This window comes from Canis lupus, chromosome 13 (genome assembly GCF_011100685.1).
Source record: "Canis lupus familiaris isolate Mischka breed German Shepherd chromosome 13, alternate assembly UU_Cfam_GSD_1.0, whole genome shotgun sequence".
Classification (NCBI taxonomy): Eukaryota; Metazoa; Chordata; class Mammalia; order Carnivora; family Canidae; genus Canis; species Canis lupus.
In genome coordinates this window covers 13878369-14166726 of record NC_049234.1, presented here as the reverse complement: position 1 = coordinate 14166726, position 288358 = coordinate 13878369, and the positions used below count along the sequence as shown (strand labels likewise).

At 34.5% G+C, this 288358-nt stretch overlaps 1 protein-coding gene and 1 long non-coding RNA gene across 6 annotated transcripts in view; one reads left to right on the top strand and one right to left on the bottom strand.

Annotated features, from left to right (window-relative positions):
* Positions 1-63510: 63510 nt before the first annotated feature.
* Positions 63511-187987, bottom strand: LOC111098529. Of its 4 annotated transcripts, XR_005368567.1 has the most exons (5): positions 187853-187987; positions 187402-187500; positions 179785-179815; positions 70979-71014; positions 63511-63984 (listed from the first exon to the last, which is right to left on the bottom strand). It is a non-coding gene; the product is annotated as an uncharacterized LOC111098529 (long non-coding RNA). The 4 variants fall into 4 exon arrangements; XR_005368565.1 differs by lacking the exon at positions 70979-71014 and having other exon boundaries at positions 63528-63984; XR_005368566.1 differs by lacking the exons at positions 70979-71014; positions 179785-179815 and having other exon boundaries at positions 63917-63984.
* Positions 187988-218706: 30719 nt separating this feature from the next.
* The window catches only part of CSMD3 (CUB and Sushi multiple domains 3), a 1311859-nt gene continuing 1242207 nt past the window's right edge, over positions 218707-288358 (top strand). For both annotated transcript variants that reach the window (XM_038555367.1, XM_038555366.1), the window contains exon 1: positions 218707-218978. In XM_038555367.1, coding sequence (XP_038411295.1) covers positions 218801-218978 — 178 coding nt within the window. In that variant the 5' untranslated portion in view covers positions 218707-218800. The remainder of the gene's footprint in view (positions 218979-288358) is intronic.

Genomic DNA, 288358 nt, shown 5'->3' with positions numbered 1-288358 from the left:
AATCTGATGACAGTAATAGAGCTAGTCCCACTCACTAAGGCTAAAATAACTACTAATAATAACTACTAATGCCTCTAATATCCAACAGAATCCAATATATAACATGTTACGAATTCATTATTAGAAGATGTCAATGAGCTACTCAGTGCCAAAGTGCTTATACTAGGCTCCTTTCACAATTAGGTTCCTTTCATTATGACTAGAACTAACTCACATTCTGGACATGGGTTTGTCTTTCTTTCTCATAGGACTTCAGCTAGCATCACTATCTACAGATTTCTGTAGTGATCTGCTGAGGTCCCTCATTATATCACATGAGACCAAGTAGAGGATCTGTATCGGTGAGGACATGATCATGACATGCATTCCATCACCTACCACACACTCAGCAACCACTGGCCCGATGAGGAAATGGAATACACCTTTGAAAGTTTACCTAAGATTCCAGCTTGAAGATAGTACCTCATAAGTATGAACAACCACCCTTTGGGATTTAATATATACCCTAAATCAAGATTAGTGAAAGACATATTGTAGGGAAAAGGAGAGAAAATGAGTGGGAAAAATCAGAGAGGGTGACAAAACATGAGAGACTCCTAACTCTGGGAAACAAACAAGGGGTAGTGGAAAGGGAGGTGGGTGGGGGGGATGGGGTTACTGGGTGATGGGATGGGCACTGAGGAGGGCACTTGACAGGATAAGCACTGGGTGCTATACTGTATGTTGGCAAATCAAACTCCAATAAAAAATACAAAAAATATATATTGTTTGTATACAATATGAAGAATACATGGGTCAGGGAACCAAGAATCATAACTATGGACTCTTTCACCAACATCTCAGTGACTCACTTAGGGTTTTTACTTTCTGTTGCCACAATTAAGTTTCATATGTAGAGATCTTCTGGTTACCAGAGGTGGAATTTTGCCAGAGGAAAGGGCAATAGTCCATTTACAAGCAAAGCCATATCTGCCACCTGGTAATCTGTACAGTTTCTATGGTTAAAAAAAAAAAAAAAAAAAAAAAAAACAAGAGAAACCATCATGTTGGTCTGATTTGCAAAAGGAAGTTGTTACATATGGGGCAGGAAGAAATACACTTGATATTTAGGTAATCTGGATTATCCATTGGGGTGTCTGTTATTGTTCTACAAAATTTTTATGCTAAATGGGCAAGAGCAGCAACCAGCCTAAGAAGTATATGGTAACTAAACCCAATCAGGCATGCAGAGGTGGTAGCTAAAGGTGAGAATCTAGATTAAATTGGTAGGGGAGCAAAGCGATATGAGTAAGTTGCAACCCTGAGATCAGCTGCAGTATCCAGGGTTATAATTCCGCTATCTTCTTCTAAATTTTCCTAGGATGGATGGGTGAGGGAAAACAATCAGAAGACCAGAGAACCTATTCTCAAAAGATAAGATTGGTCTTTTCCAAAAAAAAAAAAAAAATAATAATAACTTGCTCAAGTTTTCAGCCTATCCTCAGGGAGAACCCTGCATCCAAAGATTGGTCCAGGTTGGATACAAAGGTCTAATCCATGCATCAATAAGGCCCAACTAATCTGAGTAACTGCATGAGATCTCTATTGCAACTGCTCTCTTTTCCCCCATTATCCTTTCCATAGTCTCTTGGGTAAATTATCTGCAAATAAATCTTCACCTCAGTCTTTTTTTTTCCTATTACTAGACCTAGAGAAGGTCTAAAGTATAACCTCCAATCCAGACAGACACTATCACTATTGAAAACAACCCAACCCTGATGAAAATTGGCTTTTGTGTGAACCACCCAATAAGCAGCATGGCTGATGTATGATGGGTGAGATAGCACATAATAAAAGATGCATTCAGAGAAATAACCAGGGACAAATCAAACAGAATTTTGCAAGCCAACATAAAGAGTTTGGATTATACATTAAGTACAATGAGAAGCAGAAGATTTAACCTAGGTGAGTGATGGAGTACTAATTTTCCTTTTGAAAACAGTATTCTTGCTGCTATGTAGAAATAGACACTAGGAAAGTAGAAGCAGGAATATCCTTTAAAATCCTACTGGAAAAGTCCAAAATATGAATTGTCTGTAACTTGAATGTGATTCTTTTGTGGAGTTGAGTAAGTGTGAATCTATTGGGATACAACTGACAAGATGTACTATTTAACTGAATCATGGTATGATTTACTGGAATGAATATTCCTAGAGATGAAGCAAGTTAGAGAGATAAGTAAGAAAACACTACATAGTTTTACAATACAATAACTATTTCTGAGATAAAATTTATATTCCTTTATAATTAGATTTTTCTTAGGGATTTAGTTCCCTTGCTTATGTTAAAACTATCAAAATCTTATTCAAGAGTATTTCTTAAAAATTATTATTGACTTCAACCTATAAATTAGAACAAATTAGGCTTTTTCATAATTGGCATCAACATTATAGTCAACAACAATGTCACCAATTTTAGTCATAGTGCTTTGAGAATAAAGTTAGAAATATAGTCAGTAAGTATTATTTGGGGCAAATTTTGATGTAAAAACTTATACTGGAAAAAGGTAGTTTTTCTTTTTCTGAATAATATAAAAATACTTAACACAAAACCTCAAATATTTTGCAATCATTCCATTTATCAGAAGCTTATTTGGTTAGATGACTTTCTCTGATTTGCCTCACAAGTGACCTGAGATAATATACATAGAGCAATCATGCAGGTGTCTAAATGTAGCTAGGATATGGTTTCCTAGGTAACACTGCAAAGATATGAAAACTCATCTCCCAAATAAAAATGAGTTGGGTCAATGTCCAATTTATACTTCAGGTTAAAAAGTAAAGAAGCAATCTATTTTACAAAAACAAAAATCCCTTCCAGATCCCTTGGTTTCTATGTCATTGATGGATTAGCTTGGCAAAGCAATTGCTCAACCTGATCATTATTTTATATTTAGATTGTTAGGATTAAAGTGAGATCAAGTAGATACAGGAGGAAAATGATCACAATTAGGTAGTGATGCTTACATTTATTTTAATTAACTCCTCTTTAGACTGTCTATCCTTGAGAGCTTTCCAGATAAATTTCATGGCGAACCTCTTATTCAACAACTAAGTACATCTTTCTCTATTTCCTCTTTGATCCACTCTTTCCTCTTTCAGACATTTAGCTGTCATCCTTTCCTAAAGGAAATGTTGAACATATGTTTCTTTTAAAGATTCATTTCTGAGAATGAGAACAATGTACTCACGAGTAAAATTAGAATAGGCCATTAGATTTCCAAATAACTCTCTGAAACTATGCTACTTATCTTTTAAGATAAATCTATGATAGTGTTATGCATAACAGTATGAAGTAAAATTATGAATTTCACAGAAATCTAATGAAATGTGTGCTATTTTACTATCAATTAAAATAAAGTCACATATTTTCATTATGTGAATCCTATAGAGAGAGGATTAGGGTTACTTAAGTGATATTGTGGTTGGGCTGAAGTCTATGCTTGTTGTTTAAATCATAATTTTGTGTTTGAAGCTCTATAAAGTAAACCAAGTTGGCCCTTCTGCTTTATTTTCCCTAATAAGTCAATTTTAATTTCAGCAATATTTATTATAAATAAATGAAACATTAGCTTTCAAAAATGAATATCTATATAAGACATACATTTTTACTTATAAACAATTTTCTTCTCAGAATTTATTTCTCATCATGGATTGGAACTCCATATTCCCTCACTCCCCTAACACAAAACTCCCCTAATGCGATATCGATGCTAAGTGATTGATTTACTAGGTGCCTATTCTACAGAATAGAACTCTGAAGTCATACTGTATGAAAACATGAATGTTATGTTGTTTGACAAAAAAGGGAAAAATGGAGAAAGGAGGGAAGAAGGAAGGGAGGGAGGGATGGGCCATATTTATAAGTGGCAAATTAAAAGAATACAAAACTGGCTAAAAGATTTTTATAGTAGGAGCACTCTGCTAACGAATGTTTAATAAAAATAAAAACCAAGAGTTTTATCAATAAGATTCTGTTCAAATATTTTGGAGGTAAAAGTTTTAATTTATATTACCTTGATGATTTTGGGATGAATAGTAATACTCTGGAAAAGTATGTAGCAATATTAGCAGCAAAGAAAAACTATCATGACCAAAACTTTGAAAATCAAAGATAAGTAAAAAGTTAAATATTTGTTTTCAGAGCAAGATTAAATTTTAAAATCCAATATGGAGTGGGAAAATATAAAGAGTTATGGAAGGCAGAGTAGATACATTTAGTGGACAGAGCTAAGATTTGAATTCTTTCTTAGAATAAGCAGTTCTTCCATTTATTAGTTATGTGGTCTTAGAAAAAATTATTTATCCATTGCTAGAACTGCTTTGAGAATCACCTAGAATAAGTACAGAGAAAACACTGCAATTTATAAATGTTTAAGCAAATGTTTAGTAATTATTTTTCTTCTTCTCTGGATAAAACTGCTTTTATTGCTTTCTCAAATATAAATGTTTTAATATACCTAAAAACAATAACTAAAGTTAAGAAAATGAAAAAAATTAAAAAGATGGCAAAAACGAGAAATTATTCAAAAAAAATGACAAGGTTTAAGTTTAAAAAATCCTTGTAATAAATTATTTTGAATATAAATTCCAGAAAATTTTGGAATTCATGTCATAATTAATCTAAAGAAATGAAATATTTTAATAAAAGAAGTTATATGTGAAGGATCCAAAAGGAAGTTTTTTGTCAAAGCAACAGAATTATATTTAGAGACTTTATTTATTTATTTGACAGAGAGAGAGAGAGAGAACAAGCAGAAGAATGGTAGGCAGAGGGAAAGGGAGAGGGAGAAGCAGGCTCCCTGCTCAGCAGAAGCTGAGAGAGGCTCAATCCCAGGACCCTGGGATCATGATCTGGGCTCAAGGCAAACGCTTAACTGACTGAAACACCTAGGCACCCTAGCAATAGAATTTTTAATATTGAGATTTGAACTGTTAGATAGGGGATAAACTAATATTTTTTATTAAATAATTGAAATGCAATGTCTCAAAAATGCTAATAATTTTTCTGTCTGGGGACACAGAATAAACCAGCTCAATATTCTCTAGAATCTACTTCATAGTCTGTGATATAAATATTCCAAAAGTTCAAAACATTTCTTCTTTCCCTTCCTCTTTCCATTTTTAAAAAAGTGAATATTTTGGCAGTTTTTTTCATGTCTTTATTAGCAAGAACTTTAGCTAATAAAATTCTGGAGATCTATTTGATACAAACTTCTAGCTACTGTATATGATTTTAAATTCAATGCTTTGTTTAAAATTTAGATATAAACACAGGCATATTTGTTTATGTTTTCAAAATTGGCTGTTACAAGTTTTCAGCATAATTGTTTTATCACCCCGACGGTTGGCCCAGGAAACAAGATTTGAATAGAATTCACATTCTTCACAGAACCTATTTTCTATGGATCAAAACATGTATGTTTTCCTAAATTCTGTAAATAGAAAGCTCCTTTGTGCATAGGGCATTTTTTTTAAATATGGAAAGTCTTTTCTACTAAAAGAATATGATTTACTCAGGACAAGATTTTATATAAAAATTAAGAATTATATTTATTAAGTATTTCTATGTGCCAGAAACTTTACATTAATTATATTTCTAGTTCTCAAAATTCTATAAGGCACCAACAGAAAAACAAAAACTGAAGCCACAGAGAGATTAACTAATATGTCTAAATTCACACAAGTTAGAGAAATCAAGATAAAAACAAAAGTGTTCTAACAACAAAACCTGTGTTATCTCCTCATTTCCTGAAGGTCTTCAAACAGGAAAAGTTACTTTGAGAGGTAATGGTTCACTCTTCTGTACATGATTTTCCCAACTATTTAATGCTATGGTCTTTTTGCAGGAGCTTTTTATACCTAAAATACATCTGGTAAATCTTTTCCTAAGCACCACCTACTCCATAGCTTTAAACAGAACTGGATGAGAATATTTCTTCAGCAAAATTTTTATGTTCCAAAAACTGTGCAATAAGTTAATCAGTCTAATCTAAATACAAAAACATTTGTAATTGTAGAAAATTCAGTATTTAGTTAGAACACTCAGACACATAAACTATGTAAAGTTAAGATTTTGCCATGGCAAGAAAGAGAAGGAAACAATTATATAATGGGTGCTTTCTCTGTACCAGATTCTTCATATTGCTTGTTGTCATTTATGTCTCTCAATGGCTCTACAAGGTTAGGATCAGTTTCCTTTTGGTGTTGATCAGAGGTCATCAACCTAGAGTTGATCAGCCTACATGAATATGTAGCAGGAAGAGTCAGAATTTGAATCAACTATGTGGATTATAAAATATAAACAGTTTCAACTCAATCACAAAGCTTCCTATAAAATTTAGGTTCAAAACAGTCTTAGAGGACACTTACAGTTTCAGCTCAGAGATGTTGAGAGCTGTGGAATATGGTTTATACACAACAAGAAAAAAAGCTGGAAATCTAGAACTACTTTACATGAGGGAATGGAGATTACAGGACAAACAACTAACCTAAAATCTGGAGAGCAACAAGTGACTGAAGGTAGAGACAGGATTCAGGCATTTGCTTATCTAGGACAGAAGTATCTAAATGTCATATAAGCCAGTAAAATGAGTCAGCTTAGTAATTTTTAACTAATTGCTAAGGGCCAAGTGTGTGGGCTAGCATGAGCCTGTGAGGCCCATTACAGATGCAGACATATGGAGATTAATACCCTCTTGTGGGCTTTTCCTTCTGGAATCCTACTAAATTCTAACAAGATCAAGCAAAATTCTAAGAAAACTCCTATGGGGACTGTAGGGTAATGGCTGCTACTGTTGACCCCTCACACAGACTCTTCTTCCCTATACTCCTCTGGAACAAAAGACTTAATCTGCAAAAGGAACAGTTAAAAACTGCAACCTCAGGGCACTGATAGAAACCCATTGCTTCTAGGAGAGAGGAAATAAGAAATGAAAAAAAAAAAAAAGAAAGAAAACTTAACACCTTAGGTCTGGGCAAGAATATATGCTAGACTTAGTATTACACCTGAGGGGGAATAGGAGCACTTGTACACACCAAACTCCTAAGACTTAGGTTCTCATTGCCTGCCTAAGATTGAGGCTAAGGTAGTACAATCAAATATTTCTATCAGCCACCCCTATTACTGTGCTAACAAGGTCCAGAAAAAATAAAAGTGTAAAACAGTTGGGAAGGCTGCAAGAAACTGATTTTTTCTAGGGTTCAGCACAAAAGACCCTAGGCCCAGAGCCAAACAAAAGTCAGGCATTCAGACAAACCTTCTAACAAATTAGGACACTCCATAAACACAGCTATTACCAGAAGAATTTGAAGCCTCTGGTGCACCCAGGGTGACCACAGAAATAAGAATTTCAAAACAAGTTCAACACCTGAGTATATTAATAGAAAAGTAAACACTGAACACCTTGAAAAAGTAAATCTTAAAAATCATTTACCTCAGTATCTTATGTTCTATGCAACTTGTCCAACTTTCACCAACGAGGCACACAAAAATGTTTTTTACAGTTTCAAGAGACAAAACAATCACGAAAACTAACTTCAAAAATTAAAAGATGTTGTAACTATCAGACAGGAAATTTCATGTAACTATATTTGACATGTGAAAGTTTCTTTTATTTTATTTTATTTTTGTTTATTTTTTATTTATTTATTTTTTCATGTGAAAATTTCTAATGAAAAAATTAGATCACATGAGTACTCAGGTAGTTTCAACAAAGAGAGAAAAAGTCTAAGAATCAAAAAAAGATATTAGAAATAAAACACAGTAACAAAAATCAGTAGATGACACAGTCAACAAAAGAATCAGCATACTTGAAGACAAGTCAAGAGATATTACACAAACTGAGATGCAAAGAGAAAAAAATGAAAACATAGCAAAGCATCTAGCAGCAGTAGGATAATAGTAAAAGGAACACATATGTCACTTAACAAAGAAAAAAGATGACAGAAGAGATATTTGAAGAAAAATGGGAATTTTCAAATATTTGTGACAGACTCCAAACCACAGATCCTAGATTAAAGAACACTAAGTAATATAAAACGCGCACCCCAAAACAACAACAAGCAAAAAACATCTATGTATATTATATTCAAACTACTGGAAAATTCAGAGAAACCCTTTAAAACTGTAAGAAGAAAACAGACACATTCCTTATAGAGAACAAAAATGTCAAAAATTACAGCAGACTTCTCATCAAAACTATGCAAACAAGTAGAAAATAGGGTGAAACTATAAAATTCTAAGAGAAAAATCCTATTCTCCCAGAAATTTGTGCCTAGAATAAATATTTGTCAAATATGAAGGAGAATGCCAACTCAAGGTAAAACCTGCTGTATAAAAGGAAGATTATAAAGTAGCCTTGCCTATGCTCTCAAAAACTTCAGGACTGAATCCAATAAAACATCTAGATTTAACTATCAATTAAAAAAAATAAAGAAAACAAGGCAATATGTTAAATACTACCGTACTACAATCAACAAAAGGCAATTCATTGAGAAAAATTCTAGAGTAAACAATTTGGTTTCTTTACAAATAAACTGCAAGTAAAGAAATCAAAAAGAGGGAAATGAAAGCTATAAGCTATAAATTAAGAGATAAGAATGTGGTGATAGTTTCATAAATACAGACATATGTAAAAATTGACCAAGTGTACACTTTAAATACATGCAGTTCAATTATAACTCAATAAAGTCATAAGAAAAAAAAAGTGCTGAAACAAGGAAAAAAGACTTTCTCAGATGAAAATGAAAAAATCATTGCCAGTTTATCTAGTCTGTGAGAAATGTTCAAGAAGAAATATGATGTAGGTCAGATACTCAGATCTACAGACATAAATGAAAAGTATTAGAAATAGAAAAGAAAAAAATTCTTATCTTAATCCCCCCGGTCATTTAAATAAAAAAATAGTAACAATGTGTTATATTTTTAGTGCATATACAAAAATTAAATGAATAACAACAATAGTAGCAGGGATAAGTGGAAGAAATTGGGAAAACACTGTTAGAAAGTCCTTATACTATATAAAATTATAAAATATTTTTGAAGGTATACAAAGATTATTTTGAAATGTACAATACTAACTAACCTTAACACAGACACTAAAACATTGGAAATTTTTTTAATACTTCATCAATAGAAAAATAAACCTGAATTATAAAACATACTGAATTAGAATAGAAAGAAAGTATAACCAGAATAGTTTAAGAAATAAAGAACAAATGAAATAAAAAACAGGTAGAGAAGTCTTTAAGTTGGCATGGCATATATGGTTGAATTTTATGTTAAGTGTGCATATGCCATGACTCCACTAATCATATGTTTTGAATTTGATGTTTATAACTATAACCAGAATGCCAGAAGAAGTTACTTTCCAATTTGGATTTGAAAACTGTCACATCACCAAATGAATCATATAAAATAAAGGAGCTAAGACATGAACATTGATAAATGTTTATAATCTTCACAGAAGAAAATAATGTGAAATACGAACATAAGATTGACAAACATGGTGATATCCTAAAGAGACAGATCTCTAGCAGTGATAAGACCCTAATAACTTCATTTTCCTTTTGGATAACATATATGTTTTCCCCCAGTAGTTTCATAAGTGTCATCTGTTCATTTATTTGTCTTCTCTGCCCATCTGTGAAGTAATGCCTAAGATGAAACCTAGGAAGAAGGAAAACCAAAGATCTAAAAGATCTAAAAATAGACATACAGGGTGCACCAGTTGTTCAGGAAAAAGTTTTCTAAATAAACTTATAAGAACTTATGGTGGAAAGCAGCTTAGATTGAATAAGACACATTCATTTCAGGTTTGATGGACAAATAACTAATGGAAGATAAAACCACTGAAGTGTTCAAAGAATACATACACACATACACACACACAATAGCTGGAGAAACTTTTATTTTATTCCAACCATGTCAATAATCACTTTAAATGAGCCAAATTATTCAGAACTCTGGAAAGCAGTCAAGGGTTTGCAGCAACCAAGCAAATGCTGATTGAAAAAAAAAAAAAGCACCATAAAAATGGTAGGAAAATCTAGCAGTACTTTTCATTTTCCTTGCCCTCAACTCTCCTAGCTTGACACAGCAGTCTTGAAGGCAGCAGTCTCTGTTCCTCTCTAATGGTGTGACCCTGGTCACTGGACCCAGAGGAAGAAGAGCCAACCATTTTTATAGATTATTGTGCTTGTCTGCTCTAAATTATCTGGGAGCCACCTGTAGCAATGATCAAAGAGATGTGTCCCTATTCCGCCTAACTGAGAACTCACCCAGGGTGGAAAAGCAGCAGGACCTGTTCAAAAACATCGTAAGACAAACAAAACGTCCATAGTCAATCTGGGGCAAAAGATTATACTTGTGACATTTAAGAAGCAGCCTTGAGCCTTGGAAGAAAAGCTTAGGAGCAAGTTTCTACAGGGCATGAGGGGCATTCAAAGGTGCCTGTGTATACTTGAGAATTTAAAAAGCCACCATACATGGCCAAGGAAGAGTGTGGGTAGAAAAAACCTGAGAAAAATGTAAGGTTTCACTTGTTTGATCTCTATGCTCAACAAAAGCAAAAAGTGGAGTCTAAGAAACTGAAAAGAATAGAAATCATACAAAATTTGTCCTCAGACTATAACAAATTTCAACTAGAAATCAATAACAGAAAGATATGTGTAAAATACCAAAACATAAACAATCCCTAGGTAACTTGCAGATGAAGGTGAGAGGTGTCTCAAAAATATCAGGAATGAAAGAGTAGACATCACTGCTGATCATATAGCCAGTAGAAAATAGGAAAGAAACACTCAGAACAAATCTAAGCCTATAAGCTGAACGTTTTAAATGAAATTGACCAGGAAATTCACTTAAGGCACTCCAAATAGTCCTACCTATCAAAATAGTTTGGTATCAGAACTCAAAGTAGATTACTGTGTACACACAGGCTTGGTGGGGCAATGAATTGGTAATGTTAAGACACTGAATTTTATTGTGCATCTTGTGAAAACATTAAATCCTACTTAACAAGAGAAGGGCTATGTCAGATATGCAGCTTAGAAATACATCACACTAACTCCATTTCTTATTACTTCTCACTAAAATAATGGATGACTTTTTTTTTTTCTTGTATGGATACACATGTGGAAGTCATTCGAATGGACAGTCTATAATTTGCTCATCCTAAACTCTAGATTATATTGTGATACACACTTCCAAATGTCTTAGTGCTAATCCTGACTCTCTCTCTCTCCAGTGTGTTGAGATATCTAATTGAAGAACAGTAACCAAAAAAAAAAAAGAGAAAAAAACACCGTAATCAAAACTGTTATTTTCCTCATGAAAAATCTCTCTCAAATTCATACTATACACTTCTTTTGATGTATTTTTATTTTAATTTTAGTTGCTGATGTATTTCTTTAAAAATAACAATCATCTCATAACCTTGCCAGTAAATCAAACACAAACTTCTCAATCTGGCTTTTAAATCTGTACACATTGTGATTATTTCCTACAATTCAAATTATTTATCCCATTATTCCTCTTAATGCACTCACACTACAATCAAACGGGAATTTACAGTTCCACAAAAAAAGTTCTAGGCATACCAGTCTTACATACTTCAATATTTATACCCACCAAATACTTATGGAGATTAAGCCATGCATTAGGCATTATGCCTATATTGGATCACTGGAAACAAAATGACAAATAAAATGTATTTTCTACTTCCTAAAAATGTAATCTAGTAAAGAGATATTCGAGTGTACCTGCCAGAAAGTGAATCTAACCAGCTTAAGCCAAAAACGGATTTATTGGAAGGATGTCAGACTGAACCGAGGCTTAGGAAGCAGGCAGGCTCCAAACAAGCTCTGCAAGGCAAGGCAGCAAGAACCACAGCAAAGAATTTGCCTGGTCCACCTGTTGCTGCTGTGGCAGAGATCAAAGCGACTTCTAGCTAGCTCCGTGCTTTTCTAACACTCCTTTAGGTTTCAAAATCCCAGAGGAGAGAATCTGAAATGACCAATACATGTTCTGTATTGCAATCTGAGAATCCCACAATACTATTCAAATGGCCTTTCTTTATGCAAGATAAAATATGTTTTTTATCTTTTTAAATTATACATACATTGTAATCATGTCTCCCCCAATTTGCAACATTTAGAATTTTTTAAGTTCGAAAAATTCTCTCAGACATGTTTTCAATACCATCTTTGGTTTGTACCATCTGATGACTAATTTCTTACACTTTGTAGAGAGTAAACCTATATAGATTGATTTCAACTTCATATTTCAAATTATATGGGAGATAGGTCATAACCACTGCCATTAAAATGTCTAAGAAAATGTTTTCTTTTAAACACACAGCTTAAAGTTTAAAAATTAAGAGAATCTTAATATAATATATCCATTCCATGGAACATTATTTGTCCAGTAAAGGTCATTTTAAAAGACACATTTATTTATATGACATATGAGAGTCTTGAAAAAAATATTAAAACTTCAAATAGAACACAATAATTGTAACTTTAGAAAACAATATACATATAGGCGTAAAATGATTTGAAGGAAATATACCAAAATAATTTTTGTTTATGCAGAGATGAAGGAGAGTAGTAGTATCCTTTCTCTATTCTATTTCATTATATTTCTATTTTTTATAAAATATCATTCTCTAGAAAAAATTATTTTGTGTAAATACACACTGCATGATTGTGAGGTTAGGGATTTCAATAATAGGAGGAAGAAATGTTAAAGTGCTAAATCATATTTCTAGTTGAAAATTGACACTAGTTAATATTTCGAATAAATTTCAAGTATCATAAATGGCTTTAATCACATCCATTTAATAACTTGTCACTTTCATTAATACTCATTCAGTAATTCCATTATTTCACAAAACTTAATTAACCAATGATTCTGTTGCTTACACAGTAATATAGTTTTAACCATTTATTTTATTGTCTATTTATTTTAAATAAACTTTGAAGTATAATTTGCATAAAACAATATTCAGCAATTTTAAACATATAGTTCAAAGAGTTATAACAGTAGTATACTCATGCATACATTTCCTTTCTCCCCAAATATCTTGTGTCTCATTGTGGTCAGTCCCCAGGAACATACTTTCATTATTTCTGTCCCTACATTTTAGTTTTGCTTGTTCTAAGATTTAAGGTGGAATCATATTGTATCATTTAATTTAAATAAAATAATACAGTTTGTACTATTTTGTATTTGGCTTCTTTAGCTCAGAATACAGTTGAGATTCATCTTTGTTTTATGTATCAATGGTATTTTATTGTTGTTATCACTAAGTAATATTTCACTTTACTGATATAACTAAATATATTTATTATATTTAGTCTAAGTACCAACTTTGCTCTTCTTTTTCCTAATTATTTTGGCTATTCTAGTTCCATTGCATTTTCTTTCTTTTTTTTTAAGATTTTATTTATTTATTCATGAGAAACACAGGAGAAGAGAGGGAGAGGCAGAGACATAGGCAGAGGGAGAAGCAGGCTCCATGCAGGGAGGACATGGGAGCCCAACATGGGACTCAATCCCGGGTCTCCAGGATCACATCCCAGACTGAAGGCGGCGCTAAACCGCTGAGCCACCCGGGCTGCCCTCCATTGCATTTTCATATTAATTTTGTACCAGCCTGTAAAAGTTTTTTCAACCAAAAAACTCTTATTATTATTTCAATTGTTATTTTGTTAAATCTAAAGATCATATGTGGATAATGGAATTAATATTATTGTGTTCTCCAATTCATGTAGCTAATAAAACTTTTCACTATTTAGTTCCTCTTTAATTTCTTTTTTGTAATGTTTTGTAATTTTCATTGAGAATGTCCTTCACCTAAACATTATCTAATTGTGTATATTTAGTAAAAATACAAATAATTTCTCAGTATACTTTCTCTGTCCTTTGATCTTTGGTAAATCCACTTACTAGTTCTATATTTTTCTGCAAATCTCTTGGGATTTTACACATATACAATCATATTTTCTGTGAATAAAGTCATTTTTATTACCTTCTTTTTCTCTCTTGTACTGGTTAGGATCTCCAATACAATGTTACACAGAAATGGTTAGAATGGATTTCCAGAAGACATTGCTATGTGCCCCCAAATTTAGGGTCCTATATATTTCATTACTTCTATGAGGATAGTGCTTAAGATATCTCTAGCCCACTACTATTCTCACTATGTAACAACTAATTTTGATTTGGATTCCAGTACATTTTCTAAATCAATAAAACACACACCATGCCAGGGGCTGTACTGATTTCTTTTGAAAATATATCACATTAAATACAGTGACTAAGGTGGAGGCAACTACTTGCTAAGATAACACAATCCAGTGTCATTAGCCAGAACTCATCTGATTTTTGAAGGGGTGAAAAAAGGGAATTGAGAAGGGACAAGGTCCGCCACCTCTTCTCTCAGTCTATGAGAACAGCATTATTATCTGCCATTCTACACAGGATTGCTTCTGATTAATTTTCTTAGTCAGGAATGGGTAATTTCAAGGCCTTCCTTTGAAATACTATCTTGTCTCTATTCTAACCAAAGAATCAGTGCAAATGTTCTTCCAGTTGCTAGGTATGTCCAACATAAATATATACTTAAAAGTCAAGAAAATAACCAGAAATTGGGTCTGTGGATTCTTTAGACTTGGGCTATAACTCCATATAGCACCTGGCCTCTCTAAGGCTCAATCTTCGACAGGGGCCGTGATACTACTTAGGTTCCACTGATATCATTGTTGGCTTAGATCCTATATTTAACAATCCAAAGCAATTCCCCTTACCATGAGATACGATTTCTTTTGTAAAGAGTTGCAGGCCCTCTATAGAGGAAATGGGGAAATATGTACTTCATATGTAATACATGTGGTGACATTGTAGGCTTCTTCCTCAGGAATATTTAGAGTTTTCTTTAATCCATGGGCTCTGAATCTAAGTGATTCAAATCTGGTAATTAGGCAAGGGAACACAATTTCTCATCAAAAGAAATAATGTCAAAATATTCTAGCAAAATAAGTCAAACAATAGCTTATCTTCTTGCTTATCTCTCACCCCACTGAGATCACTGTGGTCTAATAGTCATAGTCATGGTTTCCTTGAGTAAAAATAACCTATCACTCTATTTTGTTCCCACAATTACCATTATGTCCATCTTGCCTCTAAGTGCTACTACTACCTATCTTCTAGAATGGGATTCTAGCAGACTACGCACCATGGAAACATCACTCATGGTCAATTCTAGACTGCAGACAATTGCCAACATTAAATTAATTGCCTTCTTAAATGCATTGATGGCACTCTTTGTAGTGCATCCTATCACTTAATGTCCTTTGGGCTTTCCAAAGGAAACAGTCTTAACAATTCATGAAGGTAACTGTGGCATGCCCATATCACTGACTGTAAAGTACTACTGCATGCAAACTGTAAGGAGCCCTCCTTTAAGCATCAGATTAAAATCAGCTCCAGGTGTTGACACAGCATATTACATTTTATGCCACTGGAGTGTGTCTCCAGATAAATATAATCTTACTATCTAGTGAAACTTTTGATAGCCACTCCTATACATGTTTCTGAGTTTCTGCTGCTACATATTTACCTATTACCCTGGTTCTGAAGCTCTTCTAATGAGATAGCTTACTCATAGTAGAGACTGTATATCCCTTTTTAGACTGAGATTTTAGCATATTCATAGATTTGAGCCAAATTATTAAGTATGTGGATAGCCTAAAGGAGGAGAAATATATTGCAATACACTCACATCAGGTGATTTCTTCACATTATCTTCTATCAAGGTCAAGATTTCCCTCTAGCAAGTAATGATGCTGCTCACAATGCCCACAGATATCAGGAAATCTGGGGGGGGGGGGTGCAACATTCACCAATCTTTCCCAGAATTCCATCCAATTTTTGAAGGTGTTATATGTTCACTATCACAGCCCTGATATCAGGAAATCCCCAGAGGCTGAGCATTCTGTATCTTTTACATTTGTTCAAGTAAATCCTGGACCTGCTTCTTCAATGCTGTCTTCCAGTTGCAGATAATGAACACTATAAGAAGTGGAAGAAACTCTAGATTTTCTAACATGTCAGGAGATGATAGTTGGCTAACTTGGGCCTGCCATTGTCTTACTTCGGGGCTTCTGAAACAGCTGAGAGAAGGTAAGCATTTCCACAAGCCTTATCAACAAACACCTTGCCCTCATAGCTTTCAAGTGCCTGAGCTATTATGTAAACCTGCCTTACAAAATATGGTAGTAGAGCAAACCCAGAGAATCCGGCAACTCATTTATCACCAGCAATGTTTTTTCTGTTTGTTTGTTTGTTTGTTTGTTTGTTTTTGTCCTTTGACATACAAAGAGCCCAATTCAGAATTCCTTATTGGGGGGGCTACTTTCTATTGTTATTACCACTACCAACTGATTTGGTTTAGGTTTCTTCCTGGAAGCAGATCCTGAAACAAGCACTTAGAAACATGTAGGTTTTGGGGGAGAGTAGAGAAGCAAATGTGGGAGGAAAAATGAGAAGGGAGAAAAAAGGCCAGTAACTGAGCACTAATGAACTAGTTACTGTTGTAAGCAATAACGGCTCAACCCTCTCTCAGAGAATCATTTGAGAAACTACCTGGAACGCATCTTACAATATCCTTCCAGAGAATATAGGGAAATAAAACATCTATCCATTTATATCATTGGTTGAGACTCTCTTGAAGGGCATTAATTTCCAGCTACTTCCTAATTCCTCTAATTATAATTGAATGGCATTCCATAGCAGGGAGACATCAGAGTGAGTACTTGATCTACAAAACTGGCAAAGAGAATGCCTGGGTGGTTCACTGGCTGAGCGTCTGCCTTTGGCTCAGGTTGTGATCCCGTGGTCCTGGGATCAAGTCACATATCGGGCTCCCTGTGAAAAGTCTGCTTCTCCCTCCTCCTATGTCTCTGCATCTCTCTCTGTGTCTCTCATGAATAAATAAAATATTTTTTAAAAAAGAAAGAAAACTGGCAAAGGTGTGTGACTACCTATACCAGCTGTGGGTACTGAAATCAGATAGGCTAAGAGCACATGACACAGAACCACATGTGCAACTCTTAGAACAACAAAAAATCTGTGTTCCTCTGCATTGCCTGGTATTTAGTAAGATTTCAATAATTATATTTAAATTCATTAAATGATGAATAAAATAATACAATTAAATTCTAATGAAACCATGAGCTTAAAATATTAATCTAGCATAAGCTACTAAATTATTAGGAAAAACTCCTTTGCCTACTATGCTCAAATGGATAAAATGATTTTCTACCTTGATCATTCCTTTAGCTGTAAAGTCTTAGCAGACAGCTATCTCCTTTACATCATCAATAAACACTTTCCATTTCTGTGTTAAACTTCCTCATCCATTGGGTACGCTTTGTGTCCTTTATTATAGTCATGTGTTTGTCAGTAAGGAAAGTGACGGAATTCTGGTGTGCATTAATGAGAAATGTTCACGGTATTTTTATCCTTTTGAGGTAAGTGTCGGTGATATATCTTTTGACATTGATGTTCTAATATAGCTCATTCATGTCAGATTTCTTTTAATCCCATCTACCTTGGCTGGAAAATCATTTGAGGAAGGCGGGTGAAGGTGGGGGAATCATTTTTATGCTTGCTCATGCTATAATTATTTCAGAGGCTGAGGAAATTTAACAATGTGCTGCACTTTAAGCACTTTGTGACAGTCATCATCTTTGATCAATGTTTTAAAACTCTGCTGCTGATAGAAAGGATGAAAAGCAATTATAAAACATTACTGTTGAGCTGTTATTCAAGGTCCATCATGTTTTTCATTCTTTTTCCCCCCTGTGCTCTTAAGAAGAATATGTTTTATAACACTATGACACAAGCCATCGTATTTTACTTTGAGTGGTTACAAACCTCCTTTCTTCTAATTAAAGCCATTGATAAAGCATCTGTGTCCTGAACTATTTATTCCAAATAAATTATGTTTATACTCACTATGAGATTTTTTTTTCATGTTCATGTTTGCTATTCTGTTTAGGTCTAGTTCTAAAATATAATCAACAAGTTCTGATGTTGTTTTGCCTCACATAACCATTCATTAATCGAAATAGAGAAGTGCATAAATTTTCATTACACCAAAGTGATGATTCATGGGATACACTAACTTCTTATGTATTTTAAATTAAATGTAAGTAAAAATACATTAAACACCAAATATCACATATGCAACATGTATCTACTAGAACACAATGAGATATTTTGAATAAGGAAATTAGGAAAACATTTAATTTTCAAAACAAATTTAAACCTGAAGTTCTCTTTTTTTTAAGATTTTTATTTATTTATTCATGAGAGACACAGAGAGAGAGAGAGAGAGAGAGAGAGAGCGGCAGAGACATAGGCAGAGGGAGAAGCAGGCTCCATTCAGGGAGCCCAATGTGGGACTAGATCCCAGAACTCCAGGATCATGCCCTGAGCCGAAGGCAGATGCACTCAACCGCTGAGCCACCCAGGCGTCCCAAACATGAAGTTCTTTAACTTTAGTACAAGGCATAAAGTAAAAAATAATAATTTAGTAGTGATTAAAATAATTTTTGCTATTAGGCATATAACACATAGTATTAAATGAGTGCTGAGTAATTAAAAAATATGGACTAATTAGCTTGTTGATAATTAAATGCTACTTTAAAAAAGGAATAAAATTACAGGATACTTACAACTTTAGTGTTAAAAAGATTGTAACATCTTAATGGTTGACAAAATGCTTTAGGAAAATACAAGGCTTATGCTTCAAACTCTGTGTAGACAGAAAATTTCCTATCTTATGAGTTTTTTGACTTTAGAAACATGTCATTGGTATTTGCATTTATCCTTATTTAGTTATTGGGCTCTGGCCTTCCTAAGTTCTTCCCCGCCAAGAATGGAGGAGACATATTTTCTAAGCTCCTTAAAAAGTTAGTTAACGTATAGTTTTAGCTCTGATCACTAGCAGCTGGCACATACCCTGTGTTCAAGAAACATTAGTTTAACATGTGAATGACTCAGAATACCATTTGTTACATGATTGCTAAATTTGTCATTTAGTTTTCTAGAATTTATAACCATCCTTAGATCTTCCCAAGGGCCCTAAGCATTTTCCAGTGTTGATTCAATCATCACTGTTGGTTGCCATTGTCACCATTGTCTTTATCATAATCTTTATCATATCATTATCTGATCATCTTCACCAATGAGACTAATCAGAGACTTTCTGTACAATGATCCTCTCTATCTCTTCCTTCCTTCTTCCCTTTCTTGCTTCCCTTCCTTATATTCAAGAAATGTTTTTGAGAAACCCACTGTTTCTCCAGCTCTGTCCTTAGGACTGAGAAAACAATGTTAATCAGACAGACAAGATCTCAATATATTTTAGCACAGTATCTAGAGGAAAATGCCAGGAATAAATACATAAAAATTGCACAGATAGAAAAAATAATCCTAAAATTCAGATAAGACCATAAAGACCCAAATAGCCAAAGCGTTTAAAAAGAAGAACAGGGGATCCCTGGGTGGCTCAGCGGTTTAGTGCCTGCCTTTGGCCCAGGGCACGATCCTGGAGTCCCGGGATCGAGTCCCATGTTGGGCTCCCCGCATGGAGCCTGCTTCTCCCTCCTCCTGTGTCTCTGCCTCTCTCTCTCTCTTTCTCTATGTCTATCATAAATAAATAAATAAATAAATCTTTTAAAAAAAAGAAGAAGAACAAAGCAGGAGGTATCACAATTCCTAGTTTCATAATATATTATAAAGCTGTGGTAATAAATTTATAGAAATGACTTAAAAAAAAAAGGCACAGAGACCTATGGAACCAAACTGAAAGCCCAGAATTAAATATATACAGTTAATTGATATTTAGCAAGAGTGTTAAGAATACACAGTGGGGAAAAGATAAGTCTCCTCAACAAACATTGGTGGGTAAGATAGATATTCACATGCAAAACAATGAAAATGGACCTCTATCTTATACCATACAAAAATCAACTCAAAATGTATTAAACACTTAAACATAAGAACTGAAACTGTAAAACTTCTGGAAGAAAACATAGGAGAAAACCTTCAGGACATTTGTCTGAGCAATGATATCTTGGATATGACACCAAAAGCCCAAGCAACAAAGGCAAAATAGTCAAATAATACTACATCAAACTAAGAAGCTTCTATACAGCAACAGAAACAACATAATGAAAAGGCAACGTACAGAGTGGGAGAGAGTATTTGTGAACCGTATATTTGATAACAGGTTAATATCCAAAATACATTAAAAAATCAATAGCAAATAAAAATCAAATAACCCAATTAAAAAGATGGGCTAAAGAGTATACCTATCTCCAAGGAACACATATAAATTGTCAACAGGTATATGAAAAGATGATCTGTATCACTAATCATCAGGGAAATGCAGATTAAAACTACAATGGATATAACTTCATGTCTGTCAGAACGGCTATTATCAAGAAAAAAAAATAAGAGTAGTTGGCAAGGATACAGAAAAATTAAAAATCTTATACACCGAAGGTACAAATGTACTATGGTACAGACACTATGAAAAACAATCTGGAAGTTCCTCAAAAAAATTAGCAAACTCCTATGTGATCCAGTAATCTCACTCTTGGTTATTTACTCAAATGGATTGAAATCAGGATGTAGAAGAGTATCTGCACTCTTATGTTTATTACAGTACTATTCACAATATCCAGATATGAAAACAACCTAAATATAAATTGAAAAGGGAATGGATAAAGAAAATGTGGTGTATATATGCCATGGCATACTATCCAATCTTTAAAAAGAAGGAACTCCTGCCATATATGACAACATGAATTTCTGGAATATATTATGATGAAAACATAAGCCAGTCATGAAAGGATAAATGCTGCCTGATTCCATTTATGTGAAGTATCTAAATTCATCAAACTCATAAAAACAGAGAATAGAGTGGTGGTTGTCAGGGGATGGGGGTAGGGGTAAATGGGTAGTTGCTGTTCAATGAGTATAGTTTTGGTTATGCAAGATGAGTAAATTGTAGAGATATATGGTACAACATTGTGTCTTTGGTTATCAAAAGTGTGTTATGCACTTAAAAATTTGTTAAGGACATTTCTTAACAAAATGTCCAAATTTAAAAAGAATGAAAGAAAATCAGTGTGCAATATATATTATGAATATGGACACAAAATCCAAAACAAAGTTCTAACAAAGTGAATCCATCAAAACACAAAAGGAGCTATACACTATTTCCAAGTGATTAGTCCCAGGGATGCTAGGTAGATTTACTAGTTAAAAATCAATTAATGCAAAATCTTCTATCAATATAATTAAAAATAAAAATTACATGATCATCTTAATACACACAGAGAAAACATCTGATAAAAATCAACTTTTTATAATAAAAATGCTCAAGAAATTAGTCACAGAAGGGAACTTGCTCAACTTGATAAAGGACATCTATGAAAAACTCACAGCTAACATCTTACTTAATGGTGAAAGACTGGATCTTTTCCTCATAGGATGAATAACAAGATAAGGATGTCTGCTTTCCACACTTCTATTAACATTGTACTTGTGGTTCTAGCCAGGAAAATTTGGCATAAGGCTTTTAAAAGCATCCATATGGGAAAGGAAAAAGTAAAACTATCTCTATATGGGCTAGAGGAGGTATAGCTAAAGAGTACAGAGTTTATTTTGGAGGTGATGAAATATTCTAAAATTGACTGTGATGATGGTTACATATATATATATGTGAATATACTAATAAAAATGAACTCTAGAATTTAAGTAGATAAAATATATGGTATGATGTATGGTATGTAGATTATATAACTCAATAAAGATGGTTTTTAAAAAGTACATATATAAATAGTATAATATGTCAGTTCATGAGGGAGGAAAGTTTAGCATGGGTGGTTATGGAAAGCTTCTCTAAGAAGGTGAGTGCTATACTAACATCTAAATAACAATGTACAAATTCAATATCCAGCTTTTGAGTATGGTTATAAGGTGGCTAGAAAATCATTATATAATACTTATGGTCAATTGGTACTTAAACACATTTATATTTTTCAATTGACTTTGTTGAAATTCAGATACATTTCAGGTTTCTTTCATTTACAAATGGAACAGCTCTATCTCAACAGTAATATCTTAAGTCTCAATTATCCTCTATGAATTTATCCTCTTTTTTAATTACATATTTATTTGCTAAATAACCACAGGACATACATAATGAACTTATTTAGATTTTTTTTAAAGATTTTATCTATCTATTCATGAGAGACAGAGAGGGGGGCAGAGACATAGGCAGAAGGGGAAGCAGGCTCCATGCAGGGAGCCCGATATGGGACGCGATCCCAGATCCCAGGATCACACCCTGAGCCGAAGGCAGACGCTCGACCACTGAGCCACTCAGGCATCCCTAGAATTTTTTTACTTAGTATTGACTTAAAGATAATCCATTTCCTCCTCTAAAATACAAATTCAGGGACACCTGGGTGGCTCAGTGGTTGAGTGTCTGCCCTTTGGCTCAGGGCTTGATCCTGGAGTCCTGGGACAAAGTCCTGCAACAGGCTCCCCACAGGAAGCCTGCCTCTCCCTCTGACTATGTCTCTGCCTCTCTCCGTGTGTCTCTCATGAATAAACAAATAAAATCTTTTAAAAAATAAAATACAACTTCAGACAAAATCTCTTTAATTCTAGCTTTTAGACTCCACTCCTACTTTTCTACCCAAGAACTTAAAAATGGCTATCTCCTGTACAAGCTAGGAAATATGACTTATTTAAAATAATATACATGGTCTCTTTTTTTTTTTTATACATGGTCTCTTAATGGCTCCTCATTTACCAATAGTTTCTTTGTTCTTTTTTTTTTATATATAAAGAGTTTATTTATTTATTCATGAGACACAGAGAGAGACAGAGAGAGAGGCAGAAATACAGGCAGAGGGAGAAGCAGGCTCCCTGCAGGGAGCCCAATAGGGGACTTGATCCTGGGACTCCGGGATCATACCCTGAGCCAAAGACAGACACTCAATCACTGAGCAACCCAGGCATCCCTAGAGTCTCTTTGTGTTTTTTTTTTTGTTTTTTTTGTTTGTTTGTTTGTTTTTGTTTGTTTTTTTGTTTTTTTTTTTGAGTCTCTTTATTTTTAATATGTAATTTATCTTTTCTCAGTCTGAACATTGTGGTAGTCAGAAGATAAACACAATATTGCACTTCATGGTTTCTTTCATTTCTATTTTGTTTGTATATATAATCCATAGTGTTTTAAAAATATAAAATTATTGGGTAATAGCAACTCAATAATGACATTACACAGGGCAGCTTGGGTGGCTCAGCGGTTTAGCACCTACCTTCAGTCCAGGGTGTGATCCTGGAGACCCGGGATCAAGTCCCATGTAGGGCTCCCTGCATGGAGCCTGTTTCTCCCTCTGCCTGTGTCTGTGCTTCTCTCCCTCTGTGTCTCTCATGAATAAATAAATAAAATCTTAAAAAAAAATGACATTACACAAACAAGGGATTATGTCTTCCTCATAGTCCCGTATCAGCTGTATCTCTGTTGCCTGGCTCTCCTCTATTGCCCTCATTCCAGGATCCAAACTGAAGAAACTTCCACATATAATAAAGATTTTTCACAAGGAATAACAGAAAGAAAGCTGGAGAAAAAAAGTAATGGCTCCTAAAATTTCCACTAAGAATAACCATATTATCACTTCTGATTATGTTCCATTGTTTTCCCCTGTTTCACCGAGAAGTATACTCCTATTATGGGAAGGTATTGCAAGTCACATCACAATGAGCAGGGAATATATATTTTTTAATCCTCTTAAGGGAGGAGGAGAAATACATAGTGCATTTTCCTATATATCTTATGTTATTAATAAATTCATAACTTCTTATTGTAGATATTTTATCAAAAATTTCCTTAAAGAACTTTGAGCTGCCTTGAGAAAAAAATGTCAAGTAATACCTGCTTTTTATTTAATTAAATTTATTTATTTATTTGTTTGTTTGTTTATTTATTTATTTATTTTAGAGAGAGGTGTAAAGGACGGAGAGAGAGTCCTAAGCAGCTCTTTGCTCAGCACGAGTCTGACACGGGGCTTGTTCTCAGAACTTTGAGATCAGATCTGAGCTGAAATCAAGAGTCGGATGCTTAACCAACTGAGCCACCCAGGGGCCCTATGTTGTATCTGTCTTTTAGCTAGCTAGCCATATTGATGATGCTCATCCATGTCTCTGTGATTCTATTATATTCTTGCTGATAAAATTATGGATATTCATTCATGTTTGTAAATGTATTTCTGAAATCTATAATAGAGGACTTCAGCTTAATTACATGAGTCTCTATTTTTTTAATTTAGATTTTATTTATCTGAGAGTGAAAAAGCACTAGAGACACAGAACAAGCATGCACAAGAAAGGCACAGAAGGAGAGGGAGAAGCTGGCTCCCTGCTGAGTAGAGAATCCAATGCAGGGCTCGATCCTAGGACCCTGGAATTACAACCTGAGCCAAAGGCAGATGCTTAGCCCACACAAGTACCCCTACATGAGTCTCTTTAGATGTTCTTTAAAGTTTCACAACTCATTGTGTAAGTTTAAAAGTGTGTTTGTTTTTTAAATATACATCATGAGAAACTATAGTCTTTCACTCTTCAGTATTTAGAATTTTGTCTCTGTACAATTTGCTTTTCCCATCAAGCAGGACTTTTGTCATGTTTTGGTAAATCTTTCATAATGCAACTGTTTTCTTTTACGTTCCCTATTATTTTACTTCATGAATCAAGATATCTTTATTTCTCAGTTAGATAAAGATCGGATATTCTATTTCTGACTGCCTTGAGCTTAATAGAAATTAAAATGCCTATAAAGTAGGAAACAAATTTATATAATCCACTTTATTTGAATGGAGCACAGAAAAGATCTTCAGTTAAGTCTAAGTTCTCGTAACTAATATGTTTGCAATCTGCATTATGAATATGGTGATTGTTTCATCTCCCTAATATAGTTGGACATTTAATAACATATGTAATACAGAAGTTTAACAATATATTTCCCACTGTATCCTCCCCTTTAGATTATATTGTGCCATCACAAGGTATTAACATCTTCACCTATACAACTCTTGTATTTCCTTTCCATAGATTCCTTCCTTCCCTAGGCCATAGCTGAAGATGCCCTCAGCATGAAGATACCAGGTCCCTGACAACCATAACCTTTTCCTGAACCATCCTTTTTGCTTAGAAATAAAACTAAGTCTATAAAAAACTAAATTCGGTAAGAATTATAGGTACATGAAAATGTATCTCTTCTTGCATCCCAATATTCTTAGTGGCATTATATAAGAAGTAAATGCCCATGGTCTTATATTCCCGTCTATGTGCACATTCCCATGCTGATCTATGCCTTCTCTTCCTTAACCTGACCACCTATGTTTCCCATGATTCCTAAATCTTTCTGTTGTAACAAAAACAAAATAATAATTAGGATTTTTAAGAAGTTTCTGCACTAAATATCTTCTATGTAGTATCAATGTGCAATCAGGAGAACATAAACCACGCTGCTATTTTATTTTATTTTAAAATATTTTTATTTATTTATTTGGGAGAGAGCATGAGCAGGGGGCAGGGGCAAAAGGAGAGGGAGAAGTAGACTCCCAACTGAGCAGAGAGCCTGAAGTCGGGCTCGATCCCAGGGTCCTAGGATCATGAATGAGCTGAAGGCAGACGCTTAATTGACTGAGCCACACAGGCACCCCAGAACACTTATTTTAATAGAAATAACTGAAGATTAATACTTGTCTAACCAGCATTGAACAAATTAAAAGACCAAAAGACAATATAGAGATATCACAGAATTCAGTTTTAACCCAAGGTTTAGGGAAACAGCAAAATTTGGGAATTATTAGAATTTAGAGCTTGGAGGTGGAAACCACCAAAGCAGAAATGCAGACCTCTGGAGAGAGTTTGCTGCCTGGCTGAAAGCACTGCCTCTGGGTATTGGAGATGATCACACAGAGATGTGCATCATACTTCTAAGAAAGAGGCCCCAGCCAGCTGGAGCTGGTATCTCTGAGGGGTGCTCTGAGGTTTATTATAAGAGTGACAAAAATAATCTACAAACTGAAATCATAGCTCCAACCAGAACCAATCACTGCTGCACAACATAGAAGGATAGCTTTAAGCCTGAGAGACAACAGTTGCTTTATATCAGAGACACATGTATTAGTTTGTTTAATCATCTAGTATGGACACTAATATACCTTCATTTTACAAATGAATAATGTGGAAGTTGAAAAGTTACATAATGCACTCAAGGTCACACAGTTGGCGAGGACTGAAGCCATGCTGTCTGGCTCTGCAGGCATGCTCTAACCACAACTTTGACCACCTGTGTATCAAAAGCATCCTGTGTCCTCAAGTACTTCTTTTAAGACTCATACTTTCCTGAAGATATCTCTTAAAGCTACTTCTATTCTTATAGCCCCAAATCACATTAATCCAGAAACCTTATCATTTCATGGGCAAATTCATTTCCATAAATTTACCTATGTAACCACCTTTTCAAAAGGCCACTATATGTTCAGTTTTACTGCATTTTTTTTTAATCTCCTTCATTGCTAAAACTTAATTTGAATACCCTCCTCCTTTTTCTCCCTTCTTCCACCTGGATGTTAATATCAAAAATCACAGTTTTCTTATCCCAACATTTGGTACCATCCTGAAAAAAAACATATTCACAAAATCAATCTGCCTAACATCTTACACTCTTGGTTATTGGTTTCTGTCTCACTATTCCACTCCATTCCAATTTGGTCTTTTACTCCTATGATCAACCTGTACATCCTGTTGTCATTCAGAGACGACCAACCCATTATTTCATAAATGTAACTATATCATTATGATTACAATCCCTATCTTCCCAAATCTGTCATCCATTAATATTGCCTATACCTGCTTTTCAATCCCATAGAGACTGCTAGCATTTGGATCCCTCTATTTATCTAATTTCAATAAATTGGCCGGCCATTCTCTGCCATCAGTTCCTTTTCTATTCTTCTTAGATTCCATGTGCCATTATGTCACCTAATCCTTTAAAAATATATCCAATGTTATGGCAGCCTGGGTGGCTCAGCGGTTTAGTGCCACCTTCAGCCCAGGGTGTGATCCTGGAGACCCAGGATCGAGTCCCACATCAGGCTCCCTGTATGGTGCCTGCTTCTCCTTCTGCCTGTGTCTCTGCCTCTTTCTCTCTATCTCTCATGAATAAATAAATAAAATCTTTTTAAAAAATAAAAATAAATTAAAAAATAAAAAATATCCAATTTTAACCAGCTTCACTTTCCCTAGTCAGTTCTACATCTTTCTCTAGTTCTCTATGTAAAATATTTTAAGTCCTTTCTATATTTTTAAATGTTCAATTTACTTCCCGTAATCCAAAAGGAGCTATATATTTTAATTAAGTACTTATAGTCAAATATTCTTAATTCCAAAGACAGTTATATTTTTCTCTGCTCTCCTATTAAAATAGAACATATGACTCTTTTCCTATCTTAAGCTCCTCTCTGGGCTTTCTTATTCCATTGTGCCTAATTCCCATCATTATTTAAATTTGCTCATGTTAACTCTTCCAGGAAGAAAAAGCTTCTTCCATGGACTTATGAATTCCTTTTCTAACATTTTATTTCTTTGCATCTTATAATGGTCAAATTTCCCAAATATATGTCTGTATTCATACTCTATCCCCTCATGTCAACCTATTTTTGTATAGTTTACACTTTGAAATTCAACTAAAATAATAGTTGCAAATTTAAAAAGTCACTTCTTGGTTCTAGTTCTTGAGGGAAAATAGTAGGTACATTCCACTCCACTTTTCCCATCTCTCACTAACAAAATTCCTGAGTTAAATTCATAGAGCAATTGACTGATTCCAAAAGATGGAGGAAAGAGAGTGTAGTTGCTATGAACCACAAGACTTGAGTAATAAACCAGCAGTAATTTCCTAGACTTTTTTTTTTTTACCTCATATATATTCCGGTTTGTGTACTAGATAAATCCATTACTCAGAAACATCAATCAACACAGACAAAACAGACAAGTAAAACCTGATCTCTCTAGACAGAGCACAAGTTTAATAGTGGTCCACTAGAAGAGAAATATTTTGGTAATATATGTCTTACTCCAGGTAAACACTATAATAAAATGTTACACCACTTTCCCTTCTTATGAAGTACAGAGACTGAACAGAGAGCCTTATTCTCTATGTCACTCTGCAACAATATGGTGAGGTGCCTACCCTGACCACAGTGACTATGAATAGAGATTTACTTTTTATCTCTGCCCTGCAATAAGGTAGGGGCACCACTCCTCACACAATACACACACTGGGAGAAGAGGCTTGTTATGTATTCACACCCTGCAATATTGAGGCAATACTCCTTTCTCCCCACCATCTCAGCTATGGAGATGGAGGGCAAAGTTCTGTTCACCATTCTCTCTCTGGGAAAAGAAAAAAAATGAGGCAATTTACCCATTTTTCCCAACAAAACAGTGACGAAAAGGAGAATTTCAGAGGAGGTGAAATTAGAGATAAGGATATTTTAAGTGTGTATGAAGTGTTGGGCAAACCTCAGAGCAGTTCATACATGAAACCAACCAAATACAAAATAGTAAACGGTTTGATAACTTAATTCCTGGTGTGAAGTACACCTGAGGTTCTAGAATGACCTCTAGGAAGTACTTAAGTGGGATTGACTATAAAAATTTTGCAAAGGCTTTGACAATAAACTTGACATTTCAACCACATCCCACAAAATGGGATATACATTTTGAACCCCACTATATTGCACACCTAAAAATAAAAGAGATTTTTAAAAGGAATCAGACACTCTCAACATAATACTCAAATGCGAGGATCCAATTTTAAATTATTCATCACTCAAGAATCAGGAAAATCTAAACTCTCATGAAAAGAAAAAAAAAGGCAGTAAATAGATTCCACTCCTGAGATGACACAGATATTGGAATTACTCAACAAAATTGTAAACCATCCCTCATAACAATGTCCTAACAAACAATTTCATACACTCTTAAAACAAATGAAAAAAAGTTATGTGTCAGGAACTAAATAGAAGATAAAAGACAAAAGAATGAACATTTAGAACTGAAAAATACAATGACCAAAATATAAAAACTTACACTATATAAAAACTTCTATGAACACAATAGCAGAATGGAGTTAACAGAAGAAATAATTTGAGAACTTAGAAATAGATTAATAGATATTCCTAAATCTGAGGAGCAAAAAGAAAATGAAAAGAGTCTCACAGTCCATTTTAGGACAATAACAAAAGTAATTTTATTTTATTGCAATTATTTTAATTCTTTTGTTTTCTACTTCTTATGACTCCCCTTGGTCTCTACCTGTAACATAATAACTAGAGACAGTTTCAATTTTCTTAAACTCTCTTCCTTGTGTTCCATACATATTGATTCTCATAGTTTTAAAATCTCTTTTAGAACATAGTAACTCCTCTTGTTGTCTTTAACATGAAAAGCAAAAATTACATGGTATTATGCTCAAAATATGTAGACATGATACTTAATAAAACTATATCATAAAATAGAGAATATATGAGACTAAAATGCAGCACGTTATGTACTTTCCTTTAAAATTGATAAATAATATTAATAAATGATGATGTTACACATATAGATTGTGATCCCTAAAATGGCAGTGTTTGGCAAACTACTGTCCTTTAAATAAAATCTATCCTCCATCTGTTTTTGTACATAAATTTTGGCTGGCACATAACTATGTCCATCCATTTATGTATTGTTTATGGCTATTTTTTTTGCCACTTTTGCAGAATTGACTAGGTTATTATATGTCTCACAAATTTTATACTATATACTATCTGATCCTTTACAGAAAATATTTACCAATAGGAAAACAACCACTAGAAGTTTATAAAATGATATTTAACAATCAGGATAAATCAGGCAACAAAAACAAAAGTAAACAAGTGGGGCAAACTAAAAAGCTACGGTCTGTAAAATCAACAGAGTGAAAGACAACCTATGGAATGGGAGAAAATGTTTATAAGCCATACAGCTGATAAGGGATTAATCTCCAAAATGTATAAGGAACTTAATAGCTATATATATATATAAATATATATATATATATTTATATATATATATATAAAACTCCATTAAAAAGTGGGCCAAGGACATTGAATAGGCATTCCTCTAAAGAACACACACAAATGGCCAGCCGGGTCTGTGAAAAGATGCTCAGCATCATTAATCAGAGAACTACAAATCAAAAACACAATGAAATATAACTTCACTCCTGTCTAAGTGACTACGAACAAAACAAGAATAATAACAACAAAGATCACAAGTGTTGGCAAAGATGTGGGGAAATTAAAACTCTTCCACTCTGTGTAAAAATGTAGAATAGTGCAGCTGCTTCGGAAAACAGTATGGGGGCTCCTCAAAAAATTAAAAATATAACTGCCATCTGTACCAGAAAATCTGCTTCTAGTTATATATCTAAAATAACTGAAATGAGGATCTCAAAGAATGCTAATAGCACTGCCATGTTTATTGCAATACTATTCACAATAGGCAAGACAAAGATGTGGCGATAACACATGTCCATCAGCAAATGTATGAATAAAGAAAATACAGTATATTCATGCAGTGGGATGCTATCCAGAGATAAAAAGAAGGGAATTCTGCTGTCTGTGACAACATGGGTGAACCTGGGAGACATTGTACTAAGTGAAATAAGCCAGACAGAGAAACACAAATGCTGCACAATTCCACTTTTTTGACAAAGGTATTTAAAATAGATTTACAGAATCAAAGAGTTGAATCCGAGTTGTCAGGGGCTAGGAAAATGGGAAAATGAAATACTTGTCAACGGTCATAAAGTTTCAGTTTAGTAAGATGAATCAGCTCTAGATATATGCTATACAACCTTATGCCTATAGTTAACAATAATATATTACAGACCTAAAATTTGATTAAAATGATATACTGTATATTCAGAATTTTTACCACAATAAAAGAAAATTTTAGAAAGGTAGATAAACCAAAATGGTTTATCTACCAAATGTTCAAATAATCCACAGGTAAACAGGGAAGAGGAAACAGTGGAACAAAGCACACACACACACACACACACACACACACAGGAAAAAAAAAAACAGAAAATAAGCGATATTATGAGATTAAAGTGTTTTCTTTTGTTTAAGTAAATTGTTCTAATTCTTAATTTCACTTTTTTTTATTTTCTTAGGATCTAGTCATTCAGAATGTGTTCATAAATTTTACCTACTGTTTAAAATTAGTCTTTTGATAACCAGTCTCCAGTGACTGATGGCATTTAAATTTTATTTGACAAAATAAATTCAACAAACATTTACTGAACACTACTATTTTGTGGATAATTTACTAGTTTTTGGAAGTTATAATAAAATATCTCAAGATGTTACAGTTCATATTTTAAGTGAATTACTCAACTCCAACCACTTTCTAGTCCTAGCGTCTATAGTACAAGAAGGAAAATGAAGGAAAGGCTTTAATTTCAATGATTACTTAGTTATATATTTATTCCTCACTAGGAAACTAGCAATTACTTAATACAGAGCCACTAATAGCGTTTAGAATGATCTCTATAATGCAAGATACATATAAAATAGTCATTTAATAGCATGAAAGATCAAATAATTATTTCTACCCAGTGGAAATACAAAAACTTCTTGTATGAACTAACATTTAATTTTCTACCAGAAAAGGGAGAATTTTTATTATAAGCAGAGAAAAATGCATGTAAAAATTATGAATGCATGTAAAAATTATGAAAGCAAATGGAGCATATGAATATATTCAAAATGCTCTAGTGAAAATTAGATTTAAATACAACATAGAAGTTAGAAAGAGATAGATATGGTTAATCATGATAAAATGCAATAGAAGAAAGATTTAAAGCAATGTTTAACATGAATGAATGAAAGATTGAGAAAAGTAAAGAACATATTCCAAGATATGTTGTCATGGCTGGCAAAAACACTGTGTGACTGGGAATCATAAGGCACAGTAAGAATGAATGGCCAAAAATGTGTGTATAGGGAATGGTGGGGCAGAAAGACCAAAAAAATACATATATGTATCACAAATTTGAGAGATTAAAAGGTGTCCTTCCAACCCAAGATAAATGACATACTACGTAACATAAAGTCCAGGTTTTACTGTAATCTTTGTGCCATGATTTGAAAAATAATGAAAGCTTGTCAAGAGAAATATTTCAGAAAAAAAGTTTTACTCTTTTCTTTTCATAACTTTGAGTTCAATAAAGCAAACCAAGTCAAAGGAAATGAAACCTAAGTAAGGAATGTATTTTTAATACTCAAATTAAGAATATGTCAAGGTCAAAATATTGATTTCTAAAGAGATTTTAGAAGTATGAGAATCAATACGTATGGAACAGTGGGAAGACTATTTTAGACAATAGATTTAAGAGATCTACTGTCTTCCGTGATTATGCTAAAAGCAGAGACTATGAGGAGCCCTAGGAGGTAGGGGAAAATAAAAGGAATTCAAATAAGAGCAATAAAATAAAGTTGCTTTGGTACTTATCCATGCATAATATCTATCAGTAAGTTTGAAAATTAGAAAGCATTTGTCTCTAAAATGAATCAGACATCGTTAGGAGATCTTATAGAATAATAATAATTTGATCATGTTTGTAAATTCAGGAAAGAAAATACATAGATGATTTTAGTAATCAAAATTTTTAAAGTCTGGGGAGCATGGAAACACTTAGACATCAAAAATTGAAATAATAAAAAAAAGACAAGAAATGTGTGGTTAAACAAAAACTTGATTTCATTGCCCTAAAACCCTGACTCAAAACCCAGAGGTTTAAAAAAATGGAGGAAAACCCCTCTGAAAAATATTTTTTTCTTTTTAAAATTATTTGTCGTGGATCAGTAAGTCAGTAATTAAATATCATGTTCATTCATTCAATCATTCACTCATGTGTTCACCCATTGTTTATGGTTCACTGTTTATGTGACATTTTAGGTACTGCAAATATTCCTAAACCTCCCATTTATCATACTTCTAGATACAATAACGCGATTCATTCTGTCTGAACCACTTGACAGACCATTCTAACATGCAATAAACTTTATTGTGTGTGTTCTACTAGGTCCCCTACTGTGTTTATGGGACAAGTTTAACAGCTATAGAACAAAAAGTTTTGCTTTTGGACAGATACCTAACATGTGAATAACCTAACTCAGAAAGTACTACTTGGTTGCTGTAAACCTAAGGCAAATTTATGGCAAATTCTGAATCCTATGAAGACATTTTTTGACAAAATTTAAAGTAGGTATTGATGGAAAGTGATTTAATTTTCAGATGGCATATACCCTTTGAAGAGTGGAAGCAGAATCTAAGTACAAAAAGATTTTAACCTTTCTATCCCCACTTGACTCAGTAACGATTCTGAGTTGTCATAGAAAGGACATGACTCTAAAGGAGTCGACTGCAGTTGAGGCTGACATGATGGCACTGGCAGGAGGAGGCCATGTGCAGGCTTCACCACCTGCTGGTGGGCATCAAGTCCTTCTCTGAAGCAGGAATTGGTCATCCATTATCTGTCTACTACATCTTGGCATCTAACTATTAGGTTTTCTTAGCTGAGCTCTTTGCATTTGAGTTAACTCTTACATTCTCCCTCTTATCAATGTCTGATTCTAGTTTTGATGTGGCTATTTTGTATGAAAGTTTAGACTCTTCTAACAGGGCTACCTTGTTTAATATGATTACTTCCATTGGTAGCAAGAAAATCCCAAATATGTGTCCCTTCTTAAGAGTTAGGACTGAGTGAGAAAATAGCCAGGATATTATTCAACATGTCATTATTTCATTAATAAATTGTGATACTAGAAAGTGACCTGATAATTTCCCACCACATTAAAACATTGGAAGAGAAGTTCTTTGTCTCCTGATCCACGTAATGACTAGACTTACTATCTTTGTCTGATATTGTATGTAGAGATTACCACCCTAAACTGATTTGCTGAGATTTTTTGGAGTCTGGATACTAGTAAAATAAATTAACATTTAGCAGATATTAGTAATTTAGAAATTGGCTTTACAAACATTATATTATCCAGCACTCCACACACACACACACACATACACACACACACAAAAAAAACCCCACATAGGTAATGATAATAAAAATAACAATATTTGTTGGCATTTAATATGAACCAGACAAAATGTGAAATGTTTATGTAGGGGGAAGCCCGGGTGGCTCAGCGGTTTAGTTCTGCGATTGGCCCAGGGTGTGATCCTGGAGACCTGGGATTGAGTCCCAGATCGGGCCCCCTGCATAGAGCCTTCTTCTCCCTCTGCTTGTCTCTGCCTCTCTCTCTCTCTCTCTCTCTCTCTGTTTGTCTCTCATAAATAAATAAATAAAATCTTAAAAAAGAAAAAGAAATGTTTATGTGGGCTATCTCATTTAATACTCGACAATTTTTGAATTAGGCAATAATAAAATTGTCTCCACATAAAACTGAAAAACTTAGACTCAAAGAGAAGCACTTTGTACATAGCAAGCAATAGATATGTTACTTAGAGCCAGACACTTTACCAGTACATTCTTTTGTCTGAGGAAGACCATATGTAGTTTCAATTTTCATTCCCCAAGTGAGAAATCTACATTTGTCCTAGACTAGAAGTTTCAATAGTTGATTAAAAAAAAGAAGAAGTTTCAACAGTTGATAGTGGAACAAAGAGTAGCTAATTAAAATAATCACTACAATTGTTAATAATAGTATTTTTAAATAAGAGTATTTATAAATGGGGATCCCTGGGTGGCTCAGAGGTTTGGCACCTGCCTTCAGCCCAGAGCCTGATCCTAGAGTCCTGGGATCAAGTCCCATGTTGGGCTCCCTGCATGGAGCCTGCTTCTCCCTCTGCTTGTGTCTCTGCCTCTCTCTCTCTCTCTCGAATAAATAAATACAATCTTTAAAAAAAAAGAGTATTTATAAATGAAAGTTAATTTTAGCTCTCTTAATGGGAAATATGAGTGAAAATTAAATATACTGGAAAATGATCAAGTGTATAAAGTACATACTGTACATATTATTCAGAAAACACTGTGTCCTTCACATTCATGTTCAAAATTTTTCTAAAAAAACAAGCTACTGTAATAATATATACTTGACTCAAATCTTGGAGTGCCAAATTTGATCTCCAGAAAATAGTATGAAAAACAATGGGAAAGTTGTTTAATCTGATTCTTCAGTTTGAAATAGGAGATATTCCTCTGTTTCTTGTGTGTGTCTGTCCTTTACTGTGCAAATGCTGAAAGACAGAATGAGCTTATCTGTTTTGGAAGTGATTTTCCTGTCTCTTCTCTCTAAAAGGTGAAGCGCTCTACCACTTGCAGCTTTGCATCCTCAGTATTTCTCCAGGTGAAAGTAAAAATTGGCCACCATATACAGAGGGAAAAGAAAGACCAAAGAAAGTGCCAGGCCACTCCAAGTTGGTAGGTGGTGATGATAATAAGCAAGGGAGCTTAACTAGGAAGCTTGTCTTCCACAGCCTTGAGACCAGTAGATCTCAGCACCCACCTACCAGAATCTTAGAAGTTTCATAGAGGACTCAATGGGGTTCAGTCATAGATACTCTCCCAAGAGTCTCAGCAACACGTCAGTCTCAGGGCTATGTCTTTCAAATGGCTCGAGTCATGGGAATGATGGGTGGATCAGGCATTCCAAGGACAAGAGTGGGTGAGATGCCTCCAATTTCTGGCTCTAGCTCTAGGGACAACCAGAGTGATGTCCTTTCAATGACCTCACCCAACACCACTACATACAGTTTGCAAAAAGCTGTCCTTTGCATGACTCAGAGAGTATGCCGGAATGCCATGCTTTTATATGTGTAATAAAAGAAGTAATAAATCATAATTTATTCACAAGTTATTGAGTACTTGCTTTTTAATGCATAAATATGAATATATATGATTTTTATTATATAGTCTATGATTAAAAATTTGAGTATTTATTATGTTTGAATATGTGATCAAATAGGCACAATGTATTATTTTTGAAATAAAAGAAAATAAAATGAAATATTAAAGTTAATTCTTTTAACTTTAACCCTATTCTTTTTAGTTATACATCTTATGAACCTTATAAAGTACACAAAATTATGAATTAACTTGACCATTAAAGAAAATTTGAAATAAGTAAAATGAAATGAAAATATGAAGGAATTATGATTGTGTTTCATTTTATTTCATATTAAATGCTACCCATATCCTTTATATAATCAATGTAAGTTAGTGGCAAGGCTTCTAAGATATTAATTAACTTTCTGGGGATGAAATATGCTTATAGCAGTTTCCATTAAAATTATGTTTCATTGAATACCAATTGAATACGGCTAAAGTGACTTCTATTCAAATGTCTAATGAGATATTACACCAAAATATTAACATAGATTTACCCATAATAAAAACAAGCTGCGGTGTTAAGACTGAATTGTAATGATATAAATATTCTAACAAATGTCCTAAGTGTCAGATAAAATAGAAAATTAAGTAAAATCCCTATACAAGGAAATAATTGGCATAATATTCTAGATAAAATTCACATGAAATTTTACTATAGGAAAAAACTGTATAATGTGAGTTACTATAGTCACCTAAAATCTTCGATGGATTTCATATTTAAAGGATTCTAAATGGTCACTATACATTCATATTAAGGCATTTGTGTTGCTTTAAGCCTATTACTGAGAGTAGCACCTAGTTTCCTCTAAGATGTATGTTTATCATGCCTTAATTCTTATTCTTCTAGTTATGTCTGGAAAGATATTGATAGAATACAGCCAATCTATTTTATAAACCTGGAAATATATTAGTTGCCACTTATTCTGATGCATTAAAATCCATTTAAAGTCACTTCCATATGTATCATCATGATAGCTGTGTATACTCTTAAAGTCTGATATAATCAAAGTTTACAGAAATATCAAGGGCTTTGACATCCTAAAATATTTCCTTTTCCTGCCCTCAAGCCCCAAAGTCAAAGGGAGCCTATTAATAGAGTAACTATTGGAATCATTGTAGTGCTTCTTTTAATATTTTCTCCTGAGAAAGTGGGAAACAAGTTGGTCAGGCTCCTAGAATATGTCTTCTGTATCAAGTTCTTTAGATTTGTTTATGCCAAAAAATAATAAAAATAATTAGTCTAGAATTCTGATGTCGGTAAAAAAATATGTTACTTAAGTGTTCTGCCTTGGGGATCCCTGGGTGGCTCAGCAGTTTGGTACCTGCCTTTGGCCCGCGGCATGATCCTGGAGTCCCAGGATCGAGTCCCACATCAGTCTCCCGGCGTGGAGCCTCCTTCTCCCTCTGCTTATGTTTCTGCCTCTCTCTCTCTCTCTCTGTGTCTCAAATAAATAAATAAATAAATAAATAAATAAATAAAATATTTAAAAACAAACAAACAATAAAAAAGTGTTCTGCCTCTAATAGTGGAAGAAGTCAGGTATTTAATTAAGATGACTTTTCATACATGCCATATGATGTTACATTTTGACTAGAGAGCTAGACATACTGGAAAGACTACAAGCTCCCTGTGTCTGATGGCAAGATATTTATTTATTGGGCGTTTTAAAATCAGGATATTTCAGGAACCCTGCTGTCCTTGTTTGGGTTCCCCCAATAAAAAGCAAGGTTTGGGACAAGGATTCTTAGGTGGGTGTTTATTTTGACAAGTAATACGAAAGAACCAAAATGGAAGGAATGGAAGAAATGAAACAAAGAAAGAGGGAAAGTTGTCTTAAGGAACATTACGTGATATATTCCATCTATAGGCCACTGGAATTCAATCCCAGTAGAAACTCCATGAGGGACCCTATAAAATGCATATCAGCCAGAGACATAAAAGAGAGTAGTTTGTTTACCCAGGGAATGTCAACTATTCCACAGTTATATACGTACAGGTACATCAACTCAGTGGAGTATGTTTTAACAGTCATCGGATGCAGCTGAGATAAATGAACACCAGAAAGAAATGTATATCCATACATTGCAAGATACTGTCATCCTGAAGCAAATGCCTACGGTATTTGTGAGAGAAACACAAAAGGTGTCTGAAGACACCACCTCACCTTGCACCACTCAAGACCTCTTATGCCCTACATTAAGTCCAATATACCACAAAAAAATTAATATAGAAGGTATTAATTGAGTAAGTTAAAATACCCAGAACTATAAATGATCCCTAGGCCTTAAATTATATTTATCATATCCCTTTTTTACCATATATTCTAGAGTACTTTTATCTTCAGCAAGTACTTCAGCTGTTCTCAGTTTCTTCACTGATTTAAGGACCCAGATCTTGATCCCTGAAGAATAAAGGCCTTTGGTCACTGCACTTGTGAAGTTCTAATTGTTGCAATTGTGCATAGAGCTATCACTGGGCTTAGATCATCAAGAGTTGCCCCCAGGAATCTCCTAGATTACAAATATATTCCTTTCCTGCTTATTGTGTGGCTAAAACTCTAGCAATCTCCAAACGTTAAGTTAAATCTTTTTGTGGTCTGCTGAACAAACAAAATGAGAAGTCCAATATGACCATGTGGGAGTTATAACTTCAGGTTCAAAGAAAGCTTACTGTATCCTCTGGTCGAAGCCCTCTTCCACCCTACTCCAGAACAAGACTTTTAATCTTTTCAAGTCTAAAGATGAGAGGACATAAAGTGAAATTTAGCAGGTGAATTGAAGGGTATAATGGTATATTTGGCTACTTAAACTTCTACCACTGGTTCCTGGACTAGTATTCTAAGTCTAGGAAAACTACAGTGACTATCATGACTGTCAGATATTGACTTATATTTCATGCTGTAGAACAGTTTCCTAAACCTGCAGATTCTTTTTTCTTTCTTTCTTTTTTTTTTTTTTTGATTAAGCACTGATCTTTAATAGGCCATTCCAAAATTCCCTTATGCTTTCAGATCAAGCAGTACATGTAACCAATTGATGAGGTAGTCATGCCCTCATTATCACATATTTTTCATCATCAAATGAGTCTTTTGGTCTGGGTTGATAACTGTGAGATCCTATAAGAGGTTGTGCTGGAAGAAAAACTTGAGTTAGAGAAAGCAAACCTTAGTATCAAGACCAATAAGAAATCATCATTGTCTCATCAGAGGTAGAAGTGATTCAATACAGTGTTCTATTATGTGCCTGGCTATCATTTTGAAGAAGAGTAGCATATTAAAGGCTGGATATTGGTCTCTGTTTTTGACAGGTCTGACCCTTAGAAAAGTTAGTAACAAGATGAGCCTTGATGAGAAGGAGCTAATGCATGCTAATGTAACTGCTACCATGGTCACTCCACTTATAAACTATCTATGCAAATACTGGGATAGTTGAGAAGAGATTGATTGACAGCATTAGGATGAATCAACCTACCCACAATTATGTCAAGTGGCCCCTTTTCGGTGAATACATTCTGGTGTGAATTACTGTAAGATACACAAACACTAATATATTGTGACACTCTAAAAATATCATCCATTCACTATCTTTTGAAATTTCTATTTTATTTCTTCTAGAACCATCCAACCTATCTTCCCACTGCCTGGAAATAAGTGTTTAGTTATACATTAGGCAATTTTTCACATAAAATGTAAATAACTACATTTAATGCTCACAGTTATGCTCTCTGAGGGAACTTCCTGATGCATTATTTAGGGCTATACCACAAGAGACCTAGAGTGCAATCTCGATCCCTTTTTTAGTTTGCACCAGCATATCAAGCTGATAAACCAATAAACCAGCTTATTCATCTACTGTTACTTGGTTGAAAAAAATCTCTAATCCATAGATATGCGTTAAAGCAAAGACTTCAGTGTAACACAGATAGGCAACACAGATGTGTGATCATTCAATTTACCAGAGCCCAATCTACATTGCACAATTGCTATCCTAAAGAGATTGCTTTGTACCCTCTGAACTTGCATTTTACTAGATCAGATAATATCAAGGTCAGAAGTGGTGGCTTTGATTACAGTCATTGATAGTTTAGTCCACTCTACTACCCACTCACTAGTATATCTTTTCAAATGACAAATCATGCTCTGCTGCAAAAGGCATGGCTTTCCTCCAGAACCCTAGGGATCTGCACTTTTCTCTCTTGGTTGGTTGGTTCTTCTACTGATACTGTAATAAATTATCACAAACTTAGAAGTTAAAACAACACACATTTATTATCTCGCAGTTCTGTAGGTTTTAAGTCCAGGCATGGTCTGGCTGGGTTTTATGTGTAGTATCTAAAGCCAAAATAAAGGTATCAGCTAGACTAAGTTTTTGTCTGCAGAACATGGGGAATGATCTGCTTCCAAGCTCATTTAGGTTACTGGCAAAATCCAAATCTTTGTTGTTATCGTACTGAGGTCCTCATTCCCTGATGACTATCAGCCATGGCTACTCTCAGCTCCTAGAGTTGGCTTGCATTCTTTGCTCCTTGGTATTCTCCATCTTCAAAAGCCAACAATATGAATCTCACTGATGTCAAATCCTCTCACATTTTGAATCTCTCTCACCAGAAAGACCTCCAATCCTTTTAAGAACTCACCTGATTAGATCTGTCTCAACAAGAACAATCTCTTTATATTAAGACAAAGAGATTTGAGACCTTTATTATTCAGTAAAATACTTTTTAATATACATTATCATTCGTGTTATAGAGTGAGGACCTATGGAATTAGAATTATAATTAGAATCCTCCTACACTCTCTTCCTGGGCTTATTAGAGATTCTTCTCAAATTCATAGAGGTGTCCAGAGTTGATTCTTGGAACAATCTAAGTCATTCTCTTGATAGTAGTACATGAAAGGTATAACAATCTGGCCTTGACTTCAAGATGATGTCTCAGCATGACCATACCACTGGATACGTAATAACTTCACTAGTATTTCAGGCCCTTGAGAGCCTTTAGAAGCATGCATCCATCTTTGGCATGTATACATCTTACTAAGGCTTCCAGAATAACTTGTTATTTCTGTTTGCCAGGTTCAACTAGCATAATACATCAGCATAATATTCTATAAAATATCAATGTTAACACTCCTGTAGACTAAATTGTAAGTGAATTCAGGAATATGAATATAACTTTGGGACAAATGTGGACTGTTGTCCATCTCACATGAAACAGAACTTTTAAATACTTTTCTCAAAGTATTCATATTAGAAGCTATGTTCAACCACTAGCTACATGCCAAATTTTCCAAATCCCCTGGAAGACCCCTCAGGCATTTCTACTCATTGTAGTTCAACTATTTGATCTAGGGACTCATCATATATATTTGGTATATGACTAAAAAGAGGGGTTATTTGTCATTCTACCTGACCCCAAATACTCATGTGCTTTCTGGAGTGTATTATGTTTTTATCTAGTCAGTTGTGATTGGTCATTTCCCTCAACAGTGAAACAGTCTGCTACATTATTATTATCTTTCCATAGAGTCCCAGAAATTGTTTCATCCAGGGGTAGATGTTTATATACCTGATGTCGAAGTAGGAAGAAGTTCATTGCTGCTTCCCATTTCTATACTCCTCCCCTCCTGGAAGTCTAGGGTTCCTCTTAAAATCATAATTATATTATGGTGTAGATACATCTTTCCCATCAGTATTCCAGCCTGCAACAAACTCTGATTTGATCCATCCATCACTATAAAAGCCATCAGCCAGCATTAGTGAGCAAGGTGAACTATGCTAGCTCTATTTGGCGTTGCTGAAGGAACAGCAGTTCCATCAAGTGAGCCAAAATTCAGTTTCTAGGGCTCTGGTGTCCACTTGACTTAGGAATGTGAAGGGTCCCCTTTCCTCTGAACAAGCAACTGCCTGGGGAGGCATTGTGTCCTTCAGGCTTATTCTCTTATCTGAGCAGACTCAGAGAAGCTGATGGCAGGGTGGCAATAGAAATAGTGGAGAGTTTTTGCTTTGTTTTGTGGTGTTGTGTGTGTGTGTGTGTGTGTATGTGTGTGGGTTTAAGTAATTTCAAGAGAAGATAAGCAATCCCCCTTCACTTCATGTTTGAGAAGTCAGAGGCTACGTGCTATGGATGTGAGAATGAATAGCGCAGAACTCTAAAGGATAATGGTCTACTAACATAGGCCTTCCTCACACAATGTCTTCCTAATGACATTTTCCCCTCCTCCTTTATCTTCCAGATGTTTCTTCCCTTAGAATTGATTTACCTTTCCGGTCATTATCCCAGTTTGCCCAGTCCTGACAATTTTATCCCTGTCAGTTCTTTCATATCCAGTCTAGTCTTTGTATCACCCACAGAGCTTCAGCTGCTGGCAAACTTCCCAGAAGTTTGGCCCAGAGCCAGCAAACATTAATCCTTCAGACATCCCTACAATTTAGGAGGGGAACTTTTCTAATACGACAGGCTGTCCCCAGATGGAATCAGAGTCTAAGGAAGTATTTTTTGCTCCCTGAGGTCAGCAGCATTCTGCTCCCCTTGTGGTGGGTCACCCTAGTGCTTTATTTAGATGGGAGTCTCCTATGTAAACCATTTCCTACTGTTTGCCAGCATTCACAAGTTGAAATCAACATTTAACTTTCTAGAAATTCTTTTGAGCTCAGTTCCTCTGGCTCAAGGGGGATTAGTTATCTTACCAGGCATTGTCACATGTCTATTTGTCCTGAAATTTTCCCAGATACTGGTGTTCTCTACAATACTAGGTTACTTTAGCACCTCTACTATAGGATAGTGAGCTCTTTTATCTTTTTTTTCCCCCTCTCCTTAGCTTTATGGATCATAAGGGGCTAAAGACTCATGGAGGGAATCAGTGGACTGAATTATAGGCAGATCTGTCTCCTCAAAAACAAAGATTGTACCTGGTCATTGTTTAATAGCAGCTTTCTGTCCCAGTATATCATTTTAAGCTGAATGTACCTTACAAGGATTCTTGAGCAATATGCCTCCTCCTGATACTGCATTCATTCATGGTATGTTGTGGTTATAGCAAACAATGTAATCACAACTGGCTCTGAGATTAAATTTTCACTATTTGACCAGTCACAGCTTTAAAGGTTGATAATATCAAGTAGTGTCATGAGTAAAAAATTAAAAACTGACCCTTACTCTTGAAGAATATATATTTATATTATATATATTATGTTATATATATGTAATGATATATAATATTATTGTATTATATTATTATATATAATATATATCTTGCGTGTATACACACACACACACACACATACATATGTATATATCCCCTTTTAGGGTGGGCAATTACACAGAAATTGCCAAAATTTAGTACTTGCTTATTTAATAACTCTCCTTTTAGGAAATACACCTAGGAAAAAATTCCACACCTGGGCATAATATTCATGTACAAAGTCAAGGGTTAAATAGTAGCCTGAGTATACAACCTTTACTGAGCATGGACTAAATGCCAGAAACAATGCCAAACTACTTAAATTTATTAATTCATTTACTCCTTGAAAATGAAACTATGAAATAATTATCTATATTTTACAGATGAAGAAACTAAGAGAAGTTAATAAATTTGGTTAGATTATACAGGTAACATGTAGTGAGATTATCTATATTATCTATATTTTACAGATGAAGAAACTAAGAGAAATTAATAAATTTGGTTAGATTATATACGTAACATGTAGTGAGATTACAATTTCAAAGTAGACCCTTGGATAGTTATACCATGAAATATCATAGAAAAGCCAAAGAAAGTAATGGGCTGATTGTAAGTATTGATATTAAGAAGAACTCGAAGTGAAGTAGGGTAGAGCAGATGAATACCATATAATCTCACTTATACGTAAAACCAACAAACCAACCAAAAAACTGATCTCACAGATATAGAGCACAGTTTGGTAGTTGCCAGAGGCTGGAGTGAGGAAAAGATGATGATCAAAAGGTAGAAACTTCCAGTTATAAAATAAATAAATAAGCTCTGGCGATGTAATGTATAGCATTGTAGCTATAGTTAATAATACTGTATTGTATATTTGGAAGTTGCTAAGAGATTCTGTCTTTTTTATTATCTAAGAGATTATATCCTAAAAGTTATCATCACACACACACACACAAAAAAGATTGTGACTATGTATGGTGACGGATGCTAGCTAGACTTACTGTGGTGATCATTTTGCAATACATACAAATATTGAATCATGTTGTATACCCGAAACTAATTTGTCAATTACAGCACAACAAAAAATCTATTGCAGGGTATATTTTAAAGAGTTTATTCCACAAACTTATTTGTGTTTGAGACCAATGAGCAATAACTGTGTCAAAAAATTGTAAAAAAAAAAAATGTAGAATTGTTATTACTTAAAATTTACCAAAACGTTCTCAACTAAATTTTAAGAGCCTTTCCAGTTATTCCAGCATTATTTCTAGACTAACTCTTGGTCTGCATTATTTTGTAGAAGAAACTGCACTTGTTTTGCTTATTCTGCCAAGGGGAACAGAGAGCTACTATTGACACATGGCAGCTGGCATCACTGAATTCATGTATTTCAATTCTGTAAGTTCCCTGATGTTTTTCCATTAAACATTTTTACTGTTCAAAATAATCAAAGGTTCTTCTCTTCCTTACTTTTGTGTTTCCTCCCCTTTCCACCTATTGCAAACAAAGATTCTAGTAATATATTGTCAATAGCAAAGTGATTTGGTCATAAGCTTTTATAACAAAGCAATAATTTTAGAGATGGAAAATGATAGTAAATGACACATGTTCTCCTCCTGTGAACAAGATCAGAGGTAAAGTATTCTGCTATATCTTTTACTATAAGTCCCCAAGTATCACTGTCTTCCAAGACTGAGGATATAATCATGAATCCAGCTGATACAATGAATGTGATTCTGCTTCTTAGGCAAACTGTATAACAATGCCCCTTTGTCAGAATCCACGTAGCCAGCATTGAACATCAAATTATTTGATGGGGTGGGGGCAGGGGTGGGGGGGGAATCTTAAAAGAAGAAAGATTCAGATGTCCTTGGAAGAGAGGCAGCAGTGAATAATTAATTTTTCTGGTAGCTATGAAACTCACGTAAATACCTTTATGTGAATACCCTAGTAAATCATAACTTTGACAAAAGATTTAAAAAATCCCATTTAGAAGATAGTAAAATAAAAGACTGTTTAAATCCTGAGGGTAAAGTTAAAAGGGAAAAAAATTCATCTCTAAAGGAAAAAGAAAGTAAAAAGAGTTACTCGTAAAAGAAATAAAAAATGTGAAGGAAAATGTTGTTTAAACTGTTGAGAAGGAAAATACTAAAAAAAAAAAAAACAAAAACCCAAAGAGTAATAAAAAATTAAGAATAAAAAGATTTTCTAAATAAAAGCAGAACAAATATCAAAGACAAGGGAAAAATTAAAGACTGAGATATTTTTAAAGAGACAATTATGATATGTAGAAAGTTAGGATATTAACATTCACTTTTTAAAAAGATTTTATTTATTTATTCATGAGAGACAGAGAGAGAGAGAGGCAGAGACACAGGCAGAGAGAGAATCAGGGTCCATGCAAGGATCCCAATGTGGGACTCCATCGGATTTTGGGATCAGACCTTGAGCCAAAGTCAGATGCTCAACTGCTGAGGCACCCAGGCATCGCAGGATATTAACATTCTATGTGAACATTGATATTATATAAAATAATGACACTTAAGAACCAAGAAGAAAAATATTGAGCTTAGAAGATATATGAAATCATATAATCAGAAAAATATTTGAAATATAAGTAAAATGCATGCTTACTTTAATTTGTTGAAAAAAAACAAAGGTACATTCTAAAATGGAATACTTTTCATATTAATAGTTTTATATGCTATTTGATCTACATATGTGGCCTTGGTTTCTTATTTAATCCAAGTATGATGTGGAAAACCAAGGCAGAAAAGAAATTATTAAATTTCCTTACTACCTACAGTCCATTGACAAGTCCTTGAAACAGGCAGATGATATTCCTCTAGGGACTCAGCTGCCTCAATATTAATACTTTGCTAAGGGCAAAAGGGAATCTTAGCCCAATCCCCAGGCTCCTGTAAGCCTACTTTAACATATAAAAATTCTTTTATAAATGTCCTTTTCCTCTAAACCCCGCAAGATACGTGTTGGCAATCATCCCCCAAGCATATAACCTACTGATATACATCTGAAAGTTCTCATAACTAAGGTTTAATGGCCTTTTCCCAACAATAGCTAGCCCCCTCAAGGTCCTGGAAACCTTGCTTCCAAAATTCCTTAGAGATTTAGGCTATCCCTAACCCCCTCTCTAACTTGAAAGTACATAATGAGCCACTCCTCAAGACCTCAGTGCAGTTCTTCCTGCCCGTGGTTCCTATACCCATGCTTTAATAAAATTACCTTTTTGCACCAAAGATATCTCAAGAATTCTTTCTTGGCCATCAGCTTCGAACCCTAAAATCCTTTCCTACATCAAAGTATAAATAATGGGGGAAAAAGTAAATATTCACATCTGGTATAGCATTTCCTTCAAAACATAACAAATCAAGGACAGACTATTATAGCAAAAGTAACTGACTGCTCCAGCCCTTTGGGGATAGCTGTTCCTGGGAATGAACCAAACTCAATGCTTGATCTTACACTAATGAGCAAAAGCTACTAGGGCTGTCTCCCCCTATGAAAAGAACAGTAAATAAGTAAGAATATTTATATTCAATAGGATCTAATAGTGCGGTATACACAAAATGGAACTTTACATAATTTCTTTGAAGAGACAGAAATAATATATTTCAATAAAAAACAATAGGAAAGTGACATCACCAAGATGGCAACATAGGTTGTTCCTGATTTTGCTCCCTCTAGTATCTATTCAAAAACAAGTTACTACTGAGAATCCTAGAATACAAGAGTGAGGTTAAAGTACCCTCTTCCCTGCACCACAGACAAAAAAAGACAGATTTCATTAGAAAGTAAAGAAAGTCGCTACAGTTGACTGCATTGTCCCTCCCATAGATCAACACAGCACCGAATGGAGAGATCTTCTCTGAACCTCTGGTTCCTCCAGTGGGAAAAGAAAACCTGGGGATATAATCAGCCTTCTGCAGTACTGTGGGTCACTTTGTGGGATCCCCTATTCTGATCTAGCACCACAGAGATTGTAGGGGAATCTGTGGGCTCAATCGCTGGGAATCTTTAAGGGCTTAAATGTAAGACCTTAAACTACAAAACTCCTAGAAGCAAACAGGAACAAAGATCCTTTCCATGGGTATTTATAATCATTTTTTTTGGAAATGACATCTAAAGCACAACTACAAAATAAAAAACACATAGGATTACATCAAAATAAAAACCTTCTACACAGCAAAAGAAACCATCAACAAAGTGAAAACACAACTGACAGAATGGAAAAAAAATTGCAAACCATATATTCAATAAAGGGTTAATATCCAAATTATATGAAGAAATCATATAAATGTCAATAAAACAAATGTCTCAATGAAGTGGACAAAGGACCTGAGTGAACATTTTTCCAAAGACAACAGACAAAAAGCCAACAGGTACATAAAAAAAAAAAAAAAAAAGTTAAATAAACATCACTAGCCATTAAGAAAAATGCAAATTAAAACCACAATAAGCTATTACTTTATACCAGTTAGAATGGTCATCATCAAAAAGATAAGACATAACAAATGCTGCTATGGATGTAGAGAAAAATGAATCCTTGTGCACAGGCAGTAATGTCTCTGATATTGGCCAAAGCAACATTTTTGTAGATATGTCTCCTGAAGCAAGTGAAACAAAAGCAAAAATAAACTATTGTGACTACATCAAAATAGAAAACTCCTGCAGAGCAAAGGAAACAATCAACAAAACTAAAAGGCAACCTACCAAGTGGGAGAAGTTATTTGCAAATGACATCCGATTAAAGGTTAGTATCCAGAATTTACAAAGAACTTATAAAACTCAACACCTAAAAACCAAATTATCCAATTAAAAAAAAACGGGCAGAAGACATGAACAGACATTTCACCAAAGACATACAGATGGCCAATACACACATGAAAAGATATTCAACATTGCTCATCATCAGGGAAATACCAATCAAATCCACAATGAGATATCACTTCACATCTGTCAGAATGGCTAAAATCAAAAACTAAAGAAACAAGTGTTGGTGAAAACGTGGAGAAGGAACACTCGTGTACTGTTGGTGAGAATGCAAACTTGTGTAGCCAATATTGGAAACAGTATGGAGTTCCCTCAAAAAGCTAAAAATAGAACTACCCTATAGTCTAGGAATTGCAATACTCTAGATTTACTCCAAAATGCAAAAACACTAATTCAAAATGAAACACACATCCCTATATTTATTATAGCATTATTTACAATAGCCAAATTATGGGAACAGCCCAAGTCCATTAATAGATGAATGGATAAAGAAGATGCGTGTGTGTGAATTTTATTCAGCCATAAAAAAGAATAAAACCTTGCTATTTGAAACATCATGGATGAAGCTAGAGAGTATAAAGCTTAGCAAAGTAAGTCAGTCAGAGAAAGACAAATACCATATGATTTAACTCATATGTGGAATTTAAGAAACAAAAAAAAAAAATGAGCAAAGGAACAGAGAAAGAGATACAAATCAAGAAACAGACTCTTAACTATGATAGTTACCAGAGAGGAGGTAGGATGGGGGGATAGATGATATAGGTGATGGCGATTAAAGAGTAAACTTATCATGATGAGCAATAAGTAACGTACAGAATAGTTGAATCACTATATTGCACACCTGAAACTAAAATAACTATGTTAATAATACTGGAAATAAAATAAAAAACTTAGTTAAAAAAGAAATCGCGATATATATATATATATATATATATATATATATATATATATATATATTTCAACTATAAAAAATGGGAAATCCCACTATCTGCAACAATATAAATGGAACTTGAAGGTATTATGCTAAGTGGAATAAGTTAAACAGAGAAAGGCAAATATCCTATGAGATCACTTTTATGTGGAAACTTTAAAAAAAAAGGAAGGAAGGAAGGAAGAAAAAAGTCATAGAAAAAGAGATCAGACTTGTGATTACCAGACCAAGGGGGTAGGAGGAAGGAGAATTGGAGGAGGGTGAGCAAAAGGTATCAGCTTCCAGTTAGATGAGAAGTACTAGGATGCAAGTACAACATGATGACTATAGCTAACACTTCTGTATGATATATAGGAAAGCCATTAAGAGAATAAGCCCTGAGTTCTCATCACAAGGAGAAAATTTGTTTCCTTTATTTTTTTCTTCCCTTTTTATTGTGTCTATATAAAAAGATGGATATTAGCTAAATCTATTATGGGAATCGTTTCACAGTATTTATAAATCAAACAATCATGCTGTATGCCTCAAACTTACACAATGAATTATGTGAATTATTTCCCAGCAAAACTGGAAAAAAACAATAGACAGTTACAAGATAAATGACTTCTGGAGATCTAGTGTACAGCATGGTGACTCATAGTTAATAACACATTGTATACTTGAAATTTGCTGAGAGTAGATTAAGTATTTTCATTTCAGAAAGCTAAAAATATAAGATGAAAGAAGAGTTAATTAGCTTGATTATGGTAATCATTTCACTATATATATGTATATACATATAAAATCAAGTTATCACTCTGTATGTCTTAATACAATGTCTATGTCTCAGTTATACCTCAGTAAACCTATGAAACAACAACAACATGGAATGGATTTGGAAACCCAAAGTGCATAGTATTGGCGTTATTAAGAAAAACTGAATAATAAGAGTTGTGCCACATGAAAAAGATTGAGAGATTTCAGACAAATATAACTGCCTAATCATGCATTGTTTTCTTGCCACATCCAAGAATTATAAAATCAAAATACTAAAATCTCCGAGAATTTTCCAATTAAAAGGAAAACATAGGATCAAAGCTATGTCCCCATTGTTATCTGACACATTTACCAAAGTGGAAAATACTGGGCAGGAAAGTGATTTTGGAAGAATGATTAATAATTTGGAACTAAGAGTGTTGTATTTAAGCTGAATTTCTTTAAAGATTTTATTTATTTATTCATGAAAGACAGAAAGAGGGGCAGGGACACAGGCAGGGGGAGTAGCAGGCTCCCCAGGGAGAGCCTGATGCAGGACTCAATCCTGGGACCCTGGGACAATGCCCTGAGCTGAAGACAGATCCTCAATTGCTCAACCACTGAGCCACCCAGGCATCCCTTTTTAAGCTGAATTTAAAACATCCTAGCAGAGATATTGACTATGCACCAGGATACATACATCTGGAATTATAGGAAAGCATAGTCTTTTTTTTTTTTAGAAGGCATAGAGACTTTACCATATTGGTACTATTTGAAGTGAAAAAGACCAGAGTGGAAAGAGAAAAGAATTCTGAGGCCTAATCTCTAGAGATTCCAACATTTACAGATCTAATAGAGATCTAAAAGTAGGAGGAAAATTAAGACTTATCACTTGTCAAGCAATGTACTAAGGCATCATTAAGTGTCTCTCTACAGTTTGGATTATTTATGTATGATTGCTATTCATTCATTCATATCAAGTATTATTTCTGCCCACTACACACAGGTTTTCTTATCCCTAAGAGCCTTTATATAATTTGCTTTTTAGTTTTGCCTAAGGCTGGCTTCAATATCATGTGGAATATAAGGATTTAAGTTGTGACAAAAATCTTCAATTATTTTGATGCCTTAAAGGTAACCTTTTCTCTTTTTGATCATAATGAGTCTTTGAAAGGCTAAAGAATAAAAGGAAATAGGAAAATAAACAAGTGTTTCTTATATATGTTTTTGTTGGATGATTTTAAACAGAATAATTGGATAACTTCTACTTGTTTTCTACATTGTAGGGTATTTTTAAAATTTAACAGATTGTATACTATTGGTTAATAATGGAATATTTGAATAAAAAGTTTTCTACTCTACTTATATTTAAAATGCCCTGATTGGGCAGCCCTGGTGGCTCAGCAGTTTAGCGCCACCTTCGGCCTAGGGCCTGATCCTGGAGACCTGGGATCAAGTCCCACATCAGGTTCTCTGCATGGAGCTTACTTCTTCTCCCTCTGTCTGTGTCTCTGCCTCTCTCTCTCTCTCATAAATAAATAAAATCTTTAAAAATAATAATAATAATAAAATAAAATAAAACAAATAAAATACCCTGATTAAGGCTGTTTGGGGTTATATTCAATATAATGAATTTCGGGGAAAAGTGAATACCTTTTTTTTATTATTTCATAATATTTTTTATTGAAGTTTGATTTGCTTTTAATATCTTGTTATTATTTGCTTTTCTTTTTAATTGCACTACTAGATATTTATCCAAAGTATACAAAAATACTGGGACACCTGGGTGGCTCAATGGTTCAGTGTCTGCCTTTGGTCCAGGGTGTGATCCTGGAGACCTGGGATTGAGTCCCACATCAGGCTCCCTGCATGGAGTCTGCTTCTCCCTCTGCCTGTGTCTCTGCCTCTCTCTGTGTGTCTCTCATGAATAAATAAATAAAATCTTTAAAAAAAAAGTATAGAAAAATACTGATTCAAAGGGGCAGATGCACCCTGATGTTTATAGCAGCATTATCAACAATAGCCAAATTATGTTAAGAGCCCATATGTTGACAGACTAATGAATGGATAAAGAAATTATATATATATATATATATACACACACACACACACACACGTATATACATACACAATGGATTATTAGTCAGCCATAAAAAGAATGAAATCTTGCCATTATGATGATATGGATGAGCTAGAGTAACACTAAGCAAAATATGTCAGTCAGAGAAAGACAAATACCATATGATTTCACTCATATGTGAAATTCCAGGGAAAAAGCAAATGAATATAGGGAAGGAAAAAAAGACAAAGAGGCAAACAATAAGAGACTCTTAACTATAGAGAAAAAACTGAAGGTTGAAAATGGGGAGGTGAGTGGAGGATGGGCTAAATGGGCGATGGGGTATTACGGAGAGTACTTGTCATAAGCAACTGGGTGTTACATGTAAGTGATGAATCACTAGATTCTAGTCCTGACACAATATTCCACTATATATTAACTGGAATTTAAATAAGACTTGAAACAAACTTTTTAATTAAATAAATAAATAAATAAATAAATAAATAAATAAATAAATAATTGAATTCAGTATGGAAAGGAAGAGATTTAAACAAGAAGTGAATTACTTCCATATTTCTTTAGCTACAGAAAGCTTAAACTGAGATTAATGTATATTTAGAAACACCTTAAAAAACATACATTTTCTTGAGGTAAAATTGATATACAAAAAAATAGCACACATATTGCATACTTCATGAGTTTTGACAAACTTAAAGATTTGAAAAACCTTCACCATACCAAAATAATGAACATTTCTTCAATCTCTGAAGGTCCCTAGTATCACTTTTTCATGAATTATCCCCTCAACACCATCCATTGACAACCACTGATCTGTTTTCTATCATTATAGATTAAATTGAGTGTTTTAGAAATATAAATTCAGTACATAATCTTCATTACATTACCTAGTTGCTTTCCGTCAACATAAGGATTTTGGAAATCACCCATATTTTTGTTTTGTTTCATTCATGAGGTTGCATGTATCAGTAGTTGCTTCCTTTTTATGGATTAATAATATAACATTATATGGCTATCCTATAGTTTATCCACTTGCCATTTATGGCCATTTCAGTCATTCCAGATTTGGGTGTTGAAATAACATCGTATATACATTTCTGTACAAGTCTTTGTATGGACATTCATTTTCTTTTGGGTAGTTAGCTAGCAGTGGAAAGTTGAGTTATATGTAGATGAAAATTTAACTACTTAAGAAACTGCCAGGGATGCCTGAGTGGCACCTCTAGTTAAACCACTGACTTGGTTTGGGCTCAGGTTGTGATATCAGGTACTGATCTCATGGTCATTGAGATTTAGGTCAGCATAGACTCAGCATGTGTGTCTCTCAGCTTCGGTTTCTTTCACTCTCCCTCCCTTTGCCCCTCCCCCCTGTGCTCTCTCTCTCTATAAAGTAAATAAATACATCTTAAAAAAAAAAAAAGAAACTGTCAAACATTTTCCCAGGGTGATTATACTATTTTACATTCCTACAAGCAATGGAAAAGAATACTTATTGCTCTTCATCATCACCAATACTTGGTATGGTCAGTTCTTACTTTTTTTTTTTTTCTGTTTTCTGTACATTAATTACTACCATCATTATTATTTTAGCCATTATGTGTGTTTACGTATATCTTATGGTGGCTTTAATTTGCTTTTCTGGATAACTAATGATATTGAGCTTCTCTGGTGCCCATTGGTCATACATATGTATTTTTGTATAAAATCTCTGCTCACTTTTGCCCATTTTTTATTGAACTGTTTGCCTTATTAGTGAGGTGTCATAATCTTTTATTCATTCTAATTGCAAGTCCAATTTCTGATCTATGTGTTGCAAATCAATTCTCCTTTCCTATTGCTGGCATTTTATTTTTTTAATGATGTTTATTGAACACCAAAATTTCGAAAAAAAATATTTGTCATGAAATTCAAATTTGTCATGATTTTTTTAAAGATTTTATTTATTTATTCATGAGATACAGAGAGAGAGGCAGAGACACAGGCAGAGAGAGAAGCAGGCTCCATGCAGGGAACCTGACATGGGATTCGATCCGGGGTCTCCAGGATCACGCCCTAGGCTGAAGCCTGTGCTAAATTGCTGAGCAACTCAGGCTGCCCCAAGGTGCTGATTTTGTGTCTAAGAAAGCTTTGTCTATTCCAATGTAGCAAAAATGATCTCCCATATTTTTTCTAAAAGATTTATATTTTCAGGTTCTTTTAGTTTTACACTTAAGCTTGTGATCCATTTTTAGTTAATTTCTTGTTTATAATGTGAGATAAGGATTTATATTCCATATTGAAATACTTCAGTAAGTTTGTCAAAATTAATTGACAACATAACATGTTAAGTCTATTTCTGGATTATTTTGTTATGCTCATGTATAATGTCTACCTCTCACCACTACCAAACTGTCCTGATTACTATAGATGTAGGCAGCTTTTGCCACCATAATAGAACTGAAACTACCTCATACACACATCCAAATTTAGATATATCCATCATCACTCTTCAAGTGCAAATAAACTGGAATGTATAAGTATACAGCTATGGGAGATGAATGAGAAGAGATGTAAACCTTCTGATTCCCTAAATACTGAAATTTTCTAATCTTTAACACTAACTTTTAATTCATGTTTCAGCTGAGATTCTGAAATAAGACATCTTTTCTCAAATCCTGTCTGCTCTTCACTCTGGTTTCTCCATTTTTTTTTTTTTTAAGATTTTATTGATTTATTCATGAGAGAGACAGAGACAGAGACAGAGACATAGGCAGAGGAAGAAGCAGGCTCCATGCAGGAAGCCTGATGCAGAACTCAATCCCAGGACCCCAGGATCAGCCCCAAGCCAAAGGCAAACACTCAACCGCTGAGCCACCCAGGCGTCCCATGGTTTCTCTGCTATCTTGAGACCGCTTTTTTTTTTTTAAGATTTTATTTATTTACTCATGAGAGACACAGAGAGAGAGGCAGAGACACAGGCAGAGGGAGAAGCAGGCTACACGCAGGGACCCCGATGCGGGACCTGATCCTGGGTCTCCAGGATCATACCCCCAGCCAAGGTGGCGCTAAACCACTGAGCCACCGGGCTGCCCGAGACCGCAGTAATTTGTTCTGTATCATGAATTCCACTGCAAGCCATTTATTACTTCATATCATCGTCATGGGTATTACTTCATATCATCTCTGAGCTAAACTCCACCTTCTTCCATGACCATGATTATCCACATTATTTGTTATAATCTGAGATTAGAATAATAATAACTCAGATCAATTCTCTCATTGCAATGGTGAGAAAACTGAAGCCCATTCATGTTCTTCATTTATTTTTTATTTAAATTCAATTAGCCATCATTAATATATCATTAATTGCAGATGTAGCATTCAATAATTTATCAGTTACATATTACAAATCCAGTGCTCATGTTCTTCCTCTATTTATTTCATTCATATTAATTGAAATAACCAATGTTGTAATATACTATGCTTACTACAAAGAGGGGTCATGACCAAATGGGAAACAATTGGCCTGTGGTAGAAATTTCACATTTAAGATATTTAGAAATATCTAAATAACAATGTAAAGTAAGGAGGTAATACATGCATTTGTGCTAGAGCGGGTTAGACAAAAAAACAAAATCCTCTTAGCTAAGAGTACTTTAAAGTGATATGCTTTAGAATCATATGTAACATGATTAAGAGTGGTTCATCCCTGGTCCCAGGTTGCCACTTCTTTCCACTACACCACGTTATACATCATTAAATGACTGTGCCTATTTCTTTCTTTGCAATCAAAATTTTCCCAATATAGTGTTCCAAGCAGACAGTGAAAATTGTTACTATGTCTGCAGAAAGTAAAATGGTCAATAAAGAACTGTATAAATAATTGAAATTTGGGATTACACTGAAATCTGGGGTAGGAAAGATAAAAAATGAAGGATTCGATAATCAAAATCAGGATTAAGACCCTGAAGATAGGGGCTTAAAATGTAATATTCAAAGTCCAAAATCAAAGCCCAGAAGTGGACAGCACAAAGAGATGTCCAACATCAAGAAATGTACAATTGTCTTAAATAGGTGCTTGTAATCCTTTGCAGGCTAATAGCTGCGAACTTTGTCCAGAGTTTGATATAGGGTCCTTGGATATTAAAATGTATATATTACATATTAATTTTACTCATATAATTATGTCTTTAAATTCTTCCATTGTTCCACCATCAAAGAACTAAGATCCAAGTATTCTACTTACCACGAAGTTCACATAATCATAGAAAGAATTAAAAAAAAAAAAAAAGATTTGTCAGTTTTGTATGTGTGCCACGGTTAAGGAACTGGGGCTACTGTCTGTCAAAAACAAAAACAAAAAGATAAGTGCAAGAGACAGCTATTTCTTTAAATTTAATTTTTCCTATTATTTTTACAGTGGATTATTTCTCAATTGAATTGATAGAGGCAACCATGTTGCCTTTGTACCACCCAGTTCACCATGAAACTATTTACAAAAGAATAAAAAAGCTATGTCTATATAATCTTTCTAAAGTAATGTAGTTCTTTCTCAAATATCCAGTACATTTTATTTGTCTTATGCTTTTATCCAGTTTTCCTGTCCTTACTCTCGGGTTAAAAAATATTTTCTTAATCCATGTTTACAAGTACTTGATATTTATAGGTAGATTTCATGTCCCCTGGTAGACTTTGCTCACTCTAGCTCATAAAATTTGAGACATTTTAATCCTTTCTCATTAGTCTATCTATTCACTCTCTTAATCTCTCATATTGCTTTTGCTGTGAGCTCCTATTTTCATTTATCTGTGTGCTCATAGGACTAGAATGTCTATAACTGAATGTATTCAAGCAGGTGTGTTTACATGAAATAAGAGGAAGGTAAAACACTATTTTAGTGCTTGTCTAACTTGACAAAAGCTGCATGGATAGAAAAGCTCTCCTATATTGATTATTTTCTAATATTTTACTTGTATGAAGCATTTACATAGCATGATATTTACACACCAAATTTTATCTTTTACATATGGTCCACACTTTTTTGTCTATGCACTTATATCTTTGATATTGTTTTAAATCCTCTAGTGCCCACTTCAGACATTCAGTCAGATCCTAAATTCTAATATAGTTATTGCTCTAATATTTGATCTCTCTCTCTCTTAGTACTAAAAATATTGCCTCATTGTTTATGTATGACAGATTTAAAGTCACACAGAAGATGAGGTAGCTGCTCTAAAAATCATCAGTTGTAACAGGGGTGAGGAAATTAAAGAACAACTTCCTTCGTATAGAGTAAGTACAAAATATACAAGCATTGCTAGGCCAATTCCTATTTTATGATGGAAATCCCTTTAGTTGGTGAAAATGTATTTTACACACAAAAAATCACCATATGAAAATCAATCAATTTAAAATATCTCAGAAGTTTAAATATATAATCATGATTTGAAGCTTTAACTTGCCAATTTTTATGTGATTTTTGTGAAGTTATAGTCATATGAATATTTTTAAAACATTAGTACATAGGTCATGACAAAGAATAAATGGCATTAGTCTTAATATCAGAGTATGCTCAGGGACCCTTTAAGTTATGATGATATCAATTAAAGATAACTCTGCTAGTTGATATCAGTTCTCCTAGATATTTCTGTTTAATATTCAAGTCTGATCAGTTTATTTTCTACATGTTGTTAAATTGAGAAGTTAATGGATACTTACAGCCTTGACAACATATAAAACCAAACCAAACTTTTATTTAAAAAAAAAAAAGAGTTCATTTTTGAGGCTCCTCAAAAATGACTGGTGGCTCAGTCAGTTAAGCATCTGCCTTCAGCTCAAATCATGATCCCAGGGTCCTGGGACTGAGCCCAGCATAGGGCTCCTTGCTCAGAGGGAGCCTACTTCTCCCTCTCTTTCTGCTGCTACTCCCCCGGCTTGTGCTTTCTCTCTCTCTCTGTCAAATAAATAAATAAAATATTTTTTTGAAAGTTCACTTTTGAAAATAAAAATAAAGTTCACTTTTGTTAAGATATCTTGCTCTCTATGAACACTGGCAAGTATAGAAAAAATTATAACAATGTAAAAACTACATATATTAGAGATTATGTCTAAAAAATTGAGGTGCCCAGAAAAATATCAAAAATGTTTACAAGAAGAAGTCATTTCCCATTGATAACTTTGTGAAAGGTAGCAAAGAGAGATGGCGAGTTTGATGAGGAATTAAAAAAAGATAAAAGACACTATCTTCAGGTCACTACATCTGTTCAGCCTCAATATTAGATAGGATATTCCAGGACATTTCAAAGTTAATATGGAGGCACAAAGCCTAACATAATTTCCAACTTTCATATTATGCTATTATACATGTGAATGTCCAGAACACCATGAGATATCAGAATACTGCCATAAACTAGGACTGAAAGATAACCTAATATTACACACTATGAATAAAAGGCAGATAAAATTGAAATGAGAAAAACATCTGGCTCTTCCTTATGGAATCCTAAGGCACTGCTTTATGACATTGGTTGATGAAAGAATATGCCCCTCCCACCCCATAGTACCAGTTTTATTCAATCCTGTAGGAAATACATTTCCAAAACCTCTGGGAGAGGTGTCTGTTTGTTTAAATATGGATACAAGACAAAGATTATCAAGATTCTGGTGATGCTGGGGATAAAAATTTCAGAAATTTTCTGATCCTCCCAGAAATAAGTCAACTTCCCCTAAATCCTGAGAAGTTTCCAGGGCCCCTGGAAATCCCTGATAGTTTTATCTAGTAATAAGTAATGCACCTTATTACAATAATGTCATGTAACCAAAACGATGGCTATGTACAATTATATAGAAATCATTAATTAACAATAAAGCTTTTTAAAGGATAGTAATGACAATTTCCTTACAGAAAATCACTAAAGACTTGCTTCACAGTTTAAACACTCAAAAAGGTTTTGCATTCCTCAGAGTGAGAGTACTGTTTAACTGATGCTTATAATGCAATATCACTGTCCACCTTGCAGTTCCCTTAGATATATTGTTATAATTATCAGCAATCAAGGGATGAATATTCACAGGGTACAGAAAATTGCTCAAAATGCTTCAGAGGTGTTACCTACTCTGAAGAAGCTGTATACTGCAAACTCAAATGACAATAATGGTGATATAATCTCAGATAATGATCTATACTACTTTCTCAGGTTTTTGTGGGTTTTTCTCAGTCGGAAACATACTGATACCTCACTTTCACTACTTCGCCCTTCCCTATTGGCCATATAAGGGTCCGACCTGGCCAAGGAATAACATTGTTCTATATGGCTCGAAGTTAAATAGTACATTAGACTACCTCCAATATTTTATAAGGCATTTTTTACTTCAACTGCTAACTTTTTAAATCCTAAACGCTTTTTTATATGCATTATTCATTTTGTTCTTGACAATTCATTTCCTTCTATCCTTTCCCTTCTTTGTTTTTTTTCTTTCTCTACAATCCTTTTCTCTTCTCTCCCTCTTTTTTCCTTCTCTCCTCCCTTCCTTCCTTCTTTCCATTTTCCTTCATTTTTTTTCTTTTTCTTTACTCACAAGTATAGAAAGAAATTAAGGCCTTTTATAGGCTCTTCAAATACATATTCAGATATTGGATATATTATTCAGATCAAAAATTATATCTTCTTCCTTATCCAATTGATGATGTATATGCATCTTACGTGCAATTTTTCTTTCCCTGAGTAGAAAAAGTAGTCACAGCAAATGACTACCTTCATTCTTTAAGGTTAATAAGTAGTGACTTTTTAAGAAGTAACTGGATGTCTATGCATTGCTTATAGCAAATTATCTCACTGATCATCAAAAATCTAGTTTCACTGGGTATATTTACAAATAAATTTATACATTTACAAAGCATTTAAAATTTAATTTCAATGCATTTTTCCTGAAAAGGATTTTGATTAGTTTTAGAATTTCAGTAAAGACAACAACAGATGTACTTTAGAAGTAGGAGATAAATCTACATGAATTCAAAAAAACAGAGTCCTTTGAAGTTTCACTGGTTTATCATTTTTGTTTTCCACTCTTGTCAGCATTTTACCAGCAATGTATAAAAATATATGTGCACACACAGATGTTGAAACTGTGCATAAGTCTTAATATTTAAGGGACAGATGGCTGACTAAATGTGATCATTTACAACATATATAACAAGTTTATTTGTAAACTCACATTACTCAGCACCATAGATTATATATATGTATATATATACATATATATATATGTAGTTCTTTTATCATAATAAAAGTTCCAAGAATGTTCACAGATTCCCTCAAGAGCTCCCATCTCTGTGGTACACTAAAGATAAAATGATACTAAAGGGAGGCAAAGAGAAATATATTTGTTTTTTTTTTTTAATGAAGGCTTTTTAAAATTAAAATTATATATAAAAATAAAAAATGACAAGACCTTTTCTCTATCATTTTCTTCCTCTGCTTCGCTCAACAATTGTTCCTCTTTGTTGCCACACCAACTTCCAGTAGACAAGATGCAAAAAGGAATTTGAACCAGAGATGAACAGTTCATCTTTGAAATGTCATCAGATTTTTGTGTCTTATAAAGACAAAAAAATGCATGTTATCATTTAATTATGAATGTATATTATGTATATGTCTGATTTACAAAGTTGGAACAAAATATACTTATCAATTGACTATTACTTGCCACTAATTCCCTGAGAAACAATTAGAAAGGTTTTCTCTAAAGTCACCAATGTCTTTCTTTGACCCTTAGGAACAAATGCTTTGTTATCTTCTCTCCACTTCATATATTTCTCTAGAATCTCCAGTGCTTGATTATTCCCAAAGGAGAACCTAAAACATCTGACATTTCAAATGAGCAGTAAGACATTGCAGATTTTTCCTACCCAATGTCCAAATACAAGTAGTCGATATTTTATTAATATGTGAATTGTTATTCAGCTTTTGGAAGCATTTAAGTGAATTAAAGCCTAATGGTTTTTTTAGGGTGTTTGATTTATCTGCAATCCTCAATGTCAATTCAATGCTTATAATACAGAGAATATTTCATATATCATTTTTAACTAAAATATACTAGTACTCAATACCTAACATTATAGAGTTAACTGTCCAAGAAATTTTTTTTTGTCCAAGAAATTTTGAATGAAAAATGTGATTTGGCTGTTTCTACATCTGAATAGCCCTTTAGGTGATTTATAAAAATATATATGCATATCATCCATGTATATGTTTATTAATTCTTTTATTGATTTTAGAGAATTAGAATATACATGTGTGTATTATATATATGTGTATATATATGTATAGAGATGGAAATAGGGAGAGGGAGAGAGAGAGAGCTTATATATATATGTGCACATAGGTACATATACAATTTTATATATCCATATATATTTATGTGGTATATGACATGTATATATGTAAATATATAAGTATACAGATATAACTATATATATTCAAAATATTTATGCTACATTAAACATATATGGACATATATACAAATACATCCATATATATTTATTTTGATACATAATATATAAATCTTGTATAAGAAAACCAACATATATGAATATTTTAGTTTCATTTTTAAAAGATTATAAACACCTTAAACTACTTTTTTCCTTGACAAATTTCTTTTTCTTCCCTCTACATTTAGAATTTTTTTTCTATTAGCTTATAGGTTATACACAACCACCCTGAATCATCTGTGTTAGTGCCCCTTCAATATGTTCAATTAGGTTGTTTTCTTGAAACAGTTTTCAATTACAGTTTTATTATATTATATTGTTTTTCTCCTTAAGGGTTTCCAGCTTTCATATTCTGAAATATATTTGTCTGTTGCCTGTATCTACCACCATCTTTTATTTGCTTTTTTCATTTCTATCTCTATATTCTTAACTATGCTTTTTGTCATATACATTTTGGGTACCTTGTAACTAGTCTTCACTTTTGAGATTGTCATTTCTTCTATTCCTTTTCTGGTTTCATGAAGCTCAAATTTAATATTTTCCTATATTTCCTTCATTTATATTTTGATTTTGAATTTCTTGTTTTATTTCATGTAAGCAATTTTTTCATTGTATTTTACATTACACTTATATTATATGTGTTGTATTCAATTGTTTTCATTTTGAGTTTTTTGAGGGGAAAGTGTTTTAATCTGCTCTTTTTTGTTGCTGTTTGTTTTTCTATATTAACTTTATATATGCTGGGGTTTTTTTTCTGTATTAGAGTTATGTCTTTTATGTCTGAGGTAAATTTAAAACAATTAAACCAATTGATTTAAAATTTAAAACAAAAATTTAAAACAATTGAATTAAAGGGACTAAAATAAAAAATAAGAATAATAAAACAGGCTTGTAAAATATAAAGATGAAAGCTAAAATTCATGCTAATTTAAATTTTCAATTTTTTACTTAGAATGAAATTAGCAAATTAGCAAACTCTTCATAAGAGGAAGAAAGAAAAAAGCTTTATAATTTAGTACTTATTTTTAATGGCAGTTTCTTCCTATTTTTAAACTTTTTTGGAAATTTTATTTATTTACCTAAGGGGGGGGGCGGGCAGAAGGGAAGGAGGAGAGTGAGAGGGAAAAGGATAAGCAGACTATGTGCTGAGTGGAGCCAGATGTGGAGCTCAATCCCAAATCCTGAGATCATGACATAAGCTGAAACCAAGAGTCAGTGGATGTTTGGCCAGCTGAGCTACCCAACTGAGCTACTTTCCTCCTCATTTTTAAAAAGAAAGCCCTGTGTTTTTATTTTGCATTTGGTCCTCCTAATTATGTAGCTGACTAGTTTTTAGAGTATGAGTTAATACATGTAAAATCACTTGGAATAATGCCAGGCAGATGTTTTATGAGTGTTTGCTTTTACTATCATTATCATTATTAAAAGACACAGACATTTGGAGGAAAAAAGATCAACAAATCAAATTTGTTGCAATTCAAATGCAAACAAAAGAAAACAGAAGTTCATCAATCAAGGTAGAATTTAGCCTTCAAACATTAAATGACACAGATTTATAGTTTTAAAGGTTGGAATTATAGCAGCCCAGGTGGCTAAGCAGTTTAGCGCCGCCTTCAGCCCAGGGTGTTATCCCGGAGACCCGGGATGGAGTCCCACGTCGGGCTCCCTGCATGGAGTCTGCTTCTCCCTCTGCCTGAGTCTTTGTCTTTCTCTCTCTCTCTGTGTCTTTCATTAATTAATTAATTAATTAATTAATTAAATCTTTTAAAAATAAAATAAAGGTTGGAATTCATAATGAGTGTGCAAGAGGTCCAAATATATAGCCTATGAATAGCATAGTAGAAAATTTCTAAATTAGGAACTATAGGAAATAAAGGGAGAGACAGACAGACAAAACCCATCCAAAATAAAATACTGTAACTTATTTTTTTAAATATTGTAACTTATTTTTCTAAATCTGAAACATTTCAAGTGGAAAAACATAAGTATGTAGAAGACCTAAAGAATACTAATTAATGACTTGTATATTATAAACATATATGTGCCATCATCTCATTGGTAATCTAGCAAAAAGCACTTCTTTTCACTTGCAAGAGAAAGTGTTTAAATGGAAAAAAATAACCTGCACAAGTAGAAAGAGTATAGAAGTCAGCATTTGATTACATAATACTATATATCTGGATATGGTTTCCCAATACACTAAATATCAATAATTTATGTATATAAAAAGAGACTGATTTATAATTTCCTTTATTATATATGTTTAACAGCTTTGGCATCAAGATTTTATTAATTTTAAACAATTGTTAAGAAATGTTGCCTTTTTTCTGTGTACTTTGGAAAACTTTGTTCAACATAGGTGTTATTTCTTCTTATGTTGGTAGAATTCTTTCATGAATCTGAAATAGAAGTTTCCTTCATAGAAAGGTTTTTAATAACACATTCAATTTCTTTAATAGACTTGGGAATACTCTAATTTTCTATTTCTTCTTGTGTCAGGTAATATAATTGTCGTCCAAAAAAAATTACGCATTTCCTTTAAGCTATGAAATTCCTTGGCATACACTTTTTCACAGAATCATCATCTTTTTTCTTTTTGGTTGAACTAGCAATGTTTCCTTTATCATTCCCAGGTTCAGTTACTTGTACTTTCCTCAGTCTCTATGAGAAAAAAAATTGCATTAGTTTTTTCAAAGAATCAACTTCTGGCTTTGTTAGTTTTCTCTTTTCTATTTCATTTCTTTCTTATCAATGTTTTCTGTCTCACATCTGTATTTTTTTTTCTTTTAGGGAGAGGATTTGGTGTTTTTTTTATCTTTCTGAGTTGGAAGTGCTTAGTCAGTCAATTTCAAGTCTTAGTGTTTCCTAATATATGCATTAAAGTTATAATATCTGTTGGAGGACTTTAATTATAACCTACAGGTTCCCATTTACTTATCCTCATTATTACCCAGTTTAGAATACAGTTGGGTTGGAGTACATCTCAACCTTTAAGTTTTTCTTCATATTTTAATTATTTTTGAAGTATACTTTAAAATTTTTTCCAGTATTTTTTCTAGTTATCCTTTGTTAATAATTTTTAACTTAAATTTATGGTAGTCCAAGAATAGGCTCTGAATATTTCAACATTTATTTATTAAGTCTTTCTTTTTGGTTCTAGATCTACCAGTTATGGTAACTGTTGCATAGATACCTGAGAAATATATGAAGTATTTCATCATTGGAAGCAAGGTTCTCTACATGCCACTCTGGCCAAAACTTTTAACTGTTCTGTTCAGAACTGGATTCTTACTTTTTTGTTTTGTTTTTGGTCTACTGGTTTTGCCAGCCATATAAGAGGTATGTTAAGATCTCTAACATGAATTTATATTTTGTCTCTTCCTTCCTTTACCTTGTGAATTATATATATATGTATATATATATATATACACACACACATTTACATATCATAAAATTCACCATTTAAAATTCAACTCAGTAATTTCTTATATATTTACAAGACTCATCCATATCCAATTCCAGAATATTTTTATCATATTAAAAACAGGCAAAACTAAAATAAGGTGGTAGGGTGGGGGTGGGGGAGTCCATTTCAGGATCAGAGTGCAAGGAGTTTCACATATCAACTCCAGAGGAAAACTAATGAAAACTGTAAGAAACTAAGCATTTGAGTTTTCTAGAAATTGGGCTAATACATACAAGTAATGAAGTAAATGAATTATTTCCCAATCCCTAATGACGAATGATGTTGAGTACCTTTTCACATACTTATTCATTATAGTTATCTTCTTTGGAAAAATGTTTATTCAAATCCTTTGCTCTTTTTTCAGTTGGGTTATTTGTAATTTTATTATTAACTAATAGTAGTTCTGTGTATATTCTAGATCCAAGTCTCTTATCAGATATATGATTTTCAAAAATTTTGTACCATTCTATAGGTTGTATTTTCACTTTAAAGACAGTGTCCTTTGAAGCCATAAATTTTTAATTCAATGATGTCCAGTTGTCTATTTTGTTTTTTTTTGTTTCTTGTGCTTTTGGTGCCATATATAAAACTTATTTTTTAAAGATTTATTTATTTATATTAGAGAAAGAGAGCACATGCACATGGTGGTGAGGGGCAGGGAAAGAGACAGAATCTCAAGCAAATTCCCCTCTGGACAGGAAGCCTGAGACAGGGCTTGATTTCAGGATGCAGAGATCATGACCTGAGTTGAAACCAAGAACTGGACATTCAACTCACTGAGTTATGCAAGTGCCCCTAAAACTTATTTTCTAATTCTCAAAGTTAACAAGGATTTATACTTACATTTCTTTTAAGAGCTTTATTGTCTGATTTCTTAAATTCGGTTATTTGGTCCACTTTGTTTTTTTTTTTTTTTTTTTTTTTTTGGTCCACTTTGAGTTAATTTTTGTAATAAGATTGAGAAACAGATTCAATTTCATTTATTTGCACATATATATCCAGTTGTCCCCAACATTTGTTGAAGACTATTCTTTCCCCCCTTGAATACTCTTTTCACACTTGTTGATAGTCAATCATAAATGTATCGATTTATTTTTGAACTCAGTTCTATTTAGTTGCTCTATATAATTAATTATGTTGTATGCCAGTGTCACACTGTCTTGATCAGTATAACTTTGTGTTATGTTTCGAAATTGGGAAGTCTTCAAAATTAGTTCTTTTTCAAGATTATTTTGGCTAATCTTTCCATAATTTCCATATGCATTTTAGAATCAGTTTATTAATTTCCATAAAGACATTAGCTGGGGTTTTGATGGGGCTTACAGTGAATCTCTAGATCAATTTGGGGTGTATTATCACCTTAGCAATAAATCTACAGATTTTTCCATTTATATAAGACTTATTTTTTTTCATGAATTTTCTATAGTTTCAGTACAAATTTGAAGTTATTTTTAAATATTTTTGACTATATGTAAATGGAGTTTTCTAATTGCACTTTATGTTTGCTCATATCTACGGTGTAGGAAACCACTGATGTACACTAATCTTGTGCCTTGCAAATTTGCCAAATGCATTTTTTAGTTTTCATTTTCTTAGTGGATTCTGTTGGATTTTATATAAATGAGATCATGTCATCGGCAAATATAGCTTTACTTTTTCCTTTCCAATCAGGCTTTTATTTTCTTACTTAACTGTCCAGGCTGAAATCTCCAGCACAATGTTGAATGGAAATGGGAAGAGTGAACATATTTTTCTTGTTCCTGATCATAGTGTGGAACATTAATTATTTCACCATTTAGTATGATGTTAGCTGCATGTTTTTCAATAGATGTCATTTATTATATTGAGAATATTTTTCTATTCTTAGTTTATTGTGTTTTATCACAAAAATAGGACTTTGTCAATTTTTTTCTGTATTTATTGAGATAACCATATGGCTTTTGTCCTTTACTTCATTGATATGAGCTACTACCTTGATTTTATATGTTGAAACTACCTTGTATCCCTGTGATAGATCCTATTTGGTTATGACCTGTAACTCTTTTTATATGCTTTAGGACTTGATTTGTAGTAATTTGTTGAGGAAATGGTCTATATTCATATGGGATATTCATTTTCAGTTTCTTTTGTTGTTAATGTCTTTGCTCATGGTATCTAGACGGTGGGACTCAGAATATGTTAAGAAGCATACCCTCCTCTTCCATTTTTTTAAAGATTTTATTTATTATTCATGAGAGACACTGAAAGAGAGAGAGAGTGAGAGAGAGGCAGAGACACAGGCAGAGGGAGAAGCAGGCTCCATGCAGGTAGCCTGACGTGGGACTCAATCCCGGGTCTCTAGGATCAGGCCCTGGGCTGAAGGCAGCACTAAACCGCTGAGCCATCCGGGCTGCTCACCTCTTCCATTTTTTAAAGGAGTTTCTCAGCAGGTGTATTTACATACATCATAGAAGATTTTTCTTGGAGGACTGCAAAGAATTTACATGTCTGGCTATCTCCCATCTGACATTTATCTTTAATTAAGTTTCAATTCATGGTAAGCAAAATCTCATTCACTTCCAGTGTGACTTTCAAAATCTCTGTCCTTGTTAAGGAAGCCACATCACACTTAATGGCATGGTACTTCATCTTAAGAAAGCACAGAGAAAGAAGGAAGCAGTTGTGAAAAAATTTCAACCTAAAAGAAACCAGAGGATATAAAATGGAAAACTGAATTCATGTGCCCTCAGGAAAACAAAACTTAAGACTTATAGACTGATTTCCCATAAATGTCTGATTAACAAAAAACTAATGATGTTGAAATTTTATTAAATCGGAAGGGTTTGTCAGGCATTATCTCATATCAACCTTATGAAGTTTTTGGTCATGGCTTCTACAGACACGAATAGAAATGACACAGGTCAGGTTGATCTCACAAAATAAGTTGAATTCAGCTTTCTTTGTATAACTGGACTGGTTTTGCTTAGGGAATTTTTATAGCTGGTCTCGATTTACTGTTGATTTTAGCAGACTCTAACTGAACTTTCCCCTTTTTACATTCCCTGACTATAAATAGAGCCTACTCCAAACCTATGACTACTTAGCTATAGTTTCCTATTATGCCAAATTTCAGTTCCTCTACTGTTCCCAAATAAACTCATCTTTTTGACAATATTGTGCTTGCCTCACTTTACCTTTTTCTTTTTTTTTTTAAGATTTTGTTTATTTACTCATTAGAAACACAGAGAGAGAGAGAGAGAGAGAAGAGGCAGAGACAGAGGCAGAGGGAGAAGCAGGCTCCATGCAGGGAGCCCGACATGGGACTCAATCCTGGGACTTCAGGATCATGCCCTGAACTGAAGGTGGCGCTAAACCACTGAGTCACCCGGGCGTCCCCCCCCCCCCCCCCCCCCTCTTATTTTTAGGTCTACACAGTCATGAGAGACTAGTTTGTTTTTCAATTTTCTAATGTGAGAAATTCATATTCATTATAATTCTTACCAATATCTTATAATGTACAGAATGAATATTGTCCCATTTTATAAATATGGAAAATATCCTCCTAAAGGTCATACAGCTCAAAATGTTGTAGGCATAGTTCAGATTCAATAAGACTGCCTCAATGGCCATAGTCACAGCCTGTGGACCATATGTAATCTCAAGGTCAATATTAAATTATTATTCTTTAATTAAAAAGAATGCTTCTTCAATCAAACCATTTTATAGAGCAATGCAGGCATCCTGTAGGTAAGAAGAGCATCTAAACAATGTGTAGGTTGTTTTTCCCTCTTTGAAAGACTGAATAACTTTTTAATAAAATGTTGTCCTTGTGGAACTTGAATATATAATAAATGGAAAAATTATTGGGTTTAATTTGGTATTGGTTAGATGAAAGTTACAGTTAATTGCATAAGAAAATCTAATTATTTAGGAAAAGTAAAAACATAAATAGTTCTTGATGCCCAATACTTTTTCTGCCTAAAAAAGTTATTATTTATATAGGAAGGGGATAAAATAAATACTTGATACTGAGCCAGATTTCCCTCTGCAATTCATATCATAACCAGCTTCTCCAAGATTTTGTCCTATAATGAATCACAAACTTAGCTCCATGCATGAATTATGATCCAACAGCCTGAATAGAATCACACTGTGACATATATGAGACAGTATATAATTAGAAGTCATTTTTTAGTGTTCTAGATGTTCTTTCTTTCTCTTTCTCTTTACATGGACTTAGACCACCTCTGCAAACCAGACTGTAAGTGATACAATCTAGACAGCCTAAGACAAGGTTATGATTCCACTTTTGCTGTAAAACCAAATATTTTATTTCTAAAATGCTAAATAAACTCAACTCTGTAAGTATGTAAGTAACTAAAATAGAATAAATGAAAGAAAACAACAGTTTTATAATGCCATTTTGGCAAATAAGTCAATGTTTGGAAGAGTCATAGTTAAATTAAGGTTCATGAATAGAATTTTGAATAACCTCCAAATGCCAGTTTTGCTAATAAGGGCATCAGTAATCAAAACAATGATTACTGAGACATAATATATAATTACAAAGATAATCCTTCATGCCTATGTTATTTCCTGTAATTCCATTGTTTGTATTTTATCTTTTTGAGAAGTTTAAAATTGTATTTTTACACGAAACAATTATCCAACTCAGATTTCAAATATATCCTTTAATTGTGCGTATATGCCTGTGTGTATATTGTAATCATTCAAGGACTACAGAAGATAATACAAGTAAGATAGGGACCTTGATCTCAGTAGCTTTACCTTTGTTGACTTTCAAATCAGTAACAGTCAATCTGAAAGATTTTGTTAATCATTATCCATTTAAATGGGATATTATAACATTAATTTACATCTTTTTCATGAAAAGTCTTCCCACTGAAAAAGCGAAGTTAGGTGATCAAAGGGGTTAAAATTAGCTCTCAATAAGCTAAATAGGATTTTCTCCAACTTTTTCAAAAGACTTTATTAGAAAAACAAAACAAAACAGAGAGATATGAGGGTACTGGGATTGACTCCAGCCTTGGGCTCCCTGCTCAGTAGGGAGTCTGCTTCTCTCTCTCCCTCTGCTCCCCTAACTTGTGCTCTCTCAAATATATAAAATGTTTTAAAAAGAATAGTAATCACTTCAAAGAATATAGTGTGTATAATATATATAATGTTTGAATTCATTGTTGGATACTCACTCTATGTTCAACAAATATTAACAAATTATGTGGTTATTATTTTTATTATGTTGATATCACCTTTTTTAATTAAAGATTTTATTTATTTATTTGACAGGGAGAGAGAGAGCACAAGTATGCTCTCTCTCAGAGAGAGAGGGGCAGAGGAAAGGAGCAGTAGGCTCCCCACTGAGCGGGGAGCCTGACACTGGGCTCCATCCCAGAACCCTGGGATCATGACCTGAGCCCAAGGCAGATGCTTAACTGACTGAGTCACCCAGGCACCCCTGATATCACTTTCTAATCAACCAGATGTATGTCATTAAAAATAGCTTAGAATTATGATTAATGCTAAGTATCCTGGAATGGATTAACTTTAGAAAGGCACAGTAGAGAACAAAAAGCCAGGATTTGAATCTAGAATATTCTTATTTCTACTAAAGGATTTATATTGACAACTGCCACTTACCTTAAGAAGTGAAAACAAAGATAATTATCAGGTCTGCATTACATCAGAAATGAGTAGGCCAAAGACAAGTGTAGTAGGTGGAACTACAGCCACCAGAAACTCTGATTTTCATTCTAGTCACAGTGCAAAGTTAGCTCTGCCTTTTATCTAATTAGGAGGGAGTGGCCCTCTTATTCACTACTATACCAATTTAATGATTATGTCTATGGATAATTGAGAATATTTTCTTTATTAAGAAACAAAGAATCATTTTCATCAATCAAGAGCAACATAAAAATCTAGAAAGATTTTTCATTGCCTATTGGTTAACTACCGTCCAAAAACTAGTAATGTGGGATACAGGCAACATCCTTAGTCCAGAGTTAAAATTCATGAAAGTAAGTTTTCAAGTAATTTACTCCCTTGTTCATTCTACATTCACGTACTCACTGCATGTCAAGTGTTGTTTTAGGTTATGAGGAAGTTGAGATAAACTAGGAGAAAAGATCTACTATTTCACAAAACTTACCCTATGATAAAGGGAAATAGAAAACAAAATGTAATAAGACTTACCAGTAGTGGTGTATTATATACCTAAAATAAAGTATGCTGTTGAGATAAAGAATGAGTGGTTATATTCAGTTAAATTTCCAAAAAAGCCCTTACTTTAATGATATGCAGTATACGTGAATGGTAGAATTCAAAGAATACTTAAAGGTTAATGGGAACTCACTGAGGGTTTAAACAGGTATCTTCAGAATCTAAGTATCTATGGAAACATCATTGTGGTTGAAGAACAGGAAATGAATGATTTGAATGAATAAATTGAAATGGGGTGAATTTTGAAGAAACGAGTTAAAATAAAAATGCTACTCTATTAATGCTGGAATACATCTGATGGATAGAATTATTTTCTATTCTGTTTTCATCTATTTAAAGTGGTCATACTGGAGAGGGGGGATTTGTGCTTGAGCTGCACCGGCGGGGCCTCGGGGAGAAGCCTGGGGGCAGGCGGGGGCTCTGGGCAGAGGGGGCTGCACCTGCTGCCTTCCGGAGCTGCAGCCCTGGGAGCGCGATTCCAGCAGCACAGGCCCCAGAGCCCAGGGCGCGGGGGACACAGCCCAGGACCCTGCGCTCCCCCGGGACAGGCAGGGGTGGGGAGGGCCCAGGACAGACGCTCCTGCCCTGGGGCCCCGAGCTGTGCAGGTCAGCGCCCCCGCCCCCTCGGAGCATCCAGGCCCCTGCGGACTGGGAGCTGTGGTGGTTACTGGGGAGCTGACTCCAGGGCTGGGGGCTGGCCGCCACCAGTGGTGGTGTCCCTCCTGGTGTCACCCTGTGCCTGGGAGGGGCGCGACCTCCAGGGAACAGGGGCCTCGGGGTACACAGCTCCCACTGAGCCGGCACCTGGCAGGGGGGCGGGGCATCTCCACAGGTGCACACACCTGAGAGCACAGCAGGCCCCTCCTCCAGAAGACCAGCTGGAAGGACAGAGGAAGAGCAATTCTTGACCAAGCAGCACTGGAAAGTTCCAGGGGATGTCGAGGGATTTACAGTATATGGAACCAGAGGATACCCCTCCTTGTTTTGGGGGGGGGGGGGTTTGTTCGTTTTTTTGTTTTTTCATTTTTTTCCTTTTTTTCTTCCTTTTTCCAGTACAACTCATTTTTAGTCACTCTGCACTAAGCAAAATGACTAGAAGGAAAAACTCACCACAAAAGAAAGAATCAGAAACAGTACTCTGCCACAGAGTTACAGAATTTGGATTACAATTCAATGTCAGAAAACCAATTCAGAAGCACAATTAGAAAGCTACTGGTGGCTCTGGAAAAAAGCATAAAGGATTCAAGAGACTTCATGACTGCAGAATTTAGATCTAATCAGGCCAAAATTAAAAATCAATTAAATGAGATGCAATCCAAACTGGAGGTCCTAATGAACGAGGGTTAATGAGGTAGAAGAACGAGTGAGTGACATAGAAGACAAGTTGATGGCAAGGAAGGAAGCTGAGGAACAAAGAGAAAAAAAAAGATCATGAGGAAAGGTTAAGGGAAATAAATGACAGCCTCAGAAGGAAAATATCTGTTTAATTGGGGTTCCAGAGGGCGCCGAGAGGGACCGAGGACCAGAAAGCATATATGAACAAATCGTAGCTGAGAACTTCCTTAACTTGGGAAAGGAAACAGGCATTCAGATCCAGGAGATAAAGAGATCCCACCCTAAAATCAATAAAAACCGTTCAACAGCTCAACATTTAATGGTGAAACTTGCAAATTCCAAAGATAAAGAGAAAATCCTTAAAAGGCAAGAGACAAGAGATCCCTAACTTCTATGGGGAGAAATATTAGATTAACAGCAAACCTCTCCACAGACACTTGGCAGACCAGAAAGGGCTGGCAGGATATATCCAGGGTCCTAAATGAGAAAAACATGCAGCCAAGAATACTGTATCCAGCAAGGCTCTCATTCAGAATAGAAAGAGAGATAAAGAGCTTCCAAGATACGCAGAAACTGAAAGAATATGTGACCACCAAACCAGCTCTGCAAGAAATAGTAAGGAGCATTCTGTAAAAGAAAGAGGAAACCCAAAGAAATAATCCACAAAAACAGGGACTGCATAGGTATTATAATGACACTATATTCATATTTTTCAATAGTAACTCTGAATGTGAATGGGCTTAATAATCCCATCAAAAGACACAGGGTTTCAGACTAGATAAAAAAGCAAGACCCATAAATTCGCTGTCTACAAGAGACTCATTTTAGACCTAAGGACACCTACAGCCTGAATATGAAAGGTTGGAGAACCATTACCTACTATTCAAATGGTCCTCAAAAGAAAGCAGGGGTAGCAATCCTCATATCAGATAAATTAAAGTTTATCCAAAGTCTGTAGTAAGAGGTGAAGAGGGACACTACATCATACTTAAAGGATCTATCCAACAAGAGGACCTAACAATCATGAATATTTATGCCCCTGATGTGGGAGCTGCCAAGTATATCAATTAGTAACCAAAGTAAAAACATACTTAGATAATAACACACTTATACTAGGAGACTTCAACATGGCGCTTCCTGCAAATGACAAATTTAAGCACAACATCTCCAAAGAAGCAAGAGCTTTATTTTTTTTTTTTTTTTTTTTTTTTTTTTTTTTTTGAAGCAAGAGCTTTAAATGATAAACTGGATGAATGTATCCAGATGGATTTCACAGATATTTACAGAATTTAACATCCAAACGCACCTGAATACACATTCTTCTCAAGTGCACATGGAACTGTCTCCAGAATAGACCACATACTGGGTCACAAATCAGGTCTTAACTGATACCAAAAGATTGGGATAGTCCCCTGCATATTTTCAGACCACAGTGCTTTGAAACTTGAGCTCAATCACAAGATGAAATTTGGAAGAAATTCAAACACACGAGGTTAAAGACCATCCTGCTAAAAGATGAAAGGGTCAACCAGGAAATTAGAGAAGAATTAAAAAGATTCATGTAATCTAATGAGAATGAAGATACAACTGTTCAAAATCTTTGGGATACAGCAAAAGCAGTCCTGCAAGGGACATACATCGCAATACAAGCATCCCTCAAAAAAATGGAAAAAATCAAATATACAAGCTAACCTTGTACCTAAAGGAACTGGAGAAAGAACAGCAAATAAAACCTACACCCAGCAGAAGAAGAGAGTTAATAAAGATTCGAGCAGAGCTCAATGAAATAGAGACCAGAAGAACTGTGGAACAGATCAACAAAACCAGGAGCTTGTTCTTTGAAAGAATTAATAAGATAGATAAACTATTAGCTAGCCTTATTAAAAACAAAAGAGAAAATATTCTAATTAATAAAATCACAAATGAAATAGGAGAGATCATATCCAATAGCAAGGAAATACAAATGATGATAAAAACATATTATGAGCAGCTATACGCTAATAAATTAGGCAATCTAAAAGACATGGATGCATTTCTGGAAAACCACAAACTACCAAAACTGGAGCAGGAAGAAATAAAAAACCTGAACAAGCCAATAACCAGGGAGGAAATTGAAGCAGTCATCAAAAACCTCCCAAGACACAAAAGTCCAGGGCCAAATGACTTCTCAGGGGGAATTCTAACAAACATTTAAAGAAGAAACAATACCTATTCTACTAAAGCTGTTCCAAAAGATAGAAGAGGATGGAATACTTCCAACCTTGTTCTATGAGGCTATCATCACATTAATTCCAAAACCAGACAAAGATCCCACCAACAAGGAGAATTATAGACCAATATCCCTGATGAACACAGATGCAAAAATTCTCAACAAGATACTAGCCAATAGGATCCAACAGTACATTAAGAAGATTATCTACCATGACCAAGTGGGATTTATCCCCGGGATGCAAGGCTGGTTCAACACATAAAGCAATCAACGTGATAGATCATATCAACAAGAGAACAAACAAGAACCATATGATCCTCTCAATAGATTCAGAGAAACCATTTGACAAAATATAGCATCCATTCCTGATCAAAACTCTTCAGAGTGTAGGGATAGAGGGAACATGCCTTAGCATCTTAAAAGCCATCTAGAAAATCCCACAGCAAATATCATTCTCAATGGAGAAACACTGGGAGCCTTTCCTCTAAGATCAGGAACATGACAGGGATGTCCACTCTCAACACTGCTATTCAATATAGTACTAGAAGTCCTAGCCTCAGCAATCAGGCAAAAAAAGAAATAAAAGGCATTCAAATTGACAAAGAAGAAGTCAAACTCTCCCTCCTTGCAGGTGACATGATACTGTACATAGAAAACCCAAAAGACTCCATCCCAAGATTGCTAGAACTCATACAGCAAAATCTGACAGTGCGGCAGGATACAAAACCAATGCCCAGAAATCAGTGGCATTTCTATACACTAACAATGAAAGTGAAGAAAGAGAAATTAAGGAGTCAATCCCATTTACAATTGCACCAAAAGTATAAGATATCTAGAAATAAACCTAACCAAAGAGGTAAAGGATCTATACCCTAAGCACTACAGAGCATTTCTGAAGGAAATTGAGGAAGACACAAAGAGATGGAAAAGTATCCCATGCTCATGGATTGGCAGAATTAATATTGTGAAAATGTCAATGCTACCCAGGGCAATCTACACATTTATTGTAATCCCTATCAAAATACCATGGACTTTCTTCAGAGACTTTCTTCAGAGAGTTGCTTCAAAGCAACAAATCATCTTAAGATTTATGTGGAATCAGAAAAGGCCCCGAACAGCCAGGGGAATATTGAAAAAGAAAACCAGAGCCAAGGGCATCACAATACCAGATTTCAGGTTGTACTACAAAGCTGTGATCATCAAACAGTATGGTACTGACACAAAACAGACACATAGATCAATGGAACAGAATAGAGAGTCCAGAAATGGGCCCTCAACTCCATGGTCAACTAATATTTGACAAAGCAGGAAAGAATATCCACTGGAAAAAGGACAGTCTCTTCAATAAATGGTGCTGGGAAAATTGGACAGCCACGTGCAGTAGAATGAATCTAGGCCATTCTCTTACACCATACACAAAGATAAACTCAAAATGGATGAAAGATCTAAATGTGAGACAAGTTCTAAATGTGAGACAAGAATCCATCAAAATTCTAGGAATAACATGGGCAACACCCTTTTTGAACTTGGCCATAGCAACTTCTTACAAGATACATCTATGAAGGCAAGGGAAACAAAAGCAAAAATGAATTATTGGGACTTCATCAAGATAAGAAGCTTCTGCACAGAAAAAGAAACAGTCAACAAAACTAAAAGACAACCTACAGAATGGGAGAAGATATTTGCAAATGACCTATCAGATAAAGGACTAGTATCCAAGATCTATAAAGAACTTATTAAACTCAACAGCAAAGAAACAAGCAATTCAATCATGAAATGGGCAAAAGACACGAACAGAAATTTCACAGAGGAAGACATAGACATGGCCAATAAGCACATGAGAAAATGCTCCTCATCATTTGCCATCAGGGAAATACAAATCAAAACCACAATGAGATACCACCTCACACCAGTGAGAATGGGGAAAATTAACGAGACGGGAAACAACAAATGTTGGAGAGGATGTGGAGAAAGGGGAACCCTCTTGCACTGTTGGTGGGAATGTGAACTGGTGCAGCCACTCTGGAAAACTGTGTGGAGGTTCCTGAAAGAGTTAAAAATAGAACTGCCTTATGACCCAGCAATTGCACTGCTGGGGATTTACCCCAAAGATACAATGCAGTGAAATGCCAGGACACCTGCACCCAATATTTATAGCAGCAATGTCCACAATAGCCAAACTGTGGAAGGAACCTCGGTGTCCATCAAAAGATGAATGGATAAAGAAGATGTGGTCTATATATACAATGGAATATTACTTAGCCATTAGAAATGACAAATACCCACCATTTGCTTCAACGTGGATGGAACTCGAGGGTATTAAGCTGAGTGAATAAGTCAATCGAAGAAGGACAAACATTATATGGTCTCATTCATTTGGGGAATATAAAAAATTATGAAAGTGAATAAAGGGGAAAGGAGAGAAAATGAGTGAGAAATATCAGTGAGGGTGACAGAACATGAGAGACTCCTAACTCTGGGAAACAAACAAGGGGTAGTGGAAAGGAAGGTGGGCAGGGGGACAGAGTGATTGGGTGATGGGCACTGATCGGGCACTTGATGGGATGAGCACTCAGTGTTATGCTATATGTTGGCAAATTGAACTCCAATAAAAAATATACAAACAAACAAACAAAAAAATAAATCCAAATGGATACAACACAAAGTGGAAGTGTAAATATACATGTTTGAATTCAGGGCAAAGGTGCAAGTTCTGTAACTCCAAGGCTCATCAGCAGTCAATATTATTAATTTAAATATAAATGTAAATATATCCCAATGGTTATCACCTTAGATAATAACTTGGAGATAGAAGGCAAAAAATTGCAGTATCAATCTCTGAGACAATGAAAAGATCCCTCATACTTGGAAATTGACACTTTGTTTCCTAGTATTGTAAATCTCATCATTTCCTGATACCAATACTTAGCTGATAACAATATGAATGTTTATGAAATAAGGATGCACTCTATTTTAGACAAAGCAAGCACATCTACATTAAAGAAGAACTGTTCAAAATAAAAATGTACTCTAGGCAGAACACTACTTACATAATTTAGATATAGATTTACTTCTGAGCAATAGAAAAATACTGAAGTTACTGGCATAATGGTAAAAAAGTAAAAAAGTATCTTCAGGAACTCAGTTTACTACTCAGCCTTATTTGGAGTAGCATCTATGCTCAAGGAAAGAAAATGAAAAGAGAAAAAAAATAATAAGGATCAAGATGCTATTCGAGATCTCCTTAGGAGGTTCCCAGAGCTTCCATATACAGACTCCACTTACAATCCATTGACTGAATGGCACCTGCAAAGCTCTTCCACAATGCAAAGGATAATGCAACTGTGGTGTTTATTAGAGGTGACCACGTGTCTAGCTATTATATTTCTTTAGAAGGAATGAATGGGTACTGAAAATAGTGGTCTCTGCTAGTTTCATATTAACATTTAGTAAAAAATTATGATAAAAATATGTTAAAAGGAAATAATTGAGTTTACAGTCATTAACAAACCCAATGAATCTGTCCTACTTTGCCAAAAGTCTAAAGATTAAAATTTTTAAAGATTTTTATTTATTTATTCATGATAGAAAGAAACAGAGAGAGAGAGAGAGAGAGGCAGAGACACAGGCAGAGGGAGAAGCAGGCCCCATACGGGGAGCTCAACGCAGGACTCAATCCTGAGATTCCAGGACCGTACCCTGGGCCAAAGGCAAGCACTAAACCGCTGAGCCACCCAGGGATCCCTGGGATCCCCTAAAGATTAAATTTAATTGATAGTTGATAGAACTGCTCACATCAAAATTACTTTACTTTAGCTAATACACACATTATCCTGTATCCTTTTTGCAGCCCAATGTAATATTAAATTAAAGGGTAAAAACAATAAAGCTTAACAATAAAGGCAGTAGGAAATTAAAGAAGAAAACCTGTAAAATATTACAACAAAGTAAAATGTTTAAAACAACCTGAAGTGTATCCTTAAATAGAAATACTGTTTCAGGGACAACATGTTACTGCACTGTGTACAGTGTCTGGGATATATCACATCATCTAAAATGCCTTTTAACTCTTTTTTCTGTGAATCTAAGAACATGCAGATTTTTGCTCATGTAAAACAACGTATGTAAAACATCTGGAGAATATCTTTAAAGAAGAAAATTTGGGAGGATTTAATAAAGTAAAAAAGATCAAGGATATTTCTCTATTAGAATTGGTGTGTCTTTTTCTCTATATATTTTAGTTCATTAGTAAAGAATAGGTCCATTTTCTGAAAATATTTAAATTTTAACGGACTGAGTATTAAAGTTGCTCTGTTGACCTCTCTAGTCACTGAAATTTTTCTTATCCAGTCTAAGTTAGGTGAAAGAAGTTCTGCTTTCACTTGAAGAAAACAAAATCAGGTTGAAGCATTTACTCCCTGGAAAAAGAGTGGGGTATTTATAACTATTATAACTGTTACCTCAGTGGTTAACAATAAAAATAATTATGTAAGTTGTCTAAACCAAGATATAGTAATAGTCTGGATAAATTTAGTGAGTTAATACGTATATTTGTAATAGGGTGGAGAAGGCCTGTAAATAAAAGAACTCTAAGAAATAAGTATGTGTCTAAATAAACAATTTTTTATAAATGGTGTTTGGTGATATTTTAGGATTTAAGATCCGTTCTCTTAAGGATTTAAACTTAATGAAGGCAAATTACTTCATGTGGTTCTCTCCCTAATTTCATTATTCATTTTTTATTTTCTTGTGATATTTTCAGGTTCACTTTATAGAAACACATTTATCTGAGGCACATGTATTTATTAAATTACAAGAGTTTCACCAGCATAAGATATAAAAGGCTGTATTTATTTATCTCTTATAAGAAGCAAGAAGTAATAACAAAAAGAATACAGAAAGATATTTCATACCTGCTACATGTTTAATCTTTTTTTCAAAAGACTCATTATTTCACAGAGAGAGTGTGAGAGGTAGGTAGGAGCAGAAGGATAGAGAAGCAAGAAGACTGATTCCTTGCAGAGTCCAAAGTGGGGCTCCATCTCAGGACTCTGAGATTATGACTGAGCCAAAATTAAGAGTGGGACATTTGGGGGACTTGGGTGGCTCGGTGGTTGAGCATCTGCCTTCGGTTTAGGTTGTGATTCTGGAATTCCAGGATCCAGTCCTACGCTGGGCTCCCTACAGGGAGCCTGCTTCTCCCTCTGTCTATGTTTCTGCCTCTCTCTCTGTGTCTCTCATGAATAAATAAATAAAATCTTAAAAAAAAAAAAAAGAGTAGGACACTCACCTGACTGAGCCACTCAGGCACCCTGCAACATGTTTAATCTTAAAGAATAAAGATATTTCATACTTGCCATGTATTTAAGCTTAATTTTGCTATTTATTTGCCAGAGGGGAAGTGGGTGGACTTACGATTGAAGTAGGTGAAGAGAATTAAGGGTACACTTACTATGATGAGCTTTTATCATGATGAGCACTGAGTAATGTACAGAATTGTTGAATCACTAACTAACTAACTTGAATAAAAGAATAGTATTGTTCAATTGTTAGTATAATGTGAAAATAATATATAAAACATTATTGTATAATAATAAAATATTGCTAAATCATAAAAGAGTACTGTACTTAGGTATCATTTTATTATCAGGATCTCAAATCTAAAATAGACTGTAAAGATTAGTTAGTTCAATATACCACATTGTCCCAGCTTGTACATCACTAGTGTCTCGTGTTTTCACAGAACACAGGGAATATCTATCCTATTTTCAGAGAAATGTGTAACTGTTTATATTCTCTAGAGTATATTCTGCAACCTCCCCACAAAAACCTTATAAACATAGAACTCGGTTTAGGTATCTAGAGTCACCACACCAGCTGGTCATCATTCTTCTATGTGTCAGACATTGTGTTCTTAGCATAAGTTTCATATACACCATGTCTTCCCCCAACCCCCAACCAAAAAAACTTTATTTTTGCCAAGTATTTTTGATATTGTTTCCCAATGGTGGCCCAAAAGAAAGACTGCATTCTTGCCTACAATGCAACCGAGTACATAGATAACTAAACCCTAAGAAGTTGAATATAAAAAGAAGCAATCTGTGCTGAATTTAAGTGTTTTTAAAGAAAGGAGATGTGTCCTTCTCTGCTTTTGACTAACTTGTCTTCCATTGATTTATTTTTTGATGTGCTTGGAATATGGTTATAAATATATGGAGCTTACATACATATGTTGACTATAAGTATGAAGGCCATATTCTAGGAAGATTTCATTGGAAAGTAGGAACACAGTGGTTACAGGAAATTTGGAGGAAAAGTGGCCCAAATTTGAATGATAAATTTCCAGAAAATTGAGGAAGGAATAAAATTCTGTGAACAATTAAAATACTGTTAATATTAAAATGCTGTTTTATCAACTGTTGAGATGTATTCTGAATGGATGCATCTTTATATAAGCTTTCATTCCAGGTGTGTTCGCATAAAGACATTTTGCTACCTTAAAAAAAAAAAAGACTTTATTTATATATAAAAGTAATTTATAACATGAGGACTTTAGATAAAGCTAAATTATATGAAAATAATTTAAATTTTTAAAACATATTTATAGGACTTATTATATCTGTTGACTCTCATTTATGCAAAATGAGAGCTTTTGCACACTTATGCTTCTTCCCACTTTTTATTCCTATTCCTGTAAATTGGGTTTGTCAGTTGAATTGTCGTTTTGAATTATTAAGATACATAATATGTACTTTCTTATTTAAATCTAATTTTAAAAATCACTTTACCTTGATTCAAGATTCTAAAGAGTCAAAGTTCCTCAACAGTAGTTTTTAAGCTGTAGCTCTCCAAATTCTACATTTATTTTTAGTGGTTTATTTATTGTCCAGATATGACAGTTTTTCAGTTTTCTTAATAAATGAGCAAGGGTGGTTTTGCAGGATGAAAATGCCCATTGCTTTATGGCTGAATGAACATTTTTCTAAATATAAAACTACTGGTTTAAATTTCCATTCCTCAAAACTCTGTTTTATTATGAGAATATTTGAAGCCAATGTAATTTTTCAATAGTATAGACATTCCTTTTCTGAACTAGGTGCCCATCAGCTTCATAGGATATTTGTTGGTGTTAATTATTTACATAAAATTTTCCTGTAATAGATTCTGCTCTTTCAACCTATAAATTCAAGTCTATTTTTGGGGGATGTTTTCTCCTCGTATATATCTACAACTACTGTCTTATTTCCATTTGCATTGTTCTCCGTTTCTTGAATACTGATATGGGTAGCTTGACCCTTCTTTGTCTTTGTAATAATTATCTTCTCATTTATTTTGCAATATAGATTTTACAATCTTTTGTTGTTTTGTTTTCTAATTTGAAGTGAGCCTTCGGGTTCATAAGTTGCTTGGGCCATGGAATTTAAACAGTAGTAATACATGCTACCTGAAAGTATGTTCATATGCTTAAGATATGTATAACTTGTTATAACTTGTTACCTCTATTTCTTCCAACTCCAACAAAGAGTAATAGTTTAGATATAACCCATCACCTTGGGGGCCTGAGTGAGGATGAAATTGACCAGAGCTCCACACCAAGCCAAACTGGACAGGTAGCATGAACAAGAAATAAACCATTGTTCTTTTATACCAGTGATATTTGGAAATTGTTTCTTACTTCAGCATAACCTATCTCTTCTTAATTGGGTGTACAAAACCGTTTGCTTTTCTTAATTATATCAATTATTTCTTTGATTTATTATTTTTAATTATCTAGATTCTTCCATCCTCCTAATTATGTTTTTCTTCTCCTATTAAGTTTAGAATGCCTAGATCAATGTTCCACGTGTTTACACTCTTTTCTCATACCTTTCTCATCATTGTATTTTTCTACTGTGTTTTTGAATATTTTTCTATGTTCCATTTCAATAATTTTATCCTTTCTGTTAATTTAGTAAAATGTCTTTATTCAAAAATTCTGATTATTTTTCTTGGGTGCAATATTCTTTGGAATCATGTTTAAAATACAAGTTATTTTCGTTTCCAAAGACTTCCTAATTTTATTCTGTTCAATGAGATTCATTGAGTGTTGAATATCCATGTTTGTTTGTTTGTTTTAATTTGGTGGCTTTCTTTCATGGATTTAGTTTTCTTTCTGATCACTTTCCTATCTTTTTTAATGGTTAATTCTTATTCTCCAATGTTTGTTGTCTGTATATAATCCCAATGAGTGTATAAAAAGAAGAGGATTATGTGGAAGTTATTAAGTCTCTAAAACATGTCCCTCATCTTTCAGCGCTAAAACTGACTGGCCTACTCACTTATAATACAGTTTCCAGTTAATAACTTTAGTGAATGCCAGAGGGTTCAATACTATTTCTACTGTCTGGTTTATATATCCCTTGAAATATTCTTACTGCATCAACAATATATTTTTGCTATTGATTTGAACTGTGGTTTCTGTGGTTTTGTTTCTCTGTAGAATCAGAAACAGAAACCTTCTTTACTGACAAAAATTTCTGAAAAGTTTTGACACATTGATGGCAGTCTTTCTTGTTTTTTTTTGTTTTTTTTTTTCTCCTATTGTAGCTGTAGTCTGATCTCTATCTCGTTTAAACTTTTTCTGGGATTTGGGGGTTTGCACAGTTGGTGATCTTGGCTTCGTCTGGAATTTCTGTCTGATGTCTTAGATTTGCTTCTCTGAAGCAAAGTACAGTTTCTCTGGAAAATGTGGCTATATTTTCCAGTCTAAATGGTAATTTTGCAGCCTACTTATGTATTTCAATGGCTTAGTTACAGTCTCAAGTCATCTGTGAATTTCATTAGCATGTTTTCTATGTGCCCAAATGAATCTCAGATAAAGATGGTCAACAGGATAATATTAAGAACCAAGACTGTGCCTCAGTTCCTTTCAAGTTGACATTAAGTCATTAATCAACATTCTCTTAGGATGCTCACTGAGAAGTTATTAAGCTAACTATATTATTGGAAAGCTCAGAACTCTCCATCAATTTCTAAAAAAAAAAAAAAAAAAGAGAAGTAAGAAGAAAGAAAGAAAGAAAGAAAGAAAGAAAGAAAGAAAGAAAGAAAGAAAAAAAGAAAGAAAGAAAGAAGAAAGAAAGAGAAAGAAAGAAAGAAAGAAAGAAAGAAAGAAAGAAAGAAAGAAAGAAAGAAAGGGTTAACAACCATGCTAAAATTCTTTCACTCTGTATCTTTAACATTTCTTATCTGGTCTTTGTGCTTCATTGTCCTCCTCCTGACTGTTCTCTGTACAAGATCAAAATAATATTTCAAACCTGATTAAGATACAACCCTGATCCTAATGCATCAATGTCTTTTCTGTAAGTCCTTATATGATCTAACATCTAGTTACTTCCTACCATTCTTATAAAACATTGTTTTTCTTCAGAAATTTTGCACTCCTCATTTTCTTACATAAAATGCTCTTCCCTTACTTAGGGACATGGCTTTCTTCTTCACACTGTACAAGGTGTACTCAAATGTAATATCCCATAGATGCTTTCCCTAATTGACTGTTTCAAAAAACGTGTCCCTTTTCTTACTTTCTGTATGTTTTATGATTTTTCATAGTATTTGTTAGTATTTGACACTACACATCAAATATCATATATCATGTAGAGATGATAGGTTCAGATATAGGTACTGGCATGGATGTAGATGTAGATATTAATATACACATTTATAGTATAAATATATATTTAGTTATTCATATCTACATATATTTATTTTTATTTTTTTCTACATATATTTATATTAAGCAATTATGTTTTTATCCTTTTTCATTTCTTACCAAGAGGGCAAGGCCTTTTTTGTTTTATTCATGAGCCTATCCCCTGACCTTTGACAATACCTAGCATTTCATAAATACTTACTGAATCAAAGTCTAAAAGTAGGAACAGAGGAATGAGTCCTCCTCATCTATTTATCTAGCAAAATATATCTTGAATTAAATGGTATAACTTTTTAAATCCTCATTGGCTCTTATAGGTCATTGATTGTCTTTTTAAATGTTTATAAATCATCTGCTTGACAATTTTTTATCAACATTTTCTTTTTATTTTTTTTTCTTTTTTCAAAATTGTCTTAACATTATCAAAACTCACTTTCTATAGTTCAAGCATTTGCCTCATTTACTTTTAAGAAAATCATGTCTTTCAACATTTCTAACCCCCTAGAGTTTCTAAAGAGATAAATATAAGTGGTAGAATATGTCTCAAAATATCCCATCTTACACCAAGAATCACTAGGTTATATCACTGTGATTCATCAATTTTCGGTGATACTTGGTAGGACTAGGAAATTAGGAATAGAAACTTAGGGGATCCCTGGGTGGCGCAGCGGTTTGGCGCCTGCCTTTGGCCTAGGGCGCGATCCTGGAACCCAGGATCGAATCCCACATCGGGCTCCCAGTGCATGGAGCCTGCTTCTCCCTCTGCCTGTGTCTCTGCCTCTCTCTCTCTCTCTCTCTCTGTGACTATCATAAATAAATAAAAATTAAAAAAAAAAAAAAAAAGGAATAGAAACTTAGGTTCATGTTATTCACATTATTTTAATTTTCTGTCTCAAGTTTCACAATCAATATCCTAGGAATTATACTTCGGAGAGTTGTAAATAAGTACATGGGGAAAAACTTAAAATAATATAGAATTAGTAGGCATTCAATAAACATATGGTAACACAATTAATAGCCTGATGGAAACAGGACAGAGATAGGGCTCAGGTACAAGTGTTAAATAGTTGTTTTCCCATAATCTTACCTACACCATACATTACTTTTTTTTTTAAATTTTTTATTTATTTATGATAGTCACACAGAGAGAGAGAGAGAGGCAAAGATACAGGCAGAGGGAGAAGCAGGCTCCATGCACCAGGAGCCCGATGTGGGATTCGATCCCGGGTCTCCAGGATCGCGCCCTGTGCCAAAGGCAGGCGCTAAACCGCTGTACCACCCAGGGATCCCACATTACTTTTTAATATCAAAATATTCTGTACTTTCTTACTCTGATGATCATTCTCCTTGAAAAAAATTAAATAAGTTTGTTTTTTCTTAGGCTTACGTCAATACATTTCATAACATGGATCACTGGCTAACATTTTTTGGCTGTTGTTGTTTTCTTTATATGTTTTTGTCAATGAAAATGTATTGCTTAAGGTTTCCCTGTTGCTAATATAATTGTTGAATAATTTCTCTAAATTTGCTCATATGCCATATCCGAACATGATAGTAAATACAAATACAACACCCTAACACAAACATGCATACACATTGCTTCCAGAGGGTAATGACAGAAATTAGTATCAGCCTTATAGACATAAAAAAAATATGCAGGTTCAGGTCCCTGTAAAGAACCAAACAGTTCTCCCCTCTCCCTTAAAGAACCAAACAGATTGTGTTAGGTAAGAGTGGGAAGTACTAGCAGCAATTGAAGCTATTATGCTATACATGATGTCTTTGCTGGAGTATTTTTTAAAAGACTTTATTTATTTATTTGACAGAGAGAGAGCACAAGCAGGAGGAGTGGCAGGCACGGGTGGGTGGGGAGAGAGAAGCAGGTTCCCCACTGAGCAGGAAGCTCAATGCAGGAATTAATCCCAAAACCTGAGATCATAACAGAGCCCAAGGCAAACACTTAACCGACTGAGCCACCCAGGCACCCTATTTTGCTGGAGTAATACTTGTTAATAATTTAACAAGGCCTCAAGTAAAGGGAAGGGACTAACTATCAGTTAATGTGTTCTTGTCCATCCCTATTGATAAGAATACCTTCCATTCCTTTTATGATTTTTTTTAAAGTTTTTATTTATTTATTCATGAGAGACGCAGAGAGAGAGAGAGGCAGAGACACAGGCAGAGGGAGAAGCAGGCTCCATGCAGGGAGCCCAATGTGGGACTCGATCCCAGGTCACCAGGATCACACCCTGGACCGAAGGCAGGCGCTAAACCGCTGAGCCAGGGATTCCCTCCTTTTATGAATTATGCTTTGAATTCTATTAAGAATTCTTTTCTTAAACCAATGCAAGTTATGGTAAGGCTTCATTCTTTTTGCATATCTTCCTCACATCATCTGTTGAAAAGTATTCTACTCATAATTTTGTACTAGGCTTGTCTCCAGATTTTTCTATCCTCTAAGTATAAGGCATGGGAATCTCTTTATAATGCATCCAAAACGACCCACTAACTTTTTCACACTTAGGTGGCTAATCAACTCCAGTTTTTCTTTGTATTTTCTAATGTATTAAATATACCCAGAAGAAAATTTTAATTCCATAATATCTGTAACTATTTGTCCTGTATCTCTCAAAAGCCTGACCTATTATGTTTGCCTATGTATTCTCTCCTACTAGTATACCATGCCAATTCAGTTTTTAAATTACACCATAAGAGAAATAATAAGTATACGAAAGGAAAAAATAAAAATGCTGTTATTTGTAAGAAATATAATTGTATAAATAGAAACCTCAAAAGAAAATCAGAATAATATATCAAAATTTATAATAAATTTAAGGTCACTAGAAATAAGATAAATATACTAAAATAATTTCCATTTCTATTTTACTTTCAGAAAAGGGTATTTAGAAAATGACATGAACACCATTTACAACTGCATCAAAAATATGAATATTCAGAAATATACTAGTGAAAGATGTTCAAGACATTTATAATAAATATTATAATCATATTAGTTTCCTATTGCTGCCATAACAATTTTCCACAAACTTAGTAGAACACATATTTCTACCATACAATTCTGTAATTCTGTAAATTATCATTACAAAGATTACAAAGTAAGTCAGCATGGCTACATTTCTTCTGGAAGCTCCAGAGGAGAATTGTTTCCTTGACTTTTCCAGCTTCTAGAGACTGACCATATTATTAGGCTTATTGCCCCACATCACTCCAGCCCCTTCTTCTTTTGTCATACTTCTTTCTCTGGCAGGACCCTCTTATCTTCTTATCTTCCTCCTAAGGATCATTATGATTACATTGTCTCCACTCACTAATTTGGGATAATCTCCTCCCCTCTCAAAATGCTTAACCTAATCATAAGTCCCTTTTTGCTATGTAGGATAACATATCTACAGGTTTCAGGAATTAGGATATGTGGAATTTCTTTGCAGGATTGTTATACTGCCTAACACAATGGAAATAGTCAAAGAAGAAATAAATGAAGATCTTTATACTAAACATGGGGAACTATTAAGGGAGGTATAAATGTTCATGTATTAGGAATCTAAATATTGTAAAGATGTCAGTTTCTCCTAAATCTTTCAATATGTTCAATGCAATGCCAACTAAATTATTATTTGTTTATTAAATGGAAATATTGATTCTAAAATTTATATAAAAATTCCAAAGACAAATTATAGCTATAATAATTTTAAATTGGCTTAAAATTTTATAGTACTTACATTGTCATGTATCAAAACTTATTATGAAGTTTAGTATAATTAAGGTGGTATGATGTTCTTATAAAGATATATAAAGTCATCAGCAAAACAGGACAAATTAGAGATTCCAGAAATTGTCCATATATATGTATCTAATCCTCACAAAAGTGACACTACTGAACAAGAGTCCTTTTCAATCAATAGTTCTATATAAAGACCACATAGTGGTCCTTCCACATACAAATTCCAGGTACATTTATATTTACATGTGTATTTATCTCTGGATATGTGTTAGAATTAGAGGTTTTAGAACATAAATAGGAACATTAGCTATTGGTCACTGGGCAGGCATACAGTTAACAATACAGAAAATACTAACCATAAAACAAGATTTAAAAATTGGAATGATTGATGTCAACAAGGTGGTGAAATAGAAGTTTTCTACTGCCTTTCCCTCAAACAACACCAATTTTGACAATCACTCACTGATGAGAGCACTTTTGTGGAAATTTGGGAGTCAAGTAGAGAATTCTAGCATGCTTTTAAGGCAAAAAAAAAAAAAAATTCTGACATTGGATGCATTGAGGAGGGTAAGAGAAAATTTCACTTTAGCCACATCATTCTACCTCAAAGCTCAGTACCAAGAGACACCCACTTGGCCCATGATATCTTGCATATGGGAAACTGAGATGTCTTTCTCAGCTGTATGAGATACTACTACCACTTCTTTCTCACCCTATCCAGAATACTGTGCAGAAAGGAGGAGTAGGGAAGGACTAGGAGCACATTATCCAAAGCCTGGAACTGATCAAAGGGATGTGCCCTACAAACCACGTCATCTACTCCATTGGGAAGCTTATCCAGAGGATGCTGGAAGTGCCTCACCTAAGGCCATTGATCCAGGAATCTCACCCACATATCCCCACCCCCTGTGATGGGCTCCCTAAGAATAACCCTATGAAGAGCAGTATTAGCCTTCATAGCTAATGAGCTCTGAGAATGCACAGAAAGCTATCCTAACTATGTACAACTGGGAGAAAGAAAACAAAGTTGAACATTCAGCACCACCTTACAGAAAGCTACTGGGAGGCTGTCATCACTCAGTCTGACTTTGAAGGATCAAGAGAAAGCATACAAGCTTAAGAATTACTTCCTTTCCCGAAGACAGAACAAGTATGGAACAGACATATCCACAGAAAAAGTCTGAGATAGCCTCAGAACTTCTATCAGAATTGACAAGTGAAAATAGCTTCTCCCAGAAGCTACTTCGTGAAGACTGGAGGAGATTGTTGCTTTTTTAAAATAAAGATAACAACACAAGCCTTCAAGAAACACAAAACATCAAGGAAACATGACAGTACCAGAACACAATTTCCAGTAACTTACCACAAAGCAAGAAAGATCTACGATTTATCTGATTAAAAGTTCAAAATAGGGGGATCCCTGGGTGGCTCAGCTGTTTAGTGCCTGCCTGCCTTTGGCCCAGAGCGCGATCCTGGAGTCCGGGGATTGATTCCCACATCAGGCTCCCAGCATGGAGCCTGCCTGTGTCTCTGCCTCTCTCTCTCTCTCTCTCTCTCTCTCTATCATGAACAAATAAATAAATAAATCTTTAAAAAAAAGTTCAAAATAATGGTTTTAAGGAATCTCAGTGAGTTATAAGAAAACATTGAAAGATCACTCAACCAAATATAGAAACAATACACAATAAAATGAGAAGTTTAACACAGAGATGAAATTATAAGAAAAAAATCAAACAGAAATTCTGGGGCTGAATAATACAATAAATGAAATTATAAATTCTAGAATACATAGAAGATTGAATCAGTAATCAAAAATCTCTCAACAAAGAAAAAAGCCAGGACTACATGGTCTCTCTAATGATTTCTACCAAATATTTAAAGAAGAATTAATATTAATCCTTCTCAAATTCTTCCAAAACATTAAGAGAAGGAAGCACTTCCAAACTCATTTTACAAGGCCAGTATTACTCTGATACCAAAGCAAAAAGAAAAAAAAAAAAAAAAGACACAGTAAGAAAAGAAAATTATAGGCCAATAACCCTGATGAACATAGATGAAAAAACTCTCAACAGAATACCAGAATACAGAGTTCAACAGCACATTATAGAGGTCATACATCATGAATTTGTCTTTGGGATGCAAGGAGAGTTCAACATACACAAATCAGTGAATGTCACACACCACATTACAGGATGATGAATAAAAACCATATGATCATCATAATAGTTGCATACAAAGCACATGACAAAATTCAGCCTACTTTCATGATAAAAACTCTCAACCAATTTAGGGCTAGAAATAATTTACATCAAAATAATAAAAGCCATACATATTAAACCCACAGCTAACATCATACTCAATGGGGAAAAGCTGAAAGTGTTCCTGCTAAGATGAAAAGCAAGAAAAAGATGCTCACTCTCACCACTTCTACTTCAACATAATTTTAGAGGTTCTATAGTCAGAGAAATTAAGCAAGAAATAGAAATTAAAGCCACCCAAATTGGAAAGGAAAAATTATAAATATGTTTTCAGATGATACGATCTCACCTGTAGAAAATTCTAAAAATCCCACCAAAAACTGCTAGAATTAACAGATTTAGTAAACTTGCAGAACAGAAAATCAATATGCAAAAATTAGTTTCATCTCTACCATAACAAAGAACCATCACAAATAGAAATTAAGAAAATAATCCCATTTATAATTGCATCAAAAAAACAAAATACATAGAAATAAATTTAACCAAAGAGTTGAAATATCTGAAATTTATAAGATATTGACAAAAAATTTGAAGAATTCATAAATAAATGAAAAAATATCCTGTGTTCATGGATTGGAAAAATTAATATTGTTAAAATGGCAATACTACCAAAGGTTATCTACAGATTCAATGAAATCCCAATCAAAATCCCTATAGCATTTTTCAAGGAAATAGAAAAAAACATCTCAAAATTTGTGTGTAAGCACAAAAGACTCTGAATAGCCAAATCAATCTTGAGAAAGAAGAAAACTACAACCGTTACACTTCCTGAGTTCAAGCCATAGTACAAAGCAATCAAAACAGTATGTACTGATAAAACAAAATAAAGCAACAACAACAAAAGACACATAGACCAATAAGACAGAATAAGTGGTGATCCCTGGGTGGCGCAGCGGTTTAGCGCCTGCCTTTGGCCCAGGGCGCGATCCTGGAGACCCGGGGTCGAATCCCACGTCGGGCTCTCGGTGCATGGAGCCTGCTTCTCCCTCTGCCTGTGTCTCTACCTCTCTCTCTCTCTCTGTGACTATCATAAATAAAAATTAAAAAAAAAAAAAGACAGAATAAGTGATCAGAAATAAATCCACACATATTTGGACAACTAATCTTTGACAAGTGTCAAGAATATACAATGTGTACGGGATAGTCTCTTCTATAAGTGATGTTGGGAAAACTGGATATCCCCATGCAAAAAAATGAAATCAGACCTCTGTCATACACCAATCACAAAAACTAGCTCAAAGGGATTGAATAAGCAAATGTAAGACTTAAAACCATAAAATTCCTAGTAGAGGGAACCAAACATAGGGGAAAAACTCCTTAATGTCAGTCTTGGCAAAGATGTTTTGTATGTAACACCAAAAGCACAGGCAACAAAAGCAAAAATAAACAAGTGGACCTAGATTAAACTAAAAAGCTTCATTTAAAAAAAAAAGATTTTTTCATTTATTTACTCATGAGAGACACACAGAGAGAGGCAGAGACATAGGCAGAGGGAGAAACAAGCTCCCATTGGGGAGCTCAATGTGGTACTTGATCCCAGAACCCTAGGATCACAACCTGAGCCAAAGGCAGATGCTCAATTACTGAGCTACCCAGTTGCCCCTAAACTAAAAAGCTTCTGTGTGACGAAGGAAACAATTAATAAAATGAAAAAGCAACTTACAGAATGGGATAAAATATTCACAAACCACATATCTGATAAGGGGTTAAGATCAAAACATATAAAGAATACATAGCAAAAAAATAAATAAATATAAAGTACTTAATTTGCTTAAAAAATGAGCCACGTACTGAACATATAATTTTCCAAAGAAGGCATATAAATGGCCAACTCCATGAAAAGTTGCTCAGTATCATTTCCCACAGGGATGTGCAAATCAAAAGCACAATTAGAGGGGATCCCTGGGTGGCTCAGCAGTTTAGCACCTGCCTTCAGCCCAGGGCATGATCCTAGAGTCCTGGGATTGAGTCCCACATCAGGCTCCCTACATGGAGCCTTCTTCTCCCTCTGCCTGTGACTCTGCCTCTCTCTCTCTCTCTCTCTCATGAATAAATAAATAAAATATTTAAAAGAAAAAAAAGCACAATTAGATATCAATTTATAGCTGTTAGGATGGCACTTACCAAAAAAGACAAGAAGTGACAAGTGTTGTGGGGAATGTGAGGAAAAGGGACCCCTAATAAATTGTTAGTGGGGATGAAAATTGGTATAGCCATAGAAAACGATGGAGGTTCCTCAAAAACTTAAAAATGGTAGTTCGTATGTTCTAGTAATCCCACTTCTGAGTGTATACCTAAATGAAACAAAATCAGTATCTCAAAGGGATATCTACACTTCTGTGTTTATTGCAGAATTATTAACAATAGTTAAGATACAGAAACAACCTAAGTGCCCACTGATATATAAAGATAAGGAAGATGTAATATATATATACATATAGAGTATTATTCAATCATGAGAAGGAAGGAAATCATTTTATTCACAAGATGGATAAATCTTGTTAACACTAAAGCCAGACAGAAAAAGACAAATATTTTCTGGCTTATATGTGGAATCTAAAAATAAATCAAACTCATAGAAACAGAAAGTAAACAAACAAACAAACAAAAAGTAAAACAAACAAACAAAAAAACAAACAGAAAGTAGATTAGTGGTTATCAGGAGCTAGGTATGGGGAAAATGGGGAGCTTCCGGTCAAAGGACATAAACTTCTAGCCATAAGATGAATAAGTCCTGGGGATAATGTATAGTAGGGTGACTATAATTAATAATAGTGTGTTGTATAGTTAAAATCTGCTAAGAGAGTATTTGCTAAGAGAATGCTAAGCATTCTCATCACAATACAGACTTACATACGTCCGTACAAACAAAAAAGGTAAACTATGTTGGGAGATGGCTATGTTAATTAACCTGATTGTGATAATCATTTCACAATATGTATGCATAATAGATCATCATGTTGTATTCTTTTAATATATATAATTTTATTTATTATTATACCTAAGAAAAGCTGGGGAAAATAAATAAAACATTTTAATTTAAAAAATGTATGTTCTATGATCACAACAGAATTAAGCTAGAAATCACTAAATAAAGGATATATGAAAATTACCCAAACATATAGAAATTAAATGATTCACTTTCAAATATCCATGAGTCAAAGAGAAAGTTAAAAGAGATCAGAAAATATTTTGAATTCATTTTAAAAATGTGAAATAGTAAATATTTTTATCTAAGAAACAAACTGGTAAATTTTTAAACTTTGTTTCAGTAAATGATAAATTTAAAGAGTTGAAAAGCAGGACACAAAGTGGGAGAAGAATTTTGAATCAGAATTTCAAAAAAGAATTTGGGGCAAATTCCCAAAAACATGTGAAAATTCTCTCAATCATAGTAAGTCATCAGATAAATTAAAGCCAGAATAGCTTTATATACTCCACAATATGGTTACACCTAAAAACAAATAAATAAAAAAGATTGAAATACCAAGTGGAAAGGTTATATAGGTACTAGAACACTCACACACTGCACACAGAAGTATAAATTTTACGGTCACTTGGGAAAATTACTTGGTAGTGTTTACTAAAGCTCACAAAGGCATATCCCATATCCCAGTTATTTCACTACTGTACAAGTTGGCAGGAAAAGACATGGGTAACAATGATCATCACAGTACTGTCCATAAAAGCCAAAACTGGAAACAACCTTCTCAATTTTAATTAATGGGTTGCTTTTGACATTTGGATGGAATTGTTCTTACTGTGGTATAGCATCCTCCAGTCCACCAAAAATAGTAGTACTGTTTCCTGGTCATTTTGACAACCAAAGGATTCAAGTGACCTCTAGTAGAGAAGTATGAATTCCTCATGAACTACATTACCTGAAGGCCAGAGAATGGATAATACTGCAGAATAAAAGACACAGAAATAGGACATCCCAAGAGGGTAAGAAAATAGTTTCAGGAATTGATATTCTTTTTAAGGTGTAGAAATATGGTCTTTCTTTAAGGGATTCTGAGGAATGTCAGAAAGAAAGACTTAACAAAGGAATACACCGAATTACTTGAGAAAGTGAAAAATTTAAACCTTTTCTCTCTTGTGTTGTAATTTCCTTATACAGTTGTATAGCCATTAAATGAAAAGCTTTCACTTAGATTTTCAGTGCCAGTGAAATAATTATGGCAGGGACTGAAGCAACCTGTTTCAAATCTGCCTACTGGTCCTCTTAGAGACATCAGCCCATTGAACTAGCCATGCTTGCAGTACTTGGAGTTAAAAGCCTATACCAGACAGCCAAACAAGTAAGATCCCAGATGCTCTATGAGAACATGATATAGGACAGACCAGATGAAGAAATCAACCCCTTACCACCATAAGTCTTAAAATGAGGAAGTTACCCAAGTAGATAACCAGCAAAAAAATATTTTCTCTGTTCATTAAGAGGAAGGCAATAAATAGCAAGCTTCTTCCCCATCTAGGTCTGAATAACAAAGAGTAAGGTTACCCTTACTTATCATCTTTGTTATCAATGAAGATTAATGGGGAGGGTGTAGCTTCATTTAACACAGAATAGGCATTCCAGCTAAATGAGGCAAAATTACCCAACAAGTCATTGTCATGCTGGATTTGGGAAGTCTTCCACTGAGGGGGAGCAAAGAAGACCTAACCTCTTTGTGGGTTTGTTAGCTTCCTAGAGAAATGGCAGAAGCTGAGCTAAACATGCCATCATTTTTCTCAAATTTAACAACAGAGTAGTTTACTATCCATCCTTTGGAAGGAATAACTAAAAGCGGAGAGAGGCCTGGGGCACACTTTAAGGAAGAAACTATCAGGAACAGGAAGAAGAAAGGGTTCCTCTATCCTTTCTTGTTTTGTTTTGTTTTGTTTCCTTTCCCTTGACATATTAGGCTTAACAAAGAAGACTACGGTTAAAGAATTGTGTGACATTTCCCCTGACCCAACTGATTAGCAGTTTACCTGAGTAGCACTATGTCTATTTTTCATAAGTCCACTTCTCCAAACATCTCCAAATGATCCTAAGACCATCAGTATTTGTTTAGATTTTGTCCCCCAAAGGTACTGAAATGAATCAAAACAATATATTCATTAAAGTAACTGTACGATCACTTGATACAGTTAAAAATCCACCCTTTGTTCTGTTTTCATACCAGATTAAGTCCAGCCTTATTCAACATTCTGTTATTAATTAGAATAAACTCAACAAAGTCAGGTAACATTAAGATACTTCAGTAATAAGATGTGCAAATACATTTCAACAATAAAACCTATGCCAAAATATAGAAATACCTTCAAATTTAACACAAATTCCCTGTTACATTTTAGGGAGAAATGCAAATTCCAGATTAAACTTCCTTGCAATCATGTTAAAAACACAATAAATTTAATTCCAAAATGAAATCTTCTTCTCCTTGTGAATTAAAGTTTTAAAGCCTGAATTTAAATCTTAAAACTATTCTCCAAATTCTCTTTATCTGTTAATTCTCTCTTAAAGGGTTATTTATGCCTGGTAGGAGCTAGAAATTTCCTCTTTGGAAATGTGTGGTTCCTGTAGAGCCCCTGAAGTTGTATTATTTTATTTCCAAGTGTCATAAGTACTACATTTATTCATTAAACAAATATTTATTGAGTACCTTCTGTGTGACAGGCACTTTCCTAAATTCTAAAAATTCTTCCTTAAATTCATCATTTTCACCTACCACTTCTATAGTTTAGTCTGCAGGCCTTCTTCTCTCTAATATGTCTAGAGTTTTCAACCTCTAAGTATGTTTGTTTTTTTAAAAATTTTTTTCCTTTTTTTTAATTTATTTATTCATGATAGTCACACGGAGAGAGAGAGAGAGGCAGAGACACAGGCAGAGGGAGAAGCAGGCTCCAAGCACCGGGAGTCCGATGTGGGATTCGATCCCGAGTCTCCAGGATCACGCCCTGGGCCAAAGGCAGGCGCCAAACCGCTGCGCCACCCAGGGATCCCTCTAAGTATGTTTGTAATAATCTTTAACCAGTAGTTTTCTGATTCTGATTAGGGATTCTCAAACCTCAGTTTTCAGAGATGTCTTTCAGAACTCTGACGACCCTTTGGGGAGTCATTACTGTCTATTCTGGCATATTTTATTTTTCCCCGTGATATTTCTTTGGGTATCAGGCACGATTTCTCAATTGCGTTTAAAATATGTCTTTATTTTTGTGGCCTCTTTAAGAGCAATTATATGCCAGTGTTCATCAGTTTAGCCTGACCTTCAAGATCTCATTTCCCTCTCAGATATTTCTATATCTGTCCCTAAGATCTCAACCTTTTTCCTTTAAGAACACCTCTCTTTCTCCAATTCAATCATCCTGACTTGTTTGATTTTGTTTTTACTCCTGTACTGTTTCCATCCTGATCATCAAACTAAACCACTCTCCTCAAATCAATCCATTTTCTTCTCAATTATTAAGCAAATCTGACACCAAGATTCAAAGTACTCCAGATACAGAACATTAATGCTGCTTTACAGAACATTAATGCTGCTTTATTAGTTTGCAATAATTTCCTTAAGATGTTTCTCTATTTCAGGTCATAAAAAGAGCATATTATTTTAATATACAAACTATCACTAATATTTATTCTACTCTACCATATTTTGCGGGTGAACTCACAAATTAAGTCATCGAAAATTAAACATTGGTCAGAGCTTATGTAATTAAAAAATCCAGAACCAATTTGGTCTCAAAGAATGGAGACTGATTCCTGACAGTCTATGGATAAACTGTATGAATTCAAAGATATCTAACCCCTTCGCAGTTCCCTCCTTTAGCCTGAATGTAGAATTTAATTTGAGCCAGGCTATTGAAAGTACCCAAATATGCTTGGCACTAAGAATTAAGAGTTAAGGTGTCATTAATACTCTGTAGCAACACGAAGCTTCAATACCTGTCTTAGTTTTACATCAGCTGAGGCTGCAGCACACACATGCACCCCAAGTGTGATTACATTTCAACATTAGCACGTGGGCCTTGCTTACTTTCACTTGTGTGCACTTGCCATTCAGCTACGGCCATTTTCAAAGCATAGCAACATCTCTGCTTAGGTCATAAAATTTACCCTTGGTTAAGTGGCTCCCAGACTTCTGGTTTCCAGTCCACCATGTAAGAGGCTTGGAAGTCATCACTTCATTCTAAGAACAAGTAAAAATCTGAACAAACTAAAAAAAATCAATAACTCTTCTTAGATCTGTCAGAGAAGTGAGGTGAAAGGGCAAACCACTGTCCCAATAATTGAAGAGACAGCTGGATAAAGAGAATCATAACTTATAAGAGAGGAGACCCAAGAGCACAGGAACCAGTGCTGGTATAGGAAAACCTGAACTGTAACTGATGAATTGCTAAAGGCTGGGTGGAAGAGTGGGAGTTAAATACTCCAGTGGGGCCAAATCATAGGGGACTTCAATACTTTTATGATTTTTAGTCTGTGGGGTTCTACCAGTTTCACGCAGTGACTCTTTGAAAAAAAGTGCCTGATGTCTTCCAGCAGGGAGAGGAAAAAATAAAAATATGCCAGAGCATTCTGTTTTTGTTGTTGTTGTTGTTGTTTTGTTTTTTGTTTTTGTTTTTTTATTAAGGCCTACCCTTAAGAGAAAGTATTTTACCAAACCTAACCTACTGGGGTTTTATCTGAACCTAACTGACCTGGGCAAAGGGGAATACCCAACTCCGGCCCTTTCTAGCCAACCTGTCCCATGTGAGGCAGGAGTTGGAAATGAGGAATGAGAAGCACTTATGAAATCCACATCTTAGGAGCACAGTCTCACTAAAAAACTGAGACCTGGGATCCCTGGGTGGCGCAGCGGTTTAGCTCCTGCCTTTGGCTCAGGGCATGATCCTGGAGACCCGGGATCGAATCCCATGTCGGGCTCCTGGTGCATGGAGCCTGCTTCTCCCTCTGCCTATGTCTCTGCCTCTCTTTCTCTCTCTCTCTCTCTCTCTGTGTGTGTGTGTGTGTGTGTGTGTGATAAATAAATAAAAATTAAAAAAATAAAATAAAATAAAAATTAAAAAAAAAACCTGAGACCTGCTCATGGAAGTATAAAACATGTCTCTTCCCCAACACTTTACCACCATATCACCAAAGTCCTATCTACCACAGTACCTTTTACCTAGTATATCATATCTGAATAGCAGTTAAAAAAAGAAAACAAACAAAACAGAAAACTACAAGGCACACTAACCAACAACAACAACAACAACAAAACAGTTTGAAGAGACATCAGAATAAGACTCAGATATGGCATGGAGGTTGGAATTATCAGACCAGAAATTTAAAACAACTATGATCAATATGCAAAGGGCTCTAATCAGAAAAGTAGACAACATTCAACAATGGATAGATGATGTAAGTAGAGAGAATTCTAAGAATAAAAAATAAATGCTATGGAACAAAAACACTGTAATAGAAATGATGAATACCTTTGATAGAATCATTAGCAGACTGCACACAAGTGAAGAAAGAATCTCTCAGCTTGGGAATGACAATAGAAACTTTCAAAACAGAAAAGCAAAAAGAAAAATTCTGAAAAAAAAAAAAAAAAGGAAAAACATATCCAAGAACTATGGCATAACTACAGAAGATGAAACATGGGTTTAGGGGATCCCTGGGTGGCGCAGCAGTTTGGCGCCTGCCTTTGGCCCAGGGCGCGATCCTGGAGACCCGGGATTGAGTCCCACGTCAGGCTCCCGGTGCATGGAGCCTGCTTCTCCCTCTGCCTGTGTCTCTGCCTCTCTCTCTCTCTCTCTCTCTCTCTCTCTCTCTGTGACTATCATAAATAAAAACAAAACAAAACAAAACAAAAAAACATGGGTTTAATGGGGATACTGGAAGGAGAAGAGGGAAAGGAACACAAGAAATATATGAAGCAGTAATGACTGAGAATTTCCCTCGAATTAATATCAGACACCAAACCACAGATCCAAGAAGATCAAAGAACACTAAGCAACAAAACCACACCTAATCTCTCCTTTTACTTTCACCAACACCTTGAAGCACATATATACTTCACAGTTATAAGAAACAGCCATCAACTATAAATCAGGGTCTTCAGTTGATGGCAATTTTGACTTCCAAGGGACACAGTAATATCTAGAGATATTTATGACTGTCACAACTGGAGGGAAGGTACTAGTAGCATCTAGAGGTTAGAGGCCAGGTGTGTTACAATGCACAGAAAAGCCCCCACAACAATGAATTATCCAGAACTAAAAGTCAATAGGGCCAAAGTTGAGAAACTGTTATAATACAGATAAAGCCCTTAAAACTACAATCTCAAGTAACAAAATGGTGTGTTTTCTTGGGATTAAAAACCCTTACCCTAGGGAAACCTGGGTGGCTCAGCTGTTGAGCATCTGCCTTCCCCTCAGTGTGGGATCCCAGATCCTGGGATTAAGTCCCAATTTGGGTTCCCTACAAGGAGCCTGCTTCTCCCTTTGTCTGTGTCTCTGCCTCTCTCTATTTCTCTCATGAATAAATAAATAAAATCTTTAAAAAATAGATAAATAAAAACCCTTACCCCAGGGTCCCTGGGTGGTTCAGCGATTGAACATCTGTCTTTGGCTTAGGTCCTGATCCCAGGGGTCTTGAATCGAGTCCCACATCAGGGTACCCCTGGAGAGCCTGCTTCTCCCTCTGGCTATGTCTCTGCCTCTATGTGTGTGTATCTCCCATGAATAAATAAATAAAATCTTAAAAAAAAAAAAAAAAAAAAAAAAACTTACCCTAGCAACAACAGTTAAAAGCTAGCTCGTTCCCAACCTAAAATAAGCCTCAGTAAGTCACGTTAAAATTTTCCAACCTACCTGCTAAAGGGATATAGAGTTCCACCAATTGTGTAGTGTATACCATGATACTTTTTTTTTTCTTCTTCTAATGGAAGAGCTTGACTGAAGATTTGATTGCCAGAGGCATCCACTTCAAAGATGGCTATCTCCAATAAACACATTGCCAGTCTCTCTAGAGAGAGAGCCAGGCCAACTCACCCTATCTAGCTCCTTTGTTTTAGACATCATCAGGGATTTCAACAACTTAGCATTTAGGCCACTTATTTTTTTCTCTTCCTATGCTCCAAATTTCCTCCCTTATATGTTTTAAATCTATCAAAAAGAGAGAGACCCTAAAACTCTAGACCCCTACCCTTGACCTCAATAAAAGCAGGACCCCGGGCCTGTGTGTGCACTCTCTATCTCTCTATCCCATACCTCCCTGTGTGGCCTCACGTATTCTATGTAATTTCCAGGTCTTGTTAGTAATAAATCTTTATTTTTTCACAGTTTCCTGATGGTTATTCCTGGAGGATGTCTTGGAAACATAATAAGAACCAAGGGCATCCAATCACAACATTTTTTACTGATAGGCTAAGACCTACACAAACGTGTGAGCTTACATCAGCTGGTTGCAGAGAAAGGAAATTTGAAAGTGAGGAAGATAAAATAAATAAAAGGAAAAATTACATATTTATATTTATTCTTCTTGTTTCTTTTACAATTGATATATTTGGCAAGATAAAATATATATGCACAATATAGTATTAGGATAGTAATACATAACTATAATTCACAAAGACAATATACTGTGTTAAAGAGAATATTTCTGTAGCCAGAGTGAATGTGTTTTAATGCCATATCCCATAATTACTGATGGGGTATATTTCAACATTTTATTTTAATATGTCTCTGTCTGAATTGTTCTTAACCTAAAAATCAAGGATATGTGGACTGGTTAATACATATAAAAATTAATACATAGGGATCCCTGGGTGGCGCAGCGGTTTGGTGCCTGCCTTTGGCCCAGGGCGTGATCCTGGAGATCCAGGATCGAATCCCACGTCGGGCTCCTGGTGCATGGAGCCTGCTTCTCCCTCTGCCTGTGTCTCTGCCTCTCTCTCTCTCTCTGTGTGACTATCGTAGATAAATAAAAACAAAAAAATTAAAAAAAATTAATACATAAAAATCTATTGAGCAATACCATGCATACTCTGAGCTAATTAATATCAATTATTATTTTCATAATATATAAATATAAATTTATTGAAAACATAAAGTCTTTTCAGAGATAAGGTACAATACAAAAAAGTGAATGAATAAATAAATAAATAAATAAATAAATAAATAAATAAATAAAAACAGTGAAGTGCACAGAAGTAGAGGAGGCAAGTCTGTAAAAGGAAAGGCAAAGTACACAGTCCTTCAAAGATCGCACACAATTGCTTTTGAGTGCCATTTCTGTTCTCTCAGGACTTTGGTACTATTTACTATGATGATGATGATGATGATGATGGCCATTTTTGATGCCACAATGATTTCCTATAAGGCAAAATCATTATTTTCCTCAGAGTCATAGCACTATTAAAATATACTGCCGATACAAAACAGAAACCGTGGATTCATGTGTTTTAACTTGATTATTTATTTAATATTAATTCAATAGGCCATTTCATAAAAAGTACTACACCTTATAAAGTGAAAATAAGTACAATAAGCCAGAAACACTAATGGTAAGCAAACATTGGTACGTAAACATTGGAGTTTGTAATGTTTCCTCAGAACAGTAATTTATAAGCAAATGTCTATTTCATTTTCCTCTAGAATTTTGAATCCTTGAAAAAAATTCCATTAAGTGCAACAAATCCTTAACATAAAATTTAAATAGTTGATAAGCTTCTCATATTGCAATTGTTAGCTTAGAGTTCTCAAGAGATTTGGCTCTGAAATTAGATACAATCACTTTTCTGCCAAAGAAAATTACATCAGTTTAATGAAACTGTCACAAACTAGACCAAGCAATATACACATCAAATAGATCAGTTTTCAAAGATTGGTCTTCAAACTTTATGACTTGTAGTCCAATAGAATAGAAAAAGTTGCTCAAATTCTAGCAATCTTTTTTATTTTAGGGAGCAATTTCTTCTCAATAGTGAAAGGTCCTTTAGGATCTAAAGCATTAGGCCTGTAAGTTTTATGTGATCATGTAATTTATCACCTGAACTGGGACACTTTTGAGAGTATCAGGAGGGGCTATTAATAGTAATTACATGTAATTACATGAGGCAACAGGTATAAATTGGGACTATGTTGAGAAAACTGTAGCTTTGGTCACTCAACTGAGTTCCATTTGAATAAAATACTTTTTTTGTTATTAGATTTGCAGTTTTTTTTCTTTCTGTCCTGTATAAGAACTAGTCTCCCCAGAATGTCTCACCTGAGGATACTTTCCACAGTTTCTCAATAGACCTTTTCCCTTTTGTTTTGGGAATTTAAGTAAAAATTAGCCCCTGGGTCTGCTTAACAGTATTCTTGGCATTTACATTACTCTTCTTGGTAGGTTATTAACTAAAGAAACAAAACAACATTTGCTGTGGTACCTACATCTATCAGTACTTTTATTTTGTGATCATAATTTTTTTCCTAAAATGTCTACATTTCAAATAAAGCATTCTGTAGATGGATTTGAAGACTGCTAAAACTTCCATTGAAAATATTTGTTACTTGGTTCAAATCCATTAAGAAATATAAAAATAAATACTATGATTTGTTTTTAAACACATGTAGCTGGATTATAAAATTTTTAAATTTGAAACTTATCTATAAAATGAACATAGAGGACAAGAATGTCATAACCAGAATTTTCTGTCTGCAGCAGTGTGAACTGATTGAGACACCAATCTTCAGTATGAAGAGTGTGTGATGCAAATAAATACAGAATCATAGCACAGAAAACTACTGATGCTGCAAGACATGAAGTGAATTAAACATAACCTTGTAAATGCTCATATTTCCATCAAGATATGAACATTTTTCATGTCATTTCATGACTCTATTTTGAAGCAATAATTCATTATCTATGTACTACTTTGCCGTGATTAAAGTTTAAATGGATGAGCTAAATTCCACTGAGCTTTGAAGAAAACTTAAAAACTTAATATCAAATCACATCTCTGAGCAGTTTGTAACTAAATGCAAAGCTTTTTCACTGTAGCTTAAAGCAGGGTTTTGACATATAATGAACAGTACAATCCATATAAGTAACTGGCACCTATACTGATAAACTTACCAAATATATTCTATTTCTATTAAGCTTTCATGAATTTAAATAAAAATGTCTTTTTTTTTTTTTTTAGATAACAGAAAAGCTTCTGACTTTCTTCAAAGGAAAATGATGTTCAAGTTAAAATCACACCTTAGAACATTCTAAACACTATCACAGCTCATGATGCGAAGTTCAGCCTTCATTGTCCTCAAACAAACACACCTGACATATGTCATTCATCCAAAACATTCCTACTGTTGTAACCACAGTATATCAATGTATGAAAGTCAATTTAGGAAATGATGGAAGGTTGTCCTGAAAGCACACCTCTTGTTAGAGCTGGGTCTCAAGCTGAATTATAAAAGGTAGGTAAGCCTTTTTAGAGTAAATAGAAAACCTAAATCTTCCATGAGTTAGTTGCTACTCTAGTGGAGTGCAGGAAGTTCTGGTTTAAATAATTAAGTAGTATAAACCAGAGATTAGGAAATCCAGGTATTTTTAAGATTTTTCTATTATTCACTTATTTATTCTTCCATTACTAATTCATTTATTCAACAGACATTTATTTTACCCCTCATATGCAGAAGACAGACACTAAACACTGCAGAAGATAAACCAGGATAAGACAAAATCTATATACCCTGCCTACAGTGGGCAGAATAATGGTCCCCAAAGAGGTCCACTTATTAATCCCTGAAATCTGGAAATATCTTACACAGCAAAAGGAATTTTGCAGAAATAATTAAAATTAAGGATTTCAGATAAAATCATGCTGGATTATCCAGATGTTTCCAATGTAATTAAGGTTATTTTTTTTTTAAGATTTTATTTATTTATTTATACAAGGATCTTTATAAAGGGGACAAAGATGTCACCATCAGAAAGAGAAATTTGGAAATAATCTACTGGTTCTGAAGATAAGGATTGTAGATGGCCTTTAGAAGCCCGAAAAGGAGATTTTTCTTTAGAGCCTCCATAATGAATATAGTCCGGCAGACACTGTGATTATACTGTGGTAAAACCAATTTTGAAATTCGGACTTTCAGAATTGTTATATTAATTTAATAATAATATATATTATTTAATAAATAATAAATTTATCTTGTTCTAGACAAAAAGTTTGTGGTAATTTGTTACAGTATTAATGGAAAACTAATCCACTATCCTAAAGGAATTTGTAGGCTAACAGAACTACAGCCTAAATACTGAAGTTAATAACAATAACAAAAATTAATATCTCTTTGAGAGAGAAAAGCATGAGATATTCTGAGTAAGGGACAAATGGGGCTAATGAGGGAAAGATGGGTAAGGGGCTATGGGATCAGATTCACAAAAATCCCCAAAAACATGGAGGTGAAAGAAAACAAGAGATAAAGAAACAAACCAGACCAACCTGTCCTAGGAGTCAGAGGTGGGGTCTTGTTATAACAGCTAATTGTGAACAAAGAATTACCAAAAAAAGACTCTAAAAAGGAAGTAAGCCATTAGAAGTGTTATCACTAGTTCTTAGTCATTGGTGATATCAACAGAGATGTTAAAAGAATTTAGATTACCTGATTGGCTTTCAATAAAAGACCAACCCTACAAGCCCCCAGTGGCAACCCTGTCCAGACCTTGAGAGCTTTTTCTGTATCCTTGCTTAATAAACTTCTATCACTTTACTCACTCTCTTTTGTCCAATAGATTCATTCTTCCACTCTGTGAAACAAGAACCTTTCTCTCTCCTTTCAATGATAATTAAATACTAACAATTAGTAACATTCATTGAGCACTTATTATATGCAAGACACAATCTAATTTTCACAATTCTTGGAGTAAAAATATTTTTTACCATTTCTGAGTGGGAAAATGATTTATTATTATTTTTTACTTTAAGTAAGACTAACATTCAGAAGTTATCATTTTTGAATCTGTACTGTATGATTTCAGCTCATGAAGCCTAATCCAATTGTGTTATAAACCCATCACTAAGCCCCAATTGAGGAGAGTTAAGGAAGTTGAACAATGAAGGAGAACTCTAATCAGGCAATGAATTTGTGCATATGTTAGTGGAGGTGGCGAAATCATTCTTTAGCCCAGAAGCAATAAATGCAACATACATGTCCTGCATAAACATCTAAATGTGGAGGTCAAGAAAAATCAAGGCCATTCCACCTCAGGTTTAGCATTAGCCCAAGTACAGGCATCTTAGGCCCCTGTGAATAAGAGCTGAACTTTACAGGAAAAACTGCAGAATGTCCTCAGCAGAGAATACCATATCAGAAAGACAACAGAGCCCAGCCCATGGCAGAAAGCCCCATATTAGAATGAGAACAGAGCTCAATGCCCTTGAAAGCCCCATATTAGAATGTAAACAAACTTGAGAAATTCCTCCACCCCTAGACCAGCCTATAAAAAAAAAAAAAACAAAAAAAAAAACCCAGCTGTAACCCACTTTGGGGTCCAAGTCCCTGTGTGTCTGGTAAAGCTTGAGCTTGCAAATAAACCCTCCTGCGCTTGCATCGGTATCGGCTCCTTGGTGGTTTCTTGGATTCACAATCTTGGGCACAACACTAAATTCAAGTTTTATACAGTTTATAATCACAGTCTTTTACATATGCTATGTTTTATTTAATTGAAAGGATCCTGTTAAACAAGATTTTACCCTTTCTCAATTTTTAGGTAGCTTCCATTGAGTAAATGTTCCCCCAGAGTAATGAGAGAGCCAGTCTGACTTGGTGAGAACACAGACATAAACCAATGGCCCAATACTAATTTATTTATCTTTGTATATTCCCATAAAATTTTATGAAGTCACCCACATACAGAACACCCACAAATTTTATTGAATAAACAGATTAACTATGAAGGTAACCAAAATATTTTACGGTTTGAAGTGTCTTAAATACCAATGTCGCAAATACTTCCACAAAAAATGAATTCCGTCTCATTTGAGGGATTAAAGTCATGTATTAAAGTATTTATTTTCAGTGTCAAAATGAAAGATGCATAGGATTCTATTAAAGTAATTTTAGTAGTGAAGAATTTAAATGGGAAAATAACAACATCATACTTTAAATTCAGGAAAATGAGAAAACTAAATAAAAATGTCTTGAAATTTTGTTTGAGAGATAAAGGGAATCTGCAATATAGGCTAGTATTCATTGAAATGGGAAAAGCAGAAACTGTATAAAGCATTTTTAAAATAGAATTACCAATTTTGTTGAATGATTAAATGTAGAGACTACTGGGAACAGAAAAAAAAAAGGTAATTCCATTATTTTGAAATTAGGTTACTGGGAGCTTCATGGAGCCACTAGTGGGTAGGCATGTCCAGATGAATTCTATTTGGGACTTGCTGAGTTTGGGACTTCACATGAAATATCACCCTGTAGTGTGTTTTTGAAGCGAGAGAGCTAGGTTCTTGTCTCACAGAGTAGAAGAATGAATCTCACAAAGGAAAGTGAATAAAGCAATAGAAGTTTATTAAGCAAGGATGTAGAGACAGCACTCAGGAGTGAAAGGGGTCCCTACAGGGTTGCCAACTTGGACCTCCACTGTCAGTTTTTTTTTTTTTTTTAAATTTTTATTTATTTATGATAGTCACAGAGAGAGAGAGAAAGAGGCAGCGACATAGGCAGAGGGAGAAGCAGGCTCCATGCACTGGGAGCCCAATGTGGGATTCGATCCCGGGTCTCCAGGATCGTGCCCTGGGCCAAAGGCAGGCGCTAAACCGCTGCGCCACCCAGGGATCCCACTGTCAGTTTTTTATTTAGAAATGAACAGGGAGCTTGTGGCCTTATCATTCTTGTGATTTCTTGGTTTGAATAAGGGCTGGTGATAACATCTTTAATGGTTTACCTCTTTTAGGGTCTGGGTATTCTTTGTTAGTCACAGATGACTGTCATAAAAAAGACACCCTCCCCACCCACACCTAGGGCAGGGTGGTCTGGCTTGTTCCCTTATCTCTGGTTTCCTTACACCTTAGCATTTTTGGGATTTCTGTGAGCCTGATCACATACCCCCATCTCTCTCTCTCTACCTAGCCCTGCCTGTCCCTTACTCATTTTCTGGGAAGTCAAATTTCTAGTATCAATTAATAGGTTTTTATAAGGGGGGATGGGGTCTAATGAAACAACTGTTAGAATGACTCGATAAAAGTGATTACTTCTGTAAGATTTCTCCATGACTTTAACATTGTCATATGTAACATGGCTATGTAAGAGGAGTGAATTCTGGGTTATAGAAAATTTTGCCAGCATATTTTCTGTAATATATGTCTAGAGAACATAATTTAGCAAACACGAATATAGGATTTTCCCATTGGTGATTAAAATAGAAGGATTGCAATTAAAAGAAACAAAGTGACTAGGGATATTTAGATGATAGAAGTAATAGGGGAATGTTGTGAGGACTGAAAATAGTTAAGAAAAATGTACAGTTAGAATAGAATGAGGATGAAAATGAATAACTTGTATACTTTTCTTTCTTCTTTCTTTCTTTCTTTCTTTCTTTCTTTCTTTCTTTCTTTCTTTCTTTCTTTCTTTCTTTCTTTCTTTTTCTTCTTTTTTTTGGAAATAGGAAGAGAATATACCAAAGAGGACAGGTAAACTGAAATGAGAGAATGAAAGGAGTCAGAACACTGGTATCACTGGAAGAAAAGAAAAGAAAAAAAAGATTTCAAGAAAGATTACCTTGAGAGAACCAAATTCTGAAAATGGTTTGTGGGGAATAAATACTGAGAAAAAAATGCTTGGGGATCAATTCTCCTATTCTTCTATTCCTCTGGTTATTTCAAAGAAAGTACATTCAGTGGAGTAGAGCACTCATAGTTCAGATTGAAAGGGGTTAGGTAAGTAAGTGATAAGTCATTTGAGTTATAAATTTATGAAAAATTTTAAGATGTTGGTGAAATGCTCAAGACAGAAACTTAAAGAAGCAGCAGATTAAAAAATTAAAAAAAAATTGGTGATTACATAGAACCTGTGTTTATTTGTAGGAGGAAATTAATAAAAGAGCAATGAAGGGCAGCCCTGGTGGCTCAGCGGTTTGGCGCCGCCTTCAGCCCAGGGCCTGATCCTGGAGACCCGGGATCCAGTCCCACATCGGGCTCCCTGCATGGAGCCTGCTTCTCCCTCTGCCTGTGTCTCTGCCTCTGTGTGTGTGTCTCTCATGAATAAATAAAATCTTAAAAAAAAAAAAAAAAAAAAAAAAAAAAGAGCAATGAGACTCAATTAGGTCCAAGAGAATACAGGAAAAAAGCAGAAAAAAAGATTAAGATAAGCTGTAAAAAGTGAAGAAATAGGGGGAAAAGGGATAAGAAAGATATTTTTGTAGAGACAAAAATGAAAGTGCCTCGGATAAGATTAATTCACTGTGAGAAGCCAAAAATGGGTAGGAACAGAGGTCTCTGCAGGTGCACACAATTGCTCTGGTGAAAGCTATATTGTAATGAAAAGATCACTGTCCTTAGAAAAAGAGAGATGTCCTACAGCTTGCCTTAGTCACTTTGTCAGTATATACCCAGGAAGTAACTCTACCTTCTTTTAGTCTTAGTTTTCATATTCTTTTTGCAGAAAGTGGTTTGTAGAGGATAAGATTCTTAAGGTAGATGAAAGTTATTATGATATAATCAAAAAGACAAAGAAAAAAATCACATATTTTTCCACTGCTTTTAAAGAATGTTTTATCCTTCAAGACATTCTGGTCTTTCTCCAATATACAACTTTAGGAATTAAAAGTGTCATGTACTTCCTTTGTTCGTAGATATTCACAATGTGGATTTGGTTTGGAATTTCTGTGCTAAGATTCCCTGTTCACTTTTCCAAACCACTCTATTTTCCTGCTCTGTGGCCCTGGAAAGTTGATCTTGGTTGGCTGCATCAGTGGGGTCCCTTGTTGTTTTTCTCTTTAATTCTAACATTGGGAGTAACTGTCCCAAGACTGCAGTGTGGGAAAAGAGAATGGTCACAGCCACAGCTTCCCTCAACCAAAGGCACGACTCCTGTAGAACAGCATTCTCCTGGAGCTACTACTCTATTGCTCCTTAACTTTTCTTCTTTAGACCTTGGGATGATAATAGCTCTCTGCTATTGCTTGGAAGTGTGCATCACTTATTTGTTTCCCTTAACTCTGCCAAAAACTTTGTAAATAATTGTGCTTTTCCTTAATTAAATTATTTTCAATTACACCACCGGCGTGTGTCAGTCTCCTCTAAGGGCCATGACTCATGCAATCAGAGGATCTAGGTGTGCGTACGCAGTGGAGCATGTCCACTTTTTAGACAGGATCCCACTTATTAATTATACTATAAGATTATACTCATCACTCCATACTGGTTAAACTGTGTGTCTTTAGCTCTGGTGAGTTAATCTAGCCTACCATACCATTTATTTATTTCTGTAATATAAATGATAACACAAAGGCAGAAAAATAGGCATTTTTGTCTAATTTCTTACTTTCTGTGTCACTGAAAAAATTCTTTCGCGTCTAAAAACTGTGAATAATTATTTCACCTGTTTTGATAAGTAGATTAAATATGCAATATATGGGAAATATAATTGAAATGTGCCTCAGGCATGATATATAGCATAATGTTATTGCTCTGTGTCTTTTCTTTATCTTTCTGTCCTCCTCATTATCTCTCCTACTGTTGTATTGGTTGCCACTCCATTGGGAACAGCCATCCCATGGGAAACATGAACTATGATCCCTAGATCTTCCAGTAAAATGCAGAGAAAACAACTTGGACTCATCACTTACCCTATTCTAAGATTCCATTCAGGCTATTTCCATTATTCTCCATATGCTATTTATCTCATCCAATACCAGAAACCCAGGCCTTCCAATTCAACCACCCCTGGAAATATTATTCCTATGTCACACCTTATATCTCACAACCCAACTCAATTTCCTTTTCTTTCTTGTCTAAAAACTTCTTAATATTACCTCTTGAAACTCAGCTTATCATTAGCAAACACTTTAGAAATCCTTCAAGGATTTTGTTTTACCCCAGCTCTTCTTCAATGCTATGTGGAGGACAACACGCTGACCTTACTGTATCATCACAATCTATCCCATCTTGTCATTTCTCTTTACTCAGCTTAGAGACCACAGCTTATATGAAAGTTCAATAAAGCTTATATGAAAGCTGTATTCATCAAAATACAGAAAAACAGAACCAATAGGAGATTTTATATATAAAAATTGGCTCCCACAATCAGTTGTTGGATCTGGCAAGTTTTAAATTTGTAGAGCAGGCCAGCACTGGAAATTCAGACAGGATTTTTCTATATTACTGTCTTGAGGCATAATTTTTCTCTAAGAAACCTTAGCTTCGCTTTTTAAGGTCTTCAATTGATTAAAGAAGGCCCACCTACATAATTGAGGGTAATGTCCTTTACTTAAAGTAAACCAATTGAAATTTTTTTTTTGTTTTTTTAAAGTTTTTTTTTTTAAATTTATTTATTCATGAGAGACACAGAGAGAGAGGCAGAGATGAAGGCAGAGGGGAGAAGCAGGCTCCCCGCAAGGAGTCCGATGTGGGACTCGATCCCAGAACTCTGGGATCACATCCTGAGCCAAAGGCAGATGTTCAACTGCTGAACCACCCAGGCATCCCCCAATTGCAAATATTAATCACATCTACAAAATATATTCACAGCAATATTCAGATGTATTTAACAAAAACAGGCATCATAATTAAGCTGAGCTGATGCACAAAATCAACCATCACACACCTTTGAATTTTTTCCCATTACATTTTTTAAATAATTTACCTGCAAAAAACTCTAACAACTAGTGTATTCTAAATACTTGCCAACTGTATCTTCCCAGTAAAGTCAGGTTCCACCACCACCACCAAGATATATATTTTAGATCTCTACTCTAATATTAAACCTCTAGCATTTACTTTTAAGCTTATCCCAGTGCTTAGCTGATAAACTTGCAATAAAATTCATTAAAATAAATAAGCAATCATAGAGAAACTCCCTCATTTTTTCATCATGAAATCTACTAAGTTGCCAGCATTCGTCGCTATGTTGTCTTTCTTTTCTTTTGGCATGATGGATGAAACAACATCACCTGCTTTAATCAGTCCAGTTCTTCCACTTGTGATCTGTAGTCTCTTAACTCTTTACTCCTCAAGGAATTTGTTCTGGCAACTGAACCAGTGTTCTCATGAATTATCAGTTTCTTTCTTTCACTAGGCATTTCTATCAAATGTTCTAGTATCCCTTGATGTATGAAATAAACAAAAACAAAACTAATGAACAAAACAAATACAAACAATCCTTTTGTGGGACTGCAGAGAAAACATTTTTATACTTATATACTGAAATATTTTACATCTCTATATATTGTTATATAGAGATAATATTTTGCACTATCAGATATCCCTAGGTAAATTTTACTGGACCTTGGGATCTGAGTTAAAACATAAGCCTTAGTGAAAATCCTGAAGAGATATACCCTCCTTGAGGTAAGTGTTTAAACTTCAAGAAGTATAAACACTTGGGTTGTAAAATCAGTGCCACACAACTGATCTTTCCTCCAGAGACAATTATTTATATTCCAAAGGGTTCTTCCCTTTTGTTTTCAATAAAAATTTGTTTATGACAAAAAACAATATTTTCTTATCCTCTCTCAGGAAGGGAGATGTAATGTTTACTAGCTCTCAGATTTATATTTTTGGGATTCCTTACCCACAGTGAAGTAAGTGTAAGATGAACTTTCTATCATGTCATCTTAAAAGTGAAAAACAAAACCTTTATAATATTGCTGCACAACATATTAAATCAGATCGGTATTATTACCATTCAAGAAAAAGTAAAGTATGATTAAAATATTAACAAATAGCTATCCTAAAAAAAGAATGCTAGAGGGCACCTGGGTGGCTCAGCTGGTTAAGCATCTGCCTTTGGCTCAGGCCATGATCCCAGGATCCTAAGATCGAGTCCCACATCAGTCTCCCTGATGAGCAGGGAGTTTGCTTTTCCCTCTACCCCTCATCCTGCCCATGCTCTCTCTCTTTCTCATATAGATAAATAAAATCTTTAAAATAGTTCTAGAATATGAGTTATAATTAAATCATCTACTGGTGACATAACATCAGATATATCAGAGTTATAGCAAACTTTTATTAAGGTAGCAAGGAAATATATATACACACAAAAAAGTAAATATATACAAAAGTAAAGTAAAATAAAAGAAAATAAGAAAAAGAAAAAATTATAACAATAATGCAGTAAATAGATATGCTCATAGCAGTTTCATGTGCAGATTTTTTTTATAAAACACATATGTGTAAATTATATAAATACAGAAATATCTAGATAGACAGAAGCTTTTTTTGATATTGTGCCTTGTAGCTTGTCAGTTCCTTGGCAAACATAATGAATTTACTACTTTAAAGGGAAAACTGGTGTTGGCTGGATCAATGTAAGTGATGCTTTCCATGAACACACTGGAAAACTATGAGGAATTGCCATTTCTGGCTACAGCTTGTCACACCTGAGGTGGAAACATTCTTCCATCTATCCCATCATTTAAAGATGCTGATGATTACATGCAAATACAGGCAGTTTTTGAATGAAATGCTACCTGATATTCATCACTATTCTTGTACTAGTTATGATCATTTCCTGGCAAAATAAATGAGACAGACTGAATAAATTCCCCCTAAAATTCCATTGAAACGATACAACACATACAAATAAAGAATAAAATTAAACAGTGCTAGCAATGGGGAAATATGCCATCAATGGATGAGAAATTTGAAGATGTCTGGAAGAAAATAAGTAGATGGGATCAGAGTGAAAGAGATTAAGTAGAAAAGAGAGCAAATCAAAACAAGTTAAAGAAAATCTTTCTAGGAGGTAAGTTTAGCCCACCATATTTTATTCTACACTCCAATTTTTTCTCTTCTTCATTTCCTCAGTTTTGGGGTTCAACAACCATTCAATGCTCTCCTATAATAATCTCTAAAGGACGATCGGCCTGTCATCTACTGTTTCCCAAATGACCAGCATTTAGTTTCTCTCAGAAGATCTCCAATAAAAACAGACCCACATAGTTATTGAGAGACATCACGGCAGATACTTCTGCAAACCACTGTAGCATTTTGTGTAAAAACAGGTAAAATCCACCATAGATCACTAGACATCTAATGTAAATCCATCCCAGGAAAGAGAAAAGATACAGATATAATTACTGATTCTAGAGAAAACAAAGATACACACATACATAGGTCTCTCTACCTACCTACCTACCTATCGTTTGATCTATCGATCGATCGATCTAATGGAGACTAGTAAAGTTCTAGGATGACTCTTTCTTCCTATGGGGAGGGGAGGATGGAGGAAGGAAGGAAGGAAGGAAGGAGAAGGAGAAGAGAAGGGGAAGGCAGGGAGAGAGAGGAGGAGGGAGGGAGGGAGGGAGGGAGGGAGGGAGGAGAAGGAAGGAAGGAGGCAGCGAGGAGTAAGGACGGATTCCTCCCTCCCTCAAGAACGCAAGCAAGACCAAAGCCCCCTCCCTCCTTCTTTCTTTCTTTCTTTCTTTCTTTCTTTCTTTCTTTCTTTCTTCCCCAGCCCCCATGCTTTTCTCTGAAAATTGGAATATTCTTGAATGGGAAAAGTTGTCCAAGAATGTAAGGCTAATGTTGCTAGAATGTACATTTATGCTAATATATATCACAGACACAGTATTAATTTCACTGCTAACACATATCACAAACAGATCCAGTAGAGTGAGGATTCAGTGTTAATTTCTGATTTTTCCTTACAAAGATATTGATTAAATTATTATCGAAGATTAACTAACAGGGATCCCTGGGTGACTCAGCAGTTTAGCACCTGCCTTCAGCCCAGGGCATGATCCTGGAGACCTAGAATTGAGTCCCACATCAGGCTCCCTCCATGGAGCCTGCTTCTCCCTCTGCCTGTGTCTCTGCCTCTCTCTCTCTCTCTCTTTCTCTCTCTCTCTCGGTGTCTCTCATGAATAAATAAATAAAATCTTAAAAAAAACAAAAAAACAAAGATTAACTAACATCTCTATCCTATCCCTTATTTTCTTATACCAATACCATTTTTACTTCTATTTATTGAGTTACTACTGAAGCATGTGCTAAACTGTAGGTGATTAAGAAGTTACAATTGTTATTAATTAATAAATTTCTAATCTGAAGAATGCCAGATCCTGCTAAATGCCAGGCATTGCTTGAGGTACTGTGCACATATTGGTAAGCAGGTGACTGTTCTTTGGTAGGCATAAACTTTGAAAAAAAAAGATCTAAATAATAGAAATTCAGTTAGTGAAAATCTGCTATAAAAATTAAAATAGAATTATAGAATAGAAAGCAATAGAGTATATAGTTATAGGTAGAGTACTAGTCTACTTACTAAGTGGGGAGACTTACGTGATGATATTTGAATTAAGATTAAACTGATGGGGACTCCTGGGTGGCTCAGTGGTTGAGCATCTGCCTTTAGCTCAGGGTGTGATCCCAGAATCCTGGGATTGAGTCCCACATTGGGCTCCCTGCATGGAGCCTGCTTCTCCCTCTGCCTGTGTCTCTGCCCGCCCCCACCTCCTCCTGTGTGTGTGTCTCTCATGAATAAATAAATAAATAAAATCTTAAAAAAAAAGACTAAACTGATTTGAAGGAAAGAGCCATGTGAGGATTTAGGGGGATATGGGAAAGGGAGAGAGGAAATTTCCGGACAAAGAGGATAGGAAGTGCCAAAGCTCAAAGGTAGGAAAGAGTTTGGGTCATCCGAGGAACAAAAGGAAAACAATTTATAGGATCTCCCTCAGACATAGCTTCATCTATTATTCAATGAGAATAATAAATTACTTGTAATTTAGAGCTGTTGTGAGGATTGAAGGTGAAGTGAACATAGAACATTTAGTAGACACTGATCTGGTATATATTAGAAGATGCAATTATACTAACCAATTATCATCATGATTATAAAATATTATCTACATTTTATTCCATGATAATAAAGTAAAATATTTTTCAAGGCTCGCCTAAAAACGTGGAATAAAAGCAAGTATTTTAAAAAATAAGGATGATAATGTGCAAGCTGTTAGTGAGCAAAAATTACACCAAAGTGAATTTTTAAGAATAAGACAGTGAGCAATATGCAATATAGCATATTAAAAATAATGATTAAGGTGCAAGAATTCAAATTGAGGCTCTACCCACTGATTTTTATTTGCTTCTGAGTTACTTGCTAATTATCTTTGGGCTTCACTTTCATCTTCTCTGAAACAGGAATGATATGACCCTTACAAAGGTGGTGTAAAGTCTCACATCAAAGTATTTTATTTTCAACATAGCACTTAGAAATATTTTCTCTTTTAAAATATTTCATTTACCCATCAATTGTTTTCAAATTATCACAACTAGAATGTAAGTTTTATTAGAAAAAGAACTTGCTCTGGGTACTTATAATCATGCCTGGCACATAGAAGTATACTATTATATTTGGTAAATGACTGAAATGAAGGAATGAATGCTAGCCAAATTGTTTAAATGATATATCTATGAAACTAAAAATCTGTGTACTTCATAATACTTTCAGTAAATTTAAATGATGTCTAAATCACCAAGTTTAAATGATCCTATACTGTTGAATCAATAGTAAGATTCAGCCCTATATGTCAAATTAACAGATATTCTAATGATGATGGCACCATGCAAATCTTTAGGACTGTACAAGTTAGGAAACATGGTGGACAGCTGGAGACCCTGGAGAACTGAATGGTTAGGTGAACTAGGTCAATGTGAAAAGCTGGAGTGTAAAGACTTTTATAGACACCTATGTGCACGCGTGTGCGCGCGCGCGCGCACACACACACACACACACACACACACACAGCCTCAATTAAATGCCCTGAAGAGATACTAATAGAAAACACTTTTTCAAGTAAAATTCAAAATGAAATGAGTCATTTTGATTTTTTTTCATGTTTTAAGAAACGTAACTATGAGTTTAAGAGGCAGCATTGTAAATAATGATTACAAATACCCACAAAAAGAAAGATCATTTTGTGAAGGCTTTCTTTTAAAAGATTACTAATTGCATCAACTTTTTTTAGTTATGCTCATTCACATTCAATAACAACATCCTAATAAGCATCAGCTTCAAACACAGAGGGCATGAATCATCAAAAATCGGTACTTTTCCTCAGCATAGGTAAGAGCAATTATGATTTCCTAGTAATAGCTCACAGATTTGAGTTTAAGAGAAATAGAGATTTTTTCATGAAGAATTTTTACTTTGAATATCCTTCCAGACTTACAAAGAATGAGTCAATTGAATTCTTTCAGGGATAAATCAAGCTCATTAAATTGATTAACCTCAATATTTCTCCTAAGGTATGCTCTCCATGGCTTACATGTAACCAAAATACTTAGTGAAACATTTTCAACAAGCTCTCCTCCCTGAGAATGTGTGTATCAGTGACTAATTCTTATAGACCATTAGTAAGGTATTAAGTGGAACAAAGCTTTTCCACCCAAGGCCAAATTTAGGGATTTCTGAGTGAAGAATTCCAGAACCTCTAGATTATAATTACCATCCCACAACCACTACTATACATATCATCATGATTACTTCTTCACTTACAAAAGCCGCAAATCCTCTTTGAAGATTATTAACATGAGTCCATATTATGTAACATGAGTATTATTTTCCTACTCCACTCCTCTTCCAATTCCTACTCTTCTGGTACATTTTAAGGCATGCTTTCCAGGCTATTTTTTTGTGACCATAAAGCCTAAGGGTGTTTTCTGTTTTCTTATAAGAGAACATTACTTTTATAAGTTTATTTCACTTAATAAACACAGCTCCATGACACCAGAGATGATATATGTGTATTTTGTAGAAAGGAAACAGACATTTTAAGGAAGTTAAACAGCCCTGTATTTGTACATATCATACATATTAATATTTGTGTACTTGTGCAACATACATGTACATATGTGCATGTGTTTATGTATATGCTTGTGAACACTGTTTCTGGAAAAAGAATCTTTGAAGATTGATTGCTGAGTCAAACTATAGGGTTAATTTATGTTTGACAGTTCCTGGAAAACTGTCCTCTAAAGAGACTAGAACAAATTTTACTTTCATCATTTAATCATATGTGGAGTAGTACTTTATCTTGCATCTTCAGCACTCCTAGATCTCATCAATCCTTTATTATATTTTTCAATACTGGTTTTAGGTATATTTATTTTTGTTATTTGCAAATTATTTTTCTACTAAGATACTAAGGATATTAACCCTGGGTTGTATAAGTTGTAAATACTTTTTGTCAGTCTATTTTGTGTCTATCCTTGAACTAGTTTTGATCCAAAATCTCAGCCTACCAAGAGTGAATAAAAACCCCTAAAAGTCATGCCAAGATTGGTTTGACCTCTTCAGGGACCTTAGAACTGGATATGACAAGGATCTACGTTATTTTGTCTAGGAGACACAAAAGTCCTCTTTGTGTCCAATTCTCAAGACAGACATATAATGACTTCAATAATCAAGAAGAGAAACATCCTATACATGAGGATATACCTCTTGGACTTTATTGTAAAACTTCTGACTTACAATATCCTATTAAATATAACATAAACTTATTGAATTTTAATCACTTTAACAAAATAAGTTATGAAATGAAATTTTCACCTGAAAACTCTGATTCCAAGGACAAAAATCATACTTTTCAACTTGATTATTGTATTTTCCAAACTATATGGAATGACAGTACGTGTTAAGTCACATCAACAATATAAAATATGTATGCACAGTATTCTGGTACCAAGTAAACACCACCATAAATAAATCAAAAGTTTAAAAATTACCTGCATAATAAATAGAGTGTTTATAAATGTATAGTCATTTTACAGGTACAGAGAGGCCTCTGATGTTTGACCATCTGGCAGGTTGGACAGGAGATGTCCTTGAGGCAGATGCACCTGTGAAATACTAAAAGTTACTTTGCAACTGTTAGTCAAATAAGTGGGTTTAGAAGCATAGCTGTGAATATAATAAAATGTCTTGTCTCTGCTAGGAACTTTAATTGGTATATTAGAAAAATAACAGCTAAATCTTTTTTCTATGTTTCACTGGATTCAATGGTTTCTTCCAAACACCTTAGATAGGAAGAACAGCATTCCTTGTTGACTACCTGTAGTATAGAGTATATTTGAGGTTAGGAAAAATTTTGCTAACATCAACACTTAAACACAAAAAGAAAGGAAAGCTGAAGGAAAGAAATAAAAATTTATTACCTTCATTTTATTAAAAAGAAAATTGATACTTCACCACAGAGCTTTAATAATGACACAACCCAGTAATGTGAACCAAAGTTTTCAAATATCAAGTCTACTGTTATTTCCACTACACCCTGAAATTCCATGTAAGTTATAACATGAAAATTGAAAAGTTCAATTTTTATAATAACTAAAAGATAAAAAACCAATTTATATAATATTTATATGGAATTATACTGGGGTTAGAAATTTTAAAATATACAAATTAATTGTAAGAGTTATGTTTTAAATAAATCAAAAGAGGGCAGCCCCAGTGGCGCAGTGGTTTAGCGCCGCCTGCGACCCAGGGCCTGATCCTGGAGACCCGGGATTGAGTCCCACGTCGGGCTCCCTGCGTGGAGCCTGCTTCTCCCTCTGCTTCTCTCTCTCTCTCGCTCTGTATCTCTCATGAGTAAATAAAATAAAATCTTTAAATAAATAAATAAATAAATAAATAAATCAATCAATCAATCAATCAATCAATCAAAAGACATCATGGTATTTTGGCTAAGGCAAATAGAAGGAATGTTGAAGGTGAGATGCCAGGGATGATCATAATCATTCATTCATGCTTTTAAGGAAAATGTATAGTTAATTTGAGTTTTATATTTCTCCCCACACTTAGACTGAAAAAAACCTAATGTGACACCCTTCATAATGTCCTTTAAGTCTTGACTGAAATCTTTTAAAGTAAATCTAGATATAATCAACCGATACACCAAAATTTCTGAGTAGAAATACTAATTCTGAAAAATATGTTACCACTAATATTAGTTCTTTTTTGCCCAACAGACAAGAAAAGTTGAAGCTCTGGAGATTCTGATTCAGCTGTCTTGTTTTGACTCAGTTTTATTTCTCCTAAGGCTGAACTTAAGAAATATTTCTTCTTTTATGTTATCCATTTTACCTCCACTTTCTCTTCTTAATTCCCACTACTCTCTTTTTCTACTACAAACACACATCTGCCACAAGAAAATCTTGTCCAGGGATGTCTCCATTGATGGTTAATTCTCCTGAAAATAACTCTTAAAAAGTTGATATTTCTATTGTGGATCATATTTTGGTACACTTTATATTATATATAATTTAATATTTTCCTTAATGTTATCTTGTTTTTTCTTCCTTTCCTGCCTCCCCTCAAACACACAACTACATTCATTTGCTTTGAATTTCCCTGCTGTGAGATGACTGTTTGATTAACCACATGAAAAGTACAGTTTCAACATCATTTCTATTAAAATTCACTTTGTTTAGTAACTGACAAAGAGTAACATCAAATATCTACAGGGTGGATTAATATGGAGTTGAGGTCTCAATGTGCATCTCTTGCTTTTCTCTTACCTGGCATGTAACAAAGAGGTCCTCAGAGACATCACATTGAGGACTGGGTGACAGAAGGCTCTGAGAGTCCATGGTTGACTTTGTTATTTGATAGCTGACCCAGGAAGATCTGACTAATGCTTAGGAGTGCCTGCTGAAAAACGACTCAGCTGGGTAGAACATGTGCAGAGACTAAATGGCAGCAGAAAAACCAAACACCTGCTGTCTGGTGAATTAATATAGGCAACCATAAGCTGGGAGAAGAGATTGTAAAACAGACACCAAAATTGTACATCTTCAAGAAATCCTGCATATTGGTTTAGGTAGATCACATAATCCTCAATCTAAATAAAGACTATACCAAGGAATCATTTAGAACACAGAACGAAGAGACCTATGGAAAATAGAACACAGAAATTTTGGATATAATGGACTGTTTGATTCCCATAATATATCTATATAGGAAAGCACTGGCCTTTCTAATAGTCAAGGCCTCCCTCCAGCTGTGAGTTACTGCTACACCTCCCTCCAGGGTGCATGAGAATAAAAGCCTAAGCAGTGAAGGAAGGGGCGTTATCAGGAATCCAAGAGGATGACAGAGAAGTAGGGACAAAGCTGTGCCCTCTCCTCTTCCTTTTTCTTAGTAAATAAGAATTGACATTCCAAAGCCAATTCTGAACTAGGCCATAGTACTCGATTATTTTCAAGCCAAGTGAAAATAAAGCTCTGCTCTCATAAAATATGAGTCTTATGAAGTAGCACTGGTCTGAAAATACAAGGAAGAAATAGAAAGGAATACTGGTATGAGATTATATTATTCCAAGATTTTTCACTGAAAATGAGAAGAACAAGAAGGGAGTCGGTGTGTTAGAGAATGACTAATGGAAGGAGCTAGTAGATAGCAAGTCCTAATCATACTGCTGAGGCACTTGTCAGATTCTTCTCTGAACTGGAATATATAGACACTTTAAACATTCAAAAGGCTAGGAAAGAAGGAATGCAAGAAGCAATTTATCCTATTCATTAAAGTGTTACTTTGGAACACTTTGGAAAAGTTGCTCCCAGATAGTTCTGCAAAAATATATGTCTACATTTAAATGAAGGGCAGATAATACTCTATCTGAATGTCAGCAGTTTGAAGAAGAAAAACATGCATTGTTTGGGGGCAAATTCCATGCATCCTGAGCATACTTTGATAATTGCCCTTTATTAAATATCACACAGTAGAATCTGACATTGTGCCTTCTCAAATACGACTGTGAAGATCAGGTTGACCATAGGGTGGGCACATATAATGGAGCAAAGGATGACCTCATTCATGGATGGTCAGGCTATAAATCCTCACATTTGCTGGATTTGAGAAGAGTGTAAGGATTCAAGCTTGAAGAAGTGGAGGTTGCTCTTGATGAATGTAGCTCTCAGGTAAATACAGGTACACAGAGGGTAGAAAATTGGAGATTTTAAAGGTAGTAACATCAGCTTCAAAGCCACTGTGGCCTTGACAATGATGAACATGTTTAAGGCCTTAAAGACAGGAGCCCAGGTTGTCCCCATGCATAACAGAATCTTCTTTAAATACCAGCCTGAGGGACGGGAATATGAGTAACTTCTAAGTGGTTACTCATATTCCCGTCCCTCAGGTTATTCTAAGTGGTAATGACATTGTTTAGTGATGCTTTTCTGACTGTTGGAATTTAATTTATTCATTCTTATTTTTGTCTCCAGTAGGTTCCCGAAGGCATCTAGAAAAGAATTTCACTGTATGCATTACTGGCATCAACTTCCATACTCTCCACATTGTTGTTTCTGCTGTGACACCGTCTAGTCCTGTATCACCTTCAAGGAAGTCATTGTGGCTACATCTGCCTGTCACTTTATGGGAAATTAATTTAATTTTTCTGCCAGTCCTGGGCTACATATTGGGCCAGCTTCTTTCAGGTCGCCTCCTAGGTCAGAGGCCAGAACAAAGGCAGCTTTGTTTCCTTCTCCACTCCTGCCAACACCATCTCTTTCACCATCCTTGTCCTTGTCAACAGGGCACTTTCTGTGTTAGTCATCAGAAAGCTCTTCCTATTCCATAGGGTCTCATAGCCTTTGTCAAGATGCCAATTCCTTGCCCCAATGCAGGTGTTAAAAGGAAGCATGATAATCTCTCTATTGCTCCCCAAATCCCAGAGGTCATTCTGCAGCCAGAAAAGCTCACTTATTTCTGACCTAGAACATCAAGGTTCTCCTGATTCTTCTCATCCTTTGGCTCAGTCATCACCAGGAAGCAATTATGTGGCCACAATCCAAAGGAAATATGAATAAAGCAAGACAGAAGTTAAATGGTCAATATCAGTATAAGCTGTTAAAAATAAGCCTCAAGAGGATGATAGAATCTCTATATTCTTTTTATCTTATTTTCATCAAATAAACAAATCTTGAATTTCTCTACTATGAGACAGTAAGTATTTAGTTGAGGGAGAAAGTGCCTAATAAATGGATCTCAGTGACCAACAGTGGAAAGAATGAATGGAAAGCTATTTACAGTACAGTATTTACAATGACCTTAAATTTTCTTTTCAAAGTGTTTTCCCTAAACTATTTTCAGTTATATTATTTTACGAATTATATCAATTTACAATCCTTTGTATTCTCTTTAATAAATATGAAATTTAAACACATAGATTTAGATGCTTAATATTTCTGTTCTAAGAATGGATAATTTTTAAATATCATATAGTTAAGTTTTCCCGATTTTACTGCATATGTCTTTGTATGTAAGTACCCTTTCCCCTCACATTGGTTCTTAATTAAAGGAAGAATTTGATCTGATATTCGTCACCTAGAAAAAACATAATGATTTTTAGAAGTAAAATAGACACTAATGGATGCTAAGGCAGGCTTTATGATCCTTCTTGATGAATGTGCATGAAAATGATAAATCAAGCCTATGATTCAGCTGTTATGATATAGATCATCGCTGCTATAAGATGACAGCTCAAATATGGTCTTCCTAATCTTGCTCTGATGCCAGGATGTCAGGCAGATTTTTGTGTATTAGGTAAGAGCATGCTGAATGGCACTTAGATTTAAGAAGCTTCACATTATTGTACAGAGTCTAAAGTTGATAAATGTTGAATCAGCATTACCCCTCAAGCCAGGATGGGGAAGTGCTTCTGCATCGAGTGGGGAGTGGTCCTTCCTGCTTCCTAAAGATATACAAGTGTGAGGATATGCTTTATGAGACAGAGGCTTTGGATCTGTAATCTATCAACAGTAGTCACTAAAATTTTTTTCCAAACATTCATTGTCTCTTGAAAAAGGCAACTCCAGTTCCACCATGCTAAACTGCTAAAGACCAACTGCTATTACTGTTCAACCTCCAGGGATCCACTGCCATCCCGTCGGAGGTCCTATTGCAGGGTAGAGGTCACAGTGATCACTGCACTTGCAGAATCTGCCCTTGTTGCCCATGTCCAAAAACTCTTATATCAATTTGGCTGGGCAACTCTATCTCTACCTCTTCTACACTTATCACAAGACTCATTGAGTCAGTCAATATATTCTTAAAATGAATGCCAGGACTGAAGTGTTGTTATGCTGTTCTAAAATACAGTCTCCACAACACAAAATATTCTTTTTTAGACTGAAGAGACTAGACTCAGTTGAAATAATTAAGTGCCTTTTTGAAAACCCTGAAAATCAATGACATATCTATTTATGCATCTATTTATCTATGTATCCATCTATCATCTATCTGTAGATACATTGTACACATAGATGGACACAGCCAGATAGATATCAGTAGACTGTACTAGTAAGAAAATACAAATTAATATATTGATATATTTTTCTGCAACACTGGCAACCTCACCTATTCATTTGTTTAACAAAATATTAAGAAATATTAAGAAATTTTAAAACATGGTGTATTCAAGTAGCTACCACTGGAAAACATAGGCAAAGGCTCTTCCATCACTGGAACCAATTTTCCATGTTTTCTGTATTTAAAGAGAGAGTATAAACAAAATTTAAAATAAACTAGACACAAGATAAATCATAGGAAAAAACCAGGGGCCTTAAGACAGTTGCTAATACTATGAATGTCACTTAAACATTCTTGCTGATTAGCCCAGTAGCTCCAGGCAATGTAAATAGCTGTTAGGAGATTTTCTTTTCAAAAGCACTTATCGGAGCACCCGGGGCTCAGTTGGGGACATATCTGCCTTTTGCTCAAGTCATGATCTTAGGATCTTGGGATCCAGCTCCGTGTCAGGCTCCCTGTTAAGTAGGGAGTTTGCTTCTCCCTCTCCTTCTACCCCCAACTTCCCCTCATCCCCAACTTGTGCTCTCTCCTTCTCTCAAATAAATAAATAAAAGCTTAAAAAACAAAAGTATTTACAGTTGGCTACATTGAAAAATAAGATATCTACACATATCTATGCCTTTATGTAAGTGTTTCCACGGTTTTTTTTTTTTTTTACGATTTTAATATGTATCATCCAAAATATGCTCTTTTAAAAAATAATTATGAATCCATGAAAAAATAAATGACCTTTCACGACATAGCACATCAAAAGTCCTGTGGTAATCAGTCTAAGTGATTTTTAGATTAAGGTGATATAAACAAAATTCTAGGATCTAAAAATCAGAGGCCAAGACTTTTGACAGCATCTTGAGCATCTGAGTTAGCACAGTTATTTCCTCATGAAAGATCATGAAGAATCTGTTTCCTCTTAATCTCTTACATTAAAAAAAAGGTTGTAAAATGTTCAAATCTAAGCTGAACAGTCACTGAACAGCTGTTTTTGCAGCAAAAAGTGAAAGAGATTCTATTTTCATTTAAGTGACTGATGGAAGAAATTTTTTTTATCATTAGCATCAAGGAAATGTGAGACTACATTTTCCTTTTAGTTATATGTCATTTTTTTTGACGTTGTTTACATGCTGAACACACTAACGTGAACCTGAAAACAGGGCAAAGTTACAAAATTTATGTAAAGAAACACATTAAGAAATCCTAGCCTTTTAGATATTCATAAATCCTACAGTAGAGATGACCACAGTATTGTTATTTTTTGCAACACAGTCAAGGAAAAAGAAAAAAAATGAGTTACTGATCTACTTAACATTACATACACCACACACATACAGAGAACAATCTTTCTCAACTGTCTAAGATACAAATATTAAAAAAAAGGTAAATAGTAATCAACATGCATAACATAAAAGAGAGTCAACTCTACAGTATAAATTATAGACCACTTGAAAGTAAAAAGAATAGCCCATTATGACAAGAACACTTATGATTTTTAGCAGTATTCACTAATAATTTGATATAAAATGACCCAAAGTTCTAACTCCACCAGAACACTGATGTAGTCTACCAAATCTGGTGGAAGGTGTATTACATTTTAAAAGTTAATTTCTATTACAAAAGGATTTAAATTCCTAAAACTATTTATTCAAATTTTGGGGGGAAATATTAAAATGGTGCTATGTTATTTGGCAGATTCCTAGAAGCCCAGGAGATGTTTATTTCTTTACCCCTTACCTTAGGTAACTTGAATATCACAATTCTAAACTGGAAAATGAAAAGGATCTTTAAGTTCTCTGTAATATATTTTTAAAGTCATGTAAATCAATACTATATTATACATTAACTTGAATTTAAGTAAAAACTTGGGGAAAAAAAGGTATAAGAACTATGGGAACATTTTCATAATGGCAATGACTATATTTAAACTATTTGCAATATTGTCCTCAGTACATAGTATGTTGCCTGGCTTATAGTACAGGTGCTTATTAAATATTCACTTAAAAATGAGTAAAATGTGCTTTCTGTTCTTTTGGAAATTTTCCAATATTTCAACATTTCTCTGTAAGCATTTCAGCAATTCAATAAAAATTTCTTAAATACCTGAACATATGTGTACATATTTTTATCACACTCAAGTAAACAGAATTAAGAGTAATTCTGATCATAACAGTATGATATTTTTTATCATTGGCACACACATGGGCTTTTAGAATTTATTTATTTACTTATCCTTCCTCTGTCCCTCCCTCCTTTCCTCTTCTCCTTCTTCATAATAAAGCAATATGTACTATGAAACCACCACCCTCTCCAAAGGCTAAGACCTTAACAATAATTTTTATCTAGCCATGTGATCCTACCCCATCCTATGTCCCTGTCTCCCTCACTCAAATTAACAATGTACCTCAATTTTTTATTTTCTTACTTTATTTTTCAGATAATTTTACCTTCCTTATCTTTCATAAATAAATTCACGTAAATATGTATTTAATTTTGGTTCTTTTAACTATTTAACATTGATTCTTTAATTTTAGGTGACCTATTTTCATTTATTGTGGGTTTCAGATTTATGTATTAGTGAAAAGCACTGAAGATTTTTTAAGATTTATTTATTTTAGAGAGACAGAGCAGGGGGTGGGGGGCGGGCAGAGAGAAAAGGAAGAGAATCCTCAAACAGACTCCCTACTGAGTGTGGTTCCAGACTTGGGGCTTGGTCCCAAGACCCTGAGATCATGACCTGAGCCAAAATCAAGAGTCAGCTGCTTAACTGACTGAGCCACTAAGACATCTCAGTCTGAGGATTTTTAATTCATATTATTGGATTAACATCCTAGTTTATTCATCCACTCTCTTCATAGCACATTTGGATTGTTTCCTCATTTTTCACTATGCTACTGCTTATAGCATCTTTTTTAATGTTCTGGTACACAACTCCCAAGGTGCAAATGTAAAAATTTACCTTGGTTATATAAGTTAGTTGGTGACTGCTGAGTTGCAGGATGTATTAAATGTTCAACTTTATGATGTAGTGAAAAAATGAATATAAAATGGTATCTTTTCCTTGACTTGGTTTGCATTTCCTTGATTACTAATTGTTTTGAGGAATGAAAGTCCTTAATTTTAAAATTATCAGTTATTTATTTTATTTTATTTTTTAATTAATTAATTTATTTATTCACAGAGAGAGAGAGAGAGAGAATGAGAGAGAGAGAGAGGCAGAAGGAGAAGCAGGCTCCATGCAGGAAGCCCAACGTGGGATTTGATCCCGGGTCTCCAGGATCACACCCCAGGCTGTAGGCGGTGCTAAACCACTGCGTCACCAGGGCTGCCCACAGTTATTAATTTTAAATAGTAAAATACTGTGCACTGCTTAAGAAATTGATTTTAATCTTGGAATACAAAAGGATTTCTTAAACATTTCTGAACATTACATAAGCGTTTTAATTAGCAAGGTGTTGGAATTCTTCAGGATTGGTGGTGTTCTTCTTGTCATTAATTCTCCCATATTAACTTTAGAACCAACAAGTTTCATAAAATGCAAGTTGGTATAATGATTGGAATTTTATTGAATCTATATATTAATTTAGAAAGATCAGAGAACTTTACAAAACACAGTTTTTCTATCTCTCCTTATATTTTAGCTTTTTAAAATTTATTAAACAAAGTTTTCTTTTTATTTTTTTTCCTGAAAAGATCTTACTTATTGTTGTACTGATTGTGAGGTCTTGAATACACTACTATAAATTGTTTCTTCTCAATTATGTTTTCTACATTTTTTGTCACTATTGTAGTGAAAAGCACCTGATTTTGTTTATTAATCATATACAATTACCTTCATAAGTCTCTCTTTTTCAAGAATTTATCTAGTAATTCTCTAATATTGGTCTAAGAATTAGGTTTTATATGTAGATAGTTACATAAAAATATACATCATCTTCACAACATTTTTCCTTTTTATAATTTTTAATCTCTAATTTTTTCCTTAGCATATTGTCCTGGCTAGAAACTCAAATGAACATTAAATAAAAATAGTAATGGGGGAAGATCTTTGTATTGCCTCTGATTTTTTTTTTTTGCCTGATTTTTTAATTTATTTTTTTATTGGAGTTCAATTTGCCAACATATAGCATAACACCCAGTGCTCATCCCGCCAAGTGCCACCCTCAGTACCCATCATCCAGTCACCCCAATCCCCTGCCCACTTCCCCTTCCACTACCCCTTGTTCATTTCCCAGAGTTAGGTGTCTCTCATGTTTGTCACCCTCACTGATATTTTCACTCATTTTCTCTACTTTCCCTTTATTCCCTTTCACTAATTTTTATATTCCCCAAATGAATGAGACCATATAATGTTTGTCCTTTTCTGACTGACTTATTTCACTCAGCACAATACCCTGTGGGTATTTGTTGTTTCTAATGGCTGAGTAGTATTCCATTGTATACATAGACCACATCTTCTTTATCCATTCATCTTTCAATGGACACCGTTGCCTGATTTTAAAAGAAGAAATGCTTCTGATGTTTTCCATTTGGGTTCCTGTTTATCTTAAATAATTTTAATAAACATTTTAACTGCTTAAGGGATTCTTTTTTCCCCTATTTTATAATAGTTTTAACATAAATTTATGTCAAATTTTTTTCAAATTTCTTTGGGTTTATTGAAATATTTATGTACTTTTTCTCTTCAACAACTACTAAGTCTTAATCAGCCACATCCAATAACTTAATTTATATTACTTTTATGGCTCCTCTAAGAGCAAGCAATTTTCTTTTTCTTGCCTTAACTATTTAGACATTTTTATTCAGGTAAATCTAAGGTTCTTTAAGAACCCAGACATAATTTGGATAAAATTGTAATGGTTTTTCTTTATCCATCATTAACTCTTAAAAGCTATCAGCAACTATTGATACAATGAGTTGTTTTTGGTTTTTCTTAATATTTTATTTATTTATTCACGAGAGACACAGACAGAGAGAGAGAGAGGCAGAGACACAGGCAGTGAGAGAAGCAGACTCCATCAGGGAGCCTAATGTGGAACTCAGTCCCAGGTCTCCAGGATCATGCCCTGGGCAGAAGGCAAGCGCTAAACCGCTGAGTCACCCAGGGATCCCTGTCCCATGGCTTTTTTTTTTTTTTTTTTTTTTTTTAAATTTTTTATTTATTTATGATAGTCACAGAGAGAGAGACAAAGAGAGAGAGGCAGAGACATAGGCAGAGGGAAAAGCAGGCTCCATGCACCGGGAGCCCGATGTGGGATTCGATCCCGGGTCTCCAGGATCGTGCCCTGGGCCAAAGGCAGGTGGCAAACCGCTGTGCCACGCAGGGATCCCTATCCCATGGCTTTTAAACAATGAATTCACTCATCATATATTAGATATATTTTTTATTTCTTTTTTAAAAAATATAATTATCTTATTATGCTTTTAATATCAGTAGGGATTAATGCATATAGATAAGGAGTATCAAATTTTGATTTTCAGTGATTATAGAAAACTAATTTGACAGACCAGTTGCATGCTCTTTCCAGAATTCTGGAAGCTCTGATTCTACAAGCTATATATATACACACACAATAGAGTTAGACTTTATGTTCACTCATTAGTTTTAAGTAAAACCATCAAGGATTTAATATGTCCTTTCAGACAATCCCTTCCAGGTTTTTCTTACCACAGAATACATTTATTTTCATGATAAAGGCTATGTTAAAACCCTTTATATCATATTTTCTTGAACGAGTTAGTTTTTTTTTTTTTAATTTTATAGTTAAAAACCCTTTATCTCACATCCTTTTACATATTTGAGGTAATGGTCAAAAACATACAATAAGGGGCACCTGGGTGGCTCAGGTGGTTAAGCACCTGCCTTTGGCTCAAGTCATGATCTGGAATGGAGCCCCACATCAGGGAGTCTGCTTCTCCCTCTGCCCCTTCTTGTGCTCACTTTCTCTCTCTCAAATAAATAAATAAAATCTTTAAAAATAATATAAACATATATAATAATATAGTTGAATATGATTTGAAAATACAAGGGAAAATTCATAACTGGAAGGACATTTTATTAGGATATAAAAATATTTCTGTAAACCGTAGGGTGTTTTTATTACAACAAACTTCTAAATTTAACATTGAGATTTAGAAGTTCAAATGAAAATACAGAATGTAAAAGATATGGTTGCTGTTGTACTTACATGGAAAACTATCATTTTGTGGAAAGAAATCACACTCATTTAGCTTTAAGAACAACTTTACTCATATTTCTGAATTTTTCTAATGTGTGTTTACATAGTAGCAGTTATCTCACCAGTATCCACAGAGTCAAATGTATACAAGGCTCCAATATCATTTTTTTTCCTAAGTAGTAAGTACTAGATAAAGAAAATTGTTCATATGACTTAAAGTAGGTTTAGGGTAAGCATTCTTTCTTTCGGAGCAGGATAGTATACAGTTTGGCAATCTTCTTTAATCCAAGAATATGCACATGAGCTTTTTTGGGAATGGTGTTTTCAAACAAACTTTCTTGAAACAATCATCCATAAATACCAGTTTTCCTATTAGATTAGCCAGTAGACAATGAGTCCAGTTCCAGGCTGAAACACTATGTGTTATCTTCTAGGCCTAATCATAGATAATTTCAAGTGTTTGGCCTCTGGGAGAAAATGCCCTCCTTACACCAGATTTGGTGAATAGTCAGTGTTCTGCAGTTTTCTAGATACAAGCAAGGACCTAGGACCCACATGACCAGCTATGTTTATACACATACCTGCACTGCCAGCCTAGGCCATTCATTCATAATTCTCCTTATGGTGGAAACTCAGCTGAGGTGCTTATTTCCAGTCTTACTCTGTACTTTCGCACTAGAAGGTCTTTCCCTGTCCTTTCCTCTGCCACTTGGGCCCTCAAAAACACAGTTGGTTGGGGGTATCCTCAGTAGAGAGGCAGTTAGCTTTTGGACAGCATTTATCGAGCCCTCACCTGGTGCCATTCCATGGGATGAAATGAAACACTGGGGAGCCAATGCCTCTCTTTGTGGCTACTTGCTCACACAGTCATAGGAAGTGAATAAAAGCTTGACTGTTAGTTTCAGTTTGGTTCATCATCCTAATGGACCAAGTTGACACTAGGAAGCTCAACAGGCAAGTCAACGTTATTTTTCTTTGGCTAGAGTATGAACTGTAGTCAACGGGATTATTGATTTAAAGCAGATCACTGTACTTGAAGTTGAGGCTAGAGCATTATCATAAAGCTGAGAGCAGATGGAATTTCATGGGGAATGCTGATCAATCAAGCAGACATATTAGTATAATATAATAGTGGTCAATGAGTTTACTTGATCTAATATTGTATCAAAGTTTGGAAACTGAAACACAGGCAGTAGGAATATACAGGAGCCAAAATTTGAACCATGGCAATGGAACATTAAGAAAGAAGTCAAGAGTGAAAGATATCACAGAGTATATCAGCAGATCATTCCAGGAAGCACAGTCAGAAAAAGCAATGTGATATTCAAATTTCAAAGTAAGAAAATAAATTTTAGGTGATAAATTGAGCAGATGATCTGCAGAGACACTAAACAAAACAGGAATAGAAGAGATGGGAAGGCATTTGGATAGTGGTAGTGCTGGTGGTGAGGACACATATAAAAAAGGCAGGATTTCAAACTGGAAGGAAACAATTTAGAATCAGAAACAGATTGGAAACTGAAACAGTAAGAAGTCTGAAACTGGGAGTGGGGGTAGTGAATAAAGCATGGAGTTAGTGGTCAGATAACCTGGGTTTAAATAAGACTTCCACACAATTTGTATCAATCTCCAAATCTATTGCAAATAAGACAAAACTGACCCAAAAGTGAACTAAGGATTAACAAATTTTTTCTTTCATCAAGTTTAATAGAGTTTGGTAGGGCTGACTTAAAATGCAGTTTACTACAGGGACCCAAGTAATTTCACAACGCCCTAGACTTGTCTCTCTCCTCTGAATCTACCTTCCTAAAAATTTATTCCAATCCCTCATGAGGCATAGTTACTATTGAATAAATAATATTTCTTTTCAGAACTCCAAGTGCAATTGAGAAAAGAGATTCCTTTTTCCCGAAGCCTCAGCAATAGTCATAGGATTCCTTATGATTTGACTGACTGGATACTATGTTAATTCCTGGTGGATCATTTGCCTAGAGGAATGTGAACACTGAGGAATATGGGGGATCTTACTCAAAGGAATGAGGTAAGGATTATAAATTACAATATATTCAGAACACTCAGGTCCCAAGCCAACTGCACTCACTAATTTGTTAGTGAATGCAAAAATTAGTGAATGCAGTTCTGTAGGTCTGAATAATTAAAACAAAACAAAATAAAAATAAAAATAAAAATAAAAACTACTTCTCTCTTGTGTATAAGGGAAAAAGCCATTCCCAAGACAGTTCACAAAAGGGAGTAAGCTCAATGCAGTAAGAAACTGAGCAGGTGATTAACTTGGATATTCCATGAGTCAAATATAAAGACAGGATTTTAACAAAAACAGAAAATGGGAGTATTAGGTATATGGGTATACAGAGAGAGAGAGAGAGAGAGAGAGAGAGAATCAGGAAGTATGGCTGTAAAGTAGTTACCAGTATCTTACACTGGTGTCCTAGTTTTTCATCATTCCAATTTTATCAGATAAGCTATGGCATTCTGAGTTCACAAAAGTTATAGTAGGAAACTACAGAAACTTAGAATCCAATTAAAAAGCCAAAAATAGATCATCTTTCTTTACTACATCACTCAGAGTGAAAGACTTTGCATTGCAGCCCTGAAAACATGAATCTACATTAATATAGTATAGCTAATACAAACTTGAATTATATAACTCTTAATGATATTTATTTCCTAGTCACCAAGGCTTTATTAACTTACTAATTTATTACTCCATCAAAAATTATTCAGAATCCAACAAATGCTAAGTATTCTGTTAGATGCTGAAGGGCAACAATATTTCTATCTTTAAGATCCCAATTATAGTAAAAAAAAAAAAAAAAAGCGACAGGTTTTTATCATTATCTCTCATCGTTAAAGCCTCACACAAAATCTTGAAATTCACTTAAGAAAGTAACCAACTTATTTAAGATCCACTCCCCATAAAAATTCTGCTGTGGTATCTCTCATCTTCAAGACTTAAATCAACTTTCATCTCACTCATGAAGCATCCCCTGTCCATCTGCCATCTTGTATAGCCTCCCTAGCAAGACTGTAATTTCCTGTTTTGTCTTAGGGATATGAAAATAGAAAATATGCTTATCATATTTTTCTAGTACATTACAGTAAATACTCAACAATTAATGCTGAATTAAAATGTTTATTAAAGTACGCAACTCACAAAAAACCAATAGATTTATTCCTGAAGATATGTAAAAGGCACTCTCAGGAACTAACTCAAAGTGTATAAAATATTAAGGCACACTTTAAATATATATGTAATAACTAAATTTAATAACTTTCTAATAACAAACTTCTAGATGACATTTCAAATAAAATGGAAGTAGAAGCTACTTTATGTCATTTGATTAAAATATAACAAAAGTATAAATAAATTTATAAAATATGTATGTTGGAGGAAGGAGGTAACATTCTATCCAAAAGGAGAGAGAAAATGACTGCATAATCATTGTCAGAGCTTCTAAATAACACCGACTTACCCTAATGAGCTTAAGATTCTGCCAAAATCTATTTCTATTTCTCCCATTAGTGAGAAAAATCTATCAAGAAATGATAAGAAGTAAAATTTAGGTTTTAATAACTTCCAATATAATGTCCAATATAATGATATAACTATGTTTTAAAATGTCAAGATGAAGACACTTCAAAATTGATTATTCTTGCTAAATTAAAATTTAAGGTTAGCAATTCTAGCAAACAGATTTTAAGTAGCCAGACAGTATCTAGTTAATCAACAGTCACTTAAATAAAAATGCTGATCAAGCAGTTTGGTTTAGTAGATATAGCCCCATGACCACATTATTTTAGCTGATTTGCAAAAAATATTTTATAAAACATGTTTACTTAGATATCTTCTACTATCTAAAACCAATAGGGAAAAACTGTCAGTTCATCACATTCCTTTGCACACTGTCACATTTTCCAAAATTCCACAGTATTGTTATTAACAACACTATCATATTCTACCATTTTTGAAATTAAGGGCTTCTATTGATTTCTTTTTAACTTAGTCATGATTTCTGACTCTTTTTTGATACATGCCTTGCTAGTTAATCTTCCTTTTCTCTGTTTCTGTTAAAATTCTATAATACTTTGAGACGCCTGGGTGGCTCAGCCGTTGAGCATCTGCCTTCGGCCCAGGACATGATCCTGGAGTGCCAGGATCGAGTCCCACGTCAGGCTCCCTGCATGGAGCCTGCTTCTCCCTCTGTCTATGTCTCTGCCTGTCTTTGTGTGTCTCTCATGAATAAATAAACAAAAAATCCTTTTTAAAAATTCTAGAATAATTTATGAAATTAGGTGCTATGGTCCCAAATATATCTGAATTTCTTGCCATAAATTAACCAAGATATTTACAATATCTTGAAACAAATAAAAGAAATACATCACTTTGAAGGCACAACCACGAAAAACGTGAAGAATTTGAAACCATTTGTAATTCTGATTAGTTTCACTACTTTCTTTAGATTTATAGATTTCCCTTGGTTTGAAACATATTTTATGAGTATTAAACTCCCCAAACTAGAATATTAAGGCTGAAATTAATTTTTAAAAAACATTAAAATATTCACACTGCAATTCAATGATTTTTGAAATTCACAAAGATTCACTACAACAATTACTATATTTACCATGTTACAGATGAAGGAACTACTAATGCACACTAAGATTAAATAACTAGGAAGTAGCATTGCTGGAATTCAAATTTCGGTAGTCTGGCTCCGAGTTATAGGATTATACACAGACTATACACAGGACAGTATTAGACATAACTAATCCTAGTTATAGAATTATATAGTATATAACTAGTTATATAGTTAGTTATTTAACCCTATATATAGTTATATAGTTATATAACCCTATAACTATATAGGGTTAGTTATATAGGGTTAGTTATAGGCAATATACATACTGCCTTACCTGTGGTTTATCACTTGCCAAAAAACATTTTTTTATAAGATTTTTTTTTTTTTTTTTGCGTTGCAGAGTTTGATCAAATTTTCTGAAGGGTGAGAGAGATTAAAGATTTGTCAAGAGTCGGATGTTCATGTTTTGTCTTGATATTGCTTGTTTCTATCGTTAAAAATATCCTTTGGGAGTTTTTACACATCATTAAGGATTAATGAACATAACTAGTTTTGCTTTTTCTTTCCCTGATGGATTTATAATTTTAAATTTTAGCAAGTATGGCAATGTTTCTGTAAGTCAAAAACCAATGACTATTATAAACATGTGATTCGAGCAGTGAAGATAATATACAAGATTTGTAAAAACTTATTTGAAATAAAAGGCAAAATAAGTACTTTGTTAATAAGCTATTGCAAATACCAACACAATATCCCTTTACTTCAACAAATAAAATAAAAATTATAATAACACTGACCATTTCTCATCATTTGTTCCATTTTTGATGAAGTAACCCCAAGATACTTTTCAATATATTTTAAATCTCTTATTTAATCCAAATAACAAATGACATTTACTATAAATAACATGTGAATGTTTGCCAACATGTATATTTCCTTATGTAATTTAAGATAAACTACATTAATCATTTGTTAAATGGAAACAAACCAAATTTATATATCTCTAGTGCATCAGTTAGAATTATTTTTGACCATAGCTAATAGAACACACAACTTTTGTTGATATTTGTTTCATATATTTCAAGGAAATTAGCAAGGGGCAGTTTTCTGAGTGTTTCCTGGCTTTTCCTCATGGCCTCAATACAGTGTAGCAGCTAAAGCATTACAATGTTAAAGGACACTATCCACAAAAAAAGAGAGTTCTTAATCCTCTCTCTCTTATCAGGGAAGAAAATGTTGCCCATAAGCCTAAAACAGATATCCCCTAAGAGTCTGTAGCCAGAACTATGTCATATGCCTATCCCTAGAACGATCATTAGAAAAGTGAGACTAGGAATGTCATTATAGGAATAAGCCCAAAATAACTTGCCACTTTGGGCTGGAACTTTATTGTGGAAACTATTTGAGATCTGTTAGCAAGTAACGAAGAGGAAGAACAGCTATTGGGGAAAACAACTAAATGTGTGTAACTTGCACAGAAAAACAGAATTAAAGATTGCATTAAAAGAAAAAGTATAATGTCACATTTAGTCATATAAAATCATAGCTGACATTATTTCTAGCATAACAAAAAGCGTTTTGTCCTACACCATGCAAAAAAGAACACTTTTCTTTAATTACCAATGCAATTGGGATAATATCTTGTTTTGAAAGGGCTTCTCAAGCTAAAGAGGATGGAAATAACTCTGCAAATATGAAACCAAATAAAATATTCCAAGAGCAAAATGATCCAAGTTTCCATTTTGTATTATCCTCACATGGCCTGTCGACTGCATTTATGGCTTGCAAAAAAAATACAAGTGTTCTACCTGACACATTATAATGGAAATTGGAAATCAAATGTAGTCTCAATATTTCAACTGAAAAAGAGCATGGGTTTGGAAACTAGGATAATTGGATTCTTAGCTCAGTAGATACTTATAATCCTACTTGATCAGGAGCTCTGTGAAAACACAGCCCTCATTTCGTCCATGTTTCAATTCTAATAATGCTCACCTATGATGAGCATATGGATGTTCTTAGTACACAATCATTACGATGTTTGAGACCTATAGTAATAAAGATAACTCTTCTGTATTTTGACCTAAGTTAAAATTTCAAGGAAATTGCTTTCCTTTTTTATTTTAAAGTAATTTAAAAATACATACATAAATGAAGGAAGCCTGGTGCTGTACTTGAGTAAGCTGGATGTTAAAAAAAACTTTCAGATTTGCAATTTTTAGTAGAGCCAATTTTTATTTTAGTGGCAATAGATATGCTTATTTCCAGATGTGCATATCCATTTATAACACTACCCTATATCCTGTTTAGAGAACTACCTATCCTTCATTGGGCAAGTCAAGGGACAAGCACATAATGCACCCTAGGCAAAACAAGCAAACAAACAAAAACCAAACCAAAACAAAAACCTCCCCTAGAATTCAAATCTTGAGTTTGAAAATTGTTGCAGATGTACAGATGTGCAAAATTGTACAGATACCATTATTTCCAGGTGCACTTGTTTAAGAACTTTATAGTAAATCTACTTCTTCTCTCATGTGCATTTATTTTTATGTCATCTGTTTTTAGGTTTTTATTTAAGTTCCTGTTATACAGTGTAATATTAGTTTCAGATGCACAATATAGTGATGCAATACTTCCATATATCATCCAGTGCTCATCACAAGTGCACTCATTAATCCCCATCACCTGTTTATCCTGTCTCCTCACCCATGTCCCCTCTGCTAACCATTGGTTTGTTCTCTATATTTTATATTTTTTTTTTAATTTTTATTTATTTATGGTAGTCACAGAGAGAGAGAGAGAGGCAGAGACACAGGCAGAGGGAGAAGCAGGCTCCATGCACCGGGAGCCCGACGTGGGATTCGATCCCGGGTCTCCAGGATTGCGCCCTGGGCCAAAGGCAGGTGCTAAACCGCTGCGCCACCCAGGGATCCCTGTTCTCTATATTTTAGTGTTTCTTGGTTTGCTTTTCACTTTTCCCTTCGGCCATTTGTTTTGCTTCTTAAACTCATGAGTGAAATCACATGGTATTTGCCTTTCTCTGACTACTTAGTGTAATTCTCTGTAGCTCCATCCATGTCATTACAAATGGAAAAAAATGTTTTTGGTTAAGAATATTCAATTGACATATATACCACTCAATCTTTCTCCATATATATCATCATTCAATATATATATACCACTTCATATTTCTCCATTCATCAGCAGACACTTGGGCAGTTTTCATAATTTGGCTATTTTAGGTAATGCTGCTATAAATATCAGGGTGTATATATCCCTTTGAATTAGTATTTTTGTATTCTTTGGGTAAACACCTAGTACTACAATTGCTGGATCAGAGTGTAGTTCTATTTCTAACTTTCTGTGGAACTCCCATACTGTTTTCCACAGTGGCTGCAACGGTTTGCATTCCCACCAATGAGGCAAGAATGTTCTGGTTTCTCCACATACCTGCCAACACCTGTTGTTCCTTGTATTGTTGATTTTAGCCATTCCGACAGCTGTGAGGTGATAGCTCACTGTAGTTTTGCTTTGTATCTCCTTGATGATCAGTGACATTAAGCATCTGTTCACGTATGTTGGCCCTGGGTAGGTGTTCTTTTGAAACATATCTATCCATGTCTTCTGCCAATTTTTTATTGCACTATTCATTTTTTGGATGTTGAGTTTTATAAGTTCTTTATATAGTTTGGATACTAACCCTCCATAAGATGTGTCATTTGCAAATATCTTTTCCCATCCATAGGTTGCCTTTCAGATTTGTTGATTGTTTCCTTCACTATGCAGAGCTTTTTATTTTGATGTAGTTCTAATAGTTAATTTTTGCTTTTGTTTCCCTTGATTCAGGAGATATATCTAGAAAGATAAGCTAAGACTGATGTTTAAAAAGCTCTACTTGTGTTTTCTTCTAGGATTTTTATGGTTTCAGGTTTCACATTTAGGCTTTGATCCACTTTGTATTTATTTTTGTGTATGATGTAAGAAAGTGGCCCAGTTTCATTCTTTTGTGTGTCGCTGCCCAGTTTTCCCAACACATTTGTTGAAGTGACTGTGTTTTTCCCCATGGATTTTCTTTCCTGCTTTATGGAAAATTAATTGACCATATAATTATGGATTCATTTCTGAGTTTTCAAGTCTGTTCTATTGCTCTATGTGTTGTTTTTGTGCCAGCATCATACTGTTTTGATCACTACAGCTTTGTAATAATATAACTCAAAGTCCAGGCTTGTGATGCCTCCAGCTTTGCCTTTCATTTTCAAGTTTGCTTTGGCTATTCAAGGTTTTCTTTTTTTGTGATTCCATACCAATTTTAGGATTATTTTGTTCTAGCACTGTGAAAAATGCTGTTAGTACTTTGATAGGGGTTGTGTTAATTGTGTAGATTGCTTCGGATGGTATAAATATTTTTAATATTTATTCTTCCAATCCATGAGCATGGAATGTCTTTCCATTTCCTTATATGATCTTCAATTTCTTTTATCAGTGTTTTATAGTTTTTAGAGTACAAGTCTTTCACCTCTTTCATTAGATTTATTCCTACTTGTTTTACTGGTTTGGTGCAATTTTAAATGGGACTGATTTCTTAATTTCTCTTTTTGCTGCTTCATTACTGGTGCATAGAAATGCAACTGATTTCTGCACACTGATTTTGCATCCTGTGACTTTATTGTATCTGTGTATTAGTTCTAGCAATTTTTTGGTGGAGTCTTTCAGGTTTTCTATATAGAGTATCATGTCATCTACAAAGAGGGAGAGTTTGACTTCTCGCTTGCCAATTTGGATACTTTTTATTTACCTTTGTTGTCTGATTGCTAATGCTGGGACTTCCCATTCTCTGTTAAATAAGTGGTGAGGGTGGACGTCCCTGTCTTGTTCTTGACCTCAGGGGAAAAGCTCTCAGTAATCATGAATGGATGTTGTACATTGTAAATTTTTTTTTAAATTTATTAAAATGAATATATGATTCTCATCCTTTCTTTTACTAATGTGGTGTTACCACATTGATTGATTTGCAAATATTAAGTCACTCTTACATCTGTGAAATAAATCCCACTTGATTGAGGTGAAAAATTATTTTAATATACTGTTGGATTTGGTTTGCTAGTATTTTATTGAGAATTTTGCATCCATGATCACCAGGGATCTTGGCCTATAGTTCTCTTTATCTGGCTTTAGCCTCACAGAATGACCATAGAAGTTTTCCTTCCTTTTCTACCTTTTGGAATAGTTTGAGTATAATACATATTAACTCTTCTTTAAATGTTTAGTAAAATTCTTCTATGAAGCCATCTGGCTCTGGACCTTCATTTGCTGGGAGTCTTTTGATTACCTATTTAATTCTATTGCTGGTTATCAGTCTGCTCAAGTTTTCCATTTCTTCCTGTTACAGTTTTGGTAGTTTATATGTCACTAGGAATTGTCCATTTCTTCCAGGTTGCCCAATTTGTTGGCATACAATCTTTTACAATATTATCTTATAATTGTTTGTGATTCTGTGGTGTTGGTTGTTATTTCTTCTCTTTAATTTGTGATTTTATTTATTTGTGTTCTTTCTCTTTTTATTTTGTTAAGTCTCAGTAGAGGTTTAGCCATTTTATTTTATTTTATTTTTCAAAGAGCCAGCTCTTGGTTTCATTGATCTGTTATTTCTTTTTATTCTGTCATTTATTTCTGCTTTAATCTTTATCATTTCCTTCCTTCCACCAGCTTTAGGCTTCATTTGTTGTTTTTTCTTGCTCCCTTAGGTGTAAGGTTAGGTTGTTAGAGCTTTTTCTTGCTTATTGATGTAGGCCTGTATTGTTATATACCACCCTCTTGGGACCACTTTTACTCCATCCCAAAAGTTTTGCACTGTTGTATTTTCATTTTCACTTGTTTCCATCTACTTTTTTCTTTTTTCTTTTTTCTTTTTTATTTCTTCTTTGATTTCCTAGTTGACCTATTCATTGTTTAGTAGCATGTTATTTAGTTTCCATGTATTTGTGATCTTTCCAGATTTTTTTTTTTTTTTTTTTTTGTGGTTGACTTCTAGTTTCATAACATTGTGCTCAGAAAAGGTACATGGTATGACTCTGATCTTCTTGTATTTGTTAAGAGCTATTCTGTGCCCTGATGTGTGATCTATTCAGGAGAATGTTCCCTGTGCAATTGAAAAGAATGTGTATTCTGTTGTTTTAGGATGGAATGTTCTGACTATAACTGTTAAGTACATCTGGCCCAGTGTGCCATTCCAAGCCATTGTTTCCTTACTGATTTTCTGTTTAGATGATCTATTGATGTAAATGGCGTATTAATGTTTCCTATTATTGTATTATTATCGATTAGTTCTTTTATGTTTGTTATTGTTTTATGTGCTTGGGTTCTCCCAAGTTGTGTGCCTAAATATTTGCAATAGTTATAACTTCTTGTTGGATTGTTCCCTTTATTATTGTGTCCTTCCTTGTCTCTTGTTAGATAGTCATTGTTTTAAAGTCTAGGTTGTCTGATATAATTACTGCTACCCTGGCTTTCTTTTGACATCCATTTACATGATAAATGTTTCTCCATTTCCTCACTTTCAATCTGCTGGTATCTTTCAATCTGAAATGAGTTTCTTGTGGGCAACATATGCATGTTTTTTTGTTTTGTTTTTTGTTTTTTTTTTTTTTAGGATGGTCACAGAGAGAGAGAGAGAGAGGCAGAGACACAGGCAGAGGGAGAAGCAGGCTCCATGCACCAGGAGCCCGATGTGGGATTCGATCCCGGGTCTCCAGGATCAAGCCCTGGGCCAAAGGCAGGCGCCAAACTGCTGCACCACCCAGGGACCCCCCCCCCACCTTTTTTTTTTAATCCATTCTGACACCCTATGTCTTTTGATTGGAGCATTCAGTGCATTTACATTCCAAGAAATTATTGGCAGATATGTATTTACTGCCATTTTATCAGTTGTTTTGTGGTTGTTTCTGGAAATTTTCTCTGATCCTTCTTATCTTTCTTTCATGTTTTGCTGATGCTATTTAGTGATATAATTGGATTTCTTTCTCTTTATTCTTTGCAAGTTTATTAGTAATTTTTGATATATGGTTTGTATATAATTTCCTCTGCATATTAAGTTGTATATTAAGTTGATGGTCTTTTAAATTTGAACCCATTTTTTTCCTCCCTACATTTTAGGTATATATTATTATATTTTATATCCTTTTTTGGTGAATTCCTTGACTAATTTTTCTCCCCTTCTATTCGGAATGATAGCCTTGATGGATACAGTGTTCTGGGCTGCAGATTTTTTCCATTCAGTACTTTGAATATATCATGCCACTCCCTCTGGCTTCCCAAGTTTCCACTGAAAAATCTCCTGCTAAACTTATGGGTTTTCCCTTGTAAGTTAATGACTTCTTTTGTCTTCCTGCTTTTAAGATTTTTCTTTATCACTATATTTTGCAAATTTAATTGTAAGTCTTGATATGGGTCTGCTTTTGTTGGTTTTGATAGTTCTCTGTGCCTCTTGGATCTGGGTACCTATTTCTTTCCCCTAAAATAAGAAAGTTTTCAGCTATTCTTCAAATAAATTTTCTGCCCCATTTCTCTTCTTTTTCTGTAAGGCCTATAGTAAGAATGTTACTATGTTTAATGGAGTTCCCTAAGACTATTTGCATTTTGCCTAATTCTTTTTCTCTCTTGTTCAGCTTCATTGCATTCCATTACTTTGTCTTCCAGATCATTAATTCATTCTTCTGCTTGTTCTGGCCTGCTATTCATTTCATCAAGCCTGTTTCCAATCCTGTTTACTGCACTCTTCATCTCTGATTTTTTAAAAATTCTTATCCCTGTGGTAAGAATCTCATTGGTGTCTTCCATTCTTTTCTCAAGCCCAGTTGGTATTCCTATGATTGCTGCTTTAAATTCTCCATCAGACATTTAACTGATACCTATTCTGCTTAGAGCTCTAGCCATAGACTTATTTTGTTCCTTCACTTGGGATAAATTCCCCTGTCTTCTCACTTTGTCTAAGTCTCTGCCTTCTCAATGTTAGAAAAGCCAGTCGTATCTCCTGCTCCTGAAAGTAGGGGCCATATGAAAAAGAGGTCTTGTAGTGCCCAGGGCCTGGCACTTCAGGGATTGTCTCCGGCGAGTGTTGCATGTGCTCTGCTATTGTGTTCTAGCTGCTCTATCCTTCAGGCCAATCATCTACAGAGCTCTTGCCTGTTGTGGGCGGTATTTGGTCGCTGGCCTGAATGTAGTGAGTTTTAACTAAGTGTGCTGTGGTCTGCTTGTGAAATGAGACCTGTCACCACCTCCACCAGAACTCAAGCCTTTGAAAACTCTCTGCCTGACTTGGTGCAGGCAGGGGCTTGTATCGGTCTTCTGAGGGAGGGGCCCACTGTGCTGGGACTGAGGCAAGAGTGATTGAGAAGGATAGCACAGGAGGAGTGGTGCTTGTAGTAAACAAGTTAGGCACCCATGTCCGTGCTGCTTCATTTCCCTCAGGTGGCTCTGTGTTTATACTGAGTGGTAGGGGAGAAAAATAGCAATAGCCAGCTCCTTTTTCCCAAAGTGCTGTCTCTGTGAATGCTGCCTCTCTGGGACACACCCTAAGAAGAGCAAATAACCTCCCCACTGTGTGCCTCAGGTGCTCTTCAGTTCACTGTCCCCATAGTGTATGTCTGCAGGTAGTCTGCCTGCCTTCTCTCCAAGATTATTGCAGTGTCCTCCAAGCTGTATCCCAGCCAAGCCCACTAACATTTAAAACTCTAGGCTTTAAGCCCTTCTGGTTGCAAGAACTCATGAAATTTAGCCCTCTTGTTTTCCAAGCAGGTGGTTATAGGGAAACATTCTCCTTACATGTCCCCCCTCTGTGCTCCTCTCTCTCTCTCTCTCTCACCCTTCTCTCCAACTATGTTTCCCTACCTTCCATAGCAGCCAAGATCTATTTCTCTCCTAAACCATGTCTCTGTAATTCCTACCTTCTTTGATGTGCCCTCTTCTCTCCCTTCAGTTGTGGTGTCTTCAGGTCATTTTTTGGGGTATTTAGGGTGATTCGATGGTTATGTAGTTATATTTGTGAGATAAGGTGAGCCTGGGGTCCTTCTACTCTGCCACCATCTTCCTGTATCTCTTTTGCCTGTTGGATTTTAGCCTAGATTCCTAGCCTACGTTCAGTTATATAAACTTCCTATATCTTCCTTTAAAAAAAAAAATTCCCTTCTTAGTAACGGAATAAAGATTTTTTTTGGTCACTTTTATCCTCCAAATATGTCTAATGTTTTTGCCAATATATTATTTTGTTGTTGTTGTTAAGCAATATAGGGCTTCTTATAGGAATTATAAAATTATGTTCCTCCTATGAATTTTTAAATTTAATCTTGGTAGTATATTGTCAAATCCTCATGCTTTCTTAATGCAAATTTTTAATATATAAGAAAAGCAGTAGTCATGTTTGGAAATCAACTTTTAAAAAAGGTAAAAATAGAAATAAATCTTCAGAAAATGTAATTAGAACACTTATTTTTCAGAAGCAAAGCTTCACCATGAAAGGACATAGATTCACAATACCTTTAAATCTCCATTTATTGAATTCCTTCCATCGATAGTTGCATCAATATTAGTCTTGTGAATATTAATGTCTTACTGTGTGCATTATATATGGTAACACATACTGGATTTCTATCAATTTATTTTTAAACTTTTCTGAATATTTTACATTTTTTGAAAACATCTGTTAATAAGTAAAAATAAATAAAATGATTCAGGAGAGCCCATCCCAGAGCTTCTTGCATTTTAACCTATACATATTTGAGTATAAGTGAAAGATTCTGACTTGTGTTGCATTTACTAGCTAGTACTTTTCCCCTTTAGCATGAAATTAAGTAATTTTCTCAGCCTGGAGAGTATAATAGTTGCCTCCATCAGTCCAATTTTGTCAAAACTTCATTTGTAATTCAAATGATAAAAATAATTTGCTTTAAAAAAATTGCATTTTGAGGCCACCCAACTTTTTGAGGAAAATTCTTTTTTACAATCATCTCTCAGATTTTTTTCTCATAGAACTTCAAAATTATTAATGATTTCTACTCTTCATTTCTTGGTTTTGGCTATTTCTGTTGCTTAGAGTATCACAATAATGATTATGATTGTCCTAAAAAATAAGTGCCTTGGTTAATGTTATCTGTGCTATTAGTGTAAATTTGGAGCTCTAGTGACTATGGATCTGAAACTTGGGGTATTTCCACTAGAGAGCAACTTTACATTCTTGCTATCATAGCCTAACAACTTGGAGAGTTTGGAGAATTGGAAATTTTAACAAGTTTTATAAAATGACGACTCTGCTCAAATTTCTCCCAGATAATAATCACATAGCTTCCAGTACAACTAATAAAATAGAGTCTTGGAAGTAGATATATAAAAGATATAAAGTCTACAAATTGCAGATTCCTAGCCCAACTTATGTTTTTATATTTCTTAAATTGATGTCTTTCAAATACTCGAGTTGTAGCGTGAAAATCCATTTCTTCAATACATAGTAAGGTAACAAAACTTCCAGTTTTTTTTGGTTATTTTCAGAACCACTAGGATATTTACCAGTTGACTTGCCACTAGATCACTAGTTCTCAAGCTTGATAACTCACTAGAATCACTTCAGTTGCATTTAAAAAAATTTCAAGCACAGGTTCCACTTTCAGAGATTCTGATTTAATTGTTTTTAAAAGTTCCCCTAATGTACAGACAGGGCTGAGGACCATAGCCATAAAGACTTGATAATTATTAATAAAAAATGCAGCCTATGAAAAGAAACATGAGTCTCAGGTATTCTAACCTTTAACTTCTATATTGATAGAACTTATTACTGATCTCTCTAATGAGTGGCTATTTATACCATTGTACAGCAAAACCTTCTATTGACTTTTTTTCTCAAAGTTTGTTCAATCTAATCCTCGACAGGGGCAAAAATACCATTCCAATCATATTTTCTACCTGACCAAAATATTTCTCAGCTTCTATTATACAGATAAAAGGCCACTGTTACTAAAACTTGAATAACCTAGTATAATTCCTGCATTTATAATTTGTTAAATAGAGTCACTATATTTTATATTTCCCTCCTCTAATCTACAAATTCTTTTTTTTTTTGATCTACAAATTCTAATGTTATACTGATCTGTTTTTGTGTTGACTCAGATTTTTTAAATAATAACTTTGGATAGGGTAACTTTTAGGGAATAACTTTTTAAAGTTAGCTGTGTGTACCATTACATAATTTCAAACAAGATCTCAAATGTATTCCACACAGATAATGTAGAATGTGATATGGATAATTATTATAATATTTATTCCTGACATATGTCAACCTTGTTCTATTTTTGTTACATTATTTCTAATCCCTCAGATAATCCTGCATGGAAGGTATTATAACGTCCATTTCAAAAGTATAGTAACAAAAAGACATCTAGGTTGGTTGATTTCATACAGTCAGAAAATACCAAATCCGTGCAGTTTTCAGAACACAATAGAGACAGACTTTCCTGTTTTAACATTTTACTTATTTATTCACAAGAGACAGAGAGAGAGGCAGAGACACAGACAGAGGGAGAAGCAGGCTCCCTCCATGAAGCCCAATGTGGGACTGGATCCCGGATCCCGGGATCACACCCTGAGCCAAGGCAGGCACTCAACCGCTGAGCCACCCAGCTGTCCCTAGGGATAGACTTTTGTTATTCCAAAACCTGTAATTCATTCATTATTCCAGGATTAATCAATATTCCTTGAAAAACAAAAGGGATCTACTGGGTCATTAAAAAGTGGTTAGTAACATCAACTTGTACTATGTGGAAAAATATAACATCTTCTCTAGGAAAAGAATATATACAATGAAAATATGAGTAATTAAAGCAACTTTTTTTTTTTTTTAAAGCAACTTTCTAACAACAGGTAATTCTCATTCTTATTGGAAACTTAAAAGTTCCTCAGAAACTCTTGGTACCTTCCTCCACCCCAATCACCCAATCTCCAAAGTACCTATGAACAAACCTGGGTAAAGGAAAAGTGTTAGCAGCTGGTTTCTAATCCAAACCCCCTCTCCTAAGGAGAAGAAGTTAAAGAAATAAGTCAAATCCCCTCCTAATGATAAATACTAACAGAAAGTCCTTACTACAGAATGTGTTTAGCATGATTCACCTGGTGTCTGGGTTGTTTATAGCAAACAAACTTGGAATTTATGTATATGTGGGGTCATAGAACTCTGGAAAATGTCACAAAATATATAATCATTAGAATACAAAATTGATCTTTCATGATTTAAATGGCTTTCACTAAGTTATGCCCTTTGTGTACCACCTAGATATTAATATATTAAACTCTAGAGTGCTATTTAAATGAAGGAAGATAACTCCAGTAGAGATGTGCTGATATTACTTCTCCATCTTTGAAGTGTGTCTTTCAATTATCTGTACCCATTTTTGGCATCTTTGAATTAGTTATATTGCTGTGTAAAATCAGATAATGAAGTTGACTTGGTAAGCACCCAAAAAATAAAATAATTAAGAATAAATCTAACTATATGTACAGTGGTCCATATAAAGAAAACTGTACAAATGTTTTAAGCAAATCAGAGAAAATATAAATAAATAGGTATTCCATGTAATATTAAGAAGACTCAATATTGGTAAGATGTCAATTATTTATCATGTGATCTACAGATTCAGTATAATTCCAATAAATTCTCAGCAAGTTATTTTGATGACACCAACAAACGTGATTCTAATATTTATATGCAAGGGTAAACAAAAACTCAAAATAGTCATGTCACTGAAGCAGAAGAAAAAAACTGGAGGACTAACACTATAAACTTCAGTACCTATTATAAAAGCTACAGTATTCAAGACAGCATAATATTGGTGAAGTAAGGACAAAAAGATTAATGGAACAGAATAGGGAACCTAAAAATAGTTAGCTGATCACTGACCAAGGAACAAAAGCAATTTGATGAAGAAATGATTATTTCTTTGTGAAAATTGTACTGGAGCAACTGGACATCCAAATGCAAAAACAGCAACAACAAAATTAAGATAATTATTCAATATAATAATTCAATTCAATAATTAATTCAAAGTGGATTACAGACATAAAAACAGAAAATTATACACAAAACTTTTAGAATATAATGTAGGAGCAAATATAAGTGGCCACAGGTTTGGCAATTAATTTTTAAATAGCACCAAAAGCATGATCCATGAAAAAAAATGGTAAATTGATTTTTATTAAAAGTAAAAGCTTTTGCTATACAAAAGACACTTTATTAAAAGTGAAAACTTTTGCTATACAAAAGTATATGAAAACAAAGGCATAAACTAAAAGGAAACATCTATAATCACATATTTTATAAAGAACTTGTATCCAAAATATACAAAGAACTCTTCACACTCAACTACACAATTGTAAGATGGGCAAAAGATCTAAATACATCTTTTTCAAAGAACATACATAGATGGAAAATAAACATATAAGATATTAAGCAACAGGCATCAATAAGGAATTGCAAATTAAGACAATGAGATCCCACTGTATACCTATTAGAATAGTAAAAATTTATAAATATGACAATGCTAAGAAATAGTAAGAATGTGATGCAATAGGAACTTTCATTCGTTGCTTGTGGGAATAAAAAATTGTACAGCCCTTTTGAAAGCCGAATCTGGCACTTCTTATGAAACTATATATACATAGTCTTAGGATGAAATCCACCAATCATACTCCTAGATATTTACCCAATTGAATTCAAAATTTATGTCTTCAAAAATGCCTGCACATGAATGCTTATGGAACTTTATTCATAAATGCTAAGATTGGAAGCAGGCAGTATGTCCTTCAATAGGTAAATGAGTAAACAAACTGTGGTACATCTATACAATGGAATATTACTCATTAATAAAATGAAATGAACTATGAAGACATGAAAAGACGAAGCAGAAGCTTAAAAGCATACTGCTAGATAAAATGATCCTTCTTGGAGAGACTATCTACTATACAGATTTCATCTATATAACTTTCTGGAAAAGGTAAAACTATAGAGACAATAAAGGGGTAAGTGGTTGGCAAGATTTGGCAGGTGTGGGTGGAGTTTAATAGGTAAAGCAAAGGGGATTTTTAGTGCACCTTGTATGATACTAAAATGTTGGATAAATTACATTAGGCATTTGTCAAAACCCATAGAACTGTACAATAAAAAGAGTAAACTTCAATGTAAACTACAGACTTTAGTTCATAATAGTCAATATTGGTTCACTAATTATAACAAATATGCACACTAATGCAAGATGTTGATATTAGAGGAAACTTTGGGGTTAGGGGTTATACTGGACCTCTGTCCTGTCCACTCAATTTTTATGTAAATATTAAATTATTCTATAAAAAATCTATTAAAACAAATTATAACATTGGGTACAATATAACCCTGGCATAATACCATCATTCACTGCATATAAAAGAATCAAAGTAGGCCACCCAAACTAAAAAGGAACCTGAGTTTTTAGAAAATTCACAGGGTTTCAATTAATAAAATACAACTAATCTACCTATCTCCCTAAAGGTGTGAATAATAAGAGGTTGTATAGAACACATATGAAATAGTTTTCCACGGAAAACCACTATATGCATGTATATTTTTATTGTGATATAATGAACTGAAGGAACAAATCTTAAGGACACAGTACAAAATATTATGATAAATGTATACACCATTGCAACCAAAACACCAATAAAAATATAGAGCACAGGCATTACTCTAAAAGGTCTCCTCATGCCTTTCCTATGAATCCTCCTCCAGTGGCCTCCGTATGCAAGTCCTTGAACTTCATTAAAATAACGTGATACTATTTGTACTTCTAAGTCTGGCTTCTTTGCTGAGTGCAATGTTTTTTAGATCATTTATGTTTTTTTCATATATTACTAGTTATTGCTAGTTCTTTTCTAATTTCTAAGTAGTATTTCATTATATAAATATACCAACTGTTTATCTGTTGTCCCACTGATGAATGTTCATGTTGCTTTCAATATTTTGCTATATTGCATAAAGCTAAAATGAACAATCATTAAATTGCATATTGCATACATATGCTTTAATATCTTTTCTACAAATCCTTAAGATTAGAAATGTTGAATCATAAGGAAGGTGTATGTTTAACAAATGTTGAATCATAAGGAAGGTGTATGTTTAACTTTATAAGAAATTGACAAATAGTTTTGCCCAGTGATTCAACAATTTGACACCCTCACCCCAACTATGTCAGAGTTCCAGTTGCCCCTTCATCCTCTTCAACATATGGAATTGTTAGTCATTTTATTTTTTTTTAATTTTTTTAAATTTATTTATGATAGTCACACACAGAGAGAGAGAGAGGCAGAGACACAGGCAGAGGGAGAAGCAGGCTCCATGCACCGGAGCCTGATGTGGGACTCGATCCCGGGTCTCCAGGATTGCGCCCTGGGCCAAAGGCAGGCGCCAAACCGCTGCGCCACCCAGGGATCCCAGTTATTTTACTTTAACTGTTCCAGAGGGTATACTGTGATATCTCATGGTGATTCTAATTTGTATTTTTCTGGTGGAAACAATGTGACAATCTTTCCATATGTTTATGACGGCTAATATAAACTTTTTGGAAATATTACAATCCTAATCAAGAGTTGGTAGCACTGGTGTAAAGATTAAAAAAAAAAGGAGTAACAGAGTCCTGAAATAGACCCAAATATACACTGAAACAATTTTTAACTGACCTACAAATGAAATATGTATTTGACTGATTTATATTTATATTTATATATTTATTTATTCCTAAAAATAATGTAATCTATTTTTCTATTTTATTTTATAACTAGGACATTTTATAAATAAATGATTCATTTTTAAATAACTACTACTTGGTTATATGAATGCAACTGGATTAGTGATCTATTCTCTTATTTGTATATATTTAAATTTCATTATAACTTTGTATTATAAACATTATCTAATGAATATCTTTTTAAAAATAGATTTATCAAAGTATACTCTGTTTAAGCTTGTGGTAGGAACATTTACATAAGATTTACGCCCTTAATAAATTTTTAAGTGTATTATCCAGTATTGGTAACTATAGGCACAATGTTGAGTATCAGATTTCTAGAACTTATTTTGTGCTACTGAAACTTTGTATCTGTTGAATGACAATTCCTCATCCCCCTTAATCTCCTGGAAACCACCATTCTACTCTCTGCTTCTGTGAGTCTATTTTAGAAACTTCGTGTAATTGGAATCACACAGTATTTTTGTGACTGACTTATTTCCCTTAGTATAATATCCTCAGTGTTCATCCATGTTGTCACATATGGCAGTATTTCCTTTTGTTTAAAGATGAATAATGTTCCTCTTATACATAAATATTTTCTATATCCATTCACAGATCAATATATATTTAGTTTTTCCCACATCTTGGCTATTGTGACTAGTGCTGCAATAAATATAGAAGCAAGTATCTCTTCAAGGTCCTTACTTAGATTCTTTGGGGTAAATACCCAGAACTAGGATTCCTGGATCATACTGTAGTTCTATTTTTAATTTTTTGAGGAATCTCCATACCATTTTCCATAGCAGCTGCACCACTTTACATTCCCACGAAGTATACAAGGGTTCCAGCTTCTCCACATCTTCATACTTTTTTCTTTTCCGTTAACAATCATCTTAATGATTGTGACATGACATCTACTGTGGTTCAATTTGCATTTCACTGACCATAAAATAAAAATGTATTGTTTTATCAAGTTTAAAAACTACTGCTTATTAGAGAACATCAATAAGAAAATGAATAGGCAAGACATAGACTGGGAAAAATATTTGCAACATATATCTGACAAAGGACTAATACCCAGATTACATTAAAAACTACTACAAGTTGTTTTAGACATGCAATTCTTAAGAACTCCTAAACAATATACACAAGCGTGAAGTATTAAGAATTCACATGAAACACTGAATCCCAGAGGTTCTTGAGGCATCTCTGTATTACCTCTATTGTTAAAAACTAACGTTTGAGTATTAAATTTAGCACAGCACTCAAAATAAGAGAACAACATTTTGGAGGGGCTGGTAATTTCTATTTTCTCCCTTAGGAAGTCTTTCTGAGGAACCTCTATCAAACATGAAGGCGGTATCTATTTCCAAAGCTGCTTGCCAGCTGCCACAATGATTTAAGTTGTCCAAAGTTTCACCAAAAGCAACAGTTTACCTTAGTCTCTGGCTGCTATGTGTGCTAACAAGAAGAGGTTTAATGATTTGTTCAAGTCTCCACTTGAACTATACTAGATGTAGGAATATTCCAGTTTTCTGATATAGTCCAACAAATCTTTACTTAGTTCCTCTGAAGAGAAAGATGATAAAAATATAAATATATCAGAGTCTCAGATCTCAGTGAATATATTTTCCCTTGACTCTCAATAAGTTGTTCTACCTGCCTGATAGAAGGGCAATGTAGTGAAAAGGAATCTCTCTCTCTCTCTCTCTCTCTCACACACACACACACACAAAGGTAAGGTAACTCTAAATACAGTGAGAGAATAACAGATGATTTCTGATGACTTCTGTGAAAACAAAATGGCCATAGGCTCCCACGATATACATTGAACCTTATCTTACACACAATGGTTTGCTCCAGTATATATTGCACAAAACCCTTCCTCTGAACACCCAGATTTCTGGCTTGGAGAGGACTGGTTGTCCACAACCTTTTTTCTAGGCCCTGGTTCTTAATCACTTTTGTATTATTCTTACAATGCTTTGTTCATTAAGTACTACAAATGAATTAATGAATTCCAAATGAATTAATGTCATTGTCTTATCATTCTTCTCACAAATGGAACATTTCAATTAAAAATCTCTGGAGATTTTGTCTTTTGTTTCAGTAACACAGTTATACCCAGAACTGAAGTAAATACGTTTTTGTGGGTTGATCTAGTAGCTTAGCACCGTGTATAGCATTGCTTCTCTAAAAAAGCATATTCCTAAAATACAAAAACCCACTTATAAACAACTTTAAAACATAAATAATTCATAAGTTGGAAACTTATGAAAAAATAAGACGAACTTATATGTATTACAAGAAGTCAGTTGGCACTACCAGCACTTCATACTGCTCTGTTTAGCAATGGCACATACATGTGTGTGCATTTGTGTGTGGTGTGTGTATTTCTTCATCCTCCCAACCCATGGCATACCTAAATAATAATGATAGTATAACCATATAATCTTAGTCTATGGATGTGTTTCTTAACATTTAAAAAAAATGCTACACTTCTATATGGAAAAAAAATGTAGTTAGTATGCAGTCTCAAGGTTCTCTATTATTAAATGATATAGAATTTAATTTATTACTTAATTTAGGTCATTTTAGCTATTCACTAAGTATTATACTTTGGGAAAATTCTAGTTATCTGAACATTCTAAAGGAAAACAAAATATCACACTAAATTATTAGCGATTTGATTAAATAATGTGATTTGATTAGTGATTTGATTAAATAATGTTAAGCCTTATATTCTCCAACTTATGGTCCGTAAACAATAATCTTAAGTATATAGCATTCTGTAGTGAATAGAATAAGAAACTAACAATTTATATTTTTAAATTAGCCTTTTATTTATATCTTTAAGATTCAAACATGAAGCAATGTATTCACTGAGGGAACAATGGGGGAAGATTAGAAATTTCCAATTCTCTCCACATAGTTCCTGACTCTGCCAGTACTTTCAAATAATCAGAGCATCACAGAGCTTAAATGGGCTTTAGAGATCATCTTGTCTAGCACCCTTTTTATTATAAGTTTTTAAATCTCCAAAGGGTAGCAATTCTCTAAACAAATATATTCCAGTAGAGGAGATATCTTGATTTTATGTTTCTACTGTGGTTATTTAAAATTCTAATTGGGGTATTAAAGTAATTATTAAATAGAAGCCATAAAATATTTATAAACTGTATACTTCAGAATAATCACAGTAGAGCATTTCTTCCTTACATGAATCACATTTAAGAAAAAAATACAGGGATCCCTGGGTGGCGCAGTGGTTTAGCGCCTGCCTTTGGCCCAGGGCGCGATCCTGGAGACCCGGGATCGAATCCCACGTCGGGCTCCCGGTGCATGGAGCCTGCTTCTCCCTCTGCCTATGTCTCTGCCTCTCTCTCTCTCTCTCTCTGTGTGTGACTATCATAAATAAATAAAAAATTTAAAAAAAAAGAAAAAAATACAAAGGTATGGATTTCCCATGATAATTTATAAAACCTGTTAGTCATGCTGACATTTAAGTGGTTCTTTTGAAGAATAAAAATTAGTTATCCAAATAGAGTATATCAGAAATAATATTAAAATATTTCCAGTTTAAATTCTGTTCATTTGCAAACTCAGTAATTTCCATTAAGCCATACATGAGAAGAGTCAATTATAGGAACTAAGAGGGTAAATTCATTTATCTTATATGCAAAACAAACTTGTAAAAATTTTGAAATCCTACAGCTCTTGGAAGTATTTTCAAGTGCATCTTCATTCAGTAAAGAAAAACCTAGATCCATCACTAAAAGATGTCAATTATATATTTTTAAGACCTCAGTTGAGGAGAAATTGTGTAACTTCCCTCTATAATTCACTCCAAAGTTTTAAAATCCTATTGTCAGTAATTTCTTCTTCCTATCTAACTTCTATCACCCATGCTTCAGTTAAGGCCATTACTTCTTGTTTTTTTTTTTCCTTTTTTTCCCCTCAGTATAAATTGAGATCTGCTGAGGTAGAGCTGATTTAGAGATTGAAACAAGTTGAATTGTTTCCCGGATTACTATCTCTTAGAAGAGAACATTCTAAAAACAGAGCAATTTGGGTAACTTAAATAGAGTTAAATATAGTGAATCACCAACCACAAATAAACTTCTCTGAAATAATTTGTAAAATTCTTGAGAGGTCCTGGAATTGGTGGTAGATTTATTTTTTTCTTGGTTTTATATTGCTAATTTCTTAGGAAAACATGGGTCAATGCTTTAGTACATTAAAAACAATAGAAAGAGAGTAATATGTAGGCATATATTCAGAAATTTCAGAATATTTAGAATCATCTCTATACAGAATTCTACATGTTCTGAAATTTTTATTTTTAAAAGAAAGCATTTTAAATATATTTGATTTCTCTCAGTTTACTCCAAATGAATATTATAGATCCTATCTAAGTCAGTGAAACTTAGTCACCAAGTGATTATAACTTCTTAGTTGGGGAAGATGATAGAAACATAGTTTGAAATAGAAAATTGTATGTTTTCTTGGGTATTTTTCAAACCAAGTTCATATACCTTACATTATTAGTGCTCCATGATTTGATCAGTTAGCTCTATGCCTATGATTTTCAACCCTTTCAAGGTTAGGGAAGCTACAAATAGTCCTTGTCTTTGGAGGCAATACTACAAATGGACACAGAGCTCTGTCTTTAAGAGGAATGATACTTTATACTCTGTATAAATGTAGAGATTTCTGTAGTAGCTATAATTGACCTGAATCTGTGTGTAAATAGAGAGGAAAAATTAGCCAGGACACACCAAATCTGGAACATTTTATCCATAGAGAAAAAAGCAGAACAACAATAGAAAGGGAAAAATCACTTTTAAGAGACTGCAATTCAGACAACCTGGGTTAATCAGGGTGCTGACATTCCAAATCCGTTGTACTTGACATGACTTTGCAGGTTCAGTGTTGGAAAAAAAAAAAAAAAAAGAAAAGAAAAGAAACTTTTTTGGCTTATACCACTGTCCTACTTGAAATGGTAAGACTTAAGGATTCTTCTCTACAATTTTTTTTTCTCATTTTCATTCTTTTCTAGCTATCATATCAGTGTATTTTATGTAATCAAAATAGTGCATGTTCTGCTTCTCTTTTAGATAATTTTGCTGAGCTTTAAAAGAAATCATATAAAGAGAGAGAAAAAAAAACAAATTTGTACAGAAATATCTCATACCCAGACAAGAAACTTCCATAAGATAAAATGTTGTAAATCCTATAAAGGGGGAAAACAAACAGCAAATAATGCTAAAACTCTGAAATATCACCTGAAACCTACGCAGGCTCCATAGTCTGAAATTAAGATTTGTTTTTTTTTCAAAATGTGGATTGCACCTGAGGTAGTAGTTAAAGGTATAGGTTTCTGAACATCAGCCTTGAATTACTAAATCAAAATTTCCAAGGGTGAGTCTTGGAAATTTACATCTTTAACAATGTTCCTAGGTGATTACCTGAGCCACTAAACTTTGACAACCACCATTACAGAGTTTCATTGACATGAAAGCAATTAACAAAAACAACACATCTCCACTAAAAAATAAAATAAAATAAAAAAAGCAAAAACAAAAAACACCTTTGGTGATTTAAAGCTTTAAGTCTCTTAATGAAAGCCAATTCATTAATATTGGTGTTGGCTATGGGAGCTAGATAAAGCACATAACCAAGTAAAAATGATCACCCCAACGCAGAAATCTCCTTGAGGACAGGAACTATGTGTGGTTCAGGATTTTGTCCCAGTCTAGAGTAGGCATATAAGTATTTGCCAAATGAATCGGTAACAAGATCAGAAAATTTGCCCTACCAGCCAAAGGGCAATTAATTGTCATATTCAAAGCAAAGCAAAGTCTTTTTCACAATGTATGACTGGCAACAATACCTTGAGTAATCCAGCTCCTAAGTACATTGAAGGCAATGGTGTGTGGGGAAGACTAATGGAAAATTACCAGCCAAAAATAAAAGCAAGCTATGTTCTTGACCTTCTCTGCTTTTCCCTTTCCCTTTGCAGTTGACTATCACTGTTTTCATAACCTTTATATATTATACAGTATTCTGTGTGAGCAATTTACTGACATAATATATATATATTTTTATGTATCTTTCTACTGTATTTCTTCCCTTTACATTTTCAGTAAGTTTTTTCAGGTAAGTCTTTTTATTTTATTGCAAAAATTTTAGGTGGATACTTCCAATAAGAAGAAAGTTTAAGTGGCATCTGGATATCTTACTGCATTGATTTTAAAGCATTAAATTTTGGGAATAAAGTGAGTGCCACAAAGGGGAAAAATCAATACCTACAGAAGAAGTGAAACATTCTATAGCAAGGCTGGTAATATTATGGTGGACCAAAGCAAATATTTTTGTGAATAAGAATTTCATGTTCTGAAGAATGCATACACATAGCATGACAAAATTTGCATAAAATGTTCCTGTAAAATAAAAGTTCAAAATCCAAGTCAGATAAAATTAAGGTAAATCATTTGATCCATTTATTACAATTTTTATTTCCTGAAAACCTGGTAAAATAAAGTTCATGACATCTTTCATGAGATATTTTTATTTAATAAATGAGAAGTCAAAACTTAATGTGTGGTTTTAAAGTGGGATAATTTTGTAATACCAGAAATAGTACAAAGATTATACTATCATTTCCATGTAAATTTATATGTAGCACACATTTCTAGTCATACAACATATTCTTTATAAATAAGACACCTATGAAAATCTAGTGTCATCTTCACAAATAGCATTAATTAATAAACAATTTATTCACTCCAGAGAATTTTAATATATCATCTTCTTGATGTTAAATATCATGGTACAGTCTTTGGAAGAATAAGAATGAAAATATATGGAGTCATACTGACAGAAAGTTCATAAGAAATACTTTACAAACACAATACCTACTATTACAAAAATAAAATATTGAAATGAAAAAAACTGACCAGATGAAAAGATAAAGGGAAGGGGAGTATTGGAGAAATTTTAAAAACACTGTGATTTCCAGAGAATTTTTAACAGCTCAAGATTATGAGAAAAGGGAAGAATTGTGGAAAACCTGTACACTAACCACTTTGTGGATCACATGTGAGAGCTTGACCCGGTTTTACTAACCATTTCCTTTCAGAACTGAATCTCTCATTATCTCTACTACATGAAAATCTCTAGATCCGGGCACACCTGCCAGCAAACTGTCCTACTCATCCTTTTTGCATGTGAAAGAAAATAATATAACTCTTTTGCATTTATAACTCTTTTCTCCTGAATCTCTAAGCCGAGAAAATATAAGATAAAATTATTTTTAAGGCCTAGGGGTATAACATTATCAATGATACCCAACTTCAATTTAACAACACACCTAAGAAGAAACTTCTATTTCCCATGCTTAATGGTCCCCTTCAACTTATGGTTATGGTAGCAGTAAAACACCATGATCCATGCTTCCTTTTGCTTGGGTGTGAAAGTCTAGCAATGTATTACCATTTGTGTTGAATGAGGCAAATATTTGCAACATTTATAAAAAATAAACAGACTTTAGGAGTTTAAAAATGGGTGCACTAATATCCATACCTGAAAACTCCATTTTCACAGAATTTTACATATTTGAATTCAAAGCATATTTGAAATCTCCATTTCTGGGGATCCCTGAGTGGCTCAGCAGCTTAGCGCCGGCATTGGGCCCAGGACATGATCCTGGAGTCCCGGGATGGAGTCCCACATCGAGCTCCCTGCATGGAGCCTCCTTCTCTCTCTGCCTGTGTCTCTGCCTCTCTCTCTTTCCGTGTGTCTCATGAATAAATAAAATCTTAAAAAAAAAAAATCTCCATTTCTAAGTCTTCTTCTAAAGCCTATATTCATAATGGTGAGTGAAACATTTTTGCCCAAAGTTTGAATAAAAAACACAATGGAGCACAAGTTCAGTGCATATAATAAAACATATGCTAATGATAAGTGTCAATAGCTCTTTACAGTTTACAGAGTTCTTGATCATATCTCTTATATAATGTTTATCATTTGTGTGAGATTTTATTGTCAGTACATGCATTTATTTAGAAATAAACTGAGATCTTCAGATTATTCTTTAAGTTATATAGCTAATAAATGTCAAAGCTCAGTCTTGATTTAAATCTTATTACTAATACATGTATCTTTCTCAAAATTTGTGCTCTTGGTGACCAGGGCATATGGATAATGAAGCCAAAATCAAGGGTGACATCACACATTCCAGTTAAATTTGTTCTAATTCAACAGTGTATCATTTTACTTAATATTAATTAAAAGTCTAGCACTCTTGTAAAATACTTATCACAGATAATTAAGAATCATTTGAAAAGAGAATGTAGATAGTTCAGGGGAAATCATAACCACTAGTGGGTAAAACAAATCAACACTCATATAATTCTTATGGTTCATCAATATAATTCCAAACACGTACCTGCCTGAGTATGCATCTATATAAAAGTCTATATTTATAGATAGGTAAATATAAAAATATAAAATATCAGCATATAAACAGAATCATAACTATTTATACTTTTCACCATCTGTACTATATAATATGCCTTCATTAATAGAAATAAATTTTAAAAATTATTTTTAAATACTTAAAAATGTTTCACTATTTTTATTTTTACTTTTTTCTTCCTCATTCCCTTTAGTTTTACTCAGAATTTTGATTCAGAATTTTAAGCTCACTCTATGATAAAAACTATCTCCTTATATTTTAACTGATTACTTCTCTATAGTTGTCAAATTCCATCAATCAGTAAAATAGTTATTAGCAACAAAAATTTTCTCTAAATCAATATGGATTTGATATATAAAGAGAGAGATTTGGGTTTCCTACAACCTCTGCCTAAAACATTTCCAATGATCCATGATCTAGTACAGAGATTTTCATGTAGTAGACATTCGATAAACGTTTGTAGAATTAAGGTAAGAATGTGGGGGAAGGATTTAGTTCACAGAGGATAAGTGATATTGAGTAAAGTGATAGTTCTGTCAGCTTATAGGCAGTCTGAATTCTCTCAGCATATGATTCACATCCCCAGGTGAATTCATTCCTCAAAGTCAAAGGAAAAAAAAAAGATCCATGGTATCACTTTTTTTCTCCACTATACTCAGAAATGAAACAAGGAGGGAAAAAAATCAGAAGCAATAATGAGAAAAGATTAATTAAACTTCTAAACTTCATGAAAGTTAAAAGTTTGGAGAAATGGAAGTTTGTACTTTAGATGACCCAGAGCATCCGTTTCTAATAACTCTATAATGACAATTTTCTTTGTAAATGAATCCCTTCTCATGCATGCTATTTTAGATTGATCACAGAATCCTTTGAAAGGTTGAAAATTATTCCTGCCTGGCTCTTAATGAACTTGTATATTAGGATAGGATTTTCAGGACAATTTGGTTCCTCTTTCCCATCAGGTTGGGAACTACTAGTGTTAGTCTCAGCCAGATATAAAAGGCTCAGATAAAACTTTTTCCAATTCTTGTGGCTTTTTTCATTGAAATCATGTTGAGGACACGACTGTAGAATAGCCCCAGAATCTGACCACTAAATGCATGTTTTCATGTCGGTAATAAGCCTTTAGATTGTTTCACTACCATGCAGTTTTCTCTCTCCTCTAAAGTGCAGCCATTTCAGTTTAACACACAGTTAAAGAGCAACAAACTGCTGGCTTTTGTGGCTGATTGTTTCTCATCCTCAATTCTTTAAGATAAACTAATTCTTTTTTTAGCAAGTTCTTCTTTCTTGCAACCATTCAAAACATTTTTTTTTTTTTTTGAATATCGGCTAAGTATACTGCACTGTGAGAGATGCAATCATCTTAGCTCTTCCTTCAATTTAGTAGGGGATTCAGACAGGTAAACAAACTATTACTCAATATACTGGGATGAGAGCTTTAAGGGAAGCAAATGCAAGGCACACCAGCAACATAAAGACAATGATATTTTCAGAGCAAACCATACTTGCATGGGACTTTTTAGAGAAAATATGGCTTGAGGAGGTGCAGAAGTGAGAAGAAAAATGAATTCAGCCAGAGGGAATGCAGGTGGAAAGGAAAAACAATGTGAGCAAGATGAAGTACTTTGAGAACAAATGTGATTAGAAATATACTTCTTTAAAAGAATAAGCATAATGTACCTTGTGCCTCTAGAATTCTAGAGTAATAGAAAGACAACAGACTCAATATGTATCAGTCAGTAAATATGGAAATGGAAAAAAGACAATACTAGCTGGATGAAAATTGAGATACTGAAAGTGATGATGAGTAGAAATTTTCAACCCATAAAAGCACCATGTGTCACATGAAATTACTCCTAAACATTATGAAGCTACTTTTGATATTAATGTAAGACAAATAAAAATCTGAGATCATTTCTTTGTGTATTTGGAGTGAGTTTTGGGGGACTCTAGCTATGAAAGAGAGGCTGTGGAATGATTTTCATCCACACAACAGAGAAGGATCAACAATGAAAACCTTCAGGCAGCCCGGCAGGGGGGGGGGGGGGGGGGGGGGGGGTGGAGGGTGGGTCTCAGTGGTTCAGCGCCACCTTCAGCCCAGGATGTGATCCTGGAGACCTGGGATTGAGTCCCACATCAGGCTCCCTGCATGGAGCCTGCTTCTCCCTTTGCCTGTGTCTCTGCCTCTCTCTCTCTGTCTCTTTCTCTCTTACACACACACATGTTAGAGTGATATCAAACAGAGAAGACAAACAATGTAAATTGCATGGTAACTATCATTTCACCCATCAAACCAAGAGCTAATAAGAAAAATCACAAGGAGAATATGGATGATTTGAAAATACTTCAAAGCACTCTAGGTAGAATTTTCTTTTTTTTTTTTTTTTTTAGAATTTTCTAATTAAAAAAAAAAATCAATAGACACCTTAAACTAGAGAGCATTTATATTCATTAATCATCAATAGCCATACCAAACTAAAGTGAGAGACCCATGAAAGCCAAGTCTGATTCTATGTGTTCAATTAATTCATCCTGGTACCTTCAAAGTAGAAGCAAGTTCTCAGAAAGAACCAGAGGGAAAAAGTAAATATATTTGTTGGTTTAAAGCACAGAGTGGAATACAATGCCAAATGTTATGCCAGGGCTATTTCATATCCTTCCTTTTTCTCCTTGCCAACAAATTATAGCTGTTGGAAAAAGATATAGCAAACAATATAGAGAAATGCAAAAGATGGAACAAAGGGAAAAAAATAAGCATTCTTGAAGCCTTCCTTTATATAACTGCTTACACATATTTTATTCATTAACATTTCCTGGTACTGAACCACCAAAACACATACTCTATCAGTTCACTTCTCTCTCTCTCTTGGATTTCCACCAATACAAGCCTTCAACATCTCTGCTTTCACTGATCTCCTAGTCATCAGTTCTGTCACCATTCCAGCCACTCCTTCATTCTCCACTCAGCTTCAAAACAGTCTTTCCAAAGTAAAAAAAAAGAAAGAAAAGAAAAGAAAAGAAAAGAAAAGAAAAAGAAAGAAGAAAGAAAGAAAGAAAGAAGAAAGAAAGAAAGAAAGAAGAAAAGAAAGAAAATAAAATAAATAATAAAATAAAATAAAATAAATAAAATAAAATAAAATAAAATAAAATAAATAAAATAAAATAAAATAAAATAGGTTAGCCCCTTCATGAAATTACTCCAAGAACTTTCCATAGGAAAGTTTTTTAATTAATTAATTCATAATTTAGGTACCTCAAATATTAAAATGCACTATTTGATATGCACAGTTATACCAGTTTTGTCAAAGGTATGTAGTCATATATCCACTACCATCAATAAGAAAAAAGGAAGAGATTTTACAAAAATAAAATAAGTAAAACTAATTGCTCAGCCCATGTCAGCTCTGAAGATTACTTTAACTATGGTGCAGATGCAAGTCCTCTAAGCAGTAGATATATCTCAGTGGATACTTGAATGAAACAAAGAGGCAGCTATGTGAAGATTTGGAAGCACAACATTCAAGGCATAAGAAGTCAAACCTAAGTGAGAATAAGTTTTGATATGTCTGAGCTATGAAAAGGCCAGAGGAACTGTGAACAAAGAGAAGACTAGTATACAAAGATGAACTTTGGAGAGGTGGTGGGTCCAGCTCTTGTAGAGCCTTATTGCATGGGGAAGAGTTTAAGTGTTTTTCTAATTGTGATAAAAGGAATCATATGCTTTGATTTATATTTTAAAGATACCTCTGCTGGCTGCTGAATAGAGAACAAATTAAAAAGAAGAGAAATAAAATCAGATTTTTCAGCAAGAATACTGTAGTAGTAGCTCAGGTCAGAATCATGGCATTTTGAGCAGATATCTTAAAAGTTAAGATAAGAGAAACAGATGAATTGCAGATATATTTTAGAGACTAAAGAAATAAGATTTTCTCTAGGATTAGATGTGATGGTAGAATGTGGCAGGGAAGCAAAAGCAAGGATATAGATTCTGTCCAGCTTTTGGCCAAAGCAACTGTAAAGGGAATGAAGGCATTCTTAGAAAGAAATTATGACCTATTTTAGACTTATTAAAGATTCATTTATGACATTTAAGTATTATCATACAAATCATGATAGATTTTAGTTATATTACTTTAAAAATATAATATCTTCTCAATTCTCAGCCCAAGTAACACCTCTTGTGGAACATCTCTTTGACTCCAGGCTTAGGTGTATACTTCTCTGTCCTTGTATTACTTTGTTTTCACCTGTAATATCCCAAATAATAGTATATAGAGTTTTTTTCACCTGACCTAATCGTTTCTACCTTATTATCTATTAAAGTAATATATCTTAAAAATCTGGTTTTCTTTCTCATAATTTGATTTTTTGAATCATATTTTCCTCTAAGGAAGACTTTATACAAAAAATATTTTGAAAATATCAAAGTATCAGACAATCACTGCAAGTTAAAAGGAGCACATGCAGCAGGGACTAAAAGAGAAAGAGATGTATCAAGGAACAGACAAGGGTATGAGACAATTTGCCTAAATGGAATGCTCTAGTGCAGATAATACAAATGTTCCTCTAATGTCAAGAGGGCTGCTTTGCTTTCAACAACTTTATGATATTTTATTAAATATGCCTGTGACTCTTCTCCTTTATATAATAATTCATCCTCATTTTTTGCCTTCAGTTTTGTATCTCTGACAATTTTGGAAAGATGACCCTTTATTCTTTTCTTATATCTATGTCAGAAAGATTCTTTGCTTTCATGGCCTTCTTCCTTTGTTCTTAGATTTTTTTTTTATTTTTTATTTTTTATTTTTTGGCCTCCCTGATAGACGATCTGGCAATATTCCATTTGAATTAAATTGCTTTGGACAAGTAGGATTTATAACTATTTGTTGTTGAGCTGACATAAATGTAGGTAAAACTATCATTTCTACTGAATTTATATTTCTTCTCTTTTGTATGATCCTAACCAAAGTTAGAACTGTTTTTCTAATCTCAAGATATATCAATGCAAGCAAATCCCAAGATTTTCTAGCACTGATTTTTTCAGCTAATAACTTTTACTAATATAGTTAAATGCAATTAACCTTCACAAGCTGTGGTTATGTAGGCATCCTATCTTGTCCATTATATATACAAAACAATTTTGCTAAGGTTACATGTTTTTATTAATATATACAAAGTTAAGACCATGAAATACAAATTTTAAAATATTACCTAGCATAATGAGGTAGTACCATGTTGAAACAATATTTATGAGTGATTCTACTGTTAAATGTCTACTATCTGTACAAAACTGTCAAGAAATTTAACTACCCACTTTTACCCACCTCTACATATTTAGTAACAATATAACCCCAGAAGAAGCCATGGAGCTCTAGACAAAGTTTATAGAAGCAAGAAAGATAATCTTCTAAAAAGGATTCGTGGATTGGTGAATTCAGGAAGCAAATAACTGACCCTTGAACAACACAGGTTTGAACTGCACAGGTACTCTTATACACAGATTTTTTCAGTAACTTTAGTACAGTACTTTAAATGCATTTTAACTTTTGATTTTTCTAGTAACATTTTTGTGTCTGGCTTACACTATTATGAGAATACAGTATGTAATACATATCACATACAAAATATTTGTCAGTTGACTATCTCTGTTATTGGTAAGGCTTCCTGTCGACAGTAAGCTTTTCTTATAGGATTTTGGGCTGTTCAAAAGTTGTATGCAGATTTTCAACTGTGCAGGGCTTGGCTCTCCTAACCACTACATTATTCAAAGTTCAACTGTACCTATTAATTTTGTTTTCTCACATTTTTTTAATCTATGGACATTCAGGATCCCTCTTTATTTCAAAATAGTAGCATTTAATTAAAAACACTTAGGGATCCCTGGGTGGCGCAGCGGTTTGGCGCCTGCCTTTGGCCCAGGGCGCGATCCTGGAGACTCGGGATCGAATCCCACGTCAGGCTCCCGGTGCATGGAGCCTGCTTCTCCCTCTGCTTGTGTCTCTGCCTCTCTCTCTTTCTCTCTGTATGACTATCATAAATAAATAAAATTTAAAAAAAAAAAACACTTATAAGCCATTTAATTTGGAGAGAGGGAGTGATGGGAAAACATGCAGTCTTAAAAACACAATGAACCTACAAAAGGCAATTTATAGAAAACAAAATGTTAGGGTCAATCAAATTGCAATAACTCCAAGTACATTTTACCCAGGTTAGAAAATTGATGCAACAGAGAAAGAAGTAGGTGAGGAGTGGGGAAGAGCTTGTTTCAAGTATTTACTATGGATACCAAATAAAAACTATTTCAAACATAGAATATAAACTAAACCCTAAACTAGATACTATGATATAGAAAAGGCACATCCATTTTCTTCAGGAATTTACACATTTATTGAGAATAAAGGAAACTATAAAATTGAAAATAAATTAAACACAAGAATCACCATTACTCATAGATATTAAGGCTTCAAATAACAGTACCTTCCTACTAATTATGTTTTGATTGATTTGATTGATTATACCACCCATTATCCATAAAGTTTAAACCAAAATGGCAAAATTAAAAAAATTTTTCCACTTAATGCAAATATTTTTTGTATAATTTAATATATGTATCATGTGATTACAGAAATTGTTTTTATATAGGAAAATGCTTTTTTATAATAAGAGAAAGATTATTTCCATTATTTTCTTGCTAGAGATGTTACTGCTTTAAATGGGTTAATACATTTTTATTGCTTTTCATGTCAACATTGTTCTCTAGTATCATTGTTTTCATCGCTGTTTCTCTAATATATTATACCTGGAAATATTCTCATGGTTGCTCCAAATTTTAACCTAAGTTTCACATTCCAATTTTTTAAGTGATAAACATGTAGTAAATCTGTAGATTTTTTGAATATCAAGATCCCTTATTTTTGAAGTTATTGAACCTAAACTGAATCAACTATTCTTGAGTTACATCCGAAGCAATAATTAAGGCTAGTATATAATGCATGTACCAATAAGTTACACACACACACACACTATATTTCTGGTGAGTGTTAAGAAATTATGAAGTTCTCTTGATACTTAGTTCTTTAATTGAAAAGGTTAGATTTTTCACTGATTCAATTATAAAATAAACATATTTAATAGCTATTATGAGCCAAGAGTGGGTTCCTACTATGAAAAATAAGCAATTTCTTATTCAATAAAAAGTCTATGTCAAAACATTCTAAGCAAATAATTTTTCAGGTCTTTTCTTAAAATTGCTATCTATTCTTCAACAGTTTCATACAGTGAAATGACACAAAGTTATTAAGATAACTTACAATAAGGCCAGTATTTTGAGGGAATATGATTATACTACTTATTTTTTCTTTATTTTGTTTAAATATTTGGGTTAAATATTATATGATAGTATGGTTGAATTTTTAGTTCCTTATACATTTGAAAATTCATTTCTATAGTTTAAATTTAGTGGTAGCATCAGTGGGCAATTTCTACCAGAGGATATTGTATAAGCCTTTTAGCTTTTAAAAATGCAGTCAGCATTACCCATGGCAAGGTATCATGGGAATATATAGGAGATGGGAGGAACAAGTGATAAAAAGAACAGCTACATTTTATGATACAATATACTAAACAATAGGAACATTTCAACCAATAAGAAATTGGCTTCAATTTGGTTGTGGAACCTCTGCAATATAAGTAAGTCTAGATCAACACACAAACCATCTGATATAGCAATTCTGAAGATGAACCACTGAAGAGCAGATACAACTCTTGATACTATGATTCAGCTGTTAATATATCCAACCTGCATGGTCAGATGAGAATGGGAGAACATATCTGACTCCCCATGTTGCAAGGAGGAAATAAGTAGAGTGGGACTTTGGCAGCATCTTACTTTTGGTCAAAGAAGCACCAATCAATCCCATCATAATTATACCCAACACTAGCCAGGCATCCAACAGGAATATCATGCTGTGGTAACCAGGATGGAATAATAGGTGTGCAGGAATTAGTTTGCTGATGAGCTAATTTAACTTCTTCACTGGCAATAAATATACTGTTCCTCATAAGTCTAGCAAAAATGGTTGCTTAATTTGATTACTCTTAATAGTGAGTCAGAGAGAAATGGAAAATGCTATTAAAGTCCTCACTCCCTTCTCCAGATTCCCCAGCTTTCTCAGGGGCCACACTAAATAAGTTAGCAAGTTAACAAATGTCAACAAATTAGCTCTGCATGAGCCAGACTTTACCTCCATGTCTGTCTAACTTTTAAGCTTGTACTCATTGTTGCTGCCTTATTTATTGAATGTGGCATAATTATGTCTTGCCAGTGACCTGTTAGAAGATTTACCAAAGGGGTTGAATTCAGGTTGCCAAGATGCTTGGAAGTAGGATGATATATATGCTGCTCAGTTGTATTAATTCTTTCCCTTTGCAACAAATCTGCCATCTAACTTTACGAAAAGTAGATATTAAATGAATTTCTATTTTTTCCCTAGTCAACTGCAATCATCACAGACCTTCAATAAGAACTGTACTGAAGGGGCACCTGAGTGGCTCAGTTGGCTGGGAGTCTACCTTTGGCTCAGGCTGTGATCCCAGGGTCCTGGGATTAAGCCCTGCATCAGGCTCCCTGCTCTGTGGGGAGCTGCCTTTCCCTCTGCCTCCCTTTGTCTCTCATGAATAAACAAATAAAATCTTTTTTTGAAATTAAAAAAAAAAAGAACTGTACTCTAGTCAAATCACAAGATGGACACAGAGACATTTCCCAACACATTCTGGGATCTCATATGAGAAAACACAAAAAAAGAAAAAAGAAATTGTTACCTCATGCTTTCATTTTGACACTAAACTAAATGTATGAAATTGGCAGCCACTGAATATACTACCATTAGTAACTATTAGAAATTGTTTCTATAAAAATATTCTATAGATAAATTATGTTAGTTACAAAGCATAAAATGAATAGCACAAAGTAATTTGGGAAATTTTTATTAGTGAATTGGAAAAGGAGAGAATTTGGAATTAATTATTAAAGAAGAAAACTTCATATAATATTCAAAAATGATTAAAACTATGGTGATAAAATAAACTTTGCAATTTTTTCCAGACCCTTGGCTGGCCTTACTAATTTACACAAAAGCCCCAAGCTCTCAGAGCCAACCCAAGCAGAACAGGCATACACTCATCAAACTACTAAGAAGTTCCTGTGATTTTTTTTTTTTTAACATTCAAGGTTTGCAAAAGAATATAATCAGCAATCCCTGTAGACAGGTTGTAAAACAATATCAAAGGCAGTTAATCATATTACAGTAAGAAAATATTTGAAAACTCATAAAAGCAGAAACTGTCTACAGATTTCAAATATATATGGCCATGGGATTTTAAAATCTGTTTTTAAAACAAATCAAGGATCTCAGAATTGAGCTAAATACATGATTTGCCACCCAAAGAGGTCCTAGAGAGTTCTGAATAACAGTCTTTAGATCAAATTTTCTCTTGGAAAAGAGCTTGGGAAAAGGAAAATGTTGTTAAAGGCACTGTATTGTGAATCTGAAACTGTAAAATATAGATGTTCTGTTTTGAAAGGAATAAAGCAAGGGGAAAAGATGGATCATGAATATATGTTTATTGTAAAGAAATACTGCCTGAGGAACATTAAATATTAATTCTAGATTTCAAACTGAAAATGTGCCTACACTATTCAGTCAGATACCAAAGTGAGACCTTGACAAAATAAAATATTCATATGTAAATAAAAGTGTTCTTAAAGGAATTTAAAGTTTATCCCTGAATCTGCCACTCTAACACTACAACACTAGAAGGTTGTCAACGTGGCATAAGTTTACTTCCTTGAAAAAAATCGTGGTTTGAAAACCACAAGAAGTTCTCAGGGAGTAAAATAATACAGCACAGATAAGGCTTTTGTGTTGTTGTTGTTGTTGTTAATTCAAGAATCCCTAAAACATTTATGAGAATTTTAAATTATGATTCATAATCATTTATTTATTCACTCAACTATAATTTATTTAGAATATTACAAGCCAGCAATCCAAGAGCTAGAAGATGTATAAAATTTCTGTACTTCTAAATTTTGCATTTTAGTTGGGATAAAACTGAATTGGAGAAAAAAAAAGTTAATAATTAAGAAAAAGCCAATTTGTTAGAAGTTACATGAAGAAGTAAATCAGGGTTAAATGAGAGGGAGTTACTTGCACAGGCTCTTTTGAAACCATCTGAATGTGCTCTACATGGAAGGGATGGTGTGAGATATATAGATATATATAAAAAGCAAAATTTGCCTGGAAGTTTTAAAAGAAATCTCAATGAATTCCTGCATCCAAAGCACTGATATGACTGTTGAGGTTAGCCTTGACTTCAGAGTACAAAAACTAAGGTTTTTTGTTTTGGGTTTTTGTTTGTTTGTTTTTGTTCTTTTTGCTTTATAATTCAAGCTATGATCGGAACTTTACTGAACTAAAAGTTAGCAAACCTGAGTTCTAGTTTTCACTATTCATCTCTTGTTGAATTTATTTTTATTTAATTTAATATATATTTATTAAATGCTTACTTACATATCAGATAGTCTTGAATGGAAGCCTCAATATATAGCAGTAAAGACTATATATAAATTCTTTACCCTTTAACTTCCTTCATGGAATATGTAACAATTTTGATTTTTTAGCAATTTAGATTAATTATGAATTTCAAATCACTGGTTTAGTTCCTCTTTCCCTCACCAGAGTAAAATCTCTACAGGATCAAGAACTGTGATGTTGACCACTATATAGTTAAATTAACACTGTCATATAGTAGATGTTCTATAAATAACTGAAAAAATAACAATGAAGGAAGGAAGTAGGAGGAAAGGGGAAGAAAAGGAAGGAAAGTAGGAAAAGAGGGAGGAAGGAAGGATGAAAAGAAAGGAAAAAAGAAGAGGAAAAGGAAGAAAGGAAGAGAGGGAAGGATGGAAGGAAGAGGGACAGAGGAAATTTAACATCTATTTATCAAATGTCTGTGATCAAAACAAACAACAACAATTAAACCTACCAATTTAATACAAGTAAATGGATATCTGAAGAGCAGAATGGCTACTGCTATAAAAGAGAAACACACAATTGAGAACCAATAATCTAATGGAGGTAAAGGAATCAAAGAATGCTAGTTGATAAGGTCACGCTGAGCTCTGTCACAACTTCACGTCTTTAGATAAAATAGAAGTCTGACAAAAGACTTTTTGCTGAAGTTCAGGTGAACATTTTCAACTGCTAACTAGATCTTCACTATGGATCACTCCATAGCATCGTGGACTGAATATAAACTTGTGTCCAAACTGATTTTCTCATTCTGCTCTCTACATCATGATTTCTTATTTTATAAATCATGTGATCATTCATCTCATTAAGCCAAAAAAATGAACCATCCCCTTCCTCACCTACTCTATCCAAGTGGTTTCTAAATCCTATCAATTTTCCTTCTAAATTTGTGACCCAATTCTTTTTCTCCATTCATACTTGTCCTGCCTTGTTCAAGATCCATATTGTTTCTCTGCTACGTTATAATCATGGCTATTTAACGAGGCCTTCCTATGCCTGTTCTTGGAGCTCTCATCCTACACCAAACCTATTTTTAAAAATCCGGATACAGTTATGTCATCTCCTTGACTGAAAAACTTTAGTACCCTTCCTTTAGTAAGTATAAACTTAGCATAAATAAAAGTTTCCCATCATTTGTCCTATAAATATGTTCCTACCTTATATTCCCTGGGCTCCAGTCATACCCAAGTGTTTAAATTTCCTAAATATATCCTTTTTCTCATCTCCATAATCTGCATACTTGTTTATTCTACCTGAAATGCCTACCTCCCTTTGCATATATAACTAATTCCTTCTCACCTTTCACTTTTCCCAAATTTATACTAGATAATATTACACAGTTTTAGCCTCCGTGTATAACTCTTTATAGAAGTTAACACAATACCATGTGGTAGGTGATACACTTGTCCTTCTCTATGGAATTTTGAACTCTTGAAGAGCAAAAAGTCTTGTGTGATTCACTTATACTATATCGGTGGTACATGGTTGGCTCCTTACAATACTGAATAAATCAATTAAAAATTAATTAATTAGTATGCCATCACATTTTATTATCTCATCCACAGAATATTTTTTGGTGGCTAAGTTTATTTCTAAGCTACTCTATAGCCAAACTTCTAATATTCATTTTAAAAGGAGAAAAAGTATTCCAGAATTCTGCACCTTATTCTAATCAGAAATTCACTTCTATTTCTTCTACACAGAACATGTATACATGCATGAACACCTGCCTATAGGCTTACTATTCAGTATATTTAGTTTTCTTACTAGGAAAAAATAGGATTAAATAGGAAAGATGGTGGTGAATTATAAAATTGCACTGTTGATGCATATTAGCATGGCAACGAATGGTTACCTTTGATTAGGAGAGCTTTTAAAATTCCAATATATGCGAGTAAAGCATTTTAAACTGCAGTGAGTTTTGTCACCATTTTCTTAAAAGAATTAAAAAATCTAAATGACTCCAGGTATAAGTTTTAAGGTAGTATATGCTACATACCATAACCATTGGGTATACACGCACATGCATGCACACACACACACACACACACACACACCGTAAAAGTGTGGAGATGAGCAATTAAATGGAACTTTAGTTAGGATAGATTTTTTTTTTTATATTGAACGCTAACATCAGCAAAAAAAAAAAAAATCAATCAGTACAAACCAGCATCTTTTTAAAAGGGAAATAAATACAGGACACAGTTCTAAGAAGGAAGCAACATCCACAACAGAAAAAAACAACAACAACAACAACAACAACCTTAGGCTGACAATTTAAATCTATTCATGCTTTCTAAATCTTGATTAATTAAAAAACCAATAAGAATGACTCAGGAGGTGCTACTGACACAATAAGCTAGAACTAAACATTGAGTAACACAAACTATTCTATTATCAAACATAGTCAAGGAGAACAAAATAAACACCACTTCATAATACAAACCCTAATTATAAGAAAAGTAAATCCTCAGACACAATGTAACCAGACAGATGCATAATTATGTAGAGAAACATGAGACACCCACGCCACTAATCTCCACCTACTCCCTTAGTATCCCAAGGTTGAATCTGTAAGAATGTTGATGGGATGAAAAAATCAATTAGTATATTTAAAACCGGAATTTATCATTTCAGTACTTTTGTTTAACCGTGTAACTTTCTTATTGACACTTGACAGTATTTAGGAGCCTTTCTTAAAAACTCTTATTAAGGCTTGTATCATGCTATAGTGAAATTGCTCATTTTCCTGTTCTCCATCCCATGCAACTATAAGCTTCTTGAAAATACGAAGTACAAAAAAAAAAAAAAAAAAAAAAAAGAAAATACAAAGTACATTGTCTACAGCATCTTTAATGCCTACCATTGCTTAGATGCATAATAGGTGTTTGTGATCTTCTGTTCCTGTTGAATAGTCAGGACCTAATTGTCAAAGACCACCAGGAACACACCCGTAGTTAAACAAATAGTTTTTATGACTCATGGCAGAGAGGGAAAACACCCATTCTGGAGAACCATGGTCATCTCAGTAAGAGGGTGTTAGAAACGACACAGTATTTAGGACTGCACTGGGTGACTTTGGAGAAGATCAAAGGAAACAAGGTTTTGCTGGGCTTTACTCTAGATTTGATACCATTGGGAAGTAGGATTAATTCTATGATTGGTTGTTGTAATACATCTTACATAGAAAAAGGTAAGATGTAATTAATAAAACAGCAGCAATGGCTCATAACAACCATGTTAGGAGGATGTATTATCCTTTTGTTGGTTTGGACAATATTTATGTCTTTGACCCTGTTCAGATATGATTATGGAGTGGTCTTGTTTTTTTTCTTGATTCTTCATAGTAAAGGAGTGGCCTTGTTTGATGAAGATATTTGGTAAAATTTTCTGGTTTCCAGAGAATACAAAGTCCTAGCTATGCATGCCAAGCCCCTCCTACCAACACTAAGGCCTGACTGATAGTATCAGGTCAGCTGCTGAAAGGGGAGACTGCCTTTCTCTTCTTAGAAGAAGTGGATTAATGAATTGCTTAATACCATTTTTTCCTCCTCTCAGCAATTGACCTACTATTGCACAATGTATCAATTGCCTAATTGATCAAAATCATCAAAAACTTTAGTCCATTCATTGGAAAGGCCATTTATTGATCCATTATATACCAAACTTTCAACTGCCTTGTAATAGACAGCCTCCATAGATGATTATCATCAAATCTTCTTCTCCTTCTAAATGTATGCAGTTCTACCCATTGATAGATACAGTCCATTTCTTTTTCTCTTGACTCTGTGATAGCTTTAAAATTTGGTTTGATCAGGGGCATCAGGGTGGCTCACTGGTTGAAGGTCTGCGTTTGGCTCAGGTCATAATCCTGGGGTCCTGGGATTGAGTCCCACATCAGCACCCCAAAGGGAGTCTGCTTCTCCCTCTGTTTATGTCTCTGCCTCTCTCTGTGTCTCTTATGAATAAATAAATAAAATCTGATTTTATTTATTTATTTTTTTTTGCTTTGATCAACTGAGTAAGCTGAAGTGATGCTGTTTCATTTCCACGCCTGACTCTTAAGAGGTCTATCTGTCTTTTGTCTTGGAAGCCAGTCACCATCCCAGGAGTCTGCTTCTCCCTCTGTTTATGTCTCTGCCTCTCTCTGTGTCTCTTATGAATAAATAAATAAAATCTGATTTTATTTATTTTTTTTTTGCTTTGATCAACTGAGTAAGCTGAAGTGATGCTGTTTCATTTCCACGCCTGACTCTTAAGAGGTCTATCTGTCTTTTGTCTTGGAAGCCAGTCACCATCCCAGAAGCCTGAGCACTCATCTTCCTATAAAAATACCCAAGCTAGCCATATGGAGAGAGAGAAAAAGGCCATGAGGAGAAACAATGAATATGAAAGAGGCATTTTTAGACCTTTCGGCCCAGCCTAACCCCCAACCAAATACACAGGCATGACTAAACCAACACAAGTCTACCAGAAGAATCATCCAGTCAACTCACAGAATTGAAAGCAAATAAAATAGTTATGCTTTGGAATGACTGTTACACAGCAATAAATATTTGTTGGAACCCAGAATATGAGCTCATCCAACACTTTAGGAGTCTACTCATCCAAAAGGTAGGTATATTTCTTGAGAGTTAAAACAATAAAAAAGACATAGAAAACTACCATTTTCATTATGAGTCGTATGAAAACATGCAAGTTCTTCATTTTTTTTTCCTACTAACTTCTGAGAAACTTTAAACAGTAAAACTTCACTGGATAACTTAAATTTTCATTTGTGTCTGTAAGAGAAATTTTATAACAAATGGGCTCAGAATGTCCATTTTACAATTTCTATAATAATTATATATGTGAGGGCAGAATTTTAAATAAAAATAAATGAAGACTTCCTAGAGAAGAACTAACTAACGTACCCCAAATGAACAACTTTATGACCTAATATTATATAAGAAAGCAGAGTAGATGTTTGACATTATAGGCTGGGAGTAGAATAATACAATTTGAGGCAACAGTTTTGGATGGAACCATTCTGAGTAGGTGGCTGAAGGGAAGTAAGATTAAGGTTGCCAGATCAATAGGAGATAGGGCTGATATTCTAACAGGAAGTTCAGAAAATGCTAGCAACATTGTTGTCCAACCAGAAAGAATACTTCAACTTTTTTATTTTAAGATTTTATTTATTTATTCATTACAGACACAGAGAGAGAGAGAGGCAGAGACACAGGCAGAGGGAAAAGCAGGCTCCACACAGGGAGCCCGATGCGGGACTCGATCCCGGGTCTCCAGGATCACATCCCAGGCCAAAGGCGGCACTAAACCGCTGAGCCACCAGGGCTGCCCAATACTTCAACTTTTAAACAATTTGTGTCTTCAAAGACACCTAGAAATATAGCTAAAATTTTTCTTACAAAGACCACTTGGGTCCAATAGCACTTCAGTTATAGTTACTTGAAAACTTAAGAGTCTCAAACTATAGATATTACAGATGGTATTTCTTTCTAGAGGTTCACTTGGTTTGGATCTTGTTCAACATGCCCATTACCAATGGTCTAATTTGATTATAGAGAAATCTCACATGTGTATCTGTGCCACATATACTTTCAAAGAGCATAATCTCCAATGTCCATTTCACACTGAGCCATATATCATAATTGGTAACATTTATGTGCTGTATAGCAATAATTATTTTTATTTTGGTAATGCTCTTTTAAAAGCTATCAATGATACTATGAATATAATTACCATTGAAATTTCCTTTTGGGATCCCTGGGTGGCGCAGCAGTTTGGCGTCTGCTTTTGGCCCAGGGCGCCATCCTGGAGACCCGGGATCATGTCCCACGTCAGGCTCCCGGTGCATGGAGCCTGCTTCTCCCTCTGCCTGTGTCTCTGCCTCTCTCTCTCTCTCTCTCTCTCTCTCTCTCCCTCTCTGTGACTATCATAAATAAATAAAAATTAAAAAAAAAAAAAACCGCTGGTGGTTTAAAAAAAATAAAAAGAAATTTCCTTTCAATGATAGTTAGAAATTAGAAACTTTAGCCAACAACCTTTAAGAATAGACTTTAAGGAAGCCTAAAGCCTGGAATAACGAAAAGATGGTACACCTGGGAAAACCACCTTTGATTCACTTACAATAAACACTAGGGAATATAACTGATTTGTGAGTAGTTGAAAATACTCAAGCTGTTGGCAGATGAGCTTTTGGTTGGATTTTGGTTGGAAAGCAAAAATTTCACTTGAATCTAGAAATATATCCTGTCACCATAAAAAACGTCAGAGAGTTGCTCTGCAAAAGGAGTAATGCACTACAAGGGTGGCCCTGAGCACTGTTGCAGGGATTTGAAAGTCACAGTAACTTGTCCTTTGGACTGCGGCTGCTTTTGTTTTTCAGGCTCTGAGTAACAATTTTGTTGTGTATTTTAAAGGACCCGTGTCATCTGACTGAGCCTTTGGACATCTTTCTGGTACCATCCTCATAACGCAAGTCCTGCAGATTGATGCCTAAATTAAGTTTAATGCACAGCATTGCACTCCTGGTATACTGATTTGGGAAGATAGAAAACAACCAGAGGATATGATCCCAGGAAAAACAGGGCCAATCATATTTTTCACCAAACTTGGTACCAGATAGCAAAAGCTACATAGCTGGAGAACTAGGAAAAACAGCTGTAAAAGTGTGGTATGTCTTTTGACTGGAGGCTCTTTGGTACTTTGGCCAATTGGTTAAACACACATACCCACCCTAAAGTATGAAGTAAGCAAAATGTATAATTACCCTATGGCTTCTATTGGCTCAGTAAAAGAGGCACCTGAGGTTTTACTAAACAAAATGAAACAGGAAACCACCAGATTAGGAGTCTGGCTGGCAAGGAACCAGATACTAAAACCGTGGTCTCCATAGCTGGACCAAAGACAGCTGCTACTGTGGTGCTGTAAATACGGTGATGCTGCGAATGGCTGAAGTTCTGCAGGACTTGCAAGTCCCAGCCTGGCAGGCAGCAATTTTCTAGGCATGCTTTTGTAAACTGCTGAGGTATTGGATATGGGAAAGAGTAAAAAACAAAAAAACAAAAAACAAAACACAAACCTCTGAGAGTGCTTTATTCATACTGATGCAGTTTTAACTGCAGGGGAAAAAAATGATGAGAGGGTCAGATCACAGGAAGGAGACAAAGTAAGCGAAAGTCTTGGTATTATTTTTAATTGTGAGTAACTCTGTTTTAAGATGTGTGAGCTAATCTTGTCGTTTTTACAGACAGTCTGAAATGAGAGCAGTGACCTTGGAGCACTGTGATTTGTGCAAGCTAATTGGGTTACAAATAATAGTATTCAGAAGATGGAGTATCAGAAATAATTTTCTAATTAGAACAGGTGGCCTCCAAGTACAAATGTAAAAGTACTTAATTGAGACAGAAAACTTTAATTGTAAGAGTAGGCAAAAGTTATTTCATTTTGAAACTTCTGATTAAAATATGGTAGATACATATATGGGATCTGGCCAGGAATAAATTGTTCTCCAACTATGGCATTGTTGCTGTTCTGAGCACCAAATTTCTTTGTTGTTCAGAACTATCCCACCCATTAGAAGATGATTAGGATCTCTGCCCCCTGCTCACTAACAGAAGGGCATTATCTTAGGTTCCAAAGTAATTGAGCAAAAGCATTTCCACACAATTAAGGGGAAAAAACTAATAGATGTACCATCTGAATATATATTTAATAAATATGAACTGATACATTTTGATCAGTCCAAGATTCCTAGCATATTAATATGGCCTTGTACCCATGATGATGTCTATTTCTGATATAATTTTGATGAGAGGAAAATGACTTCTCTGGGTTTAAGATAATTGAAATGGGGGCAAGGGAGAAGGGGAGGATGGAGTGGCAGTACATCTGAATCATCCCTTAGGTACCAAGCCTTAATTTAAAAAGTATTTCCCTGTTTTTATAGTTTGAAGCAACTATTTCTATGCTGGGAAGAATCAGTGTGGGTGAATACATATTCAGTATGAGATGGTTCAAGTTTGGGTGAAATGCTTCATAAAAAAGAGATGAACCAAGTAGGAGTTGACAAAAGTAAGCATCTATCTGTAGATCAAAGGTGAAGAAAAGAGTCCAAGAGTGTCATGAGAGAAGATACAGACTTGATACAAATGCTAAACCAGCTGAGACCTTTTGCTAATGCAGGTCAGGAATGCCTTCTATCTAAGGAGTTCATGCATTTCATGGAAGTGACTCCATCTGGAATGGCAATACAAATGCTTTCTGGTATAGTCAGTCTCCTGTGAGACTTGCTAAGTCCGTGAAGACAAATACTAATTTGAAAGGCAAAACAAACAAAAAAGCAAAACAAAAACGTTGGTATTGTAAGCCACTAGCAGATAGTAAATCTGAAACAGCTAATTCATGGAAGATTTTGTCAGTATATGCTCATGGTCACTCCATGCAGTTACTCTGCCTACACCAAGGGCAAAATAAGACAATCAATGACTTTTTGATATTTGGCAAAACCATAACTGCCTTCTCTCTACCAATATACCCAAAGTGAAAAAAAAATTAAATTAAATTAAAAAAAAAAAGAAAACAATGTACCCAAAGTGATTTTGTGCCCTTCTCTATTAAAGTCATGCAATGGGCTCCCATGGAATGTAAAATCTAGCATGCAGATATGGTATGCCTTATTCATTCATACAAAATGTTGAATATTTGCAACTGATCTATCCATAAAAAGAATTTATTCAATATGTTTTTAAGTATATATTAAAATCTCTGGAGATGAATCTAAAGTGACAGGCAATTACATTGTGAGATATCTAAATGTAACATAAGCATGAAGAGAAGACAAATTTATTAGTGATATTCATAAATTAGATTTTGTGAAACATCACAGTATCGTAAAAATGTGAATCTAAGTCATTACCCTACTGAAACTTTGGGGTATAGTTTTTAAAATCTTTGATTTTCCTACATGTTAATTCAATTATATTTTCTGGCATTTTTCTTTTTTTGTTAGACAAAAACAATAGACATTGATATTCACAAAAGTTTTTTAGCAATTTGAATTTAACATTAAGGTTACCTGAGATAAAAGTTGAGTAATGATACAAATGAGAAGGAAAAAAAAAGGAAAAGATAAAGTTTTAGACTCAACTTCTAAGACTTCTTTGTCTGAATTATATTGGTTCCTGGTTATTGCCTATTAACTATTAGAGATTCTAAATGAGATATTAAATATTTTTATTTAGCAAGTCTTTAGCTTTCTCTCTAGAAATGGTCATATTCCTTTCTTCTTATTTCCCGAACTTACACAGGACCAGACAATTTCTAGACTTTAGAGCCAGTTCTAAAATTATTATTTTTTAATTCAATTAGGCAATATAACAATACATTAGTTTCAGATGTATTGTTCAATAATTCATCAGTTGCATATAATACCTAGTGCTTATCACATCACATGCTTTTCTTAATGCCCAATACCAATTATCCCATCCGCCCTCCCACTCCCTTCCAGCAACCCTTAGTTAGTTTTCTATAGTTAAGAGTCTCTCATGGTTTTTCTCCCTCTCTGATAACTTGCTATTCTGTTTTCCCTCCCTTCCACCATCATCCCCTGTGCTGTTTTTTGAACTTAAAGAAGAAGAAGGAAAAAAAGGATTCCTTTCTGAGGGATGACTTATAATTTAAAAATTATTTTTGTAATAGTATATGTGGCATGGTACATCAAAGCAAATGGGAAAAAGAAAGTGAATATAAAGGACTGTGTTTAAAAAAATTAGGTGCAGGGACGCCGGGGTGGCTCAGTGGTTAAGTGTCTGCCTTCAGCTCAGGGCCTGATCCTGGGATCCCGGGATCAAGTCCCACATCGGGCTCCCTGCGTGGAGCCTGCTTCTCCCTCTGCCTGTGTCTCTGCCTCTCTCTCTCTGTGTGTGACTATTATAAATAAATAAAAATTAAAAAAAATTAAAAAAATCTTAAAATAAGGTGTTATATAAATTGGAAATTATTGATCTAAAGATATAATCTTCTGTAAAAGGTCATTTTTATGTTGTGTCACTTTAGGATCTGTTACTTTGTGCCATTCTGCTTTTTTTTTTTTTAACTATATGGAGTAGTTTAAATTCTTATTGTATTAATACTGCTTGTGATTTAATTTTCTATGTTTTATGTGTGTGTATGGAATACATATATATAAGCATAAGTGACATACATATCATGAATTGCAAGATTCAATTATTGTTAGGCCAATTATTTTCAACTTGATGTACAGATTCAGCACAACTGCAATCCAACAAGCTCTTTGGAAGATATCAACAAAATTATTCTAAAGTTTATATGAAAGTCAGATATCTAGAATAGCCAGCCTAATACTAAAAAGAACAAAGCTGACTCACATTACTCAATTCCAATACTTACTGTAAAACTACGTCAATCAAGACAGCATACCCTGGCAAAAAAGAAAAAAAAAAAAAAACACATAGATCAGTGCAACAGAATATAGAGCCTAAAAATAGTTTCACACAAATTTAGTAAGTTGACCCTTAACAAGGGAGCAAAGGCAACTCAATGAAGAAAAGACAATCCTTTCAAAAAATGGTGCTGAAATAATTTGTGGTCCCTAAGTAAAAACATAAACAAAGTCACAAACCTTTTATTTTTCAAGAAAGTTAGGTAAAAATTGATCATAGGCCTAAGGGTAAACACAAGATGTTAAAACTAGAAGACAACATAAGAAGAAAACTAAGTAACAAGTGATATGGCTTTGGTTGATTTCTAGAGCTAATACCAAAAACACAACCCATGAAAGAAACAAAGTGTAAATTATACCTTAAAATTTAATACATCCACTCTATGAAAGATCCTGCCTGTTAAGAGAATGAAAAAATAAACGGGGCACCTGGATGCTCAGTTAGTTAAGCATCCAAATCTTGGTTTCAGCTCAGGTCATGATCTCAATCTTAGAGTCATAGGGTGAAGCCCTTCCTTGGACTCTGTGCTTAGCAGAGTCTGCTTGAGATTCTCTCCCTCTCCCTCTGCCTCTGCCCTTCCCACTGCCTGTGCTCTCTCTTGCTCTAAAATACAATAAATAAATCTTTTTTTTTTAAAGAAAAAAATAGTCAAAGATTGGGAGAAAATATTTCTAAAGCATATCTGATACAGAACTTCTAGCCAAATATACAAAAAATGCTTAAATTTCAAAAATAAGAAATCAAATTAAAAAACTGGGCAATAAATTGAAAAGATTTCACCAAAGAAAATCCATATGTAGCAAGCAAGTATATAAAAAGATGTTTAACATAATATACAATTATGGAATTACTAATTAAAACAGTGAGATACCACCGCACACTTATTATGACCGATTAAAATTTTTAAAACTGAGAATACCAGTTGCAGCAAGAATGTGGATCAACAGAAATTTTCATTCCTTCTTGGTGGGAAGGCAAAATGACAGCAATTTTGTAAGATAATTTAACATTTTGTTACAAAACTAAACATAGTCCTTCCATATGATCCAGCAGTTGTGCTAACAGGTATTTCCTAAATAATTTGAAAACTTATGTCCCCATGAAAACCTGTATTAGAATGTTCATAGCATCTTTATTCAAAATCACTAAAAGCCAGAAGGAACTAAGATGTCATTCAATAGATGAATGAATAAGCAAATTGTGGAACACCTATACATTTGTACAATGGAACATAATTTAATCATAATAAGACATGAGTTATCAAAGCACAAAAAATAAAGAAAAATGAATCTGAAATAATAATCTGAAATAATAAGTTAAATGAAGTTAGTCTGAAAAGGCTGTAAACTATATAATTACCAATTGTACATCATTTTAGAAAAAGCAAAACAATAGTGATGGTAAAAAGTTCATTGGTTTCCAGGGCTTCAGGATCAGAGAGGGTAGGGATGAATATATGAAGCACAAGAGGAGGCTAAACTATTCTGCACAATTCAGGAATGATGACACTATACATGTGTCAAAACCCATAGAACTTTATACCCCAGAGTGAACCTAAATGTGAAGAGGAAGAGGAAGAGGAGAAAAAATAAATATGTAGGAAGTCAGAGGAATCCCAGGATGGAACACAAACTATAATAAACTGATCTAATTTTATTACAAATGTACAAAATAACCAGCACTTTTGAAGTAATGGCTGACTTTAAAATTATGGAAAGAAATACATAAGATGGGATCCCTGGGTGGCTCAGCACTTTAGCGCCTGACTTTGGCCCAGGGCGTGATCCTGCAGACCGGGATTGAGTGCCACATTGGGCTCCCTGCATGGATCCTGCTTCTCCCTCTGCCTGTGTCTCTGCCTCTCTCTATCTCTCTGTGCCTCTCATGAATAAATAAATAAAATCTTAAAAAAAAAAAAAGAAATACATAAGATGATACACAAGATTTAGAACATTTTGTAGTGTCAGAAAGTAAGGAAGTGGTAAAAAATAATAATAGTAAGTGCAGAATCTATGTCAAGGAGACACAGGAGCCAAGCTGAAGAGTTCCCAGTGGGCAAACCTGGGACAATTTTTGTAAAAATGATGAATAAAATTATATTAGATTAATTTAAAAAGTTATAAAATAAATATCCATGAGTCCATACTGTTATAAATAAATGACTGAATAAGTTAAAAATTACATAAATAAGAAAGAATAGACAAATCTACCACACAGGAGAATTCCAAACAACGTATTTGGATACTGCTCAAAAAGAGCTGCAGCATTAACTCTCTGCTACTTACATGTGGTTGCACATAGTGCTTCCCTCCAAAATGTACAGTATGGAAGGGAGGAGGGAAAGAATAATTTTATAGTGCAGAAACCTATTATCGAGGTTATCATCAAAAAATGATAAGTCATGTTATTAAAACATACCCCTGATATAACATGATGAAAGTGGCACTTTATTTTTATGGTCTTTTGACCCAAAACCCATATACCAATTCTAATCACAAGAAAAAACATAGACAAAAATTTCAGCTGAGGGGCATTCTACAAAATATCTGACCAGTATTCCTTAAAATTGTCAAGATCATTAAAAGCAAAAGTGGAGAAAGTGTCAATAGTCAACCAAGGGAGACAGGATAACTAAATGTAATCTGGTATCCTTGATGGAATACTGAACAGAGAAGGGACACATATTTGGTAATAACTGAGGAAATCTGAATAAAATGTGGACTTCAAGTTAATAATGATGCCTCAACATCAGTTTGTTAATTGGAACAAATGTACCATATTAATGTAATACCCTAAATAATATGGGGACAATGTCTTTGTAATTTTTTGATAAATGTGACACTGTTCTAAAAATTAAAAGTTTATTTAAAGAATAGATCAACTTAAAAAAAGTTATCTCTATCCCATGAAACATTTTCCACATGTGTTAATATGTGTGATAAGTAATTGTAATCTGAGCTACATGAAGTCCTGGAAATACTGCAGGTTTCATGAGCTTTATTCATTTGACAATGCATATGGAGCACAAGGAATGGAATGGGAAGAGGCACGCACTTAACACTGCTTTAACTCAGTTTTAGTTAAAGTTTCCACAGCTTACTGATCAAACAATATTGACAATGTATTTGAGGTCTGTGTGTGTGTTTGGGAGAAAAAGTCTATTAAAAATCCAGGCACATCCTAGAGGAGAGTAATGTTTTAAGTTCGCTAGGAATGAATCACAGCTCAGGAGTTCATGGAACATAATAATTTTGCAAGGACTGGAAATAACTGTCCCAACAGATGTTAAAGACATAGAGAAATTCTCCTCTCAGCCCTATTTAATTCTATCAAATAAACTCTTTGATAGGGGTTATTAGATCCCTCTCCAGTAACTTCTGTTATCCAAACAACTTAATAGACTTCTACATTTATACTGTAGAAACCTAGGTTTCCAAGACTTCACAAAAATGTGTGCTTAGGGAATACCCTCCCTGAAGTCAAGCTCTCAGCAATTTATTTTTCTTTTTACTAAAAGAACCAAACCCAAGGCTTCATATTGTACCCAAGAATTCAGTGTTCTCTTGAGCAAAGCACCAATGGAGAAAACGAAGTGAGAATAAAAGAACAGATAGAAAGTAGGACACTATTAAAAATAATGCATTTTAGCTAGTGTTTATTGTGTGCTCACTATATGCTAGGTAGGCAGAAGGTAAAGTTGCTTTACATCATAGCCCTGAAGTTCAAGGAACTGAAAAGCTTACACCTCTTCCTATTCTTTTTTTAAATGTGTTTCTGTGAGGTACAGAATGAGAAGTAGATCTGTTATAAACAACATATTTCACTATGACTTACCTTAGTGCCAAGATCTCTTACTTTAATGATTTAATTAGTGGTTTCTAGCTCATTAATATAAATAACTTATCTTTTATGTTTTTTAATACATTAACTGGTTTATGGCTAATAAACTAACAAAATACAGCTGTCTATATACTAGCTATGAAAGACTTAGAAAGAATTTAGAGCCAATTATTTCAATCTCATTCCAGAAGCTGTCACAGATTTAAAGTTATACAGTTTCTAAGGAAAGCCTCAACTGTCTCCTATACACAATTTATACACCATCAATTACCGAGTGATCCAAAAACTAAAGTACTCCTTGGAAAGAAAATTAGGAAAGAAACTGAACACTCATCAGATATTATTTAAATTTAGACATTGCTTTTACTATATTTTTTAATTTGGGTTTTACCCATTTCACAATATCTATCTTGAAACCAGACTGTTCACAATGCAGATAATTAATATTTAAAATAACTTAGAGAGATGATTGATAGATGAAATGACATCTCAACCAGAGCATTTGTGCTTGAGAAAATATTATCTGGATAGGTGACTTGTTTTGAGCACTTGATTGAATGCAACAAAGCAATTGATAGATTCATCACAGTGATATTAGTTTATAATTTATTCAATTGGTTAGTTCACTTTAAACTGTCAATCGAGATGTAGATATATGAATAAAATCATGAATATCTTTTTCAAACCACTACATTCCTTTTTCCTTCTTTAGCATTAAATTTGCTATAGAGTTTAAATTCCTTTATAACAAACTTGCCATGACATAACAGTTAAAGGGCATGAAAACTATGTTGTCTCTTGGTCTCTCTTGGTTTCCATTAGGATTCTACCCTTGGCTCTGTGATTAATTTTCCATGGTGATCTATCTATCACCTTCTATTTCAAGGAAACTTTTAATTCATTGTTTGCACTACTATCACCCCATCCACTAACCTAATGAGCATAATCAGATTTCCTCATTTTACTGATGTAGTTCCAAGTCTAACATAATAGCTAATACTATGCTAAGCATTATTTGTTGTGTGTGTGTTTGTGTGTGTGTGTGGTAAATGCAAAATACAAAGTGGACTTCCAGATCCAGCTGCGAGGTGGAGTAGACATTCTAAAATGCCCTCCGGCACTTCAAAATACACAGAAGCTGTCCTCTTTATATTAGAAACACAATAGAATACTAAACAGTTTTGAAAGTCCAGCCCAGATCTTACTTTTATGTAAACCAGACTACAAAACTCTTTGTTTTTTATCCTTCAATTTATAAAGATACTACCTTATGAGCAATTTATAAGAAAATATAAATATTAACTAAAATACCCATTCATTTTTTAAAATTGGTTGGTCAAATAGTTTTATAAATCTATTTGTTGTGTAGATTTCTTGCTTTTTATAAAATTCATTTAAACAGATTCATTGTGTTGCTTTTCCATGAATCTTCCAACAAACGTGCAAAACAATTCCCCAAACAAAATTGCATTAAAATTTTAAATAGAATTTTACCTGGCTATTTTTTTTTAAATTTCAGTACACTTGCTTAAACACTAATGCTAAAAAGAATCGTTTTATCAGATAAAATGTATTTATTTTTAAAGATTTATTTATTTATTTATTTATTTATTTATTTATTTATGAGACACACACACACACACACACACACACTCTCTAGAGAGAGAGAGAGAAAGGGGCAGAGACACAAGCAGAGGGAGAAGCAGGCTCCATGCAGGAAGCTCGATGTGGGACTCTATCCTGGGACTCTGGGATCACACCCTGAGCTGAAGGCAGACGCTCAACCACTGAGCCACCCAGGCATCCCAAGAGGAGACTTTCACTTAAGGAAGAAGATATACTTCACTCTTGTGCAATATTCATTTCAAGACACTAAAGATAAAACATGTGGTATGGGACCACTGATTCTTTTTATTTTTTAATTTCTGCCATTTTCAAAATGTCTCTTTGTAGTCAAGGATGAAGCATCTACCTCTTCATATTATTATGAAAATAAGCTGCCTCTAAGTTACCTAAGGGGTGGAAATATATACTGCAACCATAATATACAAATATAAGTATATCCAACTTAATAATTAGTTCAGAAGAAAGGTTTCTTTGCAGAATCAACTAGTAATTTTAATAAAAATGATTACTTTATAAATTCATAGACAAAATGAACGTATCTTTTCAAATTTATGTATTTCATATTTTACTTATTTTTCATTTATCCAAGAGATATGCCTCTCTTGGTTTTATGGTTATTCTCATTATGTTAAAAGATTTTCCTCTCTCAAAAGAAATAAATTTGTTCAATAATGCCAATGTTAAAAAGACATTTTGAGAAGAGACATATTCACAAAATTAGAAAGTGCCTTCTAATGACATCAGTATTTAGATGAATATTTGCACATCTTTAATGATAAATCAAAAAGGTGAGTCTCTCTACTCAACCAAACTTGGAAATGAGGAAAACTATCCTCTCGATGTGCTTAGCATTGCCAGGAATACTTTTGATGATGCCTATCTTTTAAAAGCATCTTCAAATGAAAAAGCAAAAGAGAAATGAACATTGGCAGGATGAAGCTTGAGGCTCTTTAAACTGTCAACTTGTCATTTTTTAGAGAATTACGTTTAGCTTAAAATGATTTTACATTATTTCTAATTCTGCTTTTAATGCTATTTCCCATGAGTTGATTTCACTATATGTATCAGAGATAAAATATTTCTTATATCATTTATGTTAGATATAATATATATTTTTACCTGCTTTAAATTTTCCTCATTGCACTCAAGAGTTTACTTAAGGACATGCTTATCTATGGTGGGACTTAATTTTAAAGGTTAATTGAGAATTCTTTTTTACATCATAAAATAAAGTATCTTGTTGGAATTCACTTCATCATTTTGAAGAAATAAAAAAAACAGCCTGGATGTACCCATGAAAATCTGGATCCCACCACAAAGTACAATGCCTTAAGTAACATTTATATCGTGATGAGAAAAATTAAAGCAGAGAAAATATACTTTCCTCTCTAGCTTATTACAGTAATAAATCCTATAATTGAAAAATGGACAGTTTCTTCTGCAACAGCAAACTAGGAATGAAGCAGCATGATTTTATATTGGAATAAATACACAAAGCTTTGCTTTATTCTATGGTGGGAATACTAAACAAATCTTTGAAAAATCACTGGCATTTATAAATAAAGAGAAATTAAAGGATTTAACCATTGTCTAGTGAATGTAGTCAATGTAGTCAGGACAGGTCAATGAAGCCATGTTACCTAACTTGGAAATAAAAGGTATGGGTTCAAATATCACCCTTTCCATTCACTAGTTCAGGGATCTTGAGCAAAAGATTTAGCCTCTGAGCCTCAAATGAAAAATCAGATGTCTGCTTTCTTTCAATAGATTACTTTGAAATTACGACATATGCTGGGAAGTTCTCAACGTGAAGAAACCTGGATTGAAATGGGTTCTGGAGTCGCAGTCGCCGAGGTGGCTCATTCGGTTGAGCATCTGCCTTTGGCTTAGGTCATGATCCCCAGGTCCCAGTATCCAGCCCCACATTCGGCTCCCAGCTCAGGGGGAGTCTGCTTCTCCCTCTCCTTGTGCCCCTCCTCTGCTTGTGCACTCACACACTCTCTCTCTCTCTGTCCCTCAAATCAATCTATCTTTAAAAATAAAATAAAATCGGTTCTGAATAAAGTGCTACTTTACTCAATGGTTTAAGTGGGATTACCCATGGTGAATTCTCATCTGGTACTCGCTGTTAGCCGCGTTCTTCCCTCTTCCTATCTTCCTCCCCATTGTATAAGTGGCTCAATCTGCAACATTCTACCTGGAGGAAGAGATGATACAGTGTTGGAGAAGGTCATGGAGAGGAAGTGACCCCTGGCTGGCTTGTGGGCTGGACCCGGGCAAATGGAGACTCCTCACTCCCCACTCCTTCCCTTGTCCACGGAATGCACGTTCTGCCCACCATTCCCAGAGTGTTGGGCCATCTTCAAGGACACAGGCTCCAGACACTAATGCCTTGAGGCCTTCTTGACGGTGCACATGACTGGAGACCACGAAGACTTCGATATAAGCTTCTACTACAATTCTTGCAGCGCCTAAGACAAGCCTGGTATAGAACTTCCCCTGCTCATAAACACGGCCACCTAGGAGTCTAGAGTGTGGTCTGCTCCTACCTTTGGGCCTCCTTGGCCTCCACATACAGGGCCCAGGTTGCGAACCAACACCTGGCAACCCAGCCTGGATCTTGGGAGAGCGGTATCACCTGCGCGGCAATCCTGGGCGGGCCTCACACCTTCCGGGTAGGAGCAGTGCCCCGGATGTGCCTCACTTATGGATATCGCGAGAGTTTGGAACCGCGGGAAACGCCGGCTCGTCCGCGGAGCTTGTTGCATCTGCGCCTGCGCGGGGTGCACTGCGCAGAAGGTAACCGGGGCTGTGCGGCGGGCTGGGCTGCGCTGCGCTGCGCTGCGGGTAGTTCTGTGCGATTCCGATGCTGGGCTGGGAGCTGAAGCTCCAGTGAGAAACTGGCAGGAGGAGCTCATGTGAGAGAAAGACGTGGGAGCACTCGCTACGCTGCTAGGTTAAGGGCTGGCAGGTAAGGTGGGAGAGCAGGATACTAATTTGGAGAATTTAGCGTGCCTTTTGTAAAGCCAGGAGGGTACAGGCTGTCACAGATCATGGTCCAAGGGTTTGTGACAGAGCACGAATAAGACTCTAAGAGGTGGAATCCCCGAGAAAATGAGAGCAAAAGGGGGATGTTGCGGTTGAGTAGAGTGAGATGAAACGGCCCCTGGCATCTGATTTCTAATACAGCAGAAAGCAAAACACAGCGACAGCAACCTCAGCCAGCCGCCTGCCGCCAGCCCCCAGTTCGGGAAATACTCATGATGACAGAATGTACTTCTGCTACGCTTACTAATAATACTGCCACTTTCAACAGAATGCCAGGAAAAACATCCAGGCATGGTTAGCACAGCTAACGTAGCTTGGAGCTGAGGCTTTTTTCTCTCAAGGGCAGGAGACAGAGAAAATGGGCAGCATCACCATACCCCGCTGCCCTCTGGCAGTGCCTGCATGGCCCTTAGGGAGTTCAGGGTGCTCACTGCCTTGTAGATTGATTATTCCACTCTACAGGGAGGCTTAGTCCAATGAGGAGGATCTCCCTGGGCATAGGGGACCCTGGAAGTCTATAGAGGAGTTAGGAAGTTGGGAGTGAGACAGGCCATCTATGCCTCTATCTTTGAAGGCCCTGATTAGGCCAATTTACTGCAGAATAAACTCAAGATACTTCTGAGTCTGACCCTAGCACTTGGTATTGGACTCTGATATCCACGGTGACTCCAGTCATGGGAACAAGACATTTATGATGTTGGGCAATCCACTGACCATTTGAACAAACTGATAAATCCCTGGAATGGGTACAGGCTCTGGGGAAGACACAAATCAGAGAGGAAGCTCAGCCAAAAGGCTATTCCTATCAGCTTTAGAGGATCTGATAAAAGTAACTGGAAGCAAATATGGTTTGACCTTACTGCTGCTAGGGCACCACCTAAAAAGGTGTATCAGCAGCCCAATGCTCTGTTGGTCAGCCTGTGGAAAGCTTTAAAACCTGTTCAGACCTGCCCCACTTGCCCTACCATCCCTGATATTTTGCCTAACCTAGCAGAAGCCTCAGGGATTAAGTCCTATTCAGGGTGGGTGCTTCCCATCCCCCAGGTATAAGATGCAGGCCAAGATTATCTCTAGGTGACGACCTTTGGAGGTGATTGGAGTCCTCGGGTTCACTATTCACTGGTCTCCAGGAAATAAACAAACAATGATGGCTCTGATTGATACTGGAGACTAATATACTCTAATACATGGTAACTCTCAGAAACTTTCTGACCCCCTTGACACCATCAAAGGACACAGAAGGCAAACAGTTATGGTCAGGAAAGTCCCTCTGACCCTACAAATTGGGATTCTCCCCCAATAGAACCCAATATTTTTATCTCTTCAATACCAGTGAACATACTGGGCATTGATATTCTACAAGGCCAAACTCTTCTCCGGCCATGGTTATAGACTTCCTAAGTCCTCCAGAACTTAAACAAAATCCTAGAAGAGTGAACATCCTGATTATGAGTGTAATATGTGATAAAATAAAAACTTGTGCTTGACATGGTATAGTTATAAGAAAATTAACTTACATTTCTTACACACTGGAGTTTGAGGTTCATATGATCTAAGACATTATCAGATCATTGAAATCTTTATTTTTAGGAATTTGTTTGAAATTATCTAGAAGGAACACTAATGTGTTTGAAAATAAGTTGAAAGTACTGGAAAAACAAGGCTACCTGATAAAAAGCATCTGTGAGTAGAAAAATGTTTAATTGGAAATCACATTATAGACACCTGGATTATCAATATTTTGAAAAAAAAATCAAAGTAGAATGAAAAAAAATGAAAAAAACAAAGTAGAATGAAAAACTGACTGAACCTATTTCTTGATTTTTTTTAAAGATGCTGCTAGTTTCTACCAGTAGGGATTTTCCTAAATCTCTCATAGACTGCAGTAATTACATGTTCTTTAATGGAGAGAGAATGGATTAATTATATTTTTAAGCATTTTGTCTTTGTTCAAATACATAAAAGTAATAACATTACAATCCTCCAGATATTTTATATTAATCCTCCAAGTATTCTTTCCAAACCTTTTTCTCAAGATTAAAAGAAATTGTAAGTATGAATACCACATGTAAAAATCTGACTGAAACTCAACTAAAATCTAATAATTTAATAAATACTTGATAAGAATGTGGTAGGGGTAGAAAATGGTGGCTAGAGAGCATATAGTCTAGTAGAAAAATAAGATGTACACAAATATCTATAATGCAAGATATAAAGTGATAAATGTCAAACAAAACTGATAAATTGTGAAAATTAGGTAATGAAGACTCTTCTGGGCATAGGGATTAGGAAAATTTTATAGAGGAGAAACTGAATGAAATTGAACTGGATCTTGAAAGATAAATGCCGTTTAAAGAGAAATAGAAGGAAAGCCATTTTAGGAAGAAAAATCAGAAGCAGCAAAGTCATATAAATGAGGAACTTAAGAGTTACCTAGAGAAAATAATTTACAATCCAATTTTTAAAAAAATTAAATCAGTATTGTATAATAGAACTTTCTGAAAGGTTGAAAATATTTACAGTATGTGCCATCTAATGCAGTATCAACTAGCCACATGTAGCTTTTGAACACTTGAAATGTGGCTAGTGTGACCAAGAAACTAAATTTATAATTATATTTAATTTTAATTACTTTAACTTGAAATTCCAATAGCCACATGTGTCTGGTGACTGCCATATTTGATAGAGCAACCTTAGAATGTGTGAATTGGACTTGTACAAATAAGGCCAGTCTATGGATTGAATAATAGACCCTGAGCAGTAGAAAACATTCCAAGTTTTCTAGTAGGGGAGTATTAAGACTAAAAATATAGAAAACACCAAGATGACTAACAACTGACACCTCTGTGAAAGAGTTTACAGGAATAAAACAGAAAGAAGCAGAAAGGAATCTTTGGTTCCTGCTTTTGCAGTGATATACAGTAGTGCCTCTTTATCCTTGGGGGATATGTTCCAAGACCCCCAGGGGATGGCTGAAACCACAGGTAGTAAGTACCAAACTCTATATCTACACTATGTTGTATTTTTATACATACAACATATACATATATACAGTTTAATTTATAAATTAGGCACCATAAGAGATGAACAATAACTAATAATAAAATAGAACAATTAGAACAGTATACTGTAATGAAAGTTATATGAAGGAGAGGGAAATGAGTGGGAAATATCAGAGTGGTAGACAGAACATGAGAGACTCCTAACTCTGGGAAATGAACAAGGGGTAGTGGAAGGGGAGGTGGGCAGGGGTTGGGGTGACTGGGTGATGGGCACTGAGGGGGGCACTTGACGCGATGAGCAAGCACTGGGTGTTATATGTTGGCAAATTGAACTCCAATAAAAAAATAGAAAAAAAATAAAAGTCATGTGAATATACTCTGTCATTCTTGCTCTCTCTCTCAAAATATCTTATTGTTCTATACTCACCTTTCTTGTGATGACGTGAGATGACAAAATGCCCATGGGATGAGATGAAGTGAGGGGAATGATGAAGCTACTATTGAATTCTGAGAATCTCTCAGAAGGAGGAATATCTGCTTCCAGTGGTTGACAAGTGGGTAGCTGAAACCATTAAAAAGCAAAACTGCAGATAAGGAGTGATGATTGCATTCTACATGTAATGCGAACCTCAATTAGAATTGTCCCTTTAAATGGTAGAATGCAAAAGAGAAGCAAGGAATCTTTCAGATATGCAATTGCCAGTACTTGGCACTACAGTAGCCAGAAAGCCTTCCTTGATTTCTGCTCAGTCTCTTCGTCTCTCCTCATTTCCCCCAACATCAATTATGAGTTTCTGGAATATGTTATATCACTGCTTTTGGATATTTATACAGCATGGTTTTAAAGCACTGTGACTTTTTGGTTGTCTGCCTTTCCCACCAGATTGAAAAATATAAGACAACAGAATGTGGCTTATAAGTCTCAGCATCTCACAGTTAATGGATTGAATGGAAAAGAAGGAAGGCACCAATAAGACACTGATTGCCAAGTCTGAATTACTGGAAAGATGGTAATGCCATGAACAAAATGGAAAATGTAGAAAAATGTATTTAGCAGAAGAATAATTTATGGTTGTTAGCAACATTAAAGTAGTTAGAAAGGAAAGAAAGATGGTAACTGGAGGGAAAGAAGTTAGGAAGAGAGAGATAAGAGTAATCCACAAAAGTTATAACTAAGTGGCAAGTGTCTAGGAGACTGTAAGAAATGTGCACATATAGAAAGGAAAGGATGAAATGATTAATTAGCACAAGGTGATTATATGTTTCTTTAATTAAATAAGCAGATTTACTTATTTAGTCAAAGTAATGTGAAAAAATTAATTGAAGACTTTGTTCTCTATACACTATATTTTACTCTCTTAAACAAGAGTAATTCTTTTTTATTTTATTTTATTTTATTTTATTTTGAGTAATTCTTTTTCACCTTCCTTGCATCCATTTGGGTTTTAGTATCACCATTTCTGAGTCCAGGCAAATGAATGAGACAGTAACAGCTCCAAAGGCTTGCTTATAGTATGTGTGATACACACATACACACATACACCACACACACAGGTCTATTTCACAAGATGAGGTAAAAATGTGTGAATTAATTATTATTATTTTTCTAAGGTTAATTATATGTTTATGTTTATACTCTTTCATGTAGTAGATACTAATATTTTTCTTTAAATTTGCTCAGAAATACCTGAAATTTAATAGACATGAAATAATTCCTGGGATAAAAGTCAGAACGTGGTCAAATTAAATGTATTTAGACAAAGACGTAGCTTCGGAGGAATAATGGTGTAACAATAAAAATGAAATTTGATTCTAACCACTTTTTTCCGCCAGAGATACTGTCACATTTCTTTGATTATGCTGTTGAATCATAGTAAATTATATTTTTGTGTTCTTTGTACCACATTCTGGAAGAAAATATCTGCTGAGATAATAAATGAATGCACACCACCACGTATTGATTGCTATCCTTAATGTTGATTTATTATGTAAAGGATGCATGTGCCATAATTAGAAATCTTTAAACATGAAGGGAAACACATCCATTCTATTTCAGCACTTTCTATCTACATCCCAGAGAGAATAGTTGGTCTCTGTTGCCATAGAAGATCAATGATTTACTATAACAATAATTAAGTATGCTATTTGCTAAAAAGTTATGTCCACTCACTTTTCTATCTCTTACATTAAATGCTAGAGAGAGAACAACAAAGGCAGAAGACGTGATTCATTTTTATGCACAACATACGACAAAAAGCAATAATGAATACTAATAATTAAATATAGGAAATCTACTAAATTAAATAATAAATTTTCAGACAAGAGCTTCTTCTTGGTGATAATTTTTCACTGCCTATTCACAGTATCTTTACCACAACTGAATTATGCATATTACTCTTAACAGACCTAATACACTGAAGAGGGAAATATATTTTTATAAAAGTTGTTCTAACAGAGTTTAAGAATATGATCTAAGAGGTTTACATTTATAACATAATATAGAATATAAATTAAATATATATTAAATATAAATAGAATATAAATTAAATATAAGTAATACAGAATATAAATAACAGAATATAAATTGTTCATAATAGAGAATTATATTCTCTAAAAAGTGAAAATTTACTATTGAGGCACATATTTAAAATTGTTTAATGCACATACCTCCAACATTTTTCTATATTTAGAAATAGATCTGACCCACATAAAAGAATTATAATTTATATTTTCTTATTTTACCTAAGGATGCATGCTGGCAATTACTTCAGATCCATTCATAGGCATCTACCTCATTTTTTTCTTATGACATAGTACTCCATTGTAAAAAGCTGCCATATTTTATTTAATTCAGTGATGATGAATATTTGCTTGTTTTCTATATTTCATGATTTCCAAGTTGCACTGAATATGTTTATTCAGGATGTAATATATTTGTGGGAGTAATCTCTCAAGGACAGAATGAGAAAGAAATGCTAGGTAAATTGTATGAATATTTATATTTTTTGCTAAATTATTCAAAGCTGTCTACCAAAAAACTGTGTAGAAAGAACCATCTCACTTAGTACAAGACTCCTGGTTTTCCTCTACACTGTCACCACTATGCATTATTAGCAACCTCCTGGGAGTAGAAAGGAAGACTCTTTTTAAATGTGCACATCTTTGATGGCTAACAGATGTTTGTAGTATTTTTCATAAAATGTCTGCCCATATTCTATATTTAAATAACTGATATTAAAATATTAATAATTTTATTTTTATAGCAAATACATTTTGGTGTTTAACACTAATTTTGAAACAAGTCTCCACATTCTGAGTGATTAACAAAAATAGAAAGATATCTATCATTTACATAGCAGCTTATTTATAGCTCACATGACATATAAATCATATAATTGTGTGTGTTTTATAGATTAGGCTCTGCTCTATCTTAGGACTATCATTTTTTAAAATAAGTACAAAATTTAAATCAATTCTTAGTAAATGAATAAGGTTTATCTATATTGATCATTACTTTGAGTTCACTTCTTCCATCACAGAGGTAATTTTAACTAGGAAACATGACTGAAGCTACTAGATTAATAGTTTATATGCTTAAAACATAGCTGCTATACTAAAACAGAGAATTATTATTTTTAAAAATGTATCCTTATTTTATCTCCCTTGTAAAAAAATAAGTTTTGAACTTTTTTCTAGAAATATATGCACAAATTTCAGTTATACTGGGAATTAACTCATTTCCTTATTTAACTTTTATCATAACTATTTAATATATTTTAAAAATATTTTATCAGTGGGATGTCTGGGTGGCCCAGTCAGTTAAGCATCTGACTCTTAATTTCAGCTCAGGTTATGATCTCAGGGTCTTGAGCTTGAGTCCCATGTCAGGCTCCACGCTGGGCATGAAGCATGAAGACTGCTTAAGATTCTCCCTTTCTCTAGGGGCATCTGAGTGGCTCAGTTGGTTAATTGTCTGCCTTCAGCTCAGGTCATGATCCCAGGGTCCTGGGATTGAGTCCTACTTCTGGCTCCCTGTTCAGCAGGGAGTCAGCTTCTCCCTTTGCCCTTCACCTCCCCCTTGCTCTTGCTCTCTCTCTCTCTCTCAAACAGATAAATAAAATATTAAAAAAAAAAAAGATTTGCTCTCTCTCCCTCTGTTCCTCCCCCCACCACTTGCACACACTCCCTCTCTTTCTCAAATTCAGTAAAGCAGTGAAGATTTATTTTTCTTTCAGCTTTATTAAGGTATAATTGGCATATAGTAAGACATTTAAATTGTACATCATGTTGATCTGATACACAGGTACATTGTGAAAGGATTTCTTTCCTCCATCTCCATCTAATTAATTAACCCATCCATCATCATCTCATATATTTATCCTTTTTATTCTCTCTCTCTCTCTCTCTTTTTTTTTTTTTTTTTTTTGTGAGGACATTTAAGTTCTAAATTGTTTTAATACAATACAGGGTTAACAACTTTAGTCACCATATTTTACGTTACATCCTCAGACCTTATTCCACTTACAGCTAAAAGTGTGTAACCTCTTACCAACTCACACTATTTTCGCCACTTCCCAGCCACTTTTATACTGTCTATTTCAATGAGTTTGCCTTTTGGGTGGGGGACAGGATTCCAAATACAGTTAATAACATGCAGTATTTGTTTTTCTGTGTCTGACTTTCTTTCACTAAGCATAAGGTCCTCATGGTCCATTCATGTTGTAAATGTCAGGATTTCATTCTTTCTCATGGCTGAATATTTCTGGGGGGCTGTGTGTATATCTATATATAGATACAAGAGAGAGATATACAGATATATATCTACATATGTGTATCTCTAAATCATTATATATAGATATACATACCCTGTATGTTTATGTATAAACATATATTATGTATGTATACATATACATATAGAATAGATGTAGTGTATTAGGTGTGAGATATATATATATATATATATATATACCATTCATCCATTGATGGGCACTTAGGTTGTTTCCATACCTTGGCTATTATTGAATAATGTACAATAAACATGGGAGTGCAGATATCTCTTCAACATCCTATTATCATTTCCTTTGGATATATACCTGTAAGTGGGATTGCTGGATCATACAGTTCTATTTTTAATTTTGAGGGGGATCTCTATACTGTTTCCAAGTGGCTCAAGCAACTTGCATTCCCACTACAGAGCATAGGGTTCTCTTTTCTCCACATCCTCAATGACACTTAACTGTCTTTTGTCTTTTTGATGATAGCCATTCTAACAAGCGTAGATACCCTCTCTTCACTCCAAATTTCCCCTTCTAGGAGGCACAATTTAAAACCTTTTTAATTGTTTCTTCTGATATTTATATCTATATTTCTTATAGTATATGTGTATTTTTAATTATATTTTAATTCTAGCATATTTATATACAGTGTTACATTAGTTTCAGGTTTACAATATAGTGATTTAACAATTCCATATATTACTCAATGCTCATCTTCACTCCATCACCTATTTCACCCATCACCCCACCTGTTTCCCCTCTGGTAACTGTTTTTTCTCTATAGTTAAGAGTCTGTTTTGTGGCTTTTTTTCCCCTTTGTTTTGTTTCTTAAATTCCACATATAAATGAAATCATATGATATTTATCTTTCTCTGACTGGCTTGTTTTGCTTTAGGATTATGCTCTCTAGATTCATCCATGTTGCTACAAATGGCAAGATTTCATTATTTCTTATAGCTGAATAAGAATATTCTATTTGTGTGTGTGTATATAGATTATATGCATATTATATGTATATATACCACATCTTTATCCATTTATCAATTCATGAACAGTTGGGCTACTTCTGCAATTGGCTCTTGTAAATAATGTTGCAATACACATAAGGGTGCATATATCCCTTCAAATTAGTGTTTTCATATTTTTTGGGTAAATACCCAGTAGTGCCATTACTGGATTAAAAAAATGTATTTTTAATTTTTTGAGGAACCTCTATACTGTCTTCCACAACGGCTACGCTAGTTTACATTCTTACCAACACTGCATCAGTGTTTGTTTTTCTCCACATCCTTCCCAACACTTGTAGTTTCCGGAGTTTTTAATTTTAGCCATTCTGGGGTGTGAGGTAGTATTCCGTTGTAGTTTTGATTTGTATTTCCCTGATGATGAGTGATGTTGAGCACCTTTTCATGTGTCTGTTGTCCTGCATATTTATTCAAACTGCCTCTTTAGTATGCCTTGTGCTTGTGGTCATCAAAATATAGAATTCTATTTATCCATTACCTTAGTCTGTTTGGGCTGCTATAACAAAAGTACCATTGATGGGGAGCCTATGAATGATAGAAATCTATTTCTCAATAATCTTGGAGAGTGGGAATTCTAAGATTAAGGTGCAGACAAGTTCAATGTCTGGTCAGAGCCTGCTTCCTGGTTTATAGACTGCTATTTTTAGCAGTAATCTCACATGGCAAAAAGGCAGAGGGATCTCTCAGGTATCTTTTATAAAGGCGCTAATCCCATTCATGAAGATTCTACACTTATAACTTAATCAGCCGTCAAAGGCCCCACCTTCAAATACCATCACAATAGGTATCAGGATTTAACAAATGAATCTGGGGAGGACACAAACATCCAGTCTTTAGCACCCATAATGTCTTAGTCATATGATACCTTTCGTATCAATGTAGTGACTTAATACATTCTATTTATCTTAACGACCCTGATACAATAAATCATTTTCCTGACCACTGTTCAATTATGCATTATGCTATGCTCTTTAATTACATTATCCAACATAACCTTGGTTAAAAACTCATGACTTAAGGATTTTGATATTTCTGTTATGTATGAGCAACTAAGGCATTCCTAACAGTCTTATCAAATGGTATACATAAATCCTGTTTGCTGAGTGAAACAATAATAAAAAACCTGAAATATTTATATTTGGAAATAGTAAAACCAAACTATGTTCTGAAGGCTTAATATAGTCATATAATAAAAATATGGCAGGACCTCATGTTTAGTCTATGAAATCTTTCTAGATTGAAAGAGTTCTTCCACTATAGATTTCTCATAGATGATATTTCAGTTTTAGAGTACAGCCATGATGATAATATTTTCTAACTTCAACGTATCTTCTAGAACATTCTTTACTCAATCTCCAGTAAAAAGTCCTGCTGTTTTTTGGATGGTGTGCATTATCACCATTTACTACCTTCCATATCTACATTTGTTTAATCACTCCCAAGTACCATCCTCCTTCCCCTTTTTAAAAGTAAAAGGCATCTTTTCTATTCCAGGTTCTTCATATTTGTGTATGACTCAGTGTCTATGTGAATGATCCTGTCAACACCGTCTTCTCCATCTGTAGCTTCTTCATCTTTAGGAAAAGCCTTTATTTTTCTTCCACTTCCACTACTTGCATCCGTGACCGCATCTTAGACATTACTATCACCTATTGAATTGCTTCATATAGTCCAACCATCTTAGTTCTCCAATGATTTTATCCCAGTAAGTTACACCTTTTCTTTAACATAATTAAGGCTTTCCAGCCCACTAATTCTCTACATTGTCCTCTCTACCTTTCATTTTCCTTAGCCATCTAACTTTGTGGATCTTTTTCTCAAATTCATATTTACCAGTATCCACAATTCCATTGTGTATTCAAAATTTAGGGAGACAAATTAGGAATTTATTGCAGTAATCCAACAATAATCTAAGATAAAATTTTTGAAGATAAAATTGTATAAATTCAACAAGTGTTTAAATAAATGCTATGAGTGACAACGTTTATCAAAAAACTAAAATACACGCTAATAATCTTCATTTTCTTCTCTATGTTTCTATGCTCTAATCAAGTAGAATTTTCATTTTCATCAGTGTTATCCCTGTCCTCCCCTCCCCCCACAATTCAACCACCCAGCTTGGCATAGCTAAATTCTATTCATATTTTAAATTTCAGATTTCAAATAATATTTTCCTGACCTTGAAAAATGAGTAACATGCTTTTGAATGTGCCGCACTGAACCCTGTAGTTCCCTATCATAACAATGATAATAGTCTACTGTAAACTTTTTTTTCCTCCACAGATTGTAAATTTCCTAAAGACAAAAGCTTTGCTTAACGCTGTCTATTTGTTGGTCTCTCAGATAATAATACGTCTACCACAGAGAAATTATACAATAAAATTTTGTTAAGTGAAAAAATAAGTAGATTAACTGATTAATCATCATTAGCTCTGTATTAGATTAATAAACGAAAAGCCAACAGAACCCATTTGATAAGGGAGAAAGGTAAGACTTCAAGGGTAATAAATCTACTTTAAAAGTCTTATTTATAGATAATAAATAAATAAATAAATAAATAATCCATCTTTGGAAGATTCAGACAACCTCCACTAGTTTTCCTGGCTGGTGTGTTTCAGCCAATGGCAAACCCCATGATCCCACATTCAAATACAGAAACTCCCTCTAGTGGGCTTCGTGAAGCACCCTGTGCTTAACCATCTCCTGCCTGTGTCCTTTGGTTTCCTTCTGGATATCTGCAAACTGCAGTCCTATTTGTGTATGGAGTAAATTATATGCAAAAGGCTTGTGGGTTTTTTTGAGTTTGAAGTATATACCTTAACAAGGTATTTTAGCCACATGAAATATTTAAAATTCACTTACACTGATTATGTGGTATCATAGGTCCACAAAATTTAAACACCTGTTACACATATTTTACTTTATTCTGTCAAACTCATTACATAAATGCACACAGTTCCTAGCGATATCAAATTCTTCTAGAGTTAGCATTTTTGTTTGCTCTGATTTAATGGCACAAAATCTAAACTACATTTTCTCTTTATTTGATATGGTAAGTTTCATTTTCTTTATCTAGTTAGTGAAAATGAATTAGTCTTTTTAATACACCTTGATTTATACTTTGAAATAAAGTGTATTAATTTGACTAGCAGCAAATGTTTGCTTGTTTGTTTCTAATACTGTCTAAGGTGGTTAGGATTATAAAACAATAAATGTTTATTTACAGTGAGAAGATTGATTTGAAAACATAAACAGTAGAATGTAAATCAATCATGCATTCAACTGTATATAACTAATAGTGTTCAGGGGACAAAAAATAAGTGCTGGCTTCTATGGAAAGCAAATACAATTATTATAAATTGTATAAAAAGATGAATTTATTTATTTTAAGATGTAGGAGAGGTATACATGTGAGGCAACCTTAAACAGCAGAAAAATTATTGACTAAGGCACAGTGTAATGTTATAGATAGAACACTGGCCAAGAGTTTGCAATCGGTGATGTAATCTAAATTGTGCATAGTCTCTATTCCAGATCAGGTTCTTCCAGAACTGCCTTCAGATGAGGATTTGCCTCAGTATTCTAATAATGTCCATTAATAGAGAACATAGACATAGGAGCCAAATAATGAGTAATAAGGAGGTGCCAATGGAAACCAGAGAAGATAGTGGGGGAAGCAGGACAGGAAAGCAAGACCTAGGTGAGGGTGAAACAAGTGAGGCTCTAGCCTCAGGTGCAAAATGTAAAGATGTGCCATGAAACTCAGGACTTGAGATCAATTATATTAAACTGATAAGAATAGCTACTACAGCTTCTGTGCAGCAAAGGAAACAATCAACAACCCTAAAAGACAACTTACTGAATGGGAGAAGATATTTGCAAATAACATACCTGATAAAGGGTTAGCATCCAAAATCTATAAAGAATTTACCAAACTCCATACCCTAAAAACAAATAATACGATTAATAAATGGACAGAAGGCATGAACCTACCGATGGGTAGCAGTGACATGACAAGATGCTCAACAACACTCATCATGAAGGAAATACAAATCAAAACTACCATAAGATATCACCTCTCAACTTGTCAGATGGCTAAAATTAATAACATAGGAAACAACAGATGTTGGTGAAGATGGTTCCCCTTACCCTCTTCCACAGTTGGTGGGAATGCAAACTGGTGGAGTCACTCTGGAAAACAGTATGGAGGTTTCTCAAAAAGTGAAAAATAGAACTACCTTATGATCCAGCCATTGCACTAATGGATATTTACCCAAAGTTTACAAAAAATACTTATTCAAAGAGGCACATGCACCCCAATGTTTACAGCAGCATTATCAGCAATAGCCAAAGTATAAAAAGAGCTCAAACATCCATCAACTGATGAATGGAGAAAGAAGAAGTGATATATATATATATATATATATATATATATATATATATATTATTCCATGTGATATATCCAGTGATATATATAATATATATAATTTTATATATTTATATATATATATATATATATATATATATATACTATTCAGCCACCAAAAAGAATGAAATCTTGCCGTTTGCAACAACACGGATAGAGCTAGAGTGTGTTATGCTAAGTGAAATAGTCAGAGAAAGACAAATACCATATGATTTCACTCATATGTGGAATTTGAGAAACAAAATAGATGAACATAGGAGGAGAGAAAGAAAAACAGAGAGAGAGAGGGATATTCTAAAAGAATTTTGACTATGGCAAAGAAAGTGAGGGTTGATGGAGGGTAGGTAAGGCAGGAGTTGAGTTAAATGGGTGATGGGCACTAAGAAAGGCACATGTTGTGATGAGCACTGGGTGTTATATGTAAGTAATGAGTCACTAAATTCTACTCCTTAAACCAATATTACAATATATGTCAACTAACTAGAGTTTCAATAAAAACTTAAAAAGGGGGGCACCTGGCTGGCTCATCGGTTGAGACTCATCACCCTAGTCTCAGAGTTGTGAATTCAAGCCCCACGTTGGGTGTAGAGATTACTTAAAAATAAAATCTTACAGAAAAAGATTAATTGTACTCTAATGCAAGATTACACATCAAAATTAATACAAAAAAGGCATGATGAAAAAATGTCAATTTTTCAATAAAGATAGGCTGCTGTGCTGTTCTTTGTTTGTTTAATGACCCTGTTCTATTGTGCATTAAGAACAGTCATTTCAGTCAGCCTAGGGTTCCAGCCCTCCTGCCAAATAAGCTTGTTGACAGTTGGCAATAATGTGCAAAAAGATGGAACAACATAGGACTTTAAATATATTGTCATTTTGTTAATTGTAAAGCTGATATTAACTTCTTCTACTCGGTTTAAGAGATAGGAGAACATTTTGGTAAGTATACGTATGGGTACACATTTTTCCTTTTGCCTCAGGCCTCAAGATGGCTCAGCATGGTAAAACAAGGAAAGAAAAGAAGCTAAGTGAGTGTGGATTTTAGGTAAACTCAGTCTCAGAATCTCAGCCTAATCCCTTGCAGAAAAACTGAAATGTAAATTGTACATTAAAGTCTATCCCTCTTGAGACACAGGGACTGAGATTTTAACCCCCATGCCAGCAAAGTACTGGCAACGGGACAGTGCCAGTAGAAAATGGTGCAAAGTTTTCCAGGCACTTCAGGTTTTCCATACAGATACCCAAGGACAATCCTCTTAAGACAGTTGCAGGCACAAGCCTTAACAGCAAACTACACAGACACTGTAGAAAAATAAGAATCCAGCTGGGGCAATCCTTAACATTTTTTAGGGTGTCCACTAAACCTGTCTTGTGACCATCAGCAAGCAACTTAAACTCTCTCCAGATAATGTCTATTTTGATTGCCTCAGAGGTTTGGTATAAATAACAAGCATAAGGAAGCAAATTAACTCACCATTCTGATTCAGTTACCTAACAATGTCCTTTAATAGAGAACACAGACATAGGAGTCAGCACATGAGCCTGAAAGTGTTCTGAGTAATGAAACAATATTATGTATTACACAGGCTGAAACACACACAATATTAACAATAGTGGCTCTCATTTTCCTTCTGAGATCTTATTTCTTATTACATTGAATCACTATTACATAATTTAGTTGTGGAGTTTCCAAACTCTTGTTTGATTAGAATAAACAAATAAGAAGACGAAAAATAAGTTGCTCCAGATAGATCTGCAGAAAAACAGGCAACTTGAAAGGACAGAAATGGGATGTGACCATCTGCCAGAAAAGTGTGAATTACAAAAATGATAAAAATCATATGAATGACCCCAACTATCAAATCGGTTTGCAGTTACTTAGTATAGATAAGTACATGCAAGCACACATGTGTGTAGTCATCATCTGCTTTATTTCAAAAAAAGATTTCGTGAAACATACAAGAAATTATTTAAAATGATGTAGAATGTACTAAAGAAAGAAAGAAGAACAGAATTGTTCAGTCAGAATGGTAGGAAGTAGTGATGATCAGGGAATGCGGTTTGTACAGTAAAGTCAGAACTGAGTGATTTTCCAATTCATATCTTCCAGCACTCATGCCACCATGGTATCAGATCACATGGCCACCTCCCCCATTACCAGATCTAGCTAGATACAAACTTCTGGGATGGGAGATGAGGGACATTCCAACAGAGTGTGCTTTATTGCAGAAAAAGGAACAGAAGCTGTGAGTTGTGTTTGTGATAGTTTGCTTCAGTAATAACCAGGGACTATGAGACTGCTTTGGATAATGGAGCAGACACTGAACAAAATATTGTATATCTATAGAAAAAAGAAAACTGCTTTATGGGGACCCAGGGTTTTGTTTTTGTTTTATCATCTATTCAAGACTTGTCAGGAATATCTAACTTAAGGAAAGGCTAAAATGCAAGTGGGCAGTGTCTTAATCAAATCTCATTTAAACATTAGGCAACTTTTTTGCCATCTTGATCTGGTAGACATTATTTTCCTATTTTGGAAAGATAAGCAATAGAAATCAACTCTAGCTAGCAGATGCAAAATGGGAATTCATTATAGACATTTAGAGATCCTAGAATCACTCAACAAAATTTTAAAAAAGAAGAAAAACAACTGACATATATACTTAGAAAAGTGAGGAACTAGAGCAATCTGGAAGATCTATGCAGTAGGAAGTAATTCACAGTATTTGGTTTCCACAACTGTGTTAAATAATTTTTTACCTAATCATTCTTTAGTCTTTGTGACACTGTTCAAGATTCAAAAGATCTAAAGTAAATTACAATGAACAAAGCCACCATATGCCCAGCTATGGCTAGGGATCTTCAGAAACCTTAACAGACACCTCTATGAAGACTATACACAAGGAGAGTGAGGTAACAACTAGAAAGGAAGTCAAAGTGTGATAAGAGAAAAGGGAAAGTTGAGATGATGCTACACAAGCCCAAAACAAAAGTAAAAAAGAAACAAAAATGAAAAGTATTGTTTAAAATAAGTCTCTCAAAATCTCTTATATGCGTGTTGGGTGAGACAGCAGTCATATGCAATCTAGAGCAGAGGAATTTCTGAATGACGGCCAATAATATCATGTCAGAACCAGAGGCAAAACCATAGCGAAAGGGAAGCAGGTCAGAAGCTATTATGAAAGCTCAACAGCACTTTGAATTCAATCTTCTTGTCAATTAAAGCATAAGAGTCACATCAGAGATCCATATCACACCATATAGAAATTGATGTTAATACATACTGTTTGAAGGACGCCTGGGTGGATCAGCGGTTAGGTGTTTGCCTTCTGCTCAGGGCATGATCCCGGAGTCCTGGGATCAAGTCCCACATCAAGCTCCCTGCATGGAGCCTGCTTCTCCCTCCGCCTATGTCTCTGCCTCTCTGTGTCTCTCATGAATAAATAAATATATATTTTAAATACATACTGTTTGAGTTATCAAAATAATTTTTTAGTAGGTAGCATGTGCTGCCTATTAGAGTGATTTCTATTCAAAATAATTATTTCAGATGATAAATAATAATTGGCACATATTGTGCCAATGATATAGTGATTTGTTTCAGGTATTCAGAACGCAGAGGGAAAACTTCTCTTAGATTACAGAATTTTCCAAATATCTGAGGGTATAATTATTTATATATTATTTATCATCTGAAATTATACCCTCAGATATTTGGAAAATTCTGTAATCCAAGAGAAGTTTTCCCTCTGCGTTCTGAATACCTGAAACAAATCACTATATCATTGGCACAGTATGTGTAACATATGGAAAAATTACTATGTCAAAATTGCATAGATTATCTATAAAAATATTAAGGATTGATAGAGCTATCCAGCTACACATTTACATTCTATGTTTAGAAGTCAATGTACCCTTGATAGCCTATATTTATTAATTTTCTAATAAATTAATGCAGTAAAATATTTTAAAATGATGTAAATGTCAATAGCTTTTGTTGCAAACCAAAATTAAAAACTGGTTTCCTCTTCAAAGAAAAAAAAGAAATAAAAGTTTACAAGTTATCAAACATTCAACTGTGCTATGTCCAATGAAGACTGTCAATTTCAGGATACTTCTACATACAATGTAAGTATAGGCAAATAATTGATCCAAAACTATTTATTTGAGCAGCAGCTTAATTTACTTACCAACAAGTTAGCAGCATGCTCTTACCACCTGCCCCTTCCTGCCCTAGTTCTCAAAGGGTCTCTGTGTATATTAGCTGATTAATATGATTTCCAGATATTTTGACATCGTGTCAAGGATTCAATTACATAATTTGTATTGAGGACAAATTAGCTTTTATATATGTATGACACAGTTCAATTAATTATAGTAGCAGGTATGTTTTTCTTGTCTTTAACAATTTTTTTCTAATACTTGTTTTCCTACTCATTAAGTAACTCATGGTACACAAAAGCTTGTTTGGGTAGACCTGGGGTCAAAGTGCCCATTTTCTTTCCTGGGAAAACAGACCCATGTGAAATTCAGTATCCTATCCTAATTCTGCCATGAAGGAGTACATTAAAAATGCAGAGGCCATGCTCCCATCCTTTTTGATTCAGAAGGTCATTAGGTCATTTTGATGGACACCAAAATTTTAAGAAATCACCTATTCGTGGCACAGAAAAATCCAATTGCTACTTCCAGGGAGAAAACCTTTTAGCAGCACCAAAATTTGGCTAACACAAAATCACATCTGCCAGAAAAATGATCTGTGATACTGTCATAACACCTCTAGTATTTTGCAGAATGACCAGCAAGCATCTCAAAACAGCGTAAATAGGAAGGTTTTCAACACGACTTCCACAATACTAGAAAACTTGCTGTATTTTTCTGCTTATTTTCCCCTTGCATGTTCTATCTTCTTAAATACCCTGAAAAGACACTTACACAATTTATGACCATGACCAAGCCTTCCCATATTTTTATTCTTCACTTAAGCAGGATGCCTTGAGCATCATATATCTTATCCATGCCAGATCAAACAAATGTCAGACTGAAGGAAAAGCCAACTGCTTGCCTCTGTGCAGAGTTGCAAGGAAACCAATCAGCATGTATTCTGTCGATACTAAACTAAATTTAGACCCAGGCAGCCCAAGTAGCCCTGGCTGCCCTTATTCACATTGATTAAAGGTGTTTAAGATCTTCTTTTTTTTAACTTTTTAAAAAAGATTTTATTTATTTATTCATGAGAGACACAGAGAGAGAGAGAGAGAGAGAGGCAGAGTAACAGGTAGAGGGAGAAGCAGGCTCCATGCAGGGAGCCCAATGTGGGACTCAATCCCGGAACTCCAGGATCATGCCCTGAGCCAAAGGCAGGTGCTAAACCACTGAACCACCCAGGGATCCCCAAGGTATTTAAGATCTTTAATGGATTAGGATCAAATTACTTGAGAATAATGTCAAAACAAAATGTAAAAAAAAAAAAGGTATTTTAATACGTGTTCATATGTATACTACCAGATAAAAATAACTTTCTTGCCTCCATTTGCATGGGTCTTCTACTTACCTACTATAAGTCGAATTCTTTCCTGCCAATTTCACTACAGATCCAGTTGTTCAGTCATTTATTCATCAAATAATTTGTCAATGGTCTAATTTTTCAGGGTACTGGCCCAGCATGTGAAGTTTGGGAGAAAAAAAGAAAGACATTCTGTCCATTAGGCCATAAACTAAGCAGGTGAAGACTGCAATATATTATGATGAATGTTCCAACAGTATTGTGTCCAAGTTCCTATAGGGACATAGAAGAAGGTCATTTTGCTCAAACCAAGGAGAATAAGAAAGGAATTCTGCAAAACAGAAAAAAAAAAAAAAGTCAACTGAAGTTTGGTTTGAAGCTTATTCTGGAGTTTTTCATGCAAGGTGAGAACAGAAGTGAGAGAGCAAATGTCAGGAAAGGGGAGCAGCTGTAACGGGTAGAAATGCACAGATTTTTCAAATATATTTTGAAGGAAATATACAGACATTGGGGAACTTTAAGCAGGAGAGTTTAATGATCAGATTTACTATTCAGAAAGATTACTCTAAGTCCTTAATGTGGACTGAATTGGATGGAACTGAGGGTGTGGAGGACTAAGGATGTGCATTAAGTCATGAGGAGAATTGCAGGAAGACACTAATGGAGAGATGTTAAGAAAACAGAAAAAGGTAAGGTGAGAGAAATGGAGAAATCAGGCATTACTTCTAGGTTCTGCTTTTTCTGCTAGCTAGAAAACTATGATTCAAATTTCTAGACTTCAATTGTAAATTAAATATGAAAACAAATGAAAATCATAAATAAAAAATAAGAAATAATTGAAATATTATTATCATTATAATACATAATTTCAAAAACTATTCTATTTGACTATTTAAAATTGACCTTGGTTTTAGTGTGAAAACCAGAATGGTCATCAGTAAAGCTAGATAGGTATTTAGTATTGACTAAGCACAGTCTACCATGGTTTACTAAACTGAGAACCAGCAATGCATCCATTAAACAATATTAAGACCCCGAAAGGTCTTCCTCATTCTCCATAAATGAATTATGAATAAAACAAAACCAAAAGCTGTTTAAGAGATAACAAGAATTAAAGAATTTGCAGCAGATGGTACCAGCTGTGCACATTTAATTCCAGCTCAAACAATCTGCCAAACAGTTAGACAGAACTGCTTTTGCATGGGAAATTGGAGTGTTTCAGAGCCAAGGAAGAAATCGGAGAGTAGTCTTTCTGGCATTAGTTTCAAACCTTTTATTATAATTAATATTAGTGGACACAAACCTTCTTTCCTTTCTCTTCCTTCTTTGTACCATGTACATTTCCTCTGTTTCTCTCTCTGGCATATGTACACATACACACATATACACATACATGCATCAATGTTTCCATCAATTAAATAGTAAATAAACTCAAAGAGTTTAGTTGTCAAAATGTTATATATCAGACATTTGGCAAATATATATCAAGCACAAAAAGGGTTTATTGAGGACATATTAAAGATACATTTTAAATCCTAGCATATTTCAATATTTTTACAAAGACATTAATATAAATAACAAAGCAAAAGGAAAGGAGTAATAAATGTCACAAAATAATCTGTAGACTTAAAAAAAAGAGAGAGAGATGCTTACAGATCATTGAAATGGACAAATACAACATGCCTGGAGATAATTAGACCTCCGCATGGAATTTGGATAGGCTAATAACAGATAAGCAAGTATTAAAGGCCAAGAGAGCAATGTTGTGGATACAAATATACTCACAGTGTTCATTGATCAGAATGGACTCACTAGATTGAGGAACTATCCATGAGTGGGTTTAATCTGATTTTAAACTATCAATTTATCCTTCAGATAATAATAATGGAGAACCATGAAGATTGTTTGAGAGGGTAAAAGCCATGATGAAATGATTATACTCAGTGCTTGATAGAATAGAACAGAAGCTGCAAGCCTGAAGACAGGGTAAATGGGAGGTCCCTGTAACAACAGGTGCATGAGCTAACTACTACCCAGCTCAGATGATGGCAGTATAACAGATGGATAGGGTCACAGCAGACTCTAATATCTAGAATACATTTTCAGATACTAGCATTTGACTCTACCAAAGAAAGAAAGAAAGAAAGAAAGAAAGAAAGAAAGAAAGAAAGAAAGAAAGAAAAGAAGGAAGGAGTATAAAAATGAGTTTTTGACTCTGAGTAATTGGGATGAAAAAGGCAGTGATTACAGAGAATTTCAATCTGAAGAAGCAAATTTGTGGGGGTTGGGGGGGAGGAGTATATAGAAGAGGATGAGCACAATGTTGAATCTAAGGTGTTAAGAAGAGAACAAAATGTACATGGCTAGAGCTCAAACTGAGGCTTGAGTGCTCTAGATCAGACACAGACTTATATAAATCTCATTCTAAAAGAGGTGATAGTCATAAGAATACATAAGTATTTTGAAATAAAGGAATATTGATGAAATCTTAAAGAGGTCTCAAAATTTTCTAGTGGGGATGCTCCCATTTAGGATGGGGATAGGAAAGGAAGCCCATGGGGAGGTGGGCAGAGGTAAAAAGACACAGGTAATAGAGATCAAATTGAAATCCAGTAGTCAGGTTCATAAGACAAATGTCATTGGTAGTTTTGTTTACTACATGTATTAGTTTCCTAGTGCTGCCATAATAAATTACTGGCAACTTGTCTTGAAACAATAGAAATTTATTCTTTCACAGTTTGAAATAAAGCTGTCACAGGATGGATTCCTTCTGAAAGCTCTGAGGAAGACTTCATTCCATGCCTCTCTCCTAATTTCTGGTAATTGCCGGCACTCTAGCATTCCTTGGCTCGTAGATTCATCATATCTGCTTCCTTTTTCACTTTGGCTTCTCCTTTGAGTCTTTGTACCTCAAATCTCTCTCTTTTTTAAGGACACTTGCCATGGATTTAGGGTCCACCTTAAATCTAGGATGATTTCACCTCAAGATCCTTAGCTACATTTACAAAGTCTTGTTTGTTTCAAAAATAAGGCCACAGGGCACCTGGATGGCTCAGTGGTTGAGTGTCTGCCTTTGGCTCAGTTTGTGATCTCAGGGTCTTGGGATTGAGTCCCACATAGAGCTCCCCACAGGGAGTCTGCACTTCTCTCTGTGTGCCTCTCATGAATAAATAAATACAATCTTAAAAAAAAAAAAAAGTCACATTCATAGGCTCTAGGGATTAGGATTTGGAAATATTTGATGGGGATGAGGGTGTGGTGGGGTAGGTTCACTATTCAACACATTAAAACTATATAAGAAGGTATGGAATGATAAGTGTAAAAGATAACTTCTTATACTTTCACACTTCTTGAGTGAGTTAACAAAAACTGTGAGGTAAACAGTTATTCCCATTTTATTAAATCTCCTTCTGTTATTAAAATGTTATATAGCATTCCTAGCCTAAAGGCATCTTCAATCCTAGTTTGTTTATCTTAATGGCCTTACTGCATGCTGACCTAGACTTTATAAAGTATTTATTTTTCCTTTCGAAAGGAAGAATTTATGTTTATTCATCATATTCTTTTTCCCCACCTTCTTCTAATCACTGAGAGTGCAAGATTTCTAACCAGAAATAGACTTGTTTGTTGTTATTGTTATTATTTGGTTGTTGCTTCTTTTGTTGTTGTTGTTTGCTTTCATTGTGTTTTGGTTGTTGCTTTTTAATTTAAGAAAGGGCAAAGCTAACTGGGAAAAATAAGGATCAATATTCTTTTTCTGTCAGGAGAAGAACATTTTTAAAATCAAAATGGATAAACTGAGTGATGATCACATAATTGTTGGATAGCTTAATATCCTAAGAAATGCTGTTGCTACTGTATCCATATAGAAGTTTTATGTCATGCTATAGAGTGGAGGTTCATTCAAACCTACTCTAGACATGTGAAATTTCCCAAAATTCAAATTTGTATTCATATATTGGATAATGAGGTAAATTCTCTATGCATTTGCAAATATAGCATTTCTTTGTAGTGTTACAGTCTATAACCAGAGACAAAAATATTCTAGATCTAACCACAGATTTATATATATTAATTAATATTAATTTCACTATTATATTTTTGTTGTTTATTATATATTTTATTTATATTCATTATATAATAATTAATGAACATTATTTAGTATATTTATAATAAATTCCTGATATTTCAATCAACTTGAAAGGTTAAATTGATTCTTTTTATAAACCACTGCATAAAAAATAACAAAACAAATTGATTTGCTTATTCAATGAAACAATCTATTGATTAAGTTGTTTAAAAATGTGCCACTGGAGGTTTATTTGAACTGACCAATCATTATGATCTACTAAAGAAAAAAAATGTAGGAAAATATTGGCAAGGGTTCTTATTGTCTTCCAATTCCCACTTCTCACTGTTAATTTCACCTTTCTGGCCTCATCTGCCATATGTTTTCTAAAAGTATCACGTAACCTACCTGACTAAATCCTAAATATGCTTATAGGTTTTTTAACTTGTAATATTTCCAGAAAACAATAACTCCACCAAGACTTTTCCTATAAAAAAAAAAAAAAGATTTTTCCTATCAAACATCCCCAGATGACTCTAGAATGGCTCAAATGCATCTGCCTTACTTGAGGTTTTCACCAATTCTCCCAGCTATAAATAATCTCCCACTATCTTGGTGTTTTATAGGCATCTCTCTTAAAGTAGTTATACTAACTTGATATTCACTATTGTGACCTGAGAACATATCCTACTCCTTCTGTTACATTGTAAGCTCCTTGGAAATAATGTGTAATTCTTATTTTTTGTGTCCTTGCAATAGGAACTCAAAATGATTTCTTAAATAAATGAGGGAACGCACAGATGAAAATGATACTTGCTGCACAAAGAGCAAAGATGAAATTGATCCCTGTCCAGATGGGACAGATATTTGTACTTACAATCCAAATTGGATTATGTGTAGCCAAACCAGAATCAGCTGCATTGATTTTCTTTTCTTTGGTGGCCAAAATGATCCTTTTAAGTCAAGGTCACAGTTATCTTCCTCTGAAGAAAGGATGTTTATATTGTTTGGCTTCCTGCACTCTTATTCTGGGAAATATTTCAATACTTGTTAATTTTAGATAAATTTGAAAAACCAATGAAATAACAGAATTGTTAGTGATCATTTGGGAAGTTTAAGTATTGGATCAAATTATGTAGTTGTGAATATTCATATGCTTTTTTTTTTTTTTTTTTTTAAGTAGGCTCCACTCCCAACATGGGGCTTGAACTAAGGACCTTAAGATCAAGAGTCAGATGCTCTATGGACTGAGCCAGCCAGGATCTCCAAATATTCAAAGTCTTATGGTTCAGATACAAGTACTTGCATACACTTATATGGGTTACAGACTTCAAATCTGTGAAACATCCAACTGTATTATTATGAATGGTTCCTCTAATTTAAGATCTTATAAATATTGAGAAGAAAATAATCTTATAATTATATTTACAAAAAGTTAATGAATTCTGCTTTATCACCAATAGCAAAACCACTTCACTATCCTGTGAAAGGAAATTCTAGGCACAGGCTACATGTAGTTACCTTCTACGTGTGGACTGTATTTTGCTTAGCTGGGGCTTCTAGGGTTATGATTAAATAGAATTTAAAAATGGCTAATGTAGGGCACCTGGGTGGCTCAGTCATTTAAGCGACTGACTCTTGATTTTGGCGTGGGTGCTGATCTTGGGTGATGGGGTCAAGCCCCTTGCATACTCCGCTGCGGGCATGGAGCCTGTTTGGGATTCTCTCTCTCTCCCTCTGCCCCTCTCTTTACACTGTCTCTCTTTCTCTCTCTTTCTCAAAGTAAACAAACAAATAATGCACCTTTTCAGAATTAACTTTCAGTTGTAAAATGCTTCATTGCTAGTTTAGATTTCTTAGCAAAATTCCATAAAATGGATGTTTAAGTAGATATGAAACAAAATACCTGCTACCTATTCTATGATAGACTAAAAAGCTACAGAATAAAATGTATTAGTGGTTTCACTGTACTCTGAACATTTGAAAATATGCATTTATCTCAAGAAATTATAATAAATTTTGAAGATTAGCAGAGAATATGTGGATGATAATAAAGTCAGAGTGCCGAATTTCTACGAGATAATAATGAGTTTATTGGCAGATAACTTCAGGGTATGAAATCAAATATGCATTGCATTATGATAGTAATTTTGATAGATTTGGTTTTTTTAAATATACACTTTTGATTTATGTTCCCTAAATATTTATATATTCTCAAGTGCATTGAGGCTGATATCATGTAACTATTAGAGTTAAAGAAATGATGATAAAAAAGATCTGCTACACTGGGAATTGAGATTTATTCAAATCATGTCAGCAAAACAACTTTATTACTTACAAAAAGAAGAGACGTGGGTTATCCTGATTGTTCAGCAAAGCCTCTTTCTGCTTAACTTTTAATTTTTATTCCTTTATGCAGAGACAAGTTAAGTGATATAAGGCCCAGGGTTAGTAGGAGAGTGAAATGAAATACACCCCAAGACAAACAGAAAGATCTTTAAAGTCTCTCCATTCTTGTATTTTTTCTTTCAGGACACATATCCCCTAGCTATTCACCATGGTTCTTTCCTTTCAGAAAAATGGGCTCCCATGCTTTGTGTTTAATTATCTATATACTATACATTACATTGTCTTTAGTTATTCAACAGCAGTTAAGAAAATTTGAATGCTAATGTACTCAATTTATTACATATGTGACTCATGTCAAATGTTAAGTTTTTTTATGGAGTCAAAATATGGTTTGTATGGATCCACCAATATACTGCCCTCAGTTTTAAAGTTTTTCCATTCTTTCAGTCTTCAAAATTATTACCCTTATATGACATAGAAACTTCAGTTTCTGACCTTCTTAATATGGCTAGAGCTTAAAAGATTGAAATACCTGTTAAGCCTCTCTCTTAATGAAATAGAAAGAGGAGTCAGGATATAAGAGGAATGAATGCCTAGGAAGGCACACTTAGTAACATTCCAAGAGGTTCATCCCACCTCTCAGGAATACCTCCTGATTAATAGCAGGACAGATACTTTTATCTACCTGATAATTTAGATTCTTAAATAAAATTGTTTAAAGACAAGTTATGTTATCATGAACATTAGATCTTTTTTTTTTTTTTTTTTCTACTCAACCCAATAAGGACTATTGCAAACCGAGGAAATGTATAGACTTGAATTAGAATTCCCTCATTATTCTAGATTCAACATTTAAATTCAAATGTTTTATTTCCCAGGGGCTGAGGAGGTCAGACAAAATGAGTCTAAGAATGGACATTTGTAGAAAAAATGAGAAAATGAGTTCTTCCTTTGCTCCTACTGTCCTGGCAGTGCATTCTTTATAAAAATTATAAACAAACAGGGAAAGGCCTGCTTGATTAGTTGTAAATCACTGCTGATTTTTTCACCCTGGGTAATTTTTTTTTCCCCCAGCAGACCCTTTGATTAAAAAAATGTATCTCTACAATCAGAGGACATTCCACTCTAACAGGCAGGACTATTTTAGACAATGATCCTCATGTAAGCCGGTATATCTGTGACATGAATTAACAAAATACTTTGTAAGTTTACAATTTGTCAAATGTATATATACTTCTTTCCAAAATTAAAGATAACCTCTTACCAATTCTTTGTTGCTTTTTCTCTGTGTACCTACTGTGCTTTGATTATTTTTGTGTGATATTGCCCCTGTGATACTAAAACACAGCAAATACATATTGAGCACCTGTTTAATATGATGCAATTTTTGAAAAGCTGTTTATCTTCTCCTTTTTAAGTGACAACTAAACCCCATTTTAAGATCGAACTTAATTTTGTTTCATATGTATTTTGAGGGTACTGAAAAAGAATGGAAATCTGGCACTTCCAGTTTAAAGAACCCTTCTATTTCTAATCTAAACTCTTTTTAAAAGCTCTCAAGGGTACTTAATCATTGTGATTGGCTTGATGATCCTTGCCAAGTCACTTCCTTCTTTAATGTGTATGTGAGAAGATCAATAGACCGTAAGAAGCAAAAAAATAATATGAAAGGGGGTTGGGGTGGTGTTAGTAATCAACTGGCAAGTATAAAAAGGAAAAAAAAGGTTTTTTATGTGTACATATATATTTTAAAAATTGATCACCTTTAAGTTACTTTATAAATCTTTGCTTTTCTATAATTATACAGGTAAATTTACATAAAAATCATATTTTTGTTATTAGAATATTTAAAACAAGCACTTTTGTGTGCTAGCATAAGACAGTACAAATGGGCAAGCATAGTGATTCAGAAATTAGACATCATAGGTTCATATTTTATCTTAGTTATATTACATCTGGCAAGGCAAGATAGTTAAATTTGTGTATCAGTTTCTTCACCAATAAAATGAGGATATTTGTAGTACTTGTCTCAGCAATTTGTTATGTGATTGAATAAGAGGTGCCATGTAAACCTTACACACTGTTGACAGAGAGAGAAAGAGCACAAGCAGGGGGAATGGTAAGCAGAGGGAGAAGTAGGCTCCCTACTGAACAGGGAGCCTAATGTGGGGCTCCATTCCAAGACTCCAGGATCATGACCCCAGGAAGGCAGATGCTTTACCACTGAGCCACCCAGGCACCCCATTACCTAATTTTTAAGTCTTTCTAAAAGTCTTAAGTGAATCCATCTACAACTGTTCTGCTTTCCTACAGATTAGGTGAGATAGGTGATTTCTTCCTCCCAAATTTAGAAACTGTATTTTTCCTTCTGGATAAATTGAGGGATTTCTCATCCAGTATTTTGGCCGATAATGTTATTTTTCTGGAATACCTTTGGAAATGCTCTCTTGGAGAGGAGTCTGCTTAGCATGGGAGAAAAAAAGTATGATCCAGCACTAAATGTATTAAATTAAATGTCAGTGCTCCTGATGATGACTTTGAAGAAACCAATTCATTTCTCCATGCCTTAACTTTTCTCATCATATAAAATATGATTTTCTATACCTGGGAATCCAGAAGATGTGGATAAAGAAATGGTTTATGATTTGTGATGAGCTATAAAACTAAAAAATGCAGCGTTGCTCAAGGTATTATGAGTTACCAGATAAATGTTTTAACAACTTCACATTGAAATGCTAGGAAGGATTCATTTAGGGAAATACAATAATTGAATTATTGGAGTAGCAGGTTTGAAAATGAACATCGGAAATTGGTATCTTAGTAGCAGTCACGATGGTCCCATAGTGAAAGTTTCTTTTGCACAATAATTCCTGTTAAAATACTTCTGACTTTTGAGAAATAAAAGTTTTTTGGTTTAGAGTCCTCCTATCTGGAGATTATATATATATATATATATATATATATATATATATATACACACACATGTGTTCAAATTGATTGCATACACCCACGATTTTTGTTTTCTTTTAATAAAAAATATATTCAGTAGAAGTTATTAACCTCTGCACACTTGGTAAGGAGGGTTTTGTCAAGTGTCTTAATTAAGTCCAAGGACCTGTTTGAATCTAACTCCTCGTTCAATCCACCACAGGCAACAGCAGCAGCAACACACTCTGACATCTTGACTAAAATCAATGCCAGGGCGGCCACCAAAGCAAGCTAATGACGTTTTTTAGAGTTGATTTTCCCAACCGCGATCTAGTCCCAATCTTGCCACCCACTCACCTTTGAAATCTGCATATTCGGACAATAAAAAAAAAAAAAGCGCTGGTGGGAAGGAACAATATTCTACTACACCGCCCTTAATGTACCTCTCCGAATTTAATGAGGTCAGTTGGGCGTCTACAGCGTCTGCCTCTTGTTAAGGCTCCTTACCCAAAGAGAAATCTCTCTTTAGTACACACACATTTGAACACATGCATGCACACGCATATGTACTGCACTAATACGTTTGGGAAAACACCCACGCATAAAAAAATCACACCCTCCCGCATCTTCCATAAACACACACTCTTACCCTTCACAACTGCATACACACACACACACACACACACACACACACTCCTGGGAGACTCTCAGACTCACACAAAATGCCACGTACCCGGGAGTGCTTAGAATCCTTCCTACGTCTGCAGATTGAGCCCACTCAACACGCACCCCTATAGACACTCGCAGTGTGCCCACTTCCCGGAGCAGAATTCCCTCCAGATGCAACAACCTTGCTCCCCTGAGCGGGCAGTTTCACGTTGAGCCCAGGGACAAAAAGCTGACCAGGGTGATCTTGGGGTGTATGGGACGGAAGCCATCATTTGTGGACAATGTGGAGAGATGCAAACTCAAATTGGACAGTCCTCTTGACTAAGCCCTGCAGATAGATGCTTAATCCCCTGATAGCCTTCAGCAAGCAAATGGAGACAGGAACCACCGTTGCAATGATCTATTCCAGAACCAGTGCTGCAGCCCTCCCCCCTCCAGAGATGGGATCAGATTCCAGAAAAGTCAGATCACCAATCCGGCGCCTAGTCTAAGGAACTTGCAGTTAGATCTGGGCCAGGATCGGCCAAAAAAAAAAAAAAAAAAAAAAAAAGACTAAGAAATTGGCACACGGGAGCCAAATGCGCTTGTCTCGGGACACAGCTCCCCTACACCGTGGGATGAAGGAAATGGGATCCTTTCTCGATGTGGAAAGAGAAGCGGGTGACTGAGCTACGGCCAGTAGATGGCGCAAGAACTCTTCCCTTGTACAGTGTTAACCCTTGAGTGGGGTGTGGCGCTGCCGAGTCCAGATGTATAGATACATACATTTTACGTTTTGAAAGAAACCTCCCATTTACATATTTGGGACTGATTCAGAATTAAGACAAATGAGTCTGTTCTAGATAACTACCACAGATAAAGTCGTTTAACAGTAGCACACATTAGCTGCAAAGCGGCTGGTGGGGGGGGGGGAGGGGGGGAGGATGAAAGGGCGAACTATTTAGGGGAAATGACTGGCTCCCTCTCCACCTCACCCCCGCCCTGGCCACGGATAAAATCGGTTCACAGAATCATAGAAACCTGATTACGGGTTTACACGTAGGCCTTTGAATATGTAAATGCATGCGTGCAAATAAATTCTCTGTAATCTTTTTCAATTAAATCACAGGATAATAAATGCGAGACGCCTGCCTGAAATATGCTGCAACTACAGTAGTAACACATGTCCCATTATAAGGACGTGGGCATCGATGGTGCCCGATTCATTATCAGCATGGTATCCCCAAAAGCAGCGCAGATCCTCCGATTAAAATATTCCTCTAACATGTTTCTGTGTTCGCAGGCTGCATCGGAGAGCTCCCTAACATAATATTTCTCTGGCTGCTTTTACAGGCGGAATTGATCTGTTCGGGGGGGATAAAAAAAAATAAATAAACCAAGCCCCTTAATTTCAAATATTGTGGGGAGTTTGTCAGAGAGCGGAGCTGGGCTTTAAGAAGCTCACTAGTGGTTTCTGGTGGTTGCTATAACGAGCTAGAATCGAGGTAGATTTTGGTGGAGGGGGGGAAAAAGCACAGGAAAAGACAGAATCCAGAGTAGCAGAGACTTTGTGCCCCCGTTGGAGAGATGGTTGAGTCCTCGTCAAGGTTGCTGTGGTATCCCAGAAACACCATTCACTCCGAGCTGTGACCGCGCACCACCAACAGCAACAACTCCACTGCGCCGGGCTGAGGAGCAGGAATTAGGAGCTCGCGAATAATATGAAAGGGATCCGCAAAGGGGAAAGCCGAGCAAAGGAATCCAAGCCCCGGGAGCCTGGCACGAGAAGATGCGCTAAATGTGGCCGCCTAGACTTCATCCTGATGAAGAAAATGGGGATTAAAAGTGGATTTACGTTTTGGAATCTCGTCTTTTTCCTGACGGTGTCTTGTGTGAAAGGTAGGTCTGCTTTCGGAGGGGGGGTCCCCTCTGCTTTGGATGGAGGTGAGCTGACTTGTCGCCGGGGGAGAAAGGCTGGTAGCTTACTTTGCAATTTGCTCCCATAAAATAATGATAATAATACTGAAGAAGGAGTTGATTCACAGCCCTCTCGCCGTCCCCCCACCCCAGATAGGAAATGCATTTTGCTTGCCAGATTTGGCGTTCAATGCAGTGATTGAGCTTGTGCTCAATAAATATTCTTGCAGTATGCTCAAACGAATACGTGAGTTGGTTCGTATAGCTTCTAACTAGTGGATATCCAGCAGAATTCCGCTGCAAGACTTTACTTGGTGGTGAGGATTACCTTGATTTCTAGTCAGCCCAGTGGGGTTTGATGCTTTGGCTAGAATACATATATTAAAGACACTCCTGCAAACGCTTTTTAACCCTTTCAGGTAGGAAAGTTACTGACATGCTAGGAATGTGCTGATGTTAATTGCATTAGGGCACAGGGGTCTTCCAAGCATCCCCTCACTAACATGAATGTCTGAATGCATATGTGAATTATTACTACGTGGGCTCTTATGCATTGACTGATAAATGCTAGGGGAGCTTCCCCCGGTAGAGGTCTGGCTTAAAATGAGGCTTTAAAAGGGTCTGAGATGCCACGAAGTGTAACCGATCCACCTTTGGGGATGAATGAAGGTAGGAGGAAAGTCATTAGCTGACGACCAAAAAGAAAATCCCCAGCAAGTCTCAGCGTTCAGACAGGTAGAGTGAGTGTCACATGCACAGACAAGGGGAGGGGGTGGGTGGGATGTAAAATGTATCCCTAAGCAAGAAAGCAAGGGACAGTCAGAATCCTTGGAAGAAAAGCTGTCCTCGGGGAGAAAATAGATCTCCCGGTCTGTTCCACAACTTCTCCTGCACCCTGCTGCCCATTAATTGCTGCAAAGAATACTCAGGAGGTGTTTATGACTCATGCCATCGTTTTTGAAAAATCACCTCCCCGTACTCATGGCAGCTCAAATAGCTGCGATGGATGTCGCTTTCAGTGAAGCTAGTTTCAAATCCCGGGTGTCTGTGTGTCGGGGGTGGGGGTGGAGGGTGGGTGGTGGTGGTGGTGGTGGGGGGGTGTTTTGGCCCAGGCGCGCCAAGGCTGTCAACACAAACTGGACGCTTCTTCCTTTGTAAAGGAGTGCCTCTCTGAACCGCAATCGGGCCGCGTCTCTATGAAACAGTTTATTGTCCAGCTTGCAGCTGGCTGTCCCCCCACAGAAGGCAGTCCATTTGCATTCAGTGGAAATGATAATTCATGTTTTGGGTGGAGGGAGCTTGGAGGGGTTACCTCTCATTCTATTAGGAGCAACGATGGGTGACATGTCTCGAATTTTAATTTACATCCCTAAATGCCAAGAAGTCGTCTCTGGAGTCTGTAGCAGCAACTGTCTTGTAATCCCAACCTGCTCCTTAAAGCTTGATCTCTCCCCCCCCCCACACACACACACACAACCCCCCACCCCAGCCTCAGCTTAGCTCCAAGGCAAAACGCTTGTCCTAAGCGGCGTAACTACAGTGCCTAGCGCACAAGAAGCGTCTCGGGTTGCTTACAATGGGTTCGTTTTCGTCGCCGGCTCGACGTGCGAGGAGCCTCACATTTAGGCTCAGTTCGCCTGCCCCTGGGAGTCGGTGGCTAATGGATGGCCCCGGGGCTGACTGCTAGACGCGCGCTCGGCGTGGGGGAGGCGCAGGGAGCCGGCAGCAGCTCCCGGCAGGAGAGATGTTGGGGAAGGCTCCTGCTGGAGGATGACCTGCTGGAGGGTTAAGTGCGAGTTTTCCTGTGGTACCTGTTGAGCCAAAACACATTCGAGGGGCAGGTGGGGGGAGGGAGTCTCCAAAGCCGGGAGAGCTCGCGGGCCTGCTGCACCCTGAGCCGCGCCGCCCGCGATTACAGCCGGGCTGCCCGCACCTACCGTATGTTCTGAATAAGACGCGCCGCTGAAAAAAAGGAAGGGCGCGTTAACTTGGTTTCATTGGGACCAGAAACGGGGACCCCACTCCTTTTACTCACAGCTCCTGGACTTTGGACCGAGACCACTGGTCTCCACTCGGTATATTCCAGTTTGAGGGACGTGGAGAGGAAAGAGTGTATCACGCTCTGCTTTGGTCCCGTTCAAAATCAATTTTTCACGGAACTTAAAAAAACATTTTAATGGTAATAGGGTTCTTCTTTGTCACTCCTCTGCCACTCGGAAGGTTCCTCCTATATTTTGCAAGTTGGAACGCGGTCTTCAAATTCTGAGGAGCAAACTTCCATGGGCTGTGGGCTTTAGATCCGTTCCCTGTCACCGGTGCATGGTGCCAATCTTAACCGTCGCTTATCCGCCTTTCCCCTCTTCTTATTTAATTTAATTTCACCTCAGTCTCGAGGTTTTCCTAAAACCGTGATTGCTGAAATTGCTTAAATGGTGTTTCCCCCCAATGTCTATGCCCGCTTTGTTTTCCACACTGTTTCTTCCGCGTTCTTGGGCCCAAAGGAAAGCTCAGAACGGGGCGTCGTTTTAAGGGCTTTGCAGGTCCTAATCGAGGTGAGCAGGAGTGTTCCGGGAAGTCCGAGGTGCGCGATTTTCTACGTAAACAGCTCAGGCCACAGAATTCCACCTCCGGCCCATACTTTTCTTCCCTTCACCATCTCACCTCCGCCGGCAACAGCAACGACAAAGAGGCTCAGGGGGAGGAAACGCCTCAGAGTAGAAGACAAAGTGGCCTCGGGTCGCAGGCCCCAACTGCTCCAATGGGGTCGAGATGACAGCCAACCTTCTCTGGCCATTTTATCTCCACGGTCAGCATCTCATAAAAAAGGTGGCGGAGGGAGGACACCAAATCGGGGTGAGGAGCTGCTTAGACCCGACACATGCTTATTTTGAGGACACACACACACACACACACACACACACACGCGCACACGCACGCGCGCGCCCTCGCGAGCGCGCGGGGCCGCGCAGGCAGGCAGAGGCTTTTGAAATGCAGCCTGCAGCGGCAGCGTGTCTGTTGAGGTCTCACTCACACGCAAACTGTGACTCTCCAAGTCGTGCTTAAACGTCCCGCCCACGTAAACAGACACTCGGGGGGTACTTTCCCACGCTCCATCTCGGGAGACCACACAGCCAGCGCGGGAGGTGCCATGCAAAGGGGACAGGAGCCCTGCGAAGGTACAGAAAGCCTTGACCTCGGTCGACAGGTGGGAGCCAGTGTGCGGCGTTCCGCACCCCGCATCCGCGACTGCTTCCAGGGGCTCCGGCAGGACCCTGGGCTTCGAGAAGGATCCACGTGTCTGCGTGCTCTGGGATTCCAAGGAGCTCCTACTCGCGCTCTTCTGGAAGAGTGGGTCTCACATCCTCTCGCCCGGCTAAAAAGGGGCGCGGGGTCCCCGCGGGAGGAGAGCTGCCAGCGAACCCTGACGCATCTTTCGCCTTAGCCAGGGTGGCCGCGCCCCGGAGGTCTCAGACCCCAGCGTGCCCTGGGGACTGAGAGCCTCACTCCTCGCCCTCGGGCCGCAGTCCGACCCTACAGAAAAATACCTGTCAGGTCAGAAGAGCTTGAGGGAGCTTTTCACCAGGGAATGGAGTGAGTTAAAGTCTTCACGAAACAGCAATGACAACAAACAAACAGACAAAATCCAAATAACCCCCCCACCCCCCCCACCCCCACGCCCCCCTTCATCGCTACCATCAAAACCCTTCCCCTGAGGTTAGCATGTTTGAGATCCCTGCTGGGAGATAAAATGGTGTGTTTGAGTCAGGGGTCCCGCTGCAGTTTGGACAGGTATCCTCCCGTCTTTTTCCTTTGGGAATACTTTTTGATTTCCTCTAGAAAGCCAGGCTCCATGAAATCTCAAAGAGCCACCCGAGGCTGAAACTGAGAGCCTGACTTGGCCTGGGCGCGTGCGTGTGTGTTTCTGGGAGGAGGGGATCCCCGTGGATGGACACCGAGGGGCCTTCGCGAAGCCTGCAGAGTGCAGGTGCCTGTCGGTGTGGGGGTCCGGGGCTGAAATGCGTGGCAGGTAACACGCGTTTCTGTTCCCGGGACTCTAGATGGTCGGTGGTGCGGTGGACACTGCCGCCGCGCTGTCCCGAGGGGGCACCGAGAAAAGTCCCTTTCCCCAAGCTGACCGCAGCGCTGCCCTCACTCAGACAACTGCTCCAGTGATGGGCACTCAGGGAGTTGGAAAAACTCACCGGGGAACAAGTAATTGGGATTGCTGTCCCTCTACGACCCCTTCTTCCCCACCCCAGCTCGGTCGCTGGGGAGAAAGAGAAGCAGCAGCCGGTCCCAGTGTTCAAGCGCCGCAAGGGCTTAGCTGGACCGTAGGGGAAGGGGCAGAAGAAATGAAGCAGCATGGGGTTAACCCATCACCCTGTGATCCTCCACCCGCGCTGCTGGAGTGGCCAGCTCAGGGTGGAAAGCCCGGACGCGCACAGGGATTGCAGCACATTGCAGAATAATAATGAAGCAGGACGACCAAAGAAAGAAAGATCGACCCAGGCATCAGACGAATTCCCTTCTCCCTGAACACGTCGCCTTCGGGGAGGCTTTGCACCACCAAGTTGCTAAGCCAACCCAATTTACCGCCCTGAAAAACCTTGAGCAGCTCCCAGAATTCTGAGCTGAACTTCTGGACAGTTACCTTGTCGAAATTGTTCTGAAATGTCATTTTGCAGCACTGTGTTTTCCTGAATCTTCTAGTGTTGGGGGATTGGGTGGGGGAGAGGGGAAGGCTGCATCAAGCCTGAGTAGGAAGACTGTGTGAGAAGAAATAATTAAGGAGCAGGGCTCAGCTCCTTGAAAACCTGATGCCAGCTTCCTTGAGATCCTTCAAGGAGAACAGGCATAGAATTACTCTAGGAGCATAGACTTAGTTGCAGTAGTTGTTGTTGCTCTTCATTATATTAATTAGCTTTGCTATTTGTGGGATAGCTGAATAGATTTTGGGTATATATGTCTTTTCCTTGAACACACAATCTGGTAACTAAGGAAACGGTGAAATAATAAAGCAACAGCAAATGGCATCTACACATGATTCTATATATAGTAAAACTCTATCACAAGTGAGCTCTTATAAAAGGAGAGGTAAAGCAATTAATAATGTCTTTGTACTTATGTGGGGACCCTCTACTGCAAAAATACTCGTTGAAGATCTCAAATTCAAATAACTGAAAGGGACTTAACTGAACTTCACTAATCTCCAAATACCCTCCTCCTTGTATACCAAAAGGTGACTTTCTTCTCAACATCAGGGTCTCCAGAAAGGGCTTCAATGTTTTGTCCAGTTTGTTAAAATGACTGTGAAACACCAACAACATGTCTACTAAGGAAGCTGTTACTTTGGGCAATATGACTATTTGAGAAAATAGGCCATTTTGTACTTCAAAGTCCAAAGTTTGAAAGATTAGAAGTAAAATGATTGCAAATTAAAGATTAGGAAAAAATGTGTGAGGTAGAAATCCAACTTAAGGTCCTATCTATCTATCTATCTATCTATCTATCTATCTATCTATCTTAAAACATAGCTTCTAAAACATTTCTACCTCTTTTGTCCATTCCATTTTCTCATAGGACAAAGGGGTATGTAGTTTAGGGATACAGTGGAAATTCTGATGGGGCTTTTGAATGAGTTCTGCTAAGGATGTTAGAACAGATGCTATTGTTACCAAATTCATCTTTTCCTTCTTAAACAGGTGAGTTCTTCAAGGTATTTTCCAAAGAGATCAATCTCCATCTCTGCAAGGTTTTCTCAGAGTTAGGCCCCTTTTAAGGCTCATTCTTACCAGGAATATCACATTTACAAATGTATTGAGAAAATTTCAACACCTTCTTGTATTCAGGATTTAGTGTTGATGGTCATCCTTCTGCCTCTCAAGCCTCCAATCTTGTAGCCATCACATGCATTTCATGCCATCAAACCCATTGTTAAGCTACTGCTTGGTGCTGCTTAAAGATTCCTAAGGATTGATATTTTCTATATAATCATGGCCTATTGACCACAAGCCCGTTTGAAATATCCTCTAGAAGGTCTACATTTTCAGCATTCATCTGCATCACACACCTTGTAATTGGACAAATAAGGATATCAATGGTAATCACGTGGTATTAGATATCACAATATTATTCAATCAGCTTTTAAATGCTAGCACTACAGTGATTTTCTAAGTGTTCCTGAACAAATAGCATCAACATTCTCTGTAAGCTTGTTAGCTTACATCTCAGGTGCCCAACCAAGGCTTACTGAATGCCCTGGTAGTCAGGCACAGACATTTGTGTTTTTAACATCCAGGTAATTCTGTTGTTTGATAATTCTCTAAAGTTTGAGAAATTCTCTAAGGTTTGAGAACCACTATAGCAAAGACTGAATTCTGGAGCTACTGAGATCCGAAGTCCAATCATGATTTTTGCCAGCAGTTATATCTGTACTAGCAACTCAGCTTTCCTAAACCCCAGTTCTATTATCTATTAAAAAACAAAACAAAACAAAACAAAACAAAACAAAACAAAAAGAGATGTAGAATATCAGTAGTCCGATAGGGAGAGGAAGATTATACATTTAACATATATATTGCCGGGTAGCTATCATCAGTATTATTCAAATGCATTTCCATCTGCAAAGTCAGTGTAAATTCCCACATACTACATCCCTAACTTGTAGCCCTAACTTGTCCATAGCAATAAATAAAAAATGTAGCAGCTTCTTACTAGCCATTATTTCACTTTGGCCATGTTCCCAGGCTATTATATATTGGAGAAATACTCTGAAACTTCTGCTTATCACACTTACATAGTTACTTCAGGTGCTGGCTCCATGCAGCAGGGCAGACCCATAGCTTAAAAATGTTACCCCTGCTGTCAGGCTAATTTCATCCACTACATTCCAACATTAATTTAATATCAATTGATTAAAATACTTACCGAATTTGTAATTCATCTTGTCACAAATTGTGATATTTACAGAACTCTGGGAGAGTTCTTAAATATTAGCTAGTTCACTGATCATGTTTTTTACAGGGAATGCACATGCCTAGAAAGGATAAGTGATTTTTACTAGGTTATAAAGTTCATTAGCTCCAGAACTGAGACAAGATCATTGGGCAGTCAAGTTCACATTCAACTCTCTTTCTATCATACCTTATCAGGCTTACTAGAGTTTAGTCAGATGACATCAATGAAGAGGGTCACAGAAGTTAATATATGAGTACCTATATATCAATTAGTATTATATAAAGTATTAGTGATTATATGTTTCATGGTAATTTTAAAAAATCATTAACCAGGGCAGCCCTGGTGGCGCATCGGTTTAACAACGCCTACAGCCCAGGGTGCCATCCTGGAGACCCAGGATTGAGTCCCACATTGGCTCCCTGCATGGAGCCTGCTTCTCCCTCTGTCTGTGTTTCTGCCTTTCTCTCTCACTCTGTGTCTCTCATGAATAAATAAATAAAATCTTAAAAATAAATCATTAACCACTAAAGTTTTGTAGAAGACAAAAAGAAATAGTTATGGAATGAAAATATTTTCTGAGGCTCATATAATATGTAACATCAAATAGTAACATCTTCAATAAAGTCTATGTATGTCTTATAAGTCAATAAAAATAAAATCAGTGTATTGAATTTTTTATGTCTCATAAAGAATTTTAAGGAATAGTATTTAAAATCAAATTCTCATTTACTTATTCTTACAATCTGGACATAATTTCTTATCTAAAAGCTTTTGAATCTAGAAAATCTGTTCTGAAATTGTTTTCTTCATGTTTTTATTATATTTAAGCCATATTAACATAAAATTTATGCAGTCCCTCTCATCTGCATTTGCAACTGTATATTTCTCTCACATGATCTATATAAGACAATGGTGTCATTCAAAACTCTACCATATAAATTATAGTACATTCTATAAATATTAATAGTGTAAGAACAACTGATAATGTTAGGGATTATATTCAATTTTAGTGATATGTGAAATATTTTAAAACTCTCTTTAAGATATGAGTAAAATCTCCAAAATTATGAATACTACTACATTTGAAAGGTTTAAATGTTCAGAAAGTGATTGAAATATACAAAAAGTAATCAGTGATTCTCTTAAAAGCTATATTTGTAATGTTCAAAACTATAAAGTCCTTCTTCCTTGATTTGTTTTATGTTAGCAGATTTTAAAGGGGTATTTATGATTATATAGTTTTAAATAATGAGGAAGTTTTTGAAACCTATGACAAGTTTAAAAATATACTTGGGTACCACTTTGAGAGGAAATTTGTAAATGGAAACAGACTCTGCAGAAATGGATTTATTAAATCTCAAATAACATTGGAAAATCCAGGACTACATTCTAGTTTTCCATTAAATAAGTCCATTAGGTTGACTCTAGAATGCTCAAAAGTGCTTCCTATAGGGGATATAGGATATTATTACATTTGGGGAAATAGTACCAGGGTAGAATTCTTTGTTATGTCTCTCTTTCTCTCTCTTTTAATGTAGAAATCTCATGCTAAGCTTTTTCTATAAAGTGTACGATTTACATCTTAAACAGTGGTTCTCTCCCTCATTTTCCTGTTTTGACTTCTAACAAGCATCTTGTGAGATGGCTGTTATCTCCTATATACAGATTATTATCTCCATTTACAAATTATCCACATTTTCTGAGGCCAGAGAGGTACAATGACTTTCCATGATCATAAGTTTAGTTAGTTGTTGAATGAAATCTGAAATTATAATAGATTCAGAAGCTCATAGACTTATTGAAAGTTGAAACTATAAGGGCCTAAGTTCCTAATTAAACTTGAGTTTCAAGAGAAAAACTGAGACCTTGAGAATTTAATTTAAAAGAAAGACTAAAATTAATTTTCAGTATATATATATATATGTATGTATAGAGTATGTAAATATATATATATAATATTACAGTAATTCATAAATTGTTTTATAATCTTCAACATTGTTTGCTCAAGTTGGCTGAAATTATTCTTCTAACAATCCTGTAGGACAAATGTAAAAGATATTTTTAGTCTTGTAAAGAATAGTAAGTGAAGTAAATGCACAGTAATGCATAAGTATGTCACTACAAGATATAAAATTATTTAGTGCATTAAGTATAAAACAGCAGGACCAAAATTTATAACCCTTAGATCCTAACCCAGTACTCTTGAGTAAAATGTAAAATTTATAAATGCATATGAATATAAGAACATCACAAATAAAATAATACTTGAATATAAAATGTTTTACCAATTGTATCATAGACCTTGGCAAATAAAGTTGTTCCATTTTCTACCTTAATTGTCCATTCAGTTCTATAGAATTTTAATAATGTGAAAGTTCTTATAACTAGTCTAGTGTCTAATAGTCAGGAAATGGGCATTAGATTTATTTGTGGGGGCAAAGGAATGTGCTTTAAAAACATCATATCCAAGCTGCATCCACATACTCTACTTCATTCCATAGCTGCATCCTAACTAAAAATATATGAATAGTGATGTAAAGAAGAGACAAGTCAGAAAAATGAAGTGACTCGGCAAGATTTAAAAGGTGCAAAATAGGGGATCCCTGGGTGGCTCAGCGGTTTAGCACCTGCCTTCGGCCCAGGGCATGATCCCAGAGTCCCAGGATAGAGTCCTGCATTAGGCTCCCTGCATGGAGTCGGCTTCTGTCTCTGCCTCTCTCCCTTTCTCTCTCTCTTTCATGAAATAAATAAATAAAATCTTTAAAACAACAACAACAAATAAAGGGTGCAAAATAGTCTTTAAATTTCCTGTCTAGTCTAAGTTTCTCTTAATTTTTGGGTACTGCTTTATGAACTACTTTATTTAGTCATAATTGGTTTATGGGAATAAACCTCCTTGAGAAGAGACTACTGTGCCTTACCCAAAATCATGACCAGACTCAAAATAGTATTTCCTGAAGTAGTCATGTAAGGAGACACAGTTACAGAAATGTAATAATATTGGTAAATGATAAACAACATTTAATTTAAAGATTAACCTAAACATTAAATGGAGGCATTGAAATATACACCATCATCTATAAAAGAAAAAAATGCACCTTTATATGTACTCAACTATACTTAAATATAAAAAAATAGTGTTACCTTTTCTTGTGAAGGTGATAAAATCTATTTTCATATATAACAAAAGCACTTTTGTCCTTTCTGAACTTTTGACTTTCCCGATATAAATCGACCTTTTTCTTACTTGCATTATTAAAATTTCATTTGTGAATATAATTTTAGAGATGTCATTTTAACCTACATTTTTTCTTTTAAACCTCAGATATCTTAAAAATGCCTTCATGTGGATTATTCATAGAATATACTTATTATGTTGGATACATTTTAATGAGACATTCTTATTTTAAATAATTTTGTATCTTACAATAGCTAGATGCAGATTTCTCCTAAGTTGGTAAAAGTCAGGCATAAAGGTACATCTAAAATCTGTCTCCTAGTCTATTTCCTACCATTTTGCATTCCAGAATTTTATTTAATGTTGGAAATTGACTATCAGCCAAATTCTCCATTTTAAAATTGATTCTAATAATTCACTTTATTGAAATTTTAAATTACATATCAGCATTTTTTTTTTATTTTGGTGATGGGAATGGGAAGCAGATTGATAATTGAATGCCTTTTCTTGAGCTTGTTAATATTCCCATTTATAGTTACTTAATAAAATTATCAGTTCTGTTTTATTGTTTTATATTATTCTAATTTCTCAGATATCTATTTTAGTTTTCTACAGGGACTTACCTTTTATTTTTTGTTTGTTTACATCATGAGAGTTGTCTGACTTGAAAGACATCTGAAGAAAAAATGTTGTTAATTTCATTTTCTCTTACAATACCAGATAAGTACCGGAGATTTACCTAGTCAATAATTTAAAAACATATTTTTAAGCTGTTTTTATTATGAGTGTGTTAATAGAAGCGAATATGAATCTAGTCTGTTGTTAAAAGGCTTTAACTTCAGGCAATCTGTAATTTTTAGAAACGGTTCTGTTTTCAATATATGAACCATTATTTTCATATATAGGAATGACTCTTTGAATCTGTTATTGGAGATGTAATTTGAATTTCCCCCAAATTTTGGTAATGAATTTATGCTGATCTATCTGCATGTTATAATATGGAGCTCTGTGTTGCTAAAAGCTGCATTTGCAAGATAACAGATCAAAGTTAGGGAAAACAGGTAGAATAAATACAAGGAAATATCCTAGAGATGAAACATGCTACCTTGGATTTATTGACTCCATGCTCTAAATGACTGAACTATGTAGTCTTGGCAAAATATTTACTCTGTTCACATATATAGAGAAACTCTGAGTTAAGGTTTTTTGGCTGATGTCTAAATCAAAACAGCTGAACTGATTCAAATGTTTTGTGTAAACAAATTTGCATCCATGCTGCTAATTTGTGTGCCAACTTCCAGCTTCATAGTTTCTAAGATGATGGAGATGATAAACTCTCTTAAATGAAGTTTGCAATAGAAATGTTGACAGGCCTATGATTACCTGTATTGAGTTCATGTCCAATGGTCTTTTCATGGCTTTTAAAGAAAAATTTTCATCTATAAATCCAACTAGTACTTGACTGCTCTTTTATCTGTTAAATCTTTTTAAAAGAGGTCAAAGAGAAAGTCTTAAAATCAATTTTCTAGCAAAGTGCCAGGAGATCTTTATTATCTGTGTTAGCTTGACAGTGTTCATTAATATATTAATAGATGAAAATCAGAAATGACATTTTGAACTTAATTCTTAAATATCACCAATGTGTAAGTCCTTAGAAATTAACCATTTTTCTATAATTTCAAGATTACTACTTATTTTTTACCTCTCATCTCGTAGATTATTGAATCTCTGTATTTTATAATTGTAATTTTATAATTCCTTCAAAAGCAAAATTCTCAAAGGCCTCAAAAGAAATTGGAAGATGTTAGACATATTAGGTTATATCTTGTGCTGTTTCATGTAAATATTACCTTAATTATTTCCATCCTTTTCTTTGGGCTAAAGTTTGATTTGGTTTAGTAAGCCTTTTGTTAGAATAGTATTATTTTGAATTAATACTGTGGTTTGACATGGTTTAAGTTAAGAGTTGTGAAAGACTATGGTTGGTAGATTTTATTTACACAAAATAATCAGTAGCTTATTTATCAGTTCTGGGACTCATTAACCCTTTCCCTCACCCATCAATCATTTATTGAGGGCCAATATGGATCAATATGTTTAGGAGATAAAGATGAAGATCTAGTCACTACTCTAAAACAATAACAGTATTTATTATTTATTTATTTATTTATTTATTTATTTATTTATTTATTTATTATTTTTAAGATTGTATTCATAGTGATGCAGAAAGGAGAGAGAGAGAGAGGCAGAGACACAGGCAGAGGGAGAAGCAGGCTCCATGCAGAGAGCCTGACGTGGGACTCGATCCCGGGACTCCAGGATCATGCCCTGGGCTGCAGGCGGCTCTAAACCGCTGCACCACCGGGGCTGCCCTAACAGTTTTTATTTTGAACTAGGTTTCTTGTGAATATAATAAATAGCAAAGCAATCCGGTTATTGTGGAATTGTGTGGTTTTTCAGTGGATTCTCTTATCATAAAATATCAATATAGCTTACACCACCTTTATTTCTGCATCTTGTGTTTTAAATCTTTATCCTATCAGAGAAAAGTGTTAACAGTCTACAAACATGGAGAAACTTTCCAATGCAATGTGTCATTTTGTGATCTAATGGAATTTTCCCTTGTAAATTTCAATTAAAAATGTTTATTGACTCCTATCTGTTCAGCCAACTGATATTAACTAGTTCATTGCATATTAATGAAGAGTTCTCATATATTTCTATAACAGTGCTTGTAAAAATATTTTGTTATCAGCAAATTGTGTTTCTTATCCATTTTTCCTGCCTCAAACTCACTAGCTTGCTAATGCTTTCAAATTTGAATTCAAATCTCTACCCTTTAGTTCACAAAAAATAAGTATTGAGCTAACCTCAACAATGCAAAGAAGAAAAACAAGTAATTAAATACAACGATAACAGATTCGGTCATAGTTTTCTATTCCTTATTTTTTGTCTTTATTGGAGAACTATAGAAGTAGATTGTGTTTTGCTTTGTTTTTAATTTGTGATTTAAAGAACAATAGAAGGATGTATGAATAGTTATAGGAAGAAATACTGGCATTGGGACAATGCCAATTTGCTACATAGGAGTTAAGTAAAATGATCTATCTTTACAAGGTTAGATCATTCTCTAAATTTGATCTTATATTTTACATTCTTTTCATCACCTCCAACCCCCGCATTCAAACTTTGATGAGTCATGTTATTTTAATATTTGTAAAAACATCCTGCTTCATGATTGTCATCTCCCTATCCTTTTTCACATTCCATAAAGCTCAGTTCTTGGTGATCTAATGGTGATTTGATGTGTAAGAAACCAAATTTAATGTTTAATACAATACATATTAAGGGTTTTTCTATTTCTAAGTTTCAGAATCTTGACTCTTAATGAAAGATCAAAATCAAACATTTCCATTATCGATGCAAATTGCTATCTTCTGTACTTAGATTACGTCAGTGATAAAAGTAAATCTAGAAGGTTGAGATAAAAGAACTTTGGGTAACATGAATAGTTTTACTTAACTTGGTACAACTGAAAGAAGGAATCATGTGAACCACATTGAATTTCTAATACTCTCCACAATACATAGCACTGGCTCCATTTATTGAGATCCATTACTAATGCATAGGAGTTAATTTGCAGGATATGTTGATCTGGTTCCACCAACATCTCAAAACTCACATCTAAGCTCCTTCCTTTCTTTGATATAACAAAGAAGAAAGCAGTCCTTCTACATTTCACAAAGCTGTATTATACAAAGGAACCTGCACTGCCTTTCTATTCATTTGGTTTTCCTTCTTAAGTCCCAATTCTTTTTTCTTTCAAAGTATTAATGATAATTTACATATAACAACTGTGTCATAACATGGGCTGTTTGTTTAAAATGCAATGGGGAGGCTTTCAGGCTGGCTTGTTTTTTTGTCAGTACACAAGAAAAATCTCAGAAAAGCCACCTAAAAGTTGTATAGGCAGCCTTTATGAAGCGATGTAAATGGGTATGATTAGTTGAGGTCACAGTTTGGAACAAGTATTTTTGCTAATTTAGCTAGTTCTGAGAAGGGTGTTTGGTTAAAAGAGGCAACTATTACACACACTTCAAATACTTTCTAAACCACAAATTAAATGCAGTCAAAGAAATTTTGTTAATAATGTGTAAACACAAGGTAAAATAAATCTATGCATTTTTATTAATTGCAGCTTTAAGCCCAAATATTCACTTTTTATGAATTCTGTCTCCTGTATTTCCATTTCAATTTTTATAATAGCTTATTTTACATGTGAAAACACTTCCCTCTATAAGGCAAATCATTAGGCATTTCTATTTCTTCTGGTTCTTTATTTCTTTCCTCATTTTCATGGCAGGAAAAGAAACTGATGTTCCTTGTCTGCTACTTTGGACTATGAGTGCCTCTCATTTAAGCATCTCTATTTGGAGTGACTGATAGACTTAACTGCTTATTAAATTTGAGGAAACAACTTAGGAAGAGAAATTAAGCTAACGTGGAGAAAATCGGTTTCAAATCCTGCCTGCTCAACTCAGAACCCTTGTTCTTTTCATCACACCAAACAGGATTTCATCAACTTTGAGGATTTAAAAAAAAAAAATTCTGAAATTGAGACGAATTCTGAATTCTTTCACATGGATAAGGTTATTTCTTTTCTAGAGTGAGTATTTCTGAACATGGAACAATTTATTTTACATGCTTTAAGATGAAGGGAAGGCAACAGCAACAGGAGAAGTCAGGGGTAACAATTTAGAAAGGTCAGACTAGCTATGTTGCCAGAGGGACAGGGCTCATGTTAGTGTTTGGACATGCTTTGTTGAATTCTTTATTAAGTTATAGTTTACGGTTAGAATGAAAAAAAATATGTACTGTGGAAAAAACTTAGGTGTTATGTTATCATAGTTACGTCTTGTATTTAATTTTTTTTTTATTTATGTATGATAGTCACAGAGAGAGAGAGAGAGAGAGAGAGAGAGAGAGAGACAGACATAGGCAGAGGGAGAAGCAGGCTCCATGCACCGGGAGCCCGACGTGGGATTCGATCCCGGGTCTCCAGGATCGCGCCCTGGGCCAAAGGCAGGCGCTAAACCCCTGCTGCACCCAGGGATCCCCGTCTTGTATTTAATACGGCCTGATAATGTTTTTTGTTTTTCTTTTTACAAATTAAAATAGATAGAAGGGGAGCCTTAATTGCAATGTGTATATAAGGTCTTATTTCTCATTTACTTTACTCTTTTTTTATTTTCAGTAACCCAAACTTCAAGGAAAACTTACTGTAAATTTATTTCTTAGAAATGTAAAAGAAATGTAAAAGAAATCATGTTTCTTTAAACTATAACTCTTACTGAGTAAAAGAGAATACTTCAAAAAATCTTAAATTACCCACCATGGAATCTCCATACCGAACTCAGTACCTTATAAACAGAGTAAGGACTCAATAAACATCTGGAGACTTGAATTGGATTATAGTTAATTGAATTCATTAATTTAGTTTAGGTCCAACCTGTACTCAGAAAAATCAATCTATATTGCCCAAATCTTTCAGTTGTTATAGACTCCTAATGTTTCTCTTAACAGTGGCTACTGATATCTAGGAAATAAGATAATTTATTAAAAAATACATAGCTATTCGGTTTGTAAAAGTAGAAATCACCTTTACTACTTTCACTTTTGAATATATAATCAAGTTTCTTTTACTTAAATAATCTGCATTAAAGTCTCTTACCTCAAAATGTCACTACCTTCATTATCATTACAGTAAGAATCCAAGGTATTAGCAAGTCCTGATAAATTACCCTTGTTATCAGAAATAATTGTTCATTGTGAGGTCCCTTCACAACATATTTTCAAATAATGCTCAATTCTTTGGAGACCAAATGAATTTGGAAACATTTACTATTATTCTCAATCTCTAATTTGATAGAAGATGAATTCTAATACCAGCTACATCTTTACCAGCCAAGTGACCTCAAGTGCCATTTTCCTTTAAGCTCCATTTCCTTCTCTCTTATATTCTCTGTAAACTTCATATTATCTTCATACCAAATGGATCAGTATGAGAAAGTACTCTATGAAGTATACATTGCCATAAGTAATGATTTTGCAACAACAATGACTACTGTAGTATTTTTTTGAAAATAAGTGGATGACAAGTTATGGCTTTGTGTGTGTATGACTGTACATATAGAATAGATTTTGATCACTGCCTACTTTTTAATAAGGGAAATTATATTTTACCTCCCTAACCAGCCAATATTTGTCAAGATGACTCTATATATCTCCCAGATGCAATAGCTATGGTGCTAATATATATTTTTCAGAATTCTCAAAATGGTTGTTCCTGGTCAAATTTTTCATGAAAGTATATCCCCAGGGCACCTGGGTGGCTCAGTGGTTGAGCATCTGCCTTCTACTCAGGTCAGGAGGATCAGGCTCCCCGCAGGGAGTCTGTTTCTCCCTTTGCCTATGTCTCACAAATAAATAAAATCTAAAAAAAAAAAAAAAAAAAAAAAAACTATATCTCCTATTAGAAAGTTCCAAATGTACTAACAAGGAAGTTCCACCTTAAATTCTTATTTGACCACTATATTTCTGACTTCAGTTTGATTTCTTGATATTGTTCTTGAAACAAGTCTATATCTGATAATAAACTGTTGAGGTTGCCCATATGTATCCAGAGGAAACTGAGTCCTATATGATCTTAGACTTTTTAATGGTTCAGAGTTATGAGGACCATATGAAGGGACCAGTGATTCTGAACAAAATAGAATTCAGTTTACACTTAAAGAGTAAAATAAAATAGATTTTTTTTTAAACAGGATTTAATATTCTTCATCCACCATAGGTGATCGCAGTTTGGGATTTAGGAGTTTTTTGTTTTCTGTTTTTTTTTTTTTTTTGGACACGTTTATTTTGCTTTCTTATTCTATATATGGCTTTTCTGGAGTGGATTTTTAGTTGCTTTGCTTTAAACAAAACAAGTCTGCTCTCCAGTTTAAAATATATCCCTACTTCTTCAACTTATTGAATGGTATCTCTCCTCCTCTGGATGCTCTTTAGTTGAAATTAAACTCTTCTTTCCTCATATCAACCTTAAGTTTCATTTGTATCAGAATTATAGTTCTTACCACAATCTGCCTTGATTTCAGTAATTTATGCATACTCTTATCGCCCTCATTTAACAGAGAAATATGAGAGGTCAGTGGCTGTGTACTTGGCAACTTTCCATCTCCAGGGAATCTTGCACTGTGCTCTAGAGCAGAAATGTAATAGATGTTCATTGTTTTAAATAATACTGAAATAGAACAGAATATTAACTGACCTACCATTTTCTGAAATTCAAAATATTATTTTGTATATACTTATTTTATTTATTAGTAATTAATGCATTGATATTTCTTTTTTCTCTGTCTCCTGTAATCTTTTGTTATAATATATTGGGTTTTAGTTCTCCCATGAGTTTTCTAATTTGCCATTTGATTTAATTTTGTGCCGTTTTACCTGCTTTTGCTTGTTTTTTAAAATTTTTTTTAGAATTTGAAAATTCTTTTGAAGCATTACTTATATTTCTGAAAATATATGGGCATATTGCTTCAGGTGTTTTACTTTTATAAAAGAAAAAAAAAGTGAGGCAGCCTATCAATTGTGTTGTAACTGTTTCTCTTAGATATTTACACTTCCTCAAGGTGTGTTATCTCAAATCATTCATAAACTCCTATTTTCATGACCTACTATTTTTCTTTGAAGTATGAAACACTGATAGTATTTAAGACATCATTGAAGTTTTCTTCTGAAACATCTTCTGTGCAACTTCCTACTATCTCTGTTGATATTGCCTTTCAGATCATAAAAAAGACAATTTCTTCCAACTATGACTTCCTCATTGCTTTTGTTTCCTCCTATGTCTCCATTCTATTATATTTAAATTGTAGTTGGCACAAATATTTAAAATCCCATGCATTTTGAAACTTTGCACCTCCATGTTACTGTATAACTCACCAAATTGTTCCTTTCCTTAGTTGTTGCGATTTTTACTATATGGACTATTTTCCTCAATTTCAAACATTTAAATGTTTTTTATATTTCTTGTTTGAATCTTCTTTTTATTGAGAATGAAATTTTTTCAGAGGAATAGAAATGGCATGACATGCTTTGCTCTGAGAGGCACCATTGCCTATTACTTTACTATCGTGTCTGCCTAAAGTAGCTTCACAAATAATTCTTTTTATTTTCTTTTTGTCTTTAGGAGCCAATTATATTCTTATAATCATCAAATCTGTTTATCATTCCATAATATATTTTATATTAACATGTTGAGGCTATATTTCTGAAGAGCTTATCATTTAAAAATATACCCTTTTGTCTCCCTGACAGCAGATGTATAGTAAGCTTCAGTTTTGCTCATTTAATACTTTATGCCAGTTGATGATTGTTGGTTTTTCTCTTAATTTACATAGTAATAAACTGGAAATTAATTCAGATAGAATATTGTTAAGTCAGATTTTTTTTAACCGGACTAATTTTTCTGTAAAAATTATATATAATAAAACTAATAGGACCACTATCCGATAAATGGTTTACAATATGCCAGTGAATAGTTGAAAAATGCTTAGATATTCATCTGGGGGTTTGGATTTAACATGTTCTGTTTTAACCTACTTCTTAGTTAACTAAGAAGGAAGCAAAAAGTGATGAAAGTGGTATATTCCAGGAACTTTGTTCTATTCCTGGTGCTTCAAAAGCACAGGGAATGTTAGGATTCTAAAACTCGTTTTCAGTGCTTAGGCATGTAACAGGTGAGTGATTATTTGCAAAGGCTGACATAGTTTATAGAAATGGAATTATAATGGTTTTCCACAGCATGAATGAATCTGACATTTTTGTTTTAGAGATGCAATAATTTCCAATGCCAAGTTTTCGACTTTAAAAATTTATTAGATTGTATAGGACTACCTAGTGAAAACTGCTGTTACAGTGTAATGTTATTGGCAAGCAGGATCAAATAGCTGTAAAAAAAATATGATCTGTAGGTAGCAAAATTCTGTACACTTTTGTAGCACAATCACTACCACCAATAGAAGATAAAATTTCATGTAGTAGTCTTTCCATCGTATTTCTTTCCATTTTTAAAATTTGATCATCACTTTGCTTTATCCAGTGAAAATTAATTATGGTAAGATTTATTTAAATCCTGAAAAGTGAAATATTGTGATAATTTATGTATTACAGTCAATGTTCCAGGATAACAAAAACTACATAGGATGCAGAAAAAAAAAATAAAGTACTTGAACATATTCTATATATTTGTATATTAGTTTTTTGCATCTTGTGAAATGTGATAGAAACTTATACCTGCTATTCTAGGATACATGTAAATATTGGAGAACATAAAAGTGTACAGCATATAGCAATTAATATAAACATTAATAGCCATTATGCTTTGCTTTGGTATTGAAAACTGATTTTGACTATGTTATTTTACAGCTTACAGAGAAGTATACAATCATTTTTATTATTATTCTCACCACATATTCAATGTTATATAGTAAAATAGTGGAAAAATTTTGTTCATAAGAAGCAGCTGCTGTATATGACAACCCTACCAAACTGAAAATAATATTTGTAATGATTTTGAGTCATTTTATATAATTCTACTTTTCAAAACAATTCTTTCTAAATGGAGATATGCTGGATCTACAATGTGCCTGCCCTGTTGAGGTAAAAAAGTTGTTATAGAAATGATATCAACATCAACAGAGTTATTATCATCTATAGAACATTTTAGAAAATCCATTAATCTATTTGCATTGCATTTGAAAATTTAATTCTAAGTAAAAGTTATACATTGTGCGTTGGCTTGGAAGGTTTTGCCTGCCATAAGAAACCTGCTTCTGTTTTCTTCCTATGTTGATGCTTGATCTTTTTAAACATTCATCATGGCCTTCTTTTATAGGCCTTGTCTCTAAATATTGTAGGTTATCCTGAGTTATATTCTAGTTCTATTCTCTTCTTTCACCACACAATCCCTATTCACTGGGAAGGCCCAAACTTTTTTTTTTTTCTTCTTTTTTTTTTTTTTTTTTAAATTTTTTTCAAACTTTTATCTATTTATGATAGGCACACAGTGAGAGAGAGAGAGAGGCAGAGACACAGGCAGAGGGAGAAGCAGGCTCCATGCACCGGGAGCCCGACGTGGGATTCGATCCCGGGTCTCCAGGACCGCGCCCTGGGCCAAAGGCAGGCGCCAAACCGCTGCGCCACCCAGGGATCCCTTTTTTTTTTTTTTCTTCTTAAAAAGATTTTATTTATTTATTCATGAGAGACACAGAGAAAGGCAGACACATAGAAGAGGGAGAAGCAGGCTCCCTACAAAGAGCCCGATGTGGGACTTCATCCCAGGACCCTGGGATCACACCCTGAGCCAAAAGCAGATGCTCAGCTGCTGAGCCACCCAGACATCCTGGAAAGGTCCAGACTTTTATTTTTATTTAAGATATTTCTTTTGAGATTCCTACACATATATTTCACTGCTCAATAAACTGTCCTTAAGACATTTGAAGCTCATTGAATACAAAAGGTAACATGATTTCCACCTACCTAGACCCAGAAACTGCTCTTTTTTTTCCATATTAAATAATTTCATTATGCTTAATTTATTCTACACAGAAAATGGATATTCTCAATCTCCCTCTCTTTCTGTTTTCCAGTAGAAATATAAGGAGAGCTATCTATGGAATTTTAAATTTCCTAGTAACCAACTAAAACAGTAAAAAGAAATAGGATAAATCATTTTAGTAATATATTTTATTTAAGCCATTATTTCAAAATTTTATCATTTTAATCAATATAAAATAATTAGTAAGATATTTTATTTTACTTTTTTTGTCCCTATGAAGCATTTATAATCAGTGTCTGTTTTATATTTTCAGCACATAAAAATCTAGATGCTAAACATTTTAAACAAAATACTTAATGTATATTTAGATATAATAAAATTTGCAATTGAAACAGTGGATTCACATAAGCAGGTTGCTCCAAAGATAACTTAAAAATTCTAAGAACTGAATAGTTTGTGGAAATATATATATATATTTAATACCCTCATTCACATTGGCAAAACTTGTCCATCAATTTGACACCAAAAGTCTTTCAGTTTCACAAGTAAGATTTGACACCAAGACAAAAGCCTGTGAATTTCACAACTAATTCTGTCCAAGATAAGTAAATTCACTAACTTTGTGTCATGTCCATTTATTAACATTGCATTATATGATAAAATGTTTATTTTCAATATAAATATCTGTCGAGGAAGTTGGCATTTCCTTTTATTGAAGCTTAAAATTTAGCTCATGCATATTCACTATGGTATCAGTGAGGAATCATAAATCATACTGCTGACTTTGGTAGTTGATTATTGAATATTTGGCAAGAAGCCTCTTGTTTCAAGAGAAGCTTGGATTGGAAGTTATAAGATAGTAAATATTTGTAAAATTCATTCAACAACCAATAAGCATTGGCAAAAAACACATATGTTTTAATTCATTGTCTTCTCTTTCTTTCAACAGTTTCACAACTGAGGATGATTCATGGCTTGTTCATATATATATATATATATATATACACACTGAATTATTTTTAACAACTGTAATCCTGACAGTTTGGGATAATGTACTATTTCTTGCTTTTAAATTCCAATAAATCCTGATATTTGACCTACCACATCTGAAGCAATCCATCTGTCATTATAGAAACTAATTAAATAAAAACAGAAAAAATAAACTAATTAAATCATATCTAGCTGTAATATTTGACAGATATAAATTTTCTTAAAATATCGTATGTCATAAGTCAGATTCTTCAGGCTATGAATTGACATTTCTTCATAAATTTAGAAGTCCTTTGAGCAAAACATGCCAGAGTATTAATCTGAGCAGTGTTTTCATATTGCATGACCCTATCTAAGGATAAGAAGGATTACTTCTGATTTTTATGATTTTATATTAATTATAATTTAGTATTAGACATTCTTATGTTCTACATGCAATTGCTTCCTTAATTAAAGATCTTTACTTTTTTTTTTTTTTTTAAGTTCTTGGTTTAAACCTTTGCTTCATGATTTTCTGACAAAGTTGTTATAACTAAAATAATATACCTTACCATCTCTGCACCTGAAATTGGTTTTCATTGTTTGGGTGTGTGTTTGTGTGCAAGTATAAGAGTCATTCTATTCCCAGCAAAAAATTAGCAGGTCACATCCTGTTGAAATTATTTTTTAAAATTTTGTTAAACACTTAATTCTTATTTCCAGTGACTAATATTTTCAATTCTTCATTGACTGTGCTACTATAAATTTTAAATACCTAAACTTTTTTTATTTTACAGATAAGAATAATTTGCAGTAGTCAGAATAAAATAATGGAAAATCTTCCATCATAGTAGATTTTAAAACAAGTGTGTTTTAAAAAATCATTTATATAGAATGCTGTCAATTTCTGTGAGGTATAGTGTTAAGTGAAAAAATTTTAAAAAATAGAATAAACAGAATTGATTTAGATTCTGTTCATCTTAAAGAAGAAATTATCAAAAAAGGTTATATATCTTTACAAAGCAATATTTGAAATGGTATTTTTAAATTACTGACCTATCTAAGTAATGGAAAGTTATTTCAGTAACATTAGGATATAATTTATAAAACTAAAGTCACCCAAGAATCCATTCTGCAATTAAACTAAAATTTTCTAGCAATTAAACAAATATAGTTTCAAGGTATATATAATGATTTATACTACGGGGCTAACTTATCATGTTCTGTTAGTTAAATATAACCTGAAATAAATTGCTGTTTCTTCACTTCTATTTGTGATTACTCTGGGTCCCCTGGTATGTGATTATGTGTATTCATGAGAGATAACTGGCAAGGCAGGAAGACATTTCTTCAGTGTCCTGGAATTTTAAGATAATGCCTCTGTGCTTTGGTTTTTCTTCTGTAAAATTGTCCCCTAGATTGGGATGAGGATTAAATATAATCATTCATGTCAAGCAAAAATGTTTGCTAACATAGTATATCCGTGTGAAGAAGGGAAATGGGGATGGTAAGGAGATAGGTATAGTACCATGAAATACTTTTATACTGCATTTTTAAGTGAATTAGAAAATCAGTGACTTCTATTAGAAAGGACTATCTGCTACTAGCACAAGGTTTAAATATGAAAGTTAACATATGATCTTTCATCATTAACTGGCTTCCCTTTGGGCCTGCATGTTTCAATTTATAAAATAACAAGCAAGTCCAGATCAGCAACGGATTAACAAAGTTTCAAATGATAGGTTTATTTCATAGCATAAGGAGAAAACTTGCCTTTGAGTTGTTGTTCTTGGAGAAATTCAATTAACTTTAGCTGAAATTTCTAAACTTTTTTTTTTTACATTACATTTTTTTTAATTTAAATTCAATTTGTTAACAGATAGTATAACACCCAGTGCTCACCCCATCAACTGCCCTCCTCAGCGCCTGTCACCCAGTTACCCTGTCCCCCCCAACCACCACCCTTTGTTTCCACAACCCTTTGTTTCCACAAACCCTTTGTTTCCCAGTTAGGCGACAAACCAAGAAAATTCTAAACTTTTGACTGTCTATCAGGTTCAAATAATAGTAGCTCCATCTAGTGAAGATAAGACAAAATTACAGACACAATATCCCAAGGGAGATAAATCCATCTCCTCTGTGGGTGCTATCATAAAATTTTAATGCCTGAGTTTATGCATAAGATCCACATGGCTCAAAGTTGTATTTCTTTAACTGGTGCTGGCTAATGACAAACATAAGATTGACTTTAAAAAAAGATTGACTTAATAAAAAGCATCTTGTGCCAAGAAATATCTCCTTTCGTTTATAATAGCAATATTAACATCAAATGCTCTATAGGCTTCTATAAGCTCATTTAATCATATTAGCAACACTGTGATGTGTCATCATCCCATAAAATAAATAAGGAAATTGGAGCACAGGGATATTATTAGGTAGAAGCTAGATATGAGCAGTGGAAGGATGCCTAGAGGAAACTTTATCCCTTGACCTGAAAGATTTGAGTCCCAGGTCCTTGACTGGGTAATGATAGAATAGGCAGTTAGACATGAACTGAAGACAAGGGCAGTGATAAATATGTTACACATTAGCAGCCCTGGGGCACAACATCTGGACCTGTAGCTCCCCACACCTTGGGGCTAAAAGATCAAGAGACATAGGTGCAGAGCATGAGCTCTCCTCTTCCACCTCTGACCCAAGGGTAACACCTAGACTCATAGTAATGCATTTGCATTGTAGCCCCTCAGATGGAGAAAGGCTGTGATGATTGTCCCAATATAAACCTTGTAAGCTCAAAAACTTCTCCTCTCAACCTGTGAGAGGAGTCCCCCAAATGAATGGATGCAGCCTCCATAAAAGACCACTCTACTGTGCCTCACAGTTCCTCCCAGACCAGAAAGACCCAATGAATATTCAATTTCAAAACAATGGAGAGTCTGGTTCCACCTCAGGGAAACTGCTTACTTGCCAATAGTGTACTGTTGATTTATTTATTTTATTTATTTATTTTTATTTTTGTTAAAAAAGATTTTATTTATTCATGAGAGAGAGAGAGAGAGAGAGAGGCAGAGACACAGGCAGAGGGAGAAGCAGGCTCCATGCCAGGAGCCTGATGCGGGACTCGATCCCAGGACTCCAGGATCACGCCCTAGGCCAAAGGCAGGCACTACACTGCTCAGCCACCCAGGGATTCCCCCTGTACTCTTGATTTAATAAAACTTTTCTGCTTTCACATTGAGCACCATTCCCTAATTCTTTATTTTATCTATGCCAAGAGCAGAGACACAATGCTTTTCTTGATGACAATATTATATAACTTGCCTAAATCCGCGGCTAGTATATAGTCACAAAAGAACTGTAACCCATACATTCGGTCTTTTAAAGTCCATAACCCTAATTATTATGCTGAAAATAAGAAAATAGATTTTTTTTTTTAAAGAAGAAGATTCTTCTATTATAAACTGACATAATACACTGAAAGGATCTTGACCCAAAGCTGTCAGTACCATATTCATGTTGCCAGCAAAGGATTAATTAAGCAACTTGACATCATTTTCATCAAATTTAAAATTAATATGCTTAATTTGGAAATAGGGGTTTTGTGTTTCTTTTGGTCTAGAGTGCTATAAACTCTATAAGACCAGGGAATGAATAACTAATTTTAGGCTTTTATGTATTTAAGAGCATTGAATTCCAATTTTGAGAAAGGCTAGCTCCATTAATTCACTCTCACAAAGCCAAACTACTTATGTTTGGGGATTTAAAGGATCCCATCATAACCCAGAATTAATACATGTAATGATATGTATTTTTATTTCTTGAGTTAAAAAACTATAAAATTTTCTTTTCTAAAAAGTGCTTCAGTTTTAAAGAGAAGATCTTGTAATTTGATCCGGGGCACAGGTCAGTAAAGAATGAATAGCACATGCAAAACAAAAAGAATAAAAAGTCCTCGAATCATAGGAAGTAAAATTTAAAGCGAAGAAAAAATAAAAACAAAATTCACCTTATTCACATGTGAAAAAGCACAGAGGATTCGGTGGTGTCACCCCAAACCTAACTTCACAGCTTTCTAACTAAAGATATTTTGGCTTCTTGTCACTAGTGGTAGAAGTTATAGTAGAATATTAATTGATTCCAGGTATGTGGTGAGGCAGCCAGAAAGCAGGATTCGAGGCTTGACAATCAGCAATCTCTCATAAGCTAAGATGATTTTTCCAGACATGGTTTCTTGTAAGGAAATGACTACACACATCACTGGCTTTCTGTGAGAGGTTATTTAACAAATGGCCCATTTTTCCTTTCATAACATTTGATATTTTACACATCCAAAATAATATTTCCCATAAGAAGTTCTAAGGAACATAAGACAGTAGATGCAAATCTGATTCTCTCTGGAGCTTGAACTCTCCAGAGTTAGCCTGATTTGCCTTGTCTATAAAATCAAAATGTTCAACTAAATTGTTATGTATATACATACATATTGGATGTATTGGATATATTCTATATACTGACCTTCTTGACTAACTAAATGATATGTTCTTCACAAGTTAAGACATTTAGGGGGAAGAGCTTTTAACTTAAGTTATAATAATAGTAATGATCATAACAAATACAAGATGACCAGAAGAAGGAGCTGGTTATGGGGGAGAAGAAGGACTAGATTTTTAAAATAAGATTTATTTATTTATTTGAGAGAGAGAGAATGTGTGTGAATGAGTGCGGGGAAGGAGAGTGTTTAAGGGGCAGAGGGAGAGAGAGAGAATGTTAAGCAGACCCTGCATTGTGTGTGGGAGCCCAATGAAAGGTTCCATCAGATTCTGAGCTGAAACCAAGAGTTGGTTGCTTAACTGACTGTACTATCTAGGCACTTCAGAAGGACTAGATATTTAAGAACTAGGTTTGAGATGCCAGTAAAACATTTTTTTCACTGACACCCAGTGAACAATAAAAAAGTATTTTTAGGAAAATATGATGATAGAAACCATATATTGAATGTGTATTCTATGCTCTATTTATTCCTCATAGCAATGCAGCATTTGGGTGACTTACTGTAAGGCCGATATTTTTAATTCATCCTAGTAGTGGGGAGTATAAAGAGTATAAAAAGAGAAGAATAAAATATCAATAATAGAACCTTGGAGACCATTATTTTCTAAAAGTAGAAAGTGGGCTATGACCTAATGAAAGAGACTGAAGAAGAACAATTGATAGAGGTTGGAAGAGAGCCATGAGGGTTCACTGGTAGGAATAGAAGGCAATTCAAGTAGGATGGGAAGATGTACAACATTGAAGGCATCAAAGATCAAAGGAAAAAGAACACTTGGAAGGATTATTGGCTTTGGCCACAGATAAATAACCTTTAATGAGCTGTCTCAGTAGAGTGGTAGAGGCATAAATCAATTTGCAAGGAATTAAGGAGATAGTAAGTGATAAGGAAAAGTAGACACACATACACAGTTTTCCTAACGAGCCTATGATGTGGCCTATTGGAGGGTGTATAGGCAAGATTTACCGGAGCTCTGATAATTAGAACTTATCTTCAATACATAATATCCATTACAAAATAGAACACAACAACAAGCAAGCAATAGGAAACCCACAAGTACTAGTATCTGTATCTATTTGTGAGAATTCCTTACTATATATTGAATATGGAGAATAATAATAGCATCTATGATGATGGGTATAAGGCAATGAACAAATGAGGAAAAACACACAATGTAAAAGTTGCTTGTCTAGGTAAAAATGAAACAATATGCTTATTTTAAATAGAAGAGCTGAATGTGTTTGGGAATAAAGATGGCTGTATCTGGTCCTCCATTTGTAGATCTAGAGATTTTCTTTTTACTTATGCAGGGGAGACCAAATGGCTTTGAATAACCAAGTACCATCATGATTAAGACTGACAAAAGAATTCCAAACTATTAATTCCCATGGAGAATTAAGAGTTTCAGAATAATCAAAAAATGCTGCTGTATTGGTGTCACCCATTGATTAAAATATATGTATATATGTAAGTTTTTATTATTTGCCAGGAGCTATGCTAGGCATAAATATACAAGGCTGACCAAGGTATACTTTTGTGGCTTACAGAGTATCTCCCTTTGCAGTCAGGCTACATGGCAAACCAAGACTTGCTTCTGTGAAAATAGAAAGGAACTAAGGAAAATTGGTTAATATAACAAAATGTCTCATTTGGGGGAGGTTTATCAGGAATTTTTCACTGTTGTCTCTGGACCTAGAAATGTTTGAAATTTTCTTGCAAAAATTCTCTCTATGCTGTGCAGAAATATAGGCCTTGTAACTCTGCAATTATCACTGTTCAGTTCATAGGTATACAAATTAACCATACATGTGCTATAAGTGATAAAATATGATAGCTTATATAAGTACTTAATGAATGACAGTTTCGATTGTTGTTTCTAATAATTATACTTAACATATTTGTTTTTAAATCATGGCATACATTGTGAAATTCTCCTCTTTGAGTAGATTATAATAGATCAGAAGAAAATAAAACTGTTGCATAATCCTTACTTTATTTATAAGGAAACTGGGGCCTGACAAAAAAGATATTAATATACAAAATAGATTTGTAAATATAATATAGTTAATATATTTGTAAAATATTAATTTATTGATTTATCAATAAATGTTCATTATTATATATTAATATAAGTTAAACTATATAATTATATATAATTATATATATATATTCCAAGTATTTCAACTAAGCTCTTGTAGTTTAGTTCTATTACAAGCCACACTACCTGACTCCTAGCTCATTGTTTTGTTCACTAAGCCATACTTTACATTATTACATTATTTGTTCTTAGTAAATTATTGGCACCTCACTTCTTTTTCAAATGCACTGAAGGGTTTGTATCTCTGTCTGTAAAATTCTAATATGCCTCCTTAACATTCAGATTAAAAATTATCTTCTGTATAAAGTCTACTGTCACTTCCCTAGATAATATTAATATTATTATCTCTTCATGCTTCAAAGCACTTGTACACAAATCTGTCAGAGCCCTTATCACATGTCTCTGTTTTTTCATGATCCTAATTATGCCAAGAGTGTACATTGCATGTTATGTTAATCTCTAAGTATCAGAATTGAACGCAATTCTTTAAAATGGTAGATGTTTCATAACTCTTTTCAAACTAAAATTAAGAGTTCTGTTTACATTTGTGCAACTGTGGGGTGTCAAACTCGTTTTTTCTTATATTTCTGGAATTTATTCTCTGTTCCTTTGAAGTTTGACATTTTTGCCACATACAACTTCTGACAACAGGCATTATCCTTGTGATTTATCAAGTGATGACAATGGTTGTAAGATCAAATCTGCAAGTTCTTATATTATCCAGGGACATAATTCACCTGAACTTATATAAAATAGCTTGATATCCTCTAATATCCTCTAATAAGGGCTTGAGGCCCTTCCTGATCATGATTATACTATACTCTCTCTAATAAAAAAATGCATGCACTTTATTCTATATACTTTACATCTTAGGCTGATGGAGTACTTTCTCATCTATCAATTTTGAAGATAACTTTAAAAATGTTTCCTGAGGCACCTGGTTTGCTCAGTGGTGAGCACTGCCTTTGACTCAGGTCATGATCCCAGGGTCCTGGGGTGGAGTCCTGCATCAGGCTTCCCACAGGGAGCTTGCTTCTCCTTCTGCCTGTGTCTCTGGCTCTCTGGCTGTGTCTCTCATGAATAAATACATAAAATCTTTAGAGTGAATGAATGAATGAATGAATGGTGATTCCTGTTGTTGCCCTTGTACTTAAAAATTTTACAATCCTGAGATTATCCTAAATTCTATTCTGCCTAATAATGTTCATACAGCTTGTTCTACCTTCGTCTTTCCACTGGAATGTTCTTATCTCCCCATTTGCACTTAAACTTTATGTGAAACTTACTCGGAAATTGAATCAGTTTTCCTTTTCCTAATCATTACATTATGATGTTTTACATAATTTCTAGATTTGTAAAAACGTTTTCTAGAATTTCACTCTTTTAGTTCATTTTTTTCCCATTAAAATATTACACATCATTTTGTGGTTTATAAGTACTTTCATGCACCATTTAGGCTGATAGACATTATGATTTACATTTTATTCATGAAAAAATAAGACATATAGTTAAGAAAATTGTCCAAGTTGCCTACCTTTCAAATGACAGAGTTGTAATTCAAATCGAAGTCAACTGTAACAAAACTCATAAACTTCCTAATATGTAATAGTTCCTCTGGTTTCAGGTTTTGGAAGCATATCATCTTTTAGCATTAATTTTGTAAAAAAAATTTAATAGGATATATGTGTGTGTATATGTAGTGTATATCTATAAATGACAATTGATAATAACAGTACTCCACATTCCTTTCATGAGATTAAATAAAAAGAAAACTTCTTTTATTACTTTAAAGATTGTTAAGTGAGTACATTCTCAACAATGTATTAAATGATCCTCATGATAATATTGAAAGTCCCAGCATGTCTAGACAATTATATTCACCATTGGCAACATAATCTTCATTGGGGCAGGAATTTGTTTTCTTTTATATTTTATATAATAAGGACCTAACTCCATGTCTTGTACATAACACATTCATAACACACACACACACACACACACACACACACACACACACACAAATATACTGTGATTTTTTTAGGGACCAAATGGGTTGTCAGTTTGTTTCTCTGGTTTTAATCTCTAATGGGAAATATTTTCTTAATTCTGGCAGCCAGTATTATGCCCCGCTATTCTACTCTTGTGTCTCTTTGCTTTTTCTTCCCAATATAATTATGCCATATTTTTATTCTCAGGTACACAGAAATGTACGTCTCTGTACAGATAGTATAAATGGCACACATTTGTAGGAGTGGGTGAATCATATATGGATGAAAAGTTTTGCTGAACAAGTGAAGTGAATGGGCAAATATCCTATTCAGACAGATATTAGGATATTACTTTAGAATTACAATCGTTTTCCTCTTATATAATTTCTCAATATAAAGCCACAAATACATATTTTTGAAGTTGAAGACTTCACATAACAGTCACTGAATTAGAATCTGATAGGAGAGAGAGACATATATCCTGATTTAAAGGAATGTAAAGCTAAATCCTCTTTTAGATGAAGCTCCTATAGCTTATAGTTGTTTATGATGATAAAATTAGGCTTATTCATTGGATGTTTATTCAGTTGTTTTAAACAATGGGAAGCATGTCTAATTTCTCCATGGTTGCTATATATCAAGCCATGGTAATTATTTTACAACATATTATATATTTATATTCATTGACTTTCATTTTTGTTATTCAAATAGCATATGCAATTGTGGCCATAGATTTCAAAAAATAAAGCATATTTTAACCTATCTTTTTAAATTTTGGGAGAAATTGTGTTGTGTGTGAGATTCATTTTAGAAATTCTACAGGATACATTTTTAATTAAGAAGTTATTTGAAAGTAACATTTCAAGAAAGTAATGATTAATGTTTTAAATTGGCATAATTATTTCATGAAGTTGGCTTTGGGAATCACTTCAGCGGTTGAGTTTTACCAGTCCCTTTTGCTTGAAATTAAAACCTTACATGTGAATAGATCATAGGCATTACTTGGTCATGCATGACACATCAACAACTGCAATATGAACTACTCTGGTTCATGTTACTCTGTGGGAGCCAGAGTGGTTCTTTCTATTATTTAGGGATGGAAAAGCTCTCTAATATCAATCACATACAAATGTTTTCAGAGGGGAAATATGGTTTGATTGCTGAGATGAACCTTTTATCATCATAATTTCAAAGAGTATTTACTTTTACATTTGCTATGGATGAATTTAAAACAGCTGTTTCTGGGTGTTTCAGAAGAATTTTTCCTAATATTAATGCAAAAATTGCCTTCATTTTAGAATGTCCTAATCATAGGAAGCAATCATGTTTTATTATTGCTTTTTCCTTTCTGTGTCCTCTGAAAAGAAAAAGAGTGGAGAATGGGAAGATTCCAAACCTCAGCCTGGTGCTTTTGCCAAATTTTCTATATATAGTTTCCTGTTTTTCCCCCTGGATTCTTTATTTATTTGAAATAATTTTTTTCAGACCAGAGGCTCTTTATATTTGGACCCAAAAGACACCCATAAGATGGGTGTAGAAACAGAAAGTAAATACAATTTAAAGTATTAGGTTTTGCTTTAAACCTTTGATTTTTTACACGAGTGTTCTGTTACTCTAGTGATACTATCTTTTCAAGAAGACTTTCAGAAACAGAGCTGTCAAAATCAGTCTCTGGTTGTTTAATTATTCATCATATTTGTAATACAAAACAGTTTTTCATTAGTTAAAATTTAAAAAAATATGATGAATCCTAGAGAAAAAGCAATGCTAAAATGGACACAGCTGTGGGTTTATTAAATCCAATTCATTCCTAATTTAGTAAGAACTCCCACTGATTCTAAAGATAGTTTTGACTGAGTAAGGACTAAAAAATTGGTCTTTATGTTCAGAGGGAGCAATTGTATTTAATGCTTGGATAGTTATTCTATTCTGTCTTGAAGTCAATAGTGCACCTGGTTTATAACTTAATGTTCAGAACCAAAACGTGTTCCCTGATAAAATGTAGGCTATAAAAAAAATCTACTGCTTAAGAGATATACTTTACTATGGCAAAATGTTGTTGTTTTGCTTTTTAATCATTTTCTAGTAAAATAAAATGTTTAACTATGTACTAATATCTCATAGTTACTCTGTCTTTACTTATTTAGTTATATTTTAATATCAGTAATGCATATATGCTTTTGGGAGTTGTCAAAGCTTTTCAGAGTTAAGATGAAAAAGTCTGGTTTTGAAGAACACTATCACATTTCCTTCCAGCTCTACTATCAGAGAGAATGAGGAACATGATCATAAATGTAAGATTGGGCCTGTTATTTTCATTTGTATTAGTGCATATCTTCACTAGATTATGAAATCCTGGGTCATATAGCCTCACGATTTAACCTGCAATAGTCACAGAAAGTACAGATATATTTTTGAGTAGTTCTGAGCAACTTCTCCTGGTACTTAAACCTTGACCTTACAACAATCCACATTATAAAGAAAATAAAATGTATATATGAATACACTGTATTTAAACTTGAAATATAATTCATTGATATTTTGGCAAGGGATTCTTGTTGCTTTGATGACTGTTCTCTCAATTCTCTAAAGAGTCAAATGGAAGTTCATGCCTTTTAGTGACATGGTTAGTGTTTTGTGTTAACTTTGGTGATAACTAATAATCCTTGGCCATGAAGAAAATTGTCAAATCAGAAAATTAAGGTAGAAGACTGATTGACACTCAAAAGATGTTATGATATGCTAATCAAAGCCACAAGAGCTATCTGCCTGAAGCAAAGATAATTATTTTTTCAAATGGTATATCTGTATTATGTTCTTTTTTTTTTTTGTATTATGTTTGGTGAAATACCCCGTCTTTAAAAGTATTTATATACATAACAAATTTTTTCTTAATTCTGCCTTTACTAATTTTAACTAGATTTAAAAAAATCTATTTAAAACTTCTTTTTGTCTATTATTTACATAATTCACTTTAAAGTAATGATTATTTGTAGGATTTTGTTGGTTTTCTCTTCAATTCCTTATATACTATATGCATTATCCTATATCTAGCATTTCTATGTACTGATTATGACTCCCAATTACATTTAACAGCAAACCAATAGTGCCTTCTTCTCCCCTTCTTTAGCCTTTCCCCTTGCTCTTAAACACTCTTAGATACTTCAGAAAGTCTATTTTATTACTGCACCTATGACTTGTCCATTTCTATAGAACAATGTCCACATAATCCAGGCATTCCTGACTCTCTACAAGACCTTGAACCTCTATGGTCAACAATCAATAGAGTTTCCTCTATTTGGAAACTCCCTTTCAGAGCCAGCAACTCACTTTTTAAAGTTAGCTTTGCACTTTGCTTGGTTCACATAGCTCACCCTATAATTATTGCCTTCTTACTCATCCATTCATATTTATCAATTTCTTGGCTTGTATCTCATATTTCAGCTTCTTGGATTATGTCTTCTGGAAATGACTTCTTTCCACTGAAACAAATATCATAAAATCCAATTTTTGCCCAAGATCTGCCATTGCTACTTAAATGACCTCACAAAATAATGAATCTTTCCCTATCCAACAGTGAAATGGATTTCAAATAAGTTTTGAGTTTCTTCCAGTTTAAAATTCAACAGGCCATCTCTCCATAGAGCCTTAGGGACAAATGCTTGTAACTCCGAGCAAGCAATAGAAAACATTCAACAACATGCTCTCCTTTCTGTTTGCCAAAACCAATATAACTGCTTTTAAATATTAAGTCATTTAACACATGTTAACTGTTAATGAACATAATTAATTGAAATATCTCTAACAGCTACCATTCTTGATACATCCTATGTATCAGCCACTGGACTAGCAACTACATTCATTTTTTTTCCCCAAGCACAACCCCCTCCTCTAATTTTGAAAATATTACAGCCATCTGAAAAAATAGTAATGAAAAGTCGAGATGTTACATCATATTCTAAGAGTCCCAGACAGTTCATGTTGGAACCTGATTGCAAATCAAGTGTCATAGTTGCAAAGCATATGTTCTTTCCTTCATTTTATTGATCACTCAAGTTCTTTGTTTCTTAACAGCCACCACAAACACAAATCAGAGCTGACTCTGAAACCTAACAACATATTGGTATTAAATGCCTCTATGAAATAGATTCTATTTTTTTCTTTTCTTAACAAAATTGGGAATTCAAGAACCTAATTTTTGTAAGTGTTGTCAGTGCAAAACTATTTTTAAACTAGCATCTGAAATAAAAATCTTGCTTCTAGCCTATATACTACAGTGCTCCTGTTTCACCCCATAAGCTATCATTTTCCTTAATCTACGATTCATGTACCAACCATTTCAGTCTTCTTTTCCTACTAGAACTCTAAATGGATGCAAATGTTTTCTCTGTTGTGTACTTTGAGGCCAGTTATCTATCCTCCCTGAAAGCCAATTTTCATGTTTTTGAAAGAATATGATAATGGTTTCTGAGAGGACTAAATGAGAAGGTAGCAGTGCAAATATTTCACTAAATGATACAGAATACATTTTTAAAAAATTTAGTTTTGTGAAAAATAGTTTTCTGGATCATGTTTCACAAATAGACAAGATTTCTAAGTCTTTTAATGGATTACTTTCACAAGAATGAAACCTAGATTTCTCTCCACTCTACCTCTTGTCTTTGTGTCTCTCCGCATTCCTCTATTTATGTCCTTGTTTGTTTATTTTGGTTTTACTTGTATTGGTGTGTGTGTGTGTGTGTGTGTGTGTAGTTATCTATTAAAGTTTTTGGCAGAGAAACATATCATTTTTCTCCAAATTGTTCTTAATGTTATTCCTCTAGTGGAGTGGATCATTCTGTCCTTGGTAACTCCCATTGCATCTTGCTCATTTTATTTTGTTTGTGTGCCATGAAATATATATCAAGTATCTCCTTTTTGGGGGAATGGTTGCCTTTTAAGTTTCTTTCCTCAAAATTTTCCTCAGAGAAAACATTGCACTGCTGATAGTACTGAAATGTTTTGCTTTTATCTCAATAACCGTCCTCTGGTGATAGCAACCTCTTTCTCCTCCTTTTTTCTTTTCCTTCCTCCTACTTCCCCTCCCCTTCTCCTTTTAATCTCCTCTACGCCTCCTCTTTCTTCTTCAGTTATAGCTTTTCAATACATTTTACCTAAACTTGGACATGACATTTCCATCAGAAGAGTTAAGTGGGAATTTTGACGGTGCCCTAATTAGGTTTTCCTTTGAATATGTTTTTCTTTTCCATGCGGAGTTTTTGCCACTTGACCATGCTCTTAGTTTTAATATTTTAAGTGTCCCATGGCTACAGTGGCTTTATTGTTCCAATACATATCTGGGCAGTCCTAGAATATCCAGGGTTTTTAGTCAATATACCCACATTTAATGACATAGTTTTCTGCACAGAACAAGTAGCTGATGAAATATGTTTATTAACTAGATTCAACAAAGATTCTATTTGGTGAATTATAGCTGTAGTGTCTCTAGTTAGGAAACTCTTAATTTATATTTCTGACCTATTCAGAGCAATAGTCTGAAATTTAGTAAAGGCCATTTCTACATGTAATAGTTATCTATCACCAAAATGATGTGTAACAAACCAAGTATTAATCACTTAACACAAAAGCATTGACTTAGCTCAAAAGTCTGAAAGTTACTTGGAATTTTCTATTGGCCTTACCTGGACTTGCTCACACAAGTACTCAGATGGCTCTTGCTCCCTGTGCCAAAGAGAGATTTTTCAGAGTGTCTTTCCTGACCAGTTCTGGATGAATGACTGCTAGGACAGAGAAATCTACCAGGGTCCCTGGGCTAAAATTACTGGACAAGGCAGGAAGTCAACTGAACAGATAGAAGACTTTCTTGTCCATGAGTAAAAGGGCGACTTTAGGACAGTCTCCCCTCTGGTCCGCTTCTTCTTGGCACCTGCCTACTGTGTCTTGTGATACCATCGAGCGGATCTCTCCTTCCATATGCCCTAAGACTCAGGCTGGCCCCGTGTCCCCACCTGCATGTCTGGGTATGTCCAGTATTCATTGTCGGTCAGTGGAACTAGGCTACCTGTTCTAACTTCCAGCAAAGCAAACCTGAGCATGTATTCACAGTGATGGCTAAGTCACAAGAGTTTAAGTACAATGCTTTGTTAAGGCTCCACATGCACCACTTCCATTAACACAGCAATGGTCAAAGAAATTCATGTCACCAAATTCAGAACCAAGGGTCAAGAAAATAAACCCAGCCCCTTTAGTAAGGGGAGCTGAAAATTCACATAGCAAAGGACATGGATATAAGGAGGGGTTAAAAACCAGAGCCATTAATGCAAACAATCTTCAATAATTTATTTGATCTACCATTTTACATTTTGTAAGTACACAGGAAACAGCCTTTATTTTTTAGCTTAATAAAATAGAGATTCAATGTTATATTAAATAATAGGCTTATTTTTCTTCATACTACTCCTTAAATGCTCCCTTTTCCAATATTTTCAAAGTTATATAGTTTTAAAATCTGACTTTAGAAGTCAAGGATTTTAATGCCTTATTTTGCATACCTCCCTTGATTTTTGGCAATTTATCTCTCGTACATTGCCTTTAAGTACACATCAGTCATTGAAAATGTCAAATCTTTCTATTTTAACTGCCACGTTGCAGTTTATTTTAAGTAGACCATTAATCACTTCTTTGAAACTTGAGCCCCTTAAATTCTTCATTGTATCAATGTTCTTTTTCCAGTCATTTTACAATAACTCAAGCTGGTGACATTTTCAAAAATTAACATTTTAAGAAAATGTACTGTTTATAGTGTGTAATTTTTCATGGATTTGTATTCAAAATTAAATTTTAACATTGAACTTGTAGCATTTCTGAAATATATTGTGTGAGTTCACTATTACAACATTATGGAAAAATACTCAAATTAATATTTGAAAAGCAAGAAAATGTAAGCCATTCCTCCACTAATATTAATTACTACATGTCACTTGTATTATTGAAGAGAGAGAATGAAAATTCTTTATTTGTCTGTTGATGTGTTAGTAGTGGAGCTTTGCTAATTTTTCAAGATACCAAGTAAATGTCAAAATGTAAGTGAAAGACAAAAAAGACAAGAATTTAACATTAACATTCTCATTTTCAAAATGAGATACGTTAACTGAATTATCAGTTCACAACTTTAAATTTCTATGAATTTTAGTATTACTAAGGGGAAAATTTTGACTATTAAGAGATTATTTCATATGGAAGAATACTTAAAATAAGTGGATCACTGATTTTTTTAACTAATGAGCTTAAATACAAAACTTCTTAAGGAATCACTAAATATAACCAGTAGAAAACTGTGTAAGATGATGTATATTCAGAATTATTTCCTTTTGCAAATATTTAAGCATTTTCTAAATCTCAGACAACCAGTATACACTAGATGTTATCCTTGCTGTCAAGGGACAGATTAAACAGATAAGCCCCAAGTAAGTATTTAAATATGTTGCTAAAATGTCAGTAAATGTTATGTAGGATAAGAATACAACAAAAAAAATGACAAGGAAAAATACTATCTATAGGAAGGAAAATTTGACAAGGACAATCTCAGAAAGGGCCATTTGAGATTGAACATGGATGATGGTGAGTTATTATCTAAATGAAGTATAGAATTGTTGAATCAATATTTTACACACTTGAAACTAATAATATTATATATCAATTATATTTAAATCATACAAAATAATCAAAAACAAAAATAAAGATGCGAACAGAAATTTTAAAAAAAGAAAAGAAATAAACAGAGGGTTCTTGGAAAGAAGGTTCCTAAAGGGAAAAATGCATGCACACTCACATATACAATAAGTATATAATATACTTATATAATCTTATTATATATCTTATAATATATATTATATACATATATAATCTTATTATATATAAAAGATACATATCTTATTAAATAAGTATGCAAATATACTTATCTGAAAATAAAACATTACAAATTTTGGAAAATTGATAAATATTATACAATAGAAAAGAAGAAAAAACATCAATAATCTCATGCTCTAGAGATTTATACAGTAAATTTATGGAAATGAGTATGAAGAACTATTGTTTATTTCTAATTATTTCTTCACAATCCATGAAAACACATGCATGTTTTCCTACAAAATTGGTATCATACTCTATGTAGTTTTATAGTCATATAGTCATTGTCTTTTCTTTGACACTGTACTCCAAGCATTTTTCACTGGGAATAAATGTCTTTTGACAACCCACTAAAAGGACTGTAACATCTTTATATTATGGATGTCCATACTGTATATGTTTATTTTGGTATCTGTTTCTGTATCTCTACTTATACAATCTTCTATTGTTGAACATTTAGGTTGTTCTTCTTGCTATTATACTATTATTGAAAAGGATAATTTAAACAAACCCTTTAACCAAATTTATGATAATTTACTTAAAAAAAATTCCTTAATGAGAAATGATTAGGACACAGGTCTAATTTTTAAAAAAAGTTTTACTTAAATTCCATTTAATTAACATGCGGTATAATATTAGTTTCAGGTGTACAATATAGTTATCAACACCTGGTGTTCATACCCATCACCAATTTCATCCATTCCCCTGCCCACCTCCCATCTGGTAGCCATCAGTTTGTTCTCTATAGTTAAGTGTCTGTCTTGGTTTGACATTCTCACTCTCATGTTTTCCCTATGCTCCTTTGTTTTGTTTTTAAAATCCTACATTTGAGTGAAATCATATGGTATTTTCCTTTCTTTGACATAGTTCACAGAGCTAAATACTCTCCAGCTCTATCCATGACCTTGTAAATGGCAAGATTTCACTCTTTTTTTGTGTGTGTATGGCTGAGTAATATTCCATGGTGTATATGTATACCACATCTTCTTTATCCATTCATCAGTCTATGGACATTTGGGGTGTCTCCATAATTTGGCTATTATAGACAATGCTGCTATAAACATCAGGTGCATGTATACCTTCCACTTAGTATTTATGTATTTTTTGAGTAAATATCTAGTAGTGCAAATGCTGGATCATAGGGCAGTTCTATTTCTAACTTTTTTGAGGAACGTCCATACTGTTTTCCACAGTGGCTATACCAGTTTGCATTCCCACCAACAGTGCAAGAAGTTTCCCCCTTCTCCACATCCTTGCCTGTTGTTTCTTGCGTTGTTGATTTTAGCCTTTCTGTCTGGTGTGAGGTGATATCTCATTGTAGTTTTGATTTGTATTTCCCTGATAATCAGTGATGCTGAACATCTTTTCATGTGTCTGTTGGCCATCTGTATGTCTTCTTTGGAAAAATGTTCATGTCTTCTTATTTTCTAACTGGATTATTTGTTTTTTTTAGGTGTTGAGTTTGATAAATTCATTATATATTTTGGATACTAACCCTTTATCAGATATGCCATTTGCAGATGTCCTCTCATTCTGTAGGTTGCCTTTTAGTTTTGTGGATTGTTTCCTTTGCTGTACAGAAGCTTTTTATTTTGTTGAAGTCCTGATAGTTTATTTTTGTTTTTATTTCCCTTGCCTCAGAAGACATATCTAGAAGGATGCTGTTATGGCTAATGTCAAAGAGGTTACTGCCTGTGTTCTCCTCCAGGATTTTTATGGTTTCAGGTCTCACATTTAGGTTTTTCATCCATTTTTTTAAAAAATATTTTTGTGTTTGGTGTAAGAAAGCAGTCCAGTTTCATTCTACTGCATGTAGTTCTCCAGTTTTTCCAACACAATTTGTTGAAGAGTCTATCTTTTTCCCATTGGGTGGTCTCTCTTGCCTTGTTGAAGATTAATTGACCATATTACTTGGAGTTTATTTCTGGGTTTTCTATTCTGTTTCATTAATCTATGTGTCTGTTTCTATGCCAGTTCCACACTATCTTGATCACTATAGGTTTATAATATAACTTCAAGTCTGGAATTGTGATGTTTCCAGCTTGGTTTTTCTTTTTCAAGGTAGCTTTGGTTATTCAGATTCTTTTGTGGTTCCATGCAAATTTTAGGATTGTTTGTTCTAGCTCTGTGAAAAATGTTGGTTGAGGCTTGGTTTGTGGCCTGGTATGTCATATGTTCTGGAGAACATTGCATGTGCCCTTGAGAAGATGTATACTCTGTTATTTTAAGATGAAATGTTCTAAATATATCTGCTAAGTCCATCTGGTCCAGTGTGTCATTCAAAGCCATTATTTCCTTGTTGATTTTCGGTTTAGATGATCTGTTTATTGATGTAAGTAGGGTATTAAAATCTCCTATTATTCTTATTTTATTATCAATTAGTTCCATTATGTTTATGATTGTTTTATTATTTGGATCCTCCGATGTTGGGTGTATAAATATTTACAGTTGTTAGGTCTTCTTCTTCTTCTTCTTTTTTTTTTTTTTATATTGAGTCATGTGACATTTAAAAAAATTTTATTTATTTATTTGACAGAGAGAGAGAAAGCATACAAGCAGGGAGAGCAACAGGTAGAGGCAGAGGGAGAAGCAGGCTCCCCGCTGAGCAGGGAGCCCAACAATGGATGTGGGGCTCTATCTTCAAATTCTGGCATCATGACCTGAGCTGAAGGCAGACACTTAACTGACTGAGACACCCAAGTGCCCCAGTTGTCAGGTCTTCTTGTTGGACTGTCCCATTTATTATGAAGGGCACTTCATCATCTCTTATTACAGCCTTTATTTTAGAGCCTAGTTTATTTGATATAAGTATGGCTACTCCAGCTTTCTTTGACGTCCATTTGCATGATAGGTGTTTTTCCATCCCCTCACTTTCCATCTGCAGGTGTCTTTCTAAAATGAACTTCTTGGGGTACCTAGGTGGCTCAGTGGTTGAGCATCTGCCTTTGGCTCAAGTTGTGGTCTTAGTGATATGGGATCTAGTCCCACATCAGGCTCCCCACAGGAAGCCTGCTTCTCCCTCTGCCTATGTCTCTGTCTCTGTCTCTCATGAATAAATAAATAAAATCTAAAAACAGTAAAAAAAAATGAACTTCTTATAGGCAGCATACAGATGGGTCTTATTTATTTTTTAAATCCATTCTGACACCCATGTCTTTTGATTGGAGCATGTAGCCCATTTACTTTCATAGTAATTATTGATAGATACATATTTAGTGCCATTTTATTGCTTGTTTTGTCATTGTTTCTGGAGATTTCCTCTGTTCCTTTCTTGTTGAAATGGCCAGTTTTAAGGCTCTTGATATTCATCTCCTAACAGCAGGAGGATGAAGCACATTTTTCTACAATTTCATTAATATTAGTATTGGAGTCATTAGCATTAAAATGTATGTATGCTAATTTGAAGACTGAATCATAGTATCTTGTTTAATTTGCATATTTGTGTAATGGTGAAAATAGAGGGTTTTTTTTCCAATTTTTAACTGATATCTTTATTTTTTTCAAAAGGTTTTCAGGATCTCAAATTATTTTTGTTGTTAAAATTGATAAAATTAAAAAAATATTAATCTAAGTTTGATTTTTAAAATATTTATGCTTTTTTCAAAAAGTAGCTTTTGGGCAGCTCCGGTGGCTCAGCGGTTTAGTGCCGCCTACAGCTCAGGGTGTGATCCTGGAGACCCGGGATCGAGTCCCACGTCAGGCTCCCTGCATGGAGCCTGCTTCTCCCTCTGCCTGTGTCTCTGCCTCTCTCTCTCTCCTCTCTGTGTATTCTCATGAATAAATAAATAAAATCTTAAAGAAAAAAACAAAAAACAAAAAGTAGCTTTCACTTGCCTTAGTCTTTTAGTTTGTTTAAAAATAATAGCCATTTTAGATAGGTGGCAAAAGATGCAAATGATTTAATAATTATTTTCTTTTTTTTTTCTAATAATTATTTTCAATACAACAGAATACTGTTCAAATTCTTTTAAGTTGTATTTATCTTCTGTAATAGGCAACACTCATACAAAGATAGTTTTTAGTTAAATTAATATAAAATATATAAAATATATTTTCATGAATTGGGCAAAATTTTAAAAAATTAAAAAGAAATAAAATTCTATTTATTTAATTGGTGAAATTAATGAATTAATGAATCTGCTGAATAGAGATGATAAAATGAAAAGGTCACTTGCCTATCAGTAAAACTTTTTTTGTAGCTGCTGAACAAATATAAAAGAAATGAAAGCATTGTTTAATAAAATAAAAACTATAAAAACATTTGCTATCTGAAAGTACTGTAAAGAATAAAATTTTGATTGGGCTATGAAAAACAAAATGATTACTTCAGCTAAATTTATAATTGTATGACCTTTAAATTTTTTTAGCATTAAATTACTTATGATTATAAATTATAAAACAACACTGATTATTTTTAGCAGTTCTAGCATGTCAGCAAACTCTTCTTACAATTTAGTCTATATTCAGGTTATTGTATATATTTATTATTGAATATGTTATAATTTTACCCTAAGGTTGGCATTTAAGCAAGTTTAAGGAGTGTACCAGTTTGGTATACTCAGGTTTCTTTAAGCAAGTAGCATGGTGCATCAATTATATAATGATTGTACTGAGAAGGAAAAAAAAGCTGAAAAAAACCTACATGCCTTCACTTTATGGCCATAATATAAAAGTAAAATATTAATAATTGAGTTTAGTATACAGAAAGACTAATGCATCTTGATGGGTTTTCAAATTTCTGCCTTTACTAAATCTACTTCCTTTCATCATTTACATTTTACAAAGCTGAAGGATGCATTTAGGTTCAGTAAATGACCTTCGGCTTGAGGCAATTTTGGAGGGGTCTTGGGTTTTCAGGTGACAATTTAATAAATTAAGGACCTATAATATACTCTAATCTATGGGCAGCACAAATGAGTGATGCCCTGTGGTTAAGGGTCACAGTGAATGAGGGAGGAAGACATGTCACTGAAACAAAGTGGAATTAGAGAATCTGGGAGTGGGAAGTGGCTTTCTCAGTGGAAATCTGGGAAAATATCCTAGAGGAAATATTATCTGAAATTAATGCTGAAGCTTAGTGGCATATTGGAGATGGAGACAGCAGAAGAGCATTCAGTTCTTGAGAAATGCCGAGATTCTCCTTTTACTGGGAATACGAAGTGCATGTGTAACTTGGGGAATATGCTAGTATGACTGGAAAGATACACAAAGTAGAGCCGCAATATGGAGGTTTTTGAGAGCCTAATAGTATCTTTATTTTTATTATCATGGAAAGAGGAAAACTTCATTTTTTTTTTTCTTTGAAGGAAGATCAGCACTGATTTGGTTAAGAAGTTGCACTGGTTAAGAAGGCGGTGTTAGTAAGAATAATGCACTGAAGGAGCAATGATAGTAGCAGATAAGGAAAACAAATAATTTGACAGGTGAGATGTCAAATTAGGTGTCAAATACATTAATGTCAAATACATTAGGTGAGATGTATGAAGTCTTGAACTGAGGATTAAGCATGCACAGATATCAAAAACATGCAGAGAAATTGAAGTTGAAGTTGAAGATGACAGGGAATGCCAGTTTAAGCGATTACGAGAATGGCAAAACTAACAATGATAAAGAACAATATAATTTAGAATTTTTCCAACCATTTTCCTGTTATTACACATTATTGCTCAACTCATTAAAATATTTTTATTCTTATTATTTCATAAACATGTATTGAGTGACTACTAATAGTTAATACAATCCTTTTCATAATATCCTTTTTCCTTTCCCTCTCCCCTGTCTTAAATGACTCCTCCCCTCTGGAATGTATATAAAAACATTGGTCCCAACAAAATGTGTCTGCCCATGATTCTGTCATTGTGTTAAATGGTTAGCACGTCAGTCTCATTCTTTTGTTGTCAACCTTCTTGAAAAGCTGACACCAATTATTTCCAATCTGTTTCCGCATCACTCATTTCTTACTGTCTTGCTGTAAATCTGCTCTCTTTCTCTTCTGTTGTATTGAAGATCCTAAACCTCCTTGCCTTACTGGCAATATTGGGTATTTCAGAGCACCTGCTCATTCTCAACATTCTTCCTTCCCTTGCATACTCTGATCCCTTTGTGGCTCCTGTTCTTTCTTTTGCTAGCCTAAATAAACAAAACATCCTTTCAGGTTCTTGTTCTTAGCCTTTATCTTTTCTCTTCCTACATCGCTCCCTTTATTCATTGTGAATCTTTTTAAAGCTTCACCAGTGCTCCAGATGGGTCTCTCTCTCTCTCTCTCTCCTTCTTTCTCATGCTTTATTAGTTACTACCTCTCCTTTCACTCGCTTTTCTTACCTTGATGTTTCCAAAACCTGTTTCTGGAGGTTCTGCTCCTTGCTCAAACTCAAAGTATGCCAATGCAAATTCATCTCCTTTACTAAGTCTGCATTTTTCTCACAGTTTTAATGAAGTGCCACTGCCCATTTTGTCACTCAGGATTGAAATCATATTTATATTTTCATAATTTTTTTGTTCTCTATATGCAATTACTTCTCTGGGTCTTACTTAGCTGACCTGATTTGTAACCATTAGTTTGGTTTGTCAAATAGATCTGATTGGCTCTGTGCCTGGGCAACCCATAAAAGTAGCATCATGCTTTCTGATCTTGCAGCTGAATAAAGAAAATAACTGTGAACTCAAAGTTGTGTGTGTGTGTGTGTGTGTGTGTGTGTGTTACAGAGAGAGATAAAATGAGAGACAGTTTTCTAGGCAAAACCTTTAATTTGCTGGTTTAAGATGAAAAAGAGCTTGGTTCTTATTCTGGAAGAATTATTGGCACTATTCAATATAGTAACTGGCTTTCTGAGTGTCTCTGATGAGAAAAGACATCTTGTCATTACATATGTAGAATATTTGAGAAATGTATCTCTGCTATTAGAAGCTGCTGGTATTTGGGGATTGTGTATCATAAAATAATGTGCCTTATAGTAATTGATAAACTTGTTATTTTTCCAATTCCTATAACCTCCATATTGTTTTCAACGATATTGTCCCTTCTGTAAACTGTAACTGAAAAAAAGTTCCAATTCACTTCCCAACCTTTAGCTTGATCCGTTTATTTCTGTTTTCTCACCCTTCGTAATTTTTGTTAGAATTGCCTGGTAAGTATTTCCCTTCTCTACTGATGTTCTAGTTCTTACTCACCAGTAGTATAAGAATTAATCAGAAAAACACCTATATTCGATGAAGTTTTTTTTTTTTTATGGTGTTCATTTATTCAATGAAACACATGTATTAAGTGCTTACTATGTACTATAAATTGTCATTACAACATGAATAAAACAGATACAAGTTTTTGCTTTTATGGAGAATAAAATGGAAGGAAATTACTAATTTCATTTAATAGTTAAATGTTTCACAAAAAATGGAAGAAATTTATAATTTCCCTTAAGACAGTTAAATGTTCAACAAAAAAGTATACAATACATAATTCATGATATACGAGTTTACTCTAATACTGTGTGATATTTAAAATGATGCTTCTTAACATTATGTTAACAGTATAATTCAATGGTTGGAATGTGGGCTTTGAGTCATACTCATATATCAGCTCCATCTCCTAGCTCAGCCTAAGATTTCTTTTAGTAAAATATGGACAATAATAGTACTTATTAAAATACTGTTGTGAGGATTAAATATGTAAAGTGTCTGATATAAAGTAATTGCTCAGTAAATGCAAATATTGTTTTTTCTGTGTCTTAATACCCTATGCAGATATTAAAGTTGTTTCAAAGAATCTCTATTCCTACGTAAACATTTTCAGCGCAAGTGTTAAATATAAAAATAAAATATAAAAGTGCAAGTTCAGTGCTAGTGCTAAAATATAAAATGCAGCATCAAAACTTTATATATCACCTTACTGTCATAATCTTATAAACTTTAATCAACTTGTCAATTTATTTTAAAAGAAAAGCAGGATAAAAAGTTTATATGTCATATAATTTTGATTTTTAATATTCTTACACAATGCCTTTATATTTTAAAAATTTTGTCATTTCCACACTTCAAGTTATATTACGAAGTGGTAGTAATTAAAACAGAATGGTACTGATGTAAAAATAAACACATACATCAATAGAATAGAAAACCCAGAAATAAACTCATAATTATATGGTCAATTAATCTTTGACATAGGAAAAATAAATATATAATGGGGAAAAGACAGTCTTTTCAACAAATGGTATTGAGAAACCTGCAAAACGATGAAACCTAGATTAGTTTTTTATTACTAAACCCAAAAATAAATTCAAATGGATGAAAGACCTAAATGTGAGACCTGAAACCATAAAAATCCAGGATATGCCTCCTGAGGCAAGAGAAATAAAAGCAAAAAATAAACTACTGGAACTATGTCAAAACAAAAAGTCTGCAGAGAAACAATCTATAAAATTCAAGGCAATTTACTGAGTGGGAGAAGATATTTGCAAATGACATATCTGATTAGTTAGTATCATATCTGATTAGTTAGTATCCAAAATATATAAAGAACTGATATAACTCAACAACCAAAAAACATACAACCCAATTTTAAAAAGTGGACAAAAGACATGAACAGAAATATCACCAAAGAAGATATACAAATGGCCAACAGAGGGACGCCTGGGTGGCTCAGAGGTTGAGCTCTGCCTTCAGCTCAGGGCATGATCCCAGAGTCCTGGGATCGAGTCCCACATCAGGCTCCCTGCATGGAGCCTGCTTCTCCCTCTGCCTATGTCTCTGCTTCTCTCTCTCTGTGTGTCTCTCATGAATAAATAAATAAAATCATAAAAAAAGAAAAGGATCCAGTCTTTAAAAACAAAAACAAATGGCCATCAGATATATGAAAAGATGCTCAACATCTCTCATTATAAGACAAATGCAAGTTAAAACTGTAATAAGGTATCTCACACCTATCAGAATGGCTAAACTCAAAAGTGCAAGAAATTAGTGTTGGCAAAGATGTGGAGAAAAAAAAAAAACCTCTTGTACTGCGGTGAGACTGCTAACTGGTATAGCCATTGTGGAAAACAAATATGGAGGTTTCTCAAAAAATTAAAAATAGGGGCACCTGGGTGGCTCAGTGGTTGAGTGCCTCTGGCTCAGGTCTTGATCCCGGGATCAAGTTCCATATCAGCTTCCCCACAGGGACCTGCTTCTCCCTCTGCCTATGTCTCTGCCTCTCTCCCTGCCCCTATCTCTGTGCCTCTCATGAATAAATAAATAAAATCTTAAAAAAAATAAAAATAGAACTACCCTATGATCAAGTAATCACACTACTGGGTATTACCGCCAAAATAGAAAAACACTAATCCAAAGGGATTTATGCATCCCGATATTTATTGCAGCATTATTTATAATAGTCAAAATATAGAAGCAACCCAAATGTCAACTGATAGATGAATGGATAAAGAAGATGTGGTGTACTAACGTACAATTCAATGTGTTTTAGTAAACAACACAATCTAATTTTCAAAGATTTTGATGCCTGCCCAAGAAGCTCTGCATCTATTAGCAGCTTCTTACCATCCTTCCCTCTAACACTTCCCCATCCCAAGGCAAATAATAATTCTATCTCCATATATTGTCTATTCTGGACATTTCATATATATTGAATCATAAAATATGTGATTTTTTGTAACTGTTTTTTTAAACTTTGCATAAGGTTTTCAAGATTATTCATATTGGAGCATGCACTAAAATTTTATTTCTTTTTAGTGCTGAATAACATTATATTGTATCACATTTTATTTATCTATTCATCAGTTAATGAACAATTAGTTTTACTTTTGGGATATTATGAATAATGCTGCTATGAACATTGGTGTACAGTTTTTTCTGTAAATATATGTTTTCATTTCTCTTGTATATTTACTTAGGTGTGGAATTGTTGGATCATAAAAGAATGTTATGATTAACTTGATGAGGAATTATTAAACTTTTCCAAAGGAGTAGTACCATTTTATATACCTATTAGCAATGCATAAGAGTTTTAATTTTTTCACATTCTCACCAATACTAATTAGTATCTTTCTGATTATAGTTATAAGAATGGGTGTGGTTTTTATTTTTATTTCGCTAATTACTAAGATGCTGAACTCCTTCCTCTTTTCCATGCAGTGAAACAGAATATGCATAAGACTATTCTGGATATCTTAAGTTTCAAACACATTCTTTATCTATCAACTTTCTTCTACCTATGAACGTTTGTAATAGGCATTATCCTCCATCCAATATTCATTTATTTACTTTTTCAATAAATATTTATTGGATACCTTTTTATGTTCAGGCACTGTCCTTTGTATTGAGAATAGTGAAGGAGACAAGATCCCTCTCATATACTTTATATTTTATTTGGAAGAGATAGCAATAATGAAATAAACAATTTATCTGATAGTGATGTTGTGCAAAGAAATAGTGTAACTTGATAGAAAGCAACTGAACCTACCATTGATTGAAATATATATTCAGAAAGGTATGGCAATGTAAAACATACAAAGATACAAATGATCTTAGCACTTGAAGATCTTGTAAGTCTATTTGAAAAAAAGATCAGGCACTTGAGAATATGTTTACTACTCAATTTTATAGATCAAATGATGAAAATGTGCTGAATAAGTGGAATATACATTAACTTCCTGTGTACTAGAGTGGAAGTAAAAAATTGTGATAGATTTTAAACTCAAGTCTACATGTAATTAATAGGACTAGTAACTTAGCTTCTTGAATACACCCTTATTAGTCTTGCTCCCCAACACAATACTCTATTAAAACTTTGAGATTGCTCCTGAACACTTGCTAGTTGTGCCTGAGGTAGTTAAGTATATCTGCATTGCACACAAGCCTGCACTTGGTTTACCTGTGTGATCCACAGTTCATATTTAGAATACAAAGTCTTCTGGTTCATCTAAGAGCTCCATGGTGTTCCATATAGTAATCACTTATGATTCCCAATGGGAATCTTCTTTCACTACAAAGTCTGAGCACTCTGAGATGCATTTAAAGCTTAATTAAATGCTTTTCCCAGTTCATCCCTTAGAGAGTTGTTTAAAAGAGGAAAATAAAACATATTTTATTTAATTAACTATGACATGGTTAGTGGAGTGGACATTGAATATTATTTGGAGCTTCCCTCCTCACTGATTTCAATTTAGGAAAAAGAAAACCAATTGTTATTGTTGGCAGGGAAGGCTGATACCTAAGCTGGTCTCTTCCAGGACCCAGCTACCACTGAACCTGAGTAGAAATTTGAGTAGAAAAAAGGATCTTAGTAGAATAGGAAGATTACTAAAAGAAAGCATTACTAATTGAAGTTTATTTTGAAGAAAAGAACAAAAAGCAAAAATATATGATCAGAGATCTGATAAAAATGGAGTGAGACTTCATTAGTAGAGAAAATTAAATGCCAGGAGACTTAGTAGGTCTGTAATGGCTACATAAAAAACAGGTGTTAAACCAATCACATACTTTCTTTTATATTTCATCCTCTTTTTTATTTTTAAGATAAGGCAGTAAAATCAGCCATTGATATAAGCAATCACCCTTTCATTAAAGTCATTCATTATGAATATGAGGACAGAGAAGTTCATAAACTAAATGGATAACTTTGTAAATTTAACTATTCATTATACTTGTTGTAGATGTCAAATTTTGCTATTTACAAGGCCATAATAATGTCAGAAAAAAATCAATAAATAGTACCAATATTGGATATATAGAAAGGAAAACGTATGGCCAGTATGTAATTTCTACCATTCCTTAAATATATACCATGCTGTTTCATGTCTCCATGGTTTTAGAATTGTTTTTTCTCTGTGTGATATGCCACTGTTTATTTTCTCAGCTTCCAATTTGAAGTCATCCTTTAAGGCCAAACTTAAAGTCATATTTTATGAAAAACCTTTCCAGAATTCTCCAGTTAATTCTTTATTCTGATTCCCTTGGCACCCTGTTAACATTTTGACTAGAGCTCTTAACATATTATGTTTTTGTTGGTTTCTTGCAGCATACTCAATTTCTTGAAGACAGAGTTCATGCCATTCATCTACATATTGATATCACTTAGCAAAATTTCTTTCACTTGGTTGGCAAACAAATGTTTGTTAACTTGAAAAGCATAAAGGCACCTAAGATCATAGCTAAGTAAACCATTTTATAAAATTCATATTACAATTTTCCTTTGCTATGCCAAGGTAGAAAACATCTTTCAAAGAGGTAAAGATTTCCATAAAAGTTGATAAACACAGCATTAGAATATTTTTTATGGAAGATATTTTGAAATCATATATCATTTAGCATTTCAAAGACACTTTCCCACCAGCCCCTTTCTATTTTAGAAATGTAAACTCGATCTGGATGGATTAAAAGGCCAAATAAGCATGTCCTGAATTTTGTTCTAGGAGAATCAAAGTTAATAGGTGTTCAATGAAAAGGTATTTCAAAAGGCAACTGTGTTTTAGACACACTAAATATAATAGTCTCTTTTTCTTTTTTTTAAAGATTTTATTTATTTATTCATGAGAGACACAGCGAGAGAAACAGAGGGAGAAGCAGGCTCCTTGCAGGGAACCTGACGTGGGACTTGATCCTGGGTCTCCAGGATCACAACCTGGGCCCAAGGTGGCGCTAAACCACTGAGCCACCCAGGCTGCCCCAATAGTCTCTTTGTTTTTGAAAACTCACAGTGCACATTAGTATACTAGAGATTCTGAGTATTTTGGTAATTAATACGCCTGTTTGATTTTAACTTTAACTCAGCATTTCCCAAATGTGTCTGATATATTTTTTTGTGATTCAAAAAACTTTAGAATTCCTTAATACATGCTTATAAAAATGCTACAGTATATTTGTTACCCCCAGCAAGCTATCTGGAGGCAAAATCACCTCCAGAATACAAATTCTATACATTATAGGTGTAGTGTAAAACTGCAAAGATCTGTTATTATACTAATTGTTTCTTTATAAAATATAGCATACAAGCATAAAATAAAGCATAGAGACATTCACAAAACACTTAAGAATATATTATTTTATTTGCAATATTACTGTGAGTATGGGCCTAAAGGTCTGCTTTTTTCAGATAGATGCAGTTGTATTTCTTTCATTTTGGGTGACTTTTATAAAAAAAATAAAATTGAGGGACAGAATGATAGCTTTCTTGACCTTGAAAGAGTCTTCAACCACGAGTTCTTTTCATCATCCATGTGTATGGAAGCTAACACAAATCAATCTCACAGCTTTTGTTATCTAGTAATATATTCGCGCTTTTAAGTTGTGTTTGTTATCCTTGGAGCTAAATGAAATTGCACCAACTGTGAAACTGTTGTGCAGCTGTCTCTTTTTCCTTCTTTAATAACTTAACAAGAATTGGTAATCTATAAGTAGCATCATTTGACCACTATAACCTTGGGAAGACTGCATTTCAATTTCTTCTCAATATACTGAAGTGAAGATGATAGGTACATTGTCATGCACATATTCATCATGATTTCTCCAGCTTCATCTTGCTTTTCAGGTTAAATACCTCTGTCAGTATAAAAGATGAGTATATTTAAAAAAAATATTTGTTTTTGCCAGATAAGTCACTTTTATGTCTGTGAATTCTTTTTCAGTGCAAAGTCTGTGAGCCTCAACGGTTTCTTGACTTGAGTGTTGTGCAATAGAAAAGGAGATCAAAAGGCCTGTCTACTGAGCTTTCAAAAAGCTGCTTAACAAAAACCTCAAATTAGCAACAGTATTTATCAAGCTCAATATGCCCTTCAGTTTCTATGGTGTACAGAAATAAAGTATAAGACATAAGGCTTATTCCCATCCTAGATAGAAAGATAAAATGCACATTTTTGAAGCATGGCTATTTGATACATGCATTACACATTCTTACAACAAAGTGGTTAATTGTACATTAGAAAACATAGTATACAGGATAATATATATAAAAATGAAGGTGAAAAAAGAGAAGAGAATATTAGTGTGAAATGAGAAGGGAAGTCATCATCAGTTCATGAAAGACAAACAATTTTCTTTCTGAGTTGCTGTCTCCTTGCTGGTAACTTTGTAGGTTTTTTGGGATCATCTGGGATACATGTGAAAGTGCTTCCTAAACTATAATTTTTTAATAAGATTTTATTTATTTATTTGAGAGAAAGGGACAGAGAGAGCATAAGTGGGGAGGGGCAGAGGGAGAAGGAGAGGGACAAGCAGATACCTCAGTGAGTGGGAAGCCCAAGTGGGTGGATCCTCGGACCCCAAGATCATGACCTTAGCCAAAGCCAGAAACTTAACCCCAACTGAGTCACCCAGGCACCCCTGAACTGTAATCTTCTATAAACATGCAAAATATTAATGTCATCATCTATAGGCCTATGAGTCATTTCCTAAATAATCGTTAATAACTTGTATAGGACTAAGATCCTGAATTTATTTACATTCATCTTCTAATAGTTCACAATCTACTTATCTATATTATTCTAGAAATTAGCACCTTATTCGGGTTAATAATGGTGTGGCATCTCAGACCAAATGTCCTCCTTTCCTAGCTTTGACCTTGGTTGTGTTAATCACCCTGTGCTCATTTCTTTATCGATAAAGTGAGGATAATAATGTGATGTATCTTGTAAGATTTTTGAGAAGAGAAAATAAGTTAATATAAGAAAAGTGCTTAAGAACTGTTCCTATTACATAGTATACTTTCAAAATCTGTTGGCTAGTCTTGTGGGTACCATGTTCCAAGGTTAGATGCTACTTTAGCATCAGTAAATTAAGAGAAAGTACCATATGATTTCACTTATATGTGGAGTTTAAGCAACAAAACAAGTGAGCATAGAGGAAAAAGAAAGAGAGGGAAACCAAAAAACAGACTCTTAGCTAGAGAATAAACTGATGGTTGCTGGAGGAGAGGTAGGTGGGAGGATGGATGAAACAGGTCATGGGGATTAAGGAGGGTACTTATTGTGATGAACACCTGGTGTTTTATGCATGTTGAATCACTAAATTCTACATCTGAAACTAATATTACACTTTGTGTTAACACTTTGTGTTAACTATTTGGAATTTAAATAAAAGACTCAAGAAAAGGAAACAAACAAAGGAAGTCAACCTCTTAGAGTCACACAATAAAAACATGCTCATAGGCAATGTCATCAGGCTACATGGTGTCTGAATTGTAGCTCCTTTGCCATAACCTATCTATGACACCTAAGCTCTATTTCTCCCTCTTATTTTATCCTCATTTTCCTACCAATTCCTGAACAACAGAGGGAAATGCATCAGCTCTCTTTGTTGATTTGGTATAAGAATAATTACCTATTTATTATATAATTCTGTGTTATCTGTGCAATATCCTCTATGCCAGCTGTAATTTAGACCAACCAGCACCTTAGACAAAAGATTTTTTTGTACATTATTTTTAAAACTAATGATAATTTGTTTTTGGAGTGATTTCCAGCAAAAGTTTGAGTATTGGCTCCGCCAGCTATTAAATGTGTGATCTCTTCCATCTATTTTCTCCCTGTAGTATTAGGCTCATAAAGTTACAGATGAGAGAGTCTGCATTGTGTGAAGAGAGGTCTGGGTCCTTGGATTCCCCATATGAGTTACATGGGGATCCATGCTTAGAATAAAGATAGCCCGAACGGAACTAGCAAGCACAAAGCAGTTTATTAAAGCAGGCCGGCTCTGAGGTGGAACTGGTCCCTAGGTGTTTTGGAATTGGAAATTATTGGGTCTATCAGGGTGGGGAAGAGCTCTGAGCTGATCTATGATGGGGTGGTCTCTAATGGAGGCTGCTTCTAATCATTTGCAAAACTCCTCCCACAGGTTGGGAGCTGGAGTTTTTTGGCCTACTAGGTTTGTCCTGGAACCATCATGACAGTCTTTCTTCATCAGGGGACTATAAACAATGCACACATATGATAATGAGTCTAGGGATTATCCTTGGGGCAGAGGTGGAAGAGAAGAGCACATATTCTGCACCTGTGACTCTTGATCTGTGAGTCCCAAAGTCTTGAAAGCCATAAGGTCAGGATGTTGAGCTCTTGGGCTTATAATGTGTAGCTTATTTATCATTAGCCTTGCCTTCAGCTCATGTCTCTATTATTCCACTTCTGGAATTTGGGACTCTGCCTTGGGGTGTTCCTTCCACTGCTTCTGTCTAGCTTCTACCTAATAATAATAAGAGTATTTAGATTATATGTGCAACTTTCCTTGGAAAACAATAGTAATGCATGTTGACTAGTTCCCCATATCTAATGAGCACTATATGTTAACATCTTCAACAGTTTATATCTTCTCACACATAATTTATCCTCCATTCACTCTCAGGTGGCATACATATCGGACCCTTACTTTATAATTTTAGTACTATTATCATAAACTCTTTCATGGTTTCATATAATAAAAATTCAGATTTAATCAAGAGATCCATTCACTAAATCCTCCCACAAACTAGTCATAACTTCCCATAATTTCTTAATGCCATGCACTGTCACAGTTATGACATTGCTTGTCTAATATAAATAATTACTTCTAAAGCCATGGAACTCTGTGAGGAATTTATGCAAAGTCTCATATACAAACTAATTATCCCATGTTACCACCATGGGAAACCAACAGGAGCATTTATACATATTTGATTTGCTTTTCTAATTATTACAATGTTTCATCATAACAAACCAATTTGAGGAACACTTGGAATATTTGAACATTTGAAATGTGCATATGTAGTGCTTATTGTTAGCTGCATTATCTAGGTCAAATTTTGCTTTACTGTTTTATGGATTTTCTCCTGTCTAGTTTCTTTTTTTTTTTCCTGCCTAGTCTCTTAATCTTAATATTTCAAAGATATTTTTATTGAATATAAATATCGGTCTAACTATGTATAAATTAAATTCAGTTTATCTAATTTTAAAGTGTTGTCTGAGAGTTTGCCAGTATTTCTGTCAGTATTCTTTGCATCCATTTGCAGTCTCTATTTCTCTAACTTATAACGCTTGTCAACTTCAGAAAAATCTAGGTGCTTTCTCAGTCTTGTTGACAACATGAGGAATTTCCCTTATCTCTCCAAATATGTAGCTTCTTTTGGAAATTTTTTTTTGTAGTCATAGGAACTGATTTCTTTTACAATTCCCAATATTGAGGATTTATAAATACATCCTGGAGGAGTACTGTAATATATTTTGAAAAATAAAAGTATCTTTATATATATATATATATATATATATATTCATATTCATCAGGAAACAACCAAAGGATAATGCCGATTTGAATACATCATTCACTCATTCAGTTATTTATTAATCAAGAATCGTGAGCTCCTTTTTAAGTGCCAGATCCTTGGTTGAACCCACATCCATATATAAAAGATAGTATGACAAGTCATTTTATCCATTAATTCTACTGATCCTTAAAGGAATATTATTTTCCATAATTATAAAATACCATGCAAACTTCTCAAGGTTCACGATACGTCAATGAAAGTAACTGACTAAATAAATTAATAATTTTAAATGTTAAGCATTCTGTTATGGAGACAAATAGAAAGTTCAGTAAGAGTATTTGAAACTTAATTAGAAAATTTTCCACAGAAGAAGTGTCATTTTTTCTAGGCCTTCGACTATAAAAATTCTTCAAATTATAAATTGAGATGGGAAATTATATAGAAAAAGAACAGGAATGAGGAAAAATATTGCAAGGACACCGTGTTGGTATTGTTGTGTTGGGTGTATAGATGTGCAACACTGACGGATTTGAAAGGGAAGACAGATATAAAAACTCAGAGGACAGAAATACATGAGCCCTTATTGGAGACATATTATTGGCAAGATAATTTACAATAATTATTTTATCTAATGTGCTCAAAGATACAAGGTCGATACTATGGCTCCACATTTAAAAATGAAAAATCTAAAACGTAGAGAGGTTTAGCATTTCCAAAGGTCACACAGCTAAACTGTAGAACTGGATCCAAACCCTGAAATGTGACCACAGAGCTTGCCCTGCCTCCATTCCTTATACTTCCTCAAGAAGTTTGCTATAAAATGAAAAGAATGAATTGTAAAGAATCTTACATTACAAATAGCTGCTTTATTAATTAGACAATATAGAGTCAATTTGTATATTTAGCATGTGAGTGGCATTATCAATCTAGGTTTTATTTTTTTAATCTTTTTAAAAAATATGTTGTTTATTTATTCATGAGAGACACAGAGAAAGAGAAAGGTAGAGACACAGGCAGAGGGAGAAGCAGGCTCCATTCAGGAAGCCTGACGTGGGACTTGATCTTGGGTCTCCAGGATCACGCCCTGGGCCAAAGGTGGTGCTAAACTGCTGAGCCACCTTGGCTGCCCATCAATCTAGGTTTTATAACATAATATGGGTGGCAATATGCACAATGGAATAGAGCAAGAGAGTCTAGGACAAGGAAAATAAGTGAGAAAATTATAGCAATAATGATAATAACAATTACCTGGTTAGTGAACACTTACTATGAGTCAGTCAGTATGTTAATACCCTACAAATGATCATTTAATACTCAACACAACCCTTAAAGGTGGGCAATTTTACTATGCTCATTTTTCAAATATGGAAATATGACCAATTATTCCAGTCTGTATCAATTTTAGCCTTAAAAATCTTGTTTTCAGGAAGTCCTTCAGTCTGTTGCAAACCAAGATTGTTGCTTACCTAGGCCTCAAACTGATTAAGTAATTCACCCAGGATCAAATAACTAACATATAAAGAAGCCAGAATTTAAATTCAGATGATCTTACTTTGAAACATGTATAACTTTGGGCAAGCTACATAATCTTTTTATGGTTTAGTTACTTCAAGAAGAGACTGAAGATAACATTAATTTCTACCCCAAAGAGTGTTTTAATGATAAAAACAAAATGATGTAGGCCATAGAAATGCTTAGGCAGATGTGTGGCATATCAAAAGTGCTCAACATGAGTTAGCCACTTTATTCATATCTGTACTATGGACAGAATGGACAGAGTGAACTAAGGGCCTGGGGGGAGATTGTGTTTTATTGTTGCTGTTTCTAATTTCTAAATAATAACTGTTACTTTGGGAAAAATTTGAAGAGGAATAGATTTATTTGGGAAAAATAATAAGCTTTGTGCTTAAAATACTGAATTTGACGTGCAAAATACTCAGTTCGAGTTCTCCATCTATTCTAGGCTGTAAACAGTAGGAATTAACTGCAGGTGGATAAGACTTCATAATCCTGAGTCATGGGAATTTAACATTAATCCTAGTGGACTTTTGCTATTGTGTTCACAATTTGATGTGTTAAGTTGCCATTTTACATCTTGATTTAGTTTCATATATATCACCCAGTAATGAGGCAGAGGAAGAAAAAAAGAATAGACAGACAGATGACTATGTCCTCCAAGACAGCTGTAACTCAAAAAACTTCCAGCATCATGCACTCATGCTGTAATTATTCCCATAGTGCTTTAGAACTCATGATAAACAGGTATCATATTTGATTACCAAATATGTCTCAGTAGCTGATATCTGTGTGCTAAAAATAACTCTGAAATGGAAGTCAATGAAGCTAAAATTGTGAAAAGAGCAATTCAGAGAGCTGAAGATGCCTTTCCTGAAAGTAATGCATGCTGGTAAATTCAGAACTTTAGCAACCGTAATCATGTAAATGTTTCTTTTTGGATTGAACTTCCTTGATGATAATTTTGTTAGTTTGCTAGTCTATTTTAAAGACCGTAGTACAGGGACGCCTGGGCGGCTTAGCGGTTGAGGGTTTGCCTTCAGCTCAGGGTGTGATCCTGCAGTCCCAGGATCGAGTCCCACATAGGGCTCCTTGTGTGGAGCCTGCTTCTCCCTTTGCCTATGTCTCTCTCTCTCTCTCTCTCTCTCTCTCTCTCTGTCTGTCATGAATAAATAAAATCTTTAAAACAAAATAAAGACCATAGTACACATATTCAAGTCAATACAGCAACCATGTATGTGTACCTACTACGTGTCAGACGCTGATTTAAGTGCTGTAAATTAAAAATTACCAAAAATTAAGGATGTCTGTTTCTTAGGCAGACTCAGATGGTTCAGAAAGACACTGGATAGTTATAATTCAAGGGACTAACAAGCCAAATTGTTGGCTAGATAGATAGATAGATAGATAGATAGTTGGAAGGTACAAAAACAAACTAATCATCTTCCATTCAAAATGTCTTTCTCAGGCAGCCCGGGTGGCTCCGCGGTTTAGCGCTGCCTTCAGCCCAGGTGGTGATCCTAGAGACCCTGGATCGAGTCCCACTTCAGGTTCCCTGCATGGGGCCTGTTTCTCCCTCTGCCTGTGTCTCTGCCTCTCACTCTCCCTGTGTCTCTCATGAATAAAAATAAATAAAATCTTTTTAAAAAGTCCTTCTTAGGGACGGTTTCATAATTTAATCATTCATCAATCTAAATTGGATGCCTGGTTTCTCTCCCTTATTCTCCACTTCAAATTAATTAATATCCTTTAACTCCACTATATTCGAGTGGCACCTTTTACTTCATGCTGGTATCATGGTCCACAAAAGAATTATATTTGCCTCTTGTCTCATCTCAATCCTGAACACAACATGTAAGTCTGATTATGGGTGGGGGGCTGGGGGTTGGAGGGGGAGTCCGCTGCTTAAAATCCTGTATTTCATCTCTGTATTAATTATACTCCCTTAGCCTAGTATATAAAGATAATCAAACAGGATTAATTAATGTGTGAATTGTGAATGAGCCCTCTACTGGGCTACCCAGGCTCATCTTTGACTTTTCTGCAAATAACAGGACATTTAGCCCAACAGAGCAATTGGCTTTATGAATATGCCATGGTCTCAGATGCCTGTGGTTCTTCCCTATGCCGCTGCTCCTCTGCTCTCTTATCCCTTTCAGTTGCATTTATTATGATGTCTTTTTCACCTCCTCAAGAAGATTTCAAATCCTCCTCTCCCTGTTCCACATGCACGATATCTAATCACCTCTGTGGTTATGTTATGCTATGAGTCTTTAAAATGCTCTAATTGACCATGAATGACTTGAGGGCATGAATTTCATCATGTCTACTTTGCTTTAATTCTTCATGCAGTCTTTGAAATAGGATAAGTTACCTAGATTTGTTTATTGTTAAAGGCATGCATAAAGTGGGGAAGTAATGTAGAAATACTACCGTATTCATAAAAGTAAACAATAACCATTTATCAGTCTATTATATTTTACAGTTTACAAAACATTTTACAGACATTATCTCATTTCAGTCTCACTCATGTGAGATCAGTTATTATAAAGATAAAATGAAACAAAAAAGATAAAATGTAACTACACAAAAAAGAGAGGAGAATTTTTGGTTTCTTCTTGTTGTTGTTTTCTGGATCCTTAACAATTAAACCAGCAAGTATGTGTCCAATTAATTAATGAAAATAGCTTAAATTTTGCCATCCAAATTATTATTTCATTTGTTTTGAATCTTCCTTAAGAGCCAACAGAATGGTCTTTTGATACATAGAAACACTTCCAATTCAAAATATTTCTTGCTTTTCTGGATTAAAAAGAGAATTTTTCCAAGGTTTAGCTACCAGAAAATATCTCAAATTTTCCATAATTATATGTGTTTTATGTACATCACCACTGGAAGTTCTCTTCATGTTTCCTTTTCTTCTAAGTTTTGGATCACATTTTATTCTGTCCAAGGATTTTCTAATTAGTGTGCCTATGAAACATTTGAAGTAGTAATGTGACCTGCAATTTTTGGGATTAATCCCCATAATTGTTCAGTAAAGTAGAGTGGAGCTCAGTAATCTTATTTAATAAGCACTATGTCTCATCCTGATGTATTGATAATAGATCGTTAACTTTGAAAAAGATTAATGAATGTAGCCTTACAGCTATAACTGTCAGTGGATGCCCATTTCCTGCTTTTGGGGGTCAGGATATCAATATTTTTATTTTATTTTTTTTTATTTTTATTTATTTATTTTTTTGATATCAATATTTTTAGACCTTAGTTTACTTATTTGTAAGATGTGGGTTTTTGTAAGATGTGGATCCCTTTTATACATATGCATACACACATTGTGAGAGACAGAGATCTTAAGAGTATGAGAGAGAGAGAGAGAGATCCTAATAGTATATGCCAAATTATGCTAGTCCAAAGGAAGACGGAGATGAATAAATGTAAAAACTATTATTTATTAGCTTTCTTATGTGCAGGCTTTGATTTAAATTATCTTCATGTATCAATTTAATTAACATTTACAGTCACCTTACTTAGTGATGGATATTTTCATCCTCATTTTACAGAAGAGAAAGAGAATCACAGAGAAGGTACATAATTGACTCAGGAGCATATGCTTGTTGGCCAAAACAAGATTGAAATCCAAGAACTCTGCTTCAGAAACATCTATTCCTCACCCTTAACAACTGTGGTTATATTCTGTCAACCAAAATTAAAAGAAAAATACAGGAGAGGGAAGAAGAGAAGAGGATATTGGCACAGTTTCAGCTGCATATTTATAATTTTGTTTTTTTCTGAGACATTTTGTATATTTGCCACAATATTTCTTAAACTGCCACTAAAATTCAAGGTTGTTTCAGAAGAGCACTTAGAACAATGTCTTTAAAGATTTTCTACTATTTGACAATATAACTTTATATTTAAAGGTTCACAGAAATGTCTGAAAGAAAATCATGAAAGCTCCAAAATAAAACAGTGGAAATAGACAATCCAAAAAAAAAAAAAAAAAAAAAAAAAGAAAGAAAAGAAATAGACAATCCTCATACAATAAAAAAATCACTAAATATGAGAAAACATCCAATTGGATTTTAATAAAAATGCAAATTATAACAACAATATGATAGGATCCATCTTTCCCAAATTGCATCTTTTAGCATTTTCTAATCTGTTGTTTGCTCTTCCCATCCCCTGCCATACACTATAAATATTATTGTTTCTTAAGTAAATCTTGAGTACTTTATCTCTTTCTACACAATTCCCTTGGGAGGTTTTATCCTCTCTCATGGTTTCAAGTAACTATTAGAGTCCACAAATTCTATCCCCAACCTGGCATATCCTCTGAGGTGCAGACTTATATTTAATGCTGTAGTCCTCCCAAGGAAAGTCAAGGCCAAAGTGTTAGGTAAAGCCATAGGGTGAAGCCAGCACAAAGTTTACTGAGCACCTCTTCTTCATAGTGTGCTTACACCTGGTACACCATCCAGGGGACATCCATGAATTCAGTGAACTCATTTTTTTTTAATGCATTACATCATGACAGCTGGGCATAAGCAAGATCTGTCTTGGATGTTTTAGGACATCGATAAGTCTTCTTCTTTCATTTCTTCTCTTAATAGGCATGGTTTTCTTTTTCTTTCTTCTCTCCTCTCCTCTCCTCTTGTCTTCTCCTCTCTTCTTGTCTTCTTTTCTTTTTCACTTATCAGGATCTTAAAATAAATGTTTAAGACCAAGTTGGTTTATGCATATGCTGGTTTTTAAGCTATTCTCCAAGCTCCAAATTTATCCATCTGTTTTGGGTACAAAAAAATCTAGACTCTGCTTTGGGTGCTTGGGCTGGGGTTATGCAAACTCAATTTATTCCTTGTCAGCTGGCTTTTTACTATATTCCACAAATAAGGGTACTAGAGAGCAAATGGGGAGACAGAGAAGAGGAGAGGGTGGTTGCATCTTTCTGTTTTCTTGCTTTTCTGTCAGTGAAACTCCAATGTGGACATTGCCTTTAGCAGCTGCACTTCACTCAATTCTTCAGATTCTTTTGGCACTTCCCAAGGCAACCTCATTGTGTTTTCTCAGATGTGCCAGAGCTACCTAAGTGATGCATTCTCCTCTGACCTCTGATTCCAAGGTTTTTAGGATCCCTTCAAGGAGTTTCTGGGCTCTAATAGATCTAAATTCTTCTTCTTCTTCTTTTCCCCCCTCTAGCTCAATGGATGGAGCTGCTGTTAATTCCTGCATGATGATTCAGTGTTTCATTTAACTGCCTTCAACCAATGCTCTATGTATTCCTTCTGTTCCTGAGCATGGTGGAGTTTAGGGTAAGAAATGAGTGTTGACAGATAAGATAAGACACACTCTATAAATGTTCGTATTCCCAGTAGTTTTCTAAGGAGTATAAGAAACAGTATGATCGTGAAACTTGATTGTATGTGTTAGAAAAGTCTCTTGGCAACAGTGGAGAATGGTTAGAAAGGGGGCAAAGCTGAAACCAGAATGACCAATTAGGAAGGCTTGACAACACAGCCAGTAAGACATCATGAACACCTGAGTGCAGTGAGTGATAGCTGCAAGTGGGAGAAGGAGATAGAACCCAAAATTATTAACAATATAAGACAGGACAGATCAGCCTGTGAGAAATGTCCCATCTAGTTCACATAATTTAAATTTCTGGAAACTTTCTCAAATACAATTAATAGCTCCAAACTCAGTTACCAAATGCCTATTTTCCAAAAACCACTGCTTACAGGACATGATTACCTGTGATTTGTAGGTAACTGATAATCAACAGGATCAGCACAAAACTCATTGTATCTCTTCAAATGTATTTTCCTCAGAACCCACAATTTGTTGAATTATGCTCCCATCTCTAAAGGTCAGGTGTCTCCTCCTTGCCTCATTCTACTCATGCAGTTTCCTCAATTGTCTCCTTCTACTGTGCTTCCCTTCATTTACACTTCCACTGGAGGTCTTGTGTCAAGCCCTCTTCAGAGCTAAAATATGGACCATTTTATTAATATAACTATTCTCATCGTTTTTGTTAAAACTTTCCTTAATGCTTGAAATTTACTCTCTCTTAAATTAGAAATTTGAACAGGTGATTACTTTGCTTAAAAACTTTTTATCATTTAGGGGCACGTGGGTGGCTCAGTTGGTGAAGAGGCCACCTCTTGATTTTGGCTCAGGTCATGATCTCAGGGTCCTGAGATTGAGTCCCATGTCTGGTTCTCTGTTCTTGGGAAGTCTGCTCGAGATTCTCTTTCTTCTTCTGCCTGCCCCTTCACCCCTCTCTAATAATAAATCTTAAAAAAAAAAAAAAAAAAGCAAGCAAGAAAGAAAAGCTTTTGTCATTTGACTGGTCCCTGTCCATCTCTCCACTTTCATGCATCAACTTGCCCGAGTTTTCAATTCTTTGCAATGCACAGATATTTTAATTTCTTAGCACTTGTATCCTTGCTTTTGTCCATCTATGCCTGCCTAAATGCTGTTCCATCTCTGTGAGGTGTCTGTTCCCTTTTCTCATCCTAACCTACACTTAGTCTCTCTTAAAATTCATCTCAATATCACACCCTTTGTGAAATTATAAGGTTTAGCAACTCTTTTATTCTTGTGTAGGTATGCCTAGTAAATGCTGAATAGAATCACTAAGTTTATGAGACTTATAGATTCACAGGAATTTCTGCATTTATTATAACTATAATATTAGTGAATATTATAATTATTATAACTGATTCTAATATTCAGTCATAAATCTGTGCACATTAGCATGTGGTACTAATGTTCAGGAAAAAATGTACTAAGTTAATGTACTTTAATAATGATATAATTCACTTAATTATTTTTTCAAACAAAACCACATTACAAAAATAATAACCACTCCCTCAAAAAAGCCCCAAAATGATTAAGGATTCAAATGAACAAGTCATTCAAGAAATATAAAAAGCTAACAATCATAAGAAGTGATTCACCATCAATATGAATTAAATAAAAGTTAGGTAAAGCAAAACGCTAATAATATTTTTGACTATCAAGCTATGATTGTAAATCATAACAACCAATGCCAATGAGGGCTGTGTGAAATTGAATTGGTCTTAATTCAAAATTCCTGTAAGTTTAAATTGGTACATTTATTTATTCATGAGAAACAGAGAAAGAGGCAGTTACATAGGAACATGGAGAAGCAGGCTCCCTGTGGGGAACCTGATGTGGGACTCCACTGGGGACCCTGGGATCATGCCCTGAGCCGAAGGTAGCTGCTCAAGCACTGAGCCACCCAGGCATCCCAGGAAAATATTTCTTGGGAGTAACTTAACAATACATATAAACTATTTAAAAGCATCATATTTTATACACGTAATGATACATGTAGGACTCTAAGAAGCCATTCAATTATGCAGTCTAAGATGTTTGTTATGGTAATATTTATAAGAGCAAAGGTATAAAACAAAAATTCCTGTAATAAGGGATGTTTAAACACACTTTGTCACTATGAACTCTAATTAGATATTTAAAATAAGTACCTTTGGCTACACTAATGCAAATGAAATAAAGAGATATAAATCTGAATACACAGTACAGTTGTAAGAATACTGAAGTTACCTATTGTGAATGGGCAAAATAAAAAGGAAAGATTAAGCGTGGGTTACCTCTGTGTGGTGGGACTACAGGTGTTTTATTCTTTACACTGTATATTTTCTAACTTTTTTAGATACACCTTCTTTCATATATTTATATCTAATTTTCCTTACCAAAGTAGCCATTTAGTTATTTAATCAATGGATGTTTTGACCTGCCAGACTATGTAAAGGGAACATGCACTTTTCTTTTTTCATTCTTCATGGTATCCCTTAGAAACTACCATTTGAGGGGCATTAGGGTTTTAAATGTTTGTTTAATAAATTAATAATTACAGTACTTTAAAAAGAGCTTTTCTTCCTCAGTAGAGATGAATTTATTTTAATGAAACCTAAGCTTGATAGCCCTGCATTTGCTGAAGATCCCCCAGAAGGGACCTTAGTAATTTTCATTTTTGTAATTTTTCTTATTTTTCTATTAAGGATGCGATTCCCCCAAAAGAATAAACTTGAAGACTTTAAAGCTTGGATCTGTCTCTGCTCCTTGAATGTTCTTTATTCTTGTAGATTTTTCTTTCACATGTTAATGTTTTATTTGTACAACCCTCTGTAATTCCTAAATATGTTGTATAAGTTGATTTTTCCCACTTACACCTTAATCATTCTATGAAAACTATTTAATTGCATTTCTCTTTCCATTAGCATCTAGAAAAACAGTTTACCTTTCATGATAAATTCATACCAGTTGTGCCAAATAAAGAGAAAATCTCCTAAAATAATTTGACAACTTATTGAAGAGAAACATCTATTTTTGAAGTCAAGAAACATTGTGCAAGCTTGGCATTTATCTATGGAGACGAAATTTGGATCTATTCCTAGCTGAAAGAGCTGACTGCCTGCAAAAGGCCTGAGGGAAGAAGGGAGAAGTAATCTTCCGAGATTTGCCTTTCTTTCTTTCTTTCTTTCTTTCTTTCTTTCTTTCTTTCTTTCTTTCTTTCTTTCTTTCTTTCTTTCTTTCTTTCTTTCTTTCTTTCTTTCTTCTTTCTCTTTTTTTTCTTCTTCTTTCTTCTCTTTGGCTTGTTTTATTTCAGATTGCAGAACTTCAAGACGCTGTTTTCTGGCTACATCACATATTTTGCAAAGCATTTTGTCTCTAGCATGCATCAAAGGAACATGAAAGTAAAGCATTATTTGGGCAGGATCAAACTTTTATTTGGCGACTTATTTATAAGTTAAAAGTAATTGCTCCAAATATCAATTTGGTTCACAAGTTACAGAAGTAGTTTAAAATCATTTTTTTGTGTGTGTTATAATGGAAGGTTATCGTTCATGCACTTTGGTTTTGAAATTGAATGTGTTAGTAAATTGCAGTTGATTTTCATTGCCAATCTTAAGAAAACTAACAGCAATTATTCTTTATCAATAAGTTGTAGGAACATCACACTTGGATTAAGATCCATTTCAGTAAAAGGGATTTACAGTGGTTTCCTTTTTTTCTAATTATTTCTCCTCTTTCTAAATTAAAAGAGAAAACACACAAGCATTTTTATATGTAAATATTCCAATAATATATCTAAGGAAATATAGTTCAGAGAGAGTTTCAGAGATGTCCTAGTGTGAAAAATTTGAGAATGTGATGGCAAATAGGGGCACTAGGTGGCTCAGTTGGTTAAATCGCTGCCCTTGGCTCAGGTCACGATCTCAGGGTCCTGGGAATGAGCCCCGTATAGGGCTTTCTATTCAGTGAGTCTGCTTCTCCCTTTGCCCCCCTCAACTCATTCTCTCTCTCAAATAAATAAATAAAATCTTTAAAAAATGATGACAAGTAACTAGCAAAGTACATGCCTTGCCAAATGAAAACATAATAAACACATAGAAAGATAACTTTCAAAAGATAAAATTACAACTTTCATAGGAATACTAAAATGAACACATATTAAAGAATTTATTTTACATATTAAATAATAAGGGAACCAGGTAGATTTTTTAACCAGTTAAAAAGAGAGTCCTTCAAAGAATAGATACACTTATAGATCAAAAGTATTGAAACGAGTATGCAAATAAAGGCAAAACTGGAAAGCCAATTGAGCATCTAGAAAAGATTGAATTTGCATTGCTATTAGTTTTCTACAACTTGCAGAGTTGAGAAATAGCTTCCATGGAAGAGGAGTCAGATAAAATGGAAGAATATACCCTAGTATATAAATAATGCATAGTCTTCCATTGATGCACACATTTTTTTCTACTTGTACAGGGCCACTAAAGCACATAGTCATTGTTTTCTGTTTTGTAGGTATAAGATAAATCTAATCTTTGTTCAATACAATAAAATACACCAAGGTTATATTATTAGAATGATTCCAAGTTAAATTAAAATGTTATTGAATTACACAGGAAGTGGAGCATTTGAAGAAATGGAAATTACTGCAAAGCTCTTTCATTACACATCCTTTCCATCTTGATTACTGGCACCTGATCTGCATAGGTGCTGAAGCCAAAATCCTGGAAAGTGTTCTGACCAGGTCTTCTTCCTTATGCTACACATCAACCTATCACCCAGTCGTGTTTTATCTCCACTGTTTGTCTTAAAAAGAACCATTTCACTCCATTTTTATTGCCTCCACCCTAGACTAAACTTGTACCATTTATACAACTCCTTGTGTATTGTAAAACCTTGCTTACTGGCATTCTTGTATTTTCTCTGACCTCATGCTATTCTGTTATACACAAAATACTCAGAATGTGTGGGTGTGGATGTGCGTATGCTTCTAATTCTCAGAAAGCCTTTATTACAAAGAGGGAATATGCAGGTTGATTTTTTTTTTTCCATTCCAGGCCAAAAAAAAAAAAATTAGCTTGATTTGTTTACTGGAATGGTTCATATTCATTATAATTTACATCCTCCTTTTATGATTATACTCGTATGTTCCTTCTGTAGAAAGAAAGAATGAGCCTTTTCCATTGGCAAAGTGTTTCCCAGAATGATGATTTTTAAATGTAAATGAAATATTATTATTATCTTACTTAAAACCTAATGATAATACACAGTTATTTACAGAATGGAATACAAATTTTTATCTTTTTACACTGCAACTTGGGGCATATTGCATCTCTTTCAATTTATTTATTTATTTATTTATTTATTTATTTATTTTAAAGAGTTTATTTATTTATTCATGACACACACACACACACACACACACACACACAGAGGCACAGACACAGGCAGAGGGAGAAGCAGGCTCCATGCAGGGGGCCTGATATGGGACTCAATCCAGGTCTCCAGGATCACACCCTGGGCCTAAGGCGGCGCTAAACTGCTGAGCCACCTGGGCTGCACTCTTTCAATGCTTTTAAAGCAGGATTTCTCAAGTGGCACCACAGAGGTTGTCCTGTGAATTGGAGTATGTTTAGTAGCATTCCTAACTTCTATCCACTACACAACAGCAGCAGTAACACACACACACACACACACACACACACTCACACCCTCAGTTGTGACAACCAAAAGTGTCTCCAGCCATTTGCTGCCAAATGTTCCCTGGAGGGCAATATTTCCATTGGTTGGGAACCATGGCTTTGAAGTGCCAAACTTTCTTGCCCCTAGCCATTCCTATATGAATTACCTCTATAAGCAAGACTCTTTAGGTTTTATGCATGGTTGGCTTTTTCCCTTACTACAAATCTCAACCAAACATTTCTTATTTTGGGACTTTTTTAATCCATTCAATCTAAAACTATTTTAGCCCTTATACTCTCAGAATTAAACACTTTTATTCATGTAACATCACAATATATAATTAGATGTTTCTTTATTTAACATCTGCCTTCTCAACTACACCATACCTCCAGGTCTAGGTAAAATATGCCAGATGAATATATATTTAGATCTTGGCACAGGATTGGCACAGAGAAGACACTATACACATATTTTTTGAATACCTGAATGAAAATTGGAATTGATCTCCCCACTCATAAACTGGGATCTTCACATTATATCATATTTAGAAGCTCTTTAAAGGCTCATTGGCTTATGTTCAGCAAGTTGGTGATACCAGGAATAAGGGAGGGCACCTGGGTGGCTCAGTCAGTTAAGCATTGGGCTCCTAATTTCAGCTCAGATTGTGATCTTGGGGTCATGAGATTAAGCCCCATGACTGGATCTGTGCTCAGTGTGGAGTCTGCTTGAGTTTCTTTCTCTTTTTCTCTGCCTCTGCCCTTCCTCATTCTGTCTATATATAAATAAATAAATAATCTTTAAAAAATGTCTTTCTAATGTTTATACCCATAGCAGAGAACACCAATTTTCATTCAACTTATTATTATCATTTATTACTGTTACTATTATCATCATCACACTAGAAATTCTAGAGACTCCCCAAAAGCATAGACGTCTGTGTTATTAATTTAGATGCATGCTTTCTTTGTAACAGGCCTATTCACTTGTTTGTTTTATTCCCTGAGTAATTTATCTTTTTTTTTTTTTTTAAGATTTTACTTATTCATTCATGAAAGACACAGAGATAGAGAGGAAGAGACATAGGCAGAGAGAGAAGCAGGCTTCATGCAGGGATCCTGATGTGAGACCCATCCCAGGACCCCAGGATCACGACCTGAGCCTAAGGCAGACGTTCAACCACTGAGCCACTCAGGCGTCCCAGTAATTTATGTTTTTAAATCACAATTTAGATGATCATTGTGAAGATAAAGTGATTTGGAAAACCTTTCCAAAAGCATGCACACTCTGGTTTCATGTATCCTGCTCATGCTTATTCTTTACAAAATACTTTTTCTTGAAA